The 223,648-nt window shown below is 38.3% G+C and overlaps 1 protein-coding gene, 1 long non-coding RNA gene and 1 pseudogene across 3 annotated transcripts; 2 read left to right on the top strand and 1 right to left on the bottom strand.

Annotated features, from left to right (window-relative positions):
• Window positions 1–43,735: 43,735 nt before the first annotated feature.
• Window positions 43,736–215,754, top strand: SYNPO2 (synaptopodin 2). Of its 2 annotated transcripts, XM_058721510.1 has the most exons (5): window positions 43,747–44,033; window positions 177,780–177,931; window positions 181,378–182,189; window positions 184,632–186,814; window positions 212,156–215,754. In XM_058721510.1, exons 1-5 carry the CDS (start codon window positions 43,929–43,931, stop codon window positions 212,690–212,692), a joined length of 3,789 nt encoding a protein of 1,262 aa, XP_058577493.1. In that variant the 5' UTR covers window positions 43,747–43,928; the 3' UTR covers window positions 212,693–215,754. The 2 variants fall into 2 exon arrangements, with proteins under 2 accessions (XP_058577494.1, XP_058577493.1); XM_058721511.1 differs by lacking the exons at window positions 181,378–182,189; window positions 184,632–186,814 and having other exon boundaries at window positions 43,736–44,033; window positions 212,156–212,399.
• Window positions 112,621–121,697, top strand: LOC131507149 (keratin, type II cytoskeletal 8-like; annotated as a pseudogene).
• On the bottom strand, window positions 176,258–199,609 carry LOC131507150 (uncharacterized). Its single transcript, XR_009259357.1, has 3 exons — window positions 199,222–199,609; window positions 198,359–198,440; window positions 176,258–176,657 (listed from the first exon to the last, which is right to left on the bottom strand). It is a non-coding gene; the product is annotated as an uncharacterized LOC131507150 (long non-coding RNA).
• Window positions 215,755–223,648: the final 7,894 nt, after the last annotated feature.

Raw genomic sequence — 223,648 nt, 5'->3', positions numbered from 1 at the left:
ATGTAAATGGATGACATCCTTCAGCTGTTATGCCTTTCACAACACCATTCATCCCAAAGCAAATATTCTTCTCAGCAGTTCAAGCCAATGACTGAGCATAGTAAGCCTACTGAAGTCAGACTACTTTTTCCCAGCATGGGACCCCTCTAGTAAGACATCTTTCCTCCGGGGTGCCTGAGTGGCTCAGTCGATTAAGTGGTTGACTCTTGATATTGGCTCAGGTCATGATCTCACGATTCATGAGTTCGAGCCCCACTTCAGGCTCTGCACACTGACAGCGCAGACCCTGCTTTGGATTCTCTGTCTCCCTCTTTCTCTTCCTCTCCCCTGCTTACTCTCTGTCTCTGTCTCTCTCAAAATAAATAAATAAACTTTAAAAAAAAAAAAAGGAATCTTTCCTGTGGGGTTTCCATTGTCCTGGCTGAGGTTTTCTCAGAACTGCATCGCAATACGAGGCTCATCCTACCCAGACCTCCTACCTCCTTCTCCTCTTTTCACAGGTGTTGGATCTGCATGGTACCAGAAGCCTTTTTCCCTTCTTCTCCTGCTCTTGTTCCCTCTCTTCTACTCTTCAAAGGTGGTTTCCCCAGTCATTCTGTTGTGTGTCTAATTCCATGTTGGCATCTGCTGTTTTGGAGACCTGGATTGACACACCTGACAGAGGTGAGATTTGAACAAGACCTTAAAGGAGGTAATAGAGTTAGCCACGCAGATCACCTGGGGGCAGAGTATTTCAGGCAGAAGAGCCCCCAAAAGTCGCTAAATCAGAAAGGAGGGTGCCTGGCATGTTCCAGGAACAGGAGTCCGGCAAAGCTGGGGTGGAGGAAATGAGGGGAAAGTTGTAGGAGAGGAGAGACAAAAGGTTAAAAAGGGAAGTGAATGGTGTAGGGCCCTTTAGTCCATTTTAAAGAGTTTTGAGGGTACCCAGGTGACTCGGTTAGGCATCTGACTCTTGATTTTGGCTCAGGTCATGATCTCATGGTCTATGAGTTTGAACCCCGTATAGGGCTTTGTGCTAACAGTGTGGAACCTACTTAGGATTCTCTTTCTCCTTCTCTCTGCCCTTCCCCCCCAGCTCTCTCTCTCTCTCTCTCTCTCTCTCTCTCTCTCCCCCTCTCTCAAAAATAAGTAAAAATAAACTTAAAAAAATAAAGAGTTTTGTTTTTTCTCTGATTTAAAAAGGAGTCATTTCAGGTTTTAAAGTGAGGAATGAGGGAGCACCTGGGTGGCTCAGTCAGATAAGCCTCTGACTTCAGCTCAGGTCATGATCTCATGGCTCATGAGTTCAAGCCCCATGTAGGGCTCCATGCTGACAGCTCAGAGCCTGGAGCCTGTTTTAGAGTCTGTGTCTCCCTCTCTCTCTCTCCCACCCTCACTTGTGCTCTGTATCTCTCTCTCTCAAAAATAAATAAACATTAAAAAAAATTTAAAGTGAGGAATGACATGATCTGACTTACTTGCCTCTGTGTGTGTGTATGCGCGCACATGTGTGTATTTGCTAATATGGGAAGCAGCATCTCTTTATAAAGAATATGGTGTTCAGAAAACATTTCTTTTACAAAGTCTCAGTGAGATTTTAGGCCTCAGAAATTTATCCTTTAATCATTTGGTTTCTCACAGGTTTTCTTGATGGTGGCTAAGATTTGAGGAGGAATAGTAAATGTAGTTTTATAACCTGCTTTAAAAGCTGGTGGAAAATTGAGTCGTGCCTGCTGCACAGCCATAGTTCTATATTCATAGCTCACCCCTTACTCGGACCACATTTCTGACTTCAAAGATTTTCCAATTGATGAAGTCAATGATATATGTCTCAGTATTTTCACTGCACTGATTTTCTTGATCAAAGAAGGAGAGCAGACACTTAAGACATGGATGAAACCCAACTTTTGTTTAACAGAATGCTTACAAGAAAGGTACTCTCACCTTTCTAATATTGAGAGCTTGGGGTGTAGCAGGTTTCTCACACAGAGAGTTATGACACCGAGGCTTTTCTTTCCAGGAAGCAACTTCATTTGTGCCGGTATGCGCTCAGTTGGTTTGTACCCAAAAAACTGAGCCCCGAACACCAGGTGGCGTAGTCTTTTATACATTTTCTACTTCTTTATTTTCCAAATATGGATAATGTATAGGCATACACTCTGATGTTACAGGCTCATGAGGAAAGTCACTCTAGCCAGGTTGTCTTCCCTTAACGTGAGGTCTGTTTCTTTAGGGAGGGGACTCTACCACAGGGGCACCTGGCTGGCTCAGTTGGTAGAGTGTGCAACTCTTGATCTCAGGGTCCCGAGTTCAAGGCCACATTGGGAATGGGGCCTACTTGAAAGAAAGAAAGAAAGAAAGAGAGAGAGAGAGAGAGAGAGAGAGAGAGAGATAGGCACTCAAAGTGCCCTGTCTAACGATTTGAAAGCTTATGATGTGCTATTCTGTAACAAATATTTCCCTTTTTGCTATCAGGATTGAACTGAGAAATAAAAAGGACCAGATAACTCACTGAATAATGGTCAGAAGAAGTAGCAATGGTACTAGCTATTTGAAGTCACTGCTTCGATATATGCTTATTAACAAGAAATTATTTTCTTTTGATTCCTTCCTCAAATCCTCTTACTTGATTATCTAGAAGTTTAATGCAATTCTGTATTGTTATTCTGCAATTCTATATTGTCATTGTAAATAACAATATAGAATTGTATTATATAGTGTTAGAAATTTAAATTACCAGAAATTTAGATTTGGAATATCACATTGTGGCAGAAACTGCTAATATTTCTGGAGTATCCATCCTTCTTCTGAGTTTTAGCTGATGTGGGGCTGCGCAGCCAGGAGACTGCGGCTCCAGCCTTCCTTACAGCTGGTTGTAGCTCTGGAACTCACTGACCAGAGTGGAAATTATATGCAACTTCTTTGTTTCATCCTTAAAATTTTCAGCCTGATGAATTTTCTCTCACTTTCCTGCAGGCTGTAATGTAGATGGTAGTGGTCAAGCCAAATGAACCCTTGGGATAAGGACAGTTCTCTGGGATTGGTGGAAAGAATGTGAAGGAAACTTTGGTGCCTAGGTAGCTTCATGAACCAGAGTCACCAACTCACCTTGAGCCCCATGTTTGCTTCTGAGCAGTTACATGAGAGAAAAATAACTGTATGAAGGTTGAGCCACTGGTTTTGTGTGGGGAGGGGGACCTCTTAAACAAATAATCATATTCTTACAATTATATTAAAAAAATTTTTTTTTGATGTTTATTTATTTTTGAGAGACAGAGAGTGGGTGGGTGAGGGGCAAAGAGAAAGAAGGAGACACAGAAGCCAAAGCAGGCTCCAGGCTCTGAGCTGTCAGCACAGGGCCCAATGCGGGGCTCGAACTCACAAGCCGTGAGATCATGATCTGAGCCAAAGCCTGATGCTTAACCGACTGAGCCACTCAGGTGCCCAAAATTAGTGTATTTAAAAATTAAATAAGACACTTTTAAATTTTACTTATCAGAGTAAATCTACCATAAACCAACATACAGAACAGCATATAGACTAGAATCACAAAAGAACTGTCGATTAGAGTGAATTAACCACAGAGGAGCAAATGAGTGGACAGTTTGGCAATTCTATTGTTTTAATGGAGTCTCATGTTGAAAACATACCCTAATGGGTAAGGGTGGAGTTTTCTTTTGAAAGGAGCTGATGTTTCTATTGTTCATGGTTCACTAGCCAAGAACTAAAGGTGACTTTTTGGACTTTCTCCTTTCTCCTAGATCTAAGAGTTGATTCTAAATACAAGAGACACAAAGAAGACTCCAAATATACTGATCGAACTGGGAGTAGGTCTGGAGAGCTCATCCTGACCTCATAAAGCTTCTGTGTTGGCAGCAGTGAGAGTGGGAGTCTGTTTCCTCTGGTGCACCCTTCAGCCAGCCTCCCAGGAGCCCCATCTCCATGAACGCGAGCCAAGAGCAACTGTTTAGAAGTGAGAAGGCCAGGCAGGGTTCTCTTTACAATCTGAGGAGTGGAGAAGTCATAGGTGACTGAACATGGTGGCAAGACCCAGTCAGAATGGACGAATCTGAGGACTATATTCAGAAGTGTATGGAATTCAGCACCCAGAGGAGCCTTCAGAAACAGCTGCATCGCCCTGAACGGGGACTGAATTTAGTGAACGGGTGGCTTATCCCATAATAATTTGGGCTATTTTTAATTTTTTTATGTTTACTTATTTTTTTTTTTGAGAGAGAGACAGAGACAGAGAGACAGAGGGAGACACAGAATCTGACACAGGCTGCAGGCTCTGAGCTGTCAGCACAGAGCCCCATTCAGGGCTGGAACTCACAATCCCGGAGATCATGACCTGAGCCGAAGTTAGACACTAAACAGACTGGAGCCACCCAGACGCTGCATGGGTTATTTTTTAAAGTGTAACTTTATATTACAATCACAGGCATCTAAGATTTTTATAGATACATATACAATTGTGTTGGAGAAGGTCATCCAGAGGACATGACCGCCAGTTGACCCTAGAGCTGAATCCGGGCAATCAGAAGCTCCTCTTCCCAGCCCCTGTCCTTGCAAGTATGTTCTGCCCACAAGGGCAGATGGGACCAATTTTCAAGGATACAGCCTTTAGAAAGGTTGTTGTTGAACTATCTGGACAGTGTATGTGATCAAATCCCATTAAGGCCTCTATATAAACTTTAAAGATTCTGTCAGCAGGTGCAGAAATCTACTCCTCTAGCAGCAGCTGAAGTCAAGCCTCCTAAGTAAGTTCCCTTACTTTTTCTTTTTTTCTTTTAATGTTTACTTTTGAGAGAGACAGAGTGTGAGCAGGGGAGGGGCAGAAAGAGAGGGAGACACAGAATCTGAAGTAGGCTCCAGGCTCTGGGCTGTCAGCACAGAGCCCAACTTACGCAGGGCAGAACCCATGAAACGTAGGATCATGACCTGAGCTGAAGCGGGACCCTTAATCCTTAACTGACTGAGCCACCCAGGTGCCCCAGTTCCCTTGCTTATTAAAACCGCCACCTTGATATCTGGAGTGGCCGCTCAGTCCTTGCCCTCTGTGTACTCCACCAGTTTGTGGACCAACAACTATGTGTTTACTTCACTAACAAGTGGTATTTTATTGCCTCCTAAGGAAACACCTTCTTTTTAGAGTTAGGTTTTCAAGACTTGTTTAAAAGTTGAGAGTTTTCTTATCTGGTGCAACTGTAGGTTCAAACTTTGTTCTAACTATTAAAAGGAAAATGGAATGGGGGTTGTGAATTGCCTCAGAAATTCCGAAAAGTCTAATTGTTTTTAAATGGTTAAAGATGCTGAACGAATATCTTTGTTGAAGAACTAATAAAATGTCAATATAAATTTATGTTCATTGCCTTTAACAGACATATAGGAACATAATAATTAATTACTTATTATCTTTCTTTGGACCTTCTATCTAACTGTTCAGGATTTATAGGCAACTGGTTTGAACAATAGTACACTTTACTGAGGTGGAGAAAACTATGTGAGGAAGGATGAGGGTGGGGAATAGGGTTCAGGTTAGGACATGTTATATTTGAGATTTATATGAGACATCAAATATTAATATTAGGTATGAATTGCAATATTTCAACCTGAGGTCAGAGAAGTCTGGTCTGGAAATACCAAATGTAAGAACAATCATCTTGGATAAGAAGTTCTGACTGTAATATTTAACAAACTTAGTTTAGGTTCATGGAATATCTAGTTGTATTTCACATTTAAATGACTAACAGAATTGGAGTTCAGGAAAGAATTGAATAGAAGATAAAGAATGCAGCCCTATGTACATCACCAGAGCCCTATGTACATCAAAACAGAGCCAGCTGAGTGGATGCATAAAAGATGTTCTAAGACCATATCATTTCAATAAAGCAAAAGCAAAAGTTGTTTTCTGAAGGCAACAAGTTAGATTTAGTTTGCATTCTTCCATTGCTTTTTTTGAATTCTTGGCTTTTAAAGTGCATTCATATTTAATTTTTATTGCTAATTAATATTAATATTTAGTTAATTGAAAATTTCATTATTTGAAGAGTGTTTCAAGGTGATATAAAATGCATACATCTTAATTTAACTTGAATAAAGGTTTAGGCTTCAATGCAGCATAGAAAAAAGTAGGAAGGAAATGAAAGAACAGTTCTAAGTTGAAATAATTCACTCAATAGTTTATTTTTTAACTGGTTATAATTTTAGACATATTATGTAAATATTAGTGAAACGCAAATATACATTTTAAAATACTTTATGCCTTGTATTTCACATCAGAAAACCAATTTTTAAAAAAAATTTTCAACATTTATTTATTTTTGAGAGAGAGAGAGAGAGTCAGAGATAGAGGCTGAGACAGATCACAAGCAGGGGATGGGCAGAGAAAGAAGGAAACAGAGAATCTGAAGCAGGCTCCAGGCTCTAAGCTGTCAGCACAGAGCCCAACACAGGGCTTGACTCCACGAACCGTGAAATTATGACCTGAGCCAAAGTCGAACGCTTTACCAACTGAGCCACCTAGTCGCCCCCAGAAAACAAATTTTAATGAATGCTTTCATATAAAAAAGCCATTGTTCAAAAAAAATAAAGTTTTAATTAAACTAATATATTCTCTGGAATTGAAACAAAACCTAAAGGAGGATTTATGAAATAATAAATATTAAATTCATGTTGCTAGTATTGAACTTTCGTTATAGCTCCTTTTTATTTTTTAACATCTTCATTGACATATAACTGACATACAACAAGCTGCACATACTTAAAGTGTTCGATTTGATGTTTTTGACATATGTACATGCCAGTGAAATCATCATAATTAAAAACAAATCCACCACCCCTAAAAGCTTCCTTGTACTCCTTTGTAATCACTTCTTCCTTATTCTCTCTACCCTTCAGCTCCCAAGAAACCATTGATCTGCTTTCTGTCAAAGATTTGTTTGTGTTTTCTAGAATTTTATACAGGTAGAATCATATTGTATATGCTATTTTGGGGATGGGTGGGATGACTTTCTTTACTTAATTATGTTGAGATTTATCTATTTGTGTATGTGCACTGGTAGGTCATTCCTCTTTATTGTTAAGTAAGTTGCCATTGAATTGGATGTATCACAGTTTGTTTATCTATATTGGCTGATGGACGTTGGATTATCCAATTTGGGGCTTTTCCAAATGAAGCTGATATAACCATTTATGTACACATCCTTGTATGGACATATCCTTTCATTTCTTTCAGAGAAATACCTAGGAGTAGAATAGTTGGGTCACAATAGTTGGGTTGATGTACGTTTAATTTTTTAAGGTATTGCCAGACTCTTTTCCAAAGTGGTGTGGCATTTCATGTTATCACCAACAGTAAATGAGAATTATAGGTCCTCCATATCCTTTCCAGAACTTGGTATGGTCAGTGTTTTTGATTTTAGAAGTTCTCATAGTTGTTTAGTGGCATCTCACGGTAGTTTTAATTTGCATTTCTCCAATGCCTAAGGTTGTCAAGCATATTTTCATGTGTTTATTTGCCATCTATACATCATACTTGGTGAAGTGTCTGTTCAAATATTTTGCTCATTTTCATTTGGTTGTTTTATTTCTTACTATTGAGTTTTTGGGATTTCTTCACAAGTCCTTTATCAGACATGCTATTTGCAAATATTTTCACTCAGACTGTGGCTTGGTTTTTCATTCCTTTTTTTTTTTAAGTTTGTTTATTTATTTATTTATTTATTTATTTATTTATTTAGAGACCGAGATAGCATGAGCAGGGGAGGGGTTGAGAGAATGGGAGAGAGAGAGAGAATCCCAAGCAGGTTTGGCACTCACAGGGCAGGGATTGACTCATAAAACTGTGAGATCATGACTTGAGCCAAAATCGAGAGTTGGACACTTAACCAACAGAGCAACTCAGGCACCCCAGTTTTTCATTCTTTAATAGTGTCTTTTGAAGAGAATTGCTTAATTTTTATGAAATTCAATTTACTAATTTTTCTTTTATAAATCATGCTTTTGGCATTATATCTAAGAAATCTTTAACTCAATCACAAAGACATCTATGTTTTCTTCTAGATGTTTTATAGTTTTAGGTTTTTCAGTTTTGTCTGTGATTTATTTAGAGTTAATTTATGAAGATAGATCATTCTAAGTCATGAAATAAATCTCAATAAATTTAAAAGGATTTAAGTCATACAAAATTTATTCTCTGACTGTAATTGAATTAAATTAGAAATCAGTTACAATGATCTGGAACAATCCCAGATATTTGGAAACTAAATATTATATTTCTGTGTACCCACTGGTCAGTAAGATCAAAAGGGAAATTAAAAATGATTTTGAGGTAAATGAAAGTATGGCATGTCAAACTTTGTGGGATGTAGCAGAAGCATTATTTAGGGGAAAAATCTATAGTACTAAAATGCTTATTGGAAAAGAAGAAAGACCATTACATTAATGATGCCAGTTTACAACATAAGGCGCTAGAAAAAGAAGAACAAATGAGACCTAAAGTAAACTGTAAAAAGGAAACAATAAAGATCAGAGTTGGGAAACCCGTCAAATAGAGAACAGAAAGATGATAGATAAAAGCAGTGAAAATCAAATGATGGCTCTTCAAGACAGTAAAATTGACAATCTTCTAGCCAGACAGATCAGGAAGGAGAGATGGAGTGGGAGAGAGACAGGACTAGAGACACAACACAAATTACCATATCAAGAATGAGACGTAACATCACTATAAATTATACCAATATTAGAAAATAATAAGAGAATACTATGAATAACTTTATGCCAATGAATTTTATAGTTTAATTAACAAAGTTCACTGAAAAAGAAACAAATAACCTGAATAGTCTTACATCTATTAAGCTGAAATTGTAATTTAAAACTTTCTGAGAGATATATTCTAGGCTCAGATGTCCGCATTACTAAATTCTACCAAATATTTAAGGAAGAAAAAAACCCAATTCTATAAAAATTATTCAAAAAATTGAATAAGATATGATAACTCCCAAATAATTCTGTAATGCTCCATTACCTAATACCAATATCAGATAAAGTTGTTAAAAGGGAAAAATATACAAATTAATATTGCTCATAAGTATAGGTACAAATATTAACAAAATTTTAGCATGTCAAATGAAAACAATATGTAAAAAGGATAAATATATTTTGACCAAGTGGAGTTTCTTCCAGGAATGCAAGACTAGTTTAGCATTCAAAAAAGCAATGTACTTTACCACATAAAGAGATTAAAAAGAAAAAAAAAAAACATACGATTATCTCAGCAAACACAGAAAAAAGCATGTGACTAGATCCAGCATCCATACTGATGAAAATTCTCAGTGAACTAGGAAAAAAAAAATAAACTTCTTAAACCTTATAATAGGCATTTTCAAAAAATTTTCAATGATGAAAAATTGAATTACTTTCACCAAAGATGAAAAATGATACTAGAATGTTTGCTCTTATCTCCTTATTCAACACTGTACTAGAGGTTCTAAGTGCAATATGGCAGGGGGAAAAAGAGCCATCTTGTTTGGAAAAAATAAAATAAAAACCCTTGTTTGCACACAATGTAATAGTTTATATAAAAATTCATTGGATTCTATAAAAAAAGCTGCTAGAACTAATACACAAATTTTGCCAGGTTGAAGAATATATGATCAATATTTGAAAATCAATGGTATTTCTATATATAGTAGCCACAATTACAAATTAAAGTTTTAACAAATTTTAATGAAGCAATGCCATTTATATTAGAATCAAAATATGAAACATTAGGGTTAAATCTGACAAAAGATGTGTAGGCCCTATACATAGAAAAGTTCGAAACGTTGCTGAGAGAAATATAGAAGATCTGAAATTTTCTAATAATTTAAATAAATGAAATATACTGTATTGATGAATTGGAAGCTTAGTATTTTTAAGAAGTCAACTCTTTCCTAATTGATTTATAGATTCCATACAACTTCAGTCACAATGCCAGCAAGAGTTGTTTTGAAACAATCACTAGCTATTCAAAAATAAACATGGAAATACAAAGACCTACATGAGTTAAAACAACTTTGAAGAACAAAGTTGAGGGTTTTATACTACCTGACTTTAAGACTTGTTGCAAAGCTACAATAATCAGATCAGTATGGTATTATCATCAAAATAGACAAAAACATTAAGGAAACAGATTGGTAGATTTCAGAAATAAATCAACAAAAATATATAGTCAATTGATTTTCAACACAGGTATAAATAAAGGAGGACAGATACTCTTTTTGTCTTTTTGACAAATGGCACTGGAACAATTTGATATCCACATACAAAAAATGAACTTTAATTCCTACTTCTACCTCACACCATATAAAAGAATTAATTCAACATAGAACATAAACCTAAATGGAAAACTCAAAACTTAAAAGTCAAGATCACAAAGATTTTTCTGCTGTTTTCTTCTGGAGACTTTTAAGTTCTGAAAACAAAAACATGTCCATACAAATACTCATACACAAATGTTCCTAACAGCTTTATTTGTAAAAGCTCAAAACTGAAATTAACCCAGATTTCTATGAACAGGTGAGTAGATTGACAAATTGTGGTATATCCATATAAGGATAACTCTCAAAACAATTATGTTGAGTGAAAGAAGCCAAACCAAAAGGAGAATATATTATAAGATTTCGTTTAAATAAATATTGGGAAAATGCAAACTAATTTATCATAACAGAAACTAGATCTGTAAGTGGCTGGAAATGGGGAAGGAGGAGAGAGAAGTGAGGGGGAGAGATTACCAAGGGGCAAGAGTTATACTTCTAAGGGTGATAGATATGTTCATTATCCCAAGATAAGATACATCTTATAGATGTATGTGCATGTGTTGTATCTCAAATTTCATATTTAAATATGTACAGTTTACAATATTTCAATTATACCTCTATAAAGCTGTTAATATTCTTTCATTGAATTTATTATTTTTCCCAGAGGCTTGATATTTTTGTGATGTTAAGATTTCCCAACCCAAAACATGCTCTGTTATTTGCTTTGTCTTTGGGCCCTTCAATAAGTTAGTATAGATTTTTGGGGTTTTGTTTTTTTCAACATATAGGTTTTATATTTTTCTGTTTAACTTAATTCTTTACTGTTATCTGTTTTATGTGGTTTGCTTTTTTCCATTTCTATGTCTCTTGATTTCCAGTAAAGAAAAAACTATAGATTTTAAAATATATATTTATATGAGTAACTGATCAAATTATCAAATTATTTGTTTTTATTTTATTACTTTAAAACTGTAATTTTGGGGGGTTTTAGATGCACTGCTGTATCAACAGCCTACATTTTTTTTGTATTCCAGTGGTGTTATAAATAATCATTTAAAATTTTTTATTGCATTTAGTGGAACTCCCAAAATAGTATTAATTAATAAACATGATGGTGAATATTTCTGTCTGCTTGTGCTCTTAAAGGAAATGTCTTTAGCACCTGTGTTTAGAATGATGTTTTAGGTAAAGGTGATAAGCCTGCCAAATACAGATGCACCAGGTTTGTTCTGGTTTGTTTTCCTTTGCTGAAAAGTCAGAAAGCTAAAACTAAATTTTCCAGAATTCTGCGCATTAAGACTTTTTCCCATACCTTGACATTTTCCTATATTTTCCAAGTTTTCCAGAATAAACACATAATTAATGTGCCCATGTACACAGTGCCAGTAAGCGATAAGCTAAATAAATAGACATAAGCAGATCTGTCAAAGTGCTGTTCTATTAAGTGTTTGCTTCTCACTAGATTACTATTTTATAATTGCATTGTTTGATATGTAAATTTTATATGGATTATCTATTTTACTTGAAAGATTTAATAGGGGCAGCCTTGCATACATGTTGGGATTTGTCTTTTGGTGACCTTAAGTATGTGTTCTTTGGCTTTACTATTTTTAGCCCTGTTCACTTGTAAAATATACTCCAAGTGTCTATTAATTGATGCTTTTGTTCCTGTTACAAAGCAAGCCACTCATTTGAAGTGAAGGGGCAATTTCAGTATTTCGGAAGTTGATTTTGTTCCTTCCTGCTCTTACACTTTAGGGGTGCCTCTACCAGGTGATGACATGCTACACAAAAGGTGCCTCTCTGCTTAACCAATTTCACAGAGCTGGAAGAAGCCCTAGAAATGATTCTAGTCCAATACTTTCATTTCCCAGGTGGGAAACCTGAGGTTCAGGTAGTCAAGCCAAGAGTCACATGGATTTTGAAAAGCTGGGACTAGAACCCAGATCTTTTGACCTGCCCTCCAGTGTCTTTTCCATGACTGCAAACTCTCTCCACATTTTCTATACTTTCATTATAAAGGCTATTTTAAGAGTTATGCAAACTGAAGTATAATTGCATGTCAAGAGGATACCTTGAAGCAAACTTTTTAAAAAAGGAATCAGCTCCTAAAATACATATACATTAAGATGTATGTATGCATGCAGACACGTGCTCCTCATCCCCACCTCCACACACAAGTCAGAGAGAGGGGAGGGGCGGAGGAGGGAGGGATAGGAAAGTCTTCCATTTATGGCTCACTTTAACCCAACACCGTACACAGTCCTTGATTTCCTGGAATTTGGCTCTCAGCTTCTGTCTTTCTAGGCGCTATGCCTTCTTTCCGTGGCTTGCATAGACAGTTTCCAAGCCATCCAAAAGAAGGTGTAAATCCGCTTTTGTAGCATGGTGCTTTAATTATAAAAGTCAATTCTTCTGCCTCCAAATTTCAGCTTTAAGATGTCATCTTTACATAAAGCAGGCACAAAGCATCTCTAAGGGAGTAGCAGAAGGTAGAAAACCAAAATCTTCTTGGGATGGTCCTGCAGCTACTCTCACAGAGAGATGGGACAGCCTCCTCCTTTTTATTTCTGAGGTTGAGAGCTTTCTGTCCTATTTAAAAGCACAGTGGTCCCCCCGCCCCCGCCTTCAACGCCCACCGCCCTTATCTACGTTTCACTTTCCGTGGTTTCAATTATCTGCAGTCACCCACAGCCAACCACAGTCCCGAAGCAGATGATCCTCCTTCTGACATATGGGCAGAAAGTCAGTAGCAGCCTAACACTACATCACACTGTCTGCATCATTCACCTCACTTTATCTCATCACGTAGGCATTTTATCATCTCATATCGTAAGAAGGGTGACTACAGTATAGTAAGATATTTTGAGAGAGAACATTCACACAAATTTTATTACAGTATATTGTCGTAATTGCTCTATTTTATTATGAGTTATTATTGTTAATCTCTTCCTGTGCTTAATTTATAAACTAAACTTTATCACAGGCAGGTATGTATAGGAAAAAACAGTTATATAGGGTCCAGTGCTCTCTGCAGTTTCAGGAATCCCCTGGGGGTCTTGGAACGTGTCCTCCATGGATAAGGGGGGACTACTGGGTTACCATTACCATTTGTACCACCTTCCCTACCATCGTTTCAAAATGTGGTGCCCTAATAAAGTGACCACGCAGCTTCAATGCAACAGAAACTTTTAAACAGAACAATAAATGGAGAAAAATCCAATTTGTCAGAGATCTCATCACTCTGTCATTAAACTTTTGCTTCATTAAATCTTGATTATTGTCATTCTCAACATTAAAGGCCCTAACTTCTAGAATCCTATGTTCTTTCCACAAATGCTGGATAATTTCTTAGTCAGTTTTCACATCTTTTATTCTTTTCTAATTCCTAACTGTCTTCACTCCATTACTTATTTCTTGCCTCCCTCCATAAACCCTTTAAAAAAAAACACTCCCCTACTTTCATGCATAAGATACTTACAAGGCACTGAAAAGCATCACCAGCATTATAAACCTATGAAAAATCTCATGTCAGCAAATCACCTGAATAACAAATAAGTGATGCTTCCCCTGCCCTTATGATGATTATTTTTACTCTTAAAATGAATGTGATGGCCCTGAAGTCTGTATCAGTAAATAAATGTGTGACCTGTCATTTCTATAACTGGGATAACGTCTTCTTGACATAATTAAGTATAAGAGCTGTGAACATTCAGCATCTCCTCAGTAATTTATATATATTTATATATTTCCATTCAAATTTGTTTTACTAAAGGCAAGACAATAGGCTCAAAATGGAGTTGCTCATGCTAAGCTCCATGACACCAAACAGATGTAATTTAGTTTTAGGTTTCCCTAAAATGGAATCTTAAACCAGTCAGTCAGAAGTTGCCTGATTATCATTAGTTAGGTAGTCTGCCTGATGAACCCCCACCATCTCCTAAAGGAAAGGAACCTTGCAATAAGCCAATCCACTTTTGCCCTACTATAACTTCTTTCTTTCTTTTTTTTTTTTTTTTTTTTTTTTTTTGCCTATAAAAGTCTTTCATTATGTTCAGCTCTTTGGAGCTGTTTGTATCTGCTAGATTGGATTCTGCCTGACTCACAAATCACTGAATAAAGCCAGGAAGATCTTTAACATTTATTCAGTTGAATTTTGTTTTTCTAAGTCTTCAACAAGTCATTTCTAGCTCTCTGTTTAGGCAATTTTTAAATTGATAGAGTCTCCAGACATCTTATTAAGAATATTGTGCCAGCATTCTGCCTTTAAGACCAAGAAAACAAAAGACAACAAGGATATGAGACTAACATCCTTGCTGGTATCACTATTAGCAATCTTTTTTAAAACAGAATTCTTATTAGGTGTGTGTGTGTGTGTGTGTGTGTGTGTGGTAGAACTAGAAATGCCTTCAGGAAGTTCAAATTATTAGGAGTTCATATTCAATGTTAGATATAAGTGAACCATTTAGCTGAAGATACTGTATGAAACTAAGCATGTTTCATTTTTTTCAAATTGACTTCATAAAACACAGTTTCAAGTTTTTATATTTTTCACAGAAAGCTACAAGGGCTCACTGCTTTTGGGGACTGGAGCCCAATGATGAAGTGAGTCTCTGGCAGGCTTATCTGTACCTCTGATATCACTTGAATTCAGGCGATGGGCAAATACAGCTATGATGTTGCTGCTTAAGAATTTTAATCCTTTTTAAAGTGAGCTGTGAATGAATAGCTATGTTAATATGAAAGACTAGAAATTTAGCTCCGCTTGAGAATAAAAATCTCTCAAAACAAAATATCTTCTGTGATATAAAAGAAGATCTTCTGTCAAATCTATTAAAAATTAAATTTGCATATTTAAGGAACTCCAGCAATACAAAATCATTTGTGAAATACGTTTTCAAGGGACACGATACATATTTAGATATTGCACATGTAGTCTATAAATCTTAGCTCTTTGTTTACCAGTTTATATGTTGGAATGTTAGAAAAAAAAGCCTATTTGGCTTCTTTCCCCTAGATAATGAAATTTTCTTTGCTTCTTATTTAAAATGACATGAGGTTACGTAAAGTGCTTCATATGGTAGAATTTTGTGCTGTGGAGAGGGGGAAATCAATAAGAATCATTTCAGAAACAGATTTTAAATTTTCATAATCACTTTAAAAATGTTATAATTAAAAGAGGATTAAATATATTCTTTTGCTCAGTGTAAAGAAAATGATTCTTAAAGGAAATCATGAGAATAATCATAAATTGGTAGGCTTTGTTAATGGAGCAGGGAAGGGCATTCCTGGAAGAGAAAGTACAGGAACGAGTACATTGCAAAGTAAAACAACCTGGAGACATTTGGAGGACGGCCTCAAGCTCTTTGATATGGCAGAAGCAAGGGATATGTTATGGGTTGAGGAGGGTCCTGGCCAAGCATAAAGAATGGAAAAGTAATCAATGCCAGATAAGGGTTGGCACTTTATGTTCCACTAAGATGCTAAGAATTCCTGGAGGGGACCACAAAAGGGTTTCAAATTAGGGAAACAATATTATATTTTATGTGTTGCTCTCATACTTTTGGCTTTGGCAGCAATATGGAGGATGGAATTAAAGATTGTAAGACTAGTGGCAGAAAGAACTAAGAAAATAGTCAAAAGTTACAAACTTCTTTTTTTAAATATTTATTTCTTTTGAGAGAGAGACAGACAGACAGAGAGCACGAACAGGAAGGAGGGCAGACAGAGAAGGAAAGAGAGAATCCCAAACAGGCTCTACGCTGTCAGGGCAGAGCCTGATGCAGCTCTCAAACTCAGGAGCCATAAGATCATGATCGGAGCTGAAACCAAGAGCTGGACACTCAAACAACTGAGCAACCCAGGCACCCCAAAAAGTACAAACTTCTAGTTATAAAATAGATAAGTCAGGAGTGTAATGTACAGCATGGTGACTGTAGTTAACAATATTGTATTGTATATTTGAAAGTTGCTAAGAGAGTAGATCTTAAAAGTTCTTATCACTAAAAAATACCTGTAATTATGTGTGGTGTTGAATGTTAAGTAGATTTATTGTGGTGGTTATTTCATAATATATACAAATATCAAATCACTGTGATCACCTGAATTAATATAATGTTTTGTCAATTATATCTTACTATAAACAAGGGGGAAAATGGTGCAATAGTATAATAATAATAATAATATATATATTATATATATATATAATATATATATAATATATATATATAATATATATATATATGAGAATAACAGCACAACAGTGGGATGGAATTGAATTAATATGGCGGAGGAAGGTGAGAGTGGAGACTAGGGGGATTCTGCTGTTTTGACCTGAGCGACTCCTGAATGGAACGTGCCAAGAAAAGGGATGTAGGAGAGACAGTGTTTTCCAGGAAGACCTTTATTCCACATGAGTTTTGTTGTGTTTAAGAGGTTCAGAACATATAGTTCTGGAGCTCAGGAGGGAAGGTAAAATGAGTATCTAGGATTTGAAGCCAAGGAGTGAAGTTCCAGTTTTGAGGATGGATGTGATTGGTGAGGGACACTGTTAGAGTGAGAAGAGAGATCCAAGGACAAAGCCATTGGAAGCATCAATATTTATGGAGTGAGAAGGAAGAAAAACCAAAAAAGAGACAAAAAGAATGGTTAGAAGGTAAGAAAAGAAGCAGGAAAGAATGGTGTCTTCCTTATATTTTAGCAAACAGAGCTCATCACTCATTATTACCTGAGAATATCATATGCTTTTCTGTTTCTATGCCTTTACTTGTGACCTCTCATTCTTTTAAAAATAGTTCCTATTAAGATCCTAGCACTTCTCAGAGTCTAATTGGCAGACTAGGTCTTTTGTGAAAAACTTTCCTGATCATTACTGCTATAATCTTTCATCTGTTTTCTCAAAAGCCCCAGTGTTATGAAATTGGATTCAGTTGTATTATTAAGGCAAACTTTATTTATTAATTCATTTAAAAACAGCAATAATAAAGCCATTACCTGTCAATATAAATAAAATTTTAATGAAAAAAATATCAAATAGAACAATTTGTGAGAAAAATGGCATTGTCTTACATTTTTGCAACTCTCTTTAATGGCTGGTTTAAGAGAAGATAGCTGGATTATTGTAAACTTTTCTGTGTTCGGTCCGTCATGATTAGCTATTTTGGTTAAAGCACAGGAAGAAAATTCAGCCTTACACAGAAATGTCGTTGGAAAAAGAAAGCTATGTTTTAACAGTCTTTTCAGAAAACACTGAATATTCTTTATTTTTTTTGGATACTAAATCAAAACTTAGCAAGGTGCTGTGTATTAAAGGTTAGTCATAATGTGTAATGGGAAACTATATCAATAAAATATTCAAATTGTTATATTAAAATCCATTGGTCTGTCTTGCAATTTGAATGGCCATGCATGATTTTGTAACATTACTTACAAATTTGTCATTTAGAAAACAATGATTCACTGAGTTATGCAAGTCTTTGGAGTATTGGCATATTTTATGATCACATTTGTTACTATTACATCAGTCTCATCAGAAAAACCTTTAAATATCGGGAAACTGTCAAACTCACAGTAGTGAATATAACTTTTCCAAATTCCCATTTTTACTTGAAAGCTCAAGTTTTATCATTGAAAACAAATACCATCAGTTACTTTCTTCAATGTAGGAGGCTCACTTCCTTAATTTTCCAGAAAATGTCATGCCATTCTACTCTGAATGTGAACCCTTGAATATATTTCCTGTCTAGAGGTAAGAGGAAGGAACTAGCTTAATTCCTAATTGTCTTTCTTTTCAGCTTGTAGCAAAGGTTCTTGGGATTAGTAGGTCCTGAACAAAAATCTGGGAATTTGAATTAAATTTATTTCCTCCATGAATTTAGACTGCTGTATGGTTTCCATATGTCCCAGTTTACCTGAGGCAATCCCCATTTATGCCTATTCCTCAATGTACCATCCAGTTTAAATTATTTTTTTCCTGATTTAGGCAAGTAGTATTCAGTATTATATTAAAATAAGTGAGGATCAATTTGATGGGCCTTTATTTTGTACTTGCAATTTCTACAATAGTTTCATCTAGAAGTGTGAGACTAGTATGCAGGAACAAGAATTCTCACCTTAGCACATACAAAAACAACCAGAGATAACTTATCTTTCTTTTTTTTTTTTTTTAATTTTTTTTTTCAACGTTTTTTATTTAGTTTTTGGGACAGAGAGAGACAGAGCATGAATGGGGGAGGGTCAGAGAGAGAGGGAGACACAGAATCGGAAACAGGCTCCAGGCTCCGAGCCGTCAGCCCAGAGCCCGACGCGGGGCTCGAACTCACGGACCGCGAGATCGTGACCTGGCTGAAGTCGGACGCTTAACCGACTGCGCCACCCAGGCGCCCCATCTATTTCAGAACGTTTTAAAATGCAAAATAACAATTGCTGTTCAGGATAGTGTGCAGAGTCTTCACGATAAAATGATACGTGCTTGCACTTGAACTCAAGTGGCTAGGAACAGTTAAATCTTTCTAGTCTTGGGGGTGGAAGAAGAAGCATTCAACACAGTTGCCCCTACAGTCTATTTGGTGTTCTAGCCAGTTATGCCATGACCCATGCTACAGGTTTCAAGATGTAACAAACTTCCAGGCTGCTAATCAGAAGTATCTTAAGGAAATGTGGATAATTATAGAGTAGGTGTCCATGAAATACGTGCAGGAAATAGAAGCTGGTTACCATAATGTAAAAATATTGTAATGATTGAATGCTCTTGCTCCTGCAGTTTTCTCAGTATCCTATGGTATAAATCTTCAAAATCCTGTTTATTTTGTTATCAGTACTTTTTTAAAAAAATTGCAATAAACTCTATGGGCAGTAATGAGTTAAAAGCCAAGACTATTTAATGACAAACTAAGTACTAACTTTCTGTTTCTCAAGAAAGCTTTTGCAAGTGTTAAAACTAACTATCCAACTAGAGGGCCCTAATGACTGACCACCTGAAAACTGAAAGAATCCACTTCAAAAATTAATATTATTTTAAGATGATTATGCGTGTAGGTCATGATTTAACGTGCAGTTGCAGAAGGTGTATTTACAGTGTCACTCTGTGAAGCATGACTTTTCATTTGGATCGAATGATTTCATTTTAGATTCCAAATTTTCTTATGGCCATACTTTTTTTTGTATTACTATTGTATTTTGTATTACTATTTGTAGCTATTACTTTATTGGTTCCTTTAACAGAATAACTTCACGGATAATTAAATGATGCAAGTCTTATAACAACATATCAGGTGTTACAAATAGGACACCAACCAGTTTAAAATGGTTGAGTTTTTCCCCCCCATACAAATCATGGAATAAAAGTAAAACAATTTAAAGTTCATTTTGTTAAGACAAAACATCTGACAATATTGTTAAAGCCATTATAAATTTAAAAGTTCAACATTGAGATAAAAGTATTTGTTTTATATATTAATAAAATGAATTTAAATTGTGATGGAGAACCTTGTAAAAACACGGTAAAAATAATGTTCCACTAAATTAAGAAATATACATTGAATAAATGTGATTTTGTATTGGTTGTGGTACCTACAAAATTCATAAATGCATCTTTAAAAGGCTATGATAATCTAATAACTGAAATAGAAGCTATAGTTATCAAATTTCATAAATATTTTGTACATACGTGCATTTAGAGTAACTGAACTTTACACACACACACACATGCACACACACACATATATAAAATAACATATATATGTTATTTTATTTGAGAGAGAGAGAGAGAAAGAATGAGTGGGGGAGGGGCAGAGAGAGAGGGAGACAGAGGATCCCAGTTGGGCTCTGTGCTGTCAGCACAGAGTCCAAGGTGGGGTTCAAACTAACAAATTGTGAGATCATGACCTGAAGCTGAAGTCAGACGCTTAACCAACTGAGCCACCCAAATGCCTCAATGTATATTTTTTACAAGCTTGATGTTGAAATAAAAAATAATTCAGATTCAGTGTAGCAGTAGGTGCTTTTTCTCTTTGCTACTCGTTATTAATCAAAGTTTAGAAATGTTTGAACCTTTAAAGACGTTCTTTGTAAATCAGTATAAGTGTAGTACAATAATATTGAACTCACTTGTAAGTGTTTAAAATTACTTGGAAATGTGAAAACAAAGTACTCAATACATCAAATCCCCAGAAGTTCAACTTTTGAAATGGTTAGCAAGCAGCAGTTACTAAAATCAACACAGTTGATACTTGAAAAATTGGGTTTAAACTGCATAGGTCCACTTATATGCAGGTGTTTTTCAATAAATCAGTTCACTGTTAAATGTATTTTCTCTTCCTCATGATTTTCTTAATAACATTTTCCTTTCTCTAGCTTACTTTATTGTAAAAGTAAAGTGTCTAATACAGCATACAAAGTATGTGCTAATCAACTATTTATGTTATCACTAAGGATTCTGGTCAACAGTAGGATATTAGGAGTTAATTTTGCAGGAAGTCAAAAGATACAGATTTTTTACTGTGCAGGGGTGTTGGGATACTTAAACCCTACATTGTTCAATGGTCAACTGTACTTGCCAGTAGATGACTTTGCAATTTATTTTTACTAAAACAAAAGAAGAATTAAACATATTAAATAAAAGCTCAAATGGTGCAAAAGATTTGATTTTCAAATTAGATAATAGATCTTTGGGCTGTCTTGAATCTCTTTTGATTATGCTCTTACTTTTATTTGGAGAAAGTAATTCTCTCTGCCAAAATAGAGTGAAATTTGAAAGAATTTAAATTTGGCAAAACATTCAAAGGAATCACAGAGAGAAATAATTTGATGAATTTTTTTTGGAAAACATTTATTGAAGCAAATATACTCTGAATGAAGACAAAAGATATTGAGGTTGTTTCCAGTAACTGTGCTTATTAATCCTAACAATTAGTTCATACATTCATTTAGGTTTTTTACATACATAATCATGTTATCTGAAAATAATGACAACTTTACTTTTTCTTTTCTAAAAGAAGTATTTTTGTTTTTTCTTCCACCTTTTGTTTCTTTTATTTTTCTTGCCTTATAGCACTGATTCACTAATTCCTCTAGTACAATGTAGAACGGAAATGGTAAATAGTGATCACTCCTGTTTTCATTCCAACTCAAGAGGCCAATATTCAAAATTCACTACTAAGTAACATGTAGTTGCTGATTTTTAGAAAAGATACTCTTGATGAAATTAAGGTAGTTCCCTTCTTACAGATGACCTTTTACTTACATGGGTATGAACTGCATGGGTCCACTTACACACAGATTTTTTTTTCTTTTATAAATGAAGTGCAGTACTATAAGTGTATTTTCTCTTCCTTGTTACTTTCTTTTTTTTAAAATTTTTTAATGTTTTATTATTTATTTTTGAGAGAGAGAGAAAGACAGAGCGTGAGCAAGGGAAGGGCAGAGAGAGGGGAGGTACAGAATCTGAAGCAGGCTCCAGGCTCCAAGCTGTCAGGACAGAGCCTGATGTGGGGCTCCAACTCATAACTGTGAGTTCAACCAACTGAGCCACCCAGGCACCCTGCTTCCTTATTATTTTCTTTTTTTTTTTTTTTTTTTTTTTTTTTTTTTTAAATTTTTTTTTTCAACGTTTTTTATTTATTTTTGGGACAGAGAGAGACAGAGCATGAACGGGGGAGGGGCAGAGAGAGAGGGAGACACAGAATTGGAAACAGGCTCCAGGCTCCGAGCCATCAGCCCAGAGCCTGACGCGGGGCTCGAACTCACGGACCGCGAGATCGCGACCTGGCCGAAGTCGGACGCTTAACCGACTGCGCCACCCAGGCGCCCCTTTATTATTTTCTTAATAACGTTTTCTTTTCAGGGCACCTGGGTGTCTCAGTCAGTTGAGCGTCTGACTTAGGCTCAGATCATGATCTCACAGTTGGTGAGTTCAAACAACCCCTCAATCTGGCTAGGTACTGTGAATTTGGGATTCTCTCTCTCTCCCTCTCTCTCTGTCCCTTCCCTGCTTGAGTGCATGCTCCCTTTCTCTCTCAAAATAAATAAATGTACTTAAAAAAAAGGCTAAAAAAATTTCTTTGCTCTAAATTACTTTATTGAAAGAATACAGTATATAATGCATATAATATACAAAATATGTGTTAATCAACTATACGTTATTGGGAAGGCTTCTGGTCAATAGTAGGCTATTAGTAGTTAAGTTAATGGGGAACCAAAAGTTATATGAGGATTTTTGAATGCACAAGAAGTTAGTTCCACTAACTGCTACATTGTACAGAGGTCAACTGTAGTTAGTTGATATATTTTTTTCTTGATCATACTTTCTCTGCATCTATTGAGATAACTGTATATTCCTTTCCTTTATTCCATTAATGAAATGAGTTACAATGATTAAATTTTAAATGTTAAACCAGTCTTGCATTTCTGAAATAAACCCCACTTGGTCTTGATGTATTATCCTTTTTATATGTCCTGTATTAGATTTGCTCATATCTTATAGAGGACTTTTGCATCTATGCTCATGGGGATATTAATCTATAATTTTATTTTCTTATAATTGCACTTAAGTCGTTTTTAAATGTTCAGATAATCAATATAAAAAGTTTTGAATTTCCTTTAATGTATAGATACATACTCGTTTTTTCCTGGAAAGACTTATATTTGAAAACAATTTTTGAATAAAGCACTTTTTGGTGAATACATAAATATTTAAAGTATTAAAAATATTAAAATGAATATTAATGTATTTAATTTTCATCAGTTTTACTTTTCTTTTAGTTCTCATAGGTGTCACGGATGAATGATAAATTTTTATGGTCCTTTACTAATACATAGGGAAACTGTTGAGTTAGGGGCAAGGCTGGTTCTTCCTTGCTTTTAGGCTCTTTGAAGAGCCCAAAAATAACTTTTTTTCTGTTGAAGCATGACCCTCTGAACGTTTTGCTGGAACCTGAACATATATCCTTTCTGAGTCTTTGCTCTTGCTATTTCCTCCACTGGGAGTACCCTCTGAACTCTTACAGTCTTTGCATTTTGGCATTTTTCCTACACTTTACATTTCAAATTAAATGCTCTCTTTTTCCTCCATTCCAAAAGTATGAGATTTGCTTCTCCTCTGAATAGACAATATTAATAATTATGAATGTTTACATGACAATCACTATGTGTCATGTACTGTATATTCTAAGTGCTTTAAATATATTAACTCATTGGGGCACCTGGGTGGCTCACTTGGTTGAGCTTCCACCTGTTGATTTCGGCTCAGGTCATGATCTCAGCATTTGTGAGATCAAGCCCCACATTGGGATCTGTGCTGACAGCACGGAGCCTGCTTGGGATTCTCTCTCTCTCCTCTCTCTCTGCCCCTCCCCCTGCTCTCTCAAAATAAACATTTAAAAAAATAAAAAATAAATATGTTAATTCGTTTAATCCCCTTAGCAACCTTATGGGTAGATATTATTTTTATTACTCTTTTACAGAAACTGAGTTATAGAGAAGTTAAATAACTGGCAAAACTTTATGCCATTAACAACTGGAAATCAAAGAATCCAACCTAAGCTGCTTGTCCTGGAGCCTGCCATCACACTACATCACCCCTCAAAGCAATAGCTGGTAAGTGTTTTCCATTTCTGTTGTCATTGATGTAGTTTGTTTGTTTGTTTGTTTGTTTAATTTTAGAGAGTGTGCTCAAGCTTGGCAATTCTTAGACATTTAATTTGGGGGGCGGAGGGGGCTAAGGGAGAGAGAGAGAGAGAGAGAGAGGGAGAGAGAGAGAGAGAGAGAATCCTAAGTAGTCTCCATGCTTAGCATGGATCCCACACCTCTGGGATCATTCCCTGAGCCAAAATCAAGAGTTGGAAGCTCAACCAAGTGAGCCACCCAGACACCCCTCACTGATATAGTTTAAATCCTCTCCTCTGTCAGTAGCTACTTTTCAATATCCAATTCATTGCTATTAGTAGCAGAAGCAGTATAGAACATACTCTCCCTCCCATACTATTCCCAAAGTAACTTTCTAAAACATGCATCTAAACAGCAGCATCTGGGACACCGGGGTGGCTCAGTCAGTTAAGCAGCTGACTTTGGCTCAGGTCTTGATCTCACGGTTTGTGAGCCTGAAGCCTGCTTAGGATTCTGTGTCTCCCTCTCTCTCTGCCCCAACCCCTGCTCATGCTCTGTATCTCAAAAAATGAATAAACATTAAAAAAAATTAAACAGCAGCTTCCAAAACATAACAAAACAAAACACAATAACCATAAAAAAAAATCCCTCAATGTCTTATTTATTTGTTTAAAAACATTTGTTAGCTCTTCGTTGCTTTAAGATAAAGTCTAAAATTGAGGGGGCACCAAGGACCTTTTAATCTTATCCCAGTCAACTCTTCCAACTAGCCTCTAGCACTTGGGACACCCCTCACTGTCCAGCTTTTATTCTCTAGCTGCACCTGTCAGTTAGTCCTTAAATGTTCATGCCTACTTGTGTCCCCGTGTTCTTGTTAAGATCTCTCTGCCTGCAGTATCCTTCATTCTTCCTCCCTCTCTCTTTCCTTCTCTTGCTTTCTGCTTTTCTCCTTGCCTACCTCCTTACCTTTTACCTCCCTTCTACTCTCTCTTTCTCCCCCCTTCCTTTCCCATCTCTTTCTGTCTACAAAAGCCCAGCTCAAATATCTGATTTTCTTTTGGCAGTGTCCCATAACCACTCCTTTCATCACCAGCAAATTTTTTTATTCTCTTCTGAGATACCATAACATAGCAAACCTCTACTGTCACACATATCCTATTGTATATTGTGATTTGCATTTCTTCCTAGACCCAAAGATTTCTTTCTCTATAAAGGCTTGCTTTCCCAGTTACATAGGCTTTTAGATGCAAAAACAGAAGGTATATGTCCAAATCAGTTTTAAGATACCTGGTTCAGGGCCTTCCAGTATTGACTCCCTTCTTAGTGGCTTCGCAAGTCAACATAGAGCATGTACCCCTTGTGATGTTACCACATCTACAACCTTTCTTTGAATAGTCATGATTCCTGCAGTCTTGAAATTATACAATAAATAAGCCTGAGTGAGGCATGTGTTTCAGATGTCCATAATTTAGCCCAAAGGTGCTTGTTCTATCAAGGTTTATAGTCACCAAAAAAACCCAAAAAACAAAAAACCACCCTCTGTCGTTCAACCTTTCAAACTTCCAGTTTTAGGTCCACACTCTGCCTACACTATAACCACCCTCATCCAATAACAAGTAATGGAGGTCTTATCTGGAGGCTCTATGAAAGGGTGAACTTGGCTGTGAGTTAAGCCTCAAGAGGCCAAACCTTTTCCCATGATTAATGTCAATTTCAATGAACATCAAAATTTTATATATCCCTCATGTCAGTTAGGGGAAAAATACATTCAAAATAAATGCAGTTACATCACTCTCCGGTTGAATAAACAAGACGATCATGGCTATAATAATGCCAATTCTCTGTATTTACTGGATTTACTAAGTAACTGAAAAGACAAGTAAGAACACCTGGGCATTATGGAGTTAGCAAGTGCAAGAAGGCAACTCTGTCCCTGTCCACCAGATAGGTCTAGGGGAACAAAGGGAAGAAGGTGGAATTACTAAAACATGGACGTTTGAAAGTGGGACTAAGTGGGGCTGGCCCAGACCTCTGAGGGGGGGTTGCCGCTTGCCTGGTGCTGGTGTTTCTGAGGGGAGTCATAAGACTGTTTCTGCAAGTGTTTGAATAGGTACAAACTGGAATTAATGGGTGCTACTGGAACTTACTGCTGTAGGAACAGGAAACAATCTGATAGGAGCAAGCTGCTTCTCTCTTACCTGGCTTTGCACTCTCCCTCTAGCGCCCCCTATTGGCAGACTTAATAAGGAGCTGCAGGCAAAGCCAAAATGCAGTTGGAGTCCTAACCCAAGCTCAAGATCCTACTCAAGAATGGGTGGATTTGAAGCCAAGAAGCACAGTATGATAATGGTATACTGAACATAGAACCTTGAGGGGAGTATTAAGTGGGTGGGGTGGTGAAGGGGGAAAAAAGATTATAGAAGGAGAATCAGCTTAGTAAATGTAGAGAAGGACATAGGAGGCTTTTAGCAGCGCTAAGTACTGTGGCTAAAGGAAGACCATTGGTTTCACAATTGAGATTTGGCTAAGAAGGCACTTGTAGAGTCACTGAAACTGACATTAGATTAGAATAAAGTGGACAAAGTACATGTTGACTCTTTTTTCAATAACTGCAAAAGAAAGGAGATAGGAGAATAATCTAAAAAGAAGACTATTAAAGATGGAAAAAATGAGTGAAGTTATAGAAAAAAATTATGTGGAAAGGAAGGAGGTAGAGCCATTTGTAGGATGATTTTAACCTCATCATTAAGGTAAGTGATAAGGTGTTTTGCTGAGAACGAATGTATCTGTAATGGGATTGGGACCTAGAGGAATGAAGATGTGGAATTTAATAAGGGCAGGAATATTCCAGACCTGAGACTGTAAGAATATAACACAGTGATTTCTAGAAAATGTCTAAACCAATTCAGGATTAAGAATTATATATACTTGGGTGGGGGGGGGGGTATGTGTGTGTAAGATTCTAAGCCTCTAATTTGTTCCCATAGCCCAGGGTTTTTCAAATTAGGTATTGTTGGCATTTGGGGCCACATAATTTTTATTGGGAATGGGGGTTCTGTGCTTTTTAGGGTATTTAGCTGCATCCCTGGCTGTTACTCAGTAGATGCCCAAAGCAAACCATCCCCTCCCCCACCTTATGATAATCGAAAATGTCCCCAGACATTGTCAGATGTCCCCTGGAGGCAAAATTACCCCTGGCTGAGGATCACCGAGGTAGCTCCAGGAGGTCAACAAAGGTTCTGCTGATTTGCTGGTTCCCAGCTGTAGTGCCCCCTTGGCAAGTCCATATTCTCAGCTTCTCATCTTCTCTGGAACCTCCTTATCCTGATTGGTTCAGCACTTCTGATGTCTTTAAATGGATGTTTAAAAAATTTGGCTTGTCTGGTAGCCTCTGTCACCATTTTGTTCTGCTGAAAGAAAGATATTCTGCTAATATTTAGAAACACAATTCCAAGGAAATATCTTTTAATATTATTATTTTGCTAGTTAGTTATATTATTTTTCCTTTATTCTAACTACTGATCATCAAGCTTCAGCTCATAGGCCAAATACAGCCCTTGCCTGTTTTGGAAATAAAGTTTTATTACAACACAGGCACACTATCACTTACAGATTATCTGTGGCTGCTTTTGTACTAAGACTGCAGAGTAGTCACCACAGAGAGCTAAGGCCCTCACTTCACAGTTTGCCAACGCTTGCTTGAATACCTTGAAGGTAGGAACCAAGAGCTTGTGTCTCTAGTGTCTAATATATTGTAGCCAAATGACTGCAGTTTTGAATTTTCTTAAATTTATCCAAAAATATACATGGAACTCAATAATTTTCTTCTAAATGTCTAAAGGCAATGAAAGATGTCACCATATTTGTCTACATTATTATGTGTTGTTTAAATCAAATGGCATGATTGGTTAAAGAATAATGCCAAAGGTTTATTTTAAGAGTAGAGACCCAGTTCCTGGATGTGCCCATTGTTTTATTTTTTTTGTTTTCAGTCATAGACCACCCTTTTCACTATCTATGTTACAAAAAATATATATGTTATTTGTGGAGTGCCTGGGTGGCTCAGTCGGTTAAGCATTCAACTCAATTTCCGCTGAGGTCATGATCTCATGGTGTGTGAATTCAAGCCCTTGCTGATAATGCAGGACCTGCTCAGGATTCTGTCTCTCCCTCTCTCTCTACCCCTCCCCCACTTGTGCTTTCACTCTCTCTCAAAATAAATAAATAAACATTACAAACAAAGGAAAACAGTTTCATCAAAAATAAATATATTATTTGTTACAAGGAGAATAGGACAAAGTGAATAAATTCTTCAGTATGAATCAGTCATTTCTACAGAATTTTTAAAAACTGTATTTATCAAAGGTGGTCATTTACTTCCTTCTTCAATTAACAGAACAGTTCCACATGCATCTTTTATATGATGCATGGTACACGTTTTCTCTGAAATTCTTCTGAACAATATAATAATTTATATTTGATATATTTGATAATGTATTACTTAATAAGAATGTCTTCTATGTAGTTTCCTTCAAGAGTAGATAGCCTTTGAAACAGCTACCTTTTTCTTTCCTTTTTTCACAGAAAAACGAAATAAAGGTAATTAGTATAATAGTAGCTCACAAATGGACTCACGAACCAAAGAAAGGAAATTATTTACTAAGAATTTACAAGGTTGCTGAGATTAGTTGTCCTTGGACCAAAATATTAGTGTTGTTGTATATACATTTGTTACCTGTATGGTTCCACTTAAAAATCTTGTAATTCTTATTAATGATTTCTTCTACTAATTTTTAGTGATGAATATTATTAGTTGGATGTTATCCTAAATTCATTTTGCATCTTGAATATTAACATTTGTGTATTTGTCATTCCATTAATTCTGTGAGAAAAAAGCACATTTGCCATACTATAAATCTTATCAGTCTTTGAGCAAAAGTTACTTAAAACTCTGAGACAGTGTTATTTATGATTTTGGGTTGTACCTGGTAGTATCTATCATTTATTTACTCATCTCCTGAGTGCTATTGGTAACCCTTAATGATTTACATCCCAGAGTTTCCTTAGCTAAAGCAATTTTATAAAGAAACTAAAGAGTTTGTTTTTGAAATCGATGGTTATACTAACTAGAAAGCATGCCTCTGCTTTACAGGGCTTAAAACAAAGTGTCTTGCATCATTCCAACATCTGGTTTTTATTTCTTGTTAAAGCAGTATAAGATGGATTTGGAAAGAATGAAGTGAAATCAGTTCTAATGATCATTATCTTAATTTTGGACTGAAAATTTCCCTGCAAGTCAGGCTCTGTCATGTTTAACTTTGAATGTGCACTTCATAGGAATAAAAGTTGCAGTGACCTAATCCACTCCAATGCTCCCTCTGACTTTAAAAAACTACTTAATGAAACATTTTGGAGTAAGAGACATAATCTTACTTGAAATTTCTGTGCAATGGCTCTGTTGGATTTCACATTTATATTTTTCATTGCCTGTACTTGCTAAAAATACTTTATTCCTCCAAAAGTACAGTACACTTGCTCTAGATTTTACAGCTTTTTAAATTGATTATCTAAATTTGGGTAATTCTTGGATTTTTAAAAAGCATTAATAAATGAGATACCTCAGAAAGAATGTGTTTGAGGTATTTCATGTGTGCATTAAATTTTCCTGTAATGATAACATAACATTTTTAAGCCATCAATCTATGCAAATGTTCATGCATGTTTATGCATGCCTTTCAAAAATTTTTTCCTTTCTTAATTTTATTTTTGATGTCTGATCTTATTTATTTGTTACTCTTTAAAAAAATCTCATTTTTTTTTATTGGACTCAGACTTAGAGGTAGAAGCTCTCAGAGAAGACAGCCCCTGTCTCTTGGCAATCTGTTCCAGGCATTTTTCTTCGGCCTCCTTCATTCTCTTGGCCAAAAGTTTGGCATATTCTGCAACCTCGTCCTTATTTTTCTTAGTACGCTGTTTCTTTAGAGGAATACGCCAACATTATGCTGGAGGACACGTGGAGTAACAAGATGTTGAATCTTGGGTGCTTTGGTTCTAGGTTTCCTACCTTCTTTGTTTAGGGACTTTTCACAACATACTGGTGAATATCATCTTTAGAAAGACTGAAAAGGTTGTGGATTCTGCTAGCTCTTTTGGGCCCCATGAGACAAGGCATAGTAGTATCAGTAAACCCAGGAATATCCTTGTCCCCCTTTTTTTTCTTTTTACAATGACCAAGTTGAGCATGGTGAGATTGGCATCCACAATGCAACCCCAAAGAGATTCATGCTTTCTTTCCCAAATGTCCCCCATCCCCTCCCAGTCCTCCTTGGTCTGTAGCAGGAATGTCTCTTACTCAGCAGTAGTCGGACAGGGCCATGGGTCACAACCCTCTGCTTCATGGGGAAGCCTTGTTTGTCATTGCCACCACAGATTCAGCCCACAAAACCCTTCCAGTCTTCACCTAGAGCATCAGCAGCCATGGCCGTTCACTTCTCATGAAAGATATGAAGTTTGTGTTCCTTGTCCACTTCAATGAGTTTTGGGCAGCCAGTAGCTGAGAAAAGAGATGTTCTGCTTCATCCTGAAGCAGGCTACTGCCTCCGAGGTGCCACGAAAAAGAGCTCAAAAAAACTTTCCTTACATTTTTTTGAAATTCTATAAATGCTCGACAGGTGACTTTCTCAAACATGACTTTAACGTTTTTATTTTTGGGGTGCCTGGGTGGCTCAGTCTGTTACGCTTCTGTTCAGGTCATGATCTCACAGCTCATGAATTCAAACCCAGCATCAGGCTCTGTGATGACAGCTCAGAACGTGGAGCCTGCTTCAGATTCTGGGTTTCCATCTCTCTGCCCTCTCCTGCTCACACTCTGTCTCTCTGTCTCTCTCTCTAAAGAATAAATAAACATTTAAAATTTTTTAAGATTTTCTTTTCTTTTTTTCTTTTATTTTTTTAAAGTAGGCTTCACACCTAACTTGGGGCTTAAACTCACGACCGTGAGATCAAGAGTTGGATGCTCTACTGAGGCACCCAGGTACCCCAAAAAGTTATTTTAAAAACTGGTTTTTAATTAAAAATGGAAAGAAAGACTTTTCAAAGACATTTAAAATTGTTGCAGAGAAGGAATTTTTCATATATGATGGTCCTATTCCCAGTAATCCTAACCATTACTAGTTTCAGCACTAAAAAGGAAGAAAAAGAAAGGAAGAGTAGAACTAGAGATATGATAAGAGACCTGGAAATTTTATTTCAAATGACAAACTTCTCCTGGAAGTCAGAGCTCTTAGATGCTGGCATAATTACACAGATTGAAAAGAAGGAAAATGGAAGGAATTGCTATCCTTAGATATTTTTAAGGCCAGATCTGGCAAAGCGCTGGAAAACAAAATTCAGGAAAATACCCAGAATGTGTTGTCAGGGCAATGGCCTAAGTAACTTCCATATAATTTCTCTCTGTGTACCACTGATGTGAGAAGAGGGCTCTGGAGTTTGGTTTGCTCTCTCACTGATTTCAGTGTGACCTTAGGCAATTTATTTGATCTGACTGCCAGTTTTCCCTCTCTCCAGAGAGTTTAGAAAATGACACATACTTGGTGGGGCTTAATGTTTGTAACCACTTCAAGATTTCAAAGAGAATATTTTCATGATGGAAAAAGTATTGTTCTTTGTCACTCTATGTGTTGGTTTACGAAAGTTGAAACCTGGAATTAAAGTCCAAACCAGGTTTAATATGTTCGTTTAAGACTGCATTTACTGTGTTTCCATTGCATTCAATGTATTTCTATGCAATTTCATTCCATGTGTATTTACTGAGGAGCCACTATTGCTTTCCAAAAACTCAAAATCTTGGGCCCATAGAAATTGGGTCATTGACCATGTTGGAAGTCCACAGGGTTCCCTTGCTTGCAGAGCAGAAAAAGAATCCCCCAAGTCCCTATCTGGTTTAGTAATTTCATTAAATCTGGATGTGATGCACAGTGGAAGATAGTATAGTCGCCCCATCAGCAAATATATACTATTTGAGATGCTAGAGAATTAGGAGAACCGAAATGAAATCCCAGTCATGGATGAAACCAGGTTCTCTCTCAGGAGCTCATTTCACAGTTCTGCTGAAGAGTATAATACTATTTCTACTACTTCATGTTCTTCTGAGAAACCTGAAAGATAATGAATTGGGAAAATGTCCTTAATCAAAAAATTAATGAATCACTACGAATTATAATAACAACCAAAATACCGAGTGCCTCCTGTATTCCAGTACAGTGCTAAGCATCAATTTGCCTCATCATTTCTTACAGTGCATGTAATTTTTTCTACACATGAGGAAACAGAGGCCGAGGAGCCACAGTAACCAGCTAGTGAGGATGGGGTGTGGTGGGGGCAGAGCCAGGACACAAACCCAGGCCTGTCTAATTCCAAAGAGGTATGAAAAGTCATGAATTCCGGTCAACTGAACATATGGTCCTCAAACACAGTAGTGGCCATTTTACTTTCTCTTTCCTCAGTTATTGCTAGCTGCCTTGTAAGTAATTATCAATTTTCCAGGAAATTCCTCACTTTTGTGGGAAGCCTATTGCACTGACCTGCAATGGAAAGCTATTTCCTTCCAAAACCTGTCAGCTAAGGCATCTGTGTTCCCATCCAGAAAGATCCACCTTAGATAGTCAAGGGAGATGTTAAAGGAAAGGTTTAGGAAGCAGTTACTATATGCCAGACACTTGTTTAAAAAATAGATGTTTAAAAATGTTTCACTTATTGCTAGAATGACTTTGAAAGAGAATACCAAGGTTCAGGAGAGAAAATGATGCATCCAAGGCTGGGCAGTAAATAGCAGCAAAGCTGGGGTTTAAAGTCACATCAAGCCCCTGACTCTTCATCGCCTCCTCATGACAAAAAGCTTTCTGCTGAAGTAGCCAACCCCAGGCCCACAACTTTATTGTTCTTCATAGCACTTGTCCCCATCTGACAGAATATAGGTTGTCTTTATTGTCTGCCCTACTTACTGCAATATGAGCTTCTAGAGGGCATGGGCCTTGTCTGACTTGTTAATTTCCATGTCCCTCCTGCCTAGAACAGTGACTTAAATAAATAATAAACATTTTTTGCGTGAATAAATAAATTAAGGCAGGTTTTAAAAACCAGGGTAGATACCAAGCTTGTGACAGGTTGATAGAGTATGGTTTAGTCTGGAAAGCCTTACTTTGATACAAGAAAATGCAGCAATTTGAATCTATTTTTGCTTAATAGGTTGAAAGTGATTCCTAACTTAAACTACGACCCATATTTAAAATTTGTCTTCAATATAAAGTTTCACTTAGGAACCCCCTTAGTATTATTTATTTATTAGGCATTATTAATACTACTATTGAAACTTCTAGGCATTTTGACATTATAAATGTAAGAGTATCCATTTTTAATATTATTAATTTCCAGAAGCCTAAGGGCAAAGCAGATATTTTAATTCATTTTGTGAAGCTTTGAAGTAAAAGTGGAGATGGAAAAATTGATGAAAAATGAAAAGATCAGAAGAGGGACAACTAAGTTATGAAAATCAAAAAAGTGTTTGTTTTATCTATTTAAAAAAGCCCCGCACAAATTAGCTAACTCCCACAAACATATCAAAATTCAGATAAATAATATATATATATTTAATATGAAATTTATTGTCAAATTGGTTTCCATACAACACCAGTGCTCATCCCAAAATGTGCCCTCCACAATACCCATCACCCACCCTCCCTCCCTCTCACCCCCCCATCAACCCTCAGTTTGTTCTTAGTTTTTTAAGAGTCTGTTATGCTTTGGCTCTCTCCCTCTCATAAATAATATTTTTATTAACTATGACACACCTCTTTTTCCCCTACTTTTCTTCCTTGAATGTTCTTTGATCTCCTCTCTGTATGACAAAAATTTCATGATACCATTTTTTTCTATTAACATGTAGCATAGTTAACCGATAGCAGTTTTTATTATTGGTAATTGGGTTGCACACAACATGGGACTTCTCATACAGAACTAATCACTGTAATATGGCTACAAGTTTGTGCCCATAAACATAAGAGTTCTAATAAATTCTGTTTTTTATAATAGCCGTGGAGAATGTATGGTGCATTTATAATGTGTGTGCTGCATTATCTGGCATATTTCTGGAAGGGGGCACCTTTGCATTTGAGTAGGCGTCAATAAGAAATGCATTCTTCCCTGGCAATTCTTATATTTAGCTATGGGAAGAGTCTTCCACAGACTAGTTTGTGGCGCTGTACATTTCAACCTGTTTTCCTCTACTACACAAATACATAGTGTCAGCACCCTAGTATGGGCTGATGCTATGATGGGACCTCTGGCCCTGCCCTTTAATGTTGTCACGCCAGGCGAATGGACACAGCACATGGTGGGACTATGCCTGGAAGCTATTCATTCCTATGCTGGGCAGCTGGCAATAACTTCACATGAATGTGGTTGTGAAGCACATGAACATATTTCATGAAACCCAAGCTCAACAAATCCCCACCTCGTCTTCCCTTTAGCTGGATTCCAGAAAGGCTCATGGCTCCTCCACCATTACTTGCAGGGGAAGTTGGAGCGAAAAAGACAACCATCTTAACCGAATTTGGTTGAAGTATTTTACCTTGGCAAATTTTACAGCGGCATATGAACATGTAAACACATTGCTGGTGTTCCTTCCAGAGACTTGGAAGGGATCCCAGAAGGGAGGGGTCATGAGCTTGAGGTTCACTAACTTCATATTACATTCTCCAGTAATGGGCACACATCTACTACAGTTCAGCTACGCTAACCTTCATCTCTTTTTTGTACAAAAAGCATATTCTGCCCTTCCTGCCTCTCTTCCAATCAAATCCTTATTTGTGTCTCAGCTTTGGGAGGTTTTTCTGATCTCCCGTGTGTATTACTCCCCTTACTCTCTGCCTAATCATCCCGTTCTCTCTTTTTAGCCTCTATTTCCCTCTGAAGCTATTTTGTTTACGTACTTATTATCTGGCTTCTCTGGTAAAATGTGGGCTCCGTGAGAGCAGGAATGTTGTCTGGGATGCTCACAAAAAATCATTTGAATGAATGAACTATAAGCTTAAAAATGTGTATCTTTTAAATTAGCTCAAGACTATTATTTTATCGTTTTAATAAATTTACTCCAACTCTGGTCCCCATCTCACTGAATTGGCCACGTCCTTCCCGGGGTTTGCAAAGTTGTTGGGATTCAGCAGAGCAACTGGTCATCAATCATTTTCCTTCACTGGTCACCGAACTGTCCATGGTCTTGGCCAGCAGTCAGGTACCTAACTGCAGCTTCTTGACATGTATGTGGCTGAAGAACGTTGGCAAAGGTTGGGAGCCCTCCTCTTGGTGTCTGGCCTCCCTCCAGAGACCCTATAGCTGTTGCCCTCTTGCCGTTAGTTCCCTGGCAGCAGCATGGTGATCAGCATTACTGGAGAGACCCACAGACAGTTAGACAATCCTAGCTAGGACTAAAGCCCTGCCTTGCTTTTCTCAAGGGAACTTTCTTTGCTTTTCTCCCCTCTTGGGATCTCTTGGAAAGTCATTTCATGGAGGTTAGGCCTTACAAAACAGGGAATCACTGGTGTTACCTTCTATTCTCCCTCAGCAAAAGTCCCTGAGTTAAGGAAGTTGTAAGGGTCTGACTACTTTCTTAGAAGAAGAAGAAGGGGGAAATCTAAAGAACAAAATTATCAAAATCTCAAAAATTATTCTGTCACATACCTTTTGTATATCGAAAAGGAAACTAACTGGTACTTAGTTACATACTCTCTGTAGGCTCTGCCTCCCTGTTATGGGCTGAAATTTATCCCCCAAATTCATATGTTGAAGTTCTACTCTCCAATATCTCAGAATGTGACTGTATTTAGACATAAGGTCTTTAAAGGTAATTAAGTTAAAATGAGGTCACTAGAGCAGGCCTTAATCCAAAATAACTGATTCTATATAAAAAAGAGGGAGTTAGAATGTACAGGTACAGAGAGAAGATGATGTGAAGGCATTTGGAGAAGACAGCCATCTAAAAGCCAAGGAAACAGACTTCAAAAGACTCTGTGGACACCTTTATCTCAGACTTCTCATCTTCAGAATTGTGAGACAATGCATTTCTTTTCAAGCCACCTTGTCTGTAGTACTTTGTAAAGTACTTTGTAGTACTTAGCATCTGCCTAGCAAATGAATATACTACCTCATGCTGCGAGGTTGGGTAAGGCAGTGTCTCTGGGCTCCACGTAAAGGTAGGAGTTGCCGGTGTATCTCCTTAGCTCTGCAAGCCTCAGTGTTGGGACTTTGAGTCACCACCAGCAGTGGTGGTAGTTTCTCCCGAAACCACATTCAGTCTCCAAGCAAGAGAGGGCATGTAGATGAGCAGGGAAAATGCTGTTGGACTGTTGGAGGGTGTCTTCTTTCACACTGCCCCTTCTCTCTCGTACTGGAATGCGGCAAAGCAGCATCACCACCTGCTCAGATGGCATTTCATGCACGTGCATTCCAGGAAACAGCACAAATACTCGAGTCACAGCAGGCCCTAGTGGGGTCAGCAGATAATGGATTAGTGGTTCTCCAATAGTCGCAAAGTTTCATAACTGCTTAATAGGAGTTCGCAAATATTTGTCATCATGTTGATTATCTGTGTAAGTATTTTTTAACACTTAGGATAAAATTCTGTTATCTGTAATTAATTCCAACTATCATGTTTCATCCAAATGTTAAGAATGATCACTTGAAAAGATCTTGTTGTCTTTGTCTGGGATATGAATTTCTTCCCTCATATGCAATTTCATGCCTAATTGCTCTCAGTCCCTTTTTGCAGAAGGAAAAATTAAAACAAAACAACAATAACAAAATACATTGTTTCAAAGCTCCAAATTTTAATCCTGATTTTGGAGGTTAAAATTTAGTGACAGTTCCAAATATTGATTATAACCCATGGAAAAAATGATTTTGTTTGTTTAAAAATATAGATGCTATCATTTAAATTTTATCTTTAATAGTTCATTGACTTTACATTTTACTTAAAAATTATCTTTACTCTTTCTTATGTTTCAGATAATACTATCCGAAATACAAAACATGCTTTGTTTTGTATTTACTAGCATATTTACTAGCTAAAACATATTTACTAGCTAAAACATATTTACTAGTAAAACATATTTACTAGCAAAGTAGCAAAACGATATAGTCAGTAGACATCATGAGTCACATTTTCAGTTCATTTTTTGAACTAAATGCCCTCCAGTCTTTTGGAGAAAACAGATGTCTGAAACTATTTTTTTCTAATATATTTATTTAACCCCATCTTCATTGTCCTAAAATGTACACACACACGCACGCACACACATTGCACATTTATAAAATATGCTTTTGAAACTAAAACTTTTAATGTGTATGTATCCCATAGGGACTTTAATCCGCGTGGTTTCATTTGGTGATTTATTCAGATTTAACTCACATAAATACATTAGCTAATGTTGTAAGATACCTGCTAGGTTTCTGTTTTGTTTTTTTAAAGCCCCTTTAAAAACAAATGTTTAATAAGTTCTTTGGGGGGGGGGGGTAGGGCAGAGAAAGACGGTGAGAGAGAATTCCCAGCAGGCTCCATGCCATCAGTGCAGAGACCAGAGCCCAATGTGGGGCTCAGTCTCTTAGTTCATTAGATCATGACCTGAGCCGAAATCAAGAGTCGGATGCTTAACCACCTGAGCCATCGAAGCACTCCAAACCCTTATAATTTTCTAAGTGATAAGAACATAGGAGTGCCTCTTGTTTTTATATTGGTCTTTGACCTTTGTTCCTGATACAGAATTCCTGAAATCCTTGTAATTTCTGGGGTGGTGAGAGTGTCTTTTGTTCTTATGAGGTGATTCTGGGTGGACTTCTGGATGAGAGCTGTTCATTTGAAAGATCAAGCCATGATTAGAAACTTGAATTTTCAGCCCTGCCACCCATTTTCTTGAGAAAGGAAAAGAGCTGAAAATAGAGCTAATGATCCATCATGCCTACGTGATGAAGTCTGTATAAAATTCCATAAGTACCGGGCTTGGAGAGCTTCTGTATTGGTGAACACATGGAGGTGTTGGGAGAGTGGTGTGTCTGGACAGGGCATGGGAATTCTTCATCCCTTCTCGTATACCTTGCCCTACCTTTCTCTTCCATCTGGATGGACATCTGTATCCTTTATTATATTGTTTAATAATCAATAATCATTAATTAATCAAATCCAAGGAGGGGATCTTTGGAACCTCTGATATATAGCTGGTTGATCAGAAGCAAAGGTGATAATCTGGACTTGTGACTGGTGTCTGAAGTGTGTGTGTTGGGGGAGCATGTCATGTGGGACTGAGCCCTTACCTATGGAATCTGATGCTATCTCCAGGTAGATAGTGTCGAATTGAGTTGAATTCTTAGATATTTTGCTGGTGTAGTGAGAATTGCTTGCCGGTGGTGTGGGGTACACTACCCACTCCCACTCCACATATTTTTGAGTAAAATATTGAATTAGAAAAATAACAAAGAGGCATGAGCCAGCATAGGTAGCCAATGTGAAATTATTGTAGAATAAGTCATTCCTAATGCAAGATTTTTGTTTTATAATGTGGCTTCGCAATTCATGTTAGGCTCAATAATCTTACTGTGCTGTCAACGTTGGGAAGGATAATATAGGTATTATTTGCTGAATGAATAATAAAGTGAAAGAATTAGTGGATGGTAGTATAAAACAACAGATGATATATTGTTAAATTCTTTAAATGGCATTGAAGTAGAGTTAGTCTAAGAAGGTAATTTTTTAGTTGAAGTATAATTGACACATGTTACATTAGTTTCAGGTGTACAACAAAGTGATTTGAAAAATCTATGTTGTGCTATGCTCACCATAAGTGTAGCTACCATCAAAGAAGATCATTTTCAAAAGCACTTGTCACTTTTTTTTCCCTTAAGAAAAAGAGTTTTTACACTTGCCTTGATTCTTATATCCCAAATAAAATAAAGAGCAGGCTGTGTGATGTTTGACCAGGGCCCTACTTCCATTTTCCCACTAACGTCTTGTTTACTTTGTTGGGTCTGGGACTTGATTTCACCCTCCTTGCAGGTGACTAAGTTAGCTTGTTAGTGTTTTATGGATGCTGGAAGAAGAAATGAGATTCTTCAATCAGAGACAAAGAGCTTTCTTACTCAAGATATAACAAGCAGCATGAACATCACCATATTTACAAGCTTATATTGCCTCAAATTCCATTTATAGGAAATGACCCAGATGCATGCTACACACACACAAAGGATTTCCGTATCAGCTAAGGTACACTAAGCCTGTTGAATCCATTGCTTTTATTTTACTTTTTGTTTGCAATCAACTTGCTCTTTGACCCACCTTGAGATATTACCACATCCTGCTACAAACATAACCCTGAGAAATAGCTCAGGAAAAGAAGCATTAGGACCTTGAATTCTGACACATCCAGAAAGACCTTCAGGAGCACTGAAGAACCAAGGAAGATTCTCTCTCCCAATATATCTTGTGGTAGTTTCACCTTCACATTGACTTCTCCCATTGGATGTTATCAATATCTATGGGGGGTAATGATACTGCCCCTGACAGCTTTCTGGAAGGCTCTTAAGCTTCCCTGTGGTTGGACCGTATACAAATTAATCACTAGAGCTGGGGGAATGTCCTTGACTCAAGCCTAGGTTTTGTACCCATTCCTGATCTAAGCTCTGTGTTACAGAGAAAAGATTACTCTGATTGTCTTAGATCAACCAGCTTATCTGTGCTGCTGGGGTGGAAGGATCAATCTTACTGAATCTGGTAGTTACTGCCCAATGGGGGACAGGCAAGATGTTAGGGAGACAGGCACGAAATATTCCATATGGTCTCTAAGTGGTAGAATTCAAGAATTTTGCTCTCTTCCAGATTTTTTTCCAAGTCAAATGAAGTAAGAAAAAAAGAAAAAAAATGAGAACTCTTTGACTCTCTCTTCTACACCTTTATTCTGGGAAATCATATCTAGTCTTTCATTCTACTCATAATGAGCACCAGTTTGGCATCAAGAATTGTATTAGACCTGGGGATACAATTTCCAATAAATTGGGGACATCTGCTAATCTCACAGGGTTAATAACCTAGTGTTGGGTTCAGACAATTTAAGAGACCATTCGAATGAGAGGGAAAGTGCAGAGTGATGGCAGCACATGGAAGGAATACCTGTGGGGGAGGAGGGTTAGGAAAGGCTTCCTGGAGAATGTGACCTGTAATCTGAGGCCAGAAGGATGAGTAGGACTTATCAGGTGATCTATGTGTGGGGTGGACTAGATAGCTTAGAAGAATGACTTAGCAGATGGAACCAAAAAAGCAGGTTATAGAAAGGAAAAATAGTTCTGTGTGTCTGAGTCATAAAATTCAAGGTGAGAGATGAGGTGGGAGAAGAAGTGAGGAATGGGGGGCAGAATGTGTTCTCTATGCAAAGGAGTTTGGGCTATTCTGAAAGTCCTTGAAGACTTTATTATTATTTTTTTAAACTTTTTTTTCATGTTTATTTTTTATTATTTTTTTTAACATTTATTTATTTTTGAGACAGAGAGAGACAGAGCATGAACGGGGGAGGGTCAGAGAGAGGAAGACACAGAATCTGAAACAGGCTCCAGGCTCTGAGCTGTCAGCACAGAGCCTGACGCGGGGCTCGAACTCACGGACCGCGAGATCATAACCTGAGCCGAAGTCGGCCACTTAACCGACTGAGCCACCCAGGCGCCCCTCATGTTTATTTTTGAGAGAGAGAGAGAGAGAGAGAAGGAGAGGGAGAGAGAAAAGGGGGGGGGGGCAGAAAGAGAGGGAGACACAGAATCCACAGCAGGCTCCAGGCTCTGAGCTGTCAGCACAGAGCCTGATGTGGGGCTCGAACTCACAAACCACGAGATCATGATCTGAGCCAAAGTCAGAAGCTTAAGGGACTGAGCCACCCAGGTGTCCCAGCCCTTGAAGACTTTAAACAGAGGGATAAAACAAGATAAACATTGCATTTTAGAAATTTCACCCTTGCTGTAAAGTCAAAAATGAATTGAGGGTGAAACAAAGCTGGGACAGATTAGTTAGGAGATTGCTGAAACCAGGGCCAGAGATGGAAATAACCACAGTAGTGGGAATGGAGGGAAGGGGCGGATTTACATTCTACTTATAAGTTGGATCCATAGGTCTTAATGAGCAGTTGGATATAGGAGATGTGCATTAGGGAATACACAAATCGTGGAGATAGGATGGCAATGATAAGAACAGACATTTTAAATTCAGGCGGCAAAGGTTCAAATCTCTACCATGTAGAATCTAAGACTGAGTTAATTACCAGTAAAAGGGAGACACTGATAACTACCTAGCATGGTTACTTTGAAGATAAATAAAATACTCTCTGTCAAGGTCCTGACCCAGATTAAATCTTCACATTAAAGCAATATTTGAGCCCCCGGTTCTCTGGAGGAACTGGTTGGTTGGATGGAGAAGCTATTCCTCGAGTTAGCAGATAGGAGTGTACCTGCTGCAAGTAGCGATGAACTGTACCTACAGCAGGTTAAACAAATAGGGTCATTTTTCTTGCACAGTAAGGAAACTGGAGGCGCACAACTATTGGCATTAATTTTATCAGCACTGGAGTCTTTGCAGTTTTCTTCAGCTTTACCTCATGGTCACAATATGGCTACCCCCGTTCCAGCCTCCAGCATCACATTTACATTTAAGTCAGGGTTGAGGGGAACCAGACTTAAGAGAAAGGTAATAAGTTTGCTGATTACCCTGAGATGGGAAACACAGGAGGAAAAGCAGAATTTGGAGAAAAAAAAAGGAACTTGATTTTGAGTATACAGAGTTTTAGGTTTCTGTGATAGGTTCACATAGAAACAGGTTTAATGAGCAGTTGCATATATTGGCCTGGAGTTGAGGAATTGTATCTGAGATTGAGGGGGAAGGTTAAATTCTATGGGGTGAATGAAAGAAGCCATAGAAAGGATGTAAAGTGAGAAAAGGAGACCGGGACATAGCCCTGAAAGAGAACACACACATTTAATGAATTAGTAGAGGCTGAGGACTACCCAAGGCCAGAGAAGAGTGGCTAGAGATGCAAGAGGAAAGAGCGTGTTGTGTTCTCGAATCGAAGCCCAAGAGAGAAGACAATCTAAGGGGGACATGGTTAATAGTCTCAAGTGCTCACAAAAGCAAGGAGGTAGTAAGTGACCTTGCCGAGAGTTTTCCCTCTTGTGGGGATAGAAGCTAGACTGAATTGGGTTGAGGAACAGGAGGGACACGAGAAGGTGGAAAAAGAACATGTAAAAAGTTCTTTTTCTTTTGTTCTCAGAAGTCATACTTTAGGATGTCACTTATAAAATGATATTTTTTCAAAGAAAGACTTTGGGGAAGCCAATTCACTTCTCTGAAGAGAATCAAACTTGAGATGCCTGTCTGGTCCTCATGCCCTTCAAAGGGTCTCTTTGAGAGCCAACAGTCTCTGGTTATGTTGTCTTCCTTACCCCAGTGAGAAAGCACAAACAAAATCACTTGACACGTTTGGCTTCTGGGGAACAAAGCTGTATGGATGTTCACTGCACAGTGCTTCCTAGTACTGAAACAGGCAGAGCGTCTGGAAGTCAATTTTGTTTGGTACCACATGTAACACAAATTACCGTTCCCTACAGGGATGAATGTCATGGAAAATAAAAACATTATGGGAAAATAAAAATGTTCCATTTGTACGATTTTTGGTAGATTGTATTCAGATTTTAAAACATTGAAATCAACTTTTATTTTGGACCACCCAGACTCAGAAGAAGTGATGAGGGATTATAAAAATAAGAAACTTGTAGGTGACATTGTATGTAGTTGGCTATTTTGGTTTAAGAAGTTTCCTTCCTGCTGAACAGGGAAGAAAATGAAACGCTTATTTAAATTTAAAGAAATCCAAACCATTCAAGAGCGCTGTTAAAAGAATATAATTTCCAGGGGGAAATCCTTCCCCTCACCTTTACTTCTCCTCCTTCTCCCTCTCCTCCCCCACCCCCCAACCACATCCTCCGGCTCTAAAATGTATATACCTATCTGATAGTTCAAAAAAAGCACTTTTCAGAGTAGGAGGTTTTGAGGGAAAAACTCAAATGTTTTGCTTTCTTTTATTTCCTCTTATGGGATTAGTTCTGCAGGCCGTAGACAGTAAAAACTTAGAAAAATAGTAATTTCACCCACTTTCACTCCCTTTTGTCTGTTTCGAATGTCAATGTGGTTCTTTTTTTTTATCCTTCTTAAAAAAAATTTTTTTTTAACATTTATTTATTTTTGAGACAGAGAGAGAGACAGAGTATGAAAAGGGGAGGGGCAGAGAGAGAGAGGGAGACACAGAATCTGAAATGGGCTCCAGGCTCTGACTGTCAGCACAGAGCCCGACGCGGGGCTCGAACCCACGGACCGTGAGATCATGACCTGAGCCGAAGTCGGACGCTTAACCGACTGAGCCACCCAGGTGCCCCATTGTAGTTCTTCTTAAAACATTTATTTGAGAGAATGGAATTGTCTAGTAGTTGAGTTCTCAGAGCTCATATTGGGAGATGACACTCGTGGCCTGGAGATTAAAACCTTCACGTGTTCTCTACTATTTATATGATTACTTAATGAAAGTTTTTCAATCATTCTTTAAGTGCTGGCATTAAATGTGAGTGCTAGGGAACTCGCTCCACCGCCCCAAATCCTCCCCAAAAGAGGACCTTCAGCGGTGAGCGAGTCTCCTTCCCTTGCTTGAAGTGGGCTGAACAAAGGAGCGTGACGCAAAAGTGGGCGGTGTCCTCGATGCCAGGGAGCGCTTCTGCCTCCTTGTGAATGATCCTATTAGCTGCGCTAGTTCGCGGCAGCGGCGGCCGGGACGGCGGCCGCAGCAGGAGCTCTGCCTCTGCGCTCCCCAGCCCTGCCTCCTTGGAGGCGCCTGGGGCTAAGCACACATCTCAACCGCACGGAAGCCTCGTCTTCAGGCTCTTTTCAGGCTCTTCATGCTACCCAACTAAAAGGAGAAAATGGGCACGGGGGATTTTATCTGCATTTCCATGACCGGTGGAGCGCCCTGGGGGTTCAGATTGCAAGGTGGCAAGGAGCAGAAGCAGCCCTTACAAGTTGCTAAGGTAGGACCTCCGAAGAGATGTTATCACCGCTCTGTGCTGGGAGGGAATGAAAGCAACCTGTTGATGGTTTTTTCAAGGGCTGATTCAGAAGGTTATGTATGGGTCTGATTTTGGCGCTGATGCTAAATTTTCCCAGGATGCGGGTTTGTTCGTGTTTCGAAAAAACTTTCGAGTAACATATAGCATATATACAATTAACCAGTAATTGAAAGAAAAAAAAAAAAAACAACCAAGAGTGCCATATTTATCAGCTGAAGAAAAGTCTAGTTAATCAGCTTCTCTGACAACCGGCAAGACACTTGGGAAGTTTCTTCTAGACAATATAGAATATGCAGTTGCGTTATTGTTTCATGTTACTTTACTTGGTTCTGGCAGAAGAGAAATGCTCAGCTCAGCATAACCAATTAGCTTGGCTTTGGGGGACTCTTACAAAGCGTTGGTAGTGACATTTACAATACAGCATTTCTTAAAAGGCCGATTTGGGGCAATAATTTTAAATATATGATGAAATGTCATAAAATCTATTTGAAAGAATATTCTCTTAAGGGTTTTACAAATAAATGCAAAAATCTACCATCATGTGTACTCACCTAGTTAAGTGCTCAAAATAAAATTCAAAGACATTAGAAATATATTGTAAGTAACTTATAGGAAACTTTGAAATGCATGTAAAAATGATTTTAAATGTTTTAGATGTTTTTGTTTCCATCATATTGATTGTTTCTTGCTACCAGTTTGCTGGAAGGGATCCGATATAGTTTACATTGGGATTCAGATAAAATAAACTTTAAAATGCATGAAATTAATGCAGACTTTTACCTGATTTGGATGCCAAATTGTAGTATTGTATGAAAAACATGTTTGATTAATTTCCTTTTTATAATTATATTAAAAGTGGATCTAGAACTTTATGAAATATGTGGACTACTGGCCTTTGTAGTTATTCTTTCTCTTGGCTTTGGCTTTTTTTTTTTTTTTATGTTCACTCTGAGGAAAGGAGTTTCTTTGAAATTTTCTGCTCCCAGGCTTCCATCGAAAAATCCTTTTGTAATGTGATGGTGGAATCCTGCCACCTAGTGAAAATTTCAAACATCAAGAATGAAGTATAAGACAGAGGGTGAAAAGCAGAATTTTTAGAACTGGAAAGTTTTTCAGAGACTTCCAGTTCAACCTGCGGAGTTTAGATAAAAGCCCAGAAAGTTTAAGTAACTTTCCTCTGCTTTAGACTAGCAGTGATCGAAGAATCCGGAAAGGAGGTTTCATTGTGTTGCTTTAGGAGTCCATGGCAGGAAGCATCAGACAAAACAGTAATGACAAATTTGGAGTATGCAGAATTCATGACACTGAACTGGAGTTGTTCTGAGTCTAGAATAGCAGTTGGCTGGCTCCAGTTACTGAGATTTGGGTTCTAATTCCAGCTCTGATCTAACTTGTAGCGGGTCTGTGACAAATCTCTCACCCTTCCTGACTCATCTGTTGTGAGGTGTTGGGGGGTGGGGGGAGAAAGAGGCAAAAATTTTGAGTGCTGTACAAAAAGAGAGAAGTAAAGAGGAAATTGTACTCTACCATCAGTGAAGTTCTAATATTGCTCTAGTTTTACTGTCCTAATAGTATGCAACTTTAGAATCACTTGCCTCCCTGTTAAAATGTAGGGACAAAGGTGGCTAGATGCTGTTACTCCAGTAGTTCTTTTGTGGCCAGACCTTAAGAATGGATTGGGTATTGGGCTTCTCCTGAGTCCGAGATGTGCTTGTTTCAAAGTGGACCTATTGTCCCTCTCTCTCTGCCCCTCCCCTGCTCACACTCTGTCTCTTTTTCTCAAAAATAAATAAACATTAAAAAAAATTTTTTTAAAAGGGAGGTTACCTGAGTAGCTCAGTCACTTAAGTGTCTGACTTCAGCTCATGTCATGATCTCATGGTTCCTCTGTTAGAGCCCCGCATCGGGCTCTGTGCTGACACCTCAGAGCCTAGAGCCTGCTTCGGATTCTGTGTCTCCCTCTCTCTTTCTGCCCCTCTACTGCTCACACTCTGTCTCGTTCCCTCTCAAAAATAAATAAGCATTAAAAAAATTCAAAGTGGAACTATTGTGTGGTGATTTTTTTTTTTAAGAACTGATTTTGTTTTTGAAGAATTGCTAGTGAACAGTGCTTTGGGAGCATTTCTCTGCTGACGATGTCTCTATTGACAGGATTCAGAGAGGATATTACATGTCTGAGTGTAAAAAAATTCGATCCTTCTCTTCCCCCCAAGTCAACTTTCCTAAAATACCCTGGCAATATATTTGTGGTTTTAAAAAGACCATTATTAAAGCATTTGAATGTTTGCTTTAGTTTTCTAGTTTGTGATAGTATAGTTAATTGTTGATTTAAAAGTATTATGAAGTCGTCTGGATGTTTGCATTAATTCTTGTGTGTGTGTGTGTGTGTGACAGAGAGAGAGAGAGAGAGAGAGAGAGAGAGAGAGAGAGAGATACACTACAGACTACAGTCTACTTTTCCCCATATGTAAAAAGTGACTAGAAAGCCTTCAAAAGAAGAAAAATTTCTAAGTTACTATGGCAATGCCTACTTTTGTTGGTCTATTTTTTCCACTTAACTCAAACTCACATTTAATTTCTTATGCTAGCATTATTTGTTCTAGAAAACTCTTGGAGCAAAGTGCTTGTCACTTTGTATGTTATCAAGTCTATGACCTCACTGGGATTACTGTTTTTCATTTACAACATCGAGTCCACTCAGTTCCAGGAATGGTCCCTGGGCTCAAGGTGAAATGAACATGGCATGGACTTCCTCCTCTTCCGAGTTACCTACAAGAAGGAGGATGGAGAGGAATGGGGTAGAAAGGCTGGGTAGGGATGGTTGCTAACAAACACAATGCTCACAGTTTTGAAGAACATGCAAAGGATGAATTTGGAATTGAAGAAAATATATATTAACAAAGAAAAGGAAATTCCAGACAGTGCTTGAATCATGCTCCCTTAAAATGGGGACACTACAAAGCAGTTCTATAGATAACAAATTTTTGGCTTGTTTTAAAATATCTAGTGTTCAGATTTTTTATAATTCTGTATAAAATGAGAATCTAACAAGCTGAAATAGTGAAAAAAAGCTAATCTAATGTTTTTAACAATGAGTAGAAGTTGAGTAGATTATAATTCCCTATAAATTATAAATTTATAAATATATATCTAAATATATAAATTATAAATATCCTTCTAGTGACACATTTAGTCACTTTTGAGAGATGTTCAAACATTTTTAGTATTTGACTGGCTGACTGAACTGTAGGCAAACTCCAACTTTTAAAGATCACTAACAGAAATATTAATAATCAAATTTTTATAACATTGAAGCTCAAAGCCATAAAATTTGGATTTGTTTCAAGAATAAATTGAATTTTGGGGGCTCCTGCGTGGCTCAGTCAGTTGAGTGTCTGACTCTTGATTTTGGCTCAGGTCATGATCTCATGGTTTGTGAGATCAAGTCCCTTGTCAAGCTCTGCACTGATAGCACGGAGCCTGCTTGGGATTCTCTCTCTCCCATTCTCTCTGCTCCTTCCCCACTCATGCTCTCTCTCTCTTTCTCTCAATAAATAAATAAACATAAAAAAAGAATAAATTGAATTTTTACAAGGCCCAAATAATCAGTAACAGTTGTCTGGTTTTTAAATGTTTATATATCTTTTAACTTATGTTCTAAATAGATGTTATAGAAAACAAATATCTCTAATACAGAATCATAGGACAATATTCTGTAAGGTATACTTTGAGAATATCATTCATAGAAATAAATTTATTGAGACCTATTTATAACATAAAACTCCATTGTATGTGTGCAAACATTCTTAGAAAAACTATGTTAGCACTTTTACTTTACAAAACTCTTTTTTGGAATATGTACTTACGTGGCTATATCTCTGGGTATGCTCTTGACAATTTGGGAAATCTTCATATAAAGAAGTGGGGAGAAATTTTTGTTTTACAAACAAATCTTATGAGCAATTCAGAAATAACTCACATTTTAAATATAATAAAGAAAGAAATGTGCACACTGTATCCTTTATATGTTAGAATGTTTAGCACTTTAAGCTTTCTTTAAAACGTATAGACACTATGGTACTTATAATTCTCTTATTGAATTTCAATTCAAAGTTTCAAGTAGCTTTTATTAAAATTGAGATGACAGATTACAGTCATCTATTTTATGGGCAGAAGTGGATTTAATGATTCTGTATGTCCTCTCTGTAAAACTTTAAATAAAGATGTGGTATTTAGGTAAGGCACAATCAAGTAACATCATCTTACCCATTAGTACCATCAGTGAGGTCTCTAAAATGTTTCAAATAAAATAATTCCAGAAGCATAGCTACTTCTAAAGGGAAAAAGAAATATTTTAATGTGTTTGAATATGTGTATTTGAGGATAAATGCTCTTTACTACATATGGAAAGCTGGTAACATCTTTGTCACTTCATTTTGTTAAGTTTTTGAGAGCTTTCTAGAAATTCTAATAGCAGGTATGTTTACAGAAGTCAATGCATGCTAGGTAAATCTATTAAGCATATGTTATTTAAATCTTTGTTTTGGAATTGTGGGTTTTAAGACAGAACACTGTTGAAAGACAATGAGCTAAAATAATGACTATGCATGAACTTTACCATTATCGGGACATGGCATATATGTAACCAACATTTATCAAGCTCTTTTCAGGGAAATGTTCTTTGTAATATTTTCTTTGCAGGTATTTTCAAATGACCCCCAAAACCCAAGAAATAGTATGAAAAATATCTTCATTTTAGAGATGAAGAAGGAATTCAGGCACAGAAAGGCTATGTTACTTGCCAAAGGTGAAGCTGTAAAAAATGGTGGGATTTGATTGCAAATCTGACTTCTCCTGAACTGATAGAAAGAGGTACCTGAGAGAATGAAAGTAGGCTAAGATGGTGCCCCAAAAGAAGTTTATAGAAAAACAAAAAACAGTGTGGTCTTCATCCAAATCCGATTTAATTGGCCAAGGGAGCCCCAGGTATCAAGATTTATAAACACGCTAAAGACAATTCTAATGTGTGGTCAAGATTCAGAACCGCTGCTGTAGAAAATTGAGGCCAGATATGTCAGTCACCACAGAGCTTACTGAAGGGTGGCATGAGACATTCTTCCGGCACTTTCCCACTGCCCCTTTCCCAGCTGATACAAGAGAAGGACCAGAGAGACTCAAGAATTGTCTGGGTCTTTAGCATGGTGATTAAGTCATCATTAGTAGTGGGAAGATTTTCCCTTTCTGAAGCCAAGATCTATGAATTGCAGGGAGGCAAGGAAGTGCTGGGAAGCTTAAAAATGATCATTGTAAAGACTGGAGGTGCCTGCAAGAGGGGAACCTGGCAAGCTATTCCCTAGCAGGACGTCTTCTTTGTCAATAGAATTGCTGGCTTTCCTAGTGCCATGTGAACGGTGGGATAAGAAGTAGGGAGTGGTGGGTGGGGAGAATAAAACTGGATAAAGATGTAAGAAGAAGGAGAGAAAAAGAAAGACAGAGATAGAGACAGAGAGGGAGAATGAGAGAGAACAAGTAGGAGCTTAACTGTTTGGTAAGGCAAGGATTCTTGCATTTCCCAGGTGTGAAAGACTGTCACAGAAGTGATGGGATTTGAACTGCCATGCCAGTACCCTACCCAGATGGGCCAAGCTCTTAGCTAGGGATTGGCAGGTGCAAGCTGGCATCCTGAGGGACTGTTAGAGGGCTTGGAAGGGAGCCTAGCAGGAGCCCTATTTCCCAAGTTAGGGAACTGTGGCAAAGCTCTCCATGGCTCTTTGAAGAAACTACACAAGTGCCCTAGCATCTGGACGCTGGCCACAGAGTGGACAGAGATGGCCACTCAATATTAACCAGAGAGAAGTGCAACAACCAGGGAGAAATGCCACCTCATTCAGTTATGAATAAATATGTCTACCATCCCCCCCGTTTCTCCAGTCTTCCTGCCTTCAACTTGGGAGGAGTTCTAGAGAGGCAGAAAAAGAACAGCCAACACCCTCCTGCCCACACCAAGCCCTGGAGCCACAAACCGGCCATGGTGCTTAGGGAGAGAGCCTAGAGACAGACATTAGACTGAAGCTGTAATTCAGCTAGACTGTTTTAATAACCAAAAGCCAACAGAAATGCGTGGGATTTCTGACCAAAGTATTATTAAGGGAGGGATTTGGTTTTATCATAGTTGAAAGCAGTTACTGGAAGACATGAAAGTTTCCTGTTTATAACTGAATGAGTTGACACTCCTCAAAGACATCAGTTCCGTAGGTTCATATTATCAATTACATGCATTTCATGTATGTTAGCTTGAAAATTTACCATCTTCATCACCCGTAGAAGGAAGGTGCCTACTTTCAGTTAGTCTAAAAAAGTGTTTCGCGAACATTACTGTCGGAGTCCAGAACTCTCAATTTAAAAGTAAGTACTCTGGGGTGCCTGGATAACTAGTGGGTTGAGTGTCCAACTCTTGATTTTGGCTCAGGTCATGATCTCAGAGTCGTGGGATTGAGCCCCGCGTTGGGCTCTGTGCTGAGCATGGAGCCTGCTTATTAAAATTCTCCCTCTCTCTCTCTCTCTCAACCCTCTACCCTACCCCCCAAAATTGAAAGTAAATACTCTGAACTTTTATTGGATATTAATCAAGGTGATTGTTGTTCTTAATGAAAGTTTTTGCAAGTCCAAAAGTCAGTATGTAATGTCATTGTGACATACATATTATACCTATCTAAATAATATTTGTATGTTTCTCATGGCAATGGTTTTAAAATATGAGCTTCCAAAATAATTTAAACTTCTTCTATCAGTTAATAAGTGTTCAAAAGTAGAAGCTAATTTATACATTTAGCTAAAAATACTTCACATGTGTATGTCTTACAATCGTCCAAGTGCGTTAACATGTGTTATCTCATTTGATGCCACGTGAATAGACAAAGTTTTATTATCCTCAGTTTTTGGATGGAAAAACTGATTCTGAAAAAATAAATTATTTGCAAAAAGATTTTATAAAGCAGTTCAAAGTCAAATGTAATTCTTTCCCTATGGCAGGGGCATCATGCCTCTCTCTGTATCACTTTGGATAAAGCGAATGGGCTATCATTTAGTAATGCTGAAAACTGCCATGACTTTGACTTGGAGTTTTTTTTTTAATTTTTTAATGTTTATTTATTATTGAGAGACAGAGAGAGACAGACCGTGAGCAGGGGAGGAGCAGAGAGAGAGGGAGACACAGAATCTGAAGCATGTCCCAGGCTCCAAGCTGTCAACACAGAGCCTGACGTGGGGCTCGAACCCACGAACTGCGAGATCATGACCTGAGCTGAAATCAGACGCTTAAACGATTGAGCCACTCAGGCGCCCCTGATTTGGAGTTTGTATGAAATAGCATGTCACCATCTAAGACTTAACTCTTAAAAACATTTATAACAATTTTTTCTTTTAATAGGTTCAGGGAGAAGGATTATTGGAAGTGTATCTCCAAGATCATGTGCATTGAGAGACAAGACTGGAAAGCAAACCAGTTTAATTATAAATAAACCTAAAAAATACATGGATTCCAGAAATTTTATTGTATCTATTCGAACAGATTAATGATGAATGCCATGAGATTTTTGTAAAAGGAAATGGGGGATGCCTGGGTGGTTCTGTTAGTTGGTTAAGAGTTCGACTCTTGATTTTGGCTCAGGTCATGATCTCACGGTTTGTGAGTTCAAGCTCTGCACTGGCAGAGCTTGCTTGGGATTTTCTTTCTCTCCTTCTCTTTGCCCCTCCCCTGCTTGTGCTCTCTCTCTCTCTCTCTCTCTGTCTCTTAAAATGAATAAACTTAAAAAAAAAAAAAAGAAAAGGAAATGGAGAACTCCCGCATTAGCCTCATTAAAGAATCCTTAAGAAGGGCTCCTGGGTGGTTCAGTCAATTAAGCGTCTGACTTAGGCTCAGGGCATGATCTCGCGGTTCGTGATTTCGAGCCCCACGTCGGGCTCTGTGTTGGCAGTTCAGAACCTGGAGCCTGCCTCGGATTCTGTGTCTCCCTCTCTCTCTGCCTGTGCCCTACTCGCTCTCTGGCTCTCTCTCAAAAATAAATAAAGATTAAAAAAAAAAAAAAAGAAAAGAGTCCTTAAGAATAAATAGCTTCATGAAGTTAAAAGCCTTATATGAGAAATGAAATATATTTGATGTTTGGTGGATATTTCATTGTTTGACCTCCTCAATGAGAACATATTTATAGTATTGAATTACCTTAGGCATTTTATTTTTTTTAATTATTTACCATTCTTTGTCATTATGAAAAAGTATAGTTGCTAGGTTCTCAACAAATTGTCTTCAGTGTCTTGTGAAATCCATGGATATGTAGCAGATCTTTGGTGATAGTGGGTATAGTTTGGTGTTATGACAGTCTGGATGTAGTTTTCCTTAACTGGCTTTTATTTTTTTTTAATTTTTTAATTTAGTTTTGAAAAAGAGAGACAGAGTGCCAGTGGGGAAGGAGCAGAGAGAGAGGGAGACACAGAATTTGAAGCAGGTTACAGGCTCTGAGCTGTCAGCACAGAGCCAGACGTGGGGCTCGAACTCACAAACTGTAAGATCGTGACCTGAGCGGAAGTTGGACACTTAACCAACTGAGCCACCCAGGCTCCCTGACCTTAACTGGCTTTTAAATCCAGTGTGTTTCAGATAAATATACTAAAAAATATCATAGGTTTGCCATTTGAAACATTGCGTGAAAGATCCTGTGAGTTAATTATGTAACAAATAGTTTTCCTAACCTTGGTCTCGGGTGTTTAGAATCTGCTGATTCATGACTAGCTTTTCCACTTTTATTTGAAAGTAGTGTGGGTACTGGATTGATAAAACAATGGGGTGGGTGAGTTTTCCTGAAAATAAATATAGGTTTATATTCTGTCTAATTCTGTCTAGGCAACATTTCTTCTTTTACTGCTCTTCTTTCATTCCTTTAAATTTTTTTTTAAAAAATTTTACTTATTTTGATATAGAGAGCTTGAGTATGAGCAGGAGAGGCGGGGAGAGAGACAGGGAGACAGAATCCCAAGCAGTATCCAAACTGCAGAGGCCGACATGGGGCTCAATCTACTGAACTGTGAGATCATGATCTGAGCTGAAATCAAGTGTCAGATGCTTAACCGACTGAGCCACCCAGGCATCCCTCTCATTCCCTTTATCAAAATTTACCTGGCTTGAATTTCACCATTTTAGGATACAGATTATTTTTTCCCTAAGAAATTTATAACAACAGTCAATGTGTATCATTTTCCCCAAACATCTTACTACCTTTAACAGTATTTTCTGGAGATAATTTTTATTTAAGAAACTCATTCATATATAATGTCTACTGGATGCCAGTCACTTCTTTAATCACGCTTTAAACATGATGAGATAATTCTATGAGGTTATCCCTGTTTGAGATCCCCATTACAGAAGCACGAGGTTAAGTGACTTCCCTAGATCACATATGTAGTTAGGGTAAACCTGGGATCCACACCTGGAGACTTTGACTCCAGGATTTGTATTCCACACACACAACTTTTGTGGGTCTAGTGTAGTTTACTTTAATCATTTTCACAAAGGGGTATAAGCACAATGGATTTAGGCGGTACTGACTATGTCCTCCATGGCTCTTATACTGTTTCCTGCTCTATGTGTCTATGCTTACTACTTCAGCCCAGGCCCTTATTCTTTGTCCTCTAGCTAACTATAAGCCTTTTAACTGTCTCCCTGCTCTAGGTTTCACATTCCTCAGATTTGTGCTACAGAGAGCTGCCAGAGAGATTTTTCTAAATCACCTGTTATATCACTGCTTGAATTACTTCAAAGTCTCCCCATCATAGTCATCAAAAGAACCATAACATTTAAAAAAATCTTATTATGTACAGACAAGTAAGCACTTTATGACTTCTATCATTCACAATAGCTTTACTGTCTCTGCTTCCCACCCCCCCCCCCCCCCCCCGCCCCATACACACACAGATGAGGAAGCTGAGACTTAGAGAAGTTAACTAAGTAATTTAAGATCACATAGCTGGTAAATGGCAGATCCAGGACCGAGGCCAGTTGGATGCTCCCTGCTCTATGGCTTGTTCACTGGCTCATGGCTCCACTGTAGCACCCATAACCCTCCATGATCTGGTCCCTGCCATACTGTCCAGCCCCATCACCTGGAACTCCCCTAAATGTGCACTTAGCTATTTGAAAATATGACAGTTCTGTTGGAATGCTCTGCCTTTCTTGCTACCAAGATTCATCCCTGCTGTGTCCTTGGCTGGAGGGCTTGTCCACCCCTTCCTCTGGCACCCACCCGAATACCTTGGAGACATTTTACTCATTCTGGACAACTCTGTTCAGAGTCAGTTCTCTAAGAGATTTGACTCAATTTTCTGGTTGTAAGTAAGCACTTGCTCTGCTGTGTTGCCTTTGTCACACATACCTTTCACCTCATGCTTCCATATCCTTCGCTGCCTGTGGCTGTAATTTTTGCTCACATGTCTGTTTCTTCCATTAGACCAGAGGTGTTCAAAATATTTTGATTGTGCCTCTTTAAGTAAAAGAATTTTCAGCATATCCCATTTATATATCACGTACATATAAATGATGTGTATATATACATATATATATATATATATATGGAATGTATAAATGAGATGTTATTGACATACATATGTAATGCTGTGCTAATATTTTAGGTGTAGTTTCCAATATATCAAAAAAATTTAAAGAACAAAATAAAGATGAAATCAGCAATATTTTAAAAACTGATTTTATTTTACTTTGACAACACAAAAAATCTTCTTACTCTTACAGAATGAGAAGCAGAATGTTGTTGTTGTTGTTGTTGTTGTTGTTGTTCTTGTTTTGTTTGGTGAGAACAATGTGATTGACAGACTCTATGATTCTGAAAATTGTAGTGTGACCCCATGCGGTGTAATTCAGAGGTCTAGTAAAATTTTAGTTTATTTCAACACTTGAATCTAAAGACTGTCATGACTGAAAAAGATAACCTTTTAACATAGGAAGATCCATATTAAAGAAATTAAACACTAACTGAAAATTAGTTTTCATTCCCAACTGATAATGCAAATGTTTTTGTTGTAATATGATGAGTAGATCTCCATCTTCCCTACTAACCATGACTTGTTCTCACAAACTAATGAGAATAGGCTACATTTTAATATTTTAGTGTTACAATCTCACTGATATTTTTTATTTGAAAGATTGAAAGCCTGTTAGAAATTCTTTTTTTTTCCTAGTTAAGTGTGCAGATATGAAATTTTAAAGAGTATCAAACACACTTAAATAATTTTCAACTAGAAAAATCACATAGTGATAGAAACATTATAGCAGTTGTTCAAAATCTCCTCTCTGTTCCTTCTATTTCTTTTTTTTTTGGAAAGTTGCTTTCCAAGCAATTAATTGTAAGCCGGACATACTGTATTTATTATTCTAAAATACAGGCCAGGTAACTGACAACTAAGAGCCACTTATTATTCCAGAAAAGATCAACAAATTTGGAGTATGCATTTATGTGATGAATAAAACTCTGGGACATCGTTAGCTTCTACAACTCTTACAAAAATTTGCAAGGTTACCACTTGAACCTCAGTGATACAAATTTCTATGACACAAAACTTTCCTGGTCATTCCCTATATCACTGCAACATGTTTTAAGGATTCTAGTATATTTTACATGTGAGTTTTTATAAAATTAATCATATTGATGACATCTGTAGCACTTTTACACTCTGTCTTCAGTTTATTTTGCTGTACGAGCTTGCCTTCAAATTATGCACTGAATGAATTTTATGGGAGGCACCTCCATAACCTTACTCTAGAATCTTTTCTTTGTTAAAGACTGTTAAAACTGCTACTTTCTCAGTGGCTTTATGTACATTTTTTTCTATAAGACATTGATTCTTTAAAAATTAAATAATTCATTAATTTCTGAGAGCTTCTCTCCATTTTCTTCCTTGTTCATTCTCCAAAAGAATAGTTCTTCATCTGTGAAAGTATTGAAATAGAATCTAGAAAATACCATAGGCTGGGAACCTTAGAAATATGTTCTCTTATTTAACTTAACAATAAACTTCAACATGTAGTTTGTTCTAATATTATTTGTACCAATTTCTTGGGGTTTTTTTTTTTGCATCTTCAACAATATTTGCTAACAAAGAATACATCTCCGTTTGTTGTCAGTTGTACTGTTTAGCCATTTTTAATTGCATCCACGAAGAACTTTCTAAATATTATCATTTGATTTAAATTCTGTAAAGTTTTAAATTGAATATTGTCTGACTTCAACCATTGTTGACAAAATAAGTCTAGAATGTTTTTATGTTTTGGATGCTTAGTTATTAAATATCTTCTTAGTTGACCACTTGACGCTAACACTGGCTGCCATAATTGAGGACAGTGAGTTAAGCTCCTCTCCAACAACAGTGAATATAAACCCATATTCCAAATAGTTTTCTTGGTAATTTGGCATATTTTACCTACCTGTCATATGATTAGGCAGTGATGGTTTTCAATCTCACAATATGGCTGATGAAGAGTAGGATTATAAAGAAGGGTTAACTCTTCAATACTCTTGTTCTCTCGTGCTTGAAATAGAAGTGTTATCTTTGTTAATAGCTTCCTTTCAAGAATATTTTAAAACTTTTCTCATTTTGTGAGTGTGGAAACTGGGTAGTAACATGGGGATTCACTTAATCAAGCACTGTAAAACATGATATATTATACTATGCTGAGAGAAAATGAGCATGTGAGGAAGCACATTTCTTTGCCGCTGTGTTGGGAGGTCCTCAGTTCAGTGAGGTCACCTCAGGTACTGTATGAAATTCATAACTGCTTGGACCAGACTAGACCAGGGTACCTGTGTCAGCCTTTACAATAACGTAAATTAAACATTAGTTAGCACTCATTTCCTTCTCATTTCTTAGATGAAAATAAATGTCCATAGGCATTCCAGTTGGCTTGGCAGATATGTGGGGGAAGCCTTCCAGGTGCAGTACCCTACAAGTACAAAAGGACCCTGGGACAGAAACATGGTTGGCAAGATCAAGGAATCCCAAAATGCCAATGTAGCTGGCACATATTTCCATGAGAAATTGCTATAAGAAGTCCAGTGATAAAAATGAAAAACTCTCTCTCCCGGGAACCCTGACCATGTGGTTATTTTCCCATGGTGAAATGATTAACATAGTATCCTACTAGAACAACTTGGAACTGTCCTCTTCCTGTTTCCTCCTCATCCATTTCAGCTTTTCATAATGCAGCAGCCTACTGACCAGTGTCTGGAACACTTTATTTAAATGAATAATTGCCATTGCCTCTTATGTAGAAGATTGGTTAAAAATTATATTAAAGTAATCTTTCTCTGCCTCTGAAATTGATTCTCCCAGTGTGAGGAGAAGAATTTAAGGAGTGTCAAGGAGAATTTGATACATAGATCCTGTTTATTTTGACCTTGATGTCAGGGTAAAGAAAAGTTTTATTATATTTTCTAATGTGTCTTAATTTCCTTTCTTCTTCAAAAAAGAGGTCATCTTATTTAGATATTGTTTGAGAACTGACCCATTGAAAGGACGAAAGCATTTGTTTTCATTTGTTTTTATTTTTTTAAATTTTATTCTTAAAAAAATTTTCTTTTAATGTTTATTTTTGAGTGAGAGAGAGAGAGAGAGAGAGAGAGAAAGGGGGGTAGGGGCAGACACACACACACACACACACACACACACACACACACACACACAGAATCCGAAGCAAGCTCCAGACTCAGAGCTGTCAACACAGAGCCCAAAGTGGGTCTAGGACCCAGGAACCATGAGGTCATGACTTGAACCTAAGTCTGAAACTTAACTGACTGAGCCACCCAGGCATCCCTATTTTTTAATTTTTTAAAAATGTTTATTTTTATTTTTGAGATAGAACATGAGCGGGGGTGGGGCGGAAAAAGAGGGAGACAGAGGATCCAGGGCAGGCTCTGCACGCTGACAGCAGTGAGCCTGACGTGACACTCGAACTCAGGAACTGCAAGATCATGACCTGAGCCGAAGTCCAAGGGACAGAAGCATTTTAATACTGGCTACCATTTCTATGTATCTTTAAGCACATTTTTTTCTGAGACTTAGTTTCTTCATCTGTAAAATGGGGTGCTATGTAATGGAATTGCTGTTTTTGTAGATAAAAAGTGTCACCAATTTGACTGGATGAATTTGAGATCCAAAGAACTGGTTAATAATATCTTTTTTTTTAATATTCATTTCTGAGAGAGAGAGAGAGAGGGTACATGAGTGCCTGCATGTGAACAGGGGAGGGAGGTAGAGGATCCAAAGCGGGCTCTGCACTGACAGGAGAGAGCTCAACACAGGGCTCAAACTCACAAACCATGAGATCATGACCTGAGCCAAAGTCAGACACCCAACGGACTGAGCCACCCAGGCACCCCAATAATGTATCTTACCATGCTTTGTGAGTATTGTGTATTCAGATATCACCTGGCACATAGTAATCATGCAGTAAAGGAGTCTGTTATCATCATCATTATTCTAATTAGAGGAAGAAGTAACTGTCTTCCATACAAGTTTATTTTTTCTTCATAAATTAATAAAGCACTCAACCAATTCTTTGTACTCCCAGTATACAAATGGAAGAGCACAAAAGGCACATAGAATGATATGTGATGTTTCTTTCACTGAGTGCCAATTTTCTTTTTTGATAAAATGCAACATTTCACAAAATGTTTGCAGTATCAATTACTAACCAAGATTTCTTTGTTCTGCAGTTTAACCAGTTTAAGGCAATGGGTCCTGAAGTTGTACATTTTATAAGGCCAAATAAAATTAAATGATTGTCTCACTTAAAAATAGTACAGATTTTTTAAAAGGAAAATACCCGACAATATAAAGAATTGCATGAAGTTATGCTGAGCTCTAGACTCTGACTGGTTCAATCATACTAGACTCTGTGCCTTGGTTTCCTCCTTTGTAAAATGGGGATAGTGTTAGGACCTATCTCTAAGGATTATTTTCAGTGATAGAAAAGTAAATATAAATGATTTCACAGAGAGGGAACATTCAATGGTTTTAAAAAATTACAAGTATCACCTTTGTGTTTTTTAAATTTTTATTTAAACAACTTTTGTGAAGTTGAAGGAATAGCTGCTGTCTTCCATGCAATGCCTTTTGAGATCTGGATCTCAATGTCATTGGAAGGGCCCCTGCAGTCCTTGGGATCCCTCCCTGTGAGATGGCATTTAATGGTTTCAGAATGTGGCCTTATACTGACTGAGTAAGCCATGCCCCTTTCCTTGGAAACAGCATATGGAAATCATCACAAAGAAAAGGAATCATTTCAAGTGCTTTGAAAATGTAAAAGAAAATAAATTGTCCCTGGTAAGTAAATATAGGACACTGATCTCTGAATAGTTAGGAAAATTCTGTGCCAAGGCCTTTGGCAAAGGCTAATGAGCATTTCATTCCCTCCCCCACTCACCCCCGCACTCTTGTCTTCTAAATTAGAAGAAGTTATTACTATATAAGGCTGTTTTTTCTAAGTAAATGATAATACATTAAGCTCTTGGTGTTTTTAGCTTTCCAAACAGTGGTGAGTTATTTTCATCAGTCAAGCTCAAGCTGAAATGAAAAACAAAATTTGTGAAAGGCTCAGGCCTTGGGAATCAGATACTACCTTAGAAGTCCCCTTTATTTGTATTTCTTTTGTGAAAAATATAACATTTCCCATCAGATGGTGCTTAGCATGACTGATATTAGATTGAATTGTGTAAATATTATATTACATTTATTGGCTGCTGCAGGGAGTCCAAAGCAGTGATCCATTTTTGGGTCTCCAATCTTCTGGCTGCCTGCCTGCCAGATGGAAAAATGTGGATCAGAACGATTTCATCCTGAGGCAGAGCTGCTGCGATCTGGAAAGGAAGCACTTCACTGGATGTTTCCTCTGTGCCTAGATGACCCTGTGGCTTCATGTTGAGTGAGTTACCAAGGTTCCTTCAGGGCTGAGAGTAGACACAAATTCAATTAAAGATCCCATTATGATGTTTATTCCTTCCTGTTCTTTATCACCTTCAGGACCCTGACTCTCTGCTCCTCTTTATTATTTGAGAAGGAAAATTCCTTCTTCTCAGTCCTAACTGCGCCCATTATCTTAATTCCTATTTTTCAGTCTAGTTCTTTTTATGCTTCTCATTTCTCACGTAGCTTCCTAAGCAAATTAAAACATCAAATCTGATGTTGCTTTATCTGCAGAATACACAGGATATACTGTGTGTGTGTGTGTGTGTGTGTGTGTGAGAGAGAGAGAGAGAGAGAGAGAGAGAGAGAGAGAGAGATTGAGAATAAACAGGAAGTTATGCATAAGTCATGGAAAGGTAACAACATACTGGATTTTTTGATTCAGGCATAAGATGAAGTAGTATGGAGAATTATTTTGTCTTTGTAAGCATTTTCCAGGAGTGTGTTTTCAATAGTCATAGAAACTCTTTTTTAAGTTTTTTAAGACGCTTTACCTCCTTTCACTGTTTCTGGTCTGAGCAGCTTTCTTCCTCCTGTGAGGCTGTTCTCATTTTCTCCCAACACAACATGCTTATTCTTTCCCCAGTCCTCTGTAACTTTGCCCATGATCTTGTCTGAAGTAGGATGTTCGATTTATTTCTCCCAGGGACATGGTAGGTATGCAATAAAGACTATTACTTTTTAATTGATCAGTTAATACTGACTCCTATTTTTTAATTTACCGAATGATAAAATTACATTCAGGCAAAAATAAATACATGTTATTTGAGGAAGTTTATAAACTTCATCAGAATCTTTAAGGATGAAAACAGGATTTGAAGTTCACAGTCTGCATCAAAGGCAAGTGGGAGCCTGAAGACACTTATGCTTCAGGATTGAAGAAAAGGATAGAGAGCAGGGAGAAGGGTACAGGGATGGCAGGGACAGGGGTCTGTAGCACAGCATGAAACAAGGACCTCCTTGCTTTAGGTTTTCACAATACTACTAAACTGGAACTCTTGCTCAGGTCCCGGTGTCCTGGAGCCAAGGTGGCAGAGGGTGACGTCAGGGCATGATAAACCTTCCTATTTTGCACTCAGACATGCAAATATTACTGTTCTGATGGAGACATTTTTATTAGTATTTCTAGTTAAAATATTTTCATTTTTCCACATTTATATTGGCACCTTACTCTTTGAAAGCAAAACCATAGTCATTGGCATCTTCTAAAATAGTGCTCTTCAAGGTAGATGATATACATATATGTTACATAGATGTGTAACTAGGTACTTAAGTCAGGCTTATATAATCATTGAAAGGTTGTTGTGTAAATAAGTGAATGACTGGATGCACATTTGTTATTCTTTAGTGTGAGAATGGCAACCACTGAAGAGCCTGGTTTTGCTGAAGCTTTGATGCTTTTTTAAATGAGCAATTTATTTAAAGGGTAATTAGAGTAATAATATATATGTTTTATATGTGTGTGTTCATATTTTTATTTGATATTATGTAGTAACAAGATACCAGTCCAAAGCGTGCAGTGAAAAGACTGAACTGAACAGGAAATCAGGAGGCCTGAATTCTAGGCATGGGTCTAACTTGACTTTACTCTGTGACCTTTAAGTATGATGTCACTAAAACTATCTGGCTCTCAATTTCTCTATTTATAAAATGAAACATTTAGAATAGATGACTTTAAGGTTCATTTCAGCTAGAATCTATTTTAAATCAAGAAGATAATAGGTGAAAGAAACTGCCCATGAATGGTCATATTTTCTCCGTTAATTTGAAAAATAAAGCAGTATTTTTTTTGAAAAGGGCAATTCTTTTTTTAATGTTTATTTATTATTTTTTTTTGAGAGAGAGAGAGAGAGAGAGAAAGAGAGAGAGAGAGACAAAGCCGGGGAGGGGCAAAGAGAGAGGGAGAAAGAAGAAATCCCAAGCAGGCTCTGTGCTGTCAGTGCAGAGCCTGATGTGGGGCTCGAACTCATGAACTTGGAATTTATGACCTGAGCTGAAACCAAGAGTTGGATGCTCAACCAACTGAACCACCCAGGGACCCAGAAAGGGCAATTCTTTATACAGCATTTTATGGGAATTTGATTTGCCTTTCTCCAAATTATAATTTACCAGACATTTTGTAAAAAAAACAAAAAAAAAAAACAAACAAACAAAAAAATAAAAAAAAAACAAGATAAAACAAACACTTTCAAAATTATATCAATTTAATGTATTCTTTCACTAGATTTTTTTTTATGCTTAAAATTGTTTTTCAGTGAATTACCATTGAACTCTGCATTTCTTATGCTTCTTTATTTTGGGGAAATATTTGATTCTTTCTTTTTCTTTATATTTTTCTAAATAATGAGAGTTCCTTAGCATATGCTAATATAACCAATATATTTTTAAAAATATCATTAAGAATTTGTTGATTTAAACACAATTGATGTTTTTAGAAATGTAACTTCTTTACTCAGACTGTGGATCTGACATGATTTATAACTTTAAGTTTTGTTCTCTTTACCTTACTAGAAACCGCAAAGAGACGGTGGATATGAACCATCTCAAGTAAAACCACTCATTCTGACCTAGCTCTTAACTTCTATGAAGTATTTTAATTAGATGAGGAAGAGGGAATGTATTTGATATTCCTCATCTATTCCTTAAACCTCTCTCATTTGGGGGGCGCCTGGGTGGCTCAGTCGGTTGAGTGTCCGACTTCAGCTCAGGTCACGATCTCGTGGTTCACGAGTTCGAGCCCCGTGTCAGGCTCTGGGCTGACAGCTCAGAGCCTGGAGACTGCTTCGGATTCTGTGTCTCCCTCTATCTCTGCCCCTCCCCCGCTCATGCTCTGTCTCTCTCTTTCTCTCTCTGTCAAAAATAAATAAAACATTAAAAAAAATTTAAACCTCTCTCATTTGGGAAAAATGTGTCAGAAAGAAAAAGGAGAAAGTTTTTTAGCATAGTTGGACTTCATTAGTTTAGTTCCCCACCTCAAAGTGCAGGATTTTGAATCAAATCATGTCTCCATCCTACAAGTGGATTGCTCATGGTTTATGTTTTTTATATAAAAGGAAAATAGCTAGAATTCAAGCCGGCTTTTATTTTTGGATTATAAAAGATGACACATTGTTATTGTTAAAGAAAAAGGATTCAACATTTACAGAAAAGCATAAAAATAAAGTAAAAATATTACAAACCCCAGATGACACATTATTAACATTTCAGTGAACAATTTTTTAGACCCCTCTCCCAGTTCATGAACTGCTACCTTAAATCACACTTACATTCAATTCTATGTGAAATGAATGGTGCTAAATGTACTTCCTTATTAAACAATACAACATGAATACCATGCTGTGTCAATGAATATTGGTTTATATCATAATTTTGAAAAAATTTGAAAACATTTGTCTTTTTGAGAGACAAAGAGAGACAGAGCACAAGTGGAGGAGGGGCAGAAAGAGAGGAGACACAGAATCCAAAGCAGGCTCCAGGCTCCGAGCTGTCAGCACAGGGCCCGATGCGGGGCTCGAACTCACAGACCGCAAGATCATGACCTCAGCCAAAGTGGGACACTTAACTGATTGAGCCACTCAGGTACCCCCTACATCATAATTTTTAATGGCTACATTATATGGACTCACCATAGTTTATGTAATGCATTCCCTATTGAACATGGAGGTAATGTCTAACTTTTCGCCATTAAAATTAGTGCTTATATCTATAAAATATATTTGTGCACTCTTCTGATCATTCATATGAAATGGATCCCTAAACGTAGAATTGTAAGTCTGAAGGTATGCTATATTTTAGTTTTGGTGAAAATGAAGACTACCTGAATAAATTTGAGGGCAACTATTATACATAAAGAGAAATTTTCTTATTATGCCTATGCTACTCATTATTATACTGGGTATAATTATATACTGGGTATATAATTATATACTGGGTGTAATTATTATACTGAGTGTAATGTTTTTTAGCTGATAAAATAAGTAAACATAAAGGTCAAATAATCTATGTAACATATTTTCATTTTCATATCTAATCTTTTAAAAATACTGGGACTGATTTGAAACTTAAAACATGTCTTGAAAGAAAAATTTTTGATAGAAAAAATATCCGACTTGTTTCAGTTATATTAAATTTCTGGATAGTTTCAGGATAAAGGATAAAAATTTTCAAAAAAGATGATGAGGGTCTTAAAAGTAATGGACAAAAGGTATTAATGCCTATATTTATGATATCTCAATAAGGCTATTTAAAAGACCAAAAAAAAAAAAAAAAAAAAAGAGGGGGTGAGAAACAAGAGAATTTATTGGAATTATACCAGTAACCACCACCCTTATCCACCATTCTCATTGAAGGGCACTCAGTAATACAGTATTCTTCCAGGCAAAGCCCAAGGTATCTTTTCTCTAAAGACATTAAAAAAAAATGTGTGAGGGGGTGCCTGGCTGGCTCAGTCGGTTGAGCGTCCAACTTCGGCTGAGGTCATGATCTCATAGTCCGTGAGTTCGAGCCTGCGTCGGGCTCTGAGCTGATGGCTCAGAGCCTGGAGCCTGCTTGGGATTCTGTGTCTCCCTCTCTCTCTGCCCCTCCCCTGCTCATGCTCTGTCTCTCTCTGTCTCAAAAATAAAAAAATGTGTGAGGAACATGAAGGCATTTCGTGTGGATAATAGTGCCCCAGAATGAAGACTTTCTCATTCAGGCATAGGAAGAAATGGCTTGTGGTCTGAAGCCTGACACTGTGCTGTTCCTCAAACACACAAAGCTTCTAGTTAAAAATTGTACAAATGGGAGGCTACCCAAGGATTACCAAGCATGTGAAGAGAGTCAGCAAGATGGAAGGGAAAGACCTAAATATGTAAATGGTAAACATGACCCTAGAGGAAACAGACAATTTTGGGAATAGAAACATTAAGAAAAAAAAAAGAAAGAAAGAAAATGCCTAGTGTAGTCAACAAGATTCAATAAGATTTATAACCATAAAAGAAAAAGGATGATTTACATTGATCAATTAAATACAAATAACATGAAAGAATAGAAAATATGGAAAGCAAAGTTGAGATAATCTTCCAGAATGCAGATAAAAAGACAAAAAAGTATACAAAAACCATCCAGAAGATGCAATACCTAATAGAAGCCCCAAAAGAAGAGAACAGAAAATGGATGGGAGGAAATGATCAAGAACTGGAAAAGACTTTCTTAGGCTTCCACAAGGACAAAAATAAATTCATCTATGAAGAACGAGAATGAAAAAGAAATAATATTTCTCATGATTAACCTTGGATATTAGAAAACTAAAAACAAAAAACAAAACAAAGTAAACCAGAATATATTTTGAAAGAATGTATGGAGATAAAGTAGTTATACATTAAAAAAAAAAAAAAAAAAGTGTTAATCAGGGTTTGCAGCTTTCCATGGAGTTATCAAGAGAGGATAATCAGATAAATCAGATTTCAAAAATCCTATTCTAAAGGAGCACCTGGGTGGCTCAGTCCACTGAGCATCTGACTCTGGATGTCAGCTCAGGTCATGATCCCGGCAGGGGTTGTGGGTTCGAGCCTTGCATTGAGCTCTGTGCTGGACGTGGAGTCTGCTTGAGATTCCCCCTCTCTGCCTCTCCCCTGTTCGTGCTCTGTCTCTAATTAAACAACATATTACAAAACCTCTATTTAATTTGTATAATTTTTAATATAGTTTATGTATTTTTGTGTTAATATAGTTTAAAGGTCTTTTTTTGTTCTTAGAAAAGGAAAATTTATTTTGTAAAAGATCAGGCCTGTATAATATAAAGCATGGAGGAATGACCCCCCTCTAGTCCACTATTCAGTTCTCTGGCACAACAGAGAACTAGGCACAACAGCAGCCTAGCCTGGAACCCGTGTCTCCAGGAATGACTTTGCGCTGAGATGTGAGTGCACGGCTTATATGTACTCTCAAAAGTACTAGCGATTGTAAATTCACTCTGAGGGAAACATAATATGAAAGACAAATCTCCTTTCATGGAAACATGGAAAGGATGGGAACTTATATACATGTGGACCATCTAGTCCATTTACATGGCCATTAGTTAGTTAGTTAATTAGTTTGTTTGTTTGTTTATTTATTTATTTATTTATTTATTTATTTATTTATTTATGTTGACACACTTGGTTTATTTCTGTGGCAGTAGCGGAGCTGGTCCTGAGGTAGCCCAAGATAAAAACGTATCCGTGCGGGGCTTGACCTGCAGGCCTGTAGGAGTGGACATGTTTGGGTGTGGGAGAGGAGCAGAGCCTGTCGGAAATGGAGATGCCAGTTTCCTGGTCTTGCCCAGGGACAACATCTGGCAGTTGCAGGAAGAGATTAGGTGGCAGCAATAGGAACTATTTTCTGTGAAACTCAGGGCCTTAGCTCTACCGGAGTCCAGGTGACAGTGTGTGACACAGCACTGTGGAGGGGGGTGTTCCCGCCATTCCTTCTCATGGGCAGTGAGGCTAGGGCAGAAGGAGGGGTGACAAGGGTGGAAGACACTGCAGTGTAACCCCTTGAGGGCTTTGCAGCTGTACAGCTTTGTACACGGGAGACACAACTCTTCTGACAGAGAGGCAGCTTTGTCTTGGGGGCCTCTGCAAAGAGTGGTTGGATAGGGGTGTCCAGGGATGGATGGGGGGGCTACGCCTATTCGCAGGAAGGTGGGAGCTCAAGCATGTGAATTAACTCTACCTGAGCATGGAGGAGGTTGCAAACGTCCAGTTATTGGTGTCCCCGGGGGCATTGTGATTACACTTATATCTGTGTGATTCCCAGAGTACCACCGGCCTGGGTCCATATCTCTGACTCCTCCCACAAGTTGGTATCCACATACCGAAAGCTGTCTGTAAACTAAAATAACTCCAAATGAAATGAGACAGCAATTGCACGATGGCATTTACTGATCACTCACAGTGAGTTCTGGGTCTCACCCATGTGTTGAAAACAGATGAACTGAAGATGATGCCCCACCCCGTTTTTTTTTTTCCATTTTCAGAGTCTGTGTTCTGCAGTGACCCCCAAATCATTAATCTAGCTAAAGTATTGAAGGTTCACCAGTTCTGTGTTGCTGCCTTTAATCTTAGATTCTGTCTTTGCAGCAACACATGTTGCTGTTTCTCACTCTTGATTTAGCTGTAAAGGTTGCTCCAGGTGCAGGGAGAAACTCTGACATTGTAACTGCAAAGGCTTCCTTTGAACCCATTCCTCCTTTGGATAGGATGGCATTATGAAAAAGGATGTCAGTGTAGAATGCAGACGATATCACTCAACCTTTCCTTTTCTGTGTTGCCTTCTGTCCCCTAATTTGCTTTTGACCTTGCCTACACTCATATCTAAAAGAGGAGCCTTGCACTGGGGATTTCCAGTTTCACAGCATTCAAAATCAATCTTCATGAGCACAAATGCTTAGAAATGACTTTAATTTGGTGTATGTGCATGTGTTTATGGGAAATATGGTGTTTTTAAGACTTGCCAGTCTCAGTTAATTGATAAGAAGGGGAAACTTGTGCATGGATGTCCAAAAAAAGAGAAGAGTGCTTTTAGGGATTAAGTGACTTTAGAGGACTTCAACTGACTACCTGTAAACATTTCATAAAAGGAGTTACATTGTTTAAAAGCTTAGTGTGTGGGTGGATGGGTTGTAGGGGTGCGGAGACCCCTATAGGATAGTTTAAGATAAATTAAAGAGCACAGCACCAGAACAAATCTTTCTTTCTTGTTCTATGCAGCCATTTCCCTCCGAATCTTTTAAAGTCAGCCCAGTTGTTTTTTTTTTTTTTAATTTTTTTTTTCAACGTTTTTTATTTATTTTTTGGGACAGAGAGAGACAGAGCATGAACGGGGGAGGGGCAGGGAGAGAGGGAGACACAGAATCGGAAACAGGCTCCAGGCTCCGAGCCATCAGCCCAGAGCCATCAGCCCAGAGCCATCAGCCCAGAGCCTGACGCGGGGCTCGAACTCACGGACCGCGAGATCGTGACCTGGCTGAAGTCGGACGCTTAACCGACTGCGCCACCCAGGCGCCCCAAAGTCAGCCCAGTTGTTTTAGTGAATCCTTCCAAACAAAATCTGAGTACTTTATTTTCTGAAACTGTCAATACCTCATATTGTCAGTGTGTCTGCATTTGGTATTTGATCATATCCTGTTAATTTATCTGATTTTTCACAAGTGTGTAGTTTCTTCCCCCAAAATGCTAAGTCACTTAAAAGACAGGGAGTATATTTTATGTTTCTTTTTTCTCATGGTTTCTTACACGTAGAAGACCCTCAATAAACACCCAAGAAATCTATTCTGGATTTTTCTATTCATCATCTGTCTCTTAGTTCTTTCATTACTGGGTACCACCATTACTGTCATGTGGATAGAGATAAGAAAATATTTTCATTTAGGAAAGTCTGATGGAAACATAGGTGGAATTTTGAAGCAAATTTCTTTGAATTATTGAGATTGCTATCATTTTATGCTATCCTTGGTTCCAATATCATGGATAATTGGAAATTGCATGTGTTATACCTCCATGAACTTTCTTGGGTATCCATTAATATGGATCAGTCACATAGACTTCTCTGCTTCTCTCTTATAAACTCCAGATGTATGTCTGAGATTAATTCAATCTTTGTTTTTCCCCCTTCACCATTTGTTTTTCTATTGAATCTAGTCACCTTTCAAGCAGCTGGAGTGGAAATATCAATATGTTCTTTTGCCTATCCTTTGTTCTTTCTTTCATTGTTTTATTTTCTTCGTGCATGCATAAAAGTTTCTTGGCATGCTCCTAAGATAACATTAAAAACTCTACACTCTGTCTCTATAGTTTGCAGGATATGTCTGTGTCGAGAGTCAAAGGAATACTTTTTGCGCGAGAGGGCATAATGAAGGTCTTGCCATTTCACCATCGTGGGAAGAGTTAAGAAATACTAACATTTAGAGGCTCTGTAGATCATTAATTCTAGGAGTTGAGATGAGACATGTACTGAAAATCATTTTATTTACAAGTCTCATTTTTAGCCAGAGATCTTTTTTCTCCCTTTATAATAGATGTGTATACAATGAGAACACAGGCTTATTTCATAAAGAGAAATTTCCCTTGAGGCACAGGCATGAATTAACAGGTTACACCAATTGCCAGGATTAAGTCTACATGTGAAATAAGATTGATTGCAGAATGCAACAACTGAAAAATAAGGAAAGTATTAATGGGATTATAAAAATTTAGAGTTGAAAGAGACCTCTCATTTGATGCAACTGGTCTGTAGATAGAGGACTTCTTTTTACAACAGCCCTGGTAGATAAACAACCAGCCTTTTAAAAAATAGTCTGGTAGGGGCGCCTGGGTGGCTCAGTTGGTTAAGCGTCCGACTGCAGCTCAGGTCATGATCTCACAGTCTGTGAGTTTGAGCCCCGCATCGGGCTCTGTGCTGACAGCCCCGAGCCTGGAGCCTGCTTCAGATTCTGTGTCTCCCTCTCTCTCTGCCCCTCCCCTGCTCATGCTCTGTCTCTCTCTGTCTCAAAACTAAATAAAAATCATTAAAAAAAAATAGTTCTGGTAATGGGACCCAATGAAATCTAAATAATTTATTGTTGGTCACCATTACTCAAAGAAAAATTTTCTTTATATTTAGATGAACTCTTTTTCCTTATAATTCTTGCTCATTGGTTCAAAGTCGCCATCAGTGAAATATAGAATAAATGTAATCCTTCCTATGACAGCTGTTCAGATAAAGACTTCTAGGAATGTCGATTGTTCTTTCCCTATAACTTATCCTTGTAATGGAACACATATACTTCAAAGCTTTAGCTGTACCGGGGATTTATTTAGTTGGCTAAGCTCACTAATTAACACTGAGATTCAGCCGTTATAAAATAGTCCCAGGCATCATTAATAAAGAAAGTGTTGAGCTAAGTGCATGGTTATCATTTATGTTTATAGTTTCAACTTCATACTAAGAATTTTTTTCATGTGATTTTCCAAATTGTGCCCACTATCATTAGGGTTGCTATTTCAGGGTAAAATCAACCTACTTCCCAGATTTATGGATTCCATGTAATTTTTTAGCTTCTGCTTCTGTTATTCATTTTAATTCGACAAGCATATTCACCATTTGCTTTATGAAAAGTACTATTTCAATGTGTTTTTCCAATACCATGAAGCATTTCTCCTTATCTCAGCAGACACTGACTATCCTACAAATTTGACTCAGTTTTGAACTGTCTACCTGGAATAGCATCAGACCCCACAGGCTGAGGGCTCCGTCCTACGAGACTGCCACCTCTTTAGGCAATCACAAGTCCAGATTGTTTTCTATGCTTCTGACCAAATGGCTACAAATTAGAGGCTCTCAAGCCCCCCTCCTTGGTTTGGGTTAATTTGCAGAGGGCTCACAGAACTCAGAAACATTTACTTACACTTATCAGTTTATTATAAAAGACATTATAAAGGGTACAGATGAACAGTCAGATGAAGAGGTACACAGCGTGAGGTCAGCAAGGGTCCTGAGTGCAGAAGCTTCTCTGTAGCCATGGAACTGGGGTATACCACCCTCCCGGCAAGTGGATGGATCACCAACCTGGAAGTTCATCAAATCTTATTGTGCATGAGTTTTTATAGAGCTTAATCTGCAGTGCTCCCCTTTTCCTTCCCAGGGGTCGGTGGGTGGGGTTGAAATTTCCAATCCTCAAATCACTTGGTCTTTTCTGGTGACCACCCCATCCTGAGGCTATCTAGGTATCCCACCCTAAGTCACTTCATTAAATAAACTCAGGTGTGCTCACAAAGGCTCCTTGTGAGTAACTAAAAACATTCCTATCACTCAGGAAATTCCAAGTGTTTAGGAGCTTCATGCCAGGTGTCAAGGACAAAGGCTAACTATATTTCTGATTATACCACAACTATGCTAGATTTGAGGTGAATAAGACATTGTCCTTGGTTTTTAGAAACTTAAACATCGATGGAAGAGGCAGATTTATAATTATTATACAAGATACCCAGGCTTTAAGGATAAATATGTATAATATAAAATAAAAATCATGAATAACCCAATTCTGTATGGTAGCATCATGGAGCACTACAGTGGAATCACTATTCAAATTAGACCCTGAATTGGACAAAGCCATTCCAGGCCTAGGGACCCTGGAGTCCATTGAACAAGGACACAAGAGCTGGTAAGAATAAGGCATGTTTGGTGAATGATAAGCAGCTGCAGAAACCAGAACTGAGACATTGTTGATTTCTGGTGGTATGGTGATCTCTTTTATGAGTATTCGATAAATCTTTGTGAATTATATATAATACAGAATGCAATCAGATCGGATTCAGAATGTTCCTCTTTGATACCTGAGCCTTCTTTCCTTTATTGTTTTGTTTTCTTTGTACATGCATAAAGGCTTGTTGGCATGTTCCTGTGATAACATTCAAAAAAATCTACACTCATTTTCCATAGTGTGCATGAAGTCTAGTTGTCACAGTCAATAGGAAACTCTTCATGAGAAAGACTGTAATGAAAATCTTCCCAGCTCACCACCATGGAAAGAATTAAAAGAGACTAAATTTAGAATCTCTTAAATTTATTGTCTGAGAAGTTGAGAAGAACAAGAAATTAAAAGTCACTGTCTTCTTCCTTTCAACTCATCATCTTATTTGCTACAAAGTCTTCCTCTCAAATTCATATTAAAGATTTTTAAACAGGGGCATCACAAGATCTCCTGTGTGCTCAGAAAGATGACCTAATGGCAGCATGGAGATGGCTTGAAGGGTGGAGCTTGGAGGATAGAGAACAGCTAGGCAGAGTTTATAATACTCCAGTGACAGATAATGAAACTAGACTAGACTATAGCACTGGGCTGGAAAAGAAGAAGCAGACAAATTAGAAAGATACAGGATGTGGATGGCAGGAATAGTGGGCAATAATTTGGAGGATGGATGTGGCATTTATTGAAATGTGTAGGAGGAAAAGTTATGAGGAAACATTTATGAGGAGCAGTTATGAGGAAAAGAAAATCAATTTAATTTGAATAAATTGAAGTTGAGTTATCTGTGGGACACCCAGAAGAAACTATATAACAAAGAGCTAAGAGAGTCAATTTGGGCTCAGGAGAGTGGCCAGTGCTAGAGGAAATGTAGGGTTACTAGTTGAAATGGATGAAGCAACAAGCAGAGAACAAAGGATGGAAATGTGAAAAGACCAGTATATAAAGTATGGACAGAGAAAGAGGAGACAATGAAAGAAGTTAAAGGAGGTCACTGGAGAGCTAGAGCACAAGCATTTCTGATAAGTTAAGAAAGGAGAATATTTCAAAGAATGGGTTATCAGTTACAAAGGAAGAAGACTGTAAGACCATACCATACATACCTGGGAGGTTGTTGGTGATTGTTTCTCTCTGTAATGATAGAGACTGAAGTCATGTTGAAGGTGGCTGGGAAGTGGATGGGAACCAGAGGAGAGCACATGGAGAGCATGTGCATAGACAGCTGTGTTTAAAATTAGCAGTGAAGGAAGGATAGCAAATAAGATATGACTGGTGAGAAGACAGGAGGAGTAAAGATTACATCTATTTGAAGGAGAAGATGGTCCAGGACAGTGTTTTTTCTGGAAAGAGAAAGACAGAAAAAGAGTGTAAGTAAGAAAAAGCAGTTACTCTTACAGCAAAATCAGAGGAGTTGGGAAGGATTAAATCCATTGAACTTAGTGCTAAATGTGTTGGTATTTTATATATTTCATTTTGATAGTTGGAAGTGTTTTTTATATAATGAGAAATATTAAATGTTAAAAAGTCCTATAAAAGAAAAGAAAAACGAATAAGATCATTATCTGAAAGCTTGCTAAAGCATTTGAGTCGTGGACTGTGGAATTAATTAATTAATTCATTCATTCATTCATTTAAATTAAACTTTTTTAATACTTCGGACAACATGAGCCCAGAATTGGAATAATTATACTCCTCAGTTCATAGCATATTTCTTAAGTTATTTTTAATAATATCATAAGCACAGACGACCCCAACTCTCGAAACAAAAACTAAAAAAATGGCCTACATCTAACATTATGCCCCCCTCCATAAATCACTCTACCTCTCCCCACCTGAGATGGTCATCATCTTGAAATATGTATTCATCATTACTTACCTTTGTTTTTATGGAATATTTATGCATACTTAAGAAGTAGGTATTTTAATTTTTGTTGTTTTTAACTTTAAAAAAAGGTATGTTTTATGTAGTTTTTGGAGACTATTTTTTTCTCACTTAAGGTATTGTCAGTAGGATATATGTGTATGGCTGCAATTCTGGTTCATTGGTTTTGCAGAATTCCATTGTGTTAATAAGCCATAATTTACTCACCATTTTGTTTTGTCAATGGGCATGTGGGTTGCTTCAGGTTTTTGCTATTGTGAATAGTACTAATAGAATGTATCTCTGTTGCACATGGGCCAGGGTTTTTTTTTTTTTTTTTTTAAATTTTTTTTTCAACGTTTTTTATTTATTTTTGGGACAGAGAGGGACAGAGCATGAACAGGGGAGGTGCAGAGAGAGGGAGACACAGAATCGGAAACAGGCTCCAGGCTCCGAGCCATCAGCCCAGAGCCCGACGCGGGGCTCAAACTCACGGACCGCGAGATCGTGACCTGGCTGAAGTCGGACGCTTAACCGACTGCGCCACCCAGGCGCCCCTTTTTTTTTTTTTTTTTTTTTTTTTAGTTGTATATCCAGGAGTGGAATTGCTGGGTCATATTTGTGAAAGATCAGGTTTAGAAAATGCCAGATTCTTTTTCAAACAATGCATGAGTTTACAATTTTATCAGTAATGTGTAAGATATCTTGTGGCTATACATTTTTTCCAGCACTTGCTATGTTCAGAGTTTTTAATTTTGTCATTCTTCTGGTTGTACAATGGTATCTTGTTATGGTGTTCATTTGTATTTCTTTGACCATCATGCAAGTTGAATATCTCTTCATACGTTTACTGGCTATTTGTGTTTTCTCTTCTGTGAATTGCCTATTAGTATCTTTAGGATATTTTTTATTAGGTTATTTGTGTTCTTCATATTGACTGGTATAAGTACTTTACATTTCCTTTATATGAAACCTTGTCAGTTGTATGCACAGTGAATGACCTCCAATTTTACAACCTGTCTTTTCATGTTATTTAAGGTTTCTGTTGATGAATAGAAATTTTAATATAATCAAACATAAACATAAATATTTTTCTTTTATACTTAATGTTTTTGGGTCTTGTTAAAGAAATCTTTTATGTATGCCATGCTCTAAGAAATATGCATTTATATTTTCTATAAGATCTTAGTTTTTAAACTATTACTTTAGAACTTTTTTTCCCCGAGATGTTTTACCGGATATGTTTTTTAAATAAACTTTTTATTTCTCTTAGATAATGCTGTTCTTTAGATTACAGAGCATTTTGGTTGCTTAAACATTTTTTGTTTCAGTCATCTTGGAGGTTGAAAGTAATTTGGTTAAAAACAGACAAAAAAGGGGTGCCTGAGTGGCTCAGTTGGTTAAGCATTCACCTTCAGCTCAGGTCATGATCTCACAGCTCATGACTTCAAGCCCTGTGTTGGGCTGTGTGCTGACAGTTCAGAGCCTGGAGCCTGCTTCAGATTCTGTGTCTCCCTCTCTTTCCTCCCCTACCCTGCTCATTCTGTCTCTCTCTCTCTCTCTGTCTCTCTCTCTCTCTCTCTCCCTCTCTCTCTCTCTCTCTCTCTCCTTCTGTCTCTCAAAAATAAATATTTAAAAAAATTAAAAAACAAACAAACAAAATACCCCCTTAGATTCAGAGAATTCTATCATTGCAATTCCCTGACTGAATAATGGTATCAGGATGTTTTGACTTAGCAGATGGGAATCAAGTGTTTTAATTTTTGAATTCTTTTCAGGTATAGTTTTGTTGCTCAGTTGAGAGTAGAAAGAAAGAATTTAGTCAAAAGCAAAACCTATTTTTATACTACGTAGATATGTGTGCATATATGTAGATGAGTGTCTCATATTATATATGACTTCTAGGCAGCAACACTAATAAAATATTTCAATCTGTAAGAATGATTTTGTGTTACTGAATAAACATTAATTACTTGTGCTTTTAAAAGAAGAATTTCCTTATGTCAGGAGTCACTTTCTAGATCATTCTAAGACACTGACAAAAAAGATTAGTGTTAGAAACATTTTGATACAGTGTAAGGAGAAGAAAATGATTACAAAATTTTGGAAACATAGGTAAATATCCAGCCACATGTACTAAAATTTTACATTCTCTAATTTCAAATTCAGAGAATGAGAAGAGTTACAGAGAAGTTCAAACTGAAGTGACAGTTTTCCCATCAAATTGTTGAGTCAAAGAAGAGGTTAGTTGAATGCTGCCTGCTACATGACCCTTCTTTTAATAATCTTTCCCATTTAGCTTTCTATGCAAACTCTTTGCAAAACCAATTCCTTTATAAATTTCCTAGAAACTGCAGGTTCTCTTTTTTCGCTTAAAAAAAAAACAAACTTCTTTAACAAAGTAGCCAAAATAAATAATTCCAAACTGCAATCAGATGCTTCAATGTTTACAGAAACAAAGCCATCCTTTTATTTTACCATTTTACATATAGCCAGGTGCATATATTTATGTAATGTGTTTATATAATAGAGTATGGTATAGGAAAAGCATTAAACAAACCTACAGATGTATTTGGCTGGGTGGCTCATCCAATAGGTCATGTATTTTGTAGTATTCTTGTTTTCAGTTGTTGAGACTATGTTCAAACAGAAACAGAAAGAGGTTTATCTCTAGAAACAGGTTTGATTTCCTTAAAAGGCAGTTGTTTCTTTTTTCCTTTGCTTCTCTGGAGAATTGGCTACAAACTGGGAATAGTTTTCCTATGACTCATTTGTAGAGCTGCACTACAGCATATAGAGTTCAGATAAAATTATAATGAAATAGACCCTCGTAAGACTATGTGGAACAAGAGAGTAATTTTTAAAAGGACATTTTTAAGATTGTATATTCTTAAATCGACTTTGTAGATAAAATAAGTTGTTCCTATTTTAAAAATGACTTAATCTAAACATTGGAATAACATTTTCTTTTGCCTTTTTAACTCAATACCTAGTTTTTGTATTTGACAAAAGGCATGACACATACAGTTATATTAGGTAACGATAACTTAATTCTTACTCAAATATTTTAGAGGTAATGCAATGACTATTTTAGATTTCCTAGTCCATCAAATTACATTTTAAAAAATAATTGTACCAATCAGACTTCATTGGCTAAAATTAAGGCTATTATAAAATTAAATATACACTTAATATAGCAGTATCAAACATTAGTATCAATTAGCCAGTTTTAGCACAGTGCTTCCAATGTGCTGTGTACTCTTAGAATGCAGACACTCCCTTACCCTTGTGCACAAAGTGAGATCTTTAAAAATATTTCCTGAATACTTATTCAAAAAGGCTTGCTTATTGGACACTTGCATTAAGTGAAGAAGAGCAAATATAAGGCACAACCATGACAGAAAGTACTAATCATTGTACTCATTCTTCAGTGCCTTGATTGGACCCTCTGTGTTCCTCAAGCTTGTACTCTACCAGCCATTTGCAATTGATTAAGGTTGGACTTTGAGCCAAAAATCTCTTTGCAATCACCATACTTATCCATTTCCCCCTCATAGTTTGTATATTTTTATATACCAAAGCGATTCAATTAGAAAAGAAAAATGCACTCATTTAAATATCAATTTTAAAGCTGTTTTGATGTGTTTTGATGTCAATAAACATCAATTACGGGGTCACCATGAATCAAACTAGGTCCCAAGAACACAAAGATGAGTATTATAAGGTTCGTTTCTTGAAAAAGCTTGCACTACAGTAGTGGGAGTCACATATGGGATGCAATCAGTGTAATAAGATTTGCAAGTGTTATTGTAGAAGGGGGTATAGAGAACAGTGGAGGCTGGAAGGGAGATAGAAAGATGATCAGAACATTAGAAGATGGAATACACAAGCTTCAGCTTGAAATACAAGATGTCTATGAGGACGGAGAAGGATTACAGAAAGTATTCTAGAAACAGGCTTGAGGCATTAAACCAGCATGGCCTGTAAAGAGCCTCTGACTGCAAGAGCTGGCTACAACCAGGGCTTTGGTGTGTAACTAACTCTGTGGCACAGGCTGAGGGTGAAGTTCAGCAGACAAAGCATATAGCTGGGGAATTAGGCAAAAGGCACATCATGGAGGGACTCGTGGCCCCTAAAGGCAATGGGAATCCCATTAGAAATATTTTATGCATTTAAAGAATAATATGATTGACCCATGGAGAGAGGACAGGTTGGGTGAGAGACTGCAGGCTGGGTGAGCAGTATAAGATTATTGTCCTAGTTAATAGGGGACAGGAGATGAGGAGTAGAAAAGAGGAGATGGATATCACTGATCAAAATCATTAATTTTGTAAGATAATGTGGTTGAAGGGATGTAGAATGTAGTGAAGGAGAAAGGAATCTGAGATGACTTAGGTAATTGAGCAAATTTTAGCATCATTCTTGGAGACCGTAACTGTAGGAGAAGGAACAGGTATACAAGAAAGATAACGAGTTTACTTTCATGCATTTGAAATGTGAGGTTCCTGGAAGCCATCCACAGTGCCTTGTCAATATTTGTGCATAAGGATCCAGAGCTCAGGAGAAAGGGAAGGACTTGGAATTCATCTGTGTACAGCTGGTGGTTGAAGTCACTGGAGTGGGTGAGATCACCCACATCATGAAAAACAACATTTATCTAAGTAATCCAGCTTCACACATATTAAAGTAGATATAGCAATACTTGGCACCTACAGTGGGCACACCACCAGGTATTTGTTCTGTCTTGGACCGTGGACTTTAAGAATAAAATAATCCACCATGGACAAAAGGAAAAGCAATCACTTCCTTAGGCATTCTCTCTCAAAACTAAGAAGTAATTTAAGCATCAAAAAACCTCCTTGTAGTATTAGTGTGATATAATAAGAAATATGTATTTCATATTCCGACTTTATTTAGATTGCATACTGAAACAATTTTGCTGCGGGTGCAATAAATCTTCAATCAAATGAACATTTTCACAGTACACATATGAAACCATTTCTTTTCTGGACACCAGTCTAATCATGAAATAACCAGGCAGAATGTGGGCAAAATGGCCTGATCAAGAATAAGCTCTTCTGGCCAGGGAAGATTGTTATTAACATCCACCTAGTTTCTTACCTAGCCTTTAAATGTTGGGTTTTTCTAGGGCTTCACAGTTAGCCTCCTGACTTCTCACTCTGGACACTCTCCCTTGCAGATTATGTCATTTCAGAGGTTCTACTATCATCGTTATGTTTATGATGCCCACATCTGTGTTTGTAGACACATCTTACCTTCAAACCTGTCCTCTACAGTGTCGCGTGTGTGGCTCAGTTTGTTAAGTGTGTGACTCTTGATTTCAGCTCAGGTCATGATCTCATGGTCGTGAGATCAAGCCCCACGTGAGGCTCTGTGCTGACAGTGTGGAGCCTGTTTGGGATTCTCTGTGTCTCTCCCTCTCTCTCTGCCCCTGTCCCCCTCAAATAAATAAATAAACTTAAAAAAAAATCTGCCATCTACACAACTGCCAGGCTGATGTATCTAAAACACATATGGCCCATGTCACTTCCTTGATTAAAACCCTTCCCTTCCAGGCTAAAGCCAAAGCTCTTCAATTTGGGGAGATAGATCCTTTGTTAATGATGTTCTAAATCTCCAGCCTTATCTTTTTTTTTTTTTTTTTAACTATTTGAGCTTTGAACTCCAGAAATACCAATTGCTTCTACTTATTTTTCATATGATTTTATTTATTTATTTATTTATTTATTTATTTATTTATTTATTTATAATACACTTTTTTGCCATCTTGTCTTCATTCTTGCTTCTCCCTCAATATGCAGTTCTCTCCTCCACCTGGCTAACTTCTGTCACCTCTCTAATGTAGCCTGTATTGACCCTGAATTAATGACCTCATCCATGTGTCTTCATAATACTCTGTGTATCTTTGTCACTTAACACATTGTTCCACAGTTATCTGTTTCTTTGACTTTTTCCTTCAGTCTAATCATGAAATAACCAGGCAGAATGTGGGCAAAATGGCCTGATCAAGAATAAGCTCTTCTGGCCAGGGAAGATTGTTATTAACATCCACCTAGTTTCTTACCTAGCCTTTAAATGTTGGGAGCACCTTGAGGGTGGGGAGTTTATCCTATTCATCTTGCATCCTTGGAGTCTACCATATACTTATAGAATGGTTAAATAAATGAGGAAGGAGTGAAGGTCAAAGGCAAACTCACATGGGAAGTGTGTCTTTGTACTTCAGTGTAATGTTTTAGCCACTGAGTAGTTCCAGTTAACCATGTGAAGATTTGTTTACTGTCAAAGGCACCAGTTCTAATAATTGGATCCTAATTAGAGATACTGCCTGAAGTAGACATACCTCTGTCTCATAGACAAAGCTGTTTCATTCCCTCAAATCTTTCTGTTTTAGAGAAAAAAGATTGGCTTTCTGCTCCAAGACCTATAAATGATCCTTCTGGAAGTAAAAACATGCTGTATTTTTGGTGCTCCTTATTTTATCCTCTAAAGAATTCCCTATAGAAACTCCAAACTTGACTGACAGGATGGTCAGCAGGCTTTGCTCTTAATTCTTTTTGATGTACATATTCATGGAACGTACATATTTTTTAAACTATATATTCTGTGGGGACCTACATATTCATACAAAGAGACACATACCATATTTATTTATGAAACCAGAGAAGGTTAACAGACTTTTTCTTGTACATTAACTCCTGGCATTTTAAAATTTCCTTCAGTTATGAATATAAGACTACTATTATAATGGGACAGAGAGACATACTGTTGTCTTACATTTTAAAATTCCAAGGAAAAATGTCCTGTAAGAATCACAGTATATTTAGGGATCTCGGACAACTAATAAGCTCAGCCTGTCAGGAAGAAATAAGGTGTTGTGTGTGTGTGTGTGTGTGTGTGTGTGTGTGTGTGTGTGTTTGTTTAACTAGAAGTATCATCCACATAGTGTAGTTTAGCCATATTTGGATTGGCTGGCCTCATCTATGCATATATCTTTAATTGTATACCTGTGCTAATAATAGCACAGAGTAAACCTTTTAAATAAAACAAGAAATTCCCTGGAGATATATATATTATATATATATAATATATATATATACAATTATTATTATATATAATAACATATGTAATATTATATATAACTGTATCTATAACTGTATCTATAATTATATCTATATCTATATTATATATAACAATATATATAATATTATATATATAACAATATATATATTATATCTATATCTACAACTATATCTATATCTACATCTATATCTATATATCTATAAAATAAAGGAACTGTGATATCCAGGTTCCTTGTACATATTTTGGGGAAAAAAGTTTTCTCTGCCATACATATAGTATGGTGGCTGCTTCAGAGATGTGTTAGCTAAATTTCACATGTAGTGTAGTCTCAGAACCCAAATATCGACCTTGGAGGTTGCTTCCTAGCTCTAAGTACAAATACTGACTTATGTCATCCCTTCCAGGGTGCAGATGGTAACTGTTGAGTGCAGCTGAGGAAATTCCTGCAGATTTCAGCCTACTGGAGAGGATTCTGGCTGTTAATATCACTGTAACCTTTGTGCTCTTCCATTATTCAGTTGCTTCTCCTTAGCTTCCTGAACCTTTCCCTGTGGACAAATCCTTGCATGAGGAAAGGACAGACATCTCAACATGGTGTACTAAAACAACAACAAAACTGAGTCCATGTGGCAACAAATTTTTCCAGAAAGTCTTAAGGGGATTGTTATACTACGTTTCAATTAATGCTGATCTCAGCTGGAATAATTTGCACTTCTATGTTGTTTGTGTTTAAGTACACCTGTAGTTGACAGGAGCTGTCTAGATACTAGATAGATTTTATACATCTGTCAGTAAATTAAAGATACAAATGTGAGAGATAGTACCCAGTGGCTTTGTGTGGGTGTTTAGCATTCCCTGGTACATTAAGGATCAACAGATCGTGCAAAATTAGAGCCATATATCAAAGTCAATCCCTTCTGGTACAAGTACACCCTTACTCCAGGACTATCCAGGTCTGCAGGAAATCTTTGCCCATTCTTTCTGATTGAGAATTGGCAGAAGAGGGACTTGTGGCATGACTAATGAGAAATATAAAATCTTTTAATTTAGCATTGCCTTTTTGGTGCTACCATTTGGGATGGAACAAAGCCATGAAAATTCTGAGTTGATCGTTAGTAGTAACATGGACTTTAAGAGAGTAGAAATAAGGGTGGGATGTGTGATTATAATTCTCTGCCCAAGTAGCTTGATAGGGAACTGGTGCCCCGAAAGCTCATGTGACGATTTCCCAACTTTGATGTTATAGAATTCCAATACGTTTTTTAAATGTCTAAGAAGTGCTGGCGTGCCTGGGTGGCTCAATCAGTTGAGCATCCAATTCTTGATTTAGGCTCAGGTCATGATCCCAGGATGTGGGACTGAGCCCCACAGCAGGCTCTGTGCTGAGCTCTAGCCTGCCTAAGATTCTCTCTTTGTCTGCAAGCCCCACCCAAAATTAAATGTCTAAGAACTGCCAAGCTTTTTGCTGGGTCCTGGGAAAAACAAAGATAAAATAGGCACAGGTCCTGCCTCCAAAACGTACACAGTCCAGTCCAGTAGGGGAGAAGCTAACAGATTTTTTACCAGGCAGATGAGGAAAAATGCAACTGTAGCAGATAGGACAGTATTTTCAGTGGCAAGGAGGCATAGCATGGCATGCTGTGTTTCCATCTGTGTGGATGGAAAACAGAGCTGGAGGTTATAGGAGGTAGACTGGAGAGGTAGGCAGGGGCCAGATCAGGAAAGCCTTTGTAAGCTGTTATATGGATCTTGGGTTCTGTCCTGTGAGTGTGTGATAGGGGCTATTAGCAAGAGTGAAATTTACTCACATAATTCTTGGGTTCTCATGGAGAAGAAAAAAATCTTTTGCTTTTCAATTCACGTCTGGAGGTGCTGGAAAGCTCTTGGCAACCGTGGAGTATGGTGAAGACCTGAACTGTGGCTGCCGTGGTCGGCTGAGGAAAATGGGACGTTGTTAAGATATGCTTAAGTAATGCAGTGGAAAGGTTTTGATGATCAGTTGGAGGTAGCAGGAAAGAATAATAAGAGTGATTAAAGGAATATTTCTTTCTGCCTTGATTAAATGGTGCTGGCAAACCTGTACGACGATGTACGGCAACCCTGAGAGCCAGGCTGCAGCTCAGTCCCCAAAGTCTCTAGCAGTCAAAGCAAAAAAAAAAAAATTACAGGCAGTTAGAGTCACAATAGTAAAAGATGTAACAAAACAAAGACTGTAAAGTGCTGTAAGGTATAAGGTGTAATAAATGTAAATTATTGTTATTATTGTCAAATATGCTTTTCACTGTAGAGGAGCTGGGGTTCTGTCTCTCAGCTCTCCTAAGTCTGACAGAGCCCCATGGGTTCAGGGGCTCATGTTTCCAGAACGAGTGAGGATGCTCTCCACTTCATGGCATCCTGGGTAAGCAAGCGGATGCTGCAGTAGCATTGGCGCACCCTCTTTTGGCCCCCGCGTAGACGATCCCTGTCCCTAGATTGAGGTATACTTATGGACACACCAGCTGTCCTCCATCACGTTTGCTCCCTCTGGAGTCTTCTCCTTGTCCTTTCACTTCACCAGAAACAAAGACCTGTGGTCTCATATGTGGATGAACTCCTCTTGGTCCTGTCTCACTAGTTTGCCTGATGTGCCCAGCAGGTGCTGGTCAGCGGAGCAAGATGAATCTCCTGCCATGGGCATTTGCAAAAAATATGAAATTTGACATTGTTCAGATATTTACTCCCATTTTCCTAACTTGTGGTGACTACGAGATTCTCTTTGTTTTATATTATTAACAAGACATAAATTGTTAGAACCAGAAAGGACCCTGAAGAGTACCTTGACCAGTGTTGTCCTTTTACATGTGAGAAAAATGAAGCCCACAAAAGTAAAGTGAATTGTGGATTGCACTTAGTTATACAACTGGGTAGTGTCTGAGCCAAGTGTTGACTCAAGCACCCTGATTCTCAACATTACCATGCTGCTTCCCAGAGCTTTTTTGAAATTGCATTGGGGGAGAGAGAGAGATACAGGGAGAGGGAGAATGAAAGAGAGGGAGAGACAGAGAGAAATGGAGAGGAAGATAGGGAAAGGGAAAGCAAAGTGTGTCTCTTCAGTTTAAAAACATTGGCCCTCTCTGCTGGGCCGGAAAAGTAGAATTTTCAAAAAATGTCGTTTTAATTGTCTACCATAGTAGTGTGGCTTTAACGTGGTATTGTATTATGCCCCTTGTAGAAACTTGTACTTGCTTTATCATATGTCCTGGTGATGGTGATATGCCCTGAGACAGGGTTGCTTTTAATGAGGCTATTCTAGAGTTTGTTTTCTTTCCTAAAAATGATTGAGTTACAGTTGTCACAGAACATTGGGAAATGATGGATGTTTAATGTTCCATAGATGACTGCAAAGTTTGTGAAGGCTGTTGCTGCTTCTGGTATCGAGTAGTTGTTATTGGTTTTATGTATATATTTTATGGGTGTAATTTGAATTTTTGGATACTTTAGCTGTGCTATCAATCTTGGGAAGAAAGCATTCTGCTTGTGTATGTTGTACTGGTATTGCAGAGAAATTGGTCAGGAGACTATGTTGGTCTGGAACGATTAAGCTTCTCCCCCATTTTCACCTGTATAATGTTCTGTATTCAGTATGCCCATAGATTGATGACAGAAATGAATCAAGTGTTCCCTTTTTAAAAAAGCATTTGTGAATGCTTCTTGCACTACATCCTGGGAGGAGGAGGGTGTCTGCAGGGTGCTCCAGATCTGCAGAGGCCAGGCTGCCTTGCTCCCATGACAGGAGGTTTGCTAGGCAACCAGAGTGAGCTTTCAAACAAGCTTAGATATTCCTGCCTGGCGTACCGCCATCCTCCAAGAAGGCAAGTAGGCGCAGTAAATTAGAACTGACCATAATGCTTGACGTGTTACCCTTTAAGAAATGTTGATATTTTATGGCAAGAGGTTTGTTTGTGCAGAACTGATCAGCCCATGTAGGGGTTTATTAGCTAATTGCTCAGGATCAAAACTTATAAAAAGCATTTGGAAGACAGTCTTATGTGATTACACTGTAGGAAAAAGAACTCTTATGATGAAGTCAGAAGTGTTGATCTTTGAGAAAGCTTGCCAACCTGCATATAAATTTGTGTGGGAAGAAATACATTTGAAATATGTCCTTCTATAGTAAACTTTAAAAAGCTTCTCCAAGCAAGAAAAAAAACAGATGGCATAGGTCTTATTAGGTCATAACTGATACTTTGAGACTTGGGAATCCAGGCTAGTTCCAACAACATCCAAATGTTTAAAGTGACATTTCTTTAGAAAGATTAGACATTATTCAAAAAGTCTCAGATCATTACAAAAAGTGCTTTAAGAAAACCTCCTTTATTTGTTCCTAAATGTCTGGTGAAGGGGATTAGCCCATTTATTAGAGTAAACCAAAATGCTTAAACCTAGTTACCCTGGGGTACTGTGAGGCAGGGTTTGACTATGTTGTATTTTTATATTCGTATACTTATATATTAATACATAGTAAGATGTAAAGCAACTTCAAAAACCCTGGGTAATGAATTGTTTCTTGTTCGTGAACAAAGCCACATTCCATAGCAACGTGTTCTTGTCCTATACTGTACTTGCCTGGTTATAGCACTTAATGTTGTAATAAATATACTTATTAATGAACAGTTTTCCAATGGAAGATTGTAAGCGCTGTGAAGGAGGAACCATATCTGTTTTATTCACTGTTTCTTTGCCAGAACTTAGGAAATCTCCTGGTCTGTGGCCATACTGAGAAAAATAAGAGGTAAGAAAGCAAAAGGAAAGAGGGAAAGGAGGCAGAATGGAAAGAAAGAGAGAAAGGGGAGGAGGAAAGAATAGGGGGAGACAGACAAAGGAGAAAAGGAAAGAAGAGGAAGGGAGAGCAGAAACAAAAATAAAGCTAGCTGAGTGGCTGTTTCTTATTTGCAATAAATATAAGGAACTGGCCAATTCTTTGGACTTTTAAAAACTTTAAATGAATGTTTTCAGGTTTGCATAAGCATCTGAGTTGTTTATATCTCTAAATTATATCAACATAAAGGATTCAGAATGTCCTTTAAGAAAATCAGATAACCTCTCAAAGTTTTAAAAAATCAAGAGGTTTCAATCTTGTTTTAGCTAATTATGCAGACAAATATATAAATCGTTAAATTTTCTCAAGCTATGAAAGCTTTTAATTTTTAATAAAATAATTTATACTTCATTTCTTCTTCAGTTGAATCCCACCCCTCACCTCAGCCAAATTATTTCTTCTAATCCTCATTTTTGTTGTTGTTTATACAAATAGAGTCCTTCTATGATCTCCCAAGACCCTACACAATTGAACCATCTTTCACTAGGTTAACCACGATGGAAAGCTCCAAAAGGTACACGTGCACTTTGTAAAATACATAGAGATAGTGATTATTGTATCTTGTAGCTAGATTGATGTGGATTAAGTCAAATTCCATTAATTAGAACCCTCCATCAACTTATTTGTCATGATGAATATATTTTCTTTCTGACTTATTTATTTTCTACATTCTGCACTTAGAAGAAAAAGGCAAAGAACTGAGAAAATAAGGGGATAGTATTCATTTAGTAAACAAAAATTACATCTTTAATATTATATTGTTGGACTCATTGTTTATGATGATGATCCTTTAGATTAGCATTCATAATCACCCTATAAGATTGTAACTAAGAATTTATAGAGAACGTGTTAAGTGTATAACATTGTATTGGGTACTCAGGCAGGGGCATATAAGCGCTAACAATGAACATTTATTAAGCATTTATTAAATGCAAGGCTAAAGCTTTATCTGTATTGCCTCATTTAATCCACACAAATGTCCTGCGAGGAAGATAATATTATTGTTTTCCAATTTTACATATCCAGAAAGTAATAAAACAAGTAACTTGGAAAAGATCATGTAGCTAGAATTTTAAAATAAATTCGGTCCTGGTCTTTTGCATCTGTTGTTCTGGTTACCTTACTTTAGAACTTACATTGCTTCCTTCCCATCCCTACTCTTAAACTATATTGTGCATACTTCTGTATGCACATTTATTATGTATTGTATGAGCATGGTTTGCAGCTTTAAAAACAAACAAACAAACAAACAAACAACTCTTTTTCATTAGAACACAAGCTCCTTGAAGTCATGATATAGGACCTTTTCATATAGGTAGCAAAGGACCTAGAATAACACCTGTCATCTAATAAGAATTTAATAAACATTTGCCATGAAATGAGTGGTTGTATTTGGGTTTATCATCTTCATTAGATTATGACTACCTTGAGGGCAGAAAAGTATCTGACTTGCAAATTTTTTACCCATGATGATGACTCAAATGAATATTTACTGAATTAAATTAAGGGCTAAAGTGAGTGTTATTTTGGTGTATTAACTAAGATATGAAAATACTATCACATCTTATGCAGATTTTCAAAAGGGTAGATCTAACACCTTACAGGGTCTTCCAATTTAGAAAGAACATTATTGTGCTCTCAGAATAAACTTGAGAAATTAGAAACTCTTAGATAAGGAAAATTGACCATCAAAGAGTTGGCTTGTCCACATTCACAGAGCCATAAGTGGCAGAGCTGGGATGGGAATATAGGTCTTCTGACTACTACTTGAGCTCTAACCATGATATTAAACTGTTTCATAGATGACATTTCAGTTTGTGAGCACATTTAATACCCCCGTATCCAGGGTCATTAAGCTTTTCTTATTTTTAATATTTATTGAACATTTACAAATTGGTAGGCTCCATTGTGAAAAATTATATACATCTATGCTATACTCCCAAGAAGTTTGACTCCCCCTGGAAGGGAAAAAAAATTCTATATGAAACGAATCCATATCACACCTTTTCTCTGTGACCTAATCTACAAGGATCTAGCTCTGCTGCATAGACCAGAAATAGCCTGTGATAAGTGAGGCATAGAAAGTTATGTAAGCAAGTCAGTGGGATCACAGATTCTCTGGAACCAACTCTGTACCCAGTTTATTACTATGCACCTTTATACAGTGCATCTCTTTCCATTCCTGTGGCTCACTGAATCTCTGGTTGGGATTGCCAATGCATGTCTTAGGCTTTTATGGAATGCCTAATTTTGGGGCCATTTGTACACATAATTTTAAAAACCAGCAAATATTTATTTTTGGGGGTGAAAACCCTTTACTATGTCAGTCATTAATTTGACTTTTTTTTTTTACCCACCTTTAATTAAACACTGCTAAAAATGTCTACATGTTTGAAAAATACGCCGTTTCTATTACCCATTTTGGAGGGTGTGAATCTAGCACGGTGAAGCATAAGCAGTGTGCCAGGTGCTATAAATCATTTGATTTCGTGGTTATCCACAACCTTGTAATCTTTTCCCTCAGCGGGCTATCTTTTTTCTGACCAAAATGGTTTCCAGGCAGACTTGCTTCCAACTATTTATGAGTTTTCACTTCAAAGATCGCAGAATGTTCGAAAATAGATGAGAGTGTTTTCTTTGACATACCTGTATCCTGAGATTGGGACAGCACTGACCACACAGGGGATAAGGCAGCATTTAGAGTGGGATTAAAAGAAGATTCGGGTTTAGGAAAAGTGCTCTGAAAAGCTTCCCATCCTTGCTGTCAAAAATGTAGAGGCAAGAGTTTTGAGCTTGTAAATATACTTGTTTGTATGTGATGGGTTATTATTAAAAAAATAAAATATTTTATCCTGTGAAAGTGAGCATTTTCAAGTAATGTATCTCCTGCTAATTGTAAATTTTAAATTCCCTTGAATGATTCTTGCTTACTGTAGCTAACAATACCTAGATTGCATGCACTATACATAATTAATTATTTTATCCTGGTTAAATAAGAAACCTTCATGGGAACTGGGCGTTGAAACTATTTAAGGTTAGTATTCGCCACAAAATGATGTTTTCTCTGTGAACATTGAGTTGAAAGGTAAGAACTTCTTTTTTTTTTTGAACCAGAAATATTAAATAACTATTGTTAATAAAAATGAGAGAGACGTGCTTGACAGTTCATAGGCATTATCATACCGGAACAAGAACCCATCTTTCTAGAGTGTTTCTTACAAATTTTCCAAGAACCCCTTTGGGTGGTCTGCAACATTTCACATTTCTCTGTGTCTGGCTATAGGAATCTTGTCTGTGAACAGCAATAGTATGAAGAAATGTACCATAACATGTTCCACCCTGAAAATCCACAACTTTATTTTTAAACCAGAACTTGCTAAAATCCATTTTTCTAAGAGGAAAACTGAGTAAAGGGACATAAAAGTAATTTTTAAGGGAAAAAAAACAAGTGAAAAAACTTTATCTCGGCACTGAAAAAGAAAATAAGGTTAGAATTTTCTTGAATTCTTTGATTCAACTAAAAGGAGAGTCTTACTTTCCTTTAGTAATGTTCTGGCAAGACAATGCTTATCATAGGTTACTGAAACTATAATCTATGAGAGTCGATAAAAGAGGAACATGGTAGAGCCTTTAATAGTGTTACTTAGGGAGCATATCCTAGAATTTTTGTTGCAGTGCCACACAGAGGAAATGAAAATATTCCTATTGCATTTTGGGTAAACAGACAAGCTGCTCCTGGCCGGAGACTACTGACCTGGGGTCTCTCTGAGGACTGGAAAAAAAAAAATCAATGTCTCAACACAGTAATGGGACATAAGCCAGCAGGCAAGATTGATGCTAATATTTGGTTGCAGTATAAATCTATATTTTTCACTTTATTTTGAAATTTACATACAGACATAGATAAGTAAAGGTTGGTAAAATTTGAACCTAGTTGAGGATAATCTGCTGATGTGGCTCAAAAACCATCCTAAAGAATCAAAATATGAAATGCTGAGAAACAGCATTCAAAATAGTTTATGGTTATTATAACTTTGGTGTTGAGAAGTGACCAAAACTTTAAGCAAATTAAGACATTATTTAAGCATTTAGTGTAGTAAACTCACAAAGTCATTAACACTATAGGATTTATAAATTAATTGTAACTGCTTTCTTTTTTTTAATTGACAGTAGCCATGTGTGGGGGAAGAAAATTTAAGTTTATACATGTGGAATGAAAAGTTTTATGTACAACTGCTTAGCAAATTTTTAGTTGAAATGTTGGTTAACATGGTTTATTCTGAAAGAGATACTAATGGTACTGAGACCAGTTTTTGACACAAATGGAGATTTTTATGATTCAGGGATCAGTATTAGAGAAATTTCTTGGTTGCTAAGTGGATCTCTGAATGCAAAATGTAGCTGGTTTCTTTTTCACTTTATTTCTGAGAATAGGTTACTTTACACATACTTAGATAACAATCAGAGTTAGGAATCTTCTGTTTGCATGCGTAGAAAGCACACTTCCCGTTTAAACCAGGAAGAGACTTCACCGGCTCATGTGATTGAAAGTCCACTGGAAGAACTGGCTTTAGGCATGGCTTGAACTGCTGGTGTCCATGACATGACAGGTCCAGGTCTTTCTGTCTTCAGTTCTTTGCTTGGTTTCTTTGTTCACCTCATTCCTGTGTGGCCCTAAGCTGTCTACCAGTTATTACAGGCTTCCCTATCTGTATTTCCTATGGTGGAAGCAAAGCATGTCTGTCCCAGCATGCCTTTAAAAAAAAAAATGCCTAAGTTCATTTTTTTAATTAATTGCATTCCTAAGAAATCCGATTGGATTAAGTCACATGGTCACCCCTAACCCAATCACTATGGCCCGAGAAATGGAATGCACTCATTACTTAGCCTAGTTTCAAACCCCTCCCCACACTTGCAATGTGATACCAGTGAACTACATAAGTCACCAAATGGGAATTTATGACTGTTAGAATTATCTTTAAGAAGAATGGATGCTGGAGACAACCATTACATGGCGAATCTTAGAAATAGGAGACTTTAGAATCTTTCGCCAAATGCCTTTCTGATTGATCAGACTTTACAAAACATTAATGTAAAATGGTCATTTAGTCTCTAGGGGTCCCATTTATGACAGTGAGTCACCATAACCTGTTTGATTTTTGAACGGTTGTGTTGGGAAAGGCTTTCCTTACATTGAGCAAAAATTTGCTTCCCCTTGCCCTTCATCCATTGGACCCTATTTTGTCCCTGGTGGTCACAAAAAGTAAATTCAATTCTACAATGCAGGCTTTCTAATATGTGTTAAAGTAGTTAAGGTAGTCATCCTTAGTCTTTCTTCTCCAAGGTCAACATGCCCCATTCTCTCATCTGTTATTGTTGTTGAAAGGTTTAAAACACCCTCACTTTTTTGGCCTCTCTTCTTTGTATGAATTCTGGCTAATCAACTCCAAACTCAGACACGCAGTTCCATATACTGACATAAAGACTTCCAGTGTGGCCATTGGAAAGTGTTTTTTTGCCCATATGTGTGAGCAGAAAGATATTGAGGAAAATAAGGCTACACCTTGTGAAGAATAACTTTAACAGCAGTCTATAGAAGAAGCCAGTTCCAAAACTGATTACCTAAAATAAATGATCTGCAGCTAGAACGTGTGCAGAAAATATGTTTTGGAACATGATTTCTCAAAACTCTAACCATTAATATTGGGTTTAATTACTGATTTTTTGTGTTGGAGGCATGCTATTTAATTTGTAAAACATTGTGAATTGTTCGTATTTTAATAAGTAAGTGCTTAATAATATCTATAATATAATATATATACTATTTTGTTTTTAAAGATAATTCTTTTTATTTTGTCTTATAAAAGTGAAAGTATTACATCAAGATGCTTGGTCAGATTCTATTTGTCATGAGAGAATTCTCAGTTCTCTTCTAAATGTACATGTTCTCCAGCAGAGTGACAACATCCCAGGATATACAACTTGAAACACTTGAGTATCATGAAATATTTACACTGATATTAACTCTGAAAAGGACTGTTGCCCATCAGACACAGAAGTGGGAAGGAGTTGAGCACTGATTTAAGGAAAGCCTCTGATGAGGTATGTAATGCCTCCCTCTTCATCCAGTCCACCACCAGGCCCTTTAACCTACTTGCACGGTATGCCGCAGGCACATTTTCTCTCTTCCAACTTCACTACCACTGCTAGTCCACGCATCATCCCAGCCATTTGAGACTCCTGCAATGACCTCCAAACTGGTCTCTTCCCATCCTCCAGTCCATGGTCCAATAGCAGCCAGAGAAATTTAAAATGCAAATAGGATCGTGCCCCTCTTTACTCATAAAAACAGTCTTCAATTGCTTTTTATTGGACCTAGGATGATACAAAATCCCTCACAGGTCTGTGAGACTCTGTCTACTTGTCCAAGCCCATTTTTCTCCATTCTCTTCGGTTGTTCAGTATATTCCAGGAATACTCATTTTCTTTTAGTTCCACTACTGAAATAAACTCTTCTGCTTCAGGGCCTTTGCATATGCCCTCTTTGCTGCTTGGCATACTCTCCATTTCTTTGCCTGGTTACCTTCTACTGATCATTAGCTCTCACCCTGAGGGTCCTTAACTCTCTATTCTTCCCTGACAGCCCATTTTCAGATCCTATGTTTTATTCTCTAACAGTATCCTCTACCTTTCTTTCAAGCACCTATGTGTGTACTGTTTGACTGTTTGAAATCCACCTCAGTTGATAGACCACAAATTGCAGGAGGAGTGGGTTGGCTCACTACTGGATCTCGAGGGTATTTTTGGGCTACATGAGTTTGAATCCCTGTGCCCTCACTTGGCAGCTATACCTTGAATGCTCAGCCTCAGTTTTTTTTGCCTGAATGATAGAGAATATAATAATATTTTTATAGGATTTTTGTAAGGATCAAATTTCAAATTCCATGTAAAGTGCTATATGGAGTGCTTCTCATGTAATAAGTGTCAATCTATATTGGTTATTACTATATTATTGCTTTTAGGATATATTTAGTTATTGTAGGCAAAAGCCACTAGGAAATTATTTCAGTTCCTTGAATAATTCTAAAAAGTCTCTAGAAAAGCTGTTTTTATACAAGTTAGAATAGCACCAAAAAAAGTGTTTTTAACTGATAGCCTCACTGTTCTGTTTTTTTATACTTGTCAAATATTTCAACTTAGCAATGCTAATACATAATTTAACCTCTGTTTCAGAGGTTGTCTTAAAATATGTTGAGCTTTTTTTAGTGTGAAGATTATGTATATATATATATATAAACTTATATATATAATATAAAATTAAGATATATATATATATTATTTTCAGATGCTTTGAAAAATAATCCATTGTTACTTTTTATTTTTATGCTGAGATTTTTTTAGTTTAGCAGATTTCAAACACAGGGCAAACTGGTTGAACCTCTTGACAAAGACATCTTGTTTTTATAAACTTCAACCGTTGAATAATGATAATTTTCCTTTGTTCTTTCTCTCTCTTCATAATGGGATTTTCATAGGGGAGCTTTTAATACCTTTGGTAAGATCTATACAGTAAAAATAATGCTCTGTGTAAAAGGGTTATGACAGTGTATAGATTTTCACTGTCAGACACCTTCCTTTGGGTAAATATTTATATGAAATGGGGCACAGAATTTAAAATAGCCCTAAAGAAGGTGCATACTCTCCTTGACAACAACAACAACAAAAAAGTTTGTGTATTAACAGTTGGTTTAACAGTGTCTGGCATAGAGAAATAAAGACAAAAATATACTCTGGTCCTGTAATATTTATAGCATTGCCAGTTTAACCATTGTGCCCTATTTAGGAATATTTCTTGAGTGAATTTTATTTTCATGTCCAAGAACACAGTCCTGAGTTGGTGGCAGAGAAGCTAACTCTCTGCAAAAGGCAACAGAATACACGTCTGTGTTCTTCCATGAAGGACAGGGAGGGGACTCACGTTGCCGAAATCTTAAATTCTTGTACCTCCTGACACAGAAGACGCCTATAACAATGGGGGCAGCCACTTGGAAATGTTGTGTTATGCTTAATACGCTTTTGTAATAAACACTGTCTTCATGAGTTTATAAATGAGAAAGGCAAGAGATTCCATTCTGTAATTCTGAGTAAGGCATGTCCACATATGGCAGCGATGTGTTTGTGTGGCATTCCTGTTGTTACAGAATGAGCTGTTCCACATAATGTGCATATTCTAGATAGCTGGAGGCTCAGCTACAAGGTGTGATCACTTTATATTGTGAATCTTTCTCACATTTATATAGCCTTTGCTTTAAATGCTAAACACTAAAAATAATTGCCATTGTACTATAAGTCTGTCAAAAATGCACACTCTCTTGACTTACTTAGAGTTTTATCTGTCATAATTTCGAGACTTGAAGACTTGATGTTCTCACAAGAACATCATTTTCTTTTTTTAAAAATTTTTTTCAACATTGATTTATTTTTGAGAGATAGAGACAGAGTGTGAGCAGGGGAGAGGCAGAGAGAGAGGGAGACACAGAATCCAAAGCAGGGTCCAGGCTCTGAGCTGTCAGCACAGACCCTGATGCGGGGCTTGAACTCAGGAGCCGTGAGATCATGACCAGAGTGGAAGCTGGACGCTTAACCGACTGAGCCAGCCAGGCACCCCACGAACATCACTTTCTGAACTGCAGTGTGTTAAAATTTGTGAACACATTGGCACTTACACTGGAGGACACTAGACTGCTACATACAAAGCTTTTAAGGTTTTTTCTTTCACTTTTAAGCTGTCTTGTCACTTTTAAGTGCTCTGTCAGTGTGTGTGAGTACGTGTGCCTCTAGTTCCATCTCCCCTCTGTTTTTAATCACCTGTGGGTTAGAAAATTTCTTACAATTATTTCCAAAATAAGAGTGGGGCACTTGGGTGGCTCAGTGGTTAAATGTCCCATTTCGGCTCAGGTCACTATCTTGCCACTCGTGGGTTTGTGCCTTGCGTCAGGTTCCATGCTGACGCTGTGGAGCCTGCTTGGGATTCTCACTCTCTCTCTCTCTCTCTCTGACCCTCCCCCCACTTGTGTTTTCTCTCTCAAAATAAATAAACTTTAAAAAAAGAGTAAATTGGCTTCAAGTGATTACATAAGGACTATCCTAGGCATCAAGCATGAGAACTTACTTTTCTTCTTTTATTCAACAAATATAAATTGAATGCCTACTATGTGCTCATTGTTGGACTGGGGGTACGATGGTGAGAATGGTCTCTGCCCTGGGCGGGGGGGGCATGCATATGCCAAGACCCATACTGTAACTGAGAAGAGACCCCTTTGCCTACCTGGTGTTAAAGAAAGCACCACAAAAGAGGCAATGCTTGGACGTGAGTTTTCAACAAAAAATCCTGACAGAATAGTTTTTCAGATGAATAAGGTAGTGATGATGGCGTCAGGCTGGAAGGAGATGGAAAAGTAAGAATTCCAAATAAAAGTTTGCCTCCTGCCTCCCCATCACTCCAATTCAGCCTCCCCAGAGAGCTCCTCTTTTCCTATTGATTAATGTGGATGTTTTCTTGGCTTCTGACTGAACACTTCTCGTGTCATTCAGCTTACTCTTCCAAAGTCATTCCTGGCTGTCATTTCTATTTCTTGGAGATGACTTTTCAATCATGTAGACGTGATTTTTAAATGTTCTGTCTCTAGAGCATCATCTCTCTTCTCGCTCCAGACCTTTATATCTAAATGAATGCTGGACATCTACTTTCGTGTCTGATAGACATTTCAAGTTCAACCTCCCTCCAGATCTGATTCTCCTCCCAAGTTCTTTACCTCAGTAAGAGGCACCACTAGACACATCTAACCAGTTTCTTAAACCAGAAATCTTGGCTTCTTCCTTGCTCCTTCTTTCATCAGCTCTGTTCAGTTCTTCATCTTCATCTACTTCTGTTCATTCCCAGTCACTAGTTTCATTCAGGACACAGTATATTCCTATATTGCTTTAAAAACCTACTAACTAGTCTCTGTCTAGTTCTTTCCCACTAAGAGCTGTCTTCCACAATGCAGCCAAAAGGATCTTCCTAATTAAAACAGATCAAATCCTGTTACTCACCTAATTTAAACATTTACTGATTTCCAGTTGCCTTCAAGATGAACCTCTGGATGGCTCTGCCCTTCCATTCTCCTACCTCTATTTGTCACACCTGGCCATTTATATATTCTTTTCTCCCTGTGTGGAATGTATCCCCATGTATTCACCTAAGTGTAATCCTTCCTCAGGGAAGCTTTTCTGGTCTCTTTTACTAGAGTAAAGTATTCTTTCTATGTGCTGTCTCAATGATTGTACCTGTGGGGTTTTAATTTTTAGAAGTAACTAAATGGCATCATAGAGAGGCTAATGCCATTGAAAGATTTTTATTCCTTACATTTCCAGAGAGGAAGGGGCATACCATGCCATGCACAGCCACATGGGGAAGCACCAGTGTCAATCAGGAAGAAAAAAGAATGAGGAGAAGGCATAGGTCACAGCCCTTTTTGTGTTTTCCGTGGGAAAGGCAAAGCGGGCCAAAGAGTTTAGAACTGGTTAGTTTGAATAATTCTTGTGGGCTTTGGGCATAGGAGTTGTCCTAGTTGTCTGATACCTGGACTCATGTTGATTTAGGGCAGGAGAAATCTTGGTTTGGAGGGTGAGGGTTAAAGGAGGTGGTTGAGGGTAAGGACTTAGGATTGGTCAGTTTGTATATGAAAGGAGTGCTCTCAGGTTGGCTGTTTATCCTGTTAGGAATTAGCCACCACTAGGAGGGACAGTCTCTCTCCAGCCAGTAATCCTCACCCCCTCCAAGATGTCAAAACATTATGAAATATAGAAAATAAAAACATAGTTAATACACTACTCTATTGCCCGTTGCAGTACAGTTCATATTTCACTGTATTGTTTACATCTCCCAAACTTGCTCCTTGTAGGTTTCTTGAGATCAGGGATCCTGTCTGTCTTGTTCACCACTGTAAGCCCAGGGCCCAATGTGGTATTTCTCATATGATACATGCTCAGTAAATTTTAGTGGAATGAAAAAATGAGTGGACATCTTTCTGCCTGGCACATGTGGTTAGTGTTTAACCAGGAAAACACTACTTTTTCTGAACATAGATTTGGTTACATCAGTTAATTGAGTAAATTTGAGTTAATTGAGTATATTTTCATTTGGTTTAAACGTGAGGGTCTTTTTCCTCCAAACTAAGTAAAATTTAGTCTAGCTCAGCGTAGTGTACATTACGTAAAATTCTCTAAAGACAGCAATACATCTTTATGTTTCCTGTGTTAGCTGGTGGTTACTAGGAGAGATTTTGCCCTGTGGGGATATTTGACAATGTCTGGAGATGTTTTTGGTTGTCACAACTGGCATCTAGTAGATAGATGCTAGGGATCCTGCTAAACATGCTACAATAAGCAGGACAGCCCCTCATGACAGATGCTTATCCAATCTAAAATGTCAGTAATACTGTTGTTGAAAAGCCTTCTTTTAGAGGATAATGTGTTTGACAAGTTTACCTGAAGAGACTTCACACAACCAACCTTGTCCCCTGACTCTCCCATGAAGCGATTACAAGTTAACTAGCTGATATCTTAGAGGTAAATATAGCAGCCCTGAAGGGAAGAGTAGTTTATAGAGAAGGAGACATCACAAGCTACAAGCAAGGGGTTCAGTGTTGGGATAGATACCTTTCCAGTTTGAAAGGAAACCTAACTGGATTGAGATATAGCATGACAACATTGAGGGCTGGGCTTAAGATGAACACCAAAGCTATAGGCTTTTTAGCTGACAGTTAAAGAGTATGACTTGAAGTTAACATAAGTGATGTGGGGGGAAGGGAACAACCATAGAGAGCTTATAACTTCAGAATTGCTCTCTTTAAAATTGGGAGTTGTCTTCTCAGGCCAACATGCTGCCACTGATCAGAGCGATGCTGTCACACCTTCTTGGAACAGTCTTCTGAACTTGTGTCATGTTCTTTTGACAAACATCAGAGGTTGCAAACATTGCCCTCTAATGCAGGAGTTTAAATTTAGGGGAAAAATCAAGTTATATGGACCTGTATATGGCAAATAAGGAGAATAATCCACTTTCCTAATGCCATGCACATAAAAACTGAGGATGAGCTATAAATTAAATAAATCTGACTCTAAAGTCAATTCTAAAAGAAGTTCTAGAAATGTCTTGAGCTAAGTCAACATCACTGGAGGAAGTTTGGGGAGAAATGTTCATATTGAAGCATGAGTGTTAGCAAAACGTTACTTGATTGTCATGTTGCTTTCAGTGCTACAAATATCTGGAAGTATGAATATGTGTGAACAACCAAATTTCTGATAGTGAGAATATTTAGCACAGGTCTTATTACACTTTTTATATACTGAAATTTAATTTTTTTAAAACATTTTTAAGCAATGTCTACGCCTAACGTGGGGCTCAAATGTACAACCCTGAGGTCAAGAGTCGCCTGCTCTACTGACTGAGCCAGCCAGGTGCCCCTTAAAGTTTAATTTTGAAGCTGACACCACACTTCAAATTTAGAATTTCTACTTTAAGCAAGGAAGTATTTAATTTTTTCCCTCAGACGTTAGCTTTACTTTGGCTGTGTAGGTCTGATCTAGGATAGCTTTTCAGTGTCAAATCAGGTGCATGTTTAGTGTATTGTAACGGACTAGGAGAGATAGGTATTGTAACAGAAGAATTAATGAAATTAGAAGTCCATTCCTGGTACTGATACATGGCAGTTTTCCTAAGACTGTCCCGATTTTAAAACTGAAAGTACTGCTTCCTGGGAAACTCGTCAGTCCTGGACAAATCAAGACAGTTACCCACTCCCAGCTTCTTAGCTAACTCCTCCATTCTTTTTTGGACTATCTGCAGTGAAAACAAAACAATGACTCTTGGTAGTAAATAAAGGAACAAGGACACATACCAACTTGAGTCAAACAGCAACATTCCTTAGCTGAAAGTAAGTTGGGCTAATCACTAACTTTCATGCTGATGCAAACTGAAGTCAAGTTCTATTTAATGGTGATGGTGATGGCTAAGGCCATGTTTTACCAACCAATGACAGAAACAGTTACAAGGATAATAATACAATTGGGCAAGTTTTACCCACCATGCTTATTATATTTGTTTTTGTTGTTTAGGAAATATTTTGACAACTTATGTCCTTGAGCAAGGAAATAATTGGCTTATTTAGTCCTTCAAAGGCTTTGTATGTAGTTCTAACAATTATCTATGATGCCTTAAAAATAAATTATGGGTGGAGTTTGAGTCAACACTAAAAGTATACATCATTGAGAGGGAATTTAGGGTTATATAGATAGGGGAGAGGATGGTGTGGTGGTTAAGCACGAAGTCAGGAGGAACTGTGTTTGTATCCTGCCTTACCACTTAGGAGTGTATAACTTTGAATTAGTTGCTGGCCTTTCTAAACCTCAGTTTCTTCATAAAACAAACAACAGGCACAATTATGGTACCTGTCCCTTGGACTTGCTGTTTATTTAATGATAAGGAATATATAATGCTGTGCCCAACACATAGTAAGGATTTAAGAAATGTGAGCCATTATTATTTTCAACTACCCAAGTTCCTATAGTAGTATATCCTGACTATATTAAAAAAATTTTTTTAAGTTTATTTATTTATTTTGAGAGGGAGAGAGAGCACACATGTGCAAGCAAGCAGGGGAGGTGGCAGAAAGAGAGGGAAAGAGAGAATCCCAAGCACATTCTGTGCTGTCAGCACAGAGCCCAACACGTGGCTTGAACTTATGAACCATGAGATCATGGGCTGAGCTAAAACCAAGAGTCGGATGCTTAACTGACTGAGCCACCCAGGTGCCCCTATTCTGACTATATTTTAGAGTCAGGTTGTCTCTTTAATTCCTTATTATCCATTGCTCTTTGCAGTAGGATTTTTTAAATTATTTTAAAATTATTTTAAAATTATTCAAAGAGCATAGAGAATTCTGATAAAAGATGTTTTACTATATACCAGTCTAGGTTCCAAAGATCACTGTCGTGTTACTATAGGAGAATATTGATAGAAATAAATCGCCCATGACTAAAACTCTGTAATTGTCCCCAAAACAAGATGAGTTAAGGAAGAAAGAAAAGAAATTCTAAAAGCTAAGACTGCATACTTAAAAAAAAAAGACTTGAATTAATAACATTGGAACCAGATTTGAATTACTCTCTAGTAGTTCAAGATACTGCAATGACTTTTTGAATATCTTTAGTTTATCTTGCAAGGCAGGATACATTGAAACATACGTTACTTGGGACAAGAAAGTAAGATGTGTTATTCTTATCTATTAAGCTAAAGATATTAGAAACTAAGACATGACATTGCAGGGTCGTTACTACACAGGTTTTAAAAAGCAAGATGAGAGGCACCTGGGTGGCTCAGTCGATTGAATGTCCGACTTCAGCTCAGGTCATGATCTCGTGGTTTGTGAGTTTGAGCCCCACATCAGTCTTGCTGTTGTCAGCACAGAGTCTGCTTCATGTCCTCTGTCCCCCTCTTTCTGCCCCTGCCCCTCTTGCACATGCTCTCTCTCTCTCTCTCTCTCTCTCAAAAGTAAACATTAAAAAAAACAAAAAATAAAAAATAAAAAGCAAGCTGATAGGCCCAAAATTATTCCTATATAGCTATCTTCTAAAGTTCTATAATATACTGACTTCAAAATTAGGGTGCTATATATATGGAAGCAAAATAGTCAACAATTTATCCCTCAAAAGTTTTTCTTACAGCTGGTTTGGAAACAGCTATTTGACCAAATAACACTTTCTTGAAAAACACGAATAGGAAAATACCTGGAAAAAGCAAGATGTGTTCACTGTAGGGCATTCTAGATAAAGGTAGGTTGAGATCATGTCATCTACCAAGATAATCAGAGGTAGACTGAAAGAAAAGAAATGGGAAGGACAGGCACACAAAACAACTTCCATCCAGAAACTTCTCTACATAAAATGCTGTAAGTAGCTCCAGATGCCATAAACTTAAAAGCATGTGTTCTTCTGTGGTGTATATGGGTTTTATTTTCTGTGTAGGACCTGACATTGTTGGTTTAGAAAGAAAGGTAAGACATCAGGCAGAAACAGCACTTTCTTGCCAAATGAGGGCTCAAGCAAGACGTGCTATTTGGTAAACTCCAGTGCTCTTTTGAAAACAGCTGACATGATCAGGAGGGGTCACTGACTTTCTCGTTCTTTCTGTGACCCAGTTTTAGAAAATTGCCACCAAAAGAAGAAGAGAAGAGGTATCAGAGGATGTTACAGTCTGGCCTTCAGATCCTGGGTTAGGCTCTGCCTTCTTGTATGAGTCCTGAATGCCGTTGCTTGCTCTCCATTGCATTCTAATTATAAAATTAAAGTAGTAACTCGTTACTCCTTTTATGTTCTTCAAACTTCATTAGAATTGCTCTAATACATTTTATGTATTCATTAATATTGTTGGAGATTGTAAAATCCTAGAAAGTTACACTAAAGTGTGTTTAGTCTCCTTATAATTTCACTCTAATGTTGTAAATCCATTATAAAATAATTTAGTATGTTGTCTTTTCTAAATCTTTTATATAAAGGGCAGAAAGAATTCTATGAGTATTTCAAGAACAAATTCAATAAAAGGCTTTTATTTTTCTATTAAAAGCATTATGATTAAAAGAAATACATTTAGGTTAGGACTTTTGGGTCAAGTACTTTGAGCTGACCAATATTTTACTGAATTGATTGTCTTGCTCTCATGTAGCTAGAAATTTGATCAAATACCCTTCTTAATCTCTGTGTTCTATAAAGATGAATTTTTTTTTACTGTTTAAAACCTGGTGTTTCAAATCTTTAAAAAAAAATTACACTTTTAGGCTTTAAGTCCATTTAATTTATCTTTAAGCAGATTGACTTAATTCTATGAACTTCAGAGTCTCTAGTGATAAACTTCTCTATCATCTCTGTATTATCTCTTTTATAGCCAGATGGGGAAAATGGTTTACATCAGGCACAATGTATATTTGAACAATAAGGTCACAAGCAGAGTTATATTACCTTTTATGGGCAGTGAGACATGTAATGTGTTGCAGCTTTCTCTTTTAAGCTACATAGCAAATCTGATACAGCACTTTGTTTTAATGCCTGGATTCCCATATGATATTATTTCCTAAGCATATTCATGTCAACAACCTGAGCCTTATTAAAGCAACATTTCCTCTTGAAATGCAGAGGAGGAGGATGGCCTTCAGTTCCAGTCCTCCTAAGTTTGATTAAAGCCACCTGAAATGAGTTTATTGTCTCACACTCTGCTCTTCATCCTCTGTTGTCTTCAGCTCTCTCTGTCCCTGTAAGGTTGGAATCAGTATGATATTAATAATTCCCAGGGGTGCCTGGGTGGCTCATTTGGTTAAGTGTCTTGCTTCGGCTCAGGTCATGATTTCATGGTTGGTGAGTTCAGGCCCCCCTTCAGGCTCTTTGCTGTCAGTCTGCTTAGATTCTCTCTCCTCCTCTCTCTCTGCCCTTCCCACCCGCCTGAAAAATAAACATTATAAAAAAATAAGTCACAGCCCTAAAGAAATAATCATCACACTTCTGCTTTAGGATCTATTCCTGTGTTAAAAGGCAATTTCAAACTCTATGAATAATTAAAACAACAATGAAAGCAACCTAAGGGAATGGAACAGTTTAATTCTAGCCTGTAGGATATGTTTTAAGTTTTAGTAGGAAGTGCTACCATAGCATTGTGTGTGTGTATGTATATACATATATATATATATATATATATATATATATATATATATATGTATACAATTTTAGGAGGACAGGGTAGGTTAGGAATTGGCATGATTTAAATAATACCAAGAGACAGGATGCCATTATCACCATAGTCTAAACTGCTTTTCATTTAATGTCACCCTAGCTTTGGGGGATCTGATTAATATTTGGTATTTCCAGCAAAAGATAAAGAATTTTACATGTCTATAATGGTCCAAAAGGAAACTTCTTTGGCTAGTTAACTCTATAAGCAAAAGAAAAAAAAACCCTCATTCCCACTCTACCCTCATCCCCCACCCCCACAGAAATTATATAAAGAGAGGTACAAAGTGGTTGGTTTAGAGCTTTGTCTGGTTTAATATAACCAACTGTGGTTTATTAAAGATGGAGTGTTTAAAGTTAATTGATTGCACGAATATGATCCAGGTTGTTACAATCCTTGTTCATAGGAATTAAGAACAAATTAATCAAGTACAGGATAAAAATTAGCAGTAGGAATGAAAGGTAAATTTTCTTAGGTAAGAAAGGAAGTGGTTGGGACATGAAGTGCTCAAAGGCAGGTTTTACCACAGTGATTCTCAGACTCCCAGAGTGCTTTGCAATCACATGGTAGGCTTGTTAATACCACAGATCACTGTCCCCACGCCCCAGGGGTAAGGTCTGATAACTGCAATTTCTAATAAATTCTAAGATCCACACTTAGAAAACACTGTTCTACCCAAACAGGCCCTCCTGGGGTCAGACGCAAACTGAGTGCTCTCCTGCCAGTGCTCTTAGGCCCAGGTAACATCCCTGTGCTGACCCCGAAATGAAAAGGGGGGATTTTCTCCTTCAAATGCCATGTTACTGGAATCATGATCACTGCCCACTTTCTCTTTTTATTCCAGAAGCATTTTCTCCACTACATCCATCTCCTGACTATACGTGGGAATCTGTACAAATATATAAGTTTTCATTACAGTGTGAAGGAATTGATGTATGTAAATTTATAATCAAGGTAAATTATAAACAGGCCATATCATGTTATTTGCTTAGCTTGGCACAACTTAAAGCATTGGGTAAGCACTTAGAATAGTCCTCTCTGGTTAGTAGTTGAAGGATCTTTATTTATCCACCAACCCCTGCCCCCCCCCCCCGAATTTTAAAACAACAAAGCCTGGGTCCCCTCTCAAGACAAATTGCATAAGGGGCGCCTGGGTGGCGCAGTCGGTTAAGCGTCCGACTTCAGCCAGGTCACGATCTCGCGGTCCGTGAGTTCGAGCCCCGCGTCAGGCTCTGGGCTGATGGCTCAGAGCCTGGAGCCTGTTTCCGATTCTGTGTCTCCCTCTCTCTCTGCCCCTCCCCCGTTCATGCTATGTCTCTCTCTGTCCCAAAAATAAAAAAAAAATAAAAAAAAAAAACGTTGAAAAAAAAAGACAAATTGCATAAAAATAGCTAAGTGGGGACTTGGTAATTAAAAGCCTTCACGATAGTACTAATGTGCAGCCAGGGTTAAGAACGATTGGTAACTCACTGGTTATCAATGGGGTGATATCACTCACAGGGGTGAAAATTAGTTCTTGGGGGGCAAAAATTATCTTGGCTATTATCATGGTTTGTGGGCCTCCAAAGTGCTGCAGTACCTACACAAGGGTATAGTATATCTGTAGTATTAGCATTTCGTGGGATGAGGCAAAATAGGAAAAAAAAATTCTTTACAAAGTAATTATGAAAAAAGGTTAAGAAATATTGCCTTAACCCTGAAAGACTGCTGTAAGTTTTCCATAATGTTTCTTCCTTCTAAAATGCAACATAGAGGCACATGGGTAGCTTAACCTATTGAGTGTCTGACTCTTGATTTTGCCTCAGGTCATGCTTCCAGGGTTTTCGGATCAAGCCCCCCATCAGGCTCTGCACTGAGCATGGAGCCTGCTGCCTGCATAAGATTCTCTCCCTCCGTGCCTCTCCCCCACCTTATGCCACACCCCTCTAAAAAAATGCAACACAAATCGAGTTGAGTGCTGTTACAGGCACATTGGTAGGAAAAACAATTATTAAAAATTCTATTACATGTTGGTCATCTAGCTAGCTACTTTTATTTTATTTTTTACTGTGTATTTATTTCTGAGAGAGAGAGAAAGAGAGAGAGAGAGAACATGAGTGGAGGAGGGGCAGAGAGAGAGAGAGAGAAAGAGAGAGAGAAAGAATCCTAAGCAGGCTCCACGCAGTCAGTGCAAAACCCAAGATGGGGCTTGAACCCACAAACCATGAAATCATGACCTGAGCCAAAATCAAGAGTCGGACACTTAGAATCGACTGAGCCACCCAGGTACCCCTAGCTAGCTACTTTTAAATGCATTATTGAGTTAATCCTCATTATCCTGTATTTTTCCTTTGGAATATACATCAAACTTATATTTAGTTTAGTTTGATTCTGGCTTCATTCCATTTTCAAAATATTTTATAATGAAAATAATTACTGTCTTCATGAGGCTTATTGAAAAATTCTGTTTGAAGCTGTGAGGCAACCAGGTGGCTTCAGATTTCTTTCACTCTAAACCACTATCAAATAAATGCATTTAATCAATTTTGGAAAGCATAACATTCCATTAAAAGAAATCACAGAAGCAAAAAACCACCATATCCTCATCTCAATAGTCTTATTTTTCTAAAGAAGTCCAGAAAATGATCATTTCATTGATTTGTAATACTATAGTTTTCAGAGTATAACTTGCCACAAGAAAGGCAAATATATTAAAATACCTGTGGTATATTGCTATTTGCAAGGGTACAAGATTGTTTTAAAAGGTACCCAAGGATTTGTTACTCAGGTATGGTGAAGCCAACAAATCAGGAGACAATCACCTTTAAAAAGGTAGTTTGTTACTCACAGTTCCCAAGACGAGGGGACATGCCAAGCCATGAAGGACCACAGGGGAAGAACCAGGGTTGGTCAGGAGGCAGAAGGAGAAAGGGGAGAGCATGGGCAAAAGCCTTCAGTGTGGTTTTCCAGCTAAGGATGGGCAAGGCAGGGTGAGAAGTTTAAGTAAGGTTGGATAGTTGGAATCATCTGAGTGCTGTGGGCTGTGGTGGTATGGGAAGGGGGCTGGTCCCTATTGTCTAATACTTGGCCTTGAGATGATTAGAGCAAAGGAGTGCCATAGAGGTGCAAGGGGGTTATGGACCCAGGATTGGTTGGCATATCAAAGGTGTGCTCAAAGGCAAGGCAAGTTGTTTACTATCTCTAGGAATTAGCTAACCTGGGAAAGGTAGTCTCTGCTAGTTGGTAAAACCTCAGATGTCCGAGCATCAAGAATACAGAAAATAAAAAAAACATATAGTTAACGTAGTTAAATATAGGTAATACCAAGGTGTGTCCCAGAAAGTCAGAGCCATAAACTAGCCGGGCTGTGGAAACAGAGGAAGATACTTGAATGTTGTGAAAATAATGTAACCAGGGGACTATTAAGTATTCTGGTCTACTTCTATCCAAGGAGAAAGTTTTAACCAAGTATGAAGATGTTCAAATCTTCCTTATATTGTATACATAACTCAAGAAAAAGCACTTGTCCTGAACAGTGAGACTAGTTGGGAGGAAGCAGATGGCGGGAGGAATTGATAGACATTACAGCCTGGATAATTCTGTCCTGTCTTATTCTGTGTGTGCTTGGCTCATGCAGACACAGTGTGTACTGATGGAAGTTCAGAGCAGACACTTTCTGTTACCGACAGCAGCAGTACATGAAGAAACAGCAAGTTTGTTGGGACCCAACAATGAAAATTTATAGCTTCACAATAGGACCAGGACTTTCATTATTGCTGTAGTAGTTATCTTTACTGTTTAACAGAAGGAAGGCAGCATTGTGTCCTGAAAAGAAACCTCATTGTGTTGTAAAGCAGGCCAAGGCTGAAATTCCAAGTCAGCTCTTTACTAGCTGCATAACCTTGGGCTACATATGCTACTTCTCTGGACTTGGGTTTTTTCATCACAAAATGCAAATTACATCTATTCTTGAGATTGGAAACAACTGAGAAACAAAACATAGGAAACAGATGAAGATTTAAATATAAAATCAAAAAAACCCCAAAAAACTGAAGTTGGGGCCCCTGGGTGGTTCATCTGGTTAAATATTGGACTTTTGGTTTTGGCTCAGGTCATGATCTCACGGTTTCAGGAGTTTGAGCCCCACATCGGGCTCCCCGCTGGCAGTGGGATTCTCTATCTTCCTCTTTCTCTGCTTCTACCCCACTCATGCTGTCTCTGTCTCTCTCAAAATAAATAAATAAACTTCAAATCAAAAACAAAAACAAAAAAAACTAAGGTGAATTTGGGGATGTGGCTAAATGTGTAGCCATAATGAGCTTCTTTAATATTTTACCCCAGAATTAAATTTCCTCACCCAATCTCAGGCAAAGCTGGAGAGAGCCCATCCTTTCAAACTTATCACAAGGACCAGTTGAGTAAGATTCTTGGGGGATGCAGAACCAGCAGGGGATGGCTTGATCTAAGCTTGCTCAGTACCTCCTCCCAGTCACAACAATCAGGGAGGCGACTCATCCCCCTGCTTGAAGAGTGATTGAGGAAGGGTGAACGAGTCAGTAAGTCCCCACCTCCCTGCCATGGAAAAAGTACAAGTGGGGACTGGAAATCCCCCTTCACTAGTAAGTAAGCATCCTAAATGGAAAGAGATAAAATTCATTAAGACTTCATTTACCATATATGGATTATTCCTTCTCCTGATATTGAAATTCAGTGAAATGGCTGTCTTTTTTGTCTTTAGCTTTTCCTTCTGAAATATCCAAAACTGATTTTTTTTAATGTTTATTTATTTGTTTTGAGAGGGAGGGTGAAGGTGGGGCAGAGAGAGAAAGAGAAAGAGAAAGAGAGAATCCCACACATGCTCCCTGCTGTCAGCACAGAGCCTGATGCAGGGCTCCATCCCACGAACCATGAGACCATAACCTGAACCAAAATCAAGAGTCAGATGCTTAACCAACAGAGCCATGTAGGCACCCCAATGAAACAAAATTTTTTAATTTATGAGAAAAGGGTCTCTTTTTTTGTTTTGAGAAAAAAGGATGTTCTGTCTGAATCCAAGTTACTTGTAATTATGTATTCTGAATTAACACATTGATTTTATACGTGATTCTTGAATTCCACTCCAATAAGACTGCAGATTGGTTAAAATGCCAGAAATAATGTAATAGCAAGCTAAATATGAATATTAAGTTTTACCATTCAGTTGTTCTTATTGGTATTTTAATTGATCACATTGGATGGTAGGTATTTAATTCATCTTTCCAGATAGAACAATTTAGCATATTCTTCATTAATATATGTACAGGTCATGAAAAATTGAGAATTTGGCATTTTCCAGCAATGATACTAAAACATACTATTTATTAAGTACTTTGTCAGGCATTGTGCCAAATGCTTTATAAAGCTTTACTTCTAATTGTATACCAACTCTAGAAGGAATTATTTTTATCCCAATTCTATAAAAGAGAAAACTGAAACTCATAGAGAGTTGAGTAATTTTCCCAACACTACACGGTTTGAAAATAGTAAAGTCAGAATTCTCACTCAGACTCCTGCAATGCCCACATTCTTTCCTTTCCTTTAATAAGTCCTTGGCCTCCCCCTGGGAAGATTCTAATGTGAAAAAAAGAAAAAAAGGTCTTGGTTCCATTAGCATAACTAACAGAAGTGACCTTGGAACTTCACTATAGTAAGGGATAGGAAGACGATGCTTTTTTAACCCTCACTTATGAGTTTGAACACATTATTCATTTTCAGCTAAAATGTTTGGTTGATTATCCGAACTGTGTTGAGAGTTTACAAAAACATGAAATAAGTTTTTTTGCACTGGTTCTATTTTGAAGTTTTTAATGGGCACACCATTGTTTTTAAGATTCTATAATACCTTGCACTTCTCTCTTCATAGGCTTCATCACTCTTGGGACAAGAGAGGTGCTCATTAAATATTCACCGACTATTTGAAGGTATTAATTGGTGATTAAAGGCATAGTGTTCTCAGAAATAAGTGGTAGAGGTATCAACTTCAGGCAGGAAAAGGAGACACTCCTTGGGACCCAGCCTTTCTCCAACTGTAGCCATTCCTTTTGAAAATTAAAAATTGCTTGAAAAAAAAAAAGGGAAAAAATTGCTTGAAATTGTACACGTCATGAGGCTTTCAACACTTCGTACTATATAGAATATGTTATTATACTTTCATAATTTGCAAAATCGCCATGCTTATTATAGATTCCTAGGAATTAATATCGACTGCCAAGGATCACTAACGTGAACGTCCTAAGCATGAGCTTGAGTACTGGTGAGCTCCCTTGAGAACCAGGGATACTTGGTCCTCTCTAGTAATTTTCCTCTAACAAAGCTCGACCCCTCTGGGCTAGGTGAGGAATGGATCAGAGTGTGAAGAGGTAGGGCAGAGCCCCTGTCACTGGCCTCCTATCCCCCTCATACCTTCCAGAAGGCCAGGATTCCTGTCAGGGCCTTGTTCCTCCTGACACATAGCCCTTGTCTGTCTACACAGTGACTGCTGCTCTCTCCTCAGATCCTTCACCTCCCTTCTCCTCAGTGTTACCAATTACATGTGTTCTTTTCATACAGGCTTTACTTGCTGTATTATAAAATCACACTTTTATTTCAGGTTTTAAAAATATTTAAATATATTGATCTTCATGTAATCATATCTTGTAATCTGTACATATCTTTAAAACAAAAAAAAAGATATTTTAAAAACTGGAATTTTGCCTACCCATGTGCCTTAAATGGCTTCATTATCCAACAGTGGGGACTTTTCCCCAGTTGTTTTCTCTTATTTATTTTTTTAAATTGAGGAAGATTATTCATGGGTAGAGTCCTAGATCCTTTTTCCAAACTGAACATATAATTTGAACACAAATTATAATACAAAAGCACCCTTTTATATAGACTCATGATTGCCGTCTAAGGAATATGTATGTCTCAAATGCAAAAGTGTATTCAACGAAAATGGGCATTTCAATGCCAATGAAATTCTTATTTTTTTAATGTTTATTTTTATTTATTTTGAGAGAAACCATGAGTGGGGGAGGGGCAGAGAGGGAGAGAGAGAATCCCAAGCACTTTTACACTCGGTGCTCATCATAGAGCCTGATACACAGCTTGATCTCACGACCCTGAGATCATGACTGTGAGATCATGACCTGAGTCGAAACCAAGAGTCAGATGTCTAACCCACTGAGCCACCCAGGCGTCCCTTTGCTAGTGCAAGTCTTGACTGAAAATAAATAAGTGTGCAGCCCATCTCTCTGTCCCAGAAGAACACTTGCATGCAGTCAGGAAGAGAAGAATGAGCAGCTACAGCAGTCCTAGACCTAAAACTGAGCTGGAGGGGAGCATATATATATATTCCTAAAATAGATGGAATTTCCACACTCCCCAGATTAACTGTTTAACTGATCAAGTGTCCTTCCATATATAGATATATAGATATGAATATAGACATATGTGTATATCGATATTCATATGTGCATATAAATGTGTCTATATGCATCTCTATATATATCTATATCTATACACTGGGAAATATGTAAGGAAGAATAATAGGTAACATGTACAAAGTACTTACTATACACCCAGCACTGTTTAAGTACCTTACATTCATTAACTCATTTAATCCTCACAAGAAGTCTATGAGGAAAGTATAATATTGTTCTCAGTTTTACAGATGAGGAAACTGTAGTGTGACTGGATCAGGTAGAGGCCAGCAGTGAGAGCGGTAAAAGAATTCACCCAAGGCAGAACAAAGGAGAAGTTTATTGAATACACTGTGAGGGAGTAGCAGGCAGGACAGCAGAGGGGAGACCATCTGCCAGGAGGCAGTGGTGGGGGGCTGTAGTTAAGGTGGGGAGGTGGGTGAGGAAGTATGGGAATGGACAGAATTTTCCTTTTTTGGAACCTGTGCCTGGGTGTGAGTAACCCATTGGTCAGCTAGGGCTAATGGATATTCTGAGGTGGGTCACCTGATGGGCCTGTTTGTATTCAGTCAGGTGGGCCCTTTTACCTACTCAGGTTTCTACGGCTCAGGTTGGTTGCCTAGAATGGCCTCTACAGAAACTGAGATGTAAGAAAATACATTGCCTAAGATCAGCCAGGTAGTAAGTGATGACTTGAACCCAAACAGTCTGGCTCTAGTCTTCATGTTCTTTTCCACCATCCCAAACTGCTTCTGTCCTCAGAGAAGGTGTAGTGTAATGGGAAGTTTAAATATTTACATATGAAATGTTAAATACTTCAATTCCATAATACAAAGCATCCCACATAGTGTGTGTGTGCTTAGATGGTGCATGGGCCCTGAGGCAGTTATGGCTGGGATTGAGAGGGTGTGTTTCCCCATATTTTACCGTGGACTGAGATAACCAGGGGAGGCTTTTCAGGAAGGCAAGAATTGAATTGGGTCTTCAGTGGAAGATTTGGAAGAGAGAAACAGAGAACAGAAGGGATTTTAAGGGAGAGAAAGCCACTGTTGAGCCACTGTTTAGAGATCAAAATGCACAAAGCATTATTTACAGGGGAGCAGTAGAAAGACAGTCTGCCCAAAGCAACAGGTTCAAGTAGAGATAGGAGATGTGTTTAGAAAGGTTGCTTATATCCAGATGTTATAAGGACGTGACTATCAGGCAAAGAATTTTGGCTTAATTTCATAGATAAAGCAGAGTTGGCTAAAGAGGTCAAGAGCAAGAATGGGAAAGTGAAAAAAAAGTATTTGGGGAATATTAGTCTGGCAACCATGTACAAGACAGATATAAGGGATAACAAAAGGGAAGCCTGGCCTTACTTGGAAATTTGTGTCTTTTTCAAAATGAGGGCCTGGAATTCAATTAGATATGTTTTAAATAAAAAGGAAGGCATAAATCTAGAAATATTACTAAGAAATTATCAGTAGGAATGGTCTGAATGGTTAAAGAAATGTAAGGGAGAACATCAAAGATGATTTCAAAGGTCTTAAACATGGCTAACACAAATTAAGATGGAATCCAAATAAGAAGTAGATACAAACTGAAATGAGAAGAGTAATTGTTTTTGTTAAAAATTTTTTTTCAATGTTTATTTTTTGAGAGAGAGAGACAGAGCACAAGCAGGGGAGGGGCAGAGAGAGGGGGAGACACAGAATCTGAAGCAGGCTCCAGGCTCTGAGCTGTCAGCACTGAGCCCTACGAGGGACTCGAAACCACAACCTGTGAGATAATGAACCTGAGCTGAAGTCAGATGCTTAACTGACTGAGCCACCCAGGCACCCCAAAGAGTGATTGTTTTTATTTCATCATACTCAAACGTATTTCTTATTGGGTCAATCAGTTCTTACTCAGCCATACAATCAGTAATGCCCCCTGAGCACTCATATTCAGAACACCACTGGAAGGAAGCTTGGTGGGAGAGGTGGAGGGAAGTGTAACTCAGAGTAAAATAAAATGTAGAGCTTGGGTGATCTTAGCTCTAATTCCGCGCCCCCCCCCCCGACTTTTTTTTTTTTTTTTTTTTGGTACATGGAGAATAGATGTAGGAAGGTGACAGGTGATAAGAAGCTTATGGACTCACTCACGTATTAGATCCCAAGGGTGTCTTGGCAAATTTCACCCATGTAATGGATCTTTAAATTGTGGTCTTTATTTGGAAAAGCCAATCCCCATAAACACAGAGGGTCCTTCCCAAGGGAAGTTCACTGTGATCTTCCATGCAGGGACCTACTGGATGCTTCTCATTTGAAAGGCTCTTGAGAATTGATGAAGAGAAGTAGGAAGTAGGCTAGGGTCCATCAACATACTCACCCATGAAGTCAGGGGCCAGGTTTCACATCTCTCTGGCTTTGGGTCTGTATGACCTAGTGTATAAGAGTATGTGCTTAGGAATCAGATTTGGAGTCAAAGCCCAATTTCTCTATTATCAGAATTGTGATTTGGAAAGCCATTTAATCCCTCTGGACTTTGTTGCCCATCTATAAAGATGAAAGTAATAACCCTATATCAAAGATCAGTGTTAAATGCTTTGTTCATGTATGTGACACACTAAATACATGATAGCTACTCTATTATTCAAGGAGGTCTAATGGAAAGAATAGTGATTATCCTAGTTGCTTATAAGGCCTGGGTAGTGTCAGAAGGTCTCAATACAGATTCCATATACTACACAAATGGCATGCATCTTTAAGCCTTCTCAAACCCTTCCATATCCACTAATATGTTTTTCTCACAACAAACTTGTGAATGAGTCAGTGTGTTCATTATTACTCCTATTTTGCAGATGGACAGAAAGGACCTTCAGAAACGGGCAAAAACTAGTTTCAATCACAAAACAAGGTCACAGAGCCTGAACTGGAACCCAGGGCTGCTCACTCCTGTCAGAGCCTGATGGGAAAAGGCCTGCTGCCACTTTTCTTGCAAAAATACCCTTCCACTTATGTAGTGAACACAGTGCAGAAAAAGCTAATTCTCTAGTCACATCAAAGAGCTGCTTGTTGAACTCTTTGACTTTTGGCAAGCCGTGCATCATTTCTTAGCCTCAGCAATTCCTTGACATTCTTTCTACTTTAACTTTCATTTTTTCAAGGCATTTTAAAATTTACTTTTAGTATTCTTAAATAGTAGGAATTATTTTAATTTTTTTTCTAAAAAAAGTATGTGGTTATGTTTCCATTAAATGCACATTACCCATCCAAGTACTTACTCAAATCAGATTATTGGTTTGGATATATGTCATATGTTATATTGGGGGTGGGTATAGGGACGTGTGTTAGTTAACATGAGGAAAGTACAAGTGAAATTTAATCTCAAAGATTTGAGATATATCATTGTACTTTAAATACTCTGATTTTAAATATAAAATATGGTTTTTTTCAACTTTGTACACCAAGTTAATTAATTGGTCCATTATTTAATAACTTTTGTACTTGCTTGGGAGTCTTAAGTAATTTTGTTTACCTCTTACGACCTTGTGGCAGCTAGGAGAGAGGATGGAAGATGTAGGAAAGGGGATCAAAAGTTTAAGACTGCAATTTCCGAATCCATATCCCATGAAGGAAATCAGGATCCCAAATAGCTCTACCTTGCAACTTGTCCACAGTTGCATGGCTAGAGGGAAACTGTAGAAAATTCCTCACACCTCATCTGGTAGTCTTCAACCATCTCAGACAGACTACTTCAGTCATCATTTCCCTCGTAGAAGCAAGATGACTTTGTTAGAAGAAAAGTTGAAATTTTCCCTCACATTGCTCCCCCTGGAATTTTTGAGGGTTAAGTCCTAGAGTGCTCTGCCAGCCACCAAGGGAGCCATACTTGGGGGTGAGGGGAAGGACCATTCTGAATTCTGAGGTCATACATTCAATTTTACTTTGATTTAAGATCCAATTTTGACATTATAAGATAGATGACATTTTGACCCTATGTATTTCTATTCAAAGGATTTTAGGGTATGTTTGTTCATCAGTAAGTAAAGCTGAGATGTATTGACTATAGAGTTACTGGTAACATAGAATCTATTATTTTTATGACAAGGCAAGCAGTATATTTTCCCTAGGAGTGAGGAATTAATTACATCCCTGAGATGTCTATCCCATCCCCACATCAAGGCATTAGAGGAAATCAGTTCCCTCAAATCATCACTATCCTTCCTTTTCACTTCACAGACCAATCATGGAGGTTTGGATCCTAAATTTAACTTTGGAAGTTTGCTGCAAGTTCCAAAAATTTCCTAAATAGGTTTCAAATGTTAGCACTTTGTGGGCTTAGGAATGAAGAATTAAAAGAAAAGTGATGATTACTGTTATAATAAAAACCTGGCACAAAATGAAAAGGTTCTTTCTCTCTCTCTCTCTCTGTCTTCCCACTTGCAAAGGGGGAAGTCCGTGAGTTTTTCTGATAATCTCAAAGCAGTTTAATGGCATGGGCAATGGGCTTTTTCAGAATATCACTATAAGTAATGATTTCAATTCAAGGATCATCTTTTAAACTTATACTGGGACAAATCTGGTGCAAAGAAACATGGGAGATACAGAAGAAACATGACCCACAGGCCCTCTCTAGTTGTCTGTGACTGCCATGCTGCCCAGCCATTTTTTCCTAGTTCCTCCTCCTTTACCAACTTCTGTATGTTGGAGTCTCTAAGGCTCTATCCACCTTGGAGGAACTTTTTGTCTTCTCTCTCTACACTCTCTCTCTGGGTGTAGTGGGCTGAATGGTGGTCCGTGAAGAGATGTGTCCACACCCTAATCCTCAGAACTTGTGAATGTTAGTGAATGTTACCTTACTTGGGAGAAGGGGTCTTTGCAAGTGTAATTAAGTTAAGAAACTTCAGATGAAGAGATCATCCTAGATTATTCAGGTAGACCATAAATCTAATGGTAAGTGTCCTCATAAGAGACACACAGGGGAGAATTGAGACAGAAGAGGAGGAAGCAGTGTGACAAAAGAGGTAGAGCTTGGAGTGATATGGTCACACAAGGCCACAAGTCAAGGTTTGGTGACAGCCACCAGAAGCTAAAAGAGCAAAAAATTTTCTCACCTAGAGTCTCCAGAGAGAGTGCAGCTCCTATAGACACCTTAATTTTGGACTTCTGGCCTCCAGACTGTGAGAGAATAAATTTCTGTTTTATTAAGCCGCCAGTTTATAGTCATTTGTTACAGCATCCACAGGAAGCTAATACAGTAGGTGATCCCATCTAATCTCTTATCTTCTAATTCCATCTCTAGACTTAAATTTCCAAGCCTGACCTCTCCTCAGAGTGCCACACCCCATATACATCTAACTGCCTACTGGATGCCTCCACTTGGATACTAAGAGATATCTCAAACTTAATATGGCAAAGGGAACTCTTGATTTCCAACCTTTACATTGGCAAATCTACTTCCAAGTCTTCTGCATCAATAAATGGCATTGCTATCTCAGGTTTAGGGCTTAGCTCCAACTACTTCATGGCTCTGGCAAAGAACCTAAGCATCTTGCTTGATTCTTTTCTTCTTCTCAATACCTGCCACCTAATTCCTAGATGAATCCTCTTGGCTACTACCTTAGTCCATCATCCCGGACTCAAATTTCTGTTGTGGCCTTGTAATTTCTGCCCTGCCTCTACTCTTGTCTCTCTCCACTACAGCCAGCATGAACATCCTACAGTGTAACTCATTCTATTACTCTCTGCCTAGGATGTTTTGATAGCTTTCTATTACTTAGAATATTTATCAAAATTTATTACTTTGGACTACAACAATGGTTCTCAACTGGAGGCTTTTTTGCTTACCATTTGGTAATTTCCAGGGACATTTTTTGGTTATCACTAGGGAGAGCCTACTGGCCCACAGTGTGTAGAGCCCAGGAATACTGCCAAATATCCTACACTGCACTGAACTCCCCATAGCAAAGAATTATCTGGCCCCAAATGTCAATGGTGCTAACGTTGAGAAACCCTACAGAATCCACACAAGCTGATTGATATTTGCCTTCTGTTGATTCATTTCCTTCTACTCTTCCTCAAATATGCCAAGCTTGTCCACATCTCAGAGCTCTCGAATATACTTTGGGTGGAGACTACATTCCTAGATCTTTGTATCTCTGTATCTTCAGTATTCAGGTATGAGCTCAAATATTACCTCCTCAGAGAGGCATTCCCCATCTAATGTGGCCTCTACCATCTTACCCCCAGTTTCTCTGTCACATTAGCCTACTTTTACCTTCTATATTGATCTTATGAGCACTTTAATTTAATTATGTCATTGTATGTGTGTTGTTGGCTTCTGTGCTCTAAGCTTATATGACCCTGTAAGGTCTTTCAAGATCCTTGCTATCTGCCTGCACCTGCAGCAGTACCAGGCACAGAGTAAGTGCTCAGTGAGTGTTGGTCAAATAACTGGCATACAAATGGAAAGCAACAGAGGATAATTACATAACTTATAAAAGGCTTGGTGCTAAAAGTGATGTAGTGAATCACCAGGAAGGAGGGTTTATTTCTAGCCCTTGTTAATTTCTAGTATATGGCTCTTTGGATGTTATGATGACTTACCTCCACTGACAGAATGAGTAGTTGGGATGTTCAGCCTAACTTGTTTATAGGAAAGATGTAATTTTACTGTTGGCTCTATTGTTCTGAAGGTGAAACAGGCTTTCAGGTAGTAGATGGCTGGTAAGCAGTTGTCAATATGGTTGTGGATTTTGAAGCATTCACATAGAAGTAACAGATGAATTCCCTGAGAGCAGAGAAATCCACTGAGGGATTGCTTTTGGAGAGAAAAACCAAGGATTTGCTCTAAAAGAACCTACTGTTAGGAACAGAGAAGAAAGAAGAGTTGTCAAAGGAAATAGAGAAAACTGGTGAGAAAAATAATAGGAAAACAAAACAAGACAAAGTCTCTGAAACCCCAAGTCATGGAGTGATAGAAGACAGACAATATATAAAGAAGCATTGATAACCCACCTAGAAGCAGTTTCTCAGCTCCTTCTTGAACCTCTGCCAGGTTCAGCCTGCTTGCCTCCACTCCAGCCTCCACTATGTCCATCAGGGTGACCCAGAAGTCCTGCACGGTGTCCACCTCCAGCCCCTCGGCCTTGAGCAGCCACTCCTACATGAGCGCACCTGGTGCCTGCATTAGCTCCTCCACTTTCTTCCAGCAGCAGCTTCCTGGGTGGACTAGGCACCAACATGAGTGTGGTCAGGGACTATGGCAGGGCCAGAGGTATATGGGGCATTACAGCTGTCTCAGTGAACCAGAGCTGGATATGGACCCCAGCATCCAGGCTGGGCACACCCAGGAGAGGGAGCAGATCAAAACTCTCAGCAACAAGTTTGCCTCCTTCCCTGACAAGTTGTGGCATGTGGAACAGCAGAACAAATTTCTGGAGACCAAGTAGAGCCTCCTATAGCAGCAGAAAACAACTTGGAGCAACATGGACACCATGCTTGAGAGCTATATCAACAACCTTCCGCAACAGCTGGACACACTGGGCTAAGGAAGCTGAAGTTGGAGGTGGAGCTTGGCAACATGTGGGGCTGGTGGAGGACTTTGAGAATAAATATGTGGAGGAGATCAAAGAGCATGCAGTCATGGAGAATGAATTTGTCCTTATCAAGAAGGATGCAGATGAAACTTACGTGAACATGGTAGACCTGGAGTCCCACCTGGAAGGGCTGATGGAAGAGATTAGCTTCTTAAGGCATCTGTGTGAAAAGATCTGTGAGCTGCAGTTCCAGAACTCTGACACATCCATGGTCCTGTCCATGCACAACAGCTGTGCCCTGGACCTGGACAGCATCATCACTGAGGTCAAAGCCCAGTATGAGGACATCACCAGCTGCAAGCAGGCTGAGGCCGAGACCATGAGGCCAAGACCACATCAAGTACAAGGAGATGTAGACATTGGCTGGGAAGCCAGGCGATGACCTCTGTAGCATAAAGAGGGAGATTCCTGAGATGAACCAGAATATCAGCCAACTCCTGGCTGAGATCGAGGGCCACAAAGGCTAGAGGGCTTCCCTGGAGGCTACCATTGCTAGTGTTGAGAAGAGCAGGGAGGCTGTTAAGGATGCCAATGCCAAGCTGGCTGAGCTGGAGCAAACCAAGAACATACACGGCAGTTACATGAGTGCCAGGAGCTCATTAATGTCAGGCTGTCCCTGGACATTGAAATCACCACCTACTGCATGCTGTTGGAGGGCAAGGAGAGCCAGCTAGAGTCTGGGATGCAGAACCTGAGTATCCATACTAAGATCACCAGCAGCTACTCAGGTAGCCTGAGCTTGGCCTACAGGAGCCTCATGAGCCCTGGCCTCAACTATGGCCTGAGCTCCTTCCAGTCCAGCTTCAGCTCTGGCGGGGGCTCCAGCCCCTTCAGCCGTGTCAGCTCCTCTGAGGCTGTGGTTGTGAAGAAGGTTGAGACCCTTGATGGGAAGATCCAAGTGGTCTGATGTCCTGTCCAAGTGAACAACCACTGTGGTCCGTTCCAGCTCCTTTGGCTGCTATAGAGCCTTAGGGGAAGGAGCTGTACAGGGAAGTGTCAGGAACAGGAGACCCACTTAAGGCTCAGCCCCAGTCCTCAGCCCACCCTTAGGGGGAGTCTACTGCCCTGGGTACCCCCTCTTGCCCATGCCCCCAACTAAAAGCTAATTCAAGTATCTTTTCCCAAATAAAGTCTCAGATGGCTCTGCCAATTCCCCCAAAAGATAAATAAAATAAAATAAAATAAAATAAAATAAAATAAAATAAAATAAAATAAGCACTGCTGATGCATTTGTGGAACTTTGTGCTTTTGTGTTGTGGGTACATGTTCCTTCCATTAATCACGTAATGAAAGTAATGAAAATATTCAGTTCTTACTTTCTAAAAATGTTAACTCTGCTATGATAGTCCCATGATTGTAAAGGGTTTGGGGATAATCTTCAGACCCCTAGTTTTTCTAATATCTATTTTACTTATTAGGAAAAAGTCTGATAATTTCTAATAGCTGCAAAGTGTTGGCAGTAGAAGTTATACTGTTCCCTTTTACCCGTTGTTGAGTGGTTGAGAAATCATCTAGGGAGATTGGCAAAATTAAGAACTGGCAAAAGCTTCCATATGCCCCAAACTGATTCAGTCCTGTTTCCATGTTTGGAAATGGTTTCTTGAGCTTATCCACACTTTGCTGGCAGGTCATATCTTTGCAGAATGACAGGCACTTTTCTTTCTACCACCCACTAGCCATGATCCTGGCTTTGGGGAATGCAAACCATTGTGATGTCCAGAATCTGAGGGCAAATAAACCATGGACCAAGTGAAATTGTGGGTACAGCCATTGTGTAAGAACTAACTATATTGCAACCACACATCACTGAGCTTGCCTTATAGAGATGTGTTTTGTCCCATCATATGAAGAGAGAAGTGAAGGAGAGGACATTTTTGAAACATGGGTGTAGATGAGAGTTAAACATATCTAAGAATGAACTCAATTACTGCATTTCATTCTAAGAAAGGAGAACTTCTATAACACTTTTAATGAGAGAGTACATTGTTGTGTCCAAAGTCAGATACTTTGTACGAGGCGTCCTGGGCAGATACCTATCCTGTTAGATCATTACAGTGAGTATGCAGACAGTACTTTATGTCCTACTTAAGCATGTTTTCATCTAGGAAGAACTAAACTTTAATCCTATCTACAATTTCAGAGGTGGATTATTTCAGTTTAATGGTATATTCACACAGGCCACCAGAATCAGAAATCATTTTGCCTGACTTACTGATCTATGTTATCAGTAACTGCTATGTCAGTATTTAATATAACTTCAACAATAAGAAAAACACAATGACTTTGGGATTTTCATGTATTTAGATCTGGTGCCAACAATTTTTTTTAAGTTTTGTACCTTTAACTTCTTAAAAAATATTAGATTTTACTTATTCCTTCTGTCGATTAATCAAAAACACAGGGAAATGAGGATCAACTAGCTTGTTAAAGTTAGTATTAAATGTTGTTAAGATTCATTCCATTGTCTGTCAGACCTTCATCATAGGGTTGTCTCTCCTGATCTTCTGATGTAACAACTTGCATTAAGTTTTTTGCATACAGTTCTGGAAAACTTGTATTCATTTTTAAATACTAGCTGTAGGAAAACTCAGTAGTTTAGAGGCCAAAGCTGTCCTGGATACATCCTGTCCTTGAAATGTGACTATTTCTAATCAAGTCCTGTCCAGGCAATCCATGGCTTTCACTGAGTTGGGACTGTAGACTAGTGGGATGTAGTTGGGCTGTGCATAAAAGGAGGATCACCTGTAAAGACCATTCCCCAGTCTTTGGCTCCACTCAACCTAATTGTAGAACATGGAGCTGATGCCAAGGGAAGTTTTAGAGATTGAGAGATAAACCAGAGATAAGGGAGAAAACATTGCCTGAGGAAACCTTCAGATTTTATATATTAGGGTACAATTCTTATTCTTTCTCCATATTTCTCTTTCTCTTTCTCTCTCTCTTCCTTTCTCCTTCATTCCCATCAGATTTTTTTCATTAATTGTAGGTAGTTCAAAATGGAGAAGATCCATGATAGCCATTCATCTATTCATTCAATGAATAGTAACTACTCTCTGTTAGACACTGTGCTAGAGATACTGATGTTCTTACAAATAAGAAAATCCCTGCCTTCAAGGGACTCATAATCCAAAAGGCGTCACAGATGAGAACAATAACCTTTATGGCAAAATGCATAATGTGTCCCAGGTATTAGCTGGGACCTCCTGGCCCTTTGAGATTAGCAGCACAAAACTCCCATTTCGTGTCTCTCTGAAGTCCAAAGCATGTCCCCAGGATTCTTGTTACATTCTCCGTCAGCTTTGCTCTGATTTCCTGCTGTCTGATATTCTCTGTCTCTTGCAGCTGTTCTTTTATTTCTGTTCTGACACAGACCCAAGGTTGGGACACAACTCTTTCTCTTCTGTTCCCTCCCACACCCTGGTCTGTCTCTCCTCCTCCCACACAAAGCAATCATGAAAACAAGGTTACTATACTGACTCTGTGTTTCAGAACTTGAACTGAGAGTTTTGGGGTCATGGGAGAGCACAGCAGTAAACTTCAAATGACGCAGGGCACATTCCTGCTTTAGGTCTATCTGGTACCCGTCACCAGGGCTTTCTCATTATCTGCTTCCCCTCACAGAGCACTCCGATGTCTGCCAGTCTTCTCTTCTGCCTCCTGATTCTCTTCCTCATGTCATCTTTCCTGCTTCTCCCCCACACTCCAGTTCTGGGATATTCTTGCTCTCTGTTGTTCAGAGTATGCCTTTCCTTTTCATGCACCCCCAAATTCAAGTGCAGGCCCATCTTGTTCATACCTAAGTCCTTCCTGGTGTTCAGGCAAGGGGCCTTTCATGTTCTAGAATCCACTTTCTATTTGCCATATAGAAGGCAGTGTGGCTGCATAATATTTTCTCCCTTCCTTTATCTGTACTGAATAATTTATGTACTCATTCAACAATATTTGCCAAACGTCCGCTATGTATCAGGTACCGCTGTGGGTGCTGAAATTAAAACTGTGTACAAGATAGGCATAGGTCCTGTCCTCATGGATTTACATTCCAGGAAGAATGTCCAAGATGCAAAGAAGAAATAGAAAGGCCCTACCTCATTCTTGGATGGGATTGCACATCATGGAAATTTAAGTCTGACAGGACAAGCAGGATTAATCTAGGTCAGTCAGAGGATAGAATTTCAGACAGAGGGACTCAATGACAAAAGTTGGCTATGAAGTTCTTCACTGTTCATTCGGGCTGCTAGAATGAAAGGGGAGACAGAAAATGTGGTTTATTTCCATCATCTTTCCCTCTAACTCCCACACTTCAGTACTCAAGCAATACCTGTTGGGCAGAATTGAGGTATGAGCTCTCTAATGAGAAAGAAAAGGAAGAGTGTCCCATCCTTTTCAGTTTCTGGGTGGAGTCCCAAGGTTTGAGAGGCTTGTTTGAACTGGTTCCTCTTTCCCAGAGTCTGGACCCTGGAACATAGCTCCCTCCTTACCCAGGTAGATCCTAGGGAAGGAACTTCTCTACAGTCTCATCTGGAGAATGGAAGTCAGGGTACGGCTGGAGGGTTTGGTCATAATCATAAAGAGCTGTGGGATATGGGGGGCACCTGGGTGGCTTAGCTGGTTAAACACCCAACTTTTGATTTTGGCTCAGGTCATGATCCCAAGGTCCTGAGATGGAGTTCTACATTGGGCTCCACCCTGAGAGCATGAAGCCTGCTTTGGATTCTCTCTTTCCCTCTCCCTCTCTCTCTCTCTCTCTCTCTCTCTCTCTCTCTCTGCCCCTCCTCCACTTATGCTCTCTTTCTCTCTCCCTTTCTCTCAAAAATAAATAAATAAATAAATAAATAAATAAATAAATAAATAAATAAAAGCTGTGGGATTTGGAATTGGGTCCCAGGGCTGCTGCTAGTTCATATGGAACATTTATGCAAAACTAAAACCAACAAACAAAATTGCCATTTCTTTTTCTGGGGTGGTGCAACCCATAGCCAGGGTGCAGGCCTTGTGAAGTGAAAGGTCCCCTCCACCAGTTTCCCTTGTTCATGGTGCAGCCTGAACAAATGGTGATCCACTGTGTCCCAGGTTCTAAATTCTATACACGTAAGTTGAATAGATTGATGAGGTTCTTATGGCACCCGAATTCACTGATGTACTCAGATTGTTGGTCTTTCCTCACAAGGCTCTGAATGATTAGCTAACAAAATGGTAGTGTTTAAGGAATTGTACATCACGATAGGCACATCTTTTCCCTCCTTCTTATTTAATTACTTAAAAATAACAGTAATAATGGTTAACCTTCACTGAGCATACTTGACATGTTCCAGGCACCGCACTAAGTAGTTTATAGAGATTACCTCAATGAATTCTTAATAGCAATTCTGTAACTTACATATCATTAATATTTGAGAAGACAGAGACTTAGGTGATTGAACTCAGCTAGTAAGTGGGTTTTAACTTAGAGCCCGTTTTAACTCCCACTTTATACTGCCTGTTTTGTTTTCTTTTCTTTCCCTACTTTCTTCCTTTTTCTCCCCTCCCTCCCTGTCTGTCTCCCTCCCTCCCTCTCTCTCTCTGTCTCTCCCCATGGGAACAAAACCTTTCAGAGGAGCCGTGTAAATAAGGTATTCATTGAGCTTCCCGATAACTCTACAGTTGATCTCTTAGTTCTGACAGTCCTTGAGACTGGACTTTCCAAACAAATAGCTTCCCTTTGTTGTTTGGGGTATGCCTAAGAGGCGGGATTCTGAATATCCTGGCTTCAGGTTTCCAAACCAGCAGGTCATGCCCAGAGCCTAATCCTTGCTGGATGGTAACACATGTCAGCACACAAGAAAACAAAGCTCCACTTGGTTATTGGCGGGAGGCTCTGTGGCTTTTCTGGCCAGCCCAAGTGAAAGCACAATGAAGAAGCCCCCATCCATGGTCATTTTTAGAGAATTATTTGCCATCTGGGTAAAAGAGATATAGAATAGTACTTGATAGTTTCTCTACAAAGAGGCTCCATGTTTTCCCTATGATTTTGGCACACACCTCTGGATAATTCCCTTAGGTATCAGGCATCTCCTCAAAAACTAATAGGATACACAGCATTTTAACTAAAGTCTGTAGTTAAAAACTGGGCCACTAGGTGGTATTCCTGTTAACTTGGCTTGAAAAACTTTTATACCCTAAAAAAAAAAAAATGTAGTGTCTACTTGAAACATAGATCTGTTCATGCACCTTTAACCTTTGTTAGAGAATGTGATGTAGTGAAGATACATAGCTAATTCATAAAATGTCTAATTTTGGTGAAAAATGTGCAACATCCAATATATTAACTTCCAAATAAGATAACCTAGTGCTCTTGGTTATTGGTTTCCAAAGACTCGTTGAACATTTCCTTGTTTGGCTTTGGAGGAATTTGCTCTGGGAATTCAGCCTGGCCCTTGACTCACTGAAAGACTACAGACTTAGAACAGAGCAAGCAGGCTGAGAAGCCAACTAGTGAAAATGAAAGCAAGAGGTCCTGGGCCCCAGGCTTAGTGTGTGTTCTTTAAAGAAGGAAGAACTCCTGCAGGGTCAGGAGAATGTCACTGGCAACCCTGGAGCTTGCTAATGCCAATCAGACATCATGTGTTCCAGACAGATCAACAAAGTACAGAGGCAAAATGTTTCATTGGATCTGGTGTAGCAGTGTTGTGGCTTCACGGAGATCTTCTCCCCTAAAGGTTATTATTATTTTACCATTAGCCATTTAACCATTTTACCTGATGTTGACATACCTAACTCAGTAAGGAAAGTGAGTGACAGATCTTTCAGACTGAAGCCCAGGCTTTAGAAGGTCACAGCTAAGAAAGCATTCATATCCACGTCCAGTCCCCTTTAGTAAGATTTCTAACCACGATATAGGGCTGGAGCATGCCAAGAATGGGACCAGATATGCATGCATTTGCTGAGGTAAAAGAACAGTGTCCTCTTCTTAGCTGGCATTGGAGTCAGGGAGTGGCGGGGTCTTACTTTTGAAAACCATGGAATATATATTGATTAAAATGTGTAACATTACTGGGTTTATTTTGTCCTCACCTCTTGAGAACTTTTGCAGAAACAAGATTGGAGTGATTCTGAACACTACTGCATTTTTCACCTGAGGATTCCTAAGACCTCTGAACTCTGATAAAAACATCAGAGGTCCTGAATCTAACTCTTAAGTATTATGAAATCCTGTACGGCACAAACTTTAAAGTGAGAGGCGCGAGAAGACCTCTGTTCTGAGTATACCTTAGCCACTGTCCAGTTGAGAGACTCTAGTAACCTTTCCATGACCGTCAGTTGACCTTAAGGGCCCCTTGAAGCTCTTAAACTCTATGCTAATATAAATAAGCACAGCATTCTGTCCGATAGGTTAGCACAGTTTTAGTATCTCCTGCACCACACAGGTAAATTTTAGACCAAGGTCACAATGTAGTCTTATCCTCTAAAACATTTTTCTGTTATATTAAAGTGAACTGTAAGTCCCTGAAATGCTGGATAGATATCTCATTGCACTTTCTAAACGTTCTAGATGGCTTCAAAAATGCATCTGACGCTAAAGATGTATTGTTTTTCAAACTACTTACATGTGTGGTGTTTAAAATGGAAAATGCAGTTGTAAGTTGTAATACAATATTTCTCTCCAGATTGTAATAAAAGGTTTATATGATCAATTAACAGTGCTTTCACTGCCCTCTGCTGCCTGGATTTGGAAAGCTTAGCCTTACATCTGACTGGGAAAGGCCAACTTTTCATTTATGGTCATTGTTATTAATGCTCACTGGCATATTCCAAGTGTAACGCTATCTGATTTGGAAAATTTCAACAATGAAGTAGCCAATAGCCTGAAACCAAATAAGCACTATGTTCTTGTGAGTCAGGATTTTCTAAAGTCTTCTGGGGTTTTATTAAGTCCTGAGTGTTCTTTCTATAAGATCATTAATATATACAGAAATAGCTGTTTATTTAGAAGTTGATTACAGAGTTTATTTTTTAATACTTTATTTTTTTTTTAAGATTTTTATTTTTAAGTAATCTCTACACTCAGCATGGAGCTTGAATCCACAATCCCAGGATCAACCCTGAGCATCACATTCTCCACCTACTGAGCCAACCAGGTGCCCCCATACCTGTTATTCTTTAAAACATTAAAAATTAATACAAATGGCAACAGAACAGATGAGAACCTTGCTTTTTTTAGGATGTGGAGTGAAGTTTAATAGAATTGCTTTGTGGGAATATTTTATTATTTGCATTTAAATATCAGGTGCTTAACATAAGGAAAAGATTGGGTGCTTTCATAGTTTCAATTATAGTTTCATCTACTTTTAATTAACAACATTAAGTGCCATGTATGTCTGTTCCTTAGGGCTTCTGTTTAATAATAAACGCAAAAATGAATAACTTATATTCATCACCCTTCCTGCAGACGTGCTTGATATTTGTATCCATTACTCATCTAGCAAAAGCTTTACCTGAAATCTATTTTACCTCTGACTTATAAATTATCAACAGCTTTTATTCACTTAACAACTTGTCAAGTGCCTACCACATAACAGGCACAAACTTATAGATGGATATAAACTGCACTTCTGATTTAAGGTGCTCACAATTTAGTGGGAGCAAAATAGAAATAGACACACCTTATTGAGAAACTTTTGAATATTGGGCTTCCATTTGTGCCAATCAGGAGTCCCAGTAGTCCGATTGTTTCTGATCGGGACCTATGACACAGTTGCTAGTGACTAATTCTGTTTGTAGTGCTCCTCAGTACTCACTAACAAAAACAGGATTGGGTTTTGCAAATCTCTCTCTCTCTCTCTCTCTCTTTCTCTCTCTCTTTTTACTATATACCTTTAAAAATTTTGATACCTCCCTTAGACAAGGTGTATGTATCTACCCTAACCACCCCCTTTCCTCCCCAATCACAATTGTGTTTGCAAACATTAGAAAGATAAATATACTTCCAAGTGCAGATAACTGTATTTTACTGTTGTAACTCTGGAGGGTTGGTAATAGAAAACTGGTTCTGCTATATCCAGTTATTGCCAAAGCAGAGAGCTACGGACCCAACACTCCAGAACCAAGGTGGGTATTTTTTTTTTTTTTTTTTTTTTTTTGGTGGATGATTCTGACATTTAACTGGCTAGGAGTCAATAACCCTTTTTAGCAGGTTAGTTTATTTGGTTACCAAGAATATGTTTTGAAAACACAGGAATACAGAAAGAGCTTTGCTTGAAGTCCTCAAATGCCACGTAAGGAACACGTAGGAAGTGATTGTTCAAAGTTAAATGCTTGGATAAAGTTTTTCATTTTGTTATGGGTAAGGTAGGCATTTAGTTACATTTGCTTCAAGAGTTTTCTAGGGTTAAGTCATTGAAGTCATTCTGCATGGTGTGCAACTTGGAATGTAGCAGGATTCTCACCCAGAAAGTCGTGGCACTGAGGTTTTTCTTTCCAGGAAGCAACTTCATTCCTACCAGCACCACTCAGTTGGGTTCATACCCAAAGAACTGAGCCCCGAATGCCACATGGTGCATGGTGTAGTTTTCAATGTATTTTTTACTTCTTTGTCTCCCACATATGGTAACACACAAGTATGCAGTCTGATTAGTGGTCTCATGTTACAAGGTCATGAGGGATGTTGTCATGTATGTGTATACCTAGGTTGCCTTGAGGCTTCTTTTTCTTTCCTTAAGGAGGGGACCCTACCGCAGGCACTTTGATAATCTTTCCATATATATAAGTCCTGAATGGAAATCTTAAACTTCTTGAGAACCTTAGCCAAGCACAACCTGTCTTCAGTGGTCACCTCCATGTGGAAGCAGAGTGACCTTATATTTGGACAACTTCTTTTGGTCTCCTCCATGCTATGGCTAATATGGTTCTTCAGCTAGTTGCATCATAGGAATGAACATGGCAGGGAGTGTAACATCCAATTACTGTCCATCAATACTTACCAAGAATGTGGTTGGTGGAAACCTGTCTACACTAGCAAATGTTTTAAGAAAAAGTTCCATAAATTGTTTTTTATTCAGTAAGCATGTTTTGAAATTTTGAGGGGCAATAAGTAATCATCCTCTTCTTCTTTTAATTTCTGAACAAATTAAGAAATAGACCAGAAGGGAGCACCTGGGTGGTTCAGTCAGTTAAGCTGATTTCGGCTTCAGCGCAGGTCATGATCTCATGGTTCGTGAGTTCAAGTTCCGTGTTGGGCTCTGTGACCACAGCTCAGAGCCTGGAGCCTGCTTCACTTTCTGTATCTCCCTCCTCTCTGCCCCTACCTCGCTTGCACTCTCTCTCTCTCTCTCTCTCTCTCTCTGTCAAAAATAAATAAACATTTAAAAAAGAAAAAAAGAAATAGACCAGAGGGGCGTCTGCGTGGCTCAGTTGGTTAAGCGTTGGACTTTGCTCAGGTCATGATCTCATGGTTCGTGGGTTCAGGCCCCACATCAGGCTCTGTGCTGACAGCTGTCAGCTGGACCTGCTTCAGATTCTGTATCTCCCCCTCTCTCTGCCCCTCCCCCACTCACACTCTGTCTCTGAAATAGACCAGAGTTAGGTGGGTGGACCTAAAATAAATGAGCTTTAGTATTGGTAAAGCTTGGAATCATACTTGGAAAGTATGATTTGACCTATGACCACATCAATCTTCCTACGGGTTCCCTTCCTTTTGAAGGCATGTGCATATGCAGAGAAAACTGTTTTACCTAAAAGAGTAGTTGCTTTATAATTCCTTGTCAATAAATGAGTGAATGAACCAATCAATCACAAAGGTTCCTTGTGCTTTTTTTCTCAGAGGAATGTCAGTATAAATTCCAGGGTACACTGAATCTTTTCATTTGTTTTGAGTCCCATGGCCATTTACCTCTTTGGACCTGCCTGGCTGATAGCATAACACTCTGAGAGGTGGCAGAAAACCATAGTGGGTGAGCACTTTCTGGTTCCAGTGAGACCCATCAGTACTTTTTCCTGTTTCTCCTCCCCCTTCATCTTAAAATACAACATTTTGTTCTCTGATGTGAAGATGACTATGTCTGATTTCAGAGATTTGCTCTGTGCCTTAGGCCAGTGGTCTTGGCTCAAGTAGGATTAATTTAAACACCAGTTGCTATTTAGCAACTTACTCTAATCAATCAACAGATACTTGTTATGTGCCTTTTGTGCAGGAAGCAAAGAAAAAAGCAGAACAAACCCATGACTCTTAAGAATAGGGAGCCAGATCCTGCTGATGGTTATGCTATGCCAACGTTTTTAAGACAGCAGAGGAGTAAAATGCCTATCTCAAAGGTCCCAAATGTTCTAGGCTTAGAATAACACTCACATATCCCACCTTCCTTTTAGAGGTTTTAACTATAAATTACCAATTTTACTCACAGTAAAGGTGGGCTAGACAATTTGACTTGGACCTGAGGCTAAACTAGCACTTCCTTTTAGGGAATGAACATTTATTAAGGCTATTTGGCATTTGGTGATGGGCCAACCTGACTCACCCATTCACAGCCAAGAAGGCTGGCAAGGAGAACAGAAGCCCAGCTAGGCCTACCTGGGGAAAATTTAGTTGCTTCCTAGATCTTGAAGCATAAGTGACCCCACCACCCATGAGCACAGCCAGTACAAGACAACAAGAGAAAGGATTGGCCATCACAAACTTTTCCATTCACTAACCATAGTATTTGGAAAAATCATGGTTCAATGGTGTTCAGGCTCTCCACCAATCAAATTATCTAGCCTTCCCTTCCCATGAGAGAAGGGACAGGAGGCATCTAGAAGTATATTGTCCTATCCGTGAGAAGTATGGAATTTCCCCTTTTTTGAGAAAGTATGAGAAGGGAAATAATGGTGTCCCCAAAACTGAATTATTCTGAGGGGTAGACCTCACAATGCAGTCCTGGTGACCTTCATAGCACTCTGAAAATTGTCCTGAACACCACTGCAGGTTTACTTGTAGAATTCTGTTTAATCTCTGCAGAAATTCTGATGTAGGAGTTATTCTAGCTTCTTCTGATGGAGACCTTCATGAGAACATAAAAGAACGAAAGAAGACAGAATACTATTTACCATATATACAAAAAGAAATCTGAGCCTGCAAGCAAAATCTGTACCCTTATGTTTCCCATTTGGGAAAATACAATATTTTATATATATTTTTCTTTCTACCTCCCTGTCCTTGCAAGATGCAAGAGCTTATTGTCTGAAATAACTCACAAGGAGGCCTAGCAAATCTGACTCTTATGTGTTGACTCCAATTTATTTCTATAATTTCTAACATTCTTCTAGTATTGTTGTTGGATTTAAAGGAGTATCAAGGGTGAAAATGTTTTGCCTATTACCTGAAATTTTAAGTTACATATCTCTCAGTTCAAATTCTGGCTCTCCCAGGTCACAGGTCTTGTGCTCTCCCACTAGCCTTGTGACTTTCGGCAAGCCACTACAATCTCTATGAGGCTGAGTTTATTTTTCGTCACTGGGTGAGTGATTGCTAATGTAGTGCCTTTCCTTTGAATGTTAGTAATGATGTAGATATAGAATCAGCAAGATATATTTTGCAGTCTGGCTGTTCCCCACAGCCTCCTGCTTTGTGTCTCCACTTGCACCATTTTTTTTTACTGTAGGTGGCAAACATAGTGGAAAAAAGCTTGAACTTTCAAATGAAACAGACACGGGTTTGAATTTCTGTTCTCTCATTTATTAGCTGTGTGACTAAAGAGTCTCGTTTTCTTACTGTGCTAAAAATGTCATCACAATGAGAAAAGAGACCTATCTTCAGACTCATATCTTAAAGCAGAGAATCATAGCACACACATCAAATATCAGATTTTTCCCCTGCATTTTAGAAAGTGGTTTCTATATTATAAAAGATCTTCATTTATTCAATGATTGATTCACTTGTAAGGCATAACTGTGCACTAAGTTTGTACACAAGCACGCACACACACACACAGAGCTCACACAGAAGTCAGATTCCTCTCAGGGTGGTGCTGATTTCTTAGAGAAAGCCACATCACAGTGCCAGTGATAACTGGCAATTTCTGTTATGGTGATGAGTGAAGATGCATTAATCATGTTTGGCCCACTACCCCCCCCCCCAAATTTCCCTTCATCAGATGTAAATATGTGTCCTGCCAAGTACTTTCCATTTACTTTGTAAGCTCCGTATTTTTCATTGGAAATTTAATCCATGTGTGCTGAGTTATTTGCTGAACTCAGAAAACTGTTGGGCAAATGTCAGTTCATATCCAAAAAGTTTCCTCCCCACAAAAGAACCCCCCCCCATAAACATCCTCATTTTTCTTTCTTTCTTCCTGTTATTTTTTTTTTTAATTTTAATTAGGATCAGAATTAAAAGAAGCCTAGTTTGGTCCTGAAGTTACATAAAAGTTATATGGGCTACCCCAGTCAGTAGTCTCTGAGCACACAATCTAAAAGTAGCACGCCAAAATGAGCAATCCGCAGTTCCTCAGAACATCTTGTTCGAAGTGTAAATTCTGTATTGACTTAAGATTCCTCTTTCTTCACCAAAAAGGAAATCAGTTCTTACTGTTCCCATTTTACAGGTGAAGACACTAATGAATCAATGGCTTGCTTATTGTGGTCACATGATATAAATTTGGAAAGGAGAATTAAGAATAAGAAATAAACACAGCTGAGGGTTAAATTCAGGTAATTGTTGCATTTGATCTAAGAAGAGGCATTTGGACACCTCTTGTGGGAGAATACATTTTAGCACCCAAAGGGAATGATCCCTTGAGTAGTATCTGCAGCTTTTCTCAGTGGGAAGAGATCAGAAACGCTCATCCAGGCGTAATATCATCAAACTTCTCAAGCACTAGAAAGACCATGTGTAAGTAGAGAGGTGGATTTTTTTTTTTATAGCCAAGTTATACAACAGATTTTCTTATTTATACTTATTCAGTCCATCTGTAACTCGCTTGCCTGTTCTTGGCCACCAGCCTAGAAGAGGCCCAGACCCAAAAGAATATTGTGTAAAACTGTGGGATTTTTGACAAATTAGGTTTTAATTCCCTTACAGTTTTCTCATCCATATTTATGGCTTCTACTCCCAAATTGATGTGTTTAGCCCTGATCTCTCACTTGCCTTCTAGCCTCATTTCGACAATTTAACTGATTTTAACACACCCTTCTGATTGAATACTTGCTAGTAATGCTCTCAAAAATAATCAGTATTATTAATGAAACATCTTGGAAAGAAAGCTTGGGTTTTATTTTTATTTTCCGATGTTTGATTCCCCTTCCTAGATTCCCTCGCTTCTACCTATGACTCCACCATAATTATGAATTTGCAGTCATTCTTGATTTCTGCTTTCCTATAAATCTGGTCTGTTCTTGAGTCTGTAGTTTTTGCTTCAGATTGTGTCTCTTATCTCTTTCCTGTGGGTTATCACAGATGAACTCTAATCCAGGCTCTCATCACTTCCTGTTTGCACAACTTTAATGGTTTCCTTGTTTCTCTGTCTTTAGTCCTCTCTAGTCCATCCTCCACACTGGCTAATCTCTCTAGGGGGCTTAGGATTCAATAATAATTACTCATCACTACTGGGTTATATCCAAGATCTCATCCTGTCATTTAAAACTTTTTAATTGCTACCCCACTAATCCATCTTTACTTTCAACACCTGTCATACACACCCTCCCACTCTTTTTAGGTCAGCTCTGCACCTCTCCAGAACACACTCTGCTTTTTCCCAGTACTGTTCTGCCATGCTTACATTATGGGTCACACACAGCCCAGTTACACGGCTAAAGGAACTGGCAAAGGACCTACACATGGAATTGTAAATAATTTGGGAGACAGATCCCCAAATGTAGTTTGTACTAGAGGGAACAAGTCTAGCCAATAGAAAAGAATTTGGGACAAGTATGGGAAAAGAAAATTTGGGGCAATCCAGGCAAGCAGTTCCCCTGAGAAAAAGCCAAACTTCAAGAGTGGGAATGGACTAGCTTATGGATGATGGACAGAGATGAAGGGATCCAAGACAGCCATCTGAGAAATCTAGGGATACAGACAAACAGAACCTAGAATATCTACTGACAGGTGGTAGTAGGGTCCAAGAATTCTTGGTGAAATCCAAGAGTAGGATTTTCATCCCTGGGAGGAGGAGGAAATATGACAATAGCAAGAAAAAGCTCCCATCCTAGAAGAGCTAGGTTATCATGCAATTTATCAAGGGCAGGATGAAATCATAAAGAGTAAGACAAGCAGAAATATAGTTATAGAATTTGTTCCCTATAATAAGAAAGAAGCTTGTGAAAACTAGGTCACCCAATCAGCACCAAATAGAATCAAATGAACCAGTCCTGTGTCCCCAAAACCACAGGGCTAAGAATGTGTGTTTGGAGCCTGAGAGGGAATCTACCATAGTAAAAGCCTTTGAACTTGAATTTTATCCTCCTGCCACTAACTGTATGATCGTATGCAAGTTCCTTAATTTTTGTAAGCCTCAATTTCTTCACATATAATAATGAGGAAAATAATAAATATTTTATAGATTTGGTATGATGATTGAATAAAATGCCTGCTATGGCACCTGCCATTTAATAATAGGCTTACTGCTCTTTGCCAGAACTGCCCAAGAAAAGGTTTGACTCTCAGGTTGAGGTGGTGCTAAGCCTGGGGGTGGGAAGAGTTCAGAGGCAAGAAATCAGGCATGGCCTGACTCCTCACTGGGATGACTTCCTTCCTCCTTCTTTCTCCCCTTTCCATTCCTCCCTTCTCTTATCTCTACCAATCCTGAACACAACTCATTCCCAACACAGCTGCACCTCTTCTGTGAAGCATAAACTCTGTTCTAGGGATTTCTACATTCCTTTCACCCCCTTTTGAACTGGCATTTTGCTAATCACTTGACAATGTATAGTATTAGAAATCCCAGTTTTGACTTCTTTCAAGTAATCCATGAGGTTCATGGCATTGCCATTTGTAATTGTGCAAGGGTATAACTTCCACAGAAGTTTGCAAAACTGGTTTGAGGTAGTGGGTCACTAGCCAAGAGAGTGAACCCAGCAAATTGGCCTCCATTATAGTCCAACATAGTTTTGATGATATCAAATTGTTGTGGCATGACCATTTTGTGGAGGAATTATATACCATTTTGGAATTTGAGGATTGGGAATTTTCTAAGTTCTCTGAATGAATTCCTTGATAATGTCAATGGCCTACAATGTTATAATTTATTGATTTTTAGTTTCCTCTTGTTTTTTAACCAGATTTGTTTAACCAGGTTAAAGCCTCTCTATGGTTGATCTGAGTCTCTTCTTTCTCATGGTTGCCCCCGAAATTTAGCCCAAAGTCACCTTCATAGTGAGCCCTCAACCTGCAGTCAGTGATTGATTCAAACACTACATCTTGTTACCATTTTGTTTAATTTTTGGAATTTTAGATAGTCATTTTCTTCAACTATCTAGTTACATCTAAAATAAGACATTTTCACTAGCATAATAAAAAGGTAAGTAAAACACAAAAGAGTTGGGTCTGTTACTCATTTCTCTTTTTTTGTAAGAAAAGCATGACAAGCCGTTTGCATGTCACAAGGAATCAGGGTAATTTGTATTACCCTGTTCTGTTTATGGACTGGATATCTGTACTCCAGTGGATTTTTCCACTTGTTCTAGTAATTTGCTGAAATGGAAAAATACTCAACCTCGTTTACATAGTAATGACTAACAGTACCCAATTACATCTCCCTGCTTCCAGATTATGATTATTACTGTTTTTGCTTTCAATTTTTTAAGTTTATTCATTTATTATTTCTGAGAGAGAGAAAAAGAAAGAGAGAGAGAGCAGAAGCGGAGGATGGGCAGAGAGAAAGGGAGACACAGAATCCAAAGGAGGCTTCAGGCTCTGAGCTGTCAGCACAGAGCCTGACGTGGGGCTCGAACTCACTAACCACAAAATCATGATCTAAGCCGAAGTTGGACGCTTAACTGACTGAGCCACCCAGGCACCCCTTTTTTGTTTCAGTTTTAAAAAATGTTCTGTACTTTGGAAAAAGATGCCAGGGATTTCTGGCTACAAATATACCTGCATATGTCACATTAATTATTTTTGACATCACACACACATATATATGGCCCATCTGTTGAAAAGTGGCTAAAACGTTTTTATGTGTAGGACTCTAACCTTTTCCCTCTTGTCCAGTTTGTTCTACTGTATGCAGTAGCCTTGAATTAAATTCCGTTTTTCTTTCTTTTTTAAAAAATTTTTTTTTAACGTTTATTTATTTTTGAGACAGAGAGAGACAGAGCATGAGTGGGGGAGGGTCAGAGAGAGAGGGAGACACAGAATCTGAAACAGGCTCCAGGCTCTGAGCTGTCAGCACAGAGCCCGACGCAGGGCTCAAACTCACGGACCACGAGATCATGACCTGAGCCGAAGTCAGCCGCTTAACCGACTGAGCCACCCAGGCGCCCCTTTCTTTCTTTTCTTTAATGTTTGTTTATTTATTTTGAGACAGAGGGAGAGAGAGAGAAAGAGAGAGAGCAGGAGTGGGGCAGAGAGAGAGAATCCCAGGCAGGCTCTATGCTGCCAGTGCAGAGCCTGATGTGGGGCTTGAACTCACAAATAGTGAGATTATGACCTGGACCAAAGTCAAGAGTCAGACGCCTAACAGATTGAGCCACCCAGGTGCCCCCAGTTCCATTTTTCAATATCCACCTCCCACATACATACACTCACACACCATTTCCAATGCCAGCAGTCTAGCTCAAACCTTTATTATTATACAGCTGGACTAACATGATAGTTTTCTAGATGCATTCTTGGATTGTCACTTTCCCTTTTAAATTTTTTTTTTTTCAATGTTTATTTATTTTTGAGAGAGACAGCCAGAACGGGGGACGTGCACAGAGAGAGAGGGAGACACAGAATCTGAACCAGGCTCCAGGCTCCGAGTTGTCACTTTCCCTTTTAAATCATTGTGTATATTGTTTCCATGCTTGCAGCCTGGACAACACCTATTACCCACTCAGCACAAAATACAATTACCTCTGTAACATGATCCCAACTTTCCTGTCTAGACTTGCCTTCTACTCCTCCCCTGTCCCTCTCACTCCCTCTGCACCCCTCTGCCCACCTAGCTGTCCATTGAATGTTGGCCAGTCTTTCCTACTGTTACAGCTTTGCTCATGCCATTCTGGCACGTTCCGTCTTCCCATCTCTACCTACAAAATTTTATGTATTCTTCAAGACCCAGACCAAATGCAATTTACTTCATAAGCCCTTTCCCAAGCAAATTACCTAAAATCCTACCTTCAGCTTTATATAAGAAGCACATATTATTAGCCTGTGTTTCTAGTAGTCACCATATACTAGTGACTACTTTTATAATTACAAAGTTATTATTTTGTAGTTGTTCACACACAATGCTTTTTACTAGACTGTATATGCTTTGTGTGCAAGGACTGTGCCTGTCCCTTCTTTGTATTTTCCATATTGTTTACTTAAATGCCTTTCCTCTGCTAGGTGCTCAATAAATATTTGCTCACCGGATGAATATTCTCTCACTATATCTGTACTACATTTTTAGCATAATAATGGGGTATCAATAGAGGCATCAATGGAGGAGCATACAAATCAGGCCTCAGAAATTCGTATAACTATGAACTACAGTTTGGGCAATTACTTTCATAAGTTATAATCCCTTAATAAATATATCAAGAGATACGAAACCACCAAGAGGAAAGACATTTTTTTCTGCAGTTGCTCAGCATACTTGAATGACAACAGTGGATATTTCATGATTCTGAGTCCCTCAACCTGTTGCTTAATCTGTATCCTCTGTTATCAAGAGAGGAGACTGGAGCCCACCTATCACTCATCCATACTTTTATCATCCTGACTTAAAAACTGTAGAGGAAAAAGCACTCTGTGTTTGAGAAATAAAGTTGTACACACTTTATATCATATCCTGTTTTTAAGCTAACTTAAGAGCAAAATTTTCTGGATGAAAATAAATCATATTAATTTTATTAATGATGGCTGCTACTAATAATGCTACAAATCCCCAGGTACAATGTAGTAGAAACTTTTCCTCTATTTTCTAGAAATCTTGATTTTCAACTCTATAAAGAGTATTTTTCTTTATAATGTACAAGACCTTGTAATTATATATTTGAGGCACACAGTGATAAGAGATGTTCTGCCTGTTCTCCCTCCTATTTTTTTCCAGACCATTCCTCAGCCGTGACCATTTTCTGGCTGGCTTTTCTGGCAGGGTATAACCACATACCCACACTCCTCAAACTACCTTGTATTTGCTTGGTCAGTTCTACCTAGTTCCTTCCTTGGCCTGTGTCGTCCAAGGGGCTGTGGGACCACAGTGGTTCATACTCCTTCCTTCTTCTCTCCTCTTCCAACACACACATGTGAATCATCCCAGCGTCAGATTGGACTCATTTTATGGGAAAGTGTTTGGATTTAGAGCTATATGTGATTTCACTTAAGATAAAAAAAAAAAAAAAAAGACAGGGCACCTGAGTGGCTCAGTTGGTTAAGTGTCCAACTTCTGCTCAGGTCATGATCTCACAGTTTGTGAGTTTTAGTCCTGTGTTGGGCTCTGTGCTAACAGCTCAGAGCCTGGAACATGCTTTAGATCTGTGTCTCCCTCTCTCTCTCCCCTCCCCGGCTCACACTCTCTCTCTCTCAAAAATAAATGAACATTAAAAAAAATTTTTTTTAATATATTAACAAAAAGACACAAGATTGGGGCACCTAGGTGGCTCAGTTGGTTAAGCGTCTGACACTTGATTTCAGTTCATGGTTCCTGAGATCAATACCTGCGTTGGGCTCCATGCTGAGCTTAAGATTCTCTCTCTCTCTCCCACTGCCCCTCTCTCCCACTCACATGCCCTCTCTCTAAAATAAAATAAAAAATAAAATTAAAAAGACATCAGAAATAACAAGTGTTGGTGAGGATGTAGAGAAAAAGGAACCCTTGTGAGCTGTTGGTGGGAATGCAAACTGGTGCAGCTACTGTGGAAAACAGTGTGGAAGTTCCTCAAAAAATTAAAAGTAGGATTACCATTTAATCCAGGAATTCCACTACTGGGTTACTGGATATTTACCCAAAGAAAGCAAAAACACTAATTTGAAAAGATTTATGCACTCCTATGTTTATTGCAGAATTATTTACAATGGCCAAGATATAGAAGCAACCCAAGTGTATATCTATAGATAAATAAAGAAGATGTGGTATATATACACAATGGAATATTAATCAACCATAAAAAAGAGTAAAATCTTGCCATTTGCAACAACATGGGTAGAACTAAAGGATATAATGTTAAGTGAAATAAGCCTGTTAGAAATGGACAAATGCCATATGATTTCACTCATATGCAGAATTTAAGAAACAAAACAAACAGAAAGACAAACAAAAAAATAGACTTTTAAATACAGAGAACAAGCAGGGAAGAGGCGAGGTGGGGGAGGAATGGGTGAAATAGATAAGAGGCATTATGAGTACACTTATTGTGATGGGCACTGAGTAATGTATAGAATTGTTGAATCATTATATAGTACACTTGAAGCTAATGTAGCACTGTAAGTAAATTATACTTCAATAATTTTTAAAATAAAAGAACTTCATCAATAAGTGTTGCCATCACATTTCAAGTATCTTTCCCAATCACAGTATAATGTAGCTGGAAAGGAAAGATGTATAGACCATCTAATCCATTGGTTTTCTTTTTTTTTTTTCTTTTTTTTTTCTTTTTGAGACGGAGACAGAGCGTGAGCAGGGGAGGGACAGAGAGAGAGCGAGACACCGAATCTGAAGCAGGCTCCAGGCTCTGAGCTGTCAGAACAGAGCCCGACGTGGGGCTTGAACTCACAAACCGTGAGATCATGACCTGAGCTGAAGTCAGACGCTCAACCGACTGAGCTACCCCGGTGCCCCTAATCCATTGGTTTTCAAAGTCTGATTTATAAAATGAATCCAAGTGGGCCTGGTTGCTTAAAGAGTGAGGGAAGAATGGACCCTGTGTCCTGGTGATAGCCTGTGAGGCACACCTTCTCTGCTCACCAGTCTGTAAACCACTAATTTGAACTCAATGTCACAGTTTGCAGATGAAGAAACAGAGCCCAGAAAGGTTAAGCGACTCGCTCATGGTCATGCAATGAGTTTGTGGCAGAGTTAATTCTAGACCCCAACTTACTAAGCACAGAGTCCTTCCCAGGGCTTTTCTCACGGATAACTGCTACAGAACGAATTCAGTTTACTCATTGGACTATCCCAATTTATCTCTGTGCCCAAGAGCAGTGTACGAGAACTGCTACAGTTCTCCTTGCTACAATCTCCTTGCAGATTTCCTTGCTACAAATCTTTTATTTTTGAAGGAGATTCACAAGGAACTGAAATCACCCAAAGTACCAGAAACAATGTGACAGACCACAAGGGACAACACAGTGTGCATTTTTAGCTGGCCCACCTGTTCCAGGATGGGCTTTCTAGCTGAGTAACCTAACAGCCCTGCAATGGATCTTCTTCATAAAGCCCAGAACAACCCAGCAAACCCCGAGTCTGCTGGTCTCTTTGATGGGTGGTCTCCTCCTTTCTCCATCAACAACCTGGGAAGCTAACCATATGCATCAGAGGGCCTTGATGGTGGCCAATTAGAGCAAAGCCCCCTCAAAGCTACCATTATAGGTCATCCACATCAGTACCATCCTCCACAGCCTTCCTTGTGATTAATGTAATCACAATAATTACTCGTCTCCCTTTTGAGGTCTTGGCCACAAGAGGAAGAGTTTTCCCTGAGTGCGTTGTTTCTAAACAACTGTAAGTCCTTTGTTGTGGAAGATGATATCATGAGTTCTGATGAGGGGGTTGCCCTAGAGCAGCTGAGGATTGGCCCCAAAGGCCCAAAGGAACCAATTCAACTTAGATCCCACAGCTGCATCCCCAAAGCCACGTGCAAGAAGCCAATTACTCTACACTTAACAAAAACAAGCGTGTGACTATTGCAATGATTGTACTCCTATATTTTTTGGAGGAATTTTGGGACATTAAACCCTCCTTTTCTTTCATGCCTTTCAGACTTGGCACATAATAATCTCCCTTCCTCCCTTCCTCCCATCCTCCCTCACTTCCTTCATTCCTTTTGTCTAGAGTTAATGCTTATGTCAAATAAGTCAGACTGGAATTTCCCTCCAGAAAAAAACTAGTTGATTATTCTCCTACTCTGCCACTTGAGGGCAGCATAGCCTTAGAAGCATATTTTTTGACCAACTAATAGGTCGCCTAAGGAGGAAATAAGCATTGTGACTTTCCTATACACATTGCTATAATTCAGGGAATAAACTATAAACAATGAGAAAACAGTCTCTGGCAGTCATCTCAAATTTAAGGATGAAGGAATACATGTCTAATTTTAAATGTTTTTACATTGTTTTCTTATATAACAATTGCTTGAGGCAGGCACGATTCATATGAAAAAGAGATTTAAAATGGAGTGCTCTCCTGTTGGTGGGAATGCAAACTGGTGCAGCCACTGTGGAAAATAGTATGGAGGTTCCTCAAAAAGTTAAAAATAGAACTACCTTAAGTAGCAATTGCACTACGAGGTATTCACCCAAAGAATATAAGAGCACTAATTCAAAGGGATACATGCACCCCTGTGTTTATAGCAGCCGTATTTACAATAGCCAAGATATGGAAGCAGCCCAAGTGTCCCCTGATTGATGAATGGATAAAGAAGAGGTGGTGTGTGTTTGTATGTGTGTGTGTCTGTGTAGTGAAATATTACTCAGCGATAAAAAAAAAAAAATGAACTCTTGCCATTTACAATGACGTGGATGGAGCTACAGAGTAGAATGCTAAGTGAAATAAGTCAGTCTGAGAAAGACAAATACCATATGGTTTCACTCATATGTGGAATTTAAGAAATAAACAAGAAAAGGAAAAAAATAAGAGAGAGAGGCAAATCAAAAAACACACTCCTAATTATAAAGAACAAACTGATAGTTACCGGAGTGGTGAGGGTAAGGGAATGGGTAAATAGGTGATGGGGACTAAGAAGGACACTTGTGATGAGCACAGGGTGATGTACAAAGTGTTGAATTACTGGGGCGCCTGGGTGGCACAGTCGGTTAAGCGTCCGACTTCAGCCAGGTCACGATCTCGCGGTCCGTGAGTTCGAGCCCCGCGTCAGGCTCTGGGCTGATGGCTCGGAGCCTGGAGCCTGTTTCCGATTCTGTGTCTCCCTCTCTCTCTGCCCCTCCCCCGTTCATGCTCTGTCTCTCTCTGTCCCAAAAATAAATAAAAAACGTTGAAAAAAAATTTTTTGAAACAAAGTGTTGAATTACTATACTGTACACGTGAAACTAACAAAACACTATGTTAACTGACTGGAATTAAAATAAAAACTTTAAGAACATTTTTGTAAATGAAAAATAAAACAAATAAAACCTAGTGCTCTCAAAAAAAAAAGGTCCCGGACAGTAAAAAAATAAAAAAGCTAAACTAAAATACACCCCATAATACACCCTATAATTGACCTGGGAACAAGATCCTGGATATATTTGCAGGTCCTTATGTTCTCCCTAGGGACACGTAGTTTTTCACAACTAACATATCCCTATTACTACCTCTTTTAACCTAAGCAGGAGAGCTGCCTCTCTGCCTTTATTCTGTATTTTGGAAGCCAATCCAGGATGGGCAAGAGAAGATAAAGGGAGGAGGTTTAGGAGGGAAGAGAAGTAGAGAGGCACTGCACTCTCTGTCCTTGGAGAATCAATGGGAGTGACTGTATGGAAATGTCTACAATGACCCAAATCATAGGAATCATAACTCCACTCATCTCCAATAAATTGTTTGTAATTACCTTTTAGTAGTGCTCACATGATGTCAATTAACAAATTGCACTTGATTAGCCTGAGATATTTATGTTCTCTTTCCAGATATCACTGTATAAGCTAACTAAATTACAGAGACAGATAACAGACTCCCAGAAATCTCTGGAAGACATTCTACATTCCTTACTCTGCTTCCCTTTATGGGCCATAGAGGGAATGTGACAGTTTTTGAGTATATTTCCCAGATTATCTGAAGAAGCCAAACTCTTAACTTGATGCACAGGGTGTTTTGAGATGGTGATTGTGGCAGAAAATTGGAGGAATGATCTAGAAGCTAATAGAAGTTACTCATATGAGAAACTTCTTTAATCCAACCTCAGCTGGACCTTCAGTGTCTCTTAAAAATCCCTTCTTTTATCTCAAATCCATATGCTATCAAATTCCTTTCTGTATTATTATTATTATTATTTTTTTTTGGCAAACCTCCAAAATCAAACTCATTCGCCCTGGATCATAGAGGTGACCTCAGCTACTTTGCTGAGATGGCCAAGGTCATCAGGCATGAAGTCTGTGGCTTTCCTCCCTTCACTTCAGGTTTTCTCCTTCACTTTCTTCCAGGATCTTGTTCCATCAAATATCTCCCTAAGTCCACTCTTTTCTCCCACCCTGAAGAAAAAGTTTTTTCTCTACCTGTTTACCTTCCCAGCTCTGATCCTTTTTCTCTCCATTTGTGGCAGATTTAAAAAATTTTTTTTATTAAGTTCGTTTCTTTATTTTGAGAGAGAGAGAGCACAAGCAGGGGAGGGACAGAGAGAGGGAGAGACAGAATCCCAAGCAGGCTCTGCACCGTCAGCACAGAGCCTGATGCGAGGCTCAAACTCACCAACTGTGAGATCATGACCTGGGCCGAGATCAAGAGTCGGATGGTTAACCAACTGCGCCACCCAGTCACCCCTGTGGCAGATTTCTTAAAAGAAAGATCTACACAGGGCCTCCACATCCTTGCCTCCCTTTATACTCTCCCTTGCATTATTCCACCCTGCTCCCACTCTTCACAAACCACCCTTTAAAGCTCATTAGTAATCTGCTCATCACCAGGTGGTCCGGTGATTTCTTGTCACCTCTTCTCTTTACTGCATCATATGCCTATCACCACTGTGGTCTCATTGACAAGAAATTCTCCCTCACTTCTCTCTTTAGAACTCTTTCTTCCCTTAGATTCAGGAACACACATACCCACCCTCTGACCATTTCTCCTCAGTCTCTGTTGGCCCCACTTCTTCTTCTTTCCCCTTACATGTAGAAATTTTTCAGCACTGATCCCCTTTATCTCCTTTCTGTGTCCTCTTTTATACTGAACTCATCTACTCCTGCAGCTTTAACTGCCACTTCTTTCCCTTGACTCCCCATATGCATTTCTCTTCCAAGCTATGTACCTCACCTTCCAATGGAATATTTGTTGTGTCCACTTTGATGTCCTGTATTTCACTTTGCTGCACAGCTCCCCCATCTCTCTGTCCCAAACGAATTCTCCTGCCTTACTATCCCTCAAGTCTCAAGACAAAATTTCAGTCATCATTGACTCCTTCTGTGCCATTTGTAAATTATGAATTATTTTTGCAGAACCTCCCTTTTATTCACAGTGGCAGTGCTCCACTTCTACCCTTCATCACCGGGACTTTTGAAACAACCAGCAGACTGGTGTCTCTGTCATTTATCTCTTTCTCTTCCTTGTTCCTGATCAATCAATATTTGGCCATTAGCTAGTTTCCCAAACAGTCCTCCCAGTACAAAAGAAATGAGTGACATCAGCTGCTTCCAAAATAAATGGCTGGGAGACAAGGGTGGAAGGGAGGAGAGATTTACACCGATATACCATCTTGTTTCTTTAAAAATCTGTGCTTCATGAATATATTAGCTGTTAAAAATAAGGTTTAAGTTAAACAAATATTGCCAATTAAGTTTATAAAATTAAAATATTTTTTTCAGTTACTCTTCTCAAAGTCTTACATGGAAAGTCAAATTTCATCCCATCCTTGAAAGCTTCTTTAGGTCTGACCACACCCATCCTTCTAGTGTGCTCTTTCTGTCTGCTTCTCTGCTCCACAGGCCAGTCACATGCCATTACTCTGGATTCTGAGGCTTCCATGCCCTGTTTAAACCATCCCTCCTGTGTGAGGTGCCCTGCTTCATACCAGATGCCATCCTACCTTCCTTCCAGCCTCACCTCAGATGTCACCAGTTCAAAGTGCTTTCCCAGACCCTAGCATTTAAAACCACTCCTTCTTGGGGAGCCTGAGTGGCTCAGTTGGTTAAGAGTCTGACTTTGGCTCAGATCATAATCTCGCAGTCTGTGAATTCAAGCCCTGCATCTGGCTCTGTGCTGACAGCTCAGAGCCTGGAGCCTGCTTTGGATTCTGTGTCTCTATCTCTCCCTGCCCCTCCCCTGCTCACACTCTGTCTCTCTCTCTCCCTCAAAAATAAATGTTAAAAAAAAATAAAACCACTCCTTCTCTTCTGTAGGTCTCCTAGCCTAAGCAGTTGAATCTATCAGAGTCAGTCTATGCATGTGACTGTTCTTATCTTTGTATGTTTTGCACCCCTTAGTTCAATGCTTTTCACACGATGAGTTCTCAGTCAATGGTTTCTGAAAGTCATTGGCCCCAGACACTGAAAAATCCAGTATTAGAACTGTTTGGGTAGGGGGCCCTTTGTGTCATCACTGGTGTTTGTCATTGCCATCCTGAAGTACAAAGATGATGGATTCCCTCTTAGGTTAGTGCTTCCTCAGTTCTGGTCCTAAACACCTGCTGCAGGAGTACCTGGAATGCTCACTAAAATGTAAATTCCTGGGCTCCAACCGAGCCCTGCTAGTTCAGAGTCTCTAGGAGTAGGGTTTGGCAATCCTGTAATTGAAGCAAGCATCTCAGGTGATTCTCATGCACACTCAGTTTTGAGAGCCTTTGGATACAGCAGGGGTGAGGGGGAAGGTTTTAGAGAGTCCCTGAGGTTTCTTTACTACGATAGTGCTTATGTGCTCAATGTTCCTCGGCTTCTGCCAGTCCTTCAACCCTGCAGCCCAGCCCGCCCCATGTACCTGGCTGTGCCTCATGCTCCTGGAACGAGGCTTGCCCTCTGTCTCTCCTTTCAGGAGACTGACAGCTGAGCTGTCAAGCTCTGATTCCTTGCAGAAGCTGGTGCTGGCACCTCTTGATCGAGTGCCTCAGACTCCAACAATAATCTCGTCTTTTTTCACTCTTCTCTTTTCTCTTGTAACTGCTGTAGGCAAGTGATTATCTCTGTGCTGTAGACATGGGGATCCTGAGGCAGGAAGATGTTGAGACTTGCCTGAGCCTCTGACATATTAATAGAGTTAATGTCAAAAGCCCTGTCATCCAACTTGGCATTCCCAGTGACCATTTTGTCAATCAGTAAGTCAATCAGTTAATCAACGAGTATTTACTGAAGGCTGAATAGGCATCCAGAAATGTCTTGTTTAACATCTGCTGGCTGGGCTGAGCCCTGAGCAGAACACAGTTCAGTGACCTTACATTATCCCTGTGTGCCATGCTGTCCACAGTTTGCTGCCTTTATGGTCATGCCAACTTGCTGAGCTATATTTCACATTAATACCTCCATTTACTACATAATGCTGTAGCCTTTATTGAAGTTAAGAGGAACAGGGGTAGGCCAGCTCCTCCAAGGTGACCAACTGTTCGGCAATCTTAGCTTGACATTGTGCCTCTGACAATGTTTGGTTTTCCTTAAACTTCTATTGAATTAAAAGTAGAAAAGTAGAAGTTCTGTAGCTCCATGAAAGAAATCTTTTTCTTCTCTCCTGCCAATACATACACACTTAAAAACCTCCACCCTCTGCATAAATGGCCTTCCTTTTCACAATTTGAAACCTCTGTACCTCTTTTTAAAACCAATAGGCAGAAGAATATTTTTGTGCTACAGGCTACATTTACTGACACTTACAGGTATTTTCATTTATTTTCCAACAGTCACAGTGGAAACCATAACAGTATATATACCATTTTGCTCTCTTCTGCCAGCTTACTTTTTTATGAACCAAAGATAGTAAAGTAAATTCAACTAAATGTTTAAAAATGTCAACTCAAACTAGAATATCTATTCCCAGTGTCCTATAGGTTTTCATACATTCTGCCAGATCATCTAAGGTACTGAAAATCAGAATTCAACTATCATAGATTACCCATAGGAAATCAGTATCTGGACCAAACTCCCATGGATAAGAGCTGAAAATTTTTGGTCTTTTTTTTTCTTTCTTAGATTCCACATGGTTTTAAAAGTAGCCCAAAAGCTTGACTCTGATTTCAATTAGTATTTGTGGTCCAAAGGTATCTATGGGGAACATCACTGGCCCAACTCAGGTTTGAGAAGTGATAATAGGCACATGTGGCCATTTCCACTATCTCTAGTCTGTCAGTGGGCTGGATTTAGAACTAATCCAAATCACCTTGGGTGGCAGGGAACATAGTACTTTGCTGAGAGGGATTTGGGCCAGTAATTTTACCTCTACATTGTTCGACATTCTATTTCAGGCTTAATGTTGTAACATGCTCTTCCTTTTTCCATCTCATCTAGCCATTAAATAAATGCCCTGGCTAGATCAGAGGAACCAGGAAACAGAATGTTACTCAGCAAGCTATTGATATTGCCCCCTAAAGCTTCCAACAACTTCCCCTATCAACATCTCTGACTGGGCCAGAAAATTCCAGTGGATTGCTGTTGTCCATTCATGTGTATTACAAATGTGTTGTATGTCTCAATAAAACTACTAGACTTTTGCTGAATTATATCAAGACAAAGTCTTCTTTAGATATCTCATTGTCCTTATCATTGTTCTAGGTAACATTACAAATAAAAAAAACATCTGTAATGAGTTAATTATAGATATCCAAATGGACATGGGAAAAAGTTAATTCATGGATCAAGTTCATAGTACAAGTTAGTAAAGGTAGAACAGACCAAGAATTAAGGTCTAATAATTTTTGTCTAGGGCTAATAAAATATATTTTTTCTTGTAATATAGAATGTCTCACACAACATTGGAGAGATTGAATAATTTTCATTCTTTAGGATTTCCCTTTGATTTAAAGATGATGCTGCTTTAGTTATTTTTAATTTTACTTTCTTACTCATTAAAATACCTAACATGCGCGAGAACTGCTGCTTCATCAGTATTTTTTACTTAATACTTAATGCCCTTAAGAGTAGAAAAGAATTAGATTGTGGTTTAAGTATCCTAGCAGTACTATTACTATGCTCCATTTTTATTTTTAAAATACCCATTTTTATAGTCACTCACTCCATGTCTAGGTGTTTTATATGCTTTTTCTATATTCTTCACAATGATGTAAAAGTACATATTGTCATTGTAAGTCTAACTCAGTACCTAACATGTAATAATTTCTCAGTCAATATTAGTTAAAATAATCATTGTTTTTCCCAAGGTCACACAGCAACTGCAGGGGAGAATGTGAGTTCAAAATATAACAGAATGCTTTCGCCATTATAGACACACTGCCTCGATTCTCACACTTGATTTTATGAGCAAAGTTATTTTAATCTTGTTTATTTGACCAACTAGAGCAAATGTTGCATAAACTATATTTATCCGTCAATATCTCTTAACATTAACTTATGTACATGTGTACCTGTATGTCTTCTTATTTTATTTGTTATGTTTTGCTTTGTTTTTAGGTTTTTATATTGTATGCTTTCATATGTTTAAGAAAATTTCTAGACTAAGAGTGAAGCTTTTTTTCCCCCTGGGAATGGAAAGAAGGTGTTAATCAAGAGGCATATAAATGTGAAATGAAACAGTCCTGCTCCAAGGAAGGGCAGGGAACTTCCCTAATAGCAGAAGTTCCTAGCACAGCCTTATACAGCAGGTTGAGTGACACCTCATTCTAAAAATAGGACTTGCTTGGACATTACTAAGTGGGACATTTGGGTTCTGTTTTATTTCGAACTGACATTTTAGAAAGTACATCCAACATTTCCTTTAGAACTCCAGTGATAGTTATTCTATGGGTTATTCTGAAGAAATCCTGTAAGAATTTGGACAACTATTTGTAAATTAATAAATGGCCACAGCTTTCATTTTGAGAGAAGAAAGGCATTTCATTTACATTATAATGAAGAGTTCCAGATCAGACCTTCAGCCTCTTTCCCTGTAAGCACAGATGTTAGAGCCACAGGAACTTCACATTTGGCTCTGTCCAAGTGCTGTTCACGCTTCTATGCAAAGGTCAATGGCTAAGGAGTCTCAGTAGGCAACATGCACCCCTCCTCTCTTTCTGCCTCACCCTCCTTTCTCTTGTATTTTTTTTTAAATCTCTTTTTCCCAAAGTTTAATCACTTGGGTGTTAAGTCTGCAAACTTTGTCAGAAGGCTCAACTTTGGTTAAAACTTCTTTACAAGAACACTCAAGTGGTGTTGATGACAAGCAGCATGCCTTGCAGTTAGTTTCCATCTTTGATTTAAAAAAAAAAAAAGAATAAGATAGTCATACAAAAAAGGAGTCATTGAATTAGCCAGAACTAGGCTTGGGAAATGCATGTGAAACCTGGAACCAGTGCTCTTATCCTGTATAATTTCATGTTCACACACAAAGGAGTTGATTAGGAAAAGCATCTCAGCCTGGTCTGGGCTGAATCATGGACTATGTTAGCCTGGTGCTCTCGCTGGAAGCCTCTGAATATATACTTGAAAGTGTCAGACCCTGGGTTATGATTATGCATGTGAGACCCTGTACCCACTGAGGAGATTATCAGCTTGTACGGGAGTGAACAGCATGTGCAGAGATTTCTGGAGTGCAACTGAGAGTAGCTAAGACTTTGGTAAACTTAAGACTGAGAGCCAGGTCCTCAAACTATGACTCATATTGGCATATGACTAAACTTGTCTGTATCATTCTCTAATTGTTTCATGTGTGATCATATGACCCTTGTAAACCTAAAAGCATCAGAAGACAGAGACAATGCTATTTTTTGATTTCCCAAAAGATTTTGTCAGAGTCATGGGCTCACCTTGTTGACTGACAGTCACTGGTAGCAGTGACTTCAGCTGCAAATAAAGAAAAATAATTTATGTTCCAAGTGATAAAGGGACGTGTCATGTAGTCATGCTTCCCTGGTATTGAATTGATCACTAAGATGGAAATACCCTATGAGGCAGAAATAGGTGAAACACACTCAGTATCTGGGAATCTTGTGGCAGAGACAGAAGAAACAGGTGGTTTGGGTAAGGGCCAGGGACTTGGAGGATACCTGATTTGTTTTCAGGCAGAGACCCTAGCAGAAGCTCTCCGGGGAGTCCATGGTCAATACCAACAGTCCTTGAAAGAAAGTCTTGAGGCCTTGAGGCTGCAAAGTCTACTGTCCATTGGTAGACAGACCCACATAATTCATTCATGTGCTCTTTAATTCAGATATAAAATATGGGCATGGTGGGCTCCATGCCCAGTGCTAGGAACACAAAGATGAATATGCACGGTCCCTGCGTCCAGAGGTGAGACTAACCTGTAAACAGATACATTATGGCATCAAGCTTCATACCTATGGTAGTGTGATTTAATGAAAAGGGGTTTTGCAAAAGAGGCAAATGGAGCTGGCTTTGCATACGGGCTTTAGCACCTATTATTGGTTGTGTAACTTGGATATTTTGAGCCTGTTCCATCATCTGTAATCTGGAAAGTAATACCTATCTCTTAGGATTGTTGAAAGAATTAAATAAGAAACATATAAGTAATAGCTTCCATGGTGAATATGATAGACCCTCAGAAAATAGATCTGATTCCTTGCTCTGTAACAGCAGAATGTGCAGTGTGATGGACGCTCAGAGACAAGAGCCACTAGCTGCTTGAGAAAGGAGAAGGTACTCCACCTAGGAAATAACATTTTCACTTGATCTTGAAGAAGTAAGTCCCTTGTTCAACCATTTATTCAGCACATATTTACAGAGCATTATTATGTGCCAAATATTATGCCAGATGCTAGGGGCACTTCAGTGAACAAAACAGACATGATGCTGGACCTCATAAAGCTTATCTGCCAGAGGAGGAGACAGACCAAAATCAAACAATGGACACATTAAGAATAAGCAGGGCAGTAGGGATGGGGAACTGTGACTCTCAAATGTATTCAGTGTTCTAGCAAGAGCACCAAGCTAACATTGCCCGCAACTCAGCCCAGACCAGGCTGAGATGCCTTACCTAATCAACTCCGTTGTGTGTACGCATGAAATCATGCAGGTAAGGTCACTGGTTTTGGGGCTTCAAATTCCATACCCAACATCCAATTCTGGCTGATTCAATGACTCCTTTTTTTGTGTGAACACCTTATTCATGTTTTTTTTTTAAATCAAAGAAGGGAACTACATGACCTGCTATTCATAATCAACACCACTTGAGTGTTCTTCTAGAGAAGTTTAAAAAAAATTTTTTTAATGTTTATTTGTTTTTGAGAGAGAGAAAGAGAGAGAGACAGAGTTTGAGCAGGCAAGGGACAGAGAGAGAGGAAGAAAGACATAGAATCTGAAGCAGGCTTCAGGCTCTGGGCTGTCAGCACAGAGCCTGACGCGGGCCTCGAACCCAGGAACTGCGAGATCATGACCTTGGCTGGTCAGATGCTTAACAGACTGAGCCACCCAGGTGCGTCTAGTTTCATCTTCTTAAGACCACTAAAAACAGAGAAGAGCTGAGAGTTAATGGGAAGCCTTTGTTAGTCCTTGAATAGGAAAGCAACATGAGAGAAATATTTCTTAACCCATTTGACATTGACTTGCAGAATTCATTAAAGAGGGAAGAGACTAAACGCAGGAAGCCAAATGTATAGTGTGTGTGTGTGTGTGTGTGTGTGTGTGTGTGTGTGCGTGCGCGCGCATGTGTGTGTGTTTAAAGGAAAAACTCTTTTACAATGTGAAAATGAAATAGCAAACCTGATAGAATGTGTGGGATTGGCCATCATAGAGAAACACAATTTTAGTGGACAGAAATGTTATTTGGAAACATTTTCCTTTAGACAAATTTACCTCATTTTATGAGACCTCCTTCATTTGTTTGGTTTATAATTCAGAGAAAAAAAAAACCCTATTCCATTGGATCAAATTGTCAGATACAGCTTGTTAACATGACTGCATGAATTTCTGAGGTCCTCTAACAACTCACCATTCAACTCTTGGATCCATCCTCTTGCTGAATACTCATCTATGAGCCAGCAAACTCCCTCCCTCCTCCATCTTGCTCTACAAGCACAATTCTCTTAGCACACAAATCTCTGAGCCTACAGACTCTTTTGACATAGGTATCCCCTTGCATAACTTGCAACTTACTAAGATGTTTCTAAAAGTCTGTTTGAGAACACTGCTCTGAGGGTCTTTTCTCCCTCTCCACACTTTTCCTCTCAATATATAGAATATATACTTTTTGCATTTGAAATATTACTCTGAATTTTCCAAATTGTAAAGGAGTCTCAAATGTATGTTCATTTATATTCAGACAGGTTGAGAATTTATCCCAGTAACAAGTTTAATCCCTGGGGGCTCCTGGGTGGCTCAGTCGGTTAAGCGTCTGACTTCTGCTCAGGTCATGATCTCACGATTCATGAGTTTGAGCCCCGTGTTGGGCTCTGTGCTGACAGCTCAGAGCCAGGAGCCTGCTTTGGATTCTGTGTCTCCCTCTCTCTCTCTCTGTTCTTCCCTGCTTGTGTTCTGTCTCTGTCTCTCAAAAATAAATAAAAGCTTAAAAAAAATTTTACCAAGTTTAATCCCTGGAGTTACAGTGATGGAAGCATAGAATGATTTAATGCTTTTCCTAGTCTTACTCAGCACGTTGGGAGAGACTTGGGCTAAAGTCTGACTGGCTGATCTACAGTTGGGTGGATTGTCCCTGAGCTAATTAATGTTCCTTGTTATTCCTGTTGAACATTTGGTTCTTCTAGGAGGCCTCTGGCTCAGTCACTGCCACTATATCAGGCAACATTCTAATAAGTAGTCTTATTCCTACAGAGAAGCTATCTTTCTCTGGAGCGAGGCCTCCTCAGACCACTGGGCCCTGCTGGTGATGTGTGAACTTCCCAGGGGATGAGGCAGGTAGCCAAAAATACACCAATTTTAGCAGAAAACACTGACATCAATGACAGCTGGAGCACCACAAACTCTATAAACACACTTGTTACTCATCTGCTATGCCTGTTGGGCAAGACAGGTATGTGGCCCTCTTGAACATCTTGCAAAGGAGAGGTTCCCTAGGCAGGCCTCCTGATGGAACCTGAGATGAGAAGCATCAACTAAGCTCCGCATTCATAGCATTGAGTGGGTGATTAGTTTAGCCCTGACTTGAAAGAGGAGATGTACCACCTACATGGAATTTACAGTGTTGAGGGAAGGGATGATAATTGGATTGGATGGATCAATGGAGCACTTGTTGATTCAACATATGGACTGGGATATTGGAAGAGTTTGAGTATTAGCTGGCTGCTGAGGTCTTCTGGAAAACTCTTTAAAAGGTTCTGCATCCAGCATCTCCTTATCTAGAAAAAAGGCAGTGTTTTATAAAAGGCAAAGCTAATTACAGTGCAAACTTAGATCACATGACCATAAGCTTGGCAGGAAATGGAATGTAATTAACATCAACATGTTGGAAATCTACAGTTAAAAATGCCAGGGATTGCAGAGCAAGATGTCCTCTGTTTATGGTTTTTGGTTATTTATCTTATTTAATTTGTCTTTTGTTTTCATATCCAAATGACTTCCCATACAAGAATGAGATTATCTGACTGGGAGATGTGATAAACCTAGACCTTGTGATTAAATTTTCTTGAACTTTAACCAAATAACGATAGATCTCTGTTGGATAAATATTTTTTATTTGCTATGTTTTTATCACTAATAAAAGTGCACACAAACAAATGTGTTCTCACGGTGTATTCAGTCTGTTCTTTTAGACTCCTTTCTGAAGGGAAGAGCAAGATTTTACTTCCAGTGCAATTCTCCACAGTGTCTAAGTGCCATGAACACTCAGCTGTGCTGTCTCATAGTCTAAATGTCCATGATTGTTTTAGCTTTTGATGCAGGATGATCCCAGCCTATAACTCTCATCTAGGAAGTTCTTTAAATATGTGTATGTGTCTTTGTAATGAGCCAAAACCATTTCTTCAAAAGATAGAACTCAGACCAGTTAGTGTGTTAGGTATTGAGGAGAAGTGTATATGCCAATTTGGAGTTCTGCGTTGAGTTCCAAACCCAACACATGTAATAATAGCAGTAGCTACTATTTACAATTTGTTGTATACCAATTGCTGTGATGAACATGTTGTATATATTATGTATGTCAGTCAGTCGTTTCTCTCAACAACCCTATGGAGTAGGCGTATCATTCCTGTTTCATAGATGAGAAAACCAAAGTTCAGTCATTAAATAACTTGCTGAAAGCCACACAGTTAGTAAGTGAACCCAGGTTTGGGTGATTCCATAGGCCCGGCTTGTGAGTGGCAGTACAATGTGCTATTGTTGCCTCTGACCCTGAAGCCAGACTGGGTTTCAGTCTTTGCACTGCTGTTTGGTAACTGATGACTGAGAATCTGGGTCAAAGAAATTATTCTTTCTGTACCTCAGTTTTCTCACTTGTAATGTTGGTGGTAATACCAATCGCATAGTGTTGTTTTGAGGATTATGTGTGTTCGTACACAAAAAACACAGAACTTGAAACGTAGAAGCATTACATAGTGTAAACTGTTCACATCACAGTCATGATGGCCCCACCTCAAATTCAGCAAGTCCCAAACACATTCACCACCTTATTTTCCCTAAACTTGCTTCCCTGGCTTGGCTGAGGAACTGTCATCCCACAAGTTTTCCAAGCTATAAGACTCTATATTCAACTAGTATTTCATTATTGATATAAATCAGCTCCTAATCTGTCAAATTCATCTTGTAAGTACATTATAAACATATCCTATCCTTCCCATTCCTGCATGAATCGCTGCCTTGTCATTTATTGTCTGAGCCTTTGCTGCCCGGTATGGTAGCCACCAGCTATATGTGGCTATTTAACACTTGCATCATAGCCAATTTGAATTGAGATACACTGTAAGTATACAATACACAAGAGATTTCAAGGACTTAGAATGGAAAAATAACATAAATTATCTCAATGACTTTTTATATTGCTTACATGTTGAAAGAAAGTATTTTTGATATATTGAAATACATATATATTTAAATTAATTTTTCTTGTTTCTTTTTATGTTTTTAACATGGCTACCAGAAAATTTAAAATTATGCATGTGGTGGGGCGCCTGGGTGGCTCGGTCGGTTAAGCGTCCGACTTCAGCTCAGGTCATGATCTCACAGTCCGTGAGTTCGAGCCCCGCATCGGGCTCTGTGCTGACAGCTCAGAGTCTGGAGCCTGCTTCTGATTCTGTGTCTCCCTCTCTCTCTGACCCTCCCCCGCTCATGCTCTGTCTCTCTCTGTCTCAAAAATAAATAAACGTTAAAAAAAAATTAAAAAAAAAAAAAATTATGCATGTGGCTTACATTTGTAGTTCCCTATTTCTACTAGCTAGTGCTGGTCTAGATGTTTCCAAATTTCTTCTTTCATTATCTATCTATCTATCTATCTATCTATCATCTATCTATCTATCTCATCATTATCTATCTAATTCTACTTATTTCTGTCTTACCTCTCTCTATTCTCTTGTCCACAGTAGTATTAAAAACATCTCCCTAAACACAAATCTGGTCCAGTCTCTTTTGTAATTAAAAACCTTTGTTAGCCTTGGTGGTCACCTACAAAGGAAAGTCCAAACCCCATGTGAGGCATACACACAAACTTTCAGCCTCTCTCCACATACCCAGACTTGTACCTCGTACAGCTCTGTTTCATGCACTTCACATTTTAGCAATACTGAGCTGTGTTTTGGTTCCCAGGTCATTTCACATTTTTTTTTGCCTTTACACGTTTTCCCTTTTGTTTTGAATACTCCTCTTTTCTTGTTTTGTTGGTGAAGTTATATTTATTTTCCAAAATCTAACTCAGACATCACCTCCACTAGGGAGGCTTCCCAACATGGTCCATCTCTCCCTCTTTTGTGATACACTTGTTCTTTATGAATACTTTTATTATTTCCTTTACCACATGTATAACTTGTTTTTGTGACTGTCACCCCTACTAACCTGAGTATATAGAGGACATGTAGCATATAGAGTATATAGACTTTATTCATTTCTATATTGTCATTCAAAAATCAGTGAATGAATACACAAAATCAAACAACCTCCTCTCAACAAGAGAGGTACACTTTTGTAAGGTAAAAATAACACAAGGCATAAGCTATGCCCTCAGAGACAGGTCAGTGAGGAAGAGAAGAAGTCAATTAATTTTGACTGAAATTTGAAAGAAGCTATGATGAGGTAGGGCAGGTTTGGTTGACTGGCTGAGGAAGGGTCTCTCAAGGGTGGCCTGTCTTTTACAAATTTAACATAGTCCAGGACCTGACCCTCAGTTATGCACATTCAATAGCAATCTTGTCATTGGTCAAGCAGTAACCCAGTCTGGGGATACTAAGTCATGCTACCTGAAGACACAGAAGACTGAGGGTGAGCTAGATCTGATTTATTCCTTTAGAGAGAGGGGAAAAGCATAAAATAATGACAAGAAGACTAAATACTTGCATCTTCTGGAGAGTGCCTATATTCCCTTAGAAACCACATTATTATGTAAATCTGGAATTTGTGAGTGTGGAATCAGAGCACAGTGTGTAAGTTGGAAGATTCAGTGTTAGGTGCCTCCTGGGCCCCCCTCCCCAACTGGAAAGCACCTGTTATTGTACACATCAAGCCCTTGATCTGGATACCTTCTCATCTGGGCAGTATTTTTATGGGCACTGCTTTGTCTCCTATCCTTTTCTAATTTCTATTTCTGGACAACTCATTCAGAAAGACACATTCTTTCCTTTGATATAGTAATACCTCCCATTAGGCTGCTCTGGTCTATGCTCAGTCCATTTATCTAAAGTTACTTTGAAAATTCCCGTTCTCATCTGTTACTCTTGACCTTAGAGTAACTCTCACATACCTGCCCTTCCTTATTTCCAAGATCTTCGTTGTCCCTGATTCCTGCCACAATGCATTTGCTGGGGATAGGGAGAGGAATTGAGGAAGAGAGAAGAAAGCTTCCTGGAGGACACTATGTTAGGATTCTGGAGAAGGTTGGGGGTGGGGCATTGGTATGGAGCTAGGAAAACCCAGAGTTCTACACTGGGAGTCATCTAGGACTGGGTTGGTAACTGTCTATGCTTGCTAATCACATTTTTTCTGAAAGTATGTATCAGCTAATTGGGGAAAATTACAAGGCCCTGAACTTGGCCCTGAATATACATAGTCATCTCACCAGCTTGGTCATATTCTAAACTTTGCTGCCTTTGTATTCAAAACTGTGAATCTGGCAGGTTGCTGACCAATGAGGCATTCACTATTTGTATTGTAATGACTACTAAGTAGCAAAGCACATTTTAAAGGCAAAATATTCCCTTTTTTGGTGAACCAACAAAAGAGATTCATATTATTTAGATATTATCCTATATATTTGGGAAATGATAAAACTATGCAAGAAGACTTTTAGAAATTATAATTCTTGCTTCTTAGTGGCCAGAGGACTTTGTAAACAAAACTTTAAACAAACAAACAAACAAGCCTATATGTCTATTAGTTGCTATCTTGTTTTAAATGTCTTGGTGTTTCAGTGCCTGGTTCAAAATTTACAGAGAAAGGAACTTTGGGGTGAGAGTCAGGATCCTTGGGGTCTGCATGAGTCCCAGCTGTGTTACATGTTGTGCAACCTTGAACAGGAGTCTTAACCTCTCTGGTCTTAGTTGTTCTCTGTATAAAAAGCAGAGGAGGGGTTGTGTTAATTTCTTCAATCTCTCACAATTCTACAGCTCTGGGAGTCTGTGAAGTATTATTCTAATAAGCGGAGAAAAGCCTGAGATTTTAAACGTTTTCTTTCATCTCCCCCTCCTTTCTTCTTTCCTTTCTTAAAATTTGTTCAATGTTTATTTATTTTTGAGAGAGAGAGAGAGAAAGAGAACGAGCAGGGGAAGGGCAGAGAGAGAGGGAGACACAGAATCCGAAGCAGGCTCCAGGCTCTGAGCTGTCAGCACAGAGCTTGACATGGGGCTTGAACCAATGAACTGTGAGATCATGACCTGAGTTGAAGTTGGATGCTTAACCGAGTGAGCCACACAGGTGCCCCAGTTCTTTCTTTCTATGTTATAGCAGGGTGTGAAGAGAACAGATTCTGGTTGAAATGACAGCTTCTTGAAATACTGGCCACTTAACTGAGAGTGTAATCTTGGGCAAGCCACTTCATATCTCAGAGACTTTGTTTCTTCTTCTGCAAAATGATTTAATACTGCCTGCCTCCCTCAGGGTTGTTGTGAGGATTAGAGACAACATGTGCAGAGTAAATGGTTTAGCAGTGGTTCTTGTTATTACTAATTGACCATGTCAAATGATAAGGAGATTAAAACAAGGTTCCTGTTTTCATGAAGATACAATTTAAGAGTGCAGATAACATGTTTTCTAATAATTAAAACATAAGTTACAACATGCCAGAAGAGAAATTCAGAGTCATTTTTAACAAGTTCATGGACTGCAAGTATTTCTGTCTGGACGCTAAAGGGAAATCATCAGGGGAAGAGCTTCAGGGAGGAGCAGTCATGTGCTCTGGACTCTGAAGGGAAAATCAGATTTCAAGACAGGATGGACATTCTGGGAAATAACACAGAGAAGAATTTTCTTCTAATCTACTTCCCTCTTCGAGGTTTGCACTGTTCCCTGACATTTACAAAAGGTTTTGAAGTAGAGGTGTTAAACACTACCATGTTCTGGCCCAAGAAGTTATTTTCCTTCTGGAGGATCTGGCAAAGGAAAAGTTAAAGAGCTTTGGAGAATGGCTTGTTAAACAGAAAGGAATTTCAGGATGTGGGTCTATTTGGGAAAAAGCAAGACTCTTTTAATAAGCAAATGGAAATGCACTGACTGCAGTGTTACAAGAGAGTTGCCAGTTATCACTCCATCAATCTTTCCTTCCAGGTAGCAATGTTTGGTGACTTAATGAGGTGATAAGGAGCAAGACACTGACACATGCAGAGGTGGAGTCTAGAATAGAAGGGGATGTCAGAAAAGGTCATTCTCATTTGAACCTTTCTTTGCTTTTAAGGTCAAAAACCTTGCTAATCGGTGAGCAGAGTTAGGGTTAATACTGAGTCATCTGCATTCTGTCCTTTCCATGTTCAAGAAGAGGAAGACTTCTTGATGACTGCCATATAAAATAGGAAGACTGCAGACACACACACACACACACACACACACACACACAGGTAATGCAACACCCAGGGATCACCACCCTGGATTAATAAAATAGCACGAGCTCATAGTTGTTCACATTACACAAGGTTCCCTTCTCGGCACTGTGGTGTGGTGCTGAAATGCTGTTTAAAAATTTGTGCTGCTGCCTTCATACCATGGCCATATTTTGGAGCCTATGACCTCATCACCATCTGAGTTGCCAGGGCTGGATTCCAGGAGAAAGGGGAAGGGAGGTAGACAGGAGGTAGAGGAAGCAGAGATAGGCAGGTTAAATGAATTAAAACATTTAATTCCACTTTTTAGTATTCAGTTATATCATTTGCACAGAGGGTCTGTGACTTCTTTCTCCTTCCTCCTTCCTCCCTCCCTTGCTCCTTCCCTTCCTTTTTTTCCCCTTTCTTCCTACTCTTTCTCTCTTCTGCTAATACATAAGTCTAGAAAGTCTCTGAGCACCAAAACTCTTAAATCATTCACTGGGGACAAGTCTGTAAGGTCTAAGGTTTCATGAGTGAAGTGTAATTTTATTTGAGGTCTCCATTATAGAATTTTTATTCCACACTGGTTTTCTTTCTGTCCTCACACTTTCCTCTCAGAAGATCAAAAATCACTCCCATTCCGTATCTACCATTTGTTTTCTCCTTGATTTTATGCCCCACAAGGGGTGTCACTAACATGTATCCAGTGTGATGGGTGCCTCTTAAAGCTGTGCCATGTCTTAGCCCTATGGTATTTCAATATATAGTTAAAGGAAGAATGGATCAATTGACCAGAAAAAAAGGAAAACTGCTTTTCACCTCAAAATTTTATAGAGAACACAGTTTTTTATACATAACACACATACATTTATATACATTTATATGTACACTCATGTTTTGATACTAACCTGTACGTTAAGAACAGATACTAACATAAAAACAGCACTTTAATATTTTCCTTAGCTAGATACTTGGTGTTCACTGAAGAATTAAACAAGCATTAGGCTAAATTTTCATGCCCATAAAGCCCAGATTATTCAATATTCTACAGTAGAATTTTGAGTAAATCAAAACAGTTTTTATTTATACAAAGATAGATTCCCAGGTTACTCAAATCAAGTATACCTGGGAACCAGACTATTAAAAGTACAAAACTTCGGGGAAAAAGTCATGATGCTTTTTAAATTTAGTTTTTATTCTTTATCAAAATTGTATGCACCTAAGATCTGAATAGTTCTAGAAGACTTGTGATGCTATTTTCCTTCTTATTTCCAAACTACACACTTATTTCTGTTTTTCCCTTCCTCCCTTTCTTTCTTTCCTTTTTTCTTTCTTTCTTCTTTTCCTTCCTTCCTTCCTTCCTTCCTTCCTTCCTTCCTTCCTTCCTTCCTTCCTTTTCTTTACCTTCCTTCTTTCCTCCCTTCCTTCTTCCTTCCTTTTCTTTCTTTCTTTCTTTCTTTCTTTCTTTCTTTCTTTCTTTCTTTCTTTTCTTTCTTTTTTTCCTCTTGCTCTCTTCCTTCCTACCTACATCTTTTTCTTTCTTTCTTTCTTTCTTTCTTTCTTTCTTTCTTTCTTTCTTTCTTTCCTCTTCTTTTCTCTTCTCTTCTTTTCTCTTCTTTTCTTTTTTCTTCTTTTCTTTTCTTTTCTTTTCTTTTCTTTTCTTTTCTTTTCTTTTCTTTTCTTTTCTTTTCTTTCATCAACATTACCCATTGGCTTACCAAAATGGAAGATGAAGATAAAGCTGTGCCACCCCTCCCTACTCGTGGCCTCAAGCCCACATAATTCCTCTCTGCCCCTATTCTACACTTCCAATACAATTATATCATATTTTGTTTGAATCAATATTCAATGCTTAGCTAGATGTTAAGCTAAGCTAACATTATGATGTTAAGCTTTATAATATGCTAGGAGTAGTTTTTCCTTTCTTGCACAAAAATTTTTTCTCCCTAGAATTAACAAACTGTCTTTCCTTTTTAGTGTTCTAAGTTTTTGTCATTAATTTATCCCCAAACTCTGTCCATGTGTCTAAATAATTCTCCTATGTTTTAAATCACATCAGAAACTTTATCAATATCATTGTATTTGGATGATAGAGTCTTCTGACTTGCTCTAATTGGAACTGGTAACTCTCTTTGCCAGGTGCATGTCTGTTTCCTGGAATCTTTCTTTGTAGTCATCCTGCTGATTCCTTTTTCCTCTTGAGCTGGTTCCTACTTCGTAGATCCCATGTTTCCATCTCTTTTTTTCCTGGTTTTCTTCCTCATTTATTTATTTAAAAAAATTTTAAACATTTATTCATTTTTGAGAGATAGAGAGAAAAGAGGGTGAGCTGGGGAGGGTCAGAGAGAAAGGGAGACAGAATCCAAAGCAGGCTCCAGGCTCTGAGCTGTAAGCACAGAGCCCGACGTGAGGCTCGAACTCACTGACCGCAAGATCATGACCTGAGCCAAGGTCGGACGCTTAACCGACTGAACCACCCAGGCACCCCTCTTCCTCATTTTTATGGCACCCTTCCTCCAGTTGCTTCCTAAGAAAGGGTGATGAGAGCTAAATTTTCTGAGATCTAGAATATTTGGTAGCATCTTTATTCTATCCTCACACTTAATTGATAATTCCTCTAGGACTAGCATTCCAGGCTGGAAAGGCCTCAGAATTCTGAAGGTTTTAGTCTGTGCTTGAGCTTCTAGTGTTGCTGTTGAGAAGTCCAAAGCAATTCTGATTCTTGATCCCTTGTATATAACTTTTTCTCCTGGGAACTTATAAGATCACTTTGTGAAATTCATGATGATGTGCTTTGGTTCGTGTGTATTCTAATATAGTGTATAGGTTCTTTTAATTTAGAAGCCTTGTCTTTCAATTTTTGAAAGTTTTCTTGAATTATCTATTTGATGATTTATTTATTTTGTTTTCTTATCCTGAAATTTCTAATATTCAGATATTGGACCATTTGTATCCATACTCAATTTTTTTAATGTTTTATTTTGTTTTTGAGAGAGAGAGAAAGAGAGAGAGCGAGCATGAGCAGGGGAACGACATAGAGAGGGAGACACAGAGAATCTGAAGAAGGCTCCAGGCTTTGAGCTTTCAGCACAGAGACTGATGCAGGGCTTGAACTCATGAACCATGCGATCATGACCTGAGCCAAAGTCAGACTCTTAACTGACTGAGCCACGCAGGCACCCCCATTCTTAATTTTTCCTTCTATTCTCATGTTTGTTTTGATATTTAAACCTGTTTCGTTCTAGGAGATTCTAAAAAATTTCCTCAACATTATCTTCCAAATTCTCTGTTGAGCTATTCATTTCTCCTGACATATTTTTAATCACTGAGTGTCTTATTCTTTTATATATTGTCCTATTTCTGTTTTATGACTTTCATATCACTCTGAAGATATTAGTCATAATGTTTTTTGGCATTTTCCTCTCCGGAATAGTGTTATGTTTACTTTTTGGTTGTTTTTGGTCTGTATTTTACAATAGAAGCTTTCTTTTAGATTAGAAGATAGATTTCCTTCCTTACTGTAGGGTGGTCAAACTGGGGCATTTCTTGGTCAAACCCTAATATTGCTATTTTTACTGATTGGCTAATCAGAATCTTTCAATCTCCTTTCAAAGGGGTATAAGTTCAGCTGCCAGAGTTCTGGGAGCCCAGACAGAAGGGGGCTTAGGGTCAGGGTGCTATCTCAATATTCAGTAGTTAATCTTTCACTTAAGTCCTTATTTTCCATATGGGACATCCACCTTCAGCTGCACCTGGTAAGGTTAATAAAGGACATTTGCTTTGCTGAGGGGAATTAGGAAATGGTATTGGGGGGTTCTGATGTCTTCTTAATATTCCTGTTTTCATCCCTACCCTCATCTTTACTTCAAGGGGGAACTGTTCCCACAAATTCCTGAGTCTTTAGGGAATTCTACGGAGTGAATTATGTTGCTTCTTGGCTTTCTCCTTTCCTTACAGAGAAGTCAGCATTCTCGGGCCTGCCTGTTTGTAGAAACTGTTAAAAATTACCTTTCTTTATAACTGAGAAAAGTTTTAAAATGGCAAATAAATATATACCTTTGGAAAACAATATAGGCAAATAGCATCGCTGAGAACAACTAAACAATTGTTTTGAAATAGCATTAACACCAAGCTAGTCTAGGAACACATATCCAATTGGAGTATTTAGCAACTTTAATTATTGTATTCTACAAAGAGAATAAATGGCTTGATAGTAAAAAGAAAACATGTTGGCGCTTGGAATGTCCATAGAGAGAAGCTAGGGTGTCCTCCGAGCTTTAGCCAGAGGCTTTGGGGCACCAGAAAGATGTCAGCTTCCTTAACAAGAAGAAGCCATGAGCTGAGGGTGAGGGGAAGCAACGAGCCATCCAGGCCACATTCACCCTGATACCGTCAGCAATAAACAATAACAAAATTCTCAAAGAGAAACCTGAGCATGATGGTGTGAAAGTTGGTGTCCTAGCCGTTGCCTTTCTTACACTTTACAATATATGAAGACAAAAGGAGATTTCTATGAAGTGGTTCAAGATGGAGTCAGAGTATTCATCAAAAAGGAAGCAAAACTAACACTCTTAGGAACAGAAGGTCTTTTACTAGATTATAAATTATCCAGTAAATTTGTATTCAACAATTAAAATTTCGAAGAAACTTCTTAATGCAGGGGTGTCAATCTATATTTATTCCAGTCACACTCTTTCCTATTTTAATATGGATTTCAGATTTTTTAACACTGATATTGGGGAACAGACAGAACATCTTGTCGATATATTTATATGCTAACAACATCATCTCATACTTTTGTTTTGAATATTTCACATGTCAAATATAAATGTGTTAATAAAGGAATCTGTATGATATAGAACCAGGCACAAAAAACCATTGTTTACACCCTTGAAAATGACAAGCAAATTGAGTCCATCAACCATAATTGTAGTCTATGAAGAATTTGTAAGACACCACTATTAGAGTGAGAGATAACGGGAAGGGGATTGGAAGGGACAAACGAATGAAACTAAGCACATACTAGGTGCTTAATGCCTATTTGTTTTGGACTACATCTGTTCTCATGAGGTAAGGTGCCTGTCTCACTATGGGTCCTGTTAATTATCTGTAGTTATCAGGGCATGTCATATAATCAGCTTTTTAAGATGGAGGTCCAATTACCAAGTTCTTTGTAGTCTCCAGAGCTAGCCTGGAAGGTAAGCCTAGAACAGTACGTGCCTCTGGAGATACTCAGTAGTTGGTAGATGAATGAATGCCTTCAGAAGGAGGTGAAATGAGCTGTGGAAACTTGTAAACACATTGGTTTCATTTTCACAGGCTTTTTCTTTCTCTGTAAAGCAAACTCTGAATGAAAGAAACCATGTCTTAGCAAATATAAATGAGATTAATCAGTGACAATTAGGTTGTGTTATTGTAAATGATGAGTACCAAACCATTCATTTGAAAAACAATTAGAGATTTCATATTTTCTTTGAAATCCAAATTGTTTCATAGGAATAGGAGAAAACTCAGTATTTCATAAATCTTCTTTTACATTTATAAATTAGGAAAGTTTATGTCTCAAAAAATTTAATATGGTTTATTTTTTCCTTTAAATCGTAATTCATATAGGCTGTTATATAGTTTGGCTTGAGTCATACCAAATGTTTCTATACTGTACTTTAATTCATTAAATTACTTTAATATATTTATCTGCTATTTGACTATTCCATTTCCTCCAAATATCAGAAGATGTATATTAGTTATGCGCAACTAATTTAATTAATGTGGAAACAATTTTTCCTATAAAACAAGTTCTTAGTAATTCCATTTCTTTGCTTTAGGCTTATGTAATAATAGAAAGGAAATTGAAATTTCATCATATTTAGTTTCAAACGAAAATCAAGAACAAATGGAAATCCATTGTCTTTAGCATGTTAGATTTTGTGACCAGCTAGAGAATAAAAATTATAGTTAAGGTAAATCAGAATTTGAATGTTTTGTTATATTTGCGTTGTACATTTAGCACAAGTATTGTCAAATGGTAGTTGGAGCTTTTTGTATGGCTGGAGGCTACACAAGATATTTTTGAAGAACTAGTTATTTGCCTGCATGATCTCCTTAGGGATAAAATGTAGGTAATGGTGCTTCCACATAAGCAGTCTTTAGCAGCACTCTGGCTCACATTACGTTTACCACTTCTAAAGCAGACAGATGCTTTGGAACATCTTTGTTTTCAGAACGATAAAAATTGTATAGTTAAAATAGAATAATGTGCAATGAAATCTGAAAACAATCATCTTAAACTTATCTTCTAGTCTTTTTGAGAAGTATGATTACTTGAAGCCCAATAGAGTTAATGATAGGGCCCTCAAAAGTCACTCAGTCCAGATCTGCCTATTTGTCACATCCACACATACAGACACACACACACACACACACACACACACACACACACACACAGAAATGGCTGGCCCCCTACATATTTCCCTATAGCATTTTATAGACAATAATACCAACTTGAGGGGTTCCTGGGAAAGGGTTTCCATGGAGGATAGGGAATAAAAACTGGGTTTCTGCATTTTGAAAGTCCTGCCAGAAATCTAATGTTCTCCAAAGGTTAGAAACCACTATCACTGGTTGATGAGCCTTTAGGACAGCATTTCACAAACCCTAATATATATGTGAAACATGGATGATCTTGTTAAATGCAGTTGACCCATTTGGGTTGGAGGCTGGGATTCTATGGTTCTAACAAGTTCTGGGATAATTCCAGTGCTATGGTCTGTGAACCTCACTTTGAATAGCGAAGATGGGATTTTTATAGCCATCTTGTAGGCAAGCTAACAGGCATTTGTTTTGAAGTACTCAACAAGATACTATAGTATTAACTGGAGTATTGTGTGGTGAAAGGATATTTCCTATAACAGCACTCACTGAGCACTCACTGTGTACTACACTCTATACCTTTGCCTCTCAGATCTCCCTTGCCTCCTCCTTATGAGGCTAACGATTATTTGTCCTTTGGGAAACCTTGCCTCCTCCAAGAATCCTTGCCATATGGCCCTGCTATGTGCTCCCACTGCATGTTGTGTTGACTTTAAGGATAGCAGTTATCATGTTGGGTTACACTTATCTACCAACTTATCTGTCTTAGAATATAAAGGTCTTGAGGGCAGAATTCATTATTGTACTTCAGAGCCCAGAACACTGTCAGTCACATAAAGACAATCAGTAAATATGTAGTATAATTACCTACTTAACTAACCAAATGAGGTAACAAAAACAAACCTCGAGCCTTGCTCCATTTTCTTACAGAAATTCAAGAAAGACCTCTGGCTGGGTGAGGAAAGAGAGTAGCTGAGGGCTCTCATCTGTCCCTGCAAGTCTCTCCTTGGCTGGCTCTGGCCCAAGATTTTTTGGCAAGATGACGACATTCATGTAGGCTTTCCTCAATCAGAAATAAATAGGAGAAGTATTAGTCAATCACAGCAGGGAACATGACTGGTTTGAAAATGCATCAACAGAACACTTACATGGACACAGAAGGCACTTGGCATGACCCTGATTTCCCTTCTTGAAGTACAGGATTTGGAAACCACTCCCACTGTCCCGCTCCACTCACGTGGACCTGCCCAGGCAGACAGAGCTTATAGGAACTGCAGGCACCTGCGGTATTGCGTCAGCTCTGGCGCCTGGTGCTTCTTCACCTCATGTGCTTACCTCCATAAATTGCAACCAAGCCCATACTTAGGAAAGTTTTATGTTTTACTGATTGCCTTGTGACTTTGCCCCTTATGGGGCCAGAGGGATGATGGCGAAATGGAGTGATTGGCAGGAGCAGCTGTAGAGTTGCTTCTTGAGTCATGGTGTGACCATTGCCTTTGCTGGGGAAAACTCAGTTATCCTTGATGTGCGGTGTTCAATAGACCAATTCATTTCCACGGATACACTGGGAATTCCCCATTTATTCCATGATACCGGTGTTGTAATCTCAAACCTAAAAGAGACTGTAAAGAGAGAATAAATTACAAAGTATACAGTAGGTTTGGGAGTGACTATTGGCCCTGGTACTGAGGGAAATGAGACAGACTTTAGAGTAAAATTCAATTTTCTCATATTGTCATTTATTCAGCTTACTATGTGCAAGATATACTTTAGGTTGTAAACAATATATTGCAATCACAGCTCTCAATGAATTTCAACTAGTCAGTAATTTGGAACTGAATGGGGGTTATTTCCAATTCAAGTTTGACATTCCAACCCTGTGAAGATTTTCTTTTCTTTTTTCTTTCCTTTTCTTTTCTTTCCCTTCCCTTTCCTTTCCTTTCCTTTCCTTTCCTTTCTTTCTTTTCTTTTTTCTTTCCCTTTCCTTTCCTTTCCTTTCCTTTCCTTTCCTTTCCTTTCTTTTCTTTCCCTTTCCTTTCCTTTCTTTCCCTTCCCTTCCCTTCCCTTCCCTTCCCTTCCCTTCCCTTCCCTTCCCTTTCTTTAAAATTTTCTCCTCTTCTGGGGTGCCTGGGTGGTTCAGTCGGTTAAGCCTCTGACTTCAGCTCAGGTCATGATCTCACCATTTGTTAGTTTGAGCGCCGTGTTGGGCTCTGTGCTGACAGCTCAGAGCCTGGAGCCTGCTTCAGATTTTGTATCTCCTTCTCTCTCCACCCCTCCCCAACTTGTGCTCTGTCTCTGTCTCTCAAAAATAAATAAACATAAAAAAAATATATTTTCTCCTCTTCTTTGTGTCTCATCTCCAAAGACAGTAGACTTTGGATCTCCAGAACTGGGCTGAACAGTGAGCTTCTTCATTTCCCCCCAGGTCGCCAGAGTTGCCTTCAGTCTGAAATCGCAGTTGGTTTCAGGTGTGCAAGGTTTTCAAAAGGCCTCCATTCCTGATTTCTGTCAACCTTTTCCTCCCTGGGCTGTTTGCCCTTGTGTTGCCTTTGATGGAATTTTCTCCTCTCCAACTCAGATACACGGGATGCCAATGATGCTTATCACATATGTGTGTCTCTTTAGATCAGTGGTTCTCAGAGTGTGGTCTGCAAACCTCTAGGGGTCTCTGAAATGCTTTCAGGGGATCCATGAGTTCACGAAACAATTTTCATAATAATACCAAGCTGTTGTCTTTTTCTCTGTAGACATTTGTGCCTATGATACAAAGGCAAAGGTGAATGAAGCCACTTGTACCTTAGCATTCAAGGCAGTGACCCCCACCTGTAGTAGGAGTCATTGTATTCCTTACTGTCACCATTCCACTTAGGAAACAAGTTTCTGGTTTCATATAGGATGTTCCTGATAAGGCAGTAAAGGTTTGCATTTTATTAAATCTCAAGCACACATCTTTTTAATATTCTGTGTGGCAAAATGAAAATATACATAAAGCACTTTGACTGAATCCCGAAGGACAGTGTTTGTCTTGAGGAAACACTATACAATCCTTTCAATTGCAATCTCTATAAGCCATTTTTTTCCCATGGAACTCCATTTTTATTTTAAAGAATGACTGACACACTGTGGTTAATCATACTGGATATTCAGCAGTTTCTTAAAAATGAACAAAATGAACCTGTCACTTCAAGGAAAACACTGCCAATATTTGAAAATTAAGTTTCATCTGCCAGTGAGAATTTGATAGCTTCTCAATACTTAAAGACTTCTCTGGTGAGATCATCGACGATATTAAGGAGTGTGATTTTGTTTATTTGTATAATGAAATGTGTCAATATTTGGAAGATCTGCAAAACTCAGTGAGTCAGTATTTACCAAATAACAATGCATGGTGTAACAGAATCATGAATGGGTAAAAGGTCCATTCAAAATGCAAAACAGACCAGTGGATTTTAATGTAACAAAGTATGAAAAGTTCATTGTTATGATTTTTTTTAATGTTATTCATTTTTGAGAGAGAGAAAGAGACAGAGTATGAGTGGGGAGGGACAGAGAGAGAGGGAGACACAGAATCCAAAGCAGGCTCCAGGCTCCGAGCTGTCAGTGCAGAGCCCCACATGGGGCTCAGACTCACAAACCGCGAGATCATGCCCTGAACCGAGCTGACTGAGCCACCCAGGTACCCCTCCTTGTTATGATTTTAAATATCACATTGCAACTTTAGAAACTACCACTTGTTGAGTTTGATGTAGTATCAAAGAAGAATACCCAAAACTATCTGAAAAGCTGTTAAAATACTCCTCCCTTTTCCAACTAGATAAATGTGTGAGGCTAGATTTTCATATGCCTCAATCAACACAATGTAACACAATAGAATTAATGCAGAAGCACATATGAGAATCCAGCTGTCTTCTATTAAGCTCAAACATTAAAGAGATTTACAGAAATAGAAAACTATTCATACTAAATTATCTTAGTTTAAAAAGCATGGTTATTTTTCATAAAAACCTATTGTTCATGTTAACATACCAGTTATTGTATTTTACAATTAATTAATGAACAAAAAATTTAAATGTCTCACTTTTTATATCTCACATGGTAAATATCAATAGATAGAACCCCCAAGAACAAAATATTTTTAAAGTACACCATCATTTTCAAGATTGTAAATGGGTCCTAAGACCAAGATGTTTGAGAATTGTTGCTCTAGGTCACACACATTTAAATACTGATGATGGTCTAGATGAAATTCCAGTTAACTAAAGCTTTGGAGGTGATCATTTAACCCCGCCCTTGAAAGGGCATAGTCCTTGATTAACTTCCCGTGGCCTCTGCCTCAGCTAGTTTGCTCCTTTGTGCAGCCAAATGGCTCAGCATGTCCTGTGGCTGGGGAGGTGGCAAGTATTCCAATTATGCAAAGACCGTGTTGGCATTGTCTTTTACCCCCGTTTCCTACTAAAATAAATGTTTAATGCAATTAACTTAACTTTCTTGGAATAAAACTATGCAAAATATTTATAAATTTGTACTGTTGACAGTTCCTTAATCAAAACCTCCTTGGGGCACCTGGGTGGCTTAGTCGGTTAATCGTCAGACTCTTTATTTTGGCTCAGATCATGATCTCATGTGAGATCCAGACCTGGGTTGGGCTGTGTGCTGGCCCTCCTTCCTCCCAGCTCTGACCCTCCCCTTCCCCCCTTGCACTCTTGCTGTTTCTCAAAAAAAAAAAAAAATGCTTTAAAACCTCCTCAAAAACTTTATATGATTTCCAAAATGGAAGCACCATGATGCATCTTACATGTATCTTATATATACACATACATATGCATATGTTATGCATATGTATGTGTATATATGCATATGTGTATATTACAGTTCAATAAGGCATAGCATTAACTATCTGGAGGGGATGCCTTTGTTCTCCTATAAGGAAAATGATTCCCTGAGACCCTAAATGCCTTGTCACATGGTTTATTTGCTTAATTAAGCTGCTATCTCCAGTTTGCTACTAGAGCAAAATGATAGAACTTAATACATGTTTTAAAAATCTGTACTCTTGTCATGTAGAGGACATTTTTTCAAGTTATGTCTACCTTCTTTATCCGTAGTTTTATGTAAGAGCAACCTGGAAGAAAAAACTGCTTTATCTAGTTTAGTTAAATATAGTAAAACTTCAGATGTCTATAGAGCTGTGAGAAAACAGGACAGATATATTTTCAGTGTCTAAAACTAAACCATTTTAGTAAAAACAGCAATACAAAAAAAGTACTTAGGACCTCAAATTATGAACTCTAATCCAGTACCTAATGTGTTGATGCCTCAGATCCAGTTATACAAAACTTTTGTTTAGCTATTTAGGATACTACTCTCTAAAAGATGTCACAGGCTTTCTGCATCTAATCAATCTAGTAAAGATGATTTAAGCATTTTAAATGACTTGAGATCATAATTATTAATGTCCTTTCTTTTACTCAAATGCAATAGAGGCATCAAGTCCCATGGAGCATGTGAGAGTTTTTTTACACATTCATTAAATTATCCAGTATTCCAAGTCTTTTTTTTTTTTTTTTAAGATTTTCATGTGTTTTTAAATTTTGGCTTTTATCTTCTTGCTTTGGCATTGTATTAACTATAACATCTTCCTTTATATAGGATGTATGCTTGTCTCTCCATTTCTAATTTTCTGTAAACCAAATAAAAAAGGTATTAGAATTGTATAAAATTGAGCAAATAGAATGAGAAAGAGCCCCTGACACTTACAGTGATGCATAGATGTCTTAGTGAGCTTTATTTAGTACTGTATTTTGACCTCAAAAGATGGTGAGCTTACTTATAGGTTCTTTAGATGACTAACTAAATTATTATTAGGTGAGGTATTCTAGGATAATAATTATTTTGTTAGGGCCACCTGGCTGGCTCAGTCAATAGAGCATGTGACTCTTAATCTCAGGGTTGTGAGCTTGAGCCCCATGTTAAGGTATGGAGCCTACTTTAAAAATATTTTAAAAATTATTACTTTATCAATGGTTACGTGTACAGTTAATAAAAATAAACAGATATTTTAAAAACCAAAATAGTGAATTCTAGTTCTGTTCTCTTTTTTAAGTAATTCTGATTCTACTAATTACTTATTTATCTAGTCTTTTAGATTTTACATGTGCTTTTTAATGAGTTCTTTAAAAAGTATTTTAAAACTATTCTTTTTTAAAAATTTTATTTATTTTGAGAGAGTGAGAGAGAGTGCGCACAAGCAGTGGAGGGGCAGAGAGAGGGGAAAGTGAGAATCCAGAGCAGGATCCATGCTCAGTGTGGAGCCGAACTCAGCTCGATTTCACGACCATGAGATCACAACCTGAGCCAATATCACGAGTTGGATGCTCAGCCAACTGAACAATCCAGGCACCCCTTTTAAAAAATATTCTTATATTATTTTTTATACAATGTACATAGAAAGAGTATGCCTATAGGTAAGAAGTCTTTATTAAATCTATCGCATTTCATCTAACAAAAAAGCAGACAGGAACATGTCCACATAGGCTCTGGTCCATCAGTGGTTTTCTGAAAGACCTAGGATGTTTACATTCTTAGGAAGGAAAGAAGAGCAGAGAATACCATTCCATATTTGTACTTGGTTTTTTAGCATAATGGTGGCTGCTTAATAACAGCTCAAGAGCAGTTCTATTGCAGCATCATTTCTGCCTGTGAAATCACATTGGTATGCAGATTCTTAAGTATGCAGCCCCATGGATTAGGGCCCTCATTCCTGTCAAAGACAGTTATTTACTCCGGGAATCCTTCCAAGGTTGCTACCAGGAATGCTTTTTACTTTTATGGTGACTTGGTCCCTAAGGATAAAGACAATTATCCAAAAGGAAAACTTTTCGCTCAGTATCCGTACATATATTAGTGACCACAGCAGTAAAGTTCATAGTCTTCAAATGAAAACTCAACATGAGAACAGACTATTGAGCTTGAGTTGAGGTGCTGAGTATAGAATAACTGAAAAATCCCAGTACCTGTTTGCATTTGCACCCATGACCTGATTTGAATATACAGTTTAAGATTTATTTTCACTATTTAGACAAACATTTTCTAAATTGAATCCCTTTTTCAATTCTTTATGCACTTATCAATGTTTTAATGGAGAAAAGCCTTATTTCCTTTTAGGAATCAACTGTTATCCTTTTAGAACATTTGTCTAAAATAACTGTGCATGTTGATAACCATCTCACTTTTTTCCTTACAAATTCTTCACAGAGTTCTTATTTCTCTTGTATTGATTTCCTAGTATGTACTCTATAATGGCTTTTCTGAGCTTCGTTCATTGTCCTCAAGTTTGAATCTCCTCTGCCCTTCCTCCTTTATTCTTAGCAGATGGTGACCTCATACAATTTATCCAGTGTACATTTCTTCATTGTCTCTCCTGTCTTGAAGTACAAGTCTCTGCATCCATAGTTTCTTCATCTTATCTGTATTTGAGTAGCTTCCCCTTCCTTCTTACTTTCTGTGTTTGCCCTTGATTCTATCACTGTGTATCAGTTCAGAGTTTATTTGCAAAAAGTAGAAACCTGTATTTATTTTAGTCAGAAATGAATTTAATAAGTACTTACAGACTTGTTGAAAGATCTGGAAAGTCAGGCTTTAGGCAGGGCCTCTAGGAATGACTTCAAACAACACTGAAGAACTGGCTACCCAAGGGATTGGCAACATTTGCCACAATATGGAAGCAAGAGAGTCAGGAGCCATTGGTCCTGGCACTGGGTCTAGGGTTACACGTCTTAGTGGTGATCTAGGATTATGACCTGATGGAAGCTGCCAGCAGAACTGCTGTATCCAGAGTAAAATCATCTCCCAGATCTGCACCAGCAAAATGGATACCTCACAATCTAATGTCTCTCCCTGTTTAACTCAATCCCTAATACAAGTTTCTTGCAGCTACACTTGCTGTGTTAGAACTATATCACACCCTGAGCACTCGCTGAAGGAGAGTCTGGGAAATGCTCTTATCTACTCAGCCTCTGTAACATACAAGGCACACTTAAACGAGGTTGGGACACAAGTTGAGCAATCCATCCGACTCTGCCACAGTCTTCTCCACTGACTTTTGATTTACCCAGTTATTAGTTATATTGCTTATTTACCATATGCTAGGTATTTTCTCAAGTTTTTTTCTCCACTTTACTAGTTGAATTTTTTGCAGTAGGTTCCAGGATGTTGTTTGCTTCCCACAAGAAAGATTTTCCTTGGGTTATTATTGCTTTTATTCCTTGTATTCTGGTCCTTGTTTTCTTTTGCCTTGTCATCCTGAAACTATATTGCTATTTGCTATTGATTTCCAGAAATATTGTACCACTGTAAACATGAGTTCCCAACAACTTGTGAACTCATCTTTGGTACTAGGAAACTCGCCATCAAAGACTGAATTTGGAGTTCAGAATCTTGAGAGCAAGCCCTGTAAAAGTAAGATTATTTCCTTACTTCTAAAACTTAATTAACCACCATCATTGCTCTTGCTGTGGCTCCCAGTGACCATTCTGACCATTTCTCTGGTCAGTTGAAGAATACAGATCCACCTAGGGCTTCAGTGTGAGAGCAAGCTGGGGTGAGGGAATGCTTATTAAGTCTTATCTCAGAGATAAGGGAAAGTTTTGTTAAAGCCCTGGGAAACTGAGGAAAGGCTGGAGCTTCAGAAAGAGCTGTTAGATCATAGACTACTTTCCAATTGCCATCAAAAAGTTTTAATTTCTAATACTTTCCTTATCTGAGATCATCTCTCTCATCCACTTCTGATTATCTCAAGGTCCCTAAGACTTCATGTTATGGATTGAAAATAGCCCACATAGGAGAGTTTAGATTTATGCTAATTTCCTCTTTCCTTTTCATAAAATTTAATAGATGTAGTAATGGAATCTAAGGAAGAGATTGTCTTGGTTCCTACCACGTACTCTGACATCTTCCAAGAGGACTTGTCAATGAGTTATACATGAAAATCAGCCCATGAGATAAGATTTAGTTTCACTGACAACAAGCTGACATAACTGACATGCCATGTACACAAGACAAAATAGTTTAACCACAAGATTCTATGAGAATTCAAATCTGATACCTGTTTTCTAGTCAGTTCTGGAAGACTTGGAAATGAAGGTGAAGACAGAGAATAGAAAAAGAAGCTTTTTGCATTTTTCCAGGGAATTATTTCTTCCTAAAACCAAATTAGCATACCTGAAACTCTTCTCAGATTTATTCTGTGAAATGAAAATAACACTGTTGAATTTCCCAGAGAAGCTCTAACTTTCCATTTTCACTTGGTGGTAATAAAATAAGTCTTGCCTGGCATGGATCAAGAAGCAGTAAGCAAAGAATACAGTATTTGGTAAATATTTACATTACCAACATCTCTTAGTTCTGTGGTCTGATTAAATTGAGAGGCACTTATAGGGACAACAGTATTTTAAGGATAGAAACTCCTTATCAGTGTGTGTATTAGATGTGGAAAGAGGTCTCTGAGGGAATGTTCTCAAGAAAAAGGCATTACATCACACGCTCATATAGGTATGTTGTGTCAAATCACAGTTTGCAAAAGATAATTATACTCAAGTTTGAATTTTTAACATATTGGGTCAAAATATTGATTATTTTCCAGTCATTAAAGAATACCTTATATATAAATGTTACAATATAAGAAGAAGAAGGAAAATCAAATGAAACAAAACCTGTCTTTCCCAGTTAATGGGCTGACAGGGCAAATCTTTGTTACCTCTGCCTTATCTCTTCCATTTCCTCCATGACTTTCCTTAACTGCCTATACTAATTCTTGTTATACTTCTCCTCCCTCCCTTTACTCTGATTCATGGTAGAGAATTCAGACTATTGACTACAGAGGCAACGTGCATAGTGGTTAAAAACACATGCTCTGAAGTCAGATTCCCTGGGTTCAATTTCTGATTCTCACTCTGTGATTTTAGGCAAAGTACCTAATTTTCTGTTTTCTTATCTGTAAAATGAAAGTGAGGGAAGCCTGTTTGAACATACACAAATGGAATTATATTTATACTTCTCACTGAGGTTTTGTAGGTATAAGTGGTTGAGCATGCATAGGGCTTAGCATAGTAAGTGCTCAATGAAAACAAGCCACTAGTATTTAAATAACTGTATTGTTTCAAGCAATAAGTAGGCTTGTCTTCTTCCACCTTTCAGCTATGAAATGTGTACTTACTGAGGAAAAGACAGATACAACCTTTATCTTTAGATTAAGATGAGTTAATGCCAAATATATGCATAAAAACTGAAAATAAATCCAGATGTTTTCAAACATCTGGCAAACTACCAACATTCTATAGCTTTTCTTCGTACTTGGCACGTTCCTTTCAAGTGTGTGTATGTGCTGGAAGCTGAGTCATTTTTATCCATTAGCCCTTTCTTGGGCACCTCTAGGAGTTGTATATGCATCATGGAACTTAATACATATTATTTCTAATCCCTTTTAACCATCTAAAGAAGTAATATTTATTAGCTCTATTTTACAGTTTAGGAAACTAAAGCTCAAAGTGTAATATAACTTATCTAAGTTCAGTCAGATCGTCATTATTGGAGCTACATGATTGAAATCCGTATTCCTTCAGAGTTGGTATTCTCTCCCACTTTGACATGTATTTTATGAATCTATGACTAATGGCCTTAGAAGAAGACTGGTTGATAAATTCACTGAGATTCAGCATCATCAATGCTAATGATCTGTATATCCAAATTTATCACTGACAGCATATTTCATTTTCACAAATAGGACTATTTTCAGGAGTTAGAATTTTTACTCACATACATAATAATACTCAAATATATACATTTTAACAGTATATAATTATACACAATGTAAGGTAAGGATCTTTTGTACACTAATAAGTGTTTATCCATCATATGAACAGCACCTATGAACAGAACCATTTTGGTAAAGTTGCTGACTGCAAAGGATATGTCTGGGCATAATAGACACTGTCACACAATCTTTGTTTTGCTAGTCCATTTAAAAATGGAGAAAGAGTAGTCCTACAGAGAAACCTTTGTGGCAAGGGAAGTATCATCATACTTAACATGGTCCTTGAGGAAAATATTTCTTGCTGTTCAGACAAATGTAAAAGGTCAGTGAAACACAATCACAGCAGTTGATTATGAATGTTGACCTCAGAATGCATGCTCTGAAGGAATGCTAACTACTCCTACCATAATGCTTTTGCTTATTTGGATACCATTAAAAGCTCCACTTGACAGGCATAATGATGAACGGTACTTTTCCTGTCAAGCAACACATGTTTGGATGATAGACAGCTCTCTTAACTTGGGGATTTATTTATCTTCCAAGGACAATTTTTCAACTTGCTCTGCAAACCCATGGAATTGCTTAAAACTCACACAACTTATTACTGACAAAGGGAAACCCCCTGTCCTCACACATAAGATTGGGCCTTGAGGGGTACAATGATACATCTGTTTTATAAATATAAAACCTCTTTGGTCCTCCATAAGCTGAATTTTCTGTGTTCTAGTACTTCTGACTCAATTGACTGAATGGGTTTATACTTCAAAAAATGCCTTGTTATCCACCTAATCTTATTTTATAAAAAAATAAATAAATAAATTTAGATGATTGAAATGTGAACTAATAACTCTAACAGTAACTTAAGTGTTCATTATTGGGTATTGTTTTATCCCTGATTTATAAACAACTCTCTTGTGATTCTTTATTTTAATTATTTCATGCAAGACAAAACAAAACAAATATATTTGGCAATTAAATAGATATTTTTCAAAACTGGGTGCATATTCTTTTTCTCATTTCTTTTGTTGCTTCCTTATAGCCTTGGAAATATTGAATTCATTTAACATTTTGCAATAAACTAGTGTGTTCTTCCAAAAAATAAGAATGAGATAGATTTATTAGAAAAGGGAAAGCCACTTTAGATTATAATTTATGATGATCAATGGATAGATCATCCCAGAACAAAACTAACTGAATCACTTCAAACTTCAATAGTGTCATAGTTTTGGCACTTAAAGGTATTTTTTTACTTTCAAGAGTACCACTTAAAATTTAAATGGACCAGGAGAGGGGCACCTGGGTGGCTAAGTTAGTTAAGCATCTGATTTCGGCTCAGGTCATGATCTTGTAGCCCATGAGTTTGGTCCCCATGAGTATGATCTCATGGTCCATGATTTTGGTCTGTGCTGACAGCTCAGAGCCTGGAGTCTGCTTCAGATTCTGTGTCTCCCTCTCTCTCTCTCTGCCCCTCCCCCACTCTCATTTTCTCTCTCTCTCTCTCTCTCTCTCTCTCTCTCTCAAAAGTACTAAGCATTAAACATTTTTTTTTAAATAAATGGACCAGGAGATATAAACTTAAGCCTATGTTGGTCAACATATTGATTATCATTAAAACCTTAGAAAGAATCAGTGGGCAACTGTTGTAGGTAAGTTGATATATGTTTCATGCCTAAAATGAACCTGGCTATGAAAATATTCTTCAAGAAGCATTGCTTACCAGACTGAGCTGTCTGGACTTAGAATCTTGATTTTAATAAAAAGGGATCATCTTGGTAGAAAACATCTACAGTAGTATCTGAAAGTGTTCTTAAGTTTGAAATTGTATGACATGTTACATGGTTCATTGAAAACTATTAAACTCACATTATAAAACGAAACCTAAACACATTAGTATCACTTAGGGTCCCAGCAGGAAATAGGTGACATGCTCAAAGGAGTAATTAAAAATAATATAATGCAGGGACTAAAGGCAGGTTTAAGTGAACCAACAGATGATACTGAAGCACTGGGAAATAAAAAGCAGAAGCTACTATTACCTTTAGGCCTGAAGATACAAGAAGATGGAATGTGTTATTTCAACATAAGAGTTAAGGCATCGTAGAGGAGCTATGACTCTCTAGATGGAGGAACAGAGCCATTGCCAAACCGTGACCCAGTAGGTTCAGCAGGGAGAACATCTACCTGACCTCTCATTCCTCTGCTCTTTGATGTCTTAACTGGGGCTTCCTGTTGACCAAATCTAACCAGGGGCACACTGAGGAGCTCAGCCTGTGCTGTCTCTAGAGGCCAGTGCCCGGAGGGTGGAGAGTGGAGAGGGTGGAGAATGAACCTGGAAAGGCAAAGGGAGAATAATCAGCATAACATTTTACCATTATCATAATTCTACAGGATATAAACCTCCAATTATTCCTCACTAAGGAGCTGGTGGGAGCTCTCAGTCATTATTCTTGTCCTCTGAATTTCTTCTTTCCAGGTTCTGAAAGTTCTCTTTTAGGTTTTTTTTCAATTTTTGTTCCGTGTCATTCTGTGCAAGAACATGATGCAATCTTTATAGCAGGGATGTTTTTATTATTTGCAAAATAATCTTTTTTTTCTTTCCTCTTTGCTAAACTTTGCTTAGTATCAAGACTTGCATAGTTGATTTCAATAAAGGATTTTTCTCTTTGACATTATTCTTAATATCCTGGCTGCCTAAGTTCCCCATTATGCTGGGATGGCTTTCATTAGTTCATTTAGCTGTACAGTGCTCTCCTTAAACTGTCCTGCCCTGTATCTCCTTCTTCTTTTTTTTTTTTTTAATTTTTTTTTTCAACGTTTTTTTTTAAATTTATTTTTGGGACAGAGAGAGACAGAGCGTGAACGGGGGAGGGGCAGAGAGAGAGGGAGACACAGAATCGGAAACAGGCTCCAGGCTCCGAGCCATCAGCCCAGAGCCTGACGCGGGGCTCGAACTCACGGACCGCGAGATCGTGACCTGGCTGAAGTCGGACGCTTAACCGACTACGCCACCCAGGCGCCCCTGTATCTCCTTCTTAAAGTCAGTGCTCCATCCACGTCAGCAATGGAAAAGGTTTTAAAATTTTTTTTTAATGTGAGAAGTCACTTTCTGACTAGCGTCAGACTTCACAATGTGACATAATTATTTTTAATGTAAACTCAATTCTTTTAATACGTCTGCCCTCACTTTTCTCTGTTCTTTTTTTTTATTCCAGTTCCTTTGTCATAGATTTACTTCCCTTTTCCATTTAGTTACAATGCTATGAATTAAATGTTGACTTGATGGTACATATTGGGTTGTGTGTGTGAGAGGGATAAGAAGTGTGTAAAGTGGTCTTATAGGTCGAAAGGTGGATTAAAAACCAGAGTTAATGTTATAGTTTGCAGATCTATTTGCCTCTCCTGAATAAAAGTTTCTCAGAGAGAGTGGCAGTGTTTTTGCTTTCTTTTTCAGATCCGAAGCCAGAGCAAAGCCTCTGGGTCTGGGCTCTGTGAGGGGGATGAAGTGGTTTCTATCAATGGCAACCCTTGTGCAGACCTTACCTACCCCCAGGTCATCAAGCTCATGGAGAGCATAACAGACTCTCTACAAATGCTCATCAAAAGGTACAAAAGAGTTGTTGGATTATATGTTTTCTCTTGAAGTTAGGACTGACTACAGCTTTTACTACCTGTATAATTTGTCATTTATGGGGAAATTGGGGTTGCTCTGTAGAAAGTCAGTTTAGTTAAACAGAAGAACCACCATGTTTGAAAAATGGCAATTCTAATCAACCTAATTTTCTGGTTAATTGAGAATTAACTTGAAAATCTTTGTTTTATGAACTTTGTTGAAAATCTTAGGTATTTTAGACTAGCTGTTTAGAAAGCTCAGTATGTTGAACGTAATTTAATACTTCTGGGTCAAGATTTTGTGGTGGGTCAGGATCACTAAATTATAATTCCAGATTCACAGATGAATTAAAAATGTTTAACTTAACTATACAGAACAAACTGATGGACACCATCAGACGGGAGGGGGGTGGGAGGTTGAAGGAGAAAGGTGACAGGGATTAGGGAGTGCACTTGTCATGATGAACACTGGATAATGTATGGAAGTGTTGAATTACTATATTGTACACCTGAAACTGATAACACTGTATGTTCATTATACTGGAATTAAATTTTTAAAAATAGCAGCAATAAATTCCATTAAAAAGTATTTAAGTGTTAAATCATTATATTGTACAATAATTTTTTATAGAAAGAGAATGCCTAGGAGAAGGAAAAGAACAACAAAAACCCTAAAAGCAGCTAGATTTCTGCTTGTCAGGACCTCCAGTAAAAGCATTTGGGTATGGATAAAAGCAGATGGTTAGAATAAAGGTTTTGGGACTATTAATGGAAATCACTTGTTACTCTGGTCTCTCCAAATATCACCCTTCCCACCTAACGGCTTAAAAATGCACTAGTAAACTTTAAACACTAAAAAAAAAAAAAAAAAAAAAAAAAAAAAAAAAAAAAAAGAATACAACAAGGGCAATCACAAAAAAAGAAAAAAAAACTATAGCATGAGCGTTTTTGCAGTGTGCAAATCACAGTACTGTGTGCAAATTCAGACTGACTTTGCAAGTGAGGCTCTGACCATTACATTGTAATGAATCTGGAAAGGAAAGTTCTGGCTTCTTGGAGAGAGCCTTCAGGAAGAAGATGTCAGAGGACATCTCACATAGAATTTAAAGCTCTCCAGGTTTTGTCTTAACTCTGCAGAAACACTACATGCAGCATTACCCCTCTGATAATCATTCACTATTGGTTCCATTTCTATATACACATGAACTCAGTAAGGCCATAATCTTGTGAAAATAAAAGAAATATAGCATTATTCTTGGAATCTCCCATCTAAATATTTAGCCATCAAGCCCAATGTTCAAGCCCAATATTTAGGATCCTACTTACTTATAAAGCTACCATTTGCTTTTATAAGGAAACTAATGGGAAGCTTGCCAAGTGTGGACACAGTGTTAGCCATACTCATGCATAAATCTGTGAGGTATCAAAGACGTCCATCTTTGTAAAAGTTTAATCATATCCCAAATAGGGGGAAAACCTTTATCCAATTTATTCCCTTTTTAGTGTCCTTACTCTGTCAATGAGGCCAATTTCTTTGGAACATATTTGTGGTCTGGGACATTCCCTGCTAGTTCTTGTTTTGATTACAGTGGCTATCACTGGGAAAATCCTTGGTGATTTAGAGCCGAGCCTCTGGTACGTATTTGCCTTCAGAAATAAATGAACTAGTTCTCTGCTACTTTTAATAATTGGAAATATGATTATTATTATTTTCTCTTAAGAATTTTGACTTTTACAAAATAAATCATTGATGAGATTCGAATGGAATCTCAAATTAAAATCAGCCCAAAGGCAATCATTACCATCATTGCCACCACCACCACCACAACCATTCTGGATAGCTGAACATTGTACCTATGTAGGCTGAATGGAAATGAAATCTCTAACCTCTGTTGCTTTTATGATTTTTACTCTTGTACATCCATTTTACTTCTGCTACCAGTAAATATTAACATTTATCTAAACCATTGGCCTGTATTACAGTCTATAAGCCTGGAATAAATTCAAATGACTCTCTTCTCAGCTTCCTAATTGATTGCTAACATAATTCAAAGTGATTTAATCTACTTCCATCTGAGGGCTTCCTAAATTAAAACTCTCTGACCTTGTGGTACCATCAAATTTAGTTGCATGGAGTGTATTCATCATTTCCTATATAAGAAAGATCTAATTTGCTATCACCATGTTTTTAAAATGCTATATTATAATTTTTTTTTAATTACTGGGAAACTTTACAGATTACTTCCTTAGAGAAAACTTCATTTCACTTGATTGTTGGTTTTTTATTGTTTTGTTCAGTTTTGTTTTACTAAGTGCAGTCAAAAGCAAGGTTAGGAGCAATTGTTTTGAACATTAGAAATTCTATCAGATAGATTCTAAGATATATTCCTTTGGGTAGCCCCTTGAGTAGGGGTTCACTCCCTTCAAGTGATGACTTGGCATTAACCAGGGTGCATTTTGAGGGAAGACAAAAGGGGCAGGGATAGACACTGCTGTTTTTTGCTTTTTTTTTTTTTTTTAAACTTACAAATGTGAGACATGAAGGCATCACCTACAGCTATTCTGTAAATGATGCTTCTCTTCTAAAAGCCGTTAGAATTTTGAGTTTTAGCAAGAAGTCATTTGACTCTTAAACTGGCATTGCTTCTTGCAAACCTAGGTTTGCAAAACCAACTGAGAATGGTTAAGGTCAGAATCAAAGGATTGTGGTGAGCAGCTCTGGACTTCTTAGCTGAGAGATAAAGAACAGTTTGATTTCAGAGATCCTACAAGGAAATGCTCCAAGACACAGGTTCAAACAGGAGAAGGGGAGACATCTCCGATTATAAATACTCCATGACTCAATGATTCATTGCAGCATGGAAAGGATTTCTCTTTACACAAGAGTACTGGGCTGGGGTCCACTTATTACAAAACACATGCTCACTGAAGTTTGAAAAACAGCTTCTATTTCATTCCTTTCAGGAAAGCACAGCCTGTAAAAGGATTACTTGAATTATGTGTATATTAATATTGTTCTGAAGCTGTTGAATATGTTTATGTGACATAGTGTTCAGACCTAAACTTAGTCAGTAAGACATTGAAATGCTTTGTCATATTAGAACAAACATGGTTATTTGAAAACATGCAAATAGTTACAGATAAAGGACATCAATGAAGCTATAACCTGTGCTTTTAAAAAATAAAAGCTGAATTTAGGATGGATTTAGGTTCCATAATCTTTTGTAAGCATTTTGGCTTTGCTTTAAAGAAAAGTTTATTTGGAAGATCCTTAAGTAATAAGATAAACATGTTGCCAACTTCTGCTTTCAAATATGTTGCAGTTGACATTTAGGAGGAAATATTTTGACGGTTTCATGTATCATAAAAGTGTTGGGAAGTTCTTTGGCAGGTGTAACACACTCCAGTTTAACCATCTGGACTGATTTTTCTGTGTGCAGACCATCCAGTGGAGTAAATGAGACTTCCATCTCTGAAACTGAAAACAAAAGCCCTGAGCATCCCACCCATGAGCGGTGCGTGGAAAGTACCACTCTGCAGATTCGACCAGCCACAAAGAACCAGCACAGAGAGTTCTATGTTGCCTCGATCAAGAGTGGAGTTCCTCTGACTGAGGACCAAGGGAGTGGTCCTGGTTTTTCTGAGAGCATAAAAGAAGAAACAGGCCTGAGCTACCATGTGGCTCCCTACATGCCCGACTCCCAAAGAGGACGCTTAGCAGAGGAGGTTATCTTAAGGGAGAAGGCAGAAGCTGGGCAGCCAGGCCCTGTGGTTGAGTTACAACTGTCCCTTTCACAAGAGAGACACAAGGGCACAAATGTCCCCGTGGTGACTCTCCTGGGAGCTGAAAAATCTAAGTCTCCTGACCCAGATCCTTATTTACAACACGACAGGATTGTCCACATAAATTCGGTCCCCACGAGTGAGAAAGGGGAGCCTTCTCTGAGGTCCAGCAAGATAATCCAGATCTCCAGTGGCAAAGAGTTAAAAGTGATCCAGGGAAATGAAGCAGGAGACAAGGGGCTGCCCCGAGTGGAAGTGATACTCGACTGCTTGGACAGGCAGAAGACGGAAGGGTGCAGGCTTCAGGCAGGAAAGGGGTGTGTGGATTCTCCAGTGGAAGGAGGGCAGTCAGAAGCACCTCCTTCTCTGGTATCCTTTGCAGTCTCATCAGAAGGCACAGAGCAGGGAGAAGATCCACGCTTGGAAAGGGATCACAGCAGACCTCACAAGCACAGAGCGCGTCACGCACGTAAGTCCTTCTCTGGGGCCACTGCTGGGCTATCGGAAGGGGCTTGGGAGCTTAAGGCTTTTTGCTGCTGCTTCCCTTACATGGATTTTTTTTTTTTAAGATTTTTCTCATGTCTCCTTGTGATTTGAAAAAATTATTAATGCACAGAGTAAGAAATGTGAAACTGTGAAGAATACCAATTTCTGAAATGGAGGCACTAAGTGTGAAGTTAGTAGTAGATTTAAATGCTATTTAATGCAATTTCTTTTATCCCCAAAGGCACAGGAGCTGCTAAAGAAAATAATATTGTTAAATGTGTCCCTTTGATTTGTCTCAGAATGTTGTAATATTTCAGGTAAAATGTCACAGGGGAGTATTTGAAGTCATTGCGGACTCTGAGTTTAAATGTCAAAAACCGTGGCGTCTACTTCTGAGAGATGTCTTTAAAATGCAGTCTCCACCACTGACATTAAAAGCAGATCCTCATTTTGAAAAAAATCATTGTGCAGCTTGATGATGCTTGCAGAAGTGAGTTTGATGGACAAGGACATGTGGAGTACTGAGCAGTTACATGAGCCTCTCCGTTTTGTAGGTCTTCATTCGACTGCACAGCATTTCATCTACCTTCTAGACACAGAAGTCATTCTCCAGGGCCATGTGGAGGCATTTAAATGCCCCCAAACACAGAATATATTTAAATTCAAGGCTGTTGACGGTGTTTTGTTTTACCCAGGGGAGTGATCACCAGAAGGAGAATGAGGATAAGAATGGCAGTTAGGTTTTATGATTTTTATTATTTTCTTTTCTCTCCCTCTCTTTTTTAAACAAATTTTGGAATTCCATTTGAGGAGGTAAAGGCTGACCGGCAAGGCACTTGAATGTATGAGTGACACACAACGGTAATGAACTCAGTTATTCAAAGTAGCGTAGGAAATCTCCTAACCTATCATTATTCCTTTCAAAGCGTATTTTTAGCATAACCATTTGTAGCTTTATTGGCAAGTGCTGTTAATCATCCTTGTACTTGAAGCATCTGTATGCATCTTCACATTTGTAGCCTATCAGACAAGTGTATTAAGGCAGCATTCACATACTTTACATGTTGACAGTGAAGTTTTAGCAACAACCGTGCAACTGTGACTGTCAATTCAGTAGTAAGTTGTGTAACACTACTCAGAAAGAGGAATTACATTTAGGCATGATCACACTTTCTACTACTTTCTCCAAATAAAATTTGATTGCCAGGGAATATCTGTAACTTTGTCATAAAACTGTTCACTCTGATTCTATTCTATTTTTAAAAAATGAATCATTGAGTCTTATTTTTTCCAGTGACAAAAAAAAGCTAATTTTTAATCATAAAATATTCAACAGGTTTTCCTGAAATTTCCATGTAACTATTTTGAAGAATTCAGAACTTACTTGTGAATCATGCTCCTTATTATTATATACATGATGACAATTAACTGATGCTATAAGTTAATTTTCCACCAATTTATTTTTGTAACCATAATGATAGAATTAAAAATTTGTATATAAATGTTTGTTACTTTAAAACCATCAAACTCTCATTTTAAATGACTTAATTCCCGCATCAGCTTTTCCCCGCAGTTAAGGGTCACCAGTCACATAATTTTTAAATTTCCCCAAGATTTACACTTATTCTTGTTGCCACTGAAGTAGTGTTGTATTTCCAAAATAGCAATAATTTTTCAAACAAATTTATCTAGACAGCTTTTTAGCTTAAATTTCTTATATGTATTCACAATGATCCAGTGTTCTGAATTATTAGCAATTATTGATTCAATGCCTTCAATTATTATTCATTCTGTTTTTTGAACGTATATTAATCCAGCCTTCATGAATACAAAGACTCTGGGGGAGATGTCAAAGTTAAAAAAAAAAAAAAAAGAAGAAGAAGAAGAAGAAAACTTAAATATTTAAATTCATTACATTAAAACACTTAGGTAAATAAAAGTTTCTTGCCTCCCCACCCCTGTTTTAAAAATGCTTGAAACCAGTTTTATATTGACATTTTATTTTTTAAATATGGAAGTACAAGGTATGTCTTAACTTGTTTTACAGAAAATATTATGTCCTTAAATTATTTCCTTTTTAGTTTGGATTACATCCTCTTAACTGACATTTAGTAGCCAGCGTTTATTGTCCAAGTATAAAGATCCATATGCTACGTATATTCTAGTCAGTATACGTAAAGATGTATTTATATGAGCAAGTGAAACAGACCATTGTGTAGTTACATATATCATTGCATGTCATGATAAAAGTATACATTTTGAAATAAATAAGAGAGAGAAATTAGTTAGATTGTTTCAGAACTCAGTGGCTAATTGTAAGCATGTTTTTTTCATATTCACTTTTCCCCAGGAGAGTTGACTTCTGGGTTGCTCTGAGGTCTTCTTGGAATTCACCAACTCACTATAATTTTTGTACATTCCCTAGGGCTCAGGAGAAGTGAAAGCCTATCCGAAAAGCAGGTGAAAGAAGCAAAATCTAAATGCAAAAGCATTGCCCTCCTTCTAACCGACGCCCCCAACCCCAACTCCAAGGGGGTGTTGATGTTTAAGAAGCGTCGTAGGCGGGCCAAGAAATACACCCTAGTCAGCTACGGCACCGGTGAGCTTGAGCGAGAGGCAGACGAGGAGGAAGAAGGAGACAAAGAAGACAACTGTGAAGTAGCATTTCTGGGCACGAGTGAATCAGAGGTGGATGAAGAGTTATTGTCTGACATTGACGGCAGTGCACAAGTTGTGAACTTTGACTGGGATTCTGGACTAGTGGACATCGAGAAGAAACTGAACAGAGGGGACAAGATGGAGATGCTGCCAGACACCACGGGCAAGGGTGCCCTCATGTTTGCCAAGAGGAGGGAGCGAATGGATCAAATCACGGCCCAAAGAGAGGAGGAGAGGATGGGAGGAGTGCCAGGCAGAGAGCCAGATGTTGCCCAGACAGACAGCCTGAGAACCATGGCTTCTTACCAGAGGAAGGAAGAAGAGTCTGTGAAAGTGCAGAGCTCAGTGAGCAGAAGCTACATCGAGGTGAGCCATGGTCTTGGCCATGGGCCCCAACAGAATGGCTTCAGTGGGGTGTCCGAAATGGCAGAGGCCCAGAGGACGGTCCCTATGAACAGAACAGCCAAACCCTTCCCGGGGTCTGTGAGCCAGCCTGCAGCCCCCTTCTCCCCAACCCGGAATATGACGAGTCCCATCGCGGACTTCCCTGCGCCTCCACCTTATTCTGCGGTCACACCTCCGCCTGAGGGCTTCCCCAGAGCAGTGTCAAGTCCCACAGCTGGCCCAGCGCAGCCTCCTCCGTGGCCCCAGCCTGCCCCGTGGTCCCAGCCAGCCTTTTACGATTCATCTGAGCGGATAGCTTCCCGGGATGAAAGGATCGCTGTGCCTGCAAAAAGAACCGGAATATTGCAGGAGGCCAAAAGGAGGAGCACGACAAAACCCATGTTCACTTTTAAAGAGCCCAAGGTGAACCCGAATCCTGAACTCTTGTCACTTCTTCAAAATTCAGAAGGCAAAAAGGGAGCTGGAGCTGGAGGCGATTCCGGACCCGAAGAAGACTACCTCAGTTTAGGAGCAGAGGCTTGTAATTTCATGCAGAGCTCCTCTGCCAAACAAAAGACTCCGCCTCCTGTCGCGCCGAAACCTGCAGTCAAGTCCTCGTCCTCCCAACCAGTAACTCCAGTTTCTCCGGTCTGGTCCCCAGGAATGGCTCCAAGCCAACCTCCTGCCTTCCCCACGTCCAACCCATCGCAGGGCACCGTTGTCTCCTCCATCAAAATAGCCCAGCCTTCCTACGCTCCTGCCCGGCCCGCGAGTGCTCTGACCCTGGCTGGTCCCTTCAAAGGACCACAGGCAGCAGTGGCCAGTCCGAACTACACACCGAAGCCAACGGCTCCCGCACCGACAGTGAACGCCGCTCATGCTGGTGCAGTGGGACCATCCAATGAGCTTCCGGGAATGAGCGGGAAAGGAGCCCAGCTCTTTGCTAAAAGGCAGTCGAGGATGGAGAAGTACGTGGTGGATTCAGACACCGTGCAGGCCCATGCGGCTCGCGCCCAGTCTCCCACTCCCTCTCTACCGGCCGGATGGAAGTACTCCTCCAACGTCCGAGCACCTCCTCCTGTGGCCTACAATCCTATCCACTCCCCCTCCTACCCTCTGGCCGCTGTCAAGTCTCAGTCATCAGCCCCACAGGCCTCCAAGACAAGCAAGAAAAAGGGCAAAAAACCCCTCAATGCTTTGGACGTCATGAAGCACCAACCATACCAGCTAAATGCATCCTTGTTTACTTTCCAACCTCCAGATGCAAAGGATGGCCTCCTCCAAAAGTCATCCATCAAGGTCAATTCGATGCCAGCCATGAAGCAAGCTCTTCCTCCCCGGCCAGTGAATGCTGGCTCGCCCACTAATGCGCAGGCCTCATCTGTGTACTCGGTCCCAGCATATAGCTCTCAGCATCCCTTCTTTGCAGAGGCCACCTCGCCCGTCAGTGCGTCGCCAGTGCCCGTGGGCATTCCCACCTCTCCAAAGCAAGAATCAGCCTCTACATCTTATTTTGTGGCACCAAGGCCGAAGTTCTCAGCCAAGAAAAGTGGTGTCACAGTTCAGGTGTGGAAACCATCTATTGCGGAAGAGTGATCTTGTAGCCGAAGCTGAGTGTCCACTTTGCTTGAAACAAATTGTTTGCAGTGTTACTTGAGTCCCCGAGAATGCCTAGCAAGTCCTCAACTTACTTAATTTCAGATGTCACTTCCCAATCTGGGTCCAAGGAGCATAATATTTTTAATGAGTCAAAAATCTAACTCAGATTGACTTAAAACATATTTATCTTCTTTGCACACTTAAAAAATATGGGAGCACCCCAAAATAGACATGTGCCATTATATTAAGTAAGCAGGATACTTAGGATTTATGCTTTAGTCACAAGAAAGACAGTGATCAGTGTTATCAAACCTTGCACACAGCCTTTATGTAGTGTAACAGCTGTGCTCCTGTGGTGAAAAGGTTCAAGTGTAGTGAAAATATAACATGTATTGGCTGAGATTTCCTTTTTAAGTAGTGCTTTATCTCTATTACTAGTGTTAAGGGATAAGAAATTTACTGAGGACAGGGATCAGCTCTGGTCTGTCAACCTCAGCCACCTGTTTGATATTGCAGAGAAGGTACTTCTGGGGGTTGTGAAATGTATATAGTTTAGTAAGAAGGGTAAGAAAGAGGGTGTCAGTGATTACTGAGCACTTATTTTGTATTAGGTTCTTTGCCAGATGTTTTACCTGTATTAACTCGTTTCAGAAGACTTCTTTAAGGTAAATGAGATAGGGCAAGAGGGATAATTATCCTTAGAGACGGATTTCTATCTTCTCTTCCCAGTTTACTTAAGAAACTGAGTATGTATATATCTCCAATTGCCCATGAAAGTGTAAGTTTGTTTTCCTCAGCTGAGGCAAGTGGTAGGATACAGTGTAAAAGAATAATGTATAAAAGGGTGAACAGGCTGCAGATAAAGGTACACATTACTCTTATTTTTCCCTTGGGAAAGCACATCACTGAGGCATGAAAGGTTACTGACTACAGGGGCTGATTGTGAAGCACGAGGAACCCCCTATGTGTGGAGGCCGTAGGGTGAGAACACACAATGATTAATTTCTGAGTGACCTCACAGATTGTTTTTCCTTGTGTTTGTTTTGCTTTCTGACTACTGCTTCTCCCACTGTTCCTTGCAATTCTATTCTCGCACCTTCACTTTGTTATTTATATTTGATGGACCAGAAGGATTCAGGCAAGGTTACCTTGTAAATTGGATTGGTCACAGACCATGCCGTCATCCAGCTGGCTATGAAGTTAATAATGTTACTGACAGTAAACCTGAAGACCTTTCTCATGTCTATTTTAAGTCCAAGTCTGACCAACCATGGAAAATATTCAACATGAATTAATGTAGAGAACCATAAAGCATTTTTGACAGCTTCAAGGAAAACCATCTACTCAATACAGGAGATCTGTTTAGAGACCTCTTATAACAAACAACTTGCCTGGTTTGAGGATACATGGTACCAATTTAATCCTCTGAAAATATCTGTATTCCTGTTCTTTTACTGCTGTCACTGTCAATCTGCTATATTTTTCACTATCCTATTAAAATACTACTTTCTTCTTTATCTGTTTAATGTACATGTTTTAAAAAATAATCTTCCCTGATGAGCTATTCTGACCTAAGTCACTTCTCTGCTGTGTCTCTTCTATTGTTCCCAAAACATCCAAATTTCTTTTTGTGAGCATATTCATTTCTCTGTACGTTGTAAAACTGCAAGCTGCCCATTGTAAAACTCTAAGAACACACAAAAAAGAATTAAGTCAGCAACAGGGCAATGGGGCTGTTTCTTCTGCTTTTTTCTCTGGGAAATCTTCCATTGCCTTTGGGGGCAGTTTACCTAGAGGTTTCAACCACAGGATGTAGCTTGGTCTCTCATTTGCCTTTTTGGGAAATCAGTTAGGAAGATTAGTACAGGGTAAAGGAAAAAGCAATCTATCCATTATATAACACTATTGTTTAGTATTACTTGTTCCCTGCAAAGGAAGTCTGTTAAATGCTGTGCATTTTGCATTCTTTTCTAATAGAACAACAAAAAAGGCTTCTTGAGGTGAAGCAGGAAAGATCGTTTTTATAACTTTGCATTCTTGACATAGCATTTAAAGAATGGCATGAAGTAGAGGAAAGATAATGCAACACAAGGTAGTTAATTTGAGATCACCAGTTCAAATATGGCCTAGGATGGTAATGACCCACAAGTATTCCCAGTTGTCCAGGGGTTTGTGGTATGTAGGAATGAGAAGTGTTTTCAGTCCATTTCCTGTAGGACAGGTGGCAATCTTAGCAGAGCCACTATTTGGAGTTGATGACTAAACACACCACTAGCATGACTGGGAGTGTCATAGGGTTCCCAAAAAGCTTCTCAGAAACATGCCAGGCATGCAGTCAAACATCCACAACTTTGACTGGGAATTGGAAACATAGGTCTCATCTTGAATCAGATGGTCCTACATTATGGAGGAGGGGTGGGAATCCTCCCAGACTGTATCTGCAGAGTGTGACCACACAATGAGATGGGGGCAGTAGGAGGGAAAAGGACCAAGCCAGCTCCCTGGAGTAAGAGGGATTCCCTTTGCCACTTGTCCTCAATCAGAGAGCCTCCTGGGAACTTGCATGCCCAATAAGCTGTATGCGCCACCTTTCAGGTTGCAGTTATGGGAATGATGTCTGTGTGGCAGGTGGGAGGCTTAGAACTCATGACCTCAGCTTCCCTCCCGTTGGGAACCCTTTGTATGATCTGGGTGTTGTTGGCTCTGTTGTGGTAGCAGATGTTTGACTGCTTGGTCGTGAGGTATGAGGAGGCAGGTTTTGTTTAGGTTTTAGCACCTTGCCTTTTCCTCTGTCCTTTGTTAGCTTAACTTCCAAGCAGAGTGCTTGTGAAGTCAAGTTTTCTTCGTCACCACGATAGCAACGATCATTTCCTGAGTGCCTGTGTTATGTTAGGTGCCTTATGTACCTTATCCCAAAGAACCCACTGCGAAGTTTACAGGCACCGGAATATAAAATAAAATGTAGTCACAGTCACTGACTTACTGCAGGACCTTATGCAATTTTTTAGCATGAGTTTCCCCTTAATAATGTCTCAAACCTCTCTTCCTGACTGTTGTGCGATGAGTCTGCACGGCACTAGATACTCCAGGAAGAAAGGTGTATGTAAATCTAAATATGGCAGATTCCTGTCTTATAGGGGGTAAACTGAGTCACAGAACTGGTAAGATTGGGGATCTGAGCATTGCCACTTCAGTCTTAAAACATTTCCAATTTTATTTCTCATATTTCAAGAATAAACACATTCTGTTGTGAGAGAGGAAGAATCACACTGTTTTCCACATTTTGACTATTGATTGATAGTAGAAAGCATAAGTTTTTAGGCATATGTGTCATGAGTCACATTTGGATTGTCATTCTGGAGCATGTAAAACTTTGTATTTCAAAATATATCTAGCATGACTGTTGATGATAACATGTATCTCATTTAATCTTCATAAGAACCAATTCATTTAATTATAGGAAAACTGATCCGAGTCACAAATAGTTCTTTCAAGCAAGCTGGGGTTAAAATTCTTTTAGGTAGTGCTGACCCCTTTCAAGAAATGGGCTTCTTCATGGGCAGCTGAGTGTTATTACAAAGCCTAAATTCTAGCCTGGCAGCAAGAGTCACATCTGAGATGTCAAAAACAAATGATCCACATTTAAAGGGTGTGGCCTAGCAAATGTGGGACCATTGTCCTATTTACAGCCACTAGGTTAAAGAACTTTGAAGGTCGTTCGGCTGCTGACAGGCGTATCAAACACTAGGACTCCATGGCACTTTCACAGGGAGGCCTCTTAAGAGCCCAGAAGACACATGGCTGTTACTGTCTGAGTGTGGATTTAATCTTTCAGACAAAAGCTCTTGCTGTGTATCATTTTATCCAGTCATAGAGTTGAGAAGCCGCAAGCACCCGTATTCTAAGGGTGAGTTCCTGAAACCCACTGCTGTTTATGAGTCACAGCCGGCCTGGCAGGAAGGGTATTTGAAGTCATGGTTATCAAAAAGAAATGATTGTTTTCTGAAAAGCTAAATGCTTAAAATGCTTCCAAAGGGAGGCAGTGGGTTGTGTGCTCATTCCCTCCTAAAATCAGAGTTGTTGAGTTTGTTTTAAAAATTGCTAAAAGTTCATGAGAAAAATATGTAAATTCTAAGAACCAACATTATATTCTCTGACACACTGACCCTCACTGGTCTCATGTCCCCTTATCACTGGACTCTGGGGGACACAAAAACTCATGTAACACTTCAGTGCTGCTGAATTCGTCAACAAGTATTCTGGGAAAAAGCAGAATTGAATTCTTCTCTAGACTTCCCACCAGGGTTGGCTAAAGGCCATAAAGCAAACTAGCAAATTCCCACAGGACCCAAACACCAGGCAAAATCACTAAAAGAGGCCAGCCTCCGTTTCTTCCTCTATGGTTAAAAAAAAAAAAAAAAAAAAAAAAAAGTACAAAAATTTTAGGCTATTCTATGGAGTAACAAGCCAATAAAAACCAGCCTTCAGGAGGAGCCCCCAAATCAGACCTATCCTTTCCTTGATGTTATCAGGTACAGCCAATTTCTTAACTTTTTAAAAATTAATGTTTCTATGGTATATGTATGTCTACACTAAATTACCATTTGGCACTTGGAAATCACAGAGCTACCTACTCAGAGGCAATTGAATGAAGAAAAAATTTAATTTGAAAATATCAAATCCTGTGAGACATTTCTCAGACTCTTGATTTTATATGAGATTTGCTGGTTAATGAAGTATATCTCAAGTATAAAGAAAGTTAGGCTTATACAGGGCCTATAGTTTAAATAATTTTTTGTTATTGATACATAGAATTTCTTTTACCCCTGTTACATCATCCTTGATATGTTTATCTAAATTATGTGTGCTTTGTGACTGGTGAAATATACATTCAGGGTCCCTAATAAAAATAGTCATAAGGACATACTTTCCAGCCTATCTTCATTCCTCAATAAGTGTAATAATAGTCAGAAGCATAATAACATTCATATGTGCTATGGAGGAATCTTGCTTTCACAGCCTCTATTTCTTGAGCTCCTCATTAACTATTAATGATTTGTTCATGGAAAAACAAAACAAAAAGTAAAAGATTGACACTAGCTCAAAGTTGAAAAGAAATGTATAATCTAGGAATATAAACAGAGACAATTTTTCTTCTTGGGAATAAATATCAAAAAGGAAAGTATTGGATTGGGTATAGACCCTGCCATCATCCAGCTGGTTATGACATTTTATTTTATTTTATTTACTTATTTTTAAATGTTTATTTATTTTGAGAGAAAATGTGCACATGGGGGGCCGGGGGAAGGGGCAGAGAGAGAGAGGGAGAGAGAGAATCTCAGGCAGGCTGTGCACTGACAGCTCAGAGACTGATGTAGGGCTCGAACTCACAAACTGTGAGATCATGACCTGAGTTGAAATCAAGAGTCAGATGCTTAACCAATTGAGCCACCCAGGTGCCCCTTAAGAAGACATTGTAGAAGTCAGAGAATCTTTGATATCTTTATTTGGTGGACAAATCTGTTTTCAAAACCACCCAAAGGCCCTGGGTCAAGTATTATGATCTAAAACAGGATTATATGGATGGGATGGAAGCTGTGGCAGTCATTTAGACAACCTTGTGAGACCTGAGGAAAAGACAGGAGGTGGCTTCATGTATTAAGTTTCTACTGTGTGCCAAGAGCTGTGTTAAATACTTTCTGTAAGTTATGACAATAGCTAACATTAACTGAGCACAAACTTTAGGCCCTGAATTGTGCCAAACAACTTTCATAGATTATCTCTTTTCTTTTATTGACATATAATTGACATATAACATTATATTAGTTTCAGCTGTACAATATAATGACTTAATATTTGTATTTATTGTGAAATGGTCACCACAATAAGTCTAGTTAACGGCCATCACCACACAGTTATAAATTTTTTTTCTTGTGATGAGAATTTTTAAGATCTACTCTCTTAGCAACTTTCAAATATATAATATAGCATTAACTGTAGTCACCATGCTGTACATTATATTCTCAAGGCGTACTTATTTTAAACCTGAAAGTTTATACCTTTTGACCACCTCACCATTTCAACCATGTCCCCCTTTGCCCCCCACCAGCAATCACCAAAGATTATCTCTTAATCAGTAGTCCTTATGAAATTAATACTATCATTATTCCCAGTTTATAAATTAGAGTTGGGATTCAGAGGCATAAAGAAGCTAAAGGACTTGTCCAAGATCACACAGTGTTACATAGTGGACTCTGGAGTCAATGTGAACTTGCACTCCCAAACAATTACAGTGTGATTTCATTCACTCTTCAGAATGACCCTGAAAGGAAGGTATTACTCCCAATTTACAGATGAGGTGTAGGTGTCTGAAGCTCAGAGAGGCTAAAAAACTTGTCCAACAATCACGAAGCTTATAAGTAGTAGGATAGGGTTGGAACTAGACATTTGTCTGACATCCAAGCCTGGACCCTCCCTTCAGTACCACATGGTTTCCACCATCTCATTAGACCCCAGAATACCTTTCCCTGAGACCTGTAAATTGTGTGCTCCCCAAACTAGCAAGAGCTACTCTGTAGAGGCTTTATAGGTGACTTTGACCATGTTGAATGACATTAGAAAGGACCCCCTTACCAAGATTGCTCATAAAATCAGATGCTATGATAGTATGTTGAAAGTGAAAAAGTCTCTGAAAAAAGAAGCATCTGTTTAATAATTTAAAAAGATGGATTTTACGGTGATTTTGTACTAGTTACCCAAATTCTTTCATTTTTTTATTTCAGGATGAATAGGTGATATTTATGGGCTGAGACTGGAAGGAATGTCACTTAAAAAAATAAAGCACAAAATCTTTATATAAAAGGAAGTGCTCTCCTGGGCTTCATGCCATTTTGACTAAGTGTAATTCAGGGAACGTCCTTATTAAATAGTGAATCAGCACCCAGCTTGGCTTGCTACTAAAGCAATAATAACTGAGACATATCAACAAGAATAATTCTAAACAGAATAATGATGAGAGGGTCACAAGCTTTCAGTGTTTCAAACTATAATCTAAAAAATAATCATCACTGGAAACTTAGAATTCCATGAAGTCTCTTCTGGCTTATCTATCCTGGATATGCATGAGACAGCAAACCTTTCCTGCCACAGTGTCCTCAATGGAGGATTTCTCAACAGTATTTCTGTCAAAGACTTCTCAGCAAGGACATTGTTACACCTTATGTTTTTTCCAGTAGCTTTTTTTTCTTCACCTGTATCTCATTGTTATTTTGAAAACATCTCCTGAAACTAGTGTAATGGATTCCAAACATGGGTTTGAACATTCCCATTACCAACCTCAAGGAGAGAAGATGTGAACTTCTGAGTTTATTGTAAAAACCCCCTCATTATATTTGTAGAGCTTCACTGCCTTAATTTAAGATCATAGAGCCATTAACAGGATGATAAGTACAAGGGCTTCTTATACGCTGGCTGCCATTCTTTTTTTTTTTTTTTTTTTAATGTTTTTTATTTATTTTTGGGACAGACAGAGACAGAGCATGAACGGGGGAGGGGCAGAGAGAGAGGGAGACACAGAATTGGAAACAGGCTCCAGGCTCCGAGCCATCAGCCCAGAGCCTGACGCGGGGCTCGAACTCACGGACCGCGAGATCGTGACCTGGTTGAAGTCGGACGCTTAACCGACTGCGCCACCCAGGTGCCCCTGGCTGCCATTCTAAACACTTAACAAATGGTGACTTTTTAGTCATCACAAAATGACTATAAAGTAGATACTGTGATCATTCCACTTTACAGATGAGAAACTGAGGTAAAGAAAACTTAAGGAACTTGTCTAAGGAGGTAGGGATAAGCCTGAAGACCAGACAATCAAGCACCAGAGCCATTCTCTAAACACATGGCTACATTACCTCTCTTGATCCCAAGACAATGGTCACAGATAAAACGAATTGTCCATCAGAACAATAAGCTTTACCTGTCTCAGAACTAACCCAAAAATTACTTTAAATCTTCTAAATCAAAGTAAGAAATATTAAAAAGACTTCTTAAGAGTTTGGTAGCCCCAAATGATAGACACTTGTAAGCAGGTACGAGGGGAGGGGAAAAGCTATAGTTTTACTTCTGCTGGCCTATCTTCTTTGTTTATAATGCAATAACTGGCAGGGGGAAGTCTAACATTTTTCTAGTTACCATTGAACAGATATGCACTAGACCAAACTCCTCAAACACCCACTTCCAGCCAAAAGTGGCATATTTTACTAGGGCTGTGTAAATTTATACCAGGTAAATAAAGGGAAAAAAGAATAGCGATGAAGAGAAACCTCTCAAATTTTAATAACAACAATGCAGAAAAACATTTCTCCCAGTTTTTTAATTAAAAAGGCATGGTTTGATTTAGGAGATGCAAAAGGTAACCAGTCCTTAAATGAAATTCACCTATGATTTACATGGGACAATGCATACAAACAGCAAGCATACAGAGGCACAGCTTGTAGTGGCTAAGTGTGGACCCAGGCCAAACTGCTGGGAGCTGCACCTCGGGCCCACCTCTTGCCACTTGGGAGACTCTAGGCAGATGATTCCACCTCTTTGAGCCTCAGTGCCCTTAGCTGTGAAATGAGGACAATAGTAGGTGCACCTCACACATTGTGAAGATCACACGAATCAATGTGTTGTGTGTATAGAACGGTGCCTGGCACATTGAAAGCATTCAACATATGTTAGCTATTAATATTATTGCAAAGGCCACTTAACAAACAATAGCTACTATTTCAAAAACTTCCAAGGAGGAAAACACACACACAACGATTAAACAAGTTCTTTTGTTTTCTTCTGTTAGTGTGAATTCCAGTTTAAGGGATCTAACACAACTAAAATAGAAAAAGCAGAAGCACTGTGGATAAATCTCTTATGGACACAAATAATCTATTGTCAAGAGTCTTTTGCTGAGAAATCGTTTCTTCTCTGTTTTCTTACTGAAATTTTATATGTCTATATTCCTTTCTATTCAGCCTGTTGGACAATTGTTTTCTTCTTCATCTTCATCTGTTGTAGTAGCATTGTTGTAATAATATACAAAATGAGACCAGGATTCAAAAAGACTGGTACAATATTTAAAAAACAACAACAACAACACACCCTTAACATCAGCTTTGAGACTCCACTGTAAAGGACTGTGTTCAATTCAAAGTATCAATATTAAATAAAACAAGTGGGGGCACACTTAGCACTATAAAGAGAATTCTTATGGCGAAAGGCTTGTAAATTAAATATATTCTCAAAATTGGGTAGCTGGTATTCTGAGTAAGGTTCTGGTAGGATAGTTGAAGCTTAAATAGGTCTATCACACAGAAAGTGGAACAGCTGGCAGCCCGGTCACAGAGGCTACCCCAATTCAGCCCTGCAACAGTTGGGGCTCTGACAGAACCTGGCTGACCTCTGAAGGCGCTGCAGACAGCTGTTCTTATCCCTCCTCCCCAACACTGTCCCAGGACAAAGGGTCAGTAACCTGGCCTTTTTAGAGTAATTGATCCCCTTGCCTGAGAAGCGTGAGCAGTTTCCAAAAACAGAGTGAAACCTCTATCTGAAGAGAGCAAACTCCCAGCTCACAGAGCAAGTGATGAAAAACAATTCTCAGAAGCTGAGTGACTGACGTAGGGAGGAACCTAGAATTCCAGCTGCCTTTAAAACCCAGGGAATTTTGGTGGGTTTTCTGGTGTACTTCTAGACTCTTTATGAGTCAGAAGCAGAAGTCAGGACTTAATCTTGAAGAGAAAAAAAAAAAAAATCAAAACAAGGTGAGATGCTGAAAATTTTATCTGAAGCCAAAATTGCTTTTGTTTCAAATACATTTCCATGGATTTAGTTCTGTTTCCCTTCTGTGCCATTTAATTACATTTTTTTCTTAAACAGTAAAAAACAATATCTCTTTCTTGAATTGCATAGCCCTCAGATTGGTAAAGAAATGTTCACAAAGCCTTCCTCTAGAGCTAAAAATCACCAAAGAATAGGCTGGCCTAATATAAGTAAAATGCTAAGCGTCATACCAGTTCTTCCACAATTAGGTCTTGTTTTATTCTTTATATCACACTCAAGAGTTTATTGATGATCTTGCCCGCTGGACCACTTGTTAATGCTCATCCGATGGCACCAATTATAATTCTTCATATAAACCCAAAAAAGCTAACTAGATTTTGAATTCTACATTATGAAACATCCAGCGAAATGTTACAACTCAGTGGGTGGTATTATTGAAATAAAAAGCAAAGCAAATGATATCACTTAGAAGTTTTTATTTTAATTGTACGTTTCAGTTTACCAACCAATAAGATTTCCTTTATATAGAGCAGTTTGGTTTTAGCCAAGTATTGCCTTCATAGTGTTCGAACACACAGTTTTCCAACCCTTGTTCCCCGGGGGAAATTAAGACCTTTTCCCCACCCTGTTCCCACCTTGGAAATTCTGATTTAGTAGGTCTGGGTGGGGTCCAGGAATTTGTTCTTGTAACATACACCCCAGGTGATTCTGATGCTAATGATTGTGAACCACGCTCTGAAAAACACTTTTCTAACCCACAAAACACTTAGGTCAACCTTATTCTTTGAAACCCATAAATAGTTTTCCAGTTTATCCAGTCAGACACAGCCAGACTTGTCAACTGCACCCGATTTCAAATGCTCTTGATGCCTTGTCTGAAGTGAGCAGGCATTGAAGTGCTGACCTTGCGGACTGGACTTGATACCAGAGGTCCAGGAGATGGCAGCAAACTCTCTTCCTGCTCAGAAAGTGCTTCCCAGGCAGCCATTCTAAAACTTGTGAATAATTTGCTCTAAACATTCATTTTTATTTATTTTCTTAAACAGAAGAATAAAGAGGGCCTTCAGATGTGATTTTATCTGACCCCCCCCTGCTTCTCATCAAGGCTGAGAATAAAGATTTCTAGGAATAGAATGATACAATTTTATCATCTAGAGAAGGGACTGTACAAAGCTCCTTGGCTGCTTTTTTTTCTTATCTCTGGGGAAAGGGATTGTGGGAGTTCCCTTGGCTGTAGGGCAATGGAGTGTGTTATCTCCAGTCAAAAATGTTCTTACTAATACCTAACTTAAATCTCTCCGGCAGTCATCAAAACATTTTTATTTGGGGATCTAGGCTGAAGGAGAATTTTAGAGCAATTAGCCTTTTAAAATGAAAACAAAGATGATTTAAAACTTTCAAAACTAAAAAGAAATTTGTGTACTTTAAGGATCACAGGGACAAAGAGCCCAATGTTTTTGCTGTGCCTTTACTTTAAGATGGTCAAATGGTGTGGTAGATTGACAAAATGCAAAATCAGTCGGAAGCTGCTTAAATATTAGAAGAATGTACAGAACAAAGGGAAAAGTAGACCCACTGAGTAGCAGCTTTGATTACAACAGTATTGTTTTTCAGGTCTTTGACGCACTGGTTTATTTCTAACACAAAAAGGATGGTGACCTCTGGAAGTTCCGTAATATGAGATAAATGTCTACTTACCAGTGGGAGGAGAAGAGACCAATGAGAGATAGGAGAGCTGGATATTTGAGGAACTCTGGTGTGGATGAGAGAGTAAACGTCACTGTTGATTAAAAAGAAATGTTAGGACTAATGAACAGAAGTTACAAGGTAGTAAGTTTCAGTTTAACTTAAAACTTCAAAATCTTGATGGGGAAGAGGTGGAGAAGGAATTAACATATATATTGGACTCATAAATGTTAAGAGCTTTAATACATGTACTTAATTTCATTCTCATGACAACCTTATTTGGAGGAAAGTTACCCTTATTTTTTTTTTAATTGATAAACAAACTGGAGCTCAAAGAGGTTAAGAAAATTGCCCAAAGTCACACAAATAGTCCTAAAATGACAGACCCACTGGCTGACTCCAAGCTTATCTTTCATAGCCTGTGCCTTTACCACTGCAATGCCTATCAGGTGTATTGTAAAAAGAACTCCTATGTCTCATGGAAGCTGGATTGCAGGATCTCCAATCCCTTCCATCTCTGACTTTTTATAATTTGCTATGTAAATATCTTCTTTAAAAAATACGGGGGCTGCCTGGGTGGCTCAGTCAGTTAAGCATCCAACTTTGGCTCAGCTTTGTGAGTTCGAGCCCCGCATCAAGCTCTGTGCTGACCACTCAGAGCCTGGAGCCTGCTTTGGTTTCTGTGTCTCCCTCCCTCTCTGCCCCTCCCCTGCTCATGCTGTCTCTCTCTGTCTCTCAAAAATAAATAAACATTAAAAAAAAATTTTTTTTAATCTGGGTTTTTAGGTTCTGAGAGTATTTTGATGTAGTTCAATACTTTTTAAAAGCCACGTTCAGTTTAAAACCTGAAAAAATAAAATTTCTCTGTTCCTTACCTCTTTAATTCCAGGATCTTTGCCACAGGAAACACACTTTAAAATTAAATACATCAGGGGTGCCTGGATGGCTCAGTCGGTTGGGCGGCTGACTCCAGCTCAGGTCATGATCTCGCTGTCTGTGAGTTTGAGCCCCACCTTGGGCTCTGTCCTGAGCGCTCAGAGCCTGGAGCCTGCTTCCGATTCTGTGTCTCCCTCTCTCTCTCTGCCCCTTCCCTGCTTACTCTCAGTCTCTCTCTCTCTCTTTCTGTCTCAAAAATAATAAACAATAAAAAACATTAAGTACATCATTTCTCTAATGAGAAAAAGCAGAGCTTAGAAGAGAATAATTTTTCTTTTCTTGAAGCCATGACTAGAGTGATTTGCTTCGGTTCTAGCGTCCACGAAGTGTAATTATAATTACCCACAATTATTCTTGAAACACACACAGATAATGTCTGGAGGAGGGAGAGAATTGTGAAACCCAGAGCAGCCTCTAGGCCCCAGCAGCCACAAGGTACCCTGGGGTAAGGTGAGAAACAGCTGACATGCTGTAGAGCAGAACTTCAGTAGCCTCTGCTTATCATTTCACCTGCATCACTAGACCTCCATCCTTTGTCGGTAGAGTGCTCATGTTCCATTATATAAAATTATGTCAAATGTATCATACATTCATACAGAAAGCAGTCTTTTATAAAGAAGAACCATTTAGTATTTATTTTCTTTGCTGTCACTATTCAACCTCTGTTTTTTTGTCCTTTTGTTGTTTAAATTTCTATGATATTCTACCTAGCACGGTCAACCATGGTCAATGTCAAAATCCTGTCTTATGAATGGTGCATAAATGTTTAATTATCAGTGTATCGAAGTCACATGTAGGCTTCATTTTGTGCAAAAAAAAAAAAAAAAGTACTGATCTAGACTGAACTGCATTTAGCAACTAGTTGCAAAATTGAAGTTGCATTTCACCTGGAAATAACTGACCCACAGTAACAAATTGTAGAAGATTGTCCCTCCTGCCCCCGCCTCCTTTAAGCCCTTTAAGTGAAGAATCTGGAGATGACTTTCCTCCTAGCTAAAACACACACAAAATTTCCATCTTAGGTCATACCCTTGTGTGACTCCTGATGGTCAACAATTGTTGGTCTACTAATCATATTTTAAAAGGAACTTACCTGCATTAGAATTACCATTTCCAAAATAGGCCAAGGTTAAGAACAAGGATAGAGCTGAAAAGTCTGAACACTACTATCAGAAAGGGTGTCATAATACTTAAGAACTAGATCAAACAAATTTGAGCAGAAATTTTTGACAGGTGTAACTTAGGAATCTTTTTACAAATAGATAAGCTCTAGACACTTCTTTTTACATCCTTTACCCAGTGTTTTTTTTTTTGTTTGTTTGTTTGTTTGTTTGTTTTAATGGAGAGTTGTTTAAGAATTTCAGACATACATATTATAAAAGAGCCTCTTCTCTCAATCTCAAATGTGTACTTACAAGGACCTATTTTGAAGAAATGTTCTTGGGAGACGTCTGGTAAAAGATATCTCCACATTCTTCATTTGTATTTGAAAAATATACCATCCTGACCATCATTGTATACTCCACTTTAATCTCTTTTTCCCTCTTTGTGGCCTTTTATCTATTTCAGAAAAACAATCATTCATCTGAAAACCCCACTTACTTTATGACATTCCTGTCTCTTTAAAATAAACTGACATACATGAAATTACTGCGTAAATCCCTCAGACAAGAAAGATATCATGAAATAAAACTTACCACTTGGACCAGAGAGATGTAGTAAGGCAATTAAGCAAAATTTTTCCTATTCTGTGCTTAAGGAAATAAGTTGTTGGTGATTTCCTGGATGAAGAGTTGTATTTTTTTATGCCTAATTTTAAACATCACTCTGGGGCCATGTTTTTGATGAAGGAAACATAAATATGATTTGGCAGTAAATCTTAAATTTCCCAAGAACAGTAGTTTAAACATTTTCCCCAGGGACCAGGAAATGAATCAAAGGATCTATTGCATAAGCTTAGAAACGTAATGGACAGAAAAACAGAGACAAAGATCAAGTAAGTCATTTTTCTCATACTGTATTTTCCACATCCTTGGGAAATAATGTTGTCACATGTTGCATAGTTGTTGATGTGTCTTTGTCATTACCATTAACCAGCTTTAGTTTGTCAGTTTTTTTAATGCAATTAGGAGTTGTGATTGAAGGATAGCTTAAACACATGCCAGGAAGAAATCTGGAGAATGTTGTCAGGCAAAGGGCTCAGTCAAGGTTGTTAATGGTATGCATACATTTCTTAAAAATTCTTATTCCTAAAATCTTTATTGGTAAAATTTTTCTCTGAGAAAGTCAAAACCATTCTACTTAGAAATGAGTTTGCTTAAGGAGTATTAGCTCTGCATTAAATAGCAAGTAGATAAGCTATAAAATATATTTAAAAATCATCTCTCTTATCCACACTTTTTACTTATAGGCAAATGCACATTCATGGTGACTTTTCTTTTTGTGAATGAGGGAGGGAGGCAACAGCGGCCTGGATTTGTTTTAGGAAAAGTATCTAGGGTATTATGTGCAGCTAAAGCTATATTCAGACACTTAAACACATTTTAAATAGGCTTTCCAGTGTAAGTATTAATTTTATACTAAAATAATGACTCTCCTTTATTAAGTGCTTACTATATGCCAGACACTGACAGTTTTCTTTACAAAAACCTTCCACAAAGTCAACAATTCATCTATTTTGTACAAGATCAACATCCTTTGTTTATTGTGGAAAAAAACCCCTTTTTTTTTCCTCTATAGAAACATGAAATGTGAACTTTTAATATGTTATTCAGACTTTTACTGTTCAAATCTTCTGTGAAGAGAAAGCCTCTGTTCAGAAAATATTTTGAAATGTGTTTAAAAGATTTTATTTTTACGTTCAAGCCAATTAAAGTAGACTTTTATGAAAAACATATTTAAGGCTTTTCCCCAAGAAATACAAAAAAATCAAAATGTCAATTCCAGCTCTGTAAATAGAATACAGTCTATATTAGTAGGATTATTTTCATAGGCTATAATTTCTAGAATGGCATGCTTCTTTTCTGAGGATAAAGGAGAGCAAGGGGGTAAAACATTGTGGTGTAGTTCATTTCTTTTCACTAGTAGATTTAATGCCTTAAAATTATTTTGATAAAATTTTATTACCTATTACTTTAATTTTTAAATTTCCCTATACAGACACATAACAGCTATGTGACCTAGGATAACTAATTTTTATGCCTCAGTTTCCTCATTTGCAAGATAGAAATTATAGGGTTGTTGAGAGGGTTAAATGAGTTAATAGAAAAAATTGCCTAGCAGTGTGATTAGTACATAGTAGAAACTCTATGCATTTCAGTTATTGCGATCATGGCTTCTAAGATGGAAGGGACCACAGAAGTGTATGTACAAATTCCTCCTTAACATCGGTCTTCATGACCTTAAGCTGCATGTGGTTATTTTTATTCTTTTATGACAGAGGGTTAAGAACGATCAAGAAGTCTGTATTTTGGCCCACCCAGAGCTAGCAGAGGGGTGAGGTCAGTGCGTGTTTCTGGTCGGCTCTGCTGCCTGCGTTCTGGCTTCTGGCGGGAGGGAAGCAGTGGCTGGCACAGCAGTATCTGAGGCGTGTAGTGTTAATGCCACTTCAAAGGCAAGGCTCCCTCCTATTTTTATCCTGGGTCGGCAGTCTGCCTATGCAGTTGCCTCTTGAACAAAAGGTTCTGCCAGGTCTCTGACACCTTTTAAGACCTCACAGGCTCTTCTCACAATAACAAGAATAATCACCATTTGTTGTGCCAGGTGGCATTTGATTTCTAAACGAAATCTCTCCCCTACCCATAATCTTGAGACCGTAGCCAGAATTATTACCATTTTACAACCAAGGAAAGTACTACGGCTGGAGAGGTTGAAGCCTACGTAGGTCACAAGAGGCAAAGGCCGGACTCCCAGGTCACTGTGACATCCAAATTCACATTCTTTCCAATATATCATGCTTGCTTCCATTGTCATTTATAGCCCTTACCCATTCTCACAAAGGAATTTCCTTCAAACACAAAATACACTTTTAAAAAGTATTGTTTTAGAACCCAGATTTAATCTAAAAGTTAATCTGAAATTAATCAAGATAAATAGTGGCAGAGCCAAGATGGGAAGCACTAGAGACAAGACGATATCTCTTTTTTTTGATGTCTATTTTATTTATGGAACTATCTAAGCAATGTATTTCTATTCAATAATATGACTTATTAGTCTTGATTCTTTGCACTACTCTTTTTTTTTAATGTTTGTTTATTTATTTTGAGAGAGAAAGCCTATACCAGTGGGGTGAGGGGCAGAGAGAGAGAGGCAGGGAGAGAATCCCAAGCACGCTCCATGCTGTTACTGCAGAGCCCAATGTGGGGCTCAAACTCAAGAACTGTGAGATCATGACCTGAGCCGAAATCAAGAGTCAGCTGCTTAACCAACTGAGCCACTCAGGTGCCCCTGCACTATTCTATTTTTTTTTTTAATGTTTTATTTATTTTTTGAGAGAGAGAGAAAGCAAGGGAGGGGCAGAGAGAGAGAGAGGGACAGAGGATCCAAAGTGGACTCTGAGCTAACGGCAGCAAGCCCAATGCAGGGCTCGAACTCATGAACCATGACCTGAGCCAAAGTCAGAAGCTAAATAGTGCGCCAACCCCTGCAATATTCTTGATGAGAAACATAATGCTGCCTATTTTTGTCTAAAGATACAGGCACTCCCCTCCATTTTTTAGATAAGAGAGTGCTACAACAGAATTTCCAAAAACTTCACTGGTGAAGAAAATTTAAGATCCTCTTTAGAAAAGCAGGTTTCAGGGAATATGAGTTAGAGACTATTTAATTAAGAGAATAGAAGAAAAATGACCTTAATATTCTCCTTATCCCTTGACGTCAAGCTTGACTATATGTAAATCATCTGAAAGGAGCATTTATCCTACATTTAAAGATCTCTAGATATAGGAATTCTACATCTTTATGGAAAAATATCTCTCCTGTTAACCTGCTTCCCTATCAGGAAAGTTAATCTAAGACTCCTGAAAGCTAGACGTGCCCCTGAGAGATTAGTTAGTAGAAAGTGCCGTTTTCTACACCTGCTTGCAGTCTCATGATAAATGGTAAATCAACTTTAAGCTTTCTCTTCTACAATTCTAACTAATCCCAATGTCCATTATCTTTTTCTTCTTAGGTCTTACCTTTTAAATCCTGTAAATGTATTTTACACTCTCTTTGGGATTCATGCATAAAATTCTATGACTTTCCTCATCTGGGGAGTCAGAACAGCTTAAAACCCCTCACATTTGCACTGACCTAAATGCAAATCATTTTACTTGCATGTTAAAATCTTCTACCTGTTTAGAAAAATCAATGTTTGTAAATATTGATCAATCCTATTTGTTTTGACAAACATGGCTTCGTGTGCATATTGGTGTGTGTGTAGTGAGGGTGGTGGGGATGAGTCTATGTGTGTGAGTCCATCACCACATGTAACTGACGTGAAAGGGCTACATCTTGGGCATGACTTAGAATTTTTGTGAAACTAACCAAGTTTCTTGGATTTAGCAGTCTGATACAGAAACTTCATTCGTTCAACAAATACTTACTAAACATCTACTTGCCAGGCACTGTTTTAGGTCTAGGGATGTCTAAATGAATAAAACAGAATAAAACAATAACTCTTACATGGAGCTAAATTCTAGTGGGAGGAAGCACATACACAAAATGATTAAATAAAGCATTTATTATGTTAAATAAGCATAAGTCAAAAGGGAGAAATAAAACAGGGAAGGGGATAGGGAATTTTGAAAGAGAGAGACAGACAGGCAGACAGACAATAGCCAAATAGTGATCCTATGATATTTGAGTAAGGCCTGAAGGAAATGAAACAGAAGTCATACTGATGTCTGAAGTACTATGTTCCAGGCTGTGTACCAAGCAAATGTAAAGGTCCTGAGCCAGGAGTGTGTTTGGTGTGTTAAAAAAAAATAGCAGAGGCCCATGTGGCTAGATCCAAGTGAGAGGGAGAGAGCAAGAGGAGATGAAATCAGAGACGTGAGGAGGGGTGGGGCCAGCAGACTTTACAGGGTCTTGTGGGTCAAGGAGAGGACTTTGATTTTCCTTTTTGAAATGAGAAGCCATGAGAGGATTTTAAACAGAGGACTAAGTGACATAATCTGGCTTAGGTTTTAACAGGATAATTTTGGCTGGAACCAGGGAAACCAATTAGGAGACCATAGCAACAATCCAGGCAAGATTATGATGCTTCAGCCTAGGATGGTGCCAGTGGAGGCATGAGAAATGGTTGCAGACTGGATGTATTTTAAAGTCAGCACTGACAGATCAGGTGTGGAGTGTAAGAGAAGAGGGAAATGTCAATAATGACTTCCAAGATTTTGACGTTCACGAATGGGAAGCAGGAGAATTCCTGGTGCTTTCTTCCATTCATGTGCCTCTTGATAGTCCTCAGCTTTTTAGAAATTCTTATGAATGATTGTAATTAAAAAAAATTTGTTTAATGTTTTCTTATTTTTGAGAGAGAGAGAGAGAGAGAGAGAGAATGATCGGTGGAGGGGGGGGGGGGGAGAGGGAGAGAGAGAGGGAGACACAGAATCCAAAGCAGGCTCCAGGCTCTGAGCTGTCAGGACAGAGCCCGATGCAGGGCTTAAACTCACAAGCTGTGAGATCATGACCTGAGCTTTAGTTGGTCGCTCAACCAAGCAGGGAGGGGCAGTGAGAAAGGGGAGACACAGAATCTGAAGCAGAGAAATTCTTACGAATGATTTAAAAGGCAAATGAACGGTCATTTATTTCTGTTTGCCTCTGTTGGCGTTTGCTTATGATAAAGGATATGTTTGTGATGAATATTTACTGATCATGTGTTTAAGAAAGTTGTTGAAAGAGTTGAAATAACATTTGTCAGTTGGAGACACTTTCGCTATGAATATTTAAGCAGGAATTCAGTTAAGAGAATTTTTTGGCTTTCAGGGTTTATAGTATGAAATAATTTGAACTTCAAAATATATCATATTAAACTTCTTTGGCTTCTAGGGCAAAATAATTCAGTTGCATTGGTTTGGAATTCACTTCATTGTCCTAAGTAAACCTCAGACTACACTTCTTTTTTATTTATTTAAAAAAAATTTTCATGTTTATTTATTTTTGAGAGAGAGAGAGACAGAGTGGGAGCAGAGAGGGGAAGGGGCAGAGAGAGAGAGACACAGAATCCAAAGCAGGCTCCAGCACAGAGCCTGGTGTAGGGCTTGAACCCAAGAACTGTGAGATCATGACCTGAGCTGAAGTTGGACACTTAACCAACTGAGCCACCCAGACACCCCTATATTTCTCTTTTAAATGTTAAATGTTTCCTGCCAGTTAAATTGATCACTAGACAGTTTGATAAGGAAGCTAACTAAACTGCTTCATTAACTGCTTTATGTGGATAAATCAACATTTAATTGACATGAGAAGTTGGTTATGTTACACTAAGAACGGCCCTCAGCAACTCTGAGCTTTGTAGGTGACTTGAGTGTAGAGCCCCTTGTGTGTCTCACTTTCACATAAAGGGAATGTGTCTAAGTGTGATGTATTCCCTGTACCCTGGCACTTGCTTGTTCTTGTGACAAATGGAAGATGGCAGCATTAATTCATCCAAACCCAATCACAATTTAAATAATTCTTTCCAAAATTTCTAAGATTTCATTTCATTTAGCTTGCTTGGATTTGCATTTTTATAAAAAAAGAAGTTTTCTCAAAACAATTTCATTGCAAGTATAGTCTAACATTTGATTAAGGTCTCTGGAATGAAACTATGTGTGTCCAACTTCCCCACTCCAACATGTACTAGCTTTCTACCCTTGGGGAAGTTACTTACCTTCTTTAAGTCTCACTGTCCTTGTCCTTGTCCCTGAAACTAGGGATAATAATAGCTCCTACTTCATGGGGTTGTTTTGAGGATTATATGAAATACTCTATGTAAGTCAGTTAGTAGACACCTATTGACACAGAGTGTGAACTGTTAATATTGGCTACTATTAAAAGCAGAGGTAGGAAAATGTCTCCTTTGTGTTTAGCCTTTGGTGGGAATATATAACACCAGGTGATTCTTGAATTCAGTGGGTATCTGCAGTTTTTGCTGCATGCATTATATTGGACTGGCTAAAGATTAGCATGTTCTTTCATGTGTTGAACACTTAAAGGACCTACTACTGTAAATAAACACAGTTTGAATGTTCTACATGCAATGTCCACGGTGCCATCTGCCAGATGACAAGGCCCCTCAGTCAGTTTGAATGATGTCTTCATTGGTTTGCCTTTGGTGTTTGTGTTTATGTATCTAAATCTACTTAAGAAGATAAAGATATTATATCTGAATTCACCTTACCTAACGGGAGGAAGAAGGATGCAAAACACTTGAGAGAATGACCACCATAGATGTTATTTCTCCTTAGTTTGAAAATGAGGGATGGCTACAGGATAGTGAAGGGGTCCAAAGAGCGTGGAAGCAACTGGAAATATGTGAAGAAAAGACTGTATAGGAGTAGAAGCAGATGTATTTTACGCTTTTAAGATCACTGGGGTAAAGTTATGGGAGGCAAAATTTGGCTCACTATAAGGAGGAAGTTCTCAACAGTTAAAGCCTAAGGATTGACCAAGATGCCATGAAAACAAGTGAGTCCCCTGCTCCAGAGCAAGGTCTGAGTGAGGTATGAGGTTTCAACTCATAAGACTATTTGAATTTCTTGGAATTAATTAGAAAAATTTTTTTCATTCTATTTTTAGCCTAAATTTCATTTTTAAAAGAAAATGAGAGAAGGACTTTTGTGGTCTATTGAAAATGATAATGTGATATAATAGGATATTAAAGCAAAAGTTCCCCCAAGGCCCTCATATACAGAGATGCTGCACTCTAAAGTCTGATTTGAGACTAAACTATAAACTCTACAAAGAACACGACAGGAAGCCACTCCCACAGTTCTGGAACCACCCAGTATGGCAAGGAGAGATTTCATGAGGAAGAATTCTGGCTGCCATAAACCACAGGGTGTATGTTTGGAGTAGGTGGAGGTGAAGGGGTCTCTACCCCTTTGAGAGAAGAATTTCATAGTGGCTTCTTACAGAGGTTGAGATGAGATACCTGCATGAGGACAGACAGGAGGACAGAGTGGATTGGGGTCTGACACCCTCCCAAGAAATCTGGAAGGTGAGAGATGAACTGAAAATTTGTTTTGGCAAAGAACCAGGAAATCTGCTGCTATACCTCCAAAGGCAAATGATATGTGCTCCCCCATGGACCACAGCAGGCCAGGAGTGAAGGAAAGCTGGATAGGGTTGTCTTGGGTCCTCTTCAAATGGACCCTTGTAGCGCCAGCTTCCTAGGGGATGCAGAATGAGTCACAAGTTATCAGCCAACATAGGGATGAGTTGGCATGAATTGAGGACTACAAGCAAAATGTCCCCACTGATAGGAATCTTCAAAGATCCCATGAAAGTTTCCTCATCTGGACCTACCTGGCTCTGAGAGTAGAAAGCCAGGTCATGATGTTATCAAATCAAGTAAAATTTCTCTTCTGCTCTTTTTCTCTTCTCCATCCTTGTACTCTAAGCCCAGGGAGCAAGAAGTCCCAGTTAGTAAGCTGGGGGAGGAGAGGGAAAAAAGCATGGAGGAGCCAACCACAAAGCCTTCCCTGAAGGAAGGAGGTCTTCCTGAAACAGGAAGAGATTTAACTCGAAATTGAGATTGGAGTTTGTTACTGCAAGGGATGGAATATTCTATTTTGAAATAAACGAGTTTGGGTAACCTAATGCAACCACAGGACTATTCCTAAAAGAAAGCAGAACGCCACAGTGCCTGCTAAAATTTCACCTAGTGACAGTGGAAAAACGTCTTTAATTAAAAAAAAAAGGGGGGGGGGTGGCAGGAGACAAAAACAAAGAAGCCGTTTGGTGATACAGCAGACATAATGCTCATGGAACATATTAGGTACTGTTAAGTGCTTGCATATCAAAAATTTTAAGTTCTTCAGATAATAATACAACCCACGGTGGAAACAACAACCAAGGATCTAACCCATGTTATGCTAGGATTCTACCATCAGACATTCAAACTCCAGAATAGAAGAAACACCTCTGTTATTTTCAGGTCCCTTTGGTCATTTCTGGCTCAGGGTATATCATATGGCTTCCTTTAGCCAGGCAAGCAGAGAACAGCATGAGCCTTGGGACAGAGAGCAGGAGGAAATTGTACCAAGGAACAAGATGTGAAAATTGCTTTGGGGAAATATGTTAAAATTAGGGGTTTGCATACAGGCAGGGACTAGAGGACTGCAATATTTTAGGCACAAAGAGAAACAACAATGTACCTAAAGAACTATTTATGCCACCTCTGTGTCTCCGTGACAATTTGTGAGTTATGTGCTATTGTTGGCTTAAAGGACTATGAAGGCATGTTTGTCAGTCTGAGGAATACGTAGAAAAGCAATAGTCATTTTTCTCATTGAGGTAATTGTACTCTTCCTTCAGGACCTTCACTATATTTGGCATATGTGTCTTCTACAGGAGATTTTTTTTGTTTTTAATTTCAATGCTACTTAAAATTTTTCCTCAGAAAGCCTTGACTTAACTCTTTCAGTATCATACCTCAGAGTTCTACTTTTTGCTCACATGTTCAACTGATGAACATTTATGCCTTAGCTGAAAAAAAATCTCTGATCTCTTTGTTATTAGAATATCATTCAACAATGTTTTTGAACTGATTTCTGTTAAGTTTCCATTCTTCTGAAGATCTTCAAGGTAAGAAGGTGAGAGAAAAAATGGACAATAAAATTTTCACTGTTATCCAGTGTTTTGGATGTCCTATCACTGAAATGTATGTGTCCATTTGTACATAATTATTCCACATATATTGATAATTATTTCCTTTTGTACTCATTAGCCAGTGATGTTGGTCACCTATATGTATATTCAGGATCACCTCCTATATTTCTATAGAGTCTTAGATCCCTTTATTAACATCATTTCAAGTCTCTATTGTTTTAAAGACCTGACTAAAACAGGTCCATGAGGTGTTATATCTGATCAAAGATCACAAAAAGCAGGTATCACTTGAATTTGAAAACTTCACAGACTCTATAGACCAATGTGTTCTCTTTCTTCCATTAGTAAGGACAAAAGGGAGACATAGACATATACCATGGGAGACCAGAGCTAAATATTTCTTTATCATATTGAATGGTAATACTTCTCACAGTTTAGAAAATTCTCTATTGATCCTGTCAAGATAGGTAAAGAGTCTCTTCTCTAAAGTGACCTTCCATGATTGACTACCTTGCCACGGCAAAGCTAAAAACAGTACTTTGTTGTATGTTTCCTGAGGGCAAGGACTCCATTTAAATCATCTTGGTATTTCCAGACTCATAGATGAATGTGCCTGGAAAATATTAGGTGTTCAACAAAATTTTTGTTAAATGAATGAAACCAATGCATAAATAATGTGAAATGAAAATCAAATCCAAGATGGTGACTAAAAAATGGCTTTGTTCCCCCTCCCTGATTATATACTCCAGAGAACTATTATTAGATCTAGATTAGGATAATGAGATTAATGAAAACAAGTTTTTGTTAGGATTCAACCATTATTACTGAAATTTTAATGGTAAAAAAGAGAGAGGCCAGATTCATTATATTAACCTCCTTATTCTTGATATGCAAGCCAAGAATGAACCATCTACCTTCTTTGTGTGTCTAACGGGGAAAAAAAAGCAAACCATTTGAATCTAAGACAGTTTGTCAAATCCAGATGTTGGTGTTCACTTAAAATTTAAGAACTGGTTAAGAAAGAAAAGCTGTTGAAACCATTTATGAAATCTGGATGCATTTTTAAGCATGGCAGTGCTTTTTGTTCCAGAAACACACAATGTTATATAATACTTTCAACGTTGACTCATTTCCCCTGGTTGTACATTTGCCACTTTTTGCCAGAAGTTTGTCTAAGAGGTTTCATGCAGAAGGAAATGTGTGAGGAAGTCAAGTAGATAACTAGTCTTCAGGGTTCCTAGAAATACAGAAGAGGCAAAAGAAGAGAGAATACAAGAGTTTCCTATAAATTATATTTCTTCATACTGACATACCAAATATTTAACATACACAAGGGGATGTTGCAGGGACACAAACTCTCAAAGAAATGAGGAATATAATATGCATAAAAGGAAGCAAAATGCAAATGAAACAAGTGGCAAGAATGTTTCTTTGAGATATGGGCAATCTCCCATGTATAGGTAATAAAGATACACATAATCTTCGGCACTGTATAAATAGATTTTGAAAAGAAAAAGACCATCCACTTCATTAGATCAGCAATGTTAAATACAACTAAGTAGCTCTTGGGATTTTGTTTTTGTTTTTGTTTTTCCTGTATTTGGTGGACCAAAGTAAGATAACAGATTGAAAGTCACTTGGGAAAAGTAAAATGCCCAGTAGTTCATGGCCTGTTTCTGGGGTAGTCAATATGTTTTGTTTATTTTGTACCAGGAAAACAGGACCTGAATAAGGGTGGGCTGTGTGTGTTGATATGAATATGTGGAGGGCAGATAAGTAAGGGTGGCTCCCAGTAATAACAGAGTCCATGTGGTGGTGGTTGTGCCTAAGAGAGATGGTAGTGATTAGAGCTATGAGTTTAGAGATGGAGAGCAACAATGAAGTCCTAAGTGAAGACCAAGTCCCAGACCAGAGATAATAATACACCAGGCAGAAGCAGCCTGTCTTGGCTTTAGGACTAAGCATTTTGGAGATTTGATTTTTACAGGCTCAATGATGTTCCCAAGATTCCTTTGGAATAATAGTCAATCAGTACAAACAAAAATGAATGAGACATACTAACATTTTCATTGTTTCTAGGAGATTGGACACTCCCTTTCTCTTCCTGGAAGACCAGTCCCACCCACCATCTCCACAACATCTCCTTGGATATACCAGCCTGCTTATAGCTACTCTAGCAAACCAACTGATGGGCTAGAGAAAGCAAACAAGAGACTAACTCCTTGGGAAGCAGCAGCAAAGTCTCCTCTTGGTCTAGTGGATGATGCCTTTAAGCCCAGAAACATCCAAGAATCCATTGTGGCAAATGTGGTCTCAGCAGCTCGGAGGAAGGTGCTTCCAGGGCCCTCAGATGATTGGAATAAGAGACTGTCCTGTGTTCCTCAAGCCCAGAAGGCCAGTATGGGCTCATTCGCAAGGCAAGAGTATAATGTTGCATCCTTACCTGATAATAATATGCCCACCAACTCCCAATATGGTTCACAGGTCTCATATGCATATTATAGGCAGCCTTCCAGAAATGATTCTGAAATAATGTCCATGGAAACTAGGTCAGATTACTGTCTTTCAATAGCTGATTACAACTACAACCCACACCCAAGGGGATGGAGACGCTAAACATGAAGCTTAGAAGAACTATCATGTGTCATCTGTAATAGGAGTTTTTAAATGTTCCTTTGCAGGACTTTTCACTTTTCCAGTAGAATTAGATGCACTTTTGGTCTTGGCTTGTTCTCAGAAGTCATTTTTTTGAGTTTATGTGTGTGTGTGTGTGTGTGTGTGTGTGTATGCACATGTGAGTGATCTCTTCCTTGCACATGTGAGTCTGCTCATGACAGAGAATTTCTTAGAGGAAAAAGTTAATTTTCTGCCTTGATGTGCTGGCATGTATATCTAATTCATAATCTTTATTCCATTTATTCCATTAATATGGGGTAGTCTAAGCAACTAAACACTGCTCAATGAAAGTGAAATTGTGTATATTCCCCTATGTGTCTTAGACCAGGAAGGAATTAATGAAATATGATGTACTAATTGTCATTAGCAGTAATAGCAAGGAATATAATGTTGGAGAAGTTTTCAGTGAGAGCATGCCATTGAATGATAATTATTTTTAAAAAGGATTTCCTTGATGTTATTTTCAGAAGTTCTCTGAAACATTTTCAAAAATCCAATGAAACTGGATTTTTTTTAGATTTGAAATATGGGTGTTCTCAGAAAGAAAGAAATATTTAAGAGTAAGATAACTATACAACTCAGAAGGACTTTTGAGGCAAATTGTGTAACGTATGGGGAATAGAAAGACTTGAGTAGAGAATTTATTTTTAATCTATTTAAAGCCAGCAGCCCAAGACCAGAATAGACTCTGGGTTCAGGTATCCCCATTTGTCAGATGGAAGATCAGATTATTTAATCTCTTATATCTTTCACAGACCTGATATTCTGGGATTCTCTCATTGGTAGAATGGCCTTTGGTGCATTATTCAGTTTTGATGTTCATTATATAAATATAGGATTAATTTAGGAGTGGGTTAGCTCATCAGTGTCACTACATGTATAATTAAAGGTCCAAAAGGAATTGTTGGGAGACTGGTTTTGTGCTACGTGTTACATGGAGTGAGGGTTGATGTGAAGAAAAAAACTATTAATGGATTTAAGGAAGTGGTAGATGGATGTGTCTGTTATTATGCAACTGTAGGTCATGACCATTTATTTAGTTAAAGAAAACATGCCGCAGGAGCCTATGCAACAAGTAGTGTTTCTTTAGAAGGCCATCATTAGGATGTTCAAAGGAAGCTGAACAGCTGCTTGGTCAATTTCATGACCCATGCCTTGTTAGCACGACCATGAGACAATCAAACACCTGCTCCTTACTGCCAGACCCACAAAGTATTCGGTACAAGGAAATTCAAAGCATTTGACATCATAAACAAGAATCGAGAGGATTTTAAAATAAAAAAAAACATTTTGAGTATTCAAAACTTTGTTAGATTTTTAAATGTGATTATTTTGCTTTGTTTGACCTTTTAGCTCTTGAACTTATAATTATAATGGTGTCTTTCACAGAATAAAACTTAAAAAGGAAAAAAATTTCCAGTCTATTAAGTGATTCCTTATCTTGGAAATAGAAGATTAAAAGTTTGAAGAAATTATAAGTTCTTTTATTGATGGATCCAACCAGGTACTAATTTGTTTAGTTAAAAAGAAAAGATAAATACTTTCTAACATTATAGTGCTAAATTTTCTTAAATTTATATGCTGTTAATTCTCTCAAACTATAAAATATAATTATGGACTCCTAAGACTTTCTATGGCATCCTACAAAATAATGCCTGGTATATTAGTCAGCAAATTCTCAGGAATCCCCCACGTTAAAGTCTTATTTGCTTCAAACTTAATTATTTTGGCTGAATCATTCTAGATGTCACTGTCTTAATCTAAGGGTCATTTAGCAGAAAACACTGCCTGACAGGATCAGATCCTATATTGTTGCTTTCTTTTATAAATGCTAGAAGTGATTTCCATTACTCCTAAGATTTAATATACTTCAACTCCAGAAACTAATATACATTATATTATTCACTAAAACTTCCACTGGACTCAAAATAAAAAACAGATATTTTAAACTTAAATATTATTATAATAAAACAGCCATTTCCCTTTTTTCATGTGCTAGATCAAAATTATCATTTGTTTGAAGCTATCTGAATTTATTGTAGACATCAAGAGAAAAGCAATACATGGCAGGAAAGTTGTACAGTCTTCGCTCACAAAGAAATGAACATCTCCTATTTTTATTAGAAATTGATGTTTCAAGAAGTCACACTTTGCAGATAGAATTCTGCAAAGCAAAAGTGCCACTGTCAAATCATCACAAAACATATTGTGGGTATTTATCTCCAGGTTACTTAAAAAGAAGTAGATTGCTTGCATTCAAGCTGATGTGTGAGACGGGAGACCTGCCACGCTGAGATCTGATTCCTATGAGTAAGAAAACCTTGAATCTATTGATAAAAACAGCATTTTTAGAAGAGCTCTTGCTTATAAATATACCACATTTGTTAAGACAGTTTTCTACTACTAGCAATCACATAGGTAGACAGAGTTCCTGTTTTACCATGGATTAAAAAGCATGCCCTAAAATATTACAGTATGTCAGTCATAGGGACACTAATTTTTCACCTTTTCTCCATCTTGAGTTTAAATACCACATCACTGCATGTGTGTGAAGTGTCTGCTATTAAAATGATTTAGATTTTGTCTAGTATCTTGAATTTTAAAAACGCATGGATTCTAGTCCACTTATTTCTGAATATATCTCTTTTATGTTCTGGCACCATCACTCACATTGGAAGAGGCCACCCTGTTAGGGCTCAAGCATATATATGTACTAATGAATTGAAACTTTGGATAAAATATTGTATCAAATAGGCTTAGCTATTATAATTAGAGAGGAACTGTAGAAATATTCATTTTTTAAGAGAAAGTAGATTTTCACATTTGATTTCTATTCAAAGTAGAAGTATCTACACTGTCCACACTTTTCTATTAAAACTGACTAGGTTCTCCTACTAATTAGATTGATATTTCCAACTGTGTTTATCTCAAAAGACTGTATTTGAAAGCTACATACTGAAAATCAAAATTGTATTAATAATAAAAAATAACTTGAAAATCAACTTAAAGAGTGTTTTCATTTTTCCTTATAAAATATTATTTGAATTAGTTTTCACCCCAAAGAAATTGGATTTGATATACTCTAAATCCAAACGTTGACATGTATTATTATATACATTATATTATTAATTACATTATTATAATTATATTACGTACATTACATTACTAATCTTATCTACTATGTATTTTAAAATTTTAATTTCCATAATACAAGCTTCCAGACACATCAAAAGAATTTTAACATTTTAACTGTTACTTAAAAACTTTAGTAAAAAGCTTCCCTTAAGATATGATCAACTTGACATGTAAACTAAGAATTTTGGGATCCAAACATAAATTAATATTATTCTTTACTAATTCTTTCCGCATATTATATTAAAAATTAGTCATAAGCACAAGCACAGCCAATGTAATATGACCTGATAACATGTTGGTTGTATTTGTAAAGTTGCTCTGGACTCACTCAGAGAATCTATCATGTTTGTCATTCCAAAAATGGCTCTTCCTATATAATATTAAAACTAATCAGCTGGAATATGAGCTCTCTGGTCAATTGGTATCATACAGCACAGCTTTTTCATACTTTATTTCTTTTATTTCTTTTTTTTTTCTGGTAAATTCTGAATAGAATGGCTGTTTTTGACATTCTGATTATATATGTGTGTGTGTGTGTGTGTGTGTGTGTATATATATATATATATATATATATATATATATATATATATTTAAAGGGCCAGCACAGGTAACATACTTCAAAAATGAGGACTGTTTTAAAGATTAAAATGACCTAAGAGTAGTAACACTATATTGTCTTAAGATACTAATGCCATAGAAAACTCCCCTTTTTTCTGAGGAATTCCTAGTGCTTTGTAGACTATACATTTCACTATACATTTCAAAACATACTTAGAAGTAGGTGATGTTATTTCCACATAGAGCCAATAGACAGCCTGAGGCAAGGAGAAAGAGAAGAACACAAGAGAGCTGCTTCAAAACTAGTCAGTTTCCCCACTCTCTTACTACGAAAACTAGTACAAACCACTCCCCTTTCCTCAGTGGTTCTGGAAAACAAGATTTGTGACTTCTGAAATTTAATCGGGCAGTATTTTCCACGAAGGGGCATTTCATTATTTACAGCCTTATAAAATGTGACAGTTTATATTTCTGGAAAGGATCTGGCAATCTCTCTATAAAAATCAAGTAATTACATAAAAGGCACTTAAAGAGGAAATGCCTCCAAAGAATCTCGCTGTGGTATTTTTCTTATTTCTAAAGTTAGAGTGAAGATTTGCTATATGGTGACTTCTTTTTCTTTGACATTTCTGTCACCAGTCTTCATGAACTTTCCTCCACTCCCATCTCCCCCCAAGAGGAAAAAGCTTCATTTACCTCTTCAAGGATTTCAAAGTTTATGTTTCTTACTTGAGAGTTTGAAGAAGCTTTATAAAGCATGACGGCATTACCATGATGATTTGAATATGTGTGAGGTTTGCCCTAAATTACCATATAAATTATAATGGGGTATGTTGTAAGGACCAAGGGCAGGCCATCCCCATGATGGGTCACTTTGGCATGAAGATTATTTTGAGTTAAAAGCCATAAAAACCCAGCAGATCCAGGAAAAGCTCTTTACCTCCCCTTCAACTGCCTAAAAAGAATTTAGACAGAGGACCAGCTCCAGGAAGAGATTGATCACCACAGATAACTACATTATAATATGAACTAGAGGTGGTAAACAAGAAGGAATTTAATAAAATCTGTTAAAACTCTTCTCTATGTCCTAAGTATGTGTTAATACTTATTGACTAAATATTTACTCTTTTTCATCTTCCTGTGAATTTCATTCCTTCCTTTCAAAGTCCCAACCCCCGAACCCCTTCTCCTAAGGTCAGAATGACAGAATACTTCATTTTACCTGTCTTTGGAATTTCATGCCTATGTGGCATGAATCATTTTGATTCTTAGTGCAACTAGAAGGACTTGGAAAGGCAGAGAAAATGTCTTCCTCTCCAACAATGTAGACAGAGGCAAAATCTTATTTAAGCCCAAATCGCCCTTGAAGAACCCTGTCTACATTACTATGAACTTTCAGAGGTAGAGATAGGATTCTCTCTAGCCTTTTCTTCAGCACCATCTTTTCTAGAAAAAAATATTTATTTAGACAAGTGAGCTATAGGTGAATTCTGCAGGGATATTTCTTCACCACAGCATGTATTGGAAGGCAAAAATCCATCCTAAACTAGGGAAGGTACACTGCAGTGCCCCTACTCCCTCTTCTATGGAGCAACCATTTCAAAGCAGTATAGAAAACCAAAACGGAAGTTAGCAGAAGCTTTGCAGCTCCTGAGGCTAATCTTTGACCTATCAGGACTAACTTCATTTCAAGAGATTGACGTGGTAGTTGTTCCTGTTGATCTACATGTTATTCATATCCCAGATTTCTGTCAGACTAGTACATAAGACGGAGAAGAATAATATTTTTAAAATAAATAGAGGGGAGAGGATTGCATATTCTCCTATAACTTGGTATTATTTGGGCCTTTATGCCACTTAAATGTCTCTTTGTCCTTGATTTCGGATGATCTCTCTCCGATTTCCATCTACAGTGACTACAGCTCTATTATTAACAATACAAAATGCCTGTAATTTCTTGAAGTTGATAACTACTAGAGGGCTGATAAGAGGAAAAAGAACCCTGGTTTTGTGATAGAACAGCCAAACTTCAATGCTCAGCTAAGCCAATCCCCATGTCCAGCATGAACTTGAAAATAACCAAATAAGACGGCAGAGATTTCATGTCCTGTACTGTTCTCCAGTGGTGGTGTCTGAAAATCATTTCTAATGGAGACTCAACTGGTTCTTCCACAATATGTTTGCATAAGCAAAGTATCTGGGTTTCTCATCTTGCATAAAAAAGAAGACATTAAGAAAGAAATAAAAATTTACTGCCTAAGGTCTAAAATGCTATCATGTAAAAAATGTCCAGAGGTATGAACAAATTCTATATATATTTTGCCTGAGGAAGTTTCAAAAGAATTTGTAACGTTTTTATTTCACTGTTACCCTGCTATAAAAGTATTCTTAAAACAAAGCACATTAAAATTGGTCCATTCCAAGATTTAAAAAAAAAAAAAAAAAAAGAAGGGATATATATGTGGGGTGGGAATTTTAGCCCTAAGTATGAAACAAATATTTTTACCACCATGAAGACATTGATATTTATGGCACAAATATTTCCATAAAACATGTGCATTGCATCCACCTTCAGAAATCTCCCTTTAGGCATTGAATTCCCCTTTTCCCTCAGTTATTGTTATTTGAAGTAATCAGTGATAAAATTGGAGCTTTCATGAAGACATCAGAATTAAAATCAACAGGCAATGCTTGTTCTGATTTTTAATTTCTCTGACAAAGGGAAACATTAAATTTTATCAGTGTGAGCAGCCAGTAAGTTTAATAACATTGAATGGCATTTGTGTTCCTGTCTTGGCACAATGAATATACCTAGAATTGGATTTAAAGTGACAGCAATCTCAAAACCCCTCCCCAAGTGGAAAACATATATAAATAGGCTCACCGCAGTCTAAGGCTTTTAGACTCTTTGCAGTTTAAGAATAAAGGCCTAGAAGGGAGACTGGTATATCCCAATCGGTGGACACTTAGTAATTTTTTGAGAAAGTACTACTTTTGACAGAAGCGCATAAAGCCCTTCTATTGGCAGCTCCAGAAACTGCTGTCAAGGGGACATGGATTCATTCATCAATCAATCCGCAATCCTTTATCATTTATCTTTATTTTTTATCATTGTTCCCTACCCAATGTTTGATGTGGGATATATTAGTGGATAAAATGTTTCCAGGGAACTGATAGCTCTAAAGGAGAGTCCAGTGTAAGGAGACCAGAACACTGATAGGATTATACAGAGTATCATGAGAATAGCAAAAATAATCCAACCTTACGTGTGGGAGGATCCTCACAGAAAGCTTTCTGGAAGAATTTATGGCACAGTTATATCTTAAGGCTGAGTAGAAGTAACTGCTAGAGGTGAGTACAGCCAAGAGCAAGATTGTACTCCAGACAGAGGGGGTATACTCCAGGCAGTTCTGTGTTATCCCCAGATGCTAAGGTGAGAATCAGAAAGCAGTGGGTTTTATCCTACAGGGAAGGTTCAACATTTTTTTTTTTTTTTTTTTAAAGGCCAGTTAGTAGCTACTTTAGGTTAGAGAATCATATGTTTTCAACTCAACTCTGCAAAAGCAGCCCGGCCAATATGAAATAAGTGAGCATGCCTTAATAAAATGTTAATTATGCACACTGGAATTGGAATTTCATATAATTTTCACAAGTCATGAAATATTCTTAAAAATTTTTTCAAGTGGTTAAAAATGGAAAAACTATTTGTAATTCACTGTCTGTACAAGAATAGGTGTTAGGCCAAATTTAGCCCTTTGGCCGCGGTTTGCTGATTCCTGCTCTAGGGCAACAATGGGGCACTACTAAAGGACTTTAAACAAGGAGTTGGCATGACCTAGCCTTCTTGGTAGGAAGTTTATTCTGGCAGCACTGAGGAAGATAGATTTGAGAGGGCAGGACAAGAGGAAAGTAGGACACAGAGCTGTCTGGTCTTCCCATGTGAAAAGGCAGGCACGGTCTGCCTGCTAGAACACTGTATAATAAATCGTCAACCCTAGTTTACCCCAAAGTGTCCCTTCCCTCCCCCATTACCACCTGCCCCTCTCTCTGTCACCATGCCTCCTCCTCCCACCCCCATCCCAAGCACACACCGTGGCTACCAGCTGGCCTCCTTCAAATTCTGCTAACAGAGCAGAGAATGGGGAACTTTGTCAAAAGAGTGACTCCCAGAAGCCCACTTCCCTAATTTCTGGGAAGGTGGTGATGGCTGAGTGAGTGCTAGGAAGACCCAACCTTCCTGCAAGCGATCAATATGTGCCACAGATGCAGTCGCAATCTTTGCCAACAGTTATTTTCTTGTTGACAGGAATAATAGTCTTTTTTTTTTTAATTTGCATTTGACAGATGAAGTGATGCCATCTCAGAAAACTGAAATGATTAGCTTCTTTTCCTGTAGCATAATTGAAAACTTTGTGCTTGCTAAATAATCTATATTTCAAAGTATTTAAAATTAAACATGTGACAAAAATGTTTTGGAACGAAAAATTCTTTTCAAGAGATTAAGAACTAAAATCGAAATATCTTAGGGAGGTTTTCAAAATTCACTGTTCAGTGAAAAGGACCTCCAAAACAACCTCCAAAGCTGAAAGAGCCATAGGACTGAAGAAAAAGGCCGACAAATCCAGCTTGACAAGAAATGGTTTAGGAAGGAGACTTATGGACAGAAGTCTGTCTTATGTGGCTGCAAGACTAGGAGATGTCCTTAATCCCAGTAGATCTCAACAACCTCACCTCCCATAGGACCTGCTTTTATACCCCTAAAGCCTGGGGAGTATGTGCTGGTAGACACCCTGGAAGAAGATGTTCGAGAATAGTTGCTTGTCATGGTCACATCTCCAGAGCACACCAAGGACATTATGCTCCAAGGATGGACTTAAGGGGTATGATTAAACAAAAAGAATGTGTGTGTGTTGGGTGGGGAGAGAGGGGAGAGGACTGTGCTCAAGAAGGCTTCATGTCATCAAGTACTCATCATGGCAGATTTGTCCAATATGGCATCAGTCTGGTTCACACACTCACAGATTATTAAAATTGGAAGGGGACCTAGTGACTGTGTAATGAAATACAGGAAGTATTTAAAAAGCCAAAATAGGGGCGCCTGGGTGGCGCAGTCGGTTAAGCGTCCGACTTCAGCCAGGTCACGATCTCGCGGTCCGTGAGTTCGAGCCCCGCGTCAGGCTCTGGGCTGATGGCTCGGAGCCTGGAGCCTGTTTCCGATTCTGTGTCTCCCTCTCTCTCTGCCCCTCCCCCGTTCATGCTCTGTCTCTCTCTGTCCCAAAAATAAATAAAAAATGTTGGAAAAAAAAAAAATTTAAAAAGCCAAAATAGTGTCAGGTTTTTTTTTTTTCCTTCAAAGATGTGTTCTTTCTTCAAAGAACAGATTACAGAGCTTTTTAAACTAGATTTATGATGGCAGTATTATCCTACCATTGGTACAATGCCATTTCCAAACATTAATGTTGCTGTATTATCAATTTCACTTTAAGATCTGAAGACACTTGATGTTTATGGACGAATGTTATGTTGTTCCAGACATGGCCCATGTCAACATCCCCTTTTCCTTCCTGTCTTACAGACAGAGGTGATGTCATTGGCAATTGACGGGATAGTTTTATGTGGCACTATATCATTATCTCCATTCTGAAATCCTTCCAAAAGGAAGAAACATAAAGCAAAGAAGAACATAGTAATGGAAGATGTATAATAACATGTACTTCTAAAAGAGCTAAGCAGAAAAAGCCAGAGTTGACTACAATAGCAACTCATTCTAACTAAAGCAGCTATGTAATCTGGAAATTGCCAGCCTATTATATCCACACAAATAGTTCAAGCGCAAGAATGATGTAAAACCTTCCAACAGGATGATATGTGAAAAATTACGACAAACAGAAATTTGTAAGAATTTAATTATTGTTGATTTTCAAAAACAGAAAAAATATCAGAAAGAGTATCATAAAAACCAGACCATTCTGCCACGTAATCTCATCTATTCTGACTTCATCCTATATGTCACTCCAAATGAAACTTCCTGAATATAGCAAGGTGGAGATTTGCATGGGAGACTTAGTTTTGCTAATCCACTTTATAGAAATTATTACAAATCTTAGTTAAATATCCAGGAAAAACTTAAGTAGAGATTTATTTCATATAATTTAGCTGAACTGTTATTCTCATTTACTGCATTTATCCAATCACTCATCAGGAATGTACTATGTACTTTTTAGGTGTTAAGCATTCTATAGTAGTAAGAATGATGATGATGATGATGACAAGGGTGATGGTAATGACAGCGATGACGGCCACTCTTTATAGGCACTTGCAATGTACCAAACCCTATACTAAATACTTCAACTCTATTGTTTCATTTAATCTTCCTAACTTTTTGCAGTTGGTGCTGTTATTATCTATTTTACATTACCTGTTTTACAGATGAAGAAACTGAGACATAGACACATCAATAACTGTCAGAGTCCCACCACTAGAAATTGGTGGATCTGGAATTTGAATTGAATTGTTCTATAGTCCATTCTATATATACTCATCTATATGCACATGATAAAAAAGATGTAGACGGCATGGTGTCTCCATGTTTGGGCAACTGGATAGATAAATTTATAACAAAAGAAAATTCTAAGGCATATAAGGGATCATCATGCTGAAAGGGACCATAGAGATTATCTAGTCCAAACGCTCATTTTATAGAAAGGAACTTTTGTCCTAGCTAGGACAAAATGGCCAATGTCACCCAATGGAGTGTGGAAGTACTTTACTTTTTGTGTTACTCCCCAAGTCTAGGTTCTCATCACCTGTCACCTGAATGATTAAAATAGCATCAGTCCATGTCTCTCTCTGCCTCCAGTTCCATCTTTCTACTATCCTGATTATATTCCTAAAACTCATGTCTCTAATGTTGAAATAAAGTCTTCAAAGTGCTATTCTCTTCCTTCTTCTTGACGTCCCTGCTTTGTCTTATCAGGCATCAGTCTACCCTCCCAGCTCCACCTCCCACCACTACTCCAGTTGCTCAACAATCCATTTCCACAATCCTGCCATTCTTGTTCCTTTCCTTATTTGTTCGAGCATACCCTTACCTTTGTCTAAATACCCTTCTTTCCTATCCTATAAACCTGTTCGTCCCTCAAGAAGCAGCTCAGATATCACTCAAATAAGCATTTCATTCTCCAAATTACCAGTCACTCCCTC

The sequence above is a fragment of the Neofelis nebulosa genome, chromosome 3 (genome assembly GCF_028018385.1).
Source record: "Neofelis nebulosa isolate mNeoNeb1 chromosome 3, mNeoNeb1.pri, whole genome shotgun sequence".
In the NCBI taxonomy this organism is placed as follows: Eukaryota; Metazoa; Chordata; class Mammalia; order Carnivora; family Felidae; genus Neofelis; species Neofelis nebulosa.
This window is presented reverse-complemented; position numbering and strand designations above follow the sequence as displayed.

What these genes read in the sequence shown, in the direction of transcription:
- SYNPO2 (XM_058721510.1), top strand. Translation starts at nt 43,929, where the DNA reads ATGGGCACGGGGGATTTTATCTGCATTTCCATGACCGGTGGAGCGCCC. An exon ending in AGCCCTTACAAGTTGCTAAG is followed by an intron (nt 44,034 to 177,779) that starts GTAGGACCTCCG and finishes TTTCTTTTTCAG; the next exon opens with ATCCGAAGCCAGAGCAAAGC. An exon ending in GCACAGAGCGCGTCACGCAC is followed by an intron (nt 182,190 to 184,631) that starts GTAAGTCCTTCT and finishes TACATTCCCTAG; the next exon opens with GGCTCAGGAGAAGTGAAAGC.